Source organism: Oncorhynchus clarkii, chromosome 1, assembly GCF_045791955.1.
Source record: "Oncorhynchus clarkii lewisi isolate Uvic-CL-2024 chromosome 1, UVic_Ocla_1.0, whole genome shotgun sequence".
Classification (NCBI taxonomy): Eukaryota; Metazoa; Chordata; class Actinopteri; order Salmoniformes; family Salmonidae; genus Oncorhynchus; species Oncorhynchus clarkii.
In genome coordinates this window covers 17,158,074-17,446,431 of record NC_092147.1, presented here as the reverse complement: position 1 = coordinate 17,446,431, position 288,358 = coordinate 17,158,074, and the positions used below count along the sequence as shown (strand labels likewise).

General features: G+C 42.0%; 5 protein-coding genes across 20 annotated transcripts; 2 read left to right on the top strand and 3 right to left on the bottom strand.

Moving 5' to 3' along the window:
• Positions 1-19,563: 19,563 nt before the first annotated feature.
• Positions 19,564-34,115, bottom strand: LOC139373258 (putative ferric-chelate reductase 1). Its single transcript, XM_071113606.1, has 11 exons — positions 33,600-34,115; positions 29,116-29,311; positions 25,975-26,111; positions 25,662-25,750; positions 25,200-25,557; positions 23,394-23,477; positions 21,813-21,904; positions 21,658-21,716; positions 21,167-21,316; positions 20,787-20,830; positions 19,564-20,571 (listed from the first exon to the last, which is right to left on the bottom strand). Exons 2-11 carry the CDS (start codon positions 29,309-29,311, stop codon positions 20,473-20,475), a joined length of 1,308 nt encoding a protein of 435 aa, XP_070969707.1. The 5' UTR covers positions 33,600-34,115; the 3' UTR covers positions 19,564-20,472.
• An 8,521-nt stretch (positions 34,116-42,636) lies between these two features.
• On the bottom strand, positions 42,637-51,290 carry LOC139373210 (cystathionine gamma-lyase-like). The gene is made up of 12 exons (XM_071113470.1): positions 50,945-51,290; positions 50,214-50,295; positions 49,950-50,045; positions 48,069-48,178; positions 45,931-46,065; positions 45,665-45,722; positions 45,484-45,561; positions 45,041-45,193; positions 44,536-44,657; positions 44,236-44,288; positions 43,829-43,967; positions 42,637-43,541 (listed from the first exon to the last, which is right to left on the bottom strand). The coding sequence occupies exons 1-12, from the start codon at positions 51,119-51,121 to the stop codon at positions 43,527-43,529; spliced, it is 1,218 nt and encodes a 405-aa protein (XP_070969571.1). The 5' UTR covers positions 51,122-51,290; the 3' UTR covers positions 42,637-43,526.
• Positions 51,291-56,125: 4,835 nt separating this feature from the next.
• LOC139375793 (ankyrin repeat domain-containing protein 13C) lies at positions 56,126-112,233 on the top strand. Of its 2 annotated transcripts, none has more exons than XM_071117788.1 (13): positions 56,126-56,240; positions 60,021-60,062; positions 78,368-78,472; positions 96,297-96,382; positions 97,378-97,423; positions 99,945-100,011; positions 101,804-101,948; positions 102,136-102,267; positions 104,303-104,464; positions 109,120-109,199; positions 109,925-110,023; positions 110,427-110,527; positions 110,668-112,233. In XM_071117788.1, the coding sequence occupies exons 2-13, from the start codon at positions 60,047-60,049 to the stop codon at positions 110,796-110,798; spliced, it is 1,170 nt and encodes a 389-aa protein (XP_070973889.1). In that variant the 5' UTR covers positions 56,126-56,240; positions 60,021-60,046; the 3' UTR covers positions 110,799-112,233. The 2 variants fall into 2 exon arrangements, with proteins under 2 accessions (XP_070973889.1, XP_070973804.1); XM_071117703.1 differs by lacking the exon at positions 56,126-56,240 and adding an exon at positions 57,448-58,184.
• LOC139375908 (serine/arginine-rich splicing factor 11-like) lies at positions 104,273-120,225 on the bottom strand. 15 transcript variants are annotated; one of them, XR_011627915.1, is made up of 16 exons: positions 119,769-120,051; positions 118,743-119,121; positions 118,401-118,518; positions 117,710-117,824; positions 117,134-117,253; positions 116,783-116,892; positions 116,566-116,652; positions 116,374-116,423; positions 115,968-116,098; positions 115,679-115,760; positions 114,560-114,673; positions 114,366-114,455; positions 113,642-113,731; positions 113,367-113,532; positions 112,303-113,188; positions 104,273-104,288 (listed from the first exon to the last, which is right to left on the bottom strand). XR_011627915.1 is itself a non-coding variant. In XM_071118644.1 (15 exons), exons 6-15 carry the CDS (start codon positions 116,825-116,827, stop codon positions 112,964-112,966), a joined length of 1,080 nt encoding a protein of 359 aa, XP_070974745.1. In that variant the 5' UTR covers positions 116,828-116,892; positions 117,134-117,253; positions 117,710-117,824; positions 118,401-118,518; positions 118,743-118,876; positions 119,769-120,101; the 3' UTR covers positions 112,292-112,963. The 15 variants fall into 15 exon arrangements, 10 of the variants coding, with proteins under 10 accessions (XP_070974745.1, XP_070974659.1, XP_070974974.1 ...); XR_011627909.1 differs by lacking the exon at positions 118,401-118,518 and having other exon boundaries at positions 118,743-118,876; XM_071118644.1 differs by lacking the exon at positions 104,273-104,288 and having other exon boundaries at positions 112,292-113,188; positions 118,743-118,876; positions 119,769-120,101.
• Positions 120,226-120,523: 298 nt separating this feature from the next.
• LOC139373147 (xyloside xylosyltransferase 1-like) lies at positions 120,524-188,495 on the top strand. The gene is made up of 5 exons (XM_071113333.1): positions 120,524-120,886; positions 121,733-122,419; positions 128,939-129,086; positions 155,286-155,418; positions 184,981-188,495. The coding sequence occupies exons 2-5, from the start codon at positions 121,898-121,900 to the stop codon at positions 185,375-185,377; spliced, it is 1,200 nt and encodes a 399-aa protein (XP_070969434.1). The 5' UTR covers positions 120,524-120,886; positions 121,733-121,897; the 3' UTR covers positions 185,378-188,495.
• The last annotated feature ends 99,863 nt before the right edge of the window (positions 188,496-288,358 follow it).

Below are 288,358 nucleotides of genomic sequence, written 5' to 3'. Positions count from 1 at the left end.
TTAATAGCCTCCCATTCTGGTTTTATTCTTCCAGATTGTAAGATGGTGTGCCACAAGAAGTGCCTCTGCAAAATTGTCACAGACTGCTGCACATATTTTTTGCAAAAAAGGTGGGCATTGACCTTACATATTCGTAAACGACATTGACATAGTTCCATGATTTAGGTGTGCAAATCTTAAAAATCTGTATTGGTCCCTAGGTTACTATTGACTAACATATCTGACTGTTGGTGTCTGTCTGTGTGCAGAGTGATGAGGAGTCGGGAGGACTGCACTTTGGTTATTTTCTCCTTGTTATATTCTACAGGTAAATGCCAAAATAAAGGAAAAACTTGAGTAAATGAAGGATACAAAGTATATTGAAATCGGGTGTGATTCCTGAGTTAATTAAGCTATTAAAACATCCCATCATGCTTAAGGTCCAGCTGCCCATTATTTTGGCTACCAAGGCTAGAGATCTCTGACTTTGAAAGAGGGGTCTCAAAGTAAGTTTAAAGGGTGTGTGTCTGTCACCAGATCTCAACCCAATTAAACACTTATGGGAGCGGCACCTGAGACAGCGTTTTCCGGCACTTTTGACAAAATGACAAATTATGGAATTTCTCGTGGAAGAATGGTGTCGCATTACAGTTCCAGACACTTGTAGAATCTATGCCAAGGCGCATTAAAGCAGTTCTGGCGGCTTGTGGTGGCTCAACGCCGTATTAAGACACTTGATGATGGTGTTTCCTTTATTTGGTCAGTTACCTGTATTCCACTGAATGTTGAAATGTGTAATATTGTCGACTGTCAGCAATCCCTACATCGTGCCGTTGTTGTTGATCCTAATTGTGTTTTCCTCATCTCTCAGAACTTCCTGAAAAGCAAGAGCAGCTACATGCCATCTACAAAGTGTTGGAACAGCTCCCCACCGCATGCTTCAACACCTTGGAAAGACTTTTCTTCCATCTAGTCAAGTACATACTCTTCATGGCTGGGGCAATATTGCAGTGTGTATTGCTATATATAATATTCCACATGAGTAATATTTTTCTCTCTTCCAGAGTGTCTAAAGATGAGTCTCACAACCGCATGTCTCCCAACTCCCTGGCCATCGTGTTTGCCCCCTGCATCCTCCGCTGCCCAGACAGCGCCGACCCACTCATGAGCATGAAGGACGTGGCCAAGACCACCACGTAAGTATCTCTCTGATCACTGCATAGACAGAAACCACTGTTACTTTGTGTATAAAACATTGTTTTATTTTTATCAATTCAGTTTAAATCAATTTAAATTTTAAAAATCCCGCAATAAGAATAGTCCACTTTATTGATCTCAACCCTAGTCTTTGCTATTATCAAGTGAATATTTTCACAGAAACCAATGCAGTGCCTTTACCACAATAGAGATTCTAACTAGCAGGTAATGTCTCTGTGTCCCAGTTGTGTGGAGATGTTGATCAACAGGCAAATCAGACGCTACAATGAGAAGTTGGAGGAGATCGAACAGCTGGAGCACGCTGAGGCGCTGGCCGTCAACCAGCTCAAACTCAAGAGACAGAACACGGTGAGGACTATTCTACATGGTCTGGTCTGTCTGGACACTACCAATGGTTGGGGCCAATTCAGGAAACAAACTGACATTTCTATTCCAATTTTCCTCAATGCTTCTCTATGTCGCTTTCTGAATTGACTGAATTGGAATTGATCCCAACACTGACACTTACCAGGTCCATAGACTCAGTAGACAGACCGACCATAGTCACCAACTGTATTTACTGCATACTGTAGGGCAGGGCTGTACTACGACACTCCTAGTCCAGTAAGGCTGCAGGTTTTTGAGTGTCAGTGTATTGTCCAATATCCACCATGGCTTACTGCTCATTGTTTTGTGGTTCTCCTTTTTTTCTTCAGCTGCACTGGCATTTGCCCCTCAGGGTTTCTGCTCCTTACAAAGGAGTGGTGGTACGTATCCACGTTGCTCTGGTCCTCCTGGTAGCTAGATGCGGTTTGTCTTAACCAACCGTCTGTGCATGACTTGTAGTAGTCGATGACCCGCCACCCATCCCTCTCTCCTCTTCATACTAATTGGTGGAATACAGTGGTATACAGTGCTGCAGTGGTCTCCCAACTATGTTTCTGGAGAGCAACTGTGCAGGCTTTTGTTATAGCCCAGCAGTTACACACCTGGATCCAGGCGAAGACAATGATCAGTTGATTCTCTGCTGAAGGTGTTAGTGCTAGGTGTGTGTCAGTGCTAGGTGTGCTGTCAGTGTTAGGTGTGTTGTCAGTGCTAGGTGTGTATCAGTACCGCTAGGTGTGCTGTCAGTGCTAGGTGTGTATCAGTACCGCTAGAACAAAGGCCTGCATACCTACTACTAGTACCTTTACGCGTCTAGATGTTAGACCCCTGTTATACTGCATGTTGGTTTCAGCCCTCAGTATCTGTGATGTGAAGGTTCTTCAGAGTGACGGTGTGGGTTGATGTTGGTCTTTGCTACATGTGACTTGTTTGTGGTTTGACTAGTATTTAGTGACATTAATTCTTGATCATAGCCCGCTTGTGCTGTATGGATTGGATGGATGGTTTGTGGATTCTCCCTGTTAACCGGAACCAAGCCTAATAACTGAATAATTGACATGGGAATGAGTTGTCTTCTTGATGATGTCTTTTACTCCTGGTGTAAAATAACCATTGCTTTGATTGTTCTCTCCTAGGTGCATAAGAAGTGCTCAAACTAAATACAAACTTGATGAAACCTCTGAAGGGGAGGTTCCCTTTCAGTCCTTTTATACTGCTACGCTAACAAGTTAAATGCATGTTTGTTCCTGTAAGTGACTGATTTATACCACACAGGGCTTCTGTCCTTGAAACTGAGACATTTATCACTTCTCTTGTCCCAAGATAATGTTCTGAGCGTACTGCCAATTTGCTTATGAGTGATAGTGTAGTTTCCTCCTTTGTGCAATCATCCAGTCACTGGCATGAACCCAACCAAGACAGGTTATTACAAAAGCAGCATTGTGCTAATCTTACGATTATATACAAATTATATACAAACAAGAACATTATCATCACTGTTTCAGCATGACAATGCCCCCATGCACAAAGTGAGGTCCGTACAGAAATGGTTTGTCGAGATCGGTGTGGAAGAACTTGACTGTCCTGCACAGAGCCCTGACCTCAACCCCACCAATCACTTTTGGTATGAATTGGAACATCTACTGCGAGCCAGGCCTAATCACCCAACATCAGTGCCCAACCTCACTAATTCTCTTGTGGCTGAATGGAAGCAAGTCCCCGCAGCAATGTTCCAACATCTAGTGGTAGCCATGAAGTGCTTTGAAAGGCCGGTCATGGCTCACATTAACACCATCATCCCAGAAACCCTTGACCCACTCCAATTTGCATACCGCTTCAAAGGAACACCTATGTGAGAATTATGTTAACTTCTTATGGATCCCTTCGCGCGCCAATCCCTTTAGCGGGATCGATTTGACAACACCCAGTAAAATTGCAGTGCGCCAATTTCAAAAACAGAAATACTCATAATAAGAATTCATAGAACATACAAGTGTTATACATCGGTTTAAAATGAACTTCTTGTTAATCCAGCCGCAGTGGCAGATTTCAAAAAGGCTTTACGGCAAAAGCAGACCATGCAATCTCTGAGGACAGCGCTCAGCATACCAACACATGAAAATCAGATTTCAACCAGGCAGGTGCTACACAAAAGTCAGAAATAACGATATAATTCATGCCTTACCTTTGAAGATCTTCTTCTGTTGGCACTCCAAAATGTTCCATAAACATCACAAATGGTATTTTTGTTCGTTAAATTGCTTCTTTATATCCCCAAAATGTCCATTTATTTGTCGCGTTTGATTCAGAAAAACACCGGTTCTAACTTGCCCAACATGCCTACAAAGTATCTAATAAGTTACCTGTAAACCTGGTCCAAACATTTCAAACAACATTCCTAATCTAAATTTATGTGTCCTAAAACGTGAATAATCGATCAAATTTAAGACGGGAAATACTGTGCTCAATACCGGACGAAAATACCGGACTACGTTCCAGGTCACGCGCACCAAAACATTAGAGTGCACCTGGAGTGACACATGGAAATAACAGGGCTACTTCTTAATTTCTCAAATGAAAAACATCAACCAATTTCTAGACTGTTGACATCTAGTGGAAGCCATAGGAACTGCAAGCATATTTCTATTAAAAAGGGATTGCCACAGAAACCTAATGGAAAACAGATTGAGGTAAAAGAAAAATTCCCTGGATGGATTGTGCTCAGAGTTTTGCCTGCCAAATCAGTTCTGTTATACTCACTTACATTATTCAAACAGTTTTAGAAACTTCAGAGTGTTTTCTATCCAAATCTACAAACAATATGCATATCCTAGCTTCTGGGCCTGAGTAGCAGGTAGTTTATTTTGGGCACGCTTTTCATCCGGATGTGAAAATACTGCCCCCTAGCCCAAAGAGGTTTTAATTGACTACGCTCAGCGTTCAATACCATAGTGTCCACAAAGCTCATCACTAAGCTAAGGACCCTGGGACTAAACACCTACCTCTGCAACTGGATCCTGGACTTCCTGATGGACTGCCCCCAGATGGTAAGAGTAGGCAACAACACTTCTGCCATGCTGATCCTCAACACTTGAAATATATGTAATATCACGTGAGAGAGACTGTCATTTCTTCAAGCAATCATCTTTATTCAATATTGATTATTATTGCAATACTGAGGCTGGTCAACCCCACGCCCTTGAGTGTTGGACCGAGTAACCTAACCTTTACACAAATGCAAAGTACCAATAATATATATATATATATATATAGCTGACACTATATATATAGCTGACACTAAAAATGCTTAGTCATGATTGGTTCCACCCATCCATGCAGATTGGGGCATCATAAGCCACTCTGGGTTCATACTGTCGTTATCTGCATGTGGGTTGTTGTCTTAACCCCTCCCTGGCTTAGTTTCCCAGATGGAAGGATGATTTTGAGACAGTGAGGGATTGTTCTACTCCTAAGATATCCCTAGAACTGGTCCCCAATCTGATGCAGTCCCGCAATGTCATTCATTACAAACCCACTGATATTGCCAATTACTTTAAGGATTTTTTCATTGGCAAGATTAGCAGATTTAGGCATGACATGCCAGCAACAAACACTGACACTACACATCCAAGTATAACTGATCAAATTATGAAAGACAAGAATTGTAATTTTGAATTCTGTAAAGTGAGTGTGGAAGAGGTGAAGATTTTTCTATCAACAGTGACAAGCCACTGGGGTCTGACAACTTGGATAGAAAATTGCGAGGATAATAGCAGACAATATTTCCACTCCTATTTGCCATATCTTCAATCTAAGCCTACTAGAAAGTGTGTGCCCTCAGGCCTGGAGGGAAGCACAAGTAATTTCGCTACCCAAGAATAGTAAAGCCCCCTTTACTGGCTCATATAGCCGACCAATCAGCCTGTTACCAACCCTTAGTGAACTTTTGGAAATTGTGTTTGAGCAGATTACAATGCTATTTTACTGTAAACAAATTGACAACATACTTTCAGCCCGCATATGGGGAAGGACATTCAACAAGGACAGCACTCTCCAATTACTGATTATTGGCTGAGAGAAATTGATGATAAAAAGATTGTGGGAGCTGTTTTGTTAGACTTCAGTGCGGCTTTTGACATTATCGATCATAGCCTGCTGATGAAAAAACTTGTGTTATGGCTTTACACCCCCTGCGATATTGTGGATAAAGAGTTACCTGTCTAACAGGACATAGAGGGTGTTATTTAATGGAAGCCTCTCCAACAAAATCCAGGTAGAATCAGGAATTCCCCAGTGCAGCTGTCTAGGCCAGTTTATTTTTTCACTCTTTACTAATGTCATGCCACTGGCCTTGAGTAAAGCCAATGTGACTATGTATGCAAATGACTGAACACTATACACGTCAGCTACTACAGTGAGTGAAATCACTGCAACACTTAACAAAGAGCTGCATTTAGTTTCAGAATGGCTGGCAAGGAATAAGTTAGTCCTAAATATTTCAAAAACTAAAAGCATTGTATTTGGGACAAATCATTCACTAAACCCTAAACCTCAACTTAATCTTGTAATAATGTGGAAATTGAGCAAGTTGAGGTGACTAAACTGCTTGTTGTAACCCTGGATTGTAGACTGTCATGGTCAAAACGTGTTGATACAACAGTAGCTAAAATGGGGAGAAGTCTGTCCATAATAAAGCGTTACTCTGCCTTTTTAACAACACTATCAACAAGGCAGGTCCTACAGGCTCTAGTTTTGTCACACCTGGACTACTGTTCAGTTGTGTGGTCAGTTGCCACAAAGAGGGACCTCGGAAAATTACAATTGGCTCAGAACAAGGCAGCACGGCTGGCCCTTCTATGTGCATGGAGAGCTAACATTAATAATATGCATGTAAGACACACATACACAAGACAGGCATGCCACACACACATACACATGGATTTTGTATTATAGATATAGTGCGATTATTATTATAGATTATTATTATTATAGATTATAGTGCGTTCTGGAAGTATTCAGACCCCTTGACTTTTTCCACATTTTGTTAGGTTACAGCCTTATTCTAAAATGGATTTAAAAAATAAATCCCCTCACCAATCTACACACTACACCATAAAGAAAGCAAAAACAGGTTGACATTTTTGAAAATGTTAAAAAATAACAAATGAAACATTACATTTACATAAGTATTCAGACCCTTTACTCACTGCTTTGTTGAAGCACCTTTGGCAGCAAATACAGCCTTGAGTCTTCTTGGGTATCATGCAACAAGCTTGGCACACCTGTTTTGGGGAGTTTGGGGAGTTTCTCCCATTCTTCTCTGCAGATCCTCGCAACCTCTGTCAGGTTGGATGGGGAGCGTCACTGCACAGCTATTTTCAGGTATCTCCAGAGATGTTCAATCAGGTTCAAGTCCGGACTCTGGCTGGGCCACTCAAGGATGTTCAGAGACTTGTCCCAAAGTCACTCCTGCGTTGTCTTGCCTACCACTGAAAAACATCCCCACAGCATGATGTTGCCACCACTGTGCTTCACCGTAGGGATGGTGCCTGGTTTCCACTTGGCATTCAGAGTTAAATCTTGGTTTCATCAGACCAGAGAATCTTGTTTCTCATGGTCTGAGTCCTTTCAGTGCATTTTGGAAAACTCCAAACAGGCTGTCATGTGCCCTTTACTGAGGAGTGGCTTCCGTCTGGCCACTCTACCATAAAGGCCTGATTGGTGAAGTGCTGCAGAGATGGTTGTCCTTCTGGAAGGTTCTCCCATCTCCACAGAGGAACTCTGGAGCTGTCAGAGGGACCATTGGGTTCTTGGTCACCTCCCTGACCAAAGACCTTCCCCCCCAATTGCTCAGTTTGGCCGGGTAGCCAACTCTAGGAAGAGTCTTGGTGGTTCCAAACTTCTTCCATTTAAGAATGATGGAGGCCATTGTCTTCTTGCGGAACTTCAATGCTGTAAACATTTTTTGGTACCCTTCCCCAGATCTGTGCCTCGACACAATACTGTCTTGGAGCTGACAAACACTTTCAACTGTGGGATTTTATATAGACAGGTGTGTGCCTTTCCAGATCATGTCCAATCAATTGAATTTACCACAGGTGGACTCCAATCAAGTTGTAGAAACATCTGAAGGAGGATCAATGGAAACAGAATGCACCTGATCTCAATTTAAATAGTTACGTAAATAAGGTATTTTTGTGTGTAGATTGATGAGGGGAAAAAAGATTTCATACATTTCAGAAGGCTGTAACGTAACAAAATATGGAAAAGTCAAGGGGTCTGTATACTTTCCGAATGCTCTGTATGTGATAGAGTAGTGGCATCAGGGAACATACTTAATGTGTTGTGAAAAGTAATGTAATATTTAAAATTGTATATAACTGCCTTAATTTTGCTGGACCCCAGGAAGAGTAATGGGGATCCTTAATAAATAAAATTTCAACTTACTCTGTCAATTGTCTGTAGGCTTGACCCTAATGCAGGGGGGAATTCGAGAAAAAAAAACATCTAATTTAACATATAATTAAACAGAATTTCCAAATGTGGGTCTGTTGTAGACATACAGAGTTCCTCAGCGAAGTCAGTTCCTCTCTTCCTCTCAAAATATAAGTTCTTGCTTTTTTTGTGCAGGTATGGCGCACGTGCAGGACTTGAGGTAAGCGGAGAGAAAGTGGATGTACAACAGACCCATGTTTGGAAACTCTGTTTAATTTTTGTTCTATTAGATGTTTTTTTCTTCTTAATTTTCCCCTGAATAAGGACCAATCCTACGGACATTCGGCAGAGTAAGTTGAAATTTAATTTAACTAAGCTAATTGTAATAGTGGACACTTGACTTGAGCTACATTGACCGAACCTTAACTAATGCCTATAATATTTAGGAAGTTGATTTTCATGGAAAGACAACTTTCTTCTATTTAATTGAGACCACACATAGGCGCATTTGATCTTGCACGACAAACACAAGAGAGTTGAGGTTGGTCTACTGAATTTGAAGCAGAATTATCCTATGAGAGTTAGTGAATAGTGCGACAAAGAGCTGCTTTAATACAATAGTTAACACATACAAAACAGAAAGACAACCGTTCAAAATAATCTGGGGGGGAATATATTAATCTCTAAATTATCTGACTGCCCACTGGAATAGAGCTCTCTACATGGTGGCATGTTTTGGTATTGATATGAGCCTCTTTCTCTCTCATCCATCTCTTCCAGGGAGAGGTGTTGTCCTGTTGCGTAAGGCCAAGCCGAACTGCCCTCCCAAGCCTTCTGACCTGGCCCAGAGACCTGTCACCAGGGGGGGTGTTCCTCTCCCCCCAACCTCGTTTCCGCTGTTGCCTCTGCCTTTGGCTCCACCTCCCGGGTCCAGCCTCAACGCCACCGCCCCATCATCCCCAACACAGTGAAGCTGCCCCCGGGCATCCAATCGCACCCCCAACACTGAGGACCTCACCCCCCCGCCAGTGGCGGTTTTAACATGATGAAGAGGCGGGACGAGCCCGCCCGACGCAAAGACAGCATCCAGTCCCTGTCCCTGTACATCAGCCCAGATGTTCATCTCCTCCCTCTCCCTTTCCATCTCCCCTCCACAGAGCCTCCAGACCGCCAGCAAGGCCTTCAGACGGTTCTCAGACCCAGAAATCCCCTATGTAGACAAGACCTGACACAGACAGGAGGCACAATAGAACTTAATTCAGAACTGGATATCTATGGTGGTCCCCACGGCCTGGAGGATACAGTATGGAGTCTGTTAGTGTCGATGTTGCCATGGAAACCAACCATGGACGTGCGTTTTATACACTTGTGACTTATGACTGATAAAAACAGGATGTGTCACCAATCACTTTGTCGACAAATAATATACTGTGGTTTTTTAAGAGACAATTTAAATCAACTTTGTGTTGCGTTTTGCACGGACGCATGGACTCCATGGATGTTTTATTTTTGTTTTTGAAATACTTCCTTGATTTCATGAGGGAAAAACTGCAGGTTATTGCACCTTTCTTTTCCCAGGTCTCCTTATGAGAAGACCTGAACAGTGTTCTCAATGGATTGTGAATAGAGCCTTGATTTGTATATTGTCAGTGTACAAATTCATTGGTTATGATACTCTTGTACTTATTCACTGAAATTGTACCGACTCAAGACATACTCAAACAAGGAACTTAACACTTTTGATGCAGTTGAACTTGAACTGCCTTCTCGTTGGAAATGTACTCACGCCATGTTCTGCTCTCTCCCTCAATTTCCTCCCAGTATAGGAACTGCTTTCACTTGTCAAAGGGGAAATGAGAGCAGCTCTAGCCACTTTCCTCCTGGATGAAAACCACCAACACTTGTCAAGGGCTGCGTGCCATGTCTTACTGGACCTTTTAGATTCTACTTTATGTCATGTTTCCGCAGCTACATACATACGGCTTCAGTCAACTGTGCTGTACCTGCCACTCTAAGTCAATGGGAGGGTCAGGGTGCCTATAGACTACAGACGACCTCTTCAGAAGTTGGATTTGATATTTTCGCACCCCCTTCCATAGACCTACACAGTAATTATGACAACTTCCTGAGGACATCCTCCAGTCTATCAGAGCTCTTGCAGCATGAACTGACATGTCCACCAATCAAAGGATCAGAGAATTCATCTAGTACTGAAAGCATAAGCTACAGCTAGCTAGTACTGTAGTTTATAACACGTGGTGAGTAGTTGACTCAAAGAAAGAGAGAAAGACAATAGTTGAACAGTTGACAAATAAAATTCTTCCAAAATGAAGAAGCAAGAGAGAAGTAGAGAGAGAGAGAAATATTGTCATTTTTTTCTCTTCAGTTTCACTTAGTTAGCAAATGCAGCTAGCTAGTCTATCTTACTGAAACACTCTGCTCAAACAGAGGGATGCTATGTTAGTTAGCTGGCTATGACTTTCCAACACAACACTGGAACTTTTGCAAGTCATGGTAAGCTTTTGGTATTAATAATATATTGCCACTTGGACCCGCTGGTATAAAGGCTTACTGACTGTACACCGTAACGTTACTGCATGATTGTAATGGGTTTACTAACGCGTTAGTTCTATTAGCTATGCTGACCATGACGTTAGTTTAGCTAATATGGTGCCAACGATGTAGGCTGTGTAGGGGTTTAGCTTGGAAAGTTTTTTTTCCTGGTCACATACAGTGTTGTGCGTTAAAGTACAGAAGCAAAGGGAAGAAGTGGGAAGAGGAGAGTGCATTGATGCAAGAAAGAATACAACATGGCTGCTATGAAAGTGAACTGTGTTTACGCATGATCAGGGGTATATTCATTCCGCCGATTCTGTTGAAAAATGTTTCTTAAAGGGAAGCAAACTGAATAATAACGGGGATAAACACCTGCAGTTGTCCAATCGAAACTTTGCAACTGTTGGACCAATGATTACACCCTATATCAGCTAGATGCAGGTAAGTGTGTCACTGTCATCTCAAATTTGTCTCTCGACCTGTGTGCACCTATGTTGGAAACTTTCCTTCATAGGCTAGGTTGTAGCAACATCATGATGGGTATAGGGAAAATTTGTGTGGTTACTGATAGCGTCATCTTTCAGAGTTCTCTGGAAAGGGAACAGAACAACAACAGAGCAACTGCAACGGTAGGGGAAGTGGTAGTGCAGACAGAAGGAATAAGGAAGTATTAAACAGAAGATTTCGCACTGTTATTGTGTCTTTTGTGCATGCACACAGTTAGATAGGAAATTTGACCCTTTTATTGCAGGCTACTTCATACATTGTTATTGCAGATAGTAAAATATTTTACCTTTCAGAGCAACATCAATGCTCTACAAGAGGCTATATTGTAGACAAATAAATCTTTGACAGTGATCACGTTTCCATCCACAGTTTTCATGAGCGTATAGTCATACTGTATAAAAAAAAAATCACGACGCTGTGATGGAAACAGAACGTTTCGGTACAATTTTATAAACGCTGACAATTTCTTCATTCGATATGTTGGGATCTTTTTATGTAGGTAAAATGTATTATGCGAGAACTTGCGATAGAAACGCCTTTATGTGCAAATACTGATATAATAACCATCATATCCAAGCAAATTTGGAGTCACGTGATTACATTGTGCATTGTACTCCCACTACAACTCAGGAAACCATGCAGTTTATCAGGAACAGATTAAGTAAATGATGATGAACTTCACAGGGTGCAAGTGCAAGGTGCAAGTGCAAGATGATGAGCTTGATGCTCCTTTCCAATAAATATAGAGGTTTTTATTCTGGTGACATGATCATCGATGCTTGGCTGCCGTTTGACAAATAAAAATGATCTTGCTCCTTTGTTCATAATCTCATCATGTAGGCCCTTCAAACTCAACTCTGAATCTCGAAGCCAGTTCCACTGCATTTTTTAACATCTCTTGGGTAGGGGGCAATATTTTCACCTCCAGATGAAAAGCGTGCCCAAAGTAAACTGCCTGTTACACAGGCCCAGAAGCTAGGGTGTGCATTTAATTGGTAAAAATAATGACTGTGAGTATAACAGAACTGATATGGCAGGTGAAAACCTGAGAAAAATCCATCCAGGAAGTGGAATTATTTTCATGTGGCTGTTTTTCAACTCAATGCCTATAGAGAATCCAATGGGTTAGGATTCAGATTGCAGTTCCTATGGCTTCCACTAGATGTCAACAGTGTTTATACATGGTTTCAGGCTTTTATTTTGAAAAACGATGAGTAAAAAGCTATTTTGGTCAGAGGACAGAGGAAGTTTGCAGACCTGATTTTGTTTTTTTGTTGTTGTTATTTTTCCTTTCAATTGAAAACGGTATTGTCCGGTTTAAATATTATTGATTATAAAGACAATAAACAACCTGAGGATTAATTATAAACATCTTTTGACATGTTTCGACAAACTTTACCGGTACTTTTATTATGTATTCGTCTGCCTGTTGTGACCGCCTTGGATTACTGATCAAAACACGCCAACAAAACTGAGTTTTTGGGACATAAAGAGGGACTTTATTGACTCCTCTACTTGTCTGGTAAATGTTTGTATGCTTTTTTACATGGGGGCGCTGTCCTCAGATAATCGCATGGTATGCTTTCGCCGTAAATCCTTTTCGAAATCTGACACAGCGGCTGGATTAACAAGAAGTTAATCTTTAAGCCGACGTATAACACTTGTATATTTTATGAATGCTTAATATGTGTATTCCTGTATTTTGAATTTGGCGCTCTGCAATTTTACCGGATGTTGGTCAGGTGGGATGCTAGCGTCCCACATACCCTAGAGAGGTTTTAATTTTTTCCTTTAATCAGGCATTGAACCAACCATATCAGAGCGCAACGCATGTTTGTTGTTGTCAAACGCCGAAACTGAAACCTGTTGAACGCTGAAACCTGAACTAAAGACCTCGATTTTAAAGCTTTTATATACTTTTATTTTATTTTGAATCCTGCGGCTGTTGGTTTAAATTGCTGTGAGTGCTGCTATCTGTCCCGGGATCCTGACAGATTCCGTATAGAGGAGAGACGTGAAAGCCTAGCTGGCTCGGCGGTCTCAAATGGAGGCTGCTGGTGAATGTTCCAGTGTTGCAGGAGCTGCGTTTACTTTGCTTTGTTCCGCCACAATGTGGACCGCACTGATTTTCAATGTAGCAACTGCTTGCTTGCAGAGGACTACAGGAGCGAAGTAGCTACTCTTAGTAAGCAAGTAGCAAACCTACATAAGCTACTGGGGAACCCACACCCACCTATTTTTTATTGTTCTTCCACCCCAGTAGCCGGACGCCACTCTTCTCTGGTGGAAGTTTCGCCGCCGTGTCGGCTCTCCACAGCCGACTGGCCGGTGGCAAGCAGGGTTCCATCCCTGAAGGGGTCTCCCACTTCCCTGGAGAACGGCGCTGATCTCGACCCAACCAACCAGCCATGGAGGTCTGTCACTCGCCGTGGAAGTCGAAGACGGACTCCTCTGGCAACGGGGATCTCCATGGAGATGCGGAGCCCGGAACTGACACAGACCAGAAACAGCTTTGCCTCACTGCATCCAGAGGATCTGGCGCCTTCGTCCTTGGTGGCTTCCCAATCAAGATCGGAACCGGAGGTACCTGCGTCTTGGTCCTCGGCTCTGTCTCCCTTTCCGGTGGCTTCTACCTCGGGTTCAGATCCTCGGAGCTCCCAGGCTCACCAGACCATGAAGCTGCCTGAGAGAACGACCCATTCAACATCACCAGCTGTCATCATAGGCAGCTCTATGGTGAGAAACATATCTGTCCCCAAGGCAAAAACCCTGTGCTACCCAGGAGCACAAGTACAGGACATAACAAGGCTGTTTCCGACTGTTCTACCACAGATGCCGGGAGCTGACACTGTCGTAGTCTATGTGGGGTCAAACAACATCAGGAGGGCTAGATCGGAACATTTGAAAATGGATTTTAAAGAACTGATTTTAGCATTAAAAGACTTCAAAAAACGGCCAATAATATCAGGTCCAGTACCATCGTTGTGCCGCGGGTGTGAAAGATTGAGCAGCCTGCTAGCATTACACATCTGGCTAAAAGACTACTGTAGCTCTGCTGGAGTCACTTTTATTGATACCTTTGACACCTTCTGAAAACAGACGATACTCTACAGGAATGACGGAGTCCATCCAAATCATTTTGGTACACGCATTTCAAGGCTGCGTTGAAACAATGACTGGTAAATGATCCAAGACCAGTTAATCCCTACCATTGTGACAATGAGTCATCATAATGCTGCATCAAATGTACATGATCTTAGGGGCATTGGCAAACACAATGTAAGTCATTTAATTTATGTACCCATAATGGCACCGAATACATCTGTTTATCCTACATCTATTGTAAGCAGTAATCATGAGCCTATAAACCAGAGTTATATTATTAGCACTGAGGCAGTGTGCAATAGTAGGAAGACCACTTTATTCAGCTCACCCTGCACTATCAGCTCCAATGTAAATAACATGATTAAGTCTACCTCTGATAAGCTTCCCAGTAAAGCATTAAAATCAATCAAGCAACCTAGAAAAGTGCTAAAAATAGCCCATATTAACATATATACCTGAGAAACAAGGCCTAGGAAGTCAATAACTTTCTTGTAACAGATGACATTCATATTCTGACTATCTCTGAAACTCACTTAGATAATACCTTTGATGATACAGTGATAGCAATACATTGTTATAACATCTACCGAAAAAACAGAAATGCCAACGGAGGAAGTGTTGCGTCTATATTCAGAACCACATTCCTGTAAAGCTTAGAGACAATCTAATGTTAAATACTGTTGAAGTAATATGGCTACAGGTTCATCTGCCTCACCTAAAGCCCATTCTTGTGGGAAGTTGCTATAGACCACCAAGTGCTAACAGTCAGCATCTGGATAATATGTGTGAAATGATTTCTAATGTATGTGATCTCAACAGAGAAGTATCTTTTCTGGGGGATTTAAATATTGACTGGCTATCATCAAGCTGCCACCTCAGGAAATTACTTAAAACTGTAACCAGTGCCTGCAACCTGGATAAGGTTGTCAGTCAACCTATCAAGGTAGTTACAAACAGCACAGGAATGAAATCATCCGCATGAATTGATCACATCTTTAATAATGCTGCAGATAGTTGCTTGAAAGCAGTATCCAAATCCATAGGATGTAATGATCACACTATTATAGCCATATCTTGGAAAACCAAAGTTCTAAAGGCTGGGCCTAAAATGTATATAAGAGGTCATACAATAAGTTTTGTAGTGATTCATATGTTGATGATGTTAAGAATATTTGCTGGTCTGTGTTGTGTAACGAGGAGCAACCAGACGCTGCACTTGACGCACCAATTAAGAAAATGCCTGTAAAACTGTTAAATCCCCTTGAACTGATCAGGAATTGAAAAATTGTATGTTTGAGAGGGATTTTTATTTGTTTATTTTATTTCACCTTTATTTAACCAGGTAGGCCAGTTGAGAACAAGTTCTCATTTCCAACTGTGAACTAGCAATTTGAGGCAAATGGTATGGCAATGAGGCAAAAGTATGGCAATTAAGTCTGGCAGCCCAACTGATTGGCAAACGTACTGCAAATTAAGAAATCACGTGACTAAACTAAATAAAAATAAACTACATATGAAACAAAGAAAAATTATATAAAGAATGATAGTAAAAAAGCTTTGGGGCACCTTAAATGAAATTTTGGGAAAAAAAGCCAACTCGGCTCCTTCATTCATTAAATCAGAAGGCTCATTCATCACAAAGCCCACTGATATTGTAAACTACTTTAATGACTTTTTTATTGGAAAGATAAGCAAACTTAGGGATGACATGCCAGCAACAAAAGCTGACACTACACATCCAAGTATATCAGACCAAATTATGAAAGACAAAAATTTTACTTTTGAATTCCATAAAGTCAGTGTGGAAGAGGTGAAAAAAATTATTGTTGTCTATTAACAATGACAAGCCACCGGGGTCACTAAGGATAATAGAAGACAATATTGACAATCCTATTTGCCACATCTTCAATTTAAGCCTACTAGAGAGTGTGTGCCCTCAAGCCTGGAGGGAATCTGAAGTCATTCCTCTACCCAAGAATAGTAAAGCCCCCTTTACTGGCTCAAATATCCGACCAATCAGCCTGTTACCAACCCTTAGTAAACTTCTGGAAGAAATTGTGTTTGACCAGATACAATTCTATTTCACAGTAAACATATTGACAACAGAATTTCAGCATGCTTATAGGGAAGGACACTCAACAAGCACAGCACTTACACAAATGACTGATGATTGGCTGAGAGAAATTGATGTGGGGGATGGCTTGCTAGTCTTCAGTGCCACTTTTGACATTATTGATCATAGTCTGCTGCTGGAAAAACGTATGTGTTATGGCTTTATACCCCCTGCTATAATGTGGATAAAGAGTTACTTGTCTAACATAACACAGAGGGTGTTCTTTAATGGAAGCCACTCAAATATAATCCAGTTAGAATCAGGAATTCCCCAGAGTAGTGTGTTTAGGCCACCTTGCTTTTTACAATTTTTACTAACGACATGCCACTGACATTGAGTGAAGCCAGAGTGTCTATGTATGCGGATGACTCAACACTATACATGTCAGTTACTACAGCGACTGAAATGACTGCAACACTCAACAAAGAGCCGCAGTTAGTTTCAGACTGGGTGGCAAGGAATAAGTTATCCCTAAATATTTCTAAAAATAAAAGCATTGTATTTGGAACAAAACACTCACTAAACCCTAAACCTCAACTAAATATTGTAATAAATAATGTGGAAATTGAGCTAGTTGCGATGACTAAACTGCTTGGCATAACCCTAGACTGTAAACTGTCATGGTCAAAACATATTGATGCAGTAGTAGCTAAGATGGGGAGAAGTTGGTGTATAAAAAGTGATGCTATTGGTTAGAGCCTGTAAGTAAGCATTTCACTGTAACCTGTTGTATTCAGCGCACGTGACAAATAAACTTTGATTTGCTCTGCCTTCTTAACGACACTATCAACAAGGCAGGTCCTACAGGCCCTAGTTTGTCGCACCTTGACTACTGTTCAGTCGTGTGGCAGGTGCCACAAAAAAGGACTTAGAAAAATTGCAATTGGCTCAGAACAGGGCAGCACGGCTGATGTACACAGAGGATGTACACAGAGAGCTAATATTAATAATATGCATGTCAATCTCTCCTGGCTGAAAGTGGAGGAGAGATTGACTTCATCACTACTTTTATTTATGAGAGGTGTTGAATGCACCGAGCTGTCTGTCTAAACTACTGGCACACAGCTTGGACACCCATGCATACCCGACAAGACATGCCACAAGACATGCCACAACTCATTTTTGAACCACTCCACAAATTTCTTGTTAACAAACTATAGTTTTGGCAAGTCGGTTAGGGACATCTACTTTGTGCATGACACAAGTAATTTTTCCAACAATTGTTTACAGACAGATTATTTCACTTATTATTCCGTGTATCACAATTCCAGTGGGTCAGAAGTTTACATACACTAAGTTGACTGTGCCTTTAAACCGCTTGGAAAATTCCAGAAAATGATGTCATAGCTTTAGAAGCTTCTGATAGGTGTGGTGGTTAATTTCTTATCAAACGAGGAGAGACAAACCTTTCACACAAGTCAGAGTTATACTTAAACTACACCTTTAATAATAAGAGCTTTGCAATAGCAATGACTTTCAATGACTCACCATTTCTAATGAACTGTTGAGAGTGAATAAACAAAAGTACAAAGGTCTTTTACAGCCAAGATACACTCCTCTCAACCTACATGACGAACAACAGATACATAGAAATCTTAGCCTTGTGACCATTCTATGAAAGATATCTATAATACATAGCAGACAGCATCTGCTGTGTCAACCGTTTTCATTGTGTAGACCAGTGTCTGGTCCTCCTACTCCAAACTGGAACCATCTCACTCTAGTACGGTATGGCACAAACATGAACTCATGTTCTCTGGAATGCTCTTTAGGTTTTATCACCCAAAGACATCGTTAATCTCCTCTGTCAGTGTTATCTCATAGAGGCCCATCCTCAGTAGAACGCACACACAATAGTTAACAGAATACTCTATTCTGTTGCATAAAACAACCATTATAATGCAATACAAGCATTATAACATAATCTTTAAATTTCCATGACATAGGCTAATTAACATAATTTGAGTCAATTGGAGGTGTACCTGTGGATGTATTTCAAGGCCTACCTTCAAACTCAGTGCCTCTTACTTGACATCATGGGAAAATCAAAAGAAATCAGCCAAGACCTCAGAACATTTTTTTAGACATACGCAAGTCTGGTTCATCCTTGGGAGCAATTTCCAAATGCCTGAAGGTAACACGTTCATCTGTACACACAATAGTATGCAAGTATAAACACCATGGGACCACACAGCCGTCACTCGGGGAAGAGACACATACTTTGGTGCGAAAAGTGCAAATCAAACCCAGAACAACAGCAAAAGACCTTGGGAAGATGCTGGAGGTAACTGGTACAAAAGTATCTATATCCACAGTAAACGAGACCTATATCAACATAACCTGAAAGGCCGCTCAGCAAACAAGAAGCCACTGCTCCAATACCGCCATAAAAAAGCCAGACTACAGTTTGCAACTGCACATGGGGACAAAGATCATACTTTTTGGAGAAATGTCCTCTGGTCTGATGAAACAAAAATAGAACTGTTTGGCCATAATGACCATCGTTATGTTTGGAGCAAAAAGGGGGAGGCTTGCAAGCTGAAGAACACCCTCCCAACCGTGAAGTACGGTGGTGGAGCATCATGTTGTGGGGGTGCTTTGCTGCAGGAGGGACTGGTGCACTTCACAAAATAGATGGCATCATGAGGAGGAAAAGTATGTGGATATATTGAAGCAACATCTCAAGACATCAGTCAGGAAGTTAAAGCTGGGTCGCAAATGGGTCTTCCAAATGGGCAATGACCCCAAGCATACTTCAAAAAGTTGTGGCAAAATGGCTTAAGGACAACAAAGTCAAGGTATTGGAGTGGCCATCTGTTAAGGGAATTTTCGATCAATAATGACTAATTATGTATACATTTCAATCAGGACTGACTAATCAGAATACTATTATGTTACTGTATATATATTAATTTTCTTTATAATCCTAGTACTGAATATAATGCGTGTAAATATAATCAAGAAGTAGAACAATGACTGTCTGTTCCTTGGTAGAAATGAATGAATTTATAGCCAGGCTGGCTAGAATGCTTATCTACACAGGCAGACCTTGGCTTGCGTCGTAAATTATCTTAGTAGGGAGAGACGATGTGGGAAGGCTTGAGAACTATACAGCCATTGTACTGCTGGTTGATGAGACGGGGTGTTACGAAAACTAATGACGTCATTTTCAGTTTATAATCTATGGTAAACTGTATCATGTTCAGTACTCTCAAGAATAAACGCAGCTGGTTGATATTAGAGACTGGTCTCTGTCCATTTTATACAAATAAGAGTCTTACAAATTCTTAGGAATTGACAGTGTTTAATTTTAATTGGGTATTAAAACATAGAGGAATATAATTCCTGTAACACCATCACAAAGCCCTGACCTCAGTCCCATAGAACATTTGTAGGCAGAACTGAGAAAGCGTGTGCTGCAAGGAGGCCTACAAACCTGACTCAGTTACACCAGCTCTGTCAGGAGGAATGGGCCAAAATTCACCCAACTTATTGTGAGAAGCTTATGGAAGGCTTATGAAAATCCTCATCAATCAGAAGGGAGCTGCCACAAGCGTCCCTAATGTAGGTATTTGTAATTAATTATCAGGTAGAACAGAAAACCAGCAGGCTCCGGACCTCGTAGTACCCTTGATGTATAGGCTATATGTGTGCTCTAGCCAACAGTGCACTAAATCTGTGCGCTGTTGACTAGAGCACATTGCCAATACCAGAGTGCACACTTGCTATATAACATACAGTTTTGGGTGAGAAAATCATTAGTAGAGTTGAAAATGCAATTGAAACCCATTTAACTTGTATTTTTTATTCGGTACATGGGAATTTAACCGCAAAATGTATTTTTATGTGCACTACGTCATCACACACATCATTTTATGTGCAACAAGTCAATTTGATGAAAACAACTCTGGTGGGAAAATGAGCGTATTGTTCTATGTGGATTTTAGAATATTCGCATGAAAATCTGTCGCCATATGGATGGAAATGTAGCTATAGTAAAACATCTAAGTATTCATGATACAGTATAAACGTGTATTGTAACCCAAACCAAAAATAAAGAATGATAAACATGGGTTAAAGTGCATGTGTGACATACAGTATGTTACCAAGTGGATAACACATATCTACAGTATAAACCTACTGCCATAATACATGTTTTAATGTAATGACGCAAACCCCATTGCTTTACACCGTCCTCATGTCTCATAAGTATATATTCCAATGATAAGAGCCACTGTAAAACCCAAGTTGCCCAGAACGAGGATAACTTTGAGGATTTTTTCAAAAGAGAGTGTCTGAAAAGAAGATGAAAAAATTACTACAATTTTAAAAAGTGACATGAAAATGTGTTTTGACACATTGCATTTCAAAGCACCCCCTCCCCACATGTATTCGATCATCCAATCATTGGATCATTATATATATAAAAAAACATTCTTATGATAAGTATTTTGTGATATTAGATTGAAAGTGGAGGCAACACAGTGACCTTTATAATACGATTACTTACCGTTCTCTTTGGCACAATCCATTTGTCATCAATTCCTGCATTTCCTGCGAGGTGAAGAGAAGACAAAGCCATATTAAAATCGACTTACATTTTTAAGAAATGCCAATATCTTGAACGGTGAGATGAGACGTTGATGTTCACAGGATGACATTTATTGTCATGATTCTTGTCCTAGAGGCAGAACTGAGCAATCTTACCTTAGATAGGCCAGATGAAAAGTAAAAATTGGCTATATTGTTAAAAAGAAATTGGGGAAAAAAACGTTTTTGGTCCTAATTTAAGGTTTGGGTTAGGCATTAGAGTTATCACTATTCAGAGCTGCCTCCAGAACAAGATTCATGACAAAAAACAGTAACCTGCTTAATATTCACAAATCTTACTTTTCCTCTGGTAACTCTGGTTGCAACAGAGGTATATGAACATCAAGTAGAACAGAGCCACCCAGGCTGTATACCCTCCCATCACTTTCATGCGCCAGTGTATCGAGCAGCACTTCTCAATTTCCTCCAGACCCACAAATATGGCCGCCACTGTGTTAGAGAGAGGGATGAGAAATACCGAAGGAGAGAAAAGCGCATATAGCTTGAGTATTACATTGTACTACTAACTAGGTTGAGTAGGCTAAACCTGAAAATGTGATCTTATTCACTGTCAACACAGCAACACACAGGGTAGGTATACTGTAGTGAGCCTTCTACAGAACTAATCTAACACTCAGAGATTGTTGATTTTGTTCACAACGGCTCCACCGAACGAGAAGAGAATGATTTCTTGTAAAATATAGGTTAGATCTGACGAGTCAACTATGGAATCACATGAGCTATGACATATTGTTCTCCTTCAGTTAAAATCAAAAGGTGAAGTTCCTTACTGGTAAAAACCTCAGTTGTGAAGGCAATCACTCTGAGAACCAAATCACAGATGGACCTCCTGAAAAAATATACATAACATGACATCTTTACCAGTGTGAGGTTCAATTCAGGTACTTTCAACACACATTTTCAGGCTTTGATCTGAGGAACTCACATTTCATGGCTGGGCCCAAAGGGTAGAAAAACAACAATCGTTTGTCCCAAGCTCAGGACCATTGCCACACCAACAACAGCCACAAGAGTTATCTATAAGACAAAGTCACACTCACATTTCATCTCAACATGGAGTTTACCCCAACCCTGTACAAGCAGTACAGTGTTCTGGCAGGAAGAAAGTCTATACACTATTATAAACTGGGTAGTTTGGGTCCTGGATGCTGATTGGCTGAAATTGCATTCAAACCATTAATATTGAAGTGATAATGCTCTCGAAGCTGGTGTTTGGAGGATTTTATTGTAATTGGTGTTCGTCGAGGACCGTCAAACCGTGCCAATACATCCTCCAAATACCGGCTTCGAGGGCATTATCACTTAAATATAAACGGTTTGAATGCAGTTTCAGCCAATCAGCATCCAATATATATACCAATATATTTATATAATGAATGACATATTTTCATTTAAAACTTCATTTTGATTAATTTATTCATACAATTTCTTCCTTCCACAAGATATAGTCCCGACACAAATCTAGGGTTGCTAACCAAGCCGGCTGGTCGTTCATTCTATTGGTTCGGTTGCCAGAGGCATCTGTATCTATGGACACAACCCCGTCCTTCGTTCTAAATGTTCCATTTTCATACTGGCTGGCAACGTACTTATCCCTTGCTTGCTAGCTAGCCAACTAAGGCTAACTTACAGTCACATCAAACGTCAAAAATAATAACAACAGTAGCTGCATTTGCATTTGTTTAAGCTGTTTTCTAGTGACATTTATTTGGAAACATCCATAACAATGAGCTAATGAGGCACGATTTTGCCTGGCATAGAAAATGTGCTCTCTCGTCAGGACACTATTGTTCAAAGGAGCTAGCCAACAACACAGCTAACAAAATCACTTCAAACTGAAGCTATAAAGATTGCAAACTAGTTGCACTTCGTTTAGTTTGATCTTTTTCAATTGACAGTTCTTTGTATATTTTCATAAAAATTATGCCAGCTGATTCATGATTTCGACTGGCTGGGAAATACTGCCTGCCTCTCTCTAGTCCCGACCCCTACATGTTAATTACTATAGGACAGCTGGAGATCAAATTTGAATATTAAAACAATGTTGCAAATGTCGGAGAGACAGAACGCAAGGTTTATACAAATCTCCGCTGTTGAAAACTAGATGTTAGTCTAAAAGAAATGTGAGATAATGTCTAGATGCATTTTATAGGGGAAATCAAGCTTATATAGTGCCTGGCTGGGTTGATTAGACAGCGGATTGCACAGAGAGATGGAACAGAGTAAATAGGCATTTTAACGTCATAGATTTAGCCGGTGGTAACTTGTGGAATAGATACGGGCTGGAATGCGGTTTTAACCGATCAGCATTCAGGATTAGAACCACCCGTTGTATAAATTACATTATAAACTGGGTGGTTCAAGCCCTGAATGCTGATTGGCTGTCAGCCATATATAAATATACACATCGTGCCTAAAAATCTGCTCATAGCCGTGGTACTGTATATTTCTCAATATACCACACCCCTTTGGGGCTTATTGCTGAAATAAAGTCATTGATACTCACTTGTATTGGCTCCCATAGCAGCAACAAAATAAAGGCAATGATGGCTGCAACCATTGAGAGAGGACACAACAACTTCTTGAACAACTGCAACAAAATAACAACTGTTGTCAAATCATTGCCCAGCATTATACTAATAGAATAGACAGTATGGCACTGTAGACACTAAACATTTCCAGACAAAAGATCAGTTGGAGAGGTACTGCTTTAAACCAGAATCATCTACACCATGACTAAGTGCAGAAGGACCAAAGAGCAAAACATCCCGGTTCGTATCCACAAAGAGTCTCAGAACCGGTCCTATGAATCCTATCAGAACCTGTTTAAACAACAAAAAACTCCCAGCTCAGAGTAGGTTTTATGGTGATGTTAAGAGACTGCCCAGACAAACTCTGCACCAGGAGTAAAATCAACTTATAATGGTAATCATTACATTTTGAGGTACCACAAAGGAAATATAGAGCTCTGTTCATTCCGTATCGCCGAAGCTCAGCATTACAGCGTGATTGAAATTTAAAGGCAATGTTCCTGCATTAGCATGTGGTATAGTTTATGCATGACACGATCACTTAGTTGGTATGCATAACCTTCTTCTAAACCATTTCTGATATTCTGAATAATGTGATCGACATATTGCACTGAATCATTCAGTGTGATGGTATGTTACATTTTTTATAAAATTACCATTATATCAACACACTCATCCATCCTGTTGAACAACTCTGAATCTCTTTAGCACAGTAAGCATCAAGTCACTTGCCGATAGTGTTTCATAAAACAAAGGGCGAGCCCTAGCCATTTGGGGGCCCTAAGTAAAGTTTTGTTGGTGGGCAAAACATTTGAGTGGCCACAATCTTGACGTTTTTAAAGTACATTTTCTGCAATTTTACACATTTGACCATGGGGTGCAGAGACAATGTTGCAGTTTTAAAGCAAGTTTGCTGCAATTCTACACATTTAGCCATAGGCAGAGAGAAGATTTAGCAAATGTTTTTACTAATTTCATGCAATTCTACTGATTTTGTTGTTGCAGTTCTTTCTTCAGTTAACTTTCTGCAATTCTACGCATTTTGCCATGAGGCACAGAAAACATGTTTCAAAGCAGGTTTGCTACAATTCTACACATTTTGCTATTGGGGCAGAGAGAAAATGTAGCAGTTTTAAAACAGTTTGCTACATTTCTACACAGGTTTCTACACAGGTTCTACAGGTTTCCAATGACCCAGGTTTATATGACAAAAGCAATGTTGCAACAACAAAAACATTGCAACATGTGTAATGGAAACAGCCTTAACTTGCCTTGCTTTTCTGGTTGGCTGGATGCAAGTTTCACCATCAAATTATTTCACATCTACAGGAGTGCCAGTGTACCGTGGCAATACACTGGCACGAGATAATTATTCGAATATGGCAAATATTTGTCAATTCTTCATGAGACCGATAGGTGGGAATCACTGGACACGTTAATGGAAATATAGCTTGTGACTGACATAAGAGAAAAACTGTTGATTGGCAATCACATTTTGAAATTGCACCTTGTGTATTCTACTATTCTAACTCTCAATAGTAAGTTTAGCCCCCCCCCCCCAGAAAAAAATAGAAAGGTGAGATTCTTATGACTAAAGAAGAGGTTTATTTTTACTCAACATTGTAGAGGTAAAATGTCTATATTCTCCTCACTTACGACCAATTTCCTACTCTGGGACGCTTTGTGGACACGGCCCCAGCTGTACGAAGTCATGGAGATTTTCCTAAACAAGACACTGAAAGAACTAGAAGTAAAATATTGAAATCCATATTATGACTTACCTTATGCCAAAGTGTCTGGCCTTTTGGAAGACTCATGACCAAGAGTGAAGGCCGAATGAGAGCGCTAATAAGCATACACGTAGAGGGTGCAGATGTGTGCAGAGCAGGAGTAGGAGTAGTGATAGTAGGAGTAGTGATAGTAGGAGGCGTGATAGCAGGAGTAGTAGGAGGAGTGATGGTAGAAGTAGTGATAGTAGTAGGAGTGACAGTAGAAGTAGTGATAGTAGTAGGAGTGACAGTAGTAGTAGAAGTAGTGATAGTAGTAGGAGTGACAGTAGTAGTAGAAGTAGTAGGACAGGTGGTGATGTTAATGGCCTCTGGTATCCAGAACTTCATCATGTCTTTAATAAATGTGACTCTGAAAAATATCAATAAACATGCTTAAAGACTGAATGTCCCTTTTACTCTAGTGCGACAACAGCATATTACAGTAAATTCATTCATTAATGCATGAATAATGACCTGAAATAGAAAACTCCTTTGTATGGTGCTCTCCACTTGGCTTCGATGAATGTCTTGGCTTGGTTGTTTGGTTGGGTAACAGCAGCTGCCTACACACACATTTTACAGTCATGGACAGACTGACATCAAAGGTGTCATACAGCTCATTTCAAAGCACCTTAGCTTGATGACACCTTTTTACCAGTATCATTGTCTGATCATGAGACTGATGTTTGACCATGTGAGATGAGGAATAAGGAGGGTAAAGGAAACTGCAATAAGAGGGTAACTAAACAACAAGAGGGGGAAAACACTTCTATTAGAGCAGACTCACTGGATTCCCACCGCACTGAAGAAGGCGGCTATGAGCGGGAGTGAGCAGAGTGAAGGTGCCAGCAGGAGGTCCATCCTGTTCCCTAGCCTCCAACAGAAACCCTTTAAACGTCGTGGCAGGACCAGCTTTGAGTGACACTGTAACACATTATTAGAAACATAGACGGGTTCATACTTTTCAAACACAAAAATAGTGATCTATTGTAGGAGGAACCTAGTAGGAGATACCAACTATACTGAACAAAAATATAAAGGCAACATGCAAAGTGTTGGTCCCGTGTTTCATGAGCTGAAATAAATTTTCCTTATGCACAAAAAGCTTATTTCTCTCAAATGATGTTCCTAGCTCAGTGTTCCCTCATCTTCGAGCTTCAGCCCTCATACTTCCCCTCGGGACTCTCCAAGATAGCCTACCTCATCACGATGATGTCCGGGAGGGCTCTCACCGTCTCTACTGCAGTGTGGGAGCTACAGCCGGCCATATACGCTAGTCTGGAAGGATTCATGGGAGAAGTGAGAAAGATCTTTGATGCCCCGTTCTCCAGGCAAGAGGCCGCCCGGAGGCTAATCCAGCTTCGGCAGGACTCCCGCAGTGTAGCTGATTATGTGGTAGATTTCCACACGTTGGCGGAGAGTGCTTGGAATCAAGAGGCACTGTTCGATATGTTCCTGCATGGCGTGTCGGAAGAGGTCAAGGATGAGCTTTCAGCCCGGGAGTTACCTACGGAGCTCGATTCCCTCATCGCTTTGACCATCCATATCGATGGGCGATTACAGGAATGATGGAGGGAGAGGATTTTGGACACTACCCTGGCGTCCGAGCTGAACATCCCCACTCAGCCCCTCTCCATTCACATGCACATAAGATCACTGGATGGGCACTCAATAGGCCCGAGTGACCCACAACACCACTCCCATCAACCTACGGGTGTTTCAGGGAACCACAGCGAGACTATGCAGTTCCTGTTCATCAAATCCCCTCTGATTCCCGTGGTATTGGGATTTTACCAGCGACACAATCCCCTCATTAAGAGGTCTACTGGTGCCATTATGGGCTGGAGCCTGTTCTACCACGCCCATTGCCTGAAGTCAGCACAACCTGCCCCAGGACGTCTTCGTGGGGGCTCGGAAGGTGCCCCGTATCTCTGCCATTCCCTCGGAGTACCAGTACCAGACTTCCGGGAGGTGTTCAGAAAGGCCCAGGCCACGTCGCTTCCGCCACACCAACCCTACGACTACGGGATTGACCTTCTCTCTAGTGCCACGCCATCCCGGGGACATCTGTACTCTCTGTAGGAACCGGAGAACATGGCTACGGATACCTACATTGGGGACTCCCTAGCTGCTGGATTTATCTGTCACTCTTCCTCTCCTGCCGGAACAGGGTTTTTCTACGTGGCTGTTCCTCGGGTGATGTAGGTTAACCCAGACACTGTGTGTCCCCAGGCGCTCTTATTTGTGGACTTCTCTAACCATAAAAGCCTTGGTTTCATGCATGTTAACATCAGAAGCCTCCTCCTTAAGTTTGTTTTACTCACTGCTTTAGCACACTCCCCCAACCCTGATGTCCTTGCCGTGTCTGAGTCCTGGCTTAGGAAGGCCACCAAAAATTCGGAGACTTCCATCCCCAACTACAACATTTTCCGTCAAGATAGAACTGCCAAAGGGGGAGGAGTTGCAATCTACTGCAGAGATAGCCTGCAAAGTTCAGTCATACTTTCCAGGTCAATGCCCAAACAGTTAGAGCTTCTAATTTTAAAAATGAATCTCTCCAAAAATAAGTCTCTCACTGTTGCCGCCTGTTAGACCCCCCTCAGCTCCCAGCTGTGCCCTGGACACCATATGTGAATTGAATGCCCCCCATATATCTTCAGATATCGTTCTGCTAGGTGACCTAAACTGGGATATGCTTAACCACCAGGCCGTCCTACAATCTAAGCTAGATGCCCTCAATCTCACACAAATTATCAAGGAACCCACCAGGTACAACCCTAAATCCGTAAACATGGGCACCCTCATAGATATTATCCTGACCAACTTGCCCTCCAAATACACCTCTGCTGTTTTCAATCAGTATCTCAGCGATCACTGCCTCATTGCCTGCATCCGTTATGGGTCCGCAGTCAAACGACCACCCCTCATCACTGTCAAACGCTCCCTAAAACACTTCTGTGAACAGGCCTTTCTTATCGACCTGGCCCGGATATCCTGGAAGCTTACCAGCGTTTTTGTGTCAGCTCCTGCTTTTCCCCAGTCTCTCTTTTCTCATCCTCCTGGTTTTTGACCCTTGCCTGTCCTGGCCCTGTACTCACCCGCCTGACCACTTTGCCTGCCTCTGACCCTGCCTGTCGTCCTGTTACTTTGCTCCTGTTGCTGTAATAAAGATTGTTACTTCGACACGGTCTGCATCTGGGTCTTACCTTGATTCCTGATAGTTCCGGCCATTATCCAGCAACATAGCAAAGCCATTGAAGAGGAGTGGGACAACCTTCCACAGGCCACAATAAACAGCCTGATCAACTCTATGCGAAGGAAATGTGTCATGCTGCATGAGGCAAATGGTGGTCACGCCAGATACTGACTGGTTTTCTGATCCACGCCCCTAGCTTTTTTTAAAAAGATATCTGTGACCAACAGATACATATCTGTATTCTCCATAGATTAGGGCCTAATTTATTTATTTCAATTGACTGACTTTCTTATATGAACTGTAACTGTCAAATCTTTGAAATTGTTGCATGCTGCGTTTATATTTTTAGTCAGTGTATAATGGGTTCTGTACCATCCACTATTAGGCTTCACATATATAATACCTTACGTAGCCCATGGTTCATCAAGCTCCTCTGACAAGGCCCAATAAGGGCTGCGTTTACACAGGCAGCCCAATTCTGTTTTTTCCCCCCACTAATTGGTATTTTGACCAATCACATTAGATCTTTACACGTCAGATGTTTTTCAGAGCTGATCTGATTAGTCAAAAGACCAATAAGTTAAATAAATATCAGAACTTGGCTTCCTGTGTAAATGTAGAATATTGCCTTCTCTATTCTTAAATGCATTTATTAATTTACTCCAAGTTGCACACATTTATTCACATGCACATGCACACAAACACACACATTCAGGGTGTTTTGATCTTTACCTATAGTCTCATCTCCTGCAGCACTGGAACAGAAATGTTTAGGGACACTAAACGGACCACTCTCAGGTGTGGGAGAACCATGTTGGGGCAACATTGTGTCACAGGACATGGCAACACTACCACCACTAAAACCAGTCACAGTTTCAATGGTGGCAATGCCAATCAAAATGATGAGGACCATTTGGGCGGAGCACATCTGAAAAACAGGGTGTGTGTCAAAGCATTGTTTCTTAAAATATCTTAACTTCCACAGTGTGGTAATCTTTATGTAAAAGTAAAGTACCCACCATGAGTGTATTTGACCCCCAAACCTTGACTAAGGTAGGCTAGGCTACAACAATCAGCTCTACTGTAGAAATTTGAGGATAATTTGTATAAAATCAGTGTTTGATTACTTTATTGTAGTCTTCATTTATTGTAGTCTTAATTGTAGACGGGTTGCCTCCCACATTAACAATGTTCCAGCATACTGCCCTAGGTCTGGGATTCCTGAGACAAACTTTGAGGAGGCCAATCATATTTGACAAGGGTTTTTACTTTAGTTGTAAAATTATATGCACTAGTACTATTGAGGAAAATGTCAATTAAAGTCTGGTGTCAGAGATGCCCACTATCTATGGTTATAACATCTGTCTAGAAAAGACTCCATGCGTTAATAGCCTATACTGTACACAGATGACAGTTTACAGACGGCACCAGACCTTGATTTAGGCCAGAGTTTACCGGCACTTCTCATTTTTTGGGAATTACGACCTGGCTTGTCTATAAAAATAGCCTATTGCTGGCACAGATTCACACGCCGAGGCAGAAAAGGTCGATCAAAGCGGAATGAAGGCAGGATCTTCATTGAATAGCAATGGAGAGTGGGCATTCGTTTCCTGATTCCGCTTCGTTCAAATGTATTTGCTGCTAGTCTGTGAATCTGTGGGTGACAGTAGGCTGTTCGAGATTGCGCAGATTGTAAATGCGCCAGGCTGAATGGCAAGATGCGCTTTTCCAAATTGTCAAATTAGGGTTTGTAAGGTCATGAAAGTCACATAAAATAGTTTAATAATTGTTGTTAATATAATTCCTCACTGTGCCGTGAGGAAGGCACAGTGATGCTGAAACATCGGTAAATACCCATTAAATTGCTGGGAGATTATACATGGAGTGTGTAACTTCCTTTATTTGGATAGTTTATAGTTTATTCGCCGATAGTAAGCACATCCACACAAACAAAACTGTCTGGGTGTCCGCCAGCTCATAAAAAAAAAAACTCTAATATAATTCGGTATGAAAGCACACTATTGAATATGATCAATCAATAAAAATAAAAACATATCAGGCATTATCGGAATGACCCTTCAGTACATGTCTGTGGTGCAGCATGTGTGCCATTGTGAGTGGGCCGTTGCCCGCATAATTTCAGCAGCAGGTATGAAATAATGACTGAGACTAACAACTTGCTATGCATAGAGCTCTCCTGAAACATGAATAGTTGCAACACAATTTCACGCTCAATTCGTGGAAATATGTACAAAAAGTTTTTCAGCAGTTTTGGTGTGTTTTTGTGGAGCCTACATTACACAATTTGCTTCAATGCATTTAATACAAGGCTCCACTTTTTTGTTTACATTACACCATTTCTTTCTTAATGCATTTTACACAAGGCTATTTCGAATTTTATGAGGGTTGCCAGACTGGAGACAAAGACATATCATTATTTTAATTTTTTGGTATCATAAAGGTATTTGATTGGGGAATGGGGATACACACGCTCACCTTGTTTGTATTCATGTTATAGACAACTTTGACTTTTGTATGAATTATTTTGTATAAAATATTTGTGTTTATTTACATCCTATGGGGTTTAAGATAAAGGGAACAGTGGTATAGGAGAGTATGAAATGGAAAAAAAAGCCTTGATTCTAGGCCGTAGAAAATCCTACATCCATCTCATTAGATCAGAACAGGATGTATCAACAGTGATTCATATTACTGGTTTGCTACCTAAAAAAAAGGATAGTTGTGTTTTGCTGCATAACACACTTACATTATTTGTCTACCCATATGATGTGGATCATTGTTAGGTTATTGATATTTAAGCTTCAGTAACAAAATAACACCATGGTTGTAATAACACTTTACAGGTCCTTTGTAAATGTGTAGAATGTGTTTGCTTAACGTATGTAAATTCAACAGTTACAGAGGATTTTCTTCTGAATAACTGGTCAGGGCATAACACTTTCCATTCAGCTTCATGCATCTTTGCTGCAAGGCTTAATCACACCTTAACTGAATAATTCTGTCACGCCCATTGTTGCTTATCCATTGTTCACTCGACATATCAATGTAATTACACCCAACACAATGTTGAAAAACAGAATGCTTCCCATTGCTAGATCACAGAACTAGACGTGAGCTGGACGTGATCCCAACACTGCCACCAATGTAGAGGAAGAAAGTGAAAGCTGCAACAGGGACTCTAACCAGGGCTCATACATTGAAAAGTGAGCACTAATGGCTGTTGCCATGAAAGCTTAGTAGGGCTCTGGGCAGACGCAGTAGGCCTATAATGCTGGCTTATGCTTTGTTACAATAGCCTAAGAATATAAAATCACTGACACGGCTGTAATAATTATCATGAAATGACCTTGTCAGCCAACATAATTCTTTATATTACATGTACCTGTTTAACTGCATTGATATGGCTTAATTGATCTTAGTCCAGATTCATTATAGTTGCAAATACCATGCAGTTGCACCAGGGGAATTCTGTTTCCCCATATTTATTGATACATTTCCCATCATAAAGATGTGACCCCATTCCCCAATCAATACCTTAATTGATACCATTCAAAAAAAATGGACAAATACATACTTTTACTCCAGTCTGGCAACCTTCATAAGATCCGACATAGCACCAGTATCGCAGTATTAAGAGAAAACAAGCATAGAAAACAGCATTGGCATTAATAATATAACTATTTTGGTGAGAACCTGGTTGATTAACAATATTGGGTTGTTAACACATTTAAAAATATATATTGTTGGGGGGGGGGGGGGGGGGGCAGTGTAGAACACCATTGCCCAAAATACATTGCTCTAATAACTTTCTAATGATTATTTTGAAGTTTGCCCCCCCCCCAACAAATTATTTTCCTATGAATGAAATCACACAAAAATGTATATTATCCTACCAAAAACGCACAAAATCTGCTGATACACTTTATGTATGTATATATTTGCACAAATTGAGTGTGCAATTGTGTTGATATTTGAGCCTTATATATAATCATGTCTAGTTAGATACTTTGCTTTGAAGTAGCCTACCTTATACATTTGATTCCTGATTTATTGAATGAGGGAATCATTTTATAAAGACAAAGGTATTTAGTAAGGGTGGCAACCATCCTCCAGGAGAGCTACTGGGTGTGCAGACTTTTGTTCAAGCCCTTGTCTAACCACAGTGTGGCCTAAACATCAGCTGCTCAACAGGACCTTGATAAGCAGACTTGGGTGTTTCAGGGCTGGATGAAAATCGAAGCCTGCACACCCAGAAGCTCTCCAAATGGAGGGTTGACCACATGTTGACAACATATGACTAACAGTGCAGTTATATTTGGGGGGCTAAGTGCCTTGATCAAGGGCACAACGCAGGAGGTGGTAAGTCTACGTGGGATCAGACAGAGTAGCTTTCCAGTGTCAATAATGCTTACTATTTCATTTGGGCTATAATAATAGTAATAGAGAAATAATTAACAGTGAATAATCAGAAGTCACTATAGCATAATGTAATTTGTGAATTTCAGTGAATGGACTGACATGGAAAAAGACAGCTCCTGCACCTATTCCATCCCAAGTCAAGGACTGGGTGGCACTTGGAGACAGTCAGTGACAGTATGTTACACAGTCGTGCAAAGTACTTAAGTAAAAATTATTTAAAGTACTACTCAATTCGTTTTTGTACTTTACTATTTATATTTTTACAACTTCCCTACATTCCTTAAGAAAACAATGTACTTTTTACTTCATATTTTTTTCCCTGACACCCAAAATATGCTTTATATTTTGAATGCTTAGCAGGACAGAAAAATGGTCTAACTCACCATGATCATCCCTACTGCCTCTGATCTAGTAAATGTCAGTTTTAGGGCGTTCCCTGGCTATAATTAAAGTTAAAAAACAAGAAAATTGTGCAAATTCTGGTTGGCTTAATATAAGGAATTTGAAATGATTTATACTTTTACTTTTGATATTTAAGTATATTTAAAACCAAATACCTTTTGACTTTTACTCAAGTAGGATTTTACTGGGAGACTTTCACTTTTACTTGAGTCATATTCTATTAAGGTATCTTTACTTTTACTCAAGTATGACAATTGGGTACTTTTTCCACCACTGATGTTACGGAATGTAACCAAAGATATCTAAGGCCGATAACAGAATGTAGAATGGACTAACGGAATTATCACCGTAAAGAAAAGTGTTTTATTTCTTACCTTGATTCAGGAAGGAGCGAAGTGCGTCGCCAACGCGCGGACTGAAAATGGAATGCCACTACACTAGTTTGATACGTATCAGTGGGGATTAGAAGTCAGTATACACCAATACACTGTCTTTTCCGGTCACAACTTGTTTACGTGCGGTTTGTTGCTAACCTTACTTTGCCACCTGCCAATTTTACGGTTTTTACTTTTTAATGGCCGTTTATATTTTAATTTTTTTCCCCTCGCTCGACTTTTTTCATTCAATTTTTTGAACCCTGGACGCTTTATCTGGACTTGGTTCGTCAGGACCTCCACCAGCCGAAGCTAAGTAGTAACATTAACATGAGGCCTTCTAATTGCAGTCGCTGTACTCATAATATACAGAACGATCGCATTATGGCAAGGATAGCTGTGCTGCAAGCCCAGCTTCAGACGCAATAGTTAGGCAAGGGTAATTTAAGTGTAGGAAAAGATGTGCCACCAGTAAGTACAGATAGTCCGCAGCCGGACCATTTTCTCATGGCTTCTGGAAGGAAATGCTGTAGGACTCCCAACATTTACGTAAACTCGTACATCGCCTTGGTCCGTACAATTGCCCTTATTTTAGCGCCCCCAAAACGCAATACTTCCAGATCAACTGTCATGTCAATACCATTTTAAAGCACAATTTCTCCACTTTCCAACAGAATCAATTACATGACCTAAATGCTGCCCGTTTCTGCATAATTCAAGCAGGCAATGAGCCCGTACTAATGTGTGATAGTGAGAAGGAGAGATATTGTGTGGGAAAATTGCTTTTTTTCACTCGATCTGTCCAACTTATCACCTTATCGCCTCTAAAATGTAAATAAAACACTATAAAGAGTTTATATAATGTGTCATTACATACCTATTTGAAGGTTTGTGTCGAATTTTGAATCAGGTTTTTAGGGCGGCTTTGAGAATGATGATCGCATGCAATGATGACGAAACAAATGACTAGGTATTCCCCCCTTACCCCAGTCACTGTCCATTTCTTGTTTTTAAAGGATGATAGAAGTGCTACACCTGGTGGAGAGAGATTGTAAGACAGAAATAGTTGCTTTATGCTTGCTGTACGTTACGACATGACACGTCAAGATGTAACGGAGGGTCAGTTTTTTTCAACTTTTCTCCAATACTGTAGAGCCATTACCATGTCGATCAACGCTTGAATAGAATCCTAGTTCACACCCCCGAATTTGACGTCAACACAGTCGCTACAGTCCCATTAGTTTTCTTTGTAGCCTCGTTTGAATGTTGCGGTTGCGCACATTTGTACGGAATGGGGTGATTTTACGTTAGCTCTGACCAATTGAAAACCCTAGACATTGGTGACTTCATTACCCACAGTATTAGACTTAAAACAAATCAACCAGCGATACACTGTTTACCAGGGGGCAGGGCTACCGATGTTAAGGCTAATCTGAAGATGGTGGTGGTTAAAGCTAAAACTGGCGAGTGTAGAGAGTATAGGAATATTGTAATCCAGGTCGGCACCAACGATGTTAGGATGAAACAGTCAGAGGTCACTAAGCGCAACATAGCTTCAGCGTGTAAATCAGCTAGAAAGATGTGTCGGCATCGAGTAATTGTCTCTTGCCCCCTCCCAGTTAAGGGGAGTGATGAGCTCTACAGCAGTCTCACAACTCAATCGCTGGTTTTCTGCCCCTCCTGTTTTCTGCCCCTCCCAAAATATACAATTTGTACACAATTGGCCATCTTTCTGGGACTCATCCACAAACAGGACCAAGCCTGGCCTGTTGAGGAGTGACGGACTCCATCCTAGCTGGAGGGGTGCTCTCATCTTATCTACAAACATGATCAACTTATCTCAGATCACGATCAGTAGAAAGCAAATTACGGACTCCTCTTTAAATCTGAGTATTCCTACAAAGCTCAGTTGTCCTGAGTCTGCACAACTCTGCCAGGACCTAGGATCAAGGGAGACACTCAAGTTTTTTGGTACAATATCTCTTGACACTGATGAAAATAATCATGGCCTCTAAACGTTCAAGCTGCATACTGGACCCTATTCCAACTGAACTACTGAAAGAGCTGCTTCCTGTGCTTGGCCCTCCTATGCTGAACATAATAAACGTCTCACTATCCACCGGATGTGTAGCAAACGGACTAAAAGTGGCAGTAATAAAGCCGCTCTTGAAAAAGCCAAACCTTGACCCAGAAAATATAAAAAACTATCAGCCTATATCGAATCTCCCATTCCTCACAAAAAAAAAATGAAAAATCTGTTGCGCAGCAACTCACTGCCTTTCTGAAGACAAACAATGTATAAAAAACGCTTCAGTCTGGTTTTAGACCCCATCATAGCACTGAGACTGCACTTGTGAAGGTTGTAAATAACCTTTTAATGGCGTCAGACCGAGGCTCTGCATCTATCCTCGTGCTCCTAGACGTTAGTGCTGCTTTTGATACCATCAATCACCACATTCTTTTGGAGAGATTGGAAACCCAAATTGGTCTACACGGACAAGTTCTGGCCTGGTTTAGATCTTATCTGTCGGAAATTTCGGTGTTCCTCAAGGCTCTGTTTTAGGACCACTATTGTTTTCACTATATATTTTACTTCTTGGTTATGTCATTCGGAAACATAATGTTAACTTTCACTGCGGATGACACAGCTGTACATGTCGCTGAAACATGGTGAAGCCCCAAAATTGCCCTCCCTGGAAGCCTATGTTTCAGACATAAGGAAGTGGATAGTGGCAAATGTTATACTTTTAAACTCGGACAAAACAGAGATGCTAGTTCTAGGTCCCAAGAAACAAAGAGATCTTCTGTTTGGTTGTACAGTTATCTGAAATAAAAATGTGAAAGAACCTCAGTGTTACTCTGGACCCTGATCTTTCTTTTGACGAACATATCAAGACAGTTTCAAGGACAGCTTTTTTTCCATCTACGTAACATTGCAAAAATCAGAAACGTTCTGTCCAAAAGATTAATCCATGCTTTTGTCACTTCTAGGTTAGACTACTGCAATGCTCTACTTTCCGGCTACCCGGATAAAGCACTAAATCAACTTCAGTTAGTGCTAAACACGGCTGCTAGAAACTTGACTAGAACCCCCAAAAATGATGATATTACTCCAGTGCTAGCCTCTCTACTCTGGCTTCCTGTTAAGGCAAGGGCTGATTTCAAGATTTTACTGCTAACCTACAAAGCATTACATTGGCTTGCTCATACTTATCTTTCCGATTAGTTCCTGCCGTACATACCTACACGTATACTACGGTCACAAGACGCAGGCCTTCTTACTGTCCCTAGAATTTCTAAGCAAACAGCTGGAGGCAGGGCTTTCTTCTATAGAGCTCCATTTTTATGGAATGGTCTGCCTATCCATGTGAGAGTCGCAGACTCGGTCTCAACCTTTAAGTCTTTATTGAAGACTCTTCAGTAGGTCCTATGATTGAGTGTAGTCTGGCCCAGGAGTGTGAAGGTGAACGGAAAGGCACTGGAGCAACGAACCGCCCTTGCTGTCTCTGCCTGTCCGGTTCCCCTCTCTCCACTGGGATTCTCTGCCTCTAACCCTATTACAGGGGCTTACTGGTGCTCTTCCATTTCTCCTGTCTTATCCGGTGTCCTGTGTGAATTTAAGTATGCCTTCTCTAATTCTCTCTCTTTCTTTCTCTCTTTCTTACTTTCTCTCGGAGGACCTGAGCCCTAGGACCTTGCCTCAGGACTAACTGGCCTGATGACTCCTTGCTGTCCCCAGTCCACCTGGTTGTGCTGCTGCTCCAGTTTCACCGGTTCTGCCTGCAGCTATGGAACCCTGTTTACCGGACGTGCTACTTTCCCAGACCTGCTGTTTTCAACCCTAGAGACAGCAGGAGCGGTAGAGATACTCTGAATGATTGGCTATGAAAAGCCAACTGAAATTTACTCCTGAGGTGCTGACCTGTTGCACCCTCGACAACCACTGTGATTATTATTATTATTATTTGACCCGGCTGGTCATCTATGAACATTTGAACATCTTGGCCATGTTCTGTTATAATCTCCACCCGGCACAGCCAGAAGAGGACTGGCCTCCCCTCATAGCCTGGTTCCTCTCTATGTTTCGTCCTAGGTTCTGGCCTTTCTTGCAAGTTTTTCCTAGCCCCTGTGCTTATAGACCTGCATTGCTTGCTGTTTGGGGTTTTAGGCTGGGTTTCTGTTTGAGGTCGACCGATTAATCGGAATGGACGATTAATTAGGGCCGATTTCAAGTTTTCAAAACAATCGGTAATCGGCATTTTTGGACACCGATCATGGCCGATTACATTGCACTCCACGAGGAGACTGCGTGGCAAGCTGACTACCTGTTATGCGAGTGCAGCAAGGAGCCAAGGTAAGGTCCTAGCTAGCATTAAATGTATCTTATAAAAAACAATCAATCTTAACATAATCACTAGTTAACTACACATGGTTGATGATATTACTAGTTTATCTAGCTTGTCCTGCGTTGCATATAAACGATGCAGTGCCTGTTAATTTATCACTGAATCACAGTCTACTTCGCCAAACGGATGATTTAATAAGCGCAAAAAAAAGCACTGTCGTTGCACCAATGTGTACCTAACCATAAACATCAACGCCTTTCTTAAAATCAATAAACAAGTTTATATTTTTAAACCTGCATATTTAGTTAATATTGCCTGTTAACATGAATTTCTTTTAACTAGGGAAATTGTGTCACTTCTCTTGCGTTCTGTGCAACAGAGTCAGGGTATATGCAGCAGTTTGTGCTGCGTTGCGAACTGTGTGAAGACCATTTCTTCCTAACAAAGACAGCCAACTTCGCCAAACAGGGATGACTTAACAAAAGCGCATTTGCAAAAAAAGCACAATCGTTGCATGAATGTACCTAACCATAAACATCAATGCCTTTCTTAAAATCATTACACGGAGGTATATTTTTTAAAACCTGCATATTTAGTTAAAAGCAATTAATGTTAGCAGGCAATATTAAACTAGGGAAATTGTGTCACTTCTCTTGCGTTCATTGCACGCAGAATCAGGGTATATGCAACAGTTTGGGCCGCCTGACTCGTTGCGAACTAATTTGCCCAAATTTTACGTACTTATGACATAACATTGAAGGTTGTGAAATGTAACAGCAATATTTAGATTTAAGGTTGCCACCCGTTAGATAAAATACGGAACGTTTCTGTATTTCACTGAAAGAATAAACGTTTTGTTTTCGAAATGATAGTTTCCGGATTTGACCATATTAATGACCTAAGGCTCGTGTTTCTGTGTGTTATTATATTATAATTAAGTCAATGATTTGATAGAGCAGTCTGACTGAGCGGTGGTAGGCAGCAGCAGGCCAGTAATCATTCATTCAAACAGCACTTTACTGCATATGTCAGCAGCTCTTCGTAATGCTTCAAGCATTGCGCTGTTTTTGACTTCAAGCCTATCAACTCCCGAGATTAGGCTGGCAATACTAAAGTACCTATTAGAACATCCAATAGTCAAAGGTATATGAAATACAAATGGTATAGAGATAAATAGTCCTATAATAACTACAACCTAAAACTTCTTACCTGGGAATATTGAAGGCTCATGTTAAAAGGAACCACCAGCTTTCATATGTTCAGAGCAAGGAACTTAAACGTTAGCCTTTTTACATGGCACATATTGCACTTTTACTTTTACTGTTTTTGCATTATTTAAACCAAAATTGAACATGTTTCATTATTTATTTGAGACTAAATTGATTTTATTGATGTATTATATGAAGTTAAAATAAAAGTGTTCATTGTTCATTCAGTATTGTTGTAATTGCCATTATTACAAATGTATATATAAAAATCGTCCGATTAATCGGTATCGGCTTTTTTTGGTCCTCCAATAATCGGTATCAGTATTGGCGTTGAAAAATCATAATCGGTCGACCTCTAGTTTCTGTACAGCAGTTTGTGACAATAGCTGATGTAAGAAGGGCTTTATTAATGAATTTGATTGAATAAGGAAGAATGCAAAAGAGAGAGGCCTACCTGACTGCAAACAGACATAACATTTCATAATCCTAGTAGCTAGTAATACAAGATCAAATCACCAAATTTGGTAGATGAATTCCAATTCCTATTTCTTACATATTTGACTGATCTGACCTTGACATTCCACAGTTCCTGAAATTGTTCCACAAACAGGTGTAAGTAGCCAAGTGTGATCCCACTTCTGACACTAGTGTAATGAAATCAAATAAAATGTTACTCTTCACATGCTTCGTAAACAACAGGTGTAGACTAACAGTGAAATGCTTACTTGCAGGTTACTTTCTAAAGTATGTGGATCCCTGCTTGTCAAACATCTCATTATAAAATAATGGGCATTAATATGGAGTTGGTCCCCCCTTTGAGGCTATAACAGCCTCCACTCTTCTGGGATGGTTTTCCACTTGATGTTGGAACATTGCTGCTGGAACTTTCTTTCATTCAGCCACAAGAGCATTAGTGAGGTAGGGCACTGATGTTTGGCGATTAGGCCTGGTTCACAGGTCCTGGATGTCAGGGAGCTCTGCCCCAGTGATGTCTGTGTAGTACCCACTACCCTCTGTAGCACCTTGCGGTCAGATGCCAAGCAGTTGCCATACCAAGCGGTGATGCGGCCAGTCAAGATGCTCCCAGTTGTGCAGCTGTAGAACTTTGAGGATCTGAGGGCCCATGCCAAACCTTTTCAGCCTCCTGAGGGGGAAGCATTGTCATTCACGACTGTGTGGGTGTGTGTGTACCATGATAGATCCTTAGTGATGTGGACATTAAGGAACTTAAAGCTGTTGACCCGCTCCACTACAGCCCTGTCAATGTGAATTGGAGCCTGCTCGGCCCTCCATTTCCTGTAGTCCACGATCAGCTCCTTTGTCTTGTTGATTTTGAGGGAGTGGTTGTTGTCCTGGCACCACACTGCCAGGTCTCTGACCTCCTTATGGGCTGTCTCATCGCCATCGGTGATCAGGCCTACCACAGTTGTCATCAGGAAACTTAATGGTGTTGGAGTAGTGCGTGTTCATGCAGTCGTGGGTGAACCAGGAGTACAGGATGGGACTATGCACACACACTTGTGGGGCCCCCGTGTTGATGGTCAGCCTGGCGTATGTGTTGTTGCCTACCCTCACCACCTGGGGGCGGCCCATCAGGAAGTCCAGGTTCCAGTTGCAGAGGTAGGTGTTCAGTCCCAGGGTCCTTAGCTTAGTGATGAGCTTGGACTATGGTGTTGAACGCTGAGATGTAGTCAATAAACACCATTCTCACATAGGTGTTCCTCTTGTCCAGGTGACAAAGGTGCAATAGGGATTGTGTCAATCTGTGGCTTTGTTTGGGCGGTATGCCAATTGCAGTGGGTACAGGGTGTCTGAAGATGGTGTTGTGAGCCATGACCAGCCTTTCAAAGCATTTCATTGCTACAGATGTGAGTGCTACGGGGCGATAGTCATTTAGACAGGTTACCTTGGCGTTCTTGGACGCAGGAACTATGGACACAGGGACTGTAGGCATTACGGACTGGGTCAGGGAGAGGGCGGCAGGAAGCTTACTGGTTAAGATCGTTGGGCTAGTAACTGAAAGGTTGCTGGTTTGAATCCCCGAGCTGACTAAGTGAAAAGTGCCCTTGAGCAAGGTACTTAACCCAAAGAGTGTCTGCTAAATGAATAAAATGTATAATGTCAGTGAAGACACTTGATAGCTGGTCAGGGAGTGCGGCTTGAACTCTACTACAGTCCTAACTGCCACACATACATTTCCACGTTCACAAAGGTTCTAGCATCAGGCAGGGAGGGCCATGACTACACCAGTGAGAGGAACCAATTATGTTCCTGCCTAGCAACAGAGATGTATTGGCTGTGTAGATGTGTAAGGAGTTGACCCCACCTAGTTGGAGGTTATACATATGTGCTTATGTCTTTACAGTGGGCGGATAAACTTAGTTATGACACACATAAATCTAACTGCCTGTAGCTCAGGACCTGAAGCAAGGATATGCATATTCTTGATACCATTTGAAAGGAAACACTGAAGTTTGTAGAAATGTGAAATTAATGTAGGATAATAACATATTAGATATGGTTCATACAAACAAAAAAAACTGGTTTTCATTTTTTTCTCCCATCATCGTTGAAATGCAAGAGAAAGGCCATACTTTCAGATAGGAGTGTAGGTGTAATTTAGATGGCAGCAGTGTGTGCACAAATTTTCAGACTGATCCAGTGAAGAATTACATTACTGCACAATATTTCGTATCAAGTCTGCCAGGAGTTTTCCCAAATGTGCCGAATTGGTCAACTGATACATTTTCAAGTACATAACTATAGAGAACATACATAAAAATGTAAACGTTTACACACTCCCAAGAATGTCATACATGATGGATCATTAGCCTATAAACTAACTTTCACACATCTAGATGGCCGGGCTGGGAGCCAGAGACAGCAGTGGGGTCAAATTGTAGACCCCAGTTCCTACATTTGAACATAAAAATGTATTTTAATTTAAAAAAAAACTATGCTTCATTTTCATCTCTCGGACCCACAGGATGACAAATCAGAGCAAGATTACTGAATGTAAGAACATTATTTACCTTCAAAGGTGAATGTGTCAAACCAGTTGCCATGATGAAAGTTTTGTTGTTGTGCACTCACTCTCCTCAAACAATAGCATGGTATTTCACTGTAATAGCTACTGTTAATTGGACACCGCAGTTAGATTAACAAGAATTTAAGCTCTCTGCCCATAAGACATGTCTATGTCCCAGAAAGTTGGCTGTTGCATATCTCATTCTAGTCACAATAGCAATAACCGTCCTGGTTTAGGGACACCGATCCCGTAGAGGTTTTAAACAAAATTATACATTTGTTTTACTCCATTGCATTGTTTACAACAGCTTAATAAATAGTAACCTACATTCTACAGTACATCACACAGATAACATAGATCAGACATTGAAGCATACACTTAAGTAGCAAACAGATACAGTATGTATGATATGTGATTTATAACACGGTTGAGTGAATGAGAGTTCCAACATGATGTACTGCAAAGTGAATTTAATGCGTTTGGTCACACAGAAGACATTGATCAAACATAGTCTTTCCCAATTGAAGCACATACTTGCGTAGCAATCAGCGATACAGTAAGTATGATATGTGATTGATAACACTGTCAACTGAGTGAAGAGCTCCAACACAACGTGGGGTTGGTCGGTTCTCAGTTAGAAAACCCTGACATTGGGTGTTTTGATCTGAGAACAAGCCTGTGGGTTGAGTTTAGCAATACCACTGGAACTTTGTACATTGCTCAAGAGAATAATACTTGTTTGAGTCATTCCACTAAAAATGTTTGACACAAGGCAAGGACAAGCATGCAGTTCGCACTCCCTCATGGTCCAACTTCCTTTACTACGCATACATCTGATAGAGCCAGACACCGTTGTATTTAATCAAAACTGCTGTCCTGACATTTACAGAGCAAGACATTCTTCTCATAGTTCAATGTACCGTACATTAGTTTTCATGTTTAACTATATGAAGCAGAAAGACAACTGAATGCCGTTTTCCCTTACTCCTGAATACCAGTTTTAATTGAATAAGACCGCCATTCACAATGACAAACAAAAAAACAAAACACACACAGAGCAAAAGCAGCAAGAAATAAAATTTAGGAATACTTCCTCCTGATAAAATTAGCATTCAAAGAATTGATGATAAAAAAGGTTATCAATAATTAAATGAAGAAAGCGTATGTTTAAAGAGCAGGTTTTTCCCTGATTTGTGCATTCATAAATACACAGTTTGTGTGTGCTGTGTTGAGGCGCCATCTCGCTGCTCTCTCCTTGTACACGGCTAGAAACACCGGGTATTATTGCCTTTGCTCCGCCCCGCTGACGACAGACAACCGCTGGTCTTGGGACGTCGTGAAGACATTACTTATTCGGATGCTGCTCAAAGAAAACAAAAAGATGGAAACAACCATTTGTGTGGTAAGGATAGTCGAGGGCAATGGGATGTTCAGTGGATGTACTATGGATGTGTTTGGGACAAAATATTCCAGTGATTATCATCACTGAACAGGTCCCATTTGTCTGGATTTGACAGAGCTACCCTACTTCGCAATAGCCAGAAATCAGTGGTTCTTGGTGCTAGGCTATCTGAGGTTAGAGACTTGTTTTCAGGGAGTATGCTATGAGCAGGCAGAGTGTAGTGTATTGTGCAGTAGTGTACATACCGCGGCGTTCAGGGCTTGTTCCAGGTCCTCAATGATGTCCTGCTCGTCCTCCAGCCCCACAGACAGACGTATCAGTGTGTCACTGATCCCTAGGGCAGCTCTATCACTCTCTGGAACAGACGCATGGGTCATTATCGCCCTGAGAGGGAAAGAAAAGGGAAATCGCTAAATATGAAAAAATAATAATTATATTGGCACTGTTTATAAACAGTTGAGATAGATAGATAAAATATTTATTCTTGACCACTGCTGCCCCCGTGTGGCATTATTGTTCAAAAGTGAGGCAATCAAAGTACTTCATATTTCGATATTACAAGTACATTTTTGGGTCAGCTGACAACATTTTCAATCTCGATATCATAGCAATTACAATATTCCGATTGCTGATGATATGTAGGAATACTTACGGATGCTCTGCCAAACTTTCATAACCGCCAAGGCTTTCGGCAAGTGCGAACATCTGAAATAAAGAACAGCACAAAATATTATTACTGTGTCCATCTGTGATTGAATTCACAACACATACTGTAGTAAAATACAATGATGCCTCATACTATAGAGGCGAACCATGCAGTTTCTTTTCCCACTGTTCTTTCCACCATAGTTCCAACAACTACGGTGTATGCAGCGTAACCAGACAAGTCCAGTAGAGATCGTCTTCGCATTATATTGTGAATCAGAAGTGAGCGTCTCAATTCTGTAATCACCTTGAGGCTGCTGAGGAAGGTGGTGGCATTCTCCAGTTTTCCCTTTATGTAAAAGGTGATCATCCCTGGGCATCCTGTGCACTGTCTCTTCATCAGCTCGTGCTGGGGGTGGGAGGGTAAGCCTACAGAGTGAAGGGGGAATAAGAGGAAAACCAGTCGACTGTTAAATCCTTTAACCACCGGGTGCGGACGACTCAAGCGCAGAGAATAAGAGAGTAACTGGATAGGCCATGTGCTGTGTTTAACTATACATGTGGCTTCTACTGGCCCAGAGAATTACCAAAGTGAATGCATTGTCCAAATGTTTGTTACATCACCTATTTGCCCAGAAAGCAGGTCATGTTAAAGGAAAGGGGGGGAAACCTAGTCAGTTGTACAACAATGCATTCAACTGAAATGTGTCTTCCGCATTTAACCAAACTCCACTGAATCAGTTAAAACATGCGTGTTATGCAATATACAGAAGTACTACAGTTTGACATCCACAGAGAACCCCCCCCGTCACCTGGAAAGATGACTCTGTCCACCCTGGGGTCAGCTTCCAGGAACTTGGCCACCGCCAGGGCATTCTTGAAGTGCTGCCTCATGCGCAGGTGCAGGGTCTTCAGGCCACGGTTACACAGGTAGCAGTCAAAGGGGGACGGTACGGCTCCCAGGGCTTGTCAGGGTACAGTAAGGAAGAACAATGCGTTACACAACAATCAGCCCCTCAAACAAAGAATAAACAAGGGTAACACACAAAGCCTTCTTTATCAGTGGTTTATAATTGGTGGAAAGCCCTGGCATCACGAGCATGTGTGGGTATTTGATGGACAAAAGTAAGTCACAAAAATGTAGCAACTGCTTCACAGTGAAGTTCAAGTGCTTCAATCATAGGCAAAAAATGTGGCGGGTGTGTCAGCTTAGCATGCATAGATTTTATCCAGTTGCCATTGATCCATCTCTCACCATTCTGAAGGAACTTCAGTCGGTCATACAGGTCCTCATTATTCACAGACACCAGGCCCATTACAACATCACTGTGACCTGTCAATCAAATAAGATTTTTTTTAAACTCCCATGTAAACTGATTTTATTTGTGTGGAAATTCTCTTCAGTCAACATCAATGAACAGACAGAATGAACCTACCATTCATGTACTTAGTAGCTGAATACATGCAGATGTCTGCTCCGAGGTCCAAGGGGCGCTAAAGAGCAAGAGAAATCAATGACACTATGAACTGGTCTGTGAAGAGGAAATGACTGGATGTGTTAAACTCGAGAGCGTGAAATGAAGGAACACATCCATTTGAATTCAGTTCACTAAGGTTCTCATTTCCAACAGTCCCTGGGCTGAACCAACAATCTAGTTACATAACCAACCAACCAATACAGGGCAGGATAAGACTTACATACCTGGAAGTAGGCTGACATAAAAGTGTTATCCACAACCACCACGATATCCTTGTTGTGTTGGTGGACCACAGCTGCACAGGCCTGGATATCCACCACCTTCATGGTAGGGTTGGTGGGAGTCTCAAGCCATACTAACTACATGATAGAAAATAAAAGAGAAACCCTTCAGAATTTCATGAACAAATTAGTTTGAGTGGAAGGTAATACAGTATACAGTGGGGCAAAAAAGTATTTAGTCAGCCACCAATTGGGCAAGTTTTTTTCCCCACTTAAAAAGATGAGGCCTGTAATTTTCATCATAGGTACACTTCAACTAAGCATGACAAAATGAGGAACATTTTTTTATGAATTTTTATGAATTTATTTGCAAATTATGGTGGAAAATAAGTACTTGGTCACCTACAAACAAGATTTCTGGCTCTCACAGACCTGTAACTTCTTGTTTAAGAGGCTCCTCTGTCCTCCACTTGTTACCGGTATTAATGGCACCTGTTTGAACTTGTTATCAGTATAAAAGACACCTGTCCACAACCTCAAACAGTCACATTCCAAACTCTACTATGGCCAAGACCAAAGAGCTGTCAAAGGACACCAGAAACAAAATTGTAGACCTGCACCAGGCTGGGAAGACTGAATCTGCAATAGGTAGGCAGCTTGGTTTGAAGAAATCAACTGTGGGAGCAATTATTAGGAAATGGAAGACCTACAAGACCACTGATAATCTCCCTCGATCTGGGGCTCCACGCAAGATCTCACCCCGTGGGGTCAAAATGATCACAAGAACGGTGAGCAAAAATCCCAGAACCACACGGGGGGACCTAGTGAATGACCTGCAGAGAGCTGGGACCAAAGTAACAAAGCCTACCATCAGTAACACACTACGTCGCCAGGGACTCAAATCCTGCAGTGCCAGATGTGTTCCCCTGCTTAAGCCAGTACATGTCCAGGCCCGTCTGAAGTTTGCTAGAGAGCATTTGGATGATCCAGAAGAAGATTGGGACAATGTCATATGGTCAGATGAAACCAAAATATAACTTTTTGGTAAAAACTCAACTCGTCGTGTTTGGAGGACAAAGAATGCTGAGTTGCATCCAAAGAACACCATACCTACTGTGATGCATGGGGGTGGAAACATCATGCTTTGGGGCTGTTTTTCTGCAAAGGGACCAGGACGACTGATCCGTGTAAAGGAAAGAATGAAGGGGGCCATGTATCGTGAGATTTTGAGTGAAAATCTTCTTCCATCAGCAAGGGCATTGAAGATTAAACGTGGCTGGGTCTTCCAGCATGACAATGATCCCAAACACACTGCCCGGGCAATGAAGGAGTGGCTTCGTAAGAAGCATTTCAAGGTCCTGGAGTGGCCTAGCCAGTCTCCAGATCTCAACCCCATAGAAAATCTTTGGAGGGAGTTGAAAGTCCATGTTGCCCAGCAACAGCCCCAAAACATCACTGCTCTAGAGGAGATCTGCATGGAGGAATGAGCCAAAATACCAGCAACAGTGTGTGAAAACCTTGTGAAGACTTACAGAAAACGTTTGACCTCTGTCATTGCCAACAAAGGGTATATAACAAAGTATTGAGGTAAACTTTTGTTATTGACCAAATACTTATTTTCCACCATAATTTGCAAATAATTTCATTAAAAATCCTACAATGTGATTTTCTGGATTTTTTAGTTGAAGTGTACCTATGATGAAAATGACAGGCCTCTCTCATCTTTTTAAGTGGGAGAACTTGCACAATTGGTGGCTGACTAAATACCTTTTTGCTCCACTGTATATCAATCATATACAGTATCTAGCCTTGTAGTAGCAGGTGTCATTTGAGTTTCATAGTTTTGGCTCCTAATCAAAAAAGTACATCTATAAGATCTAGGTATTAAACTATGGCCATGTATGGACAGGAGAGAAAAGTCAGTGAAGTTTCTCCTTGATGATGCCATGACTCATGGAAAAGCTCAGGGTGGAGCACTTAACATGAAGAACAAAAGCGAAATGCTAGTGCTGATGCTGGATGACATCTATTCTCACACCAACAGCCTGGAAACCTGAAACCTGGGTTCTTTCAAACTTGAGATTAAGGTGAAAATAAATCAATAGAATAAGGTAACTAAGCAGACTTCGAATTCCACTTACCTTTGTGTTTGGCTTAAGAACGGCCTGGAGCAACTCGATTTTGGTACAATCAGCAAAGGAGACATCCAAGCCAAATTCTGTAGCAATCTTCCGGAAGTAACGATTGGTGCCTGTAGAGAAAAAGGAATCTTGTATTACCATTTCATGGTAATGGCTGTATGCATCAAACCATACTTACAAATACAGTTGAAGTCGGAAGTTTACATACACCTTAGCCAAATACATTTAAACAATCCCTGACATTTAATCCTAGTAAAACTTCCCTGTCTTAGATCAGTTAGGGTCACCACTTTATTTTAAGAATGTGAAATGTCAGAATAATAGCATAGAGAATGATTTATTTCAGCTTTTATTTCTTTCATCACATTCCCAGTGGGTCAGAAGTTTACATACACTCAATTAGTATTTGGTAGCCTTGCCTTTAAATTGTTTAACTTGGGTCAAACATTTTGGGTAGCCTTCCACAAGCTTCCTACAATAAATTGGGTGAATTTTGGCCCATTCCTTCTGACAGAGCTGGTGTAACTGAGTCAGGTTCGTAGGCCTCCTTGCTCACACACGCTTTTTCAGTTCTGCCAACAAATATTCTATAGGATTGAGGTCAGGGCTTTGTGATGGCCACTCCAAAACCTTGACTTTGTTGTCCTTAAGCCATTTTGCCACAACTTTGGAAATATGCTTGGGGTCATTGTCCATTTGGAAGACCCATTTGCGACCAAGCTTTAACTTCCTGCCTGATGTCTTGAGATGTTACTTCAATATATCCACATAATTGTCCTTCCTCGTGAAGCCATCTATTTTGTGAAGTGCACCAGTCCCTCCTGCAGCAAAGCACCCCCACAACATGATGCTGCCACCCCCATGCTTCACGGTTGGGATGGTATTCTTCAGCTTGCAAGCCTCACCCTTTCCACTCCAAACATAACGATGGTCATTATGGCCAAACAGTTCCATTTCATCAGACCAGAGGACAAAAAGTACGATCTTTGTCCCATGTGCAGTTGCAAACTGTAGTCTGGCTTTTTTATGGCGGTTTTGGAGCAGTGGCTTCTTCCTTGCTGAGCAGCCTTTCAGGTTATGTTGATATAGGACCCGTTTTACTGTGGATATAGATGCTTTTGTACCCGTTTCCTCCTGTATCTTCACAAGGTCCTTTGCAGTTGTTCTGGGATTGAGTTGCACTTTTCGCACCAAAGTACTTTCATCTCTAGGAGACAGAACTCCTTCCCGAGAGGTATGACGGCTGCGTGGTCCCATGGTGTTTATACTTGCATACTATTATTTGTACAGATGAACGTGGTACCTTCAGGCATTTGGAAATTGCTCCCAAGGATGAACCAGACTTGTGGAGGTCTACAAAAAAAAGTTTCTCTGAAGTCTTGGCTGATTTATTTTGATTTTCTCATGATGTCAAGCAAAGAGGCACTGAGTTTGAAGGTAGGCCTTGAAATACATGCATATGTACACCTTCAATTGACACAAATTCTGTCAATTAGCCTATCAGAAGCTTCTAACGACATTACATCATTTTCTGGAATTTTCCAAGCTGTTTAAAGGCACAGTCCACTGAGTGTATGTAAACTTCTGACCCACTGGAATTGTGATACAGTGAATTATAAGTGAAATAATCTGTCTGTAAACAATTGTTGGAAAAATTACTTGTGTCACGCACAAAGTAGATGTCCTAACCAACTTGCCAAAACTATAGTTTGTTAACAAGAAATATGTAGAGTGGTTGAAAAACAAGTTTTAATGACTCCAACCTAAGTGTATGTAAACTTCCGACTTCAACTGTATGTGTGTACTCTTTCACTGGCAACATTTGTCTACCTTTTGGTAATTCTCCAGACAGTTTTACAGACACTTTGGGCCATGTCTTACCTCCATATACATCACTCATGCAGACAACGCCATCTCCAGCTTTCAGCATGTGAGTGATGGTCATAGTCGCAGCCAGCCCGGAAGCAAGAGCAAAACCTACAGAAAATTCCTAGTTAAGAATACATTCTCTTCAAGTTGTAAACAGGAGTCTCGTTAAATGTATAGCGGTATTTTCTACCTGTAAGCTATAGGCCTACATTCTCTAACCTGTTATATTTTATTAGATACAAATTCATGAGGTAGGTGTCAGACATGAACACTTACAATACTTTGCTCCATCCAAAGCAGCAACAGCTTTTTCCAGACAGTTTCTAGTAGGGTTTCCACTCCGACTGTACTCAAAACCCTGATGAAGACAACATTCCACATTCAGAGAGCCCACATTTACCACATCTTTCATAAATAAACAGATGCTGATCATCTGGCTATTAATGATTCGTTAAATGTAATGCCAATCGTTAACACTTTCAGTATTCATCAAAAAAAGGTAATTTCCCATAACTGTAAGACATTGTGCAACCAACAGTCTGACTTGTGAATAAGTGCAAAATGTGCCAAGCTCGTTCTGAGCAGGAAAAGATGCTACAAAAGACAGTACATTGCTACTACAGTATGTCATACAAATTAATATTTAATTAACCCTGAAAATTCGTTTAACCTGACCGGTTCAGTATACCGTCCAGACCGGTATGACACCCCATGCTGAACGAACGCCTCTCGATACCAGACACCTAGGTTATTGCTGGCCTTGGCTACTGTTAAACTAGCCCTATATATGTCTTACGGCGTCCTATATAGGGTTACTGCTAGACATGAACTATCTAGATACAGTACATAGGGAATAAAATCTTGCTGGATATACAATGATTATAGCTACTATCATTTCAGGTCATAATAAACATTCAAAACATTTCAGATTTGTCCCGCAGGTAACTCCTACTACATTTCCCCTACGGTCTTTACGTTAGCCTAATGATTTCCATTAGGTAACTTACAGCATGATCTCCTGGTCCATACTGCTTGAACGTGGTGGACAGAGAAATAGGTGGTACCACCGCCATAGATTTCCATTGCTCAGGTTCCTGACCAACGTGGATCGCCTCTGTTGCGAAAGATTTAAACTGCACTCGGAACCCGGCAGGCAAGTCGTTCTGTTGGTGTTTTGAAGCCATGATACAAATCAAGTCCGGTTACCTGAGAGTAATTTACAGGATGTGTATGTTTCACCGTTGAATAATCTAAATGGAAACTGAACTGTGAATAAGCGGCGACGTGTAAATACCCTTATAATGTCTAGCCCAATCACAGCCTCTCTATAAGGGGAGGATACCACCGATTGGTGTTTCAAAAGGGGAGTCCCGTAACACGTCACCCGTATTTGCACGTGGCTTATTTGATTTTGTTGCTGGCAGGATTTTTTATTTATTTTTGTATTAACACATATCAACAAACAAGAGGAATAGTCACATGTTAACAAGCATACAAACTATTTACATTGCCAGGAATCCTAAACAAACAAATCATATTCATGAATAATACAAGTTTTGTCTTTTTGTTTTTGATTTTAGTTAAAGTGGTGCCATATTGTTTAAACTCATTTATAAAGTGAAAAAAGTTAGGTTTTGAATTAGACCATTTGCATTTGTGAATATGACATTTACCTAGTATTATTAGCAGTTGAATTAAATATACTACATCTGTATCTATGTCAGAATTTCTGAAATAAATCATTATATCAAAACCATTAAATAGTACAACCGGTCCTATTTTTTTGTAACAAAATTCTGTATGTCAATCCAAAATATTCTACTATAAATACAGGCAAAAAACAAATGCAAAATGGTCTCCTTCTCCATTCCACAAAAATAACAGTTATATTCAATATTCAGCTTGAATCTTTCCAAAACATGTTTCACAGGATAAATTATATGTAACATTTTAAATTAAACTTCCTTTACTTTGTTACTTATACAATATTTGTTCGCAATTTTCCATGCTTTCCCCCATTGTATATCACCATAGATATTTGACCAAAATAATCTTGCTGAGGGAATTGTAGTAACAAACAATATTCCTAATCTGTTTATTACTGCATTTATCTTTGATGTTAATATTGCCAATGAATATATTTTAATGTAAATCTGTTTACTTACATCAACCACAGAGGAATTTAAAAAGAGATACAACCCCCCTTGGAATCGCATCAAAAACAATTGCATATTCTTTCAGGGTTATTGGAATTTTAAACTTTTCAAGAAATTCCCCATATGAGAGTAGATATCCATCCTTATTCAGTAACTGACCAACCAAAATAATTTTATTTTCAAACCAGTTATGAAAAAAAAGAGACTCATTTTTAAATCGTATATCTTTGTTGTTCCATAAAAAGTATCTGTGAGGGGAAAATTGTAACCTTATCTTTAATTGGGATACCATAAACTTCCTGTAAAACACAATCCTTGAGTGGAAATAAGACTGAGTTATTGATATTATTTTTCAAACCCGAAACTAAGGAAAAGTTTTCAATACAGGAAAGTGCTTTAGAAACCTCATTCCTGTCTCTTAAAAATATGGTGGTATTGTAAGGATTTAGGATTAATGCATTTTAAACCCGCTACCATATTACTTAAGATTGAATTGTTTGAACAACAGCTGCTTTGTCTTTATCTGTGTGTGTGACAAGAACGGAGTAACATGGTGTGACTTGCATGTTGCAAAGCGGTGTACTGTTTGCTACATTTGCCTTGCCTGTCTCTGTGTGTGACAATATTGAGCACATGGTGTGACTTGCTGCATGTTACAAAGTTGTGGTAATCAGGTATAGGGAGGGGTCGTCATCACGTGGTTTAACTGAGATGGAAAAATACTGAACAACACAATAGCAGGAACTGAGCAACTGTTACAACTAGGGTGTGATACCAGAACAGTGAGAATCTATACAGACAGAGGGTGGACTCCAAGAAGCGCCAAGAGACTAGGACTAGTCTGAGCGCCTGCGATAGGCTGAGCAAGTCTAAACCACGCTCAGCCTCTACTGTGATAGACATAGTTCCAACCCGTCTGTTGGCCTATCACAGTATAAGAACAACTGTTTACGTACATCCTGTCAGTTCTCTGCTTGCCCTGCGTGGTGATACAGTGAACCCATATATACGAAAATTGCATTTACCATTTATTGCTCACTTAATAAAAAGCAGGCATAGAATAAAATCTGTGACTTAAGTGTTCTACTTGTCCTGATACCGGATTCGAAAGACGCAGCCTCTAACAGTATCATCAGCCAGTTGACATATAGTGCCTTGCGAAAGTATTCGGCCCCCTTGAACTTTGCGACCTTTTGCCACATTTCAGGCTTCAAACATAAAGATATAAAACTGTATTTTTTTTGTGAAGAATCAACAACAAGTGGGACACAATCATGAAGTGGAACGACATTTATTGGATATTTCAAACTTTTTTAACAAATCAAAAACTGAAAAATTGGGCGTGCAAAATTATTCAGCCCCTTTACTTTCAGTGCAGCAAACTCTCTCCAGAAGTTCAGTGAGGATCTCTGAATGATCCAATGTTGACCTAAATGACTAATGATGATAAATACAATCCACCTGTGTGTAATCAAGTCTCCGTATAAATGCACCTGCACTGTGATAGTCTCAGAGGTCCGTTAAAAGCGCAGAGAGCATCATGAAGAACAAGGAACACACCAGGCAGGTCCGAGATACTGTTGTGAAGAAGTTTAAAGCCAGATTTGGATACAAAAAGATTTCCCAAGCTTTAAACATCCCAAGGAGCACTGTGCAAGCCTTAGCTCCCGCAAAGTATGCACTTTTCCCTCCCTTCATTGCTCTCTCAATCATCGGCCACAGACGATTCCGAGCTTCTTTGTCAAATACTGTCAGATCCTCCTTGAACCCCAGGTTGTTATTCTTTAAATAGTCATTTTTCTTTGCACTTTTCCATGTCATATCCCTCGCTGTCCTGGAGATGAATCTCATGATCACTGGTCGTGGTGGCTGGTTGTTTTCCCCATCTCTATCAGCCTACCCAGGCGGTGCACTACATCCAGAGAACCTGCAACATTTAGCTCCTCCTCCGGGACTATTGCCCTGCAAAATGTCCTTCACTCTTGATTTGATGTTCTCCTCAGATTTTTCTGCTATTCCATCAATTCGAAGATTCCATCTCCGACTATACCGGTCATTCTCATTTACCTTTGACTCCATTTCAGTGAGTTTCTTCTCCTGCTTTGCAACCTGAATTTTCAATGTTGCGTTCTGCTGCTTCAGAGTTATTATTTCCTCAGCATTGAAATCAATCGATTTCTTCAGGTTAACAATAGTGATAGTGTTCTTTTTCATCAAATTCATGATGTCATCTGCGCTCTCTTTGATTTTAGCCGTGAGGATGCGGACGATGTTGTCCTGTAGCTGGCTCATTGATGGTTCACTTCTCAACTTCTTTGGAAATTGCTCCTTGGTTGAGGTATTCGGGTATGAGTCGCATTCACCCCATTTTTTACACTGCAAGCATACGAGTGAGTTTCAACAATGCCTATTTTCTCCTTGGAAGTTTCAACATCCATTATCTCAGCAACAGTTTGGTCATGTCCTGATTATATACTACTAGCTATGAAGACGTTAGCAGGCTAACTTAACTACACACGCTGAAACTTTTCGATAGCTAGCTTTTTCGTTAGAAATGGTCAACATATATTTCAATGGTTTGATTAATGACAAAATTATTCAAAATAGCTGCATTGTATGGTTATATATATATATAAACGCAACTGCAGTCTAAAACTATAAACTTTGTGAGAAAACCCTAAAATTGTTCCTCAACTAGAAATGTTACACCCTCTCATGTCGCCATCTTGAGCGCCCCCGCTGGCAGGATTTTCTCTCGCCACGCCAACATTACGTACAATTTATGTAGTTTGTTCATAGTCTAAAATTTACACCACCAGTTGTGTGTATTGAAGACAGTTGTGTGTATTTTTTCCACATACATATTTTCAGTTGAATGTAAAACACGAGAAACAGAAACAGGAGAGTTATTATAACACATTTGTATGTTTGTCTTAGTACATAAAAAGCTAAATATTGCAAAGAAAATAACAACAATGACACTCCCATTGATGCTATGAGGGAGAGTCGAGATGTTGCTGTGATAAAAATAAACGTTTCTCTATCACACTAACTATTTCCACTCCTGTGACACAGGGGGAGACAGTGTGCTATGTTGTTCAGTCCCTGTGTTAGTCAAGACAGTTTGACTATAAAAAGTAACATTTCGAAATGTGTAAATCCACAGTCCTTCTAGTATCTGTGCCATTGTAGCGTCTGTGACAGCATGAGCAGCGCTATTGAGGCAATCTCCATTTTGAAGTAGCCCTTAATGTTTGTCACAGTTATTTTGTTGTTGAATGGTAAAGAAGGCAATCTATCCAAGTAAGCATAGACAGGTTCTAATTGATATTGATTGAAAATCAAACAAAAAGGCAAAGAAATTGGTTAAAAGGATTAAAATAGCTAATGAATCCAAAGGTAAATCCACAACAGAAAACCAATATAAGCAATATTTAGATTTGAAATCTGTATCTCTAGGTGTCTTCCAAGCAGGTATCTATCACCTTTTCTAATTAGCCCATTCATAGACGCTAACTACCGTTAGCTCTCTTCATGAAGGTATCTTCTAACCAGGGCATAGCCAGAATAGATTCTAAACCTACACTTGCTTACAGCTACACTGGGATAGGATAGGCTTCCACATGTGTTTGAGCACGCTAGATGGCTAAATAGCACAGGGGGTCACCTCTGACTTCCATTTGTCTTCTTTAAACAAGTGCTGTAACATGGAGATATGGCCGTGTCGGAACCCTAACCCTATAAAGGCATGCAGTAATTTAACCTTTTAAATTGTTATTCTTGTTCTTGCTAATAAGAAAAATATGTTCCTTAGGTTTCCAAAACCGTACTGCAAGGCATGTTATTGTTCAGACCGAACTACTACACAAGAAGATTGAAATACTGCTAGTTATTTAGCAGTTATTCAGTCTTGTCAGTGTAACAGTTGGCATAATGGGACAATTCTGAGTACAACGCCTGATTGAGGTACATTTTCTGAGCCATATCTCCTGCAGGCGCTGTAGTTTCTTAATCTAAACAGGAAGTCTGTCTGACCTCGGTGCAGCTGTAAACAAGTGTGGAGTCGTAATCTATTCTGGCTAGCCGGGGGAGTTTTGTTAAGACTTTGTTTAATTCAGAGGGTGAATGGGCAAGACAAAATATTAAGGTGAGTTTTAATGGTATATGGTAGTAGGTGCCAGGCGCACAGCAATGCTGTTTGGTTTTTCATTCTCAACAGTTTCCCATATGTATAAAGAACGGTCCACCACCCAATGGACATTCAGCCAATTTGACACAACTGTGGGAAGCATTGAAGTCAACATGGGCCCACATCCCTGGGGAACACTTTTGACACCTTTCTTTCGACACCATAATGTTTTGTACACTCAGTGTATTTTATATCTGCATCAGAATGGAAAGTTGATTGACTGACCATGAAGGGTAAGCAAATCTATAAACTCTTGATCTGTGCTATGATGACACAATGAGATATGACAATCGACTCAATCCAAGTGTTGTAACTATTTACTTTATAAATAATGCTAGAATTTGACTTGTAGTACAACTTGAGAACTTATTGTAGCCTAAATGAGCATACTAGTAGCCAATCAGTTAACCCACTGTTCCCTGGGCACCGAATACTTGGATGTCGATTATGGCAGCCTCCACACCTCTCTGATTTAGAGTGGTTGGGCTAAATGCAGAAGACACATTTCAGTTGAATGCATTCAGTTGTAACACTGACTAGGTATCCCCCTTTCCTTTACCATTTAATTAGTAATTGTAACATAATTGATTGTAGGTGTGTACATTAGTAGCCAATCCATTTAATGAGAAGTAACATTGTAGTTATTGGGTTGTAATATCCCCTAATGTAACACCAGAGAATGTAACAACCAATCATGTATATTAACTTAACACCCCCTGGTAATGTAGCTGAGGAACAATCAACTCCGTTTTCTTAAATGGAGGCGGAGTTGACTTTTGATAACTATTCGCGTGATATGCTTGCAACAACATTGAGTCACCATCAGTCGATAATTGTAAAAATGAATCTTTTTACATAGTATGTCCAAGGCCACTACGTTTCCATTTGAGCAACACAAAATAGGAACAAGTCGGTGGTTGTATTCGATAAAAGTATTTATTAAAAGTATGAATTCAGCACCCCATGGAAGGACCGCGGTTGTACAAGACAAACATATGTACACATTTTTTTTTAGAATAGCATTTGTTAGAATATATATATATTTTTACAAGTATTGACTAATGGTGACTCAATGTTGTTGTTAGCAAATCACGTGACCAGTTATCGAAACTCAACTCCGCCCGAGATACGCCTCGATAGAGAACGGTGTGGAGCAGAGTTGAGCGTTCCTCAACTACATATACTGTAACCTTTGCAAACTCTCGCGATACTACTGGCGGAAGATGGCAGATGAATCTTCCGTACTAGTCAAATGATGCACTCTGTAGGAGCCGCTAATGTAGGGACAGTTTCGGTTATGAGAAAAGGGGACATAGTTTTAGTTATTGCGGAGTATTTGTTACCCTTTTTAAATTGCATTCTTCTTTCCTTTTATTCGTTGAATAATATAGGATTTTCATGTTGTGCAATTTACAGATTTTGGGTGATCTAGACTACCACTGGCATTTTTGCCAGCGAAATACATATATTTGCACAGAGGGTCATCGTCAACGGCACCCTCTCCTCCGCTGTCAATTGTTTAGAAAATGACAGGAGAAAAGATCCGCTCCCTCCGCAAGGATCATAAACCGAGCAAAGAAGAGGATTTACTGGAACCGGACGAAGAGGCTGCAACTGGGACATTTACTTCAACTAAGACAAATAAGGGCAAAGCAAGTAAAATCTTTAATCACAAGTTGGTTAAATCTCCATCGACACAGCAGCAACATCAGAATCAGCAATCGCAGATAAATGCAAACACTAACACATTGTCAACCGCCGACGTTATCGAGGATAACAACAAAAACCCTGTAATCAGAACCGGCGAAGGCTTTCCAGTCCATGAATGTGTATTCAAAGGGGATGTCCGAAGCTTATCCTCGCTCATTCGAACTCAGAATATTGCTCAGAAAGATCTCCATGGTAAGAATCGTATGGCTCCCTATCTATGTTCCAAACTAGCCTATTTGACCCTGGCAATACCGGTACCGTGGGCATTTATCGTTTCATCTTATTTTCAGCTGACTAAATTATAAATTTAAACACGCTTTGTAAACGAGCTTATGTGTCTTCCAAGCTTGGTTTTCACCATTTATTTTTGGGGTGGTTGACATTGCTCTACCATTTCCCTCAGGCCAACACCTTGGGATGACCATTTTCCAAATGCCCAACGCTGCAGGGCAAGGCCTACCCAGCTCAGCTCGTAGTTCTTATTGGAAGTTGTTCTTAAGGAATGGATAGGTGAGGACAACAACAAACAATACAATTATCGAAAAAAAAGCATCCATTAATGAGATTGGCCATACTTCAGGGAAGCTGTCAATCTCACGCTGGTTCAAAGACTAACAGAAATCTGACCCAGGCACACCTAATGCAAATCAAACAGCAATATCTGAATTTGACTGATATCACATGCTAGCTAGGCTAAATTAGTGTAGTGTTTTTATTTAGGCTATGGAAATGGGAATTCCTCTAGTGCTGATATTCAATTTGGCCTACTGTGGTAGTGTCAGTATGGTGAGTCTGTTGATTATGTTTTGGACCATATCCATTTGAGCATGACCAGGAACTTTATCAGTCTCCACTGTTTACTTACAGCACATTTTATGTGATGCAGGCTGCTATAGGGCTGGTTCTACATCCCCTTGTGCATGGCAAGGCTATCCCAGTTCAAGTGGACTGGTCCATGTTGACCTCCCATAGTGTATTGTTTCACATTGTTTATTAAAGGTGTATAAGATTATTATTGCAGAATCTCTAAACCAACCTGAAGTTATGTGGCGTCTGAAAATAAGCAGACTGAGACTGAGGTATCTGCCAGTCTTGAACACTCCCCTTTCTCATCTGAGAACCTCAGCTGGGCCTAGGCCCTCTATGAAGTTTGTCACATCAGGGCTACTGTGAGGCCTGTTATACTGTAGATGCCTGCCATGTGGCCACCCTGTCTACTGTAAGAAGCTATGGGGATGGGTTTTTAGCTTTCTCAGTAGGATTCTACTTGTGCATATTCAGACCTTTGCTCATGCTGTCAGTGTTTGTGGCTTTTCTTCATTAGTTTACTACAGAAGGGTACCTTTTGTCTGTCTACATGTTTATTTCTTTGGTGTAGGCTATGTGGGAACCTTTAAGTGTACAGTATTGTAATAATATTATAAGGTTAACTTTTTTAAAACAGGTGCAATTTGTGCCTGTCTACACTATATTCTCTGAGACTGACCACACACACACATACATACACTATCCTTCTTCTATATGATTAAGATTGCATTTAAACAGGCAGCCCAATTCTGATCTTTAATATAATTGGTCTTTTGACCAGTCACATCAGATCTTTTCAAATCTGATCTTTTTCAGATCTGATTGATCAAAATACTAATTAGTGGAAAAAATATCAGAATTTGTCTAGCTGTGTAAATGCAGCCTTAGTGGATTACTGCTTTACCAAATACAGCAGTTTTTCCAAGGTTCAATTACATATTGGTTAGGCTATGTAAATAATGGGCATGGGAATTGATAGGATATTTCGAGTGTCTGTTTGCAGGCCTATCTGTAACACACAGTCTAAGCTGGTGGAGAATGGCTCATAATAATGGCCGGAACAGAGCAAATGGAATGGCATCGAACACCTGGAAACCATGTTTGATCTATTTGATACTATTCCACTGATTCCGCTCCAGTCATTACCACAAGGCTGTTCTCCCCAATTAAGGTGCCACCAACCTCCTGTGGTCTAAACTGTATTTTCTTTGTCCTCTTCAGGAAACACACCCCTACACCTCGCTGTCATGATGGGTCACAAAGGTGAGTAGTGCACAGGTTCCATTAGGGTGTGTGTGTATGGTCAGTGTCTGTTGTCTGGCATGAAGGCCTAGGTTTCTGACGTGTGTGTTTGTCTGGTCCTGAATCCCTTTGTGGAGGGTAAAGTGCTATAGATGTTTGCCACCAATCGCAGATCTCCCGAGTCAAACCACAAAAGGCAGGATGCTCATGCATTTCTAAACAGGAGCTTATGGATTTATAACTGACCAAAATAGGTTTGCACTGGCAACCCCTTTTTAATGGACTTTCCTTCAGACTAAAACCTCTAAAGTGGACTCTGTGCTAGAACGGTCTCGACAATAGTGAAGATTGCATAATTTCTATTGAATCTAAGGCTGCACAAAAGAGGCTATGCATTGCTCCTTATCTATGATTGAGATGGATACATGTTGGACAGTTTGCCCACACATACCCTGACAGATGGAACTTGGCAGTGATTAGCAGTACGAATGACTAGAGATTTTTCTTTCCTAAATTTAATCTGCTATGACTGCTATGCATCCTTGCAGATCATTAATGTCAGTGATCATCTCTCTGGATCAAGGAAGATAAAGGGATTTTGTTCGAAGTTAGATTGTACAAAGCTAGCTAATCTCATCCCAGAATTATCCAGGCAGAGACCATATCCTAGCTCATCTGTTTTTGGTTGTTGCATATTACTGAATTTACATAGTTTTGTTTATGTATTTTCACAGTGGGATAATGTATAGCCTGTGTGGGTAGTTTGAGGACAAAGTAGAGCGATCACGACTGCTATTAAGGTTTTGTAGAACACTTCAGTACGTTGATCTTTTTGTGCTGTGTTAAGTTGTATTGGCTTTACTAGAAACATGCTTCTGCGTAAAATATTCATGCAATGCCCCTTTTGTGACTAGATGCCTACATTTCATTTCACTGGGAGACTACAGTACATGCTATTAAAAGATTTATGCATTTTTTAGGGGGCTTTCAGTGAACTATCCAGGCGTATGTTCCTTGTGTGCCGTTCACTGCTTGTTTGTCAGATGTAAACACAACTGAATTGAAACTACATGGAAATCTAATTTCCACTACATATAGGTACCGTTTATCACTATTTTGCTTGCTACCCAACTGAGAGTGTAGTGGTTGAATTGATTGTAGTAATGCGTTAGCCTATCCCTAGCTTATGACCCCGCCCTATCCTCTAGAGATGTATTGGCTAGACACGCGATAGCAGCAACATGAGCTCATATTGTGGGTCTGGTCCTCCCTATTGGGATTTCTGTTTGGAAGGAGACACTGTACTGCTTTGTGTGTGTGCTAGTCTTTATAACATACAGTAAAGCAGTGGTTCCCAACCTTTGCTCTGCCCGGAGTACGCCTGAAGTACCCCCTCATGTGCATTTTACCAGTAAGCCTATGGTCTCATGAGTCTTCTCAAGTATCCCCTGTGGATAGGCCCCTAGGGGTCCTTGTACCCCTGGTTGGGAATCACTGCAGTAAAGGATGGCCTGTTTGTGATAAGGAGCTGGATGTCGATACTTAATTGTGACTAGGGAGCAGTATTTTCATTTTTGGAGAAAAAAACATTCCCGTAATAAATGGGATATTTTGTCAGGACAAGATGCTAGAATATGCATATAATTGACAGCTTAAGATAGAAAACACTCTAAAGTTTCCAAAACTGTAAAAATATTGTCTGTGACTATAACAGAACTGATGTTGCAGGAGAAAGCCTGAGAAAAATCCAAACAGGAAGGGACTCTTATTTAGAAGGCTCTTCGTTCCTATGCGTCCCTATTGAGCAGTGAATGGGCTATCAACCAGATTACTTTTTCTATGGCTTCCCTAATGTGGCTAGTGTCACAATACATAGTTTCAGGCTTTTATTTAGAAAAATTAGCCTGAACGTCAACATTGCGTCAGTGGTCAGCTGAAGTCTCTCATAGTGTTTTGTGCGTAAAGGACAAATGCGGCCATTGTTTCTCTCTCTCCTACTAAGAAGCCACCAGTCCCGGTTGATATATTATCGAATAGATATTTGAAAAACACCTTGAGGATTGATTATAAACAACGTTTGCCATGTTTCTGTCGATATTATGGGGCTAATTTTGAATATTTTTCGCCGTTTTCGTGACTGCAATTTCCAGGCGATTTCTCAGCCAAACGTGAAGAACAAAGGGAGCTATTTCGCCTACAAAAATAATATTTTTGAAAAAAAGGAACATTTGCTATCTAACTGGGAGTCTCGTGAGTGAAAACATCCGAAGCTCATCAAAGGTAAACTATTTAATTTGATTGCTTTTCTGATTTCCGTGACCAAGTTACCTGCTGCTAGCTGGACAAAATGCTATGCTAGGCTATCGATAAACTTACACAAATGCTTGTCTAGCTTTGGATGTAAAGCATATTTTAAGATGAATCTGAGATGTCAGGGTGATTAACAAAAGGCTAAGCTGTGTCTCAATATATTTCAGTTGTGATTTTCATGAATAGGAATATTTTCTAGGAATATTTCTGTCTGTTGCGTTATGCTAATTAGTGTCAGATGATGACAACGGTCCCATTCACGGGATGGGGTGTCACTAGAGGTTAATACATGGAGTGTGACCTCTCTTCTTCCTGCACTGTAGAATCATGATGAATACTAGTGAGAGTCCGTGGGAAGGACTTTAGGATACATGTTTGATACTGAAGATTGTGTAGTATGTCTGAAGAGTCAGATCTGTCATACAAGCCCATGTCTGTACTGTTGCAGATGTTTGTTTAGACATCAGTATCTACAGTTCCTTTTTCTCCCCTCTCTACACCTCATAAAGCTACGGGCTGAATCCTGAATGCGGCATAATACTGGATGGGTTTGAGGATTCCCCTATTTGGCATACAGCAACAGAACATCACTGACCTGCGTATATATCTGTCAGTTGTTAGGGGTGGTGTTTGTTTGGCACCCTGTCCTGTTGTGTCTCCTGTCCAGTTGTGCTTTGCTTGCCCAGAGAGACACAATGACAGGCCACCTCAAAAGGATTTGTGAGATCCAGGATAACGAGTTGTGTGTTTGGTACCAAGGTACCAGGTTGAGCCTGTCCATAGCCAGTGAAATCTGACACGCAAGTGCATCATATCATAAGCACACTAAAAAGGAACGTTTTCACAAAACAGAGAAAGGCCCTATCAGGAAGCAGTAAAGCTCAGTCTGTATTTAGAAGACTGATGAGAAAGCCCAAATATTATTTAGGCTAATTTATTCAGAAGTGCAACCAATAAATGGTGCAACCTCACTCCTGTAAGAGATGATGGAGAGAAAGAAAGAAAGAAAGACAGGGGAGTGAATGAGCAAGCCATTTGGGGATGTGCCTGGCTCTAGTCTGAAATGGGCTGACATTTACAGCCCTGGGTGGTTCTGACAAGTGCCCCATCTGCAGCCAACGCACGTACTGAAGCGTGCGGCAATCAGATTAGTACAACTCTTCCGGCCCCGTCCTCTCCGTCCTCCTGTCACTGGTGTGTTTTGGGCAGAGCCCCACTGCCTCTGTACGCACGCACTCTGCTGAGCTGACCAGATTGTTGATGGAGACTTTCTTTTATCAATAGTTTCACAGCTGCTGTCTGTATATTTGATGGATTCGGACTGTAGAGGTAATCTGTTGCTAATTGGCTATCAATAATGTTTTGAGGCAGTATTTTGGTATGATATGTATTAGAAGTGAAATGTTCATGGTGTGTTGAAGTTCAATCAATGGACAGATAATGGACAGAAACTCCCTCACACTGCGCTTGGAAAGAAACTCCCTCACACTGCGCTTGGAAAGAAACACCCTCACACTGCACTTGGAAAGAAACTCCCTCACACTGCGTTTGGAAAGAAAATCCCTCACACTGCGTTTGGAAAGAAAATCCCTCACGGTGCGCTTGGAAAGAAACTCCCTCACGCTGCGCTTGGAAAGAAAATCCCTCACGCTGCGCTTGGAAAGAAAATCCCTCACACTGCGTTTGGAAAGAAACTCCCTCACACTGTGTTTGGAAAGAAACTCCCTCACGCTGCGCTTGGAAAGAAACTCCCTCACACTGCGTTTGGAAAGAAAATCCCTCACACTGCGTTTGGAAAGAAACTCCCTCACACTGCGTTTGGAAAGAAACTCCCTCACACTGCGTTTGGAAAGAAACTCCCTCACACTGCGTTTGGAAAGAAACTCCCTCACACACTGCGCTTGGAAAGAAACTCCCTCACACACTGCACTTGGAAAGAAACAAACTCCATCACTACTGGGGTTGCAAAGGGTCGGAAACTTTCCGGTAAATCCATGGGAAGTTAAACTCCGAAATTTGGGGAATTTTGCTTAAATTCATTAAAGAAGTTAGCTTATAGCAGTGAACCTTTTTTCATGGGATACACAGGGCAGTTCTAGGTCATGTGGCATATTTTGGTTAAACTGTCCCCAATTCAATGGAATTGCAACCCTCTGCATGCACAGTGCACTCTTTCATCACATGTACAGCTGATTCTCAAGATCTTGCACACTAATGGGATGCTATTGAGCCCACACTACTACACTGTCTGAGCCAAGGACTACATCCTTTCTGGTAATTTTTGATTACAATACTGGGTGGGGTGAATATATTTTTACGTCATACATGCTTTTTTGTTCACTAGTAAATAGTAGCCTACAGCAAAGTGTGTTTAAATCATTTCTAACTTGTTAACCATTTCTGCCAGTTAGTTTTTGCTACCATGTGGGTTTTTAGCTTGTTTGAGCCTGCTAACTGAGTGTTAATTCACATGTTGACATACATGTTTCATTTTAAAACATGTATCTTACAAATGAGTTGTTTAATCTAACTGCTTAACTATTTATCTGTACATGGAGTTGTATTTTTTTTTATACAAATTTTTTCCCTAATCTTTAAAGAAAATGCCACGGGCACTATCTGATGTGTGGTGACATTTCACTGCAGCTAATGTAGATGGAAAAGCTGTGTACGTTTGCAAATACTGTGCCAAATCATATGTGAAGAATGCAACAAAGATGCAGAATCATCTGGTCAAGTGCATAAAGTTCCCTCAGCGTTCACAACAAGCAACCTCGGACAAAAGTCCCTCAACTTCTATTCGAGGTGAATATTATGAAACGGACACCTTATCGATAACAACAGCTCATGGTCCTCCTGGAATCAACGTTTTTTTGACACAATGTAGGAACGTAGTCAGAGAAATGCTGATGAATGTCTTTCCCGATCTGTGTATGCAACTGGTTCATCTCTGATGCTCACAGGCAATGTGTATTGGAAGAGATGTCTGAATGTTCTTCGCCCAGCATACACCCCTCCAATCAGACATGCTTTATCTACTAATTTTCTAGATGCAGAGTTCAAGTGAAGGTCAAGCAAATCATAGAGAAAGCAGACTGTATTACTATCATCTCTGATGGGTGGTTGAATGTTCATGGGCAAGGAATAATTAACTACATCATCTCCACCCCTCAACCAGTATTCTACAAGAGCACAGACACAAGGGACAACAGACACACCGGTCTCTACATTGCAGATGAGCTGAAGGCAGTCATCAATGACCTTGGACCACAGAAGGTACTTGCACTGGTGACAAACAATGCTGCGAACATGAAGGCTGCTTGGTATAAAGTGGAGGAGTCCTACCCTCACAGCACACCCATTGGCTGTGCTGCTCATGCATTGAATCTGCTCCTCAAGGACATCATGGCACTGAAAACAATGGATACACTCTACAAGAGAGCCAAGGAAATGGTTAGGTATGTGAAGCTTCATCAAGTTATAGCAGCAATCTACCTCACCAAGCAAAGTGAGAAGAATAAGAGCACCACATTGAAGCTGCCCAGCAACACCCGTTGGGGTGGTATTGTCATAGTGTTTGACAGTCTCCTGGAGGGGAAGGAGTCTCTCCAAGAAATGGCCATATCACAGTCTGCCGACATGGACAGCCCCATCAAGAGGATCCTCCTGGATTATGTATTTTGAGAGAGAGTGGTAAGCAGCCTGAAACTCCTGAAACCTATAGCAGTAGCCATTGCACGTATTAAGGGAGACCATGCCATCCGGTCTGATGTGCAGACTGTGCTTGCATATGTAAGAGAATAAATCCATACTGCCCTGCCCACTTCACTGTTGCTCCAAGCAGAAGAAACTGCAGTTCTGAAATACATCAAAAAGCGTGAAGACTTCTGCCTGAAGCTCATATACGTTGTAGCGTACATGTTGGACCTCCCTATCCTGTCTAGTGCAGAGATCAACAAGGCCTATGGTGTCATCACTACCGTGTCTCGCCACCTTGGCCTGGATGAGGATAAGGTTCTTGGCAGTCTGGGGAAGTACACTTCCAAGCAAAGGCTTTGGAATGGAGATGCAATATGTTTGTCGTGCCAACATATCTCATCAGCCACCTGCTGGAGGGGACTTTGTGGATCTGAAGCTCTTTCCCTGTTGCCTCCATCATCCTCCAAATCCCGCCAACATCAGCCGCCTCAGGGCGCAACTGGTCCATGTTTGGGAACACACACACCAAAGCACGCAACAGGCTGACCAATAAAAGAGATGAAAAATTGGTGGCCATCCAGGCAAATTTAAGGCTTTTTGAGCCTGATAACAAGCCGTCTTCAACCAGGTTGGAAAGTGACGGTGAAGATGAGGCGTCAGAGTCTGATGTTCAAGAGGTGGACATTAGAGGTTGACCGATTTATGATTTTTCAACGCCGATACCGATTATTGGAGGACCAAAAAAAGCCGATACCGATTAATCGGCCGATTTCTTTTATTTGTATTTGTAATAGTGACAATTACAACCATACTGAATGAACACTTATTTTAACTTAATATAATACATCAATAAAAAATCAATTTAGCCTCAAATAAATAATGAAACATGTTCAATTTGGTTTAAATAATGCAATAACTAAGTGTTGGAGAAGTTAAAGTGCAATATGTGCCATGTAAAAAAGCTCATGTTTGAGTTCCTTGCTCAGAACATGAGAACATATGAAAGTTGGTGGTTCCTTTTAACATGAGACTTTAATATTCCAAGGTAGAGGTTTTAGGTTGTAGTTAATATAGTATTTATAGGACTATTTCTCTCTATACCATTTGTATTTCATATACCTTTGACTATTGGATGTTCATATAGGCACTATAGTATTGCCAGAGTAACAGTATAGCTGCCGTCCCTCTCCTCGCCCCTACCTGGGCTCGAACCAGGAACACATCGACAACAGCCACACTCAAAGCAGCGTTACCCATCTCTCCACAAAAGCTGCGGCCCTTTCAGAGCAAGGGGAAGGTTAGAACAACCACTCCAAGTCTCAGAGCGAGTGACGTTTGAAACGCTATTAGCGTGCACCCCGCTAACTAGCCAGCCATTTCTCATCAGTTACACCAGCCATTAGGCTGATAGGCTTGAAGTCATAAACAGTGCTGTGCTTGCGAAGAGCTGCTGGCAAAACGCACTAAAGTGCTGTTTGAATGAATGCTTACGAGCCTGCTGCTGCCTACCACCTCTCAGTCAGACTGCTCTATCAAATCATAGACTTAATTATAACACAACACACAGAAATACGAGCCTTTGGTCATTAATATGGTCGAATCCGGAAACTATCATTTTGAAAACAAAACGTTTGTTATTTCAGTGAAATACGGAACAGTTCGGTATTTTATCTAACGGGTGGCATCCCTAAGTCTAAATATTCCTGTTACATTACACAACCTTCAATGTTATGTCATAATTACGTAAAATTCTGGCAAATTAGGTAAAATTCTGGCAAATTAGTTCGCAATGAGCCAGGCTGCCCAAACGATTGCATATACCCTGATATACCCTGAGAAGTGACACAATTTCACCTGGTTAATATTGCCTGCTAACCTGGATTTCTTTTAGCTAAATATGCATGTTTAAAAATATATACTTCTGTGTATTGATTTTAAGAAAGGCATTGGTGTTTATGGTTAGGTACAGTCGTCCAACGATTGTGCTTTTTTCGCAAATGCGCTTTTGGTAAATCATCCCACAGCGTTGCATTGATTATATGCAACGCAGGACACGCTAGATAAACTAGTAATATAATCAATCATGTGTAGTTATAACTAGTAATTATGATTGATTGATTTGTTTTTTTATAAGATAAGTTTAATGCTAGCTAGCAACTTACCTTGGCTTCTACTGCATTAATGTAATCAGGTGGTTAGAGCGTTGGACTAGTTAACTGTAAGTTTGCAAGATTGGATCCCCCGAGCTGACAAGATGAAAATCTGTCGTTCTGCCCCTGAACAAGGCAGTTAACCCACCATTCTTAGGCCGTCATTGAAAATAAGAATGTGTTCTTAACTGACTTGCCTAGTTAAATAAAGGTATATCAAAATAAAAAACGTGCCCAAAAATACCGATTTCTGATTGTTATGAACTTGAAATCGGCCCTAATTAATCGGCCATTCCGATTAGTCGGTCGACCTCTAGTGGACATTGAGGAGGTCCGGGGAGAAGACATGGAAGCCTGAGAGAAAGACAACCAAAGCTTTAGTTTCTAGACTATCATTTTAAAAATGTATGTTGAAAACGTTTTTGGGAGATGTGATGGATCATTGGGGATCATTCAATATTCCCTTTTGTTGTTCAGTGAAATCATCCCATGTGAAGAGTCAACTCATTTAATTAAAGTTCAATTCGTAATTACATTTTTATGATTTTCTTTTCTATTGGAAAGATTTAATCATTTGCAATTATGTTTACTTATGATAAGGTAAACGGTTTGTTTCTGTCTCCATATGATATGGTAAATATATACAATGAAAGATTCATCCTTGGTTATTAAACCTGTAGATAAGGGGGGTGCTGTGGTTGTTTTAGACTATGAAAAATATAAAGAAGAAATTCAGAGACAACTCAGCAATGAACGTGTCTATAGATAACTGAGTGTTGATCCCACACAGGTGTTCCAAATGTAAATATGCTCTAATCTGGAGCCCTATTAAACCACCTTATATCAAAACCTGAATAGAAATATCTTTGCTGCAAATGTGCCATACGTCCATGCCTGTACATTTTACCGAAATTACACAAACCTAAAATACAAGGCAATTATCCAGGCAGCCAAGTGGTTGCAGGAATAGGCTCAATGCTAGAGCCGTTGTCGAACTTTGTAGACTATTTTATTAAAACTCATGTGCAATCATTGCCATCATATGTAAAAGACTAGACTTCATAAACAAGATCTCACCAATAACGGGTTTAACAGAAGACTGTATTTTGGTCACATTAGATATTGAGAATCTATATACCAGCATTCCCCATGTGGGAGGGCTGGCAGCCCTAGCTCACTATTTGGGAGACAGAGGTACTAACGAATATCCACCAACAACCTTTATTCTAATGCTGGCTGAATTTGTTTTGACTTATAACTATTTTAGGTTTGATGATGAATACTACCTACAAACGAATGGAACATTGATTGTCTTCACATTCGCTCCGAGCTATGCTAACCTTTATGTGGGTCTTTTTGAAGAACGTTTTGTTAATAATGAAAACGAAAATCCATTTTTGAATAAAGTCATGAAGTGGTATCGATATATTGACAAAAAAAATTGCATATGGGAAGGACTGGAAAAAGAGCTGTCAGATTTTACTTAATGACATTGTCCCTAATCTCAAATTCACTATTGAATGTGACACTCAACGTGTTCATTACCTCGATATGTGGATTGAGAAATTAAATGGAACCCTGTTTAACGGACAGAAATACTCTATTACAGGGAGACAGCTTCCACCCTGAGACATTAAAAAGAGGACATCCAAGATTCCAGTTTTTCAGACTGCGCTGTGTATGGCGATTACAGAAGATTACCTAGAAACAGCAGCGGAGATGAGCATTAGGTTTCTAAGAGGCTATTCGCCACAATGTGTGGAGGAAGCTCTTAATTTGGCATTGGGGAAAAACAAGATGAACTGCTACAAAAAGACCTGCAAAAGAACAATCCGTAATGTTCACAACCACATATACTTTCAACTCGCGAAAAGTGGGAGATGCGGTCAAGGAACTCTGGCATATTTGACCATCGGACCCAGCTTTGCCGGCTGAATTAAAAAATCCACCACCTATTGTGTATAGGAGAGGTCGCAATTTACGCGATAAATTGGTTCATGCCAACTGCCAGCCACAAAAGACAATCAGCCAGGCTCTTTTACGCCCTCTTCCAAATGGTAGCTATACATGCAGAGGATGCGCACAGTGCAACAATATGATGAAGTGGGAATATTTCTGCCACCCACATAAAAGAAAATGGTTACAAATAAATGACATTATTACGTGTTCCACCATGTTATTTACATTATTAAATGTCCATGTGGGCTGTGCTATGTCGGTAAAACCTATCACCCTCTCAAACAGAGAATTAGTGAACATAAAAGTTCAATCAGGAGAAACGACAGGGATTATCCAGTCGCAGTACATTTTAATGACCTAAAGCAGGACATTTCTACCTTTTTTAGATTTTGTGGCATAGAGAAAGTTAAGATATCAGACAGGGGAGGTGATATCAATAACACTGAGTAAAATATAATGTTTTGGGATTTTCACCCTCCAGACATTATTTCCTAAAAGACTTAATGATGAAATGCCTATGTATGTTATGTTGTGAATTTGAACATGAATTATGTCCCTATTTAAGATTACTCTGTTTTTTGTACGATGTACCCAATAATTAATGAAAACTTGCTGTCCTCATTGTGGTTTTACAGACGTGTTTAATACGTCTTATTTACACACTTTATTTGAATATTTATGAAATGCATATTGTTATATTTGGTAGCACTTATTTGTTTTTCCTTCACCTCCAACCCCTTTTCGATGCGTGGAACAAAAGCTCTGACGAAGGCTGTGAGGCCGATACGTAAGCTTATTAAAGATCGTATCACTGATCTTTAATAAGCTATCAAGAGCAGTGTGCGGTTTCATTTTTCCTTCAAATATATACAATGCAAAAAACAAAAACATTTAAATGGTATTATTATTTAAAATTCATATTTTTCACATTTCCATTAATTCCCATATTCCCACGGAAAGTTTCCACCTCTGATTATTCTCCAAAATGTGCAACCCTACTCACTACGCTTGCAAAGAAGCTAACGCTGCACTGTAGTTTGTGCTAACATTTCTGCCTTCGGCCTGTTTTTATTTAGAAGTTGTCTCATTTCTTCAGGCTGAGCAAAACCCTATATTCTCATACCCCAAATATCTGTCGAGTAGATTCATGTCAAACCAAATTATTTTCACGATTGAATAGTGTAGAGGTCGCGATAAGAGAACTTATCTGCAGATATCTTCTGGTCTTACCGATGAGGTTGTACAGCCGTGGTCCACTCAGTACACTTAGAAAAAGTGTTCCGAAACGGTTCTTTAGCTGTTCTCATAGGAGAACCCTTTTTGGTTCCAGGTAGAACCCTTTTTCAGTACAACGTAGAACTGTCTGTGGAAAGGGTTCTTCATAACTTCTTTAGAGACAGCCGAAGAACCATTTTGGGTTCTAGATTGCACTTTTTTTTTTCTAAGAGTGTAGGATTAGCCTACCCTACTATAGAACTCTTCCCTTATTTGCCAAACCCTGCTCCTAGGGCCTTGCCTGACAGACATGCCCTGCAGTTCTCTGCCTAATCTAGCCTGTCTGCTTGCTTGCTCAGGCTTATGTAAAGAATTTTCACTACACAATCAGGGAATAGGGCTGTCCGTCTTACGTCATCCAGTAGGATGCTAGTCATGCACTTAGCTGCCAAGACCACAGCGGCCGGGCAGGCAAACTCAGTTTCCTCTACACATTAAACTCCCTCATCAGCTGGCTTGGCCCTGGACAAAGAGGATAAGAATGGATCATGCTGATGCAACACTCACTGACACGTGTTAGCTTTTTGCTTTTCAGTTTGGAGATGGACGCAAGACTTTTTGTGACTCAACATCACCCCATCATCGGAGCACAACTTTATATTTTACTTTATATTTTATAAAATAGGAAACTTTATTATTCTTCATTAGATCTAAAATAGTAAAATAAGTATTTGTTCTGAACTGTCTTGCCTTAGTTAGGTTAAAAATGGTGAAAAAAAACAATATGTTCCCCTCGTTAAAACATGTTTTACTTCTCTTTTTTCACTTGTTTGAGGTAGAAATAGAGAACTTCTACTCGTATTCTCTCTAAGTATTTTTTCAAGTAAAGTTAATGTCATGTGCACAAGTACAGTGAAATGCCTTTCTTACAAGCTCCAAACACAACAATCCAGAATCAATATCAATGTTGCACAAAAAATGATATATGGTAGAACAAAAACAAACGAGAAATAGAAATAAGAACATGAGAAAATAAGAAGCTATATACAGGATCAGTTCCACTCCATATTTACAATGTGCAGGGATTCTGGAGTGATAGAGGTGTGTGTATGTGTGTCTTTTATATATATATATATATATATATATATATATATATATATATATATCTCAGCAAAAAAAGAGAACCCTTTTTCAGGACCCTGTCTTTCATAGATCATTCGTAAAAATCCAAATGACTTCACAGATCTTCATTGTAAAGGGTTTTAACACTGTTTCCCATGCTTGTTCAATGAACCATAAACAATTAATGAACATGCACCTGTGGAACGGTCGTTAAGACACTAACAGCTTACAGACGGTAGGCAATTTAGGTCACAGTTATTAGAACTTAGGACACTAAAGAGGCCTTTCTACTGACTCTGAAAAACACCAAAAGAAAAATGCTCAGGGTCCCTGCTCATCTGCGTGAACATGCCTTAGGCATGTTGCGATGTGGCCAGGGCAATAAATTGCAATGTCCGTACTGTGAGTCGCCTAAGACAGCTCTACAGGGAGACAGGACGGACAACTGATCGTCCTCGCAGTGGCAGACCACATGTAACAACACCTGCACAGGATCGGTACATCCGAACATCACACCTGCGGGACAGGTACAGGATGGCAACAACAACTGCCCGAGTTACACCAGGAACACACAATCCCCCCATCAGTGGTCAGACTGTCCGCAATAGGCTGAGAGAGGCTGGACTGAGGGCTTGTAGGCCTGTTGTATGGTAGGTCCTCACCAGCCATCACCTGCAACAATGTCGCCTTTGGGCACAAACCCACCGTCACTGGACCAGACAGGACTGGCAAAAAGTACTGATGAGTCACACTTTTGTCTCACCGGGGGTGATGGTCGGATTCACGTTTATCGTCGAAGGAATGAACGTTACATCGAGGCCTGTATTCTGGAGCGGGATCGATTTTTGAGGTGGAGGGTCATGGTCTGGGGCGGTGTGTCACAGCATCATCGGACTGAGCCTGTTGTCATTGCAGGCAATCTCAACACTGTGTGTTACAGGGAAGACATCCTCCTCCCTCATGTGGTACCCTTCCTGCAGGCTCATCCTGACATGACCCTCCGGCATGACAATGCCACCACTCACAGAACGGGCAGTATGGCTGATTTCCTGCAAGACAGGAATGTCAGTGTTCTGCCATGGCCAGCGAAGAGCCTGGATCTCAATCCAATTGAGAACATCTGGGACCTGTTGGATCGGAGGGTGAGGGCTAGGGCCATTCCCGCCAGAAATGTCCGGGAACTTGCAGGTGCCTTGGTGGAAGAGTGGGGTTACATCTTACAGCAAGAACTGGCAAATCTGGTGCAGTCCATGAGGAGGAGATGCACTGCAGTACTTAATGCAGCTGGTGGCCACACCAGATACTGACTGTTACTTTTGATTTTGACCCCCCCCCCTTTGTTCAGGGACACATTATTCTGTTTCTGTTTGTCACATGTCTGTGGAACTTGTTCAGTTTGTCTCAGTTGTTGAATCTTGTTATGTTCATACAAATATTTACACATGTTAAGTTTGCTGAAAATAAATGCAGTTGACAGTGAGAGGGCATTTCTTTTTTTGCTGAGTTTATATACACAGTGTATTCAGACCCCTTCACCTTTTCCACATTTTGTTACGTTACAGCCTTATTTTTAAACGTGAATTTTTATTTAACCTTTATTTAACTAAGCAAGTCAGTCAAGAACCAGTTCTTATTTACAATGATGGCCTACACCGGCCAAACCATGACGACGCTGGACCAAATGTGTGCCGCCCTATTGGGCTCCCAACACTGCCGGTTGTGATATAGCCTGGATTCGAACCAGTGTGTCTATAGTGACGCTTAAAGCACTGAGATTCCCACGGCACCACTCAGGAGCCCATTTTAAAATGGATTAAATAAAGCTGTCATCAAGGCAAAGGGTGGCTACTTTGAAGATTCACATATCAAATATATTTTTACTTGTTTAACACTGTTTTTGGTTACTACATGATTCCATATGTGTTATTTCATAGTGTTGATGTCTTCAGTATTTTTCTACAATGTAGAAAATAGTAAAAATGAATTAAAACCCTGTAATTTGTAGGTGTGTCCAAACTTTTGACTGGTACTGTAAGTATTGACCCTTTGCTATTTGACTCAAAATTAAGCTCAGTTGCATCCTGTATCCATTGATCATCCTTGAGATGTTTCTACAACTTGATTGGAGTCCACCGGTGGTAAATTCAATCGATTGGACCATGATTTGGAAAGCACACTCCTGTCTATATTAGGTCCCACAGTTGACAGTGATTGTCAGAGTAAAAACCAAGCCATGAGGTAGAAGGATTTGTCCGTAGAGTTCCGATACAGGATTGTGTCGAGGCACAAATCTGGGGAAGTGTACCCCAAAAAAAATGTCTGCAGCATTGAAGATCCCCCAAGAACACGGTGGCCTCCATCATTCTTAAATGGAAGACATTTGGAACCACCAAGACTCTTCCTAGAGCTGGCCGCCTGGCCAAACTGAGCAATCGGTGAAGAAGGGCCTTGGTCAGGGAGGTGACCAAGAACCTGATGGCCACTCTGACAGAGCTCCGGAGTTCCTCTGTGGAGATGGGAGAACCTTCCAGAAGGACAACCATATCTGCAGCACTCCACCAATCAGGTCTTTATGGTAAAGTGACCAGACAGAAGCCACTCCTCAGTAAAATGTACCTAAAGGACTCTCAGACCATGAATAATAAGATGATCTGTTTTGATGAAACCAAGATTGAACTCTTTGGCCTGTATGCCTTGTGACAGTTCTGGAGGAAACCAAGCACCATCTCTACAGTGAAGCATGATGGTGGCAGCGTCGTGCTGTGAGGATGTTTTTCAGCGGTAGGGACTTGGAGACTCGTCAGGATCAAGGGAATGATGAAATGAGCAAAGTACAGCGTGATCCTTGATGAAAACCTGCTCCATAGCGATTAGGACCCTTAGACTGGGGCAAAGGTTCACTCTCCAACAGGACAACAACCCTAAGCACACAGCCAACACAACGCAGGAGTAACCTCAGGACAAGTCTCTGAATGTCCTTGAGTGGCCCAGCCAGATCCCGGAATTGAACCCGATCGAATATCTCTGGAGAGACTGAAAAAAGCTGTTGCAGCGATGCTCCCCATCCAATCTGACAGAGCTTGAGAGGATCTGCAGAGAAGAATGGGAGACTCCCAAAATACAGGTGTGCCAAGCTTGTATGGTCACACCCAAGAAGACTTGAAGCTGTAATCGCTGCCAAAGGTGCTTCAACAAAGTCGTGACTAAAGGGTCTGAATACTTATGTCAATATTTCCGTTTTGTTTGGGATATTCATTTGCAAAAAGGCATCAGGATATGTAATAAACAGATTTACAGCAGTGTGATAGTGTGTGTGTGTGTGTGTGTGTGTGTGTTGGAGTGCATGTGTGTAGAATCCTGTGAATGTGCATAGAGTGCAAAAAATAAATAAAATACTAGGGTCAACTCAGTCCGTGTAGATATTTTGTTTGCTATTGGTTATGGCTTATGGCTTAGGGATAGAAGCTGTTCAGGAGCCTGATGGTGTCAGACTTGATAGACTGGTACCGCTAGCCATGCGGAAGCAGAGAAAACAATCTATGGCTTCGGTGGCTGTCTTTAATGATTTTCCTGGCCTTCCTTTCACACCGCCTGATATAGAGGTCCTGGATGGCAGGGAGCTCAGCTCCATTGATGTACTGGGCTGTCCTCACCACCCTCTGTAGCGCCATGCGATCCAGGACGGTGCTGTTGCCATACCAAGCGGTGATGCAGCCAGTCAAGATGCTCTTAATGGTGCAGCTGTAGAACTTCTTAAGGATTTGAGGGCCCATTCCAAACCTTTTCAACTCCCTGACGCTGGAAGCTGAGCTCCCAACTATCCTCTGTACCTAATACCTCCCATTTGTGGAACTACTTTGAATGTATCATTTCAATTTTCCTTAGGCAATAAGATGGCCTCTTCTAGACTACATTCAGGAGTCATCACTATAGCATTTGCCCGAAATGCCAGTTGGCCAGTCTGCCCTTGCATCAGGAGGAGAACTTTCCATTCTCTATGACTGAGGGAGATATATCTTGTGCATTCACTGTGACATTTGGCTGAGTAACAAGGCAGAACAACAAGTTTGGACTCGAATGAGAGAGTATACTACTTAGGTTCATTCAGTTGGGTAATAGGGTTTTCTGGTAGACCCATGTTCCCGGGATAAAGAAAGACACTTGTTCTACACTCAATGATTTAGAGTCATCCATTGTAACAGTTTGCCAAAAAGGAGTGATGATAGTCCCAGTTCCTGCCCATGAAATGGCTGGACTATATATTTTCCATTCAGTGGAATTTTTACATATTCCAATTATCTTTTGTATGTGAATCTCTATCTATCAATACAATTTATGAATGGCATTAGCCAAAGCTGAAACAGAATTGCATGGAGGCCACAATTTCAAGAGATGTCACTGTTATATTAACAGTCGAAACAGCAGGCCCCATTTTGGCTCTGTTGCTGACAAAGTGCCCATCCCAGGAAGTATAGAAGCTCTGTATTTCACTCACTGCGGTGCTGCTTGTTGTTGACATATAGGCAACACCTGGGTGTTTGGGCTGTTGTATTGTCCCATCAGAATACAAATTAATTGATGTCTGTTTATTTCCTGGCTTAGGATATGTTGTGGTCAAGCCAGAGCTAAAAACAATTGAATTTCCTACAGCCTTCATAGTTGTTTGGCATTGCAGAGCCAAATGTGTGTGTGTGTGGCTCATCAGAAGGGATCCTATAGTTGTATATAAGCTATAAGCTAATAAAGTTGTAAGTCCATATGAATGCATGAGGTCATGTGGTTTAACAGCACAGTTATTTTCATCCCATTCTTACTCACATTACTCTCATCTATGTTCAAGTTTAACATTAATTGTCCTCTACAGCTACAAAGCATTTGGCTCCTGTATTAGTCAAAATAACTTGCAGGCTACACTGAAAATAGATAGCCTAACAGTGGAATGTATGAGAGTATAATAAACCCTTTATAAAATCATAATGAAATAGTTGGATTGGGACGGCTAATATTTCAGAGACAATCCTATGAGGCCTTTTCGGAGGTGTGTATGTGACCAAAATGTTATATTTTTCAATAATTATTTGAAGTGAATTATATTTGAAGTGAAGCCATTCTACCATGTCAATTCATTTATTGCAGACTTCCATTTTTGGAACCGTTCCCTGGAGAAGAGAAGTTAAAATTCTAATTTAGAGCTTGTTCCAAAATGGGCATGGTGTCAGGTTGGAATTAATATTAGCTTCCGGTGCCTCTTTTGTCTTTTTGATAGGGAAGCTCAGTGGAGTTTGAATGAAATACTTGTCATGACAACGAAGGGCTGATGGGAAGCGTTTGGTGGGAAAAATAGTGTACTGTTGACTTTAGACTATGAAGAAATGCTTACTCAGAACCCGCTTGTTAAAGTTTTTGGAGGTTATTAATTTGGTTTCTTTGCAATGCTTGACCCATGTCTCCAGTACAGTGTCTCCCAACTCCGGTCCTCAAGTACCCACAACAGTACATATTTTTGTTGTAGCCCTATACAAAAAAAAAGATTCACCTCATTGAGGGCTTGTCGATTAGTTGACAAGTTGAATTAGGTGTGCTATTCTGGGGCTACAACAAAAGTGTGTGCTGTTGGGGGTACTTACATTTTTTATTTATTTAACTAGGCAAGTCAGTTAAGAACAAATTCTTATTTTACAATGATGGCTTACCCTGAGTTGGGTAAACACTGCTCTAGTCAGCCCACACTGGGCTATGTAGCAGCGCAAATCAGATTAACCATCATCAAATTGTCAATGAACTAAGAAGGCAATGCTCTCTCCCACTAGCCTTGTCTCTGTAATGACCTGTAAGTCAATTACTGTTGCCTTTTGTTTATTTTTCCCACAGAGTGTGCCCATCTGCTGCTGGCCCACAATGCACCAGTAAAGGTGAAGAACGCTCAGGGATGGAGTCCCCTGGCAGAAGCTATCAGCTACGGAGATCGACAGATGAGTAAGCAACCGCGCCCCGACTCAGACTGGCTTTACTGTGCCCAGTGGCCCCTAAATCCTGACCAGTGTTCCCCCTATCATAGATGGCAGATAGCCTAGCAGTTAGAGAGGCAAGCCAGCAACCGAAGGGTTGCCAGTTCAAACCCTGGTTCTGACTGGAAAAATCTGTTGAAGTGAGCTGGCAACCGGTGGGTTGCTGGTATCAAATCCTAGATGGCATTGCCTGCCGTTGTGCCCCAGTGTGAAGCATTTTGGTGTCAGAAGTCATGCTTGTTTGCTTGAATGCCCCACCTGCGTGGGAGAGAACAACAACTAGGGGGGAAACTTGCTATGAAATTGGCAGATGATCCTGTGCATTCCTCCACATGGCTCTGAGTTGGCACCAAGCTGCCCCTTTTGTCCATCAGGGGAGAAATTCCTCAAGGGCCTCAGGCTTATGTGTTCAGATGAAAGATAATTTATTAGGAAATGCATCTCTCATAGGCTGGGTATAGGCACGCCTCTCACAAGCATGGCCTGGTAGTGTTATGTCAAGCCCCTAAGCTTGTAGAGCTACAGTTGAAGTCGGAAGTTTACATTCACTTATGTTGGAGTCATTAAAACTCATTTTTCAACCACTCCACAAATTTCTTGTTAACAAACTATAGTTTGGCAAGTCGGTTAGGACTAGAGGTTGACCGGGGCAGAACGACAGATTTTCACCTTGTCAGCTCGGGGGATCCAATCTTGCAACCTTACAGTTAACTAGTCCAACGCAATAACGACCTGCCTCTCTCTCGTTGCACTCCACAAGGAGACTGCCTGTTACGCGAATGCAGTAAGCCAAGGTAAGTAGCTAGCTAGCATTAAACTTATCTTATAAAAAACAATCAATCAATCATAATCACTAGTTAACTACACATGGTTGATGATATTACTAGATATTATCTAGCGTGTCCTGCATTGCGTATAATCTGACTGAGCATACAAGTATCTAAGTATCTGACTGAGCAGTGGTAGGCAGAAGCAGGCGCGTAAACATTCATTCAAACAGCACTTTTGTGCGTTTTGCCAGCAGCTCTTCGTTGTGCGTCAAGCATTGCGCTGTTTATGACTTCAAGCCTATCAACTCCCGAGATGAGGCTGGTGTAACCGAAGTGAAATGGCTGGCTAGTTAGCGCTCGCTAATATTATTTCAAATGTCACTCGCTCTGAGCCTGTGGTTGTTTCCCTTGTTCTGCATGGGTAACGATGCTTCGAGGGTGGCTGTTGTCGTTGTGTTCCTGGTTCAAGCCCAGGTAGTAGCGAGGAGAGGGACGGAAGCTATACTGTTACACTGGCAATACTAAAGTGCCTATAAGAACATCCAATAGTCAAAGGTTAATGAAATACAAATGGTATAGAGGGAAATAGTCCTATAATTCCTATAATAACTACAACCTAAAACTTCTTAACTGGGAATATTGAAGACTCATGTTAAAAGGAACCACCAGCTTCCATATGTTCTCATCTTCTGCGCAAGGAACTTAAACGTTAGCTTTCTTACATGGCACACTTTTATTTTTCCTCCAACACTTAGTTATTGCATTATTTAAACCAAATTGAACATGTTTCATTATTTATTTGAGGTTAAATTGATTTGTATTGATGTATTATATTAAGTTAAAATAAGTGTTCATTCAGTATTGTTGTAATTGTCATTATTACAAATACATTTTTTTGTAAAAAAAAATATTTTAATCGGCCGATTAAACGGTATCGGCATTGAAAAATCATAATCGGTCGACCGACAACTACTTTGTGCATGACACAAGTAATTTTTCCAACAATTGTTTACAGACAGATTATTTCACTGTATCACAATTCCAGTGGGTCAGAAGTTTACATACACTAAATTGACCATGCCTTTAAAAAGCTTGGAAAATTCCCGAAAATTATGTCATGGCTTTAGAAGCTTCTGATAGACTAATTTACATAATTTTAGTCAATTGGAGGTGTACCTGTGGATGTATTTCAAGGCCTACCTTCAAACTCAGTGCCTCTTTGCTTGACATCACGGGAAAATCAAAAGAAGAAATAAGCCTGACTACGGTTTGCAACTGCACATGGGGACAAAGATCGTACTTTTTGGAGAAATATCCTTTGGTCTGATGAAACAAAAATAGAACTGTTTGGCCATAATGACCATCATTATGTTTGGAGGAAAAAGGGTGAGGCTTGCAAGCCGAAGAACACCATCCCAACCGTGAAGCACTTGGGTGGCAGCATTATGTTGTGGTGGTGCTTTGCTGCAGGAGGGACTGGTGCACTTCACAAAATAGATGGTATCATGAGGGGGGGAAATTATGTGGATATATTGACGCAATATCTCAAGACATCAGTCAGGAAGTTAAAGCTTGGTCGCAAATGGGTCTTCCAAATGGACAATGACCCCAAGCATACTTCCAAAGTTGTGGCAAAATGATTTAAGGGCAACAAAGTCAAGGTATTGGAGTGGCCATCACAAAGCCCTGACCTCAACCCTATAGAAGATTTGTGGGCAGAACTGAAAAAGTGCATGCGAGCAAGGATGCCTACAAACCTGACTCAGTTACACCAGCTCTGTCAGGAGGAATGGGCCAAAATTCACCCAACTTATTGTGGGAAGCTTGTGGAAGGCTACCTGAAACGTTTGACCCAAGTTAAACATTTTAAAGGCAATGCTACCAAATACTAATGTATTTGTATGTATGTAAACTTCTGACTTCAACTGTATATCTGTCACATCATTTTGACCCCATATTTGTATTTTTATTTCTAACCTCTGTCCTGTTGTAAAGCAGTAAAGTGCCCGTGTTGTCACCCTACTCTTGGTTGTGAATCAAAGTACAAAGAAGATCATTTTGACAGGCTGAGACTGCATTCTGTCACTCTGAACGTGACCATACCACAGGTCTGTTCTGGACTTAACTCGCCACAAAGGGAGCTTTTGAACTGCTAAAGTGAGTTAGAGGCCATAATGGAACATTGCACTTAAAAAAGGACTAGGATAAAAAAAAAATGTAAACTATGTTTTACTTTCTTCCCCTTGTCTCTTTCATTTGGCTGTTCATCATTGTCTCTAGCCTTGTGAACTTCTGCTGGTCAGAGTAACGTTAGCCGAGTCATGAGAAGCATACATTTCCTCTGACTGACATTTCTCATTCTTCAAGAACACACTGCATTTTAGATCATAAAAACTCTAACCTCCTCCCTCTATGGCCAGCTTTGATATCTTTTGGGTGTGTAAGAAGCCTGATGTATTGTATGATTCTCCCTCTTTCTTCCCATGGATCCTGACAGTACATCTATGGGAGGGGGAGTGTGCTTTGATGGGTTTCTTTGGGTTTGTGGTTGAGTTATAAAGGGGGACAGGCAATCCTGTGGTATGTACTGTACCTTGAGTGGGATGCATACAGTGGGGCAAAAAAGTATTTAGTCAGCCACCAATTGTGCAAGTTCTCCCACTTAAAAAGACGAGAGAGGCCTGTAATTTTCATCATAGGTACACTTCAACTATGACAGACAAAATGAGAAAAAAAATCCAGAAAATCACATTGTAGAATTTTTAATGAATTTTAAAAAACCAAGCTGCTTACCTATTGCAGATTCAGTCTTCCCAGCCTGGTGCAGGTCTACAATGTTGTTTCTGGTGTCCTTTGACAGCTCTTTGCTCTTGGCCATAGTGGAGTTTGGAGTGTGACTGTTTGAGATTGTGGACAGGTGTCTTTTATACTGATAAGTTCAAACAGGTGCCATTAATACAGGTAACGAGTGGAGGACAGAGGAGCCTCTTAAAGAAGAAGTTACAGGTCTGTGAGAGCCAGAAATCTTGCTTGTTTGTAGGTGACCAAATACTTATTTTCCACCATAATTTGCAAATAAATTCATTAAAAATCCTACAATGTGATTTTCTGGAATTTTGTTTCTCATTTTGTCTGTCATAGTTGAAGTGTACTTATGATGAAAAATTACAGGTCTCTCTCGTCTTTTTAAGTGGGAGAACTTGCACAATTGGTGGCTGACAATACTTTTTTGCCCCACTGTACACTGGAGAGCAGAGTACACCATGGCTGCCTTCTGTAATGTGTACCGTGCATGGCTATCTATGTAGCAGGCGTAAAAGAAACACCGGAAACTAGAACCTCTATATACTGGCCTTGGGAAAAAAACTGACGGGAGGTTCTCTTCTGCACTGTTCAACCAATCCAGAAAATGTGGTGTGTCGCCTTGTTAATGTCCAAAAGCGGAAGTCGCGTCACAGGCTCTCTTTCCGTTTCCCCTAAAAAGCAGAACATTCGATTGTTGTGAACTCAGATAGGAAACAACACCTTCACTTTGCTGATCCTCAACACTGTTGCCCCACAAGGATGCGTGCTCAGCCCCCTCCTGTACTTCATGTTCACCCATGACTGCGTGGCCACGCACTCCTCCAACTCAATCATCAAGTGTGCAGACGACACATTGGATTGAGGTCTGGGCTTTGACTAGACCATTCCAAGACATTTAAATGTTTCCCCTTAAACCACTCAAGAGTTGCTTTAGTAGTATGCTTAGGGTCATTGACAGGGTCTTGGCCAGGTCGCAGTTGTAAATGAGAACTTGTTCTCAACTGGCCTACCTGGTTAAATAAAGGTGAAAGAAAATATAAAATTGTCCTGCTGGAAGGTGAACCTCCGTCCCAGTCTCAAATCTCTGGAAGACTGAAATAGGTTTCCCTCAAGAATTTCCCTGTATTTAGCGCCATCCATCATTCCATCAATTCTGACCAGTTTCCCAGTCCCTGCCGATGGAAAAACATCCCCACAGCATGATGGTGTTCTTGGGGTGATGAGAGGTGTTGGGTTTGTGCCAGACATAGCGTTTTCCTTGATGGCCAAGAAGCTACATTTTACTCTCATCTGACCAGAGTACCTTCTTCCATATGTTTGGGGAGTCTCCCACATGACCTTTGGCGAACACCAAACGTGTTTGCTTATTTTTGTCTTTAAGCAATGGCTTTTTTTCTGGCCACTTCCGTAAAACCCAGCTCTGTGGAGTGTATGGCTTAAAGTGGTCCTATGGACAGATGCTTCAATCTCCGCTGTGTAGCTTTGCAGCTCCTTCAGGGTTATCTTTGGTCTCTTGGTTGCCTCTCTGATTAACGCCCTCCTTGCCTGGTTGTGAGTTTTGGTGGGCGGCCCTCTCTTGGCAGGTTTGTTTTGTACCATATTCTTTCCATTTTTTAGTAATGGATTTAATGGTGCTTCGTGGGATGTTCAAAGTTTCTGATATTTTTTTTTATAACCCAACCCTGATCTGTACTTCTCCACAACTTTGTCCCTGACCTGTTTGGAGAGCCCCTTGGTCTTCATGGTGCCGCTTAGTGGTGTTGCAGACTCTGGGGCCTTTCAGAACAGGCGTGTGTGTGTGTATGTATGTGTGTGTATATATATATATATATATATATATATATACTGAGATCATGTGACAGATCATGTGACACTTATGTGATTGCACACAGGTGGACTTTATTTAATTAATTATGTGACTTCTGAAGGTAATTGGTTGCACCAGATCTTATTTAGGGGCTTCATAGCACGCACCATTTTTCAGTTTTTTATTTTGTAGAATTTTTTGAAAAAGTTATTTTTTAAATTTCACTTTACCAATTTGGACTATTTTGTTTATGTCCATTACATGACATCCAAATTAAATCCATTTAAATTACAGGTTGTAATGCAACAAAATAGGAAAAACGGCAAGGGGGGTGAATACTTTTGCAAGGCACTGTATGTGACAAATTAAATTTGATCTCCAGGGTCTATGGATACCCACCATCCATTTGGTCTGTGTTACTTGGTAACTGTTTTAAAGGAGAGAGGCACTCATTATTTCAAATTATTTTTTATTATTTGATGTTCTACTACACTTCGACCTGTGTTGGTTGATGCGCACACCTACCTTCTGACTCACTAACTGTGTAGTTCCAAGGCATCATGGGTCTCTTATCACACTGCCACGCCACCCTCACTTAAATGAATCACTTTTATTCTTAGCTGTTGACTCAGTTCCTGCAAATCTTGTAAATGACTACAGTAGGTGTATAGGCCTGGCCCTGTCATATGACCTGGCTGTCAGTAAGGCAGGAGAGTAGTAATGAACAGTTTTCCATATTCAGTGTCATAAACATGTAAAAGCTAGCTAACATGGCTAGCCTAGAAAAGCAATGCAATGCACAGTGTTTTAGATACATTAGCAGGTCAGCACTTCTCTTGGTCTGGTAGGGAAGTGGCAGCTGTCTGTGTGAGGATGGAAACATCTGAATGAATGAGGCCACTGAAAGTTGCTGATATCACACTTTTCCAGGAAGTAGTGATCTGGTCTTTTTAGAGATTCTAAAATCCCATATTCAAAGTGCCTTTATAAAAAGACCAGACCAGTACTGAATCTGTTTGTTTTTAGCCAGATGGTAGACTTACTGTATATTGCCTGACCACCCAAACTCCTTTCTCCCGGCAAATGCTACACCACTCCCACATATGTTAATTTCTCCTCCGCAATGAGGCTGGATCTTAGTACCACGACGATTACCATTCTAACATTCTAACCCCCCCCCCCCAAAAAAGAAAATGTGTCATTGGCTTTGCTACTCTGATTGGTTAGAGATGATCCAATCTCTCATTTACTTTTTGTGCTAGCACATAACGTTCTGAGAATCATGTTTCTTAGGTGAGAATTTCAGTACTTCAGCAAAACGTTTTCTGCATGTTTCCTCATGGTTCTATTTAAAGTCATGTTCACATTAAGAAAACTTACCATAAAAACCCACAAGAAAATACTAAGGTTCAAAGAACATTCTAAGAATGTTATTTTAAAACATATACATTCCGTTCTCGGCATCAACAAAACTCTACCCTCTATCTTGTTAAGTGTGTTCAGGTGTGTTGGCTTCGCCCACTAATTGGCCACACCTGATCTTAATGAGTGCTAGTTTCCTTTGAAATGGGGTCTGTTTGAATAGACAAAAATTAAAAGCTTAGGTAGCTCCATCCTTGTGGCGCTGTAGACTAATTCCATAGATTGAGAGCAGAAGATCGTAGGTTTAAATCTCACAATAAAAAATAAATGTTTGTTTTCAAGTGTCCTACCTGTGCTTGGAGTTCAAAACAGTTAACCCAAACTAAGCCAGCAGTGTTATTAAGTCTTATTTCTTAAAAAAAAAAAATCCTCTTTTCTCCTCAATTTTGTGGTATCCAATTTTTGTAGTTACAATCTTGTCTCATCGCTGCAACTCCCGTATGGACTCGGGAGAGGCTAAGGTCGAGAGCCGTGCGTCCCCCGAAACACAACCCAACCAAGCCGCACTGCTTCTTGACACAATGCCCACTTAACCCTGATGCCAGCCGAACCAAGGAAACACCATGCACCTGGCGACCGTGTCAGCTTGCACTGCGCCAGGCCAACCACAGGAGTCACTAGTGCGTGATGGGACAAGGACATCCCTGCCAGCCAAACCATCCCCTAACCTGGACGACGCTGGGCCAATTGTGCGCCGCCCCATGGGTCTCCTGGTCATGGCCGGCTGCGACAGAGCCTGGACTCGAACCCAGAATCTCTAGTGGCACAGCTAACACTCTGATGCAATGCCTTAGACTAATGAGCCACTCGGGAGGCCTGGTGTTAAGTCTTATGTTCTCAGAACGTTATTTAATTACCTTAACCTGTAATTTCCATTCTCAGAACGTTAATAAAACCTCATAGGAAAACTTTCAGAGAACCATAGTAAAACATTCTCAAAACCTCCCTGCAATCTAAAAATGTACGTTTACAGACTAGGCTACATTTTCTCAGAACATTTCAAATTGTTTCCTTTTTACCGGTCAAAAAACATATGGATTCTTTCCCAGAACTGATGGGAATCCAAAAATGTAAGTTCCCACAACTTCCAAGGAACCAAAGTTACTAGCTGGGGATAGAGCAGCAAAATAATAACGTTTGAGTCAGGCAAAGACTTACTGTAATGTGGTCTGTGTGTAGCTGGTGTAGAGGAGTCAGGCGCAGGACAGCAGATATAAGTAAATAAACGTACTTTACTCAAAATATACAAATGCGATACAATAAAGAGAGCCCACATTAACGGACCATACTACATACAAACAATTACTCACAAACAGAAGTGGGGGAACAGAGGGTTAAATAATGAACAACTAATTGGGGAATTGAAACCAGGTGTGTAAGACAAAGACAAAACAAATCGAAAATGAAAAGTGGATCGGTGATGGCTAGAAGGCCGGTGACGTCGACCGCCGAACGCCGCCCGAACAAGGAGAGGGACCGACTTCAGCGGAAGTCGTGACACATACAGTGCCATCAGAAAGTATTCATACCCCTTGACTTATTCCACATTTTGTTGTGTTACAACCTGAATTCAAAATGGATTAAATAAATAAAAAATCTCACCCATCTACACACAATATCCCATAATGACAGTGACATTTTTGCAAACTTATTGAAAATTCAATACAGAAATATTTAATTTATATAAGTATTCACACCAATACATGTTAGTATCACCTTCAGCAGTGATTACAGCTGAGTCTTTCTGGGTAAGTCTCTCTCTAAGCGCTTTGCACACCTGGATTGTACAATATTTGCACATTTATTATTTTTCAAACTCTTCAAGCTCTCTTAAGTTGGTCATTGCTAAACAGCCATTTTCAAGTCTTGCCATAGATTTTCAAGCCATAGATTTTCAGAAACATTCAATGTCATAACATGAGGCAGCCACCACCATGCGTGGCACTCAGTGATGTGTTGTGTTGGAATTGCCTCAAACAACCCTATTCTGTACAGACTTCCTTCCTCCCTAAATTGGGGGGGACGGGACTATGTACAGAAAGTGCTGAAATTTCTAAACGCTTTACCCGATATGGATGAAAATAACCTCAAATTAAAGCTGACCGCCTGTACTTTAACTTCATAATCATTGTTTAATTTCAAACTTTGAAAAGAAAAATGCTTCATTGTCCCAAAAATGTACAGAGGGCACTGTAATTCATATATGCCTAAAAGTACCGTAGAGCTCTTTTTACTTGCATACAATATAGCTGGATCGCCCCATCCTTCCCCTAGGCGTTCGCCACCCTGCAGCACCCCAACACATCCCACTCAGCTTTAGGATCTTAGTGAAACATTCATTATTGTTTCCAGGTGTTAGGCCAAGGCCAGAGTGACAACCAACAGTACGGTAGACCCCCAGGGCCAGGACTGAGCAGCCCAGCAGCTAGGGATTGCCTAAAGAGGTAGCTCCCCTGACGTGGGCATGTTGTCAATACAGACTATTTTTGTCTTACAGTATTCCATAGAAGGCATCCATACCTTGTGAAAGTTGCAAAGTATACCCTTAATCTTGTACTACATCTAATCTAGTGATACATAACTTGACATTTCTGCCATCCATTGTGACATTGTGGGAGGATAACCAACCATCCAATTAATGGCAATGCATTTCTTATGTGCTATAAATGCTAGGCTACACAATTTTATCTGATAAGTATCAACATTTCCAAGTAAAAAAGGAGAAGGGAGAATCTGTAGACCTGCTGAGTTAAAAGAACATACTCTTTGCCAGAATTCAGCCAGCTTCACAAGAGCATAACATTATGCAAATATGTCCTCTTGTGTTTTACACCTCCAGCAGAGGAATGACATTTCTGAGTGTATAAAATTTGCAAAATGTTCTAAAAACCTGTTTTCGCTTTGTCATTGTGGGGTATTGTGTGTAGATTGAGGGGGAAAAAATATTTAATCCATTTTAGAATAAGGCTGTAATGTAACAAAATGAGTAAAAAGGGAAGGGGTCTGAATACTTTTCGAATGCACTGTATGTATCTATTCATCATCATCAATAGTGTCTCCTAGGTCTTCCTTACATTTTAGTTGTACATGTTTTGTATCATCAGGAAAAGCCTCTATCAACCCTTGATACAATGTGGAAATAAACTTTATAGGTTTGTCAGACTTCCTTAAAATAGTTTCAATGTTTGAAGTTTCTGGCTTGTCCAGTGTTTGCTGCACAGAGAGAATAAAGTGTTGCATCTGCAAAAGTTCACCTTTGCGACACCACAGACTGGTCTTCCCTGGTTGCCTGACCCTGCTGAGACCCCTGTCACCATCTGATCCTGCTATAAAGCATGACAAAGAATGACCTTGGTGTACATTTATACATTGATTCTATTCTTGGATAATATAATGGTTCAATAATTGAAGTCACCATTATTCCCAGATCCCAGACTGTAGCTTTAAGCTTTAGTCATGTAGCTACTGTAGGCCTTGAAAATAAAAGAGAGCCTGTCTTCATAAGGGTGACCATCACCCTGATGAAGACCGCTTGGCTGTCGAAACGTTGGTAATTACATTTTTGCATCTGAGCTCCTAGAGTGTGCGGCTCTCTTTTATTTTCAAGTTTTCTACTCCGCTAGCCAGCACCTTGTCTTAATAGGTGTGCGTTTCTTTTTCTTCTAGATCGCTACTGTAGGCCTACCATTAACTCAAGATGGAACTTTGTATCAATTCACTGATTGTTTTAATATACTGCAAAATTCACTAGTCTTCCCTGGCTGTCTGACCCTGCTGGGACTCCTGTCACAATCTGATGCTGCTAAGACATGATGAGCATAGTGTTGTGTACTGACTGTGCGCCATGACATTGAAGCCTGTAGAGCTGTTTAAGCCGTGTCGGAGTAGAGAATTAGCTAGGGAAACTGACACATCAATAACGTTACTTTGCTATATTGACTGTAATAAAATACATACATTGCGCTGTCAAAAAACATAAGTATTGGTCTTCATTAATTTGGCCACTGGTTTCATCATTTGACTTAGGTCTAATGTGATTGAGGGTTAAGTTAGTGAGCTAGCTAATGTTAGCCAACTTTTGGCTAGCTCTAATGGTAGCTACATCAACTGGCGAAAACTAGCCAAGTTAATTTACTTCTGTTGAAACAGGACAAAACAAAGGCTACAAAATATTTCCATACACACAACAGCTGTTATACTGCTACCTGACAGATACTGAGATAGCTAGAGGCTATCGCTGAACTGTTTGTGGTAGCTACTGTAGCAAAATCATTCACTTCAGACAGAACTTCAGTCGAGAGGGGATGAAACATTAGCTACTTCCTGTTAAGTCAAACAGCAGTTACCTTGCATCAGCCAAATAAAGAGTAGCCAATTTCTGCACTGCTTGCTTTTACAACTCAGAGAAAATGCCCAACACACAGACAGCACCTGCCTCTGTTCATCTCTCCTATAAACCAGCCTTTCAGAAGCTTTGCCTTCACACAGCCTATCCGTACGTTCTGTGGTGTCCGCGTGGTCCTAAAGCACACCCTTAATGTATCACAGTACAATGTTGAAACTGGGAGGGGGGGCAAAAATGCCATTTCAGAATGTGGTGGGGTCATGTCCCCAGTGAAAGTTGGGCCGCTAATTTGTAAACATTTCTAAAAACAGAATTCCACTTTGACATTATGGGCTATTGTGTGTAGGTCAGTGACACAAAATTTCAATTTAAACCAATCCAAATTCAGACTGTAACACAACAAAATATGTAAAAAGTCAAGGAGTGTGAATACTTTCTGAAAGCACTGTAAATCCAAAACAGAAGTGAATAAATTGTTAGCCGGTTGTTTCACAACCAAAAGTTGGTCAACGCTTTGTTCACCACAGATAGCAGGTAGCAGATTTTAGCAAATTAGTAAGTTTTACAGCAGGAACATAGTTATGTGTTTTCTCCCTATATACTTGTCCACAGTCCACATGCTTTTTTTTCACACAACTGTGTGTCAAATTTATGTGCTCACTAAAAGCCTATCACTGTTTCTATCACCGGTCTTCCTGTCTCATGATGTGAAGATAGGCCTTTTATCTTCTCCATCACCATCTTTTTCTTGGTCTTATTTGGAGTGATGTTTTCCTCAATTTCAGGAAGATTCCAAATGTTTTACACCCAAGTCATAGACTGTTTTCTCTGCAAGCATATCTCATATCTCCCTCACTAGCTTTAAGCACCAGCTGCCAGAGCAGCTCACAGATCACTGCATCTGTACATAGCCCACCTGTAAACAGCCCATCTATCTACCTCACCCCCATACTGTATTTATTTATTTATCTTGCTCCTTTGCACCCCAGTATCTCTACTTGCACATTCATCTTCTGCACATCTACCATTCCAGTGTTTAATTGCTATATTATAATTACTTTGCCACCATGGCCTATTTATTGCCTTAACTCCCTTATCTTACCTCATTTGGACTCACTGTATATATACTTTTTGTTTTCTTTTTTTCTACTGTATTATTGACTGTATGTTTTGTTTATTCCATGTGTAACTCTGTGTTGTTGTTTCTGTCGCATTGCTTTGCTTTATCTTGGCCAGGTGGCAGTTGTAAATGAGAACTTGTTCTCAACTAGCCTACCTGGTTAAATGAAGGTGAAATAAAAAAAATAAAAAGTGGTATTGGAGCGCCAAGTATAGGACAAAGGCTCCTTAACAGCATCTACCCCCAAACCACAAGACTGCTGAACAAGATCCCCCCCCCCCTACATTTGTTTTGTGCACGGCTGCACTCACTGTTTATTATTTATGCATAGGCACTTCACCCCTACCTACATGTACAAATTACCTGGACCCCCTGTATATAGCCTCATTATTGTTATTTTGTTTACTTTTTATAATTTTTTACTTTTGTTTATTTAGTAAATATTTTCTTAACTCTTCTTGAACTGCACTGTTGGTTAAGGGCTTGTAAGTAAGCATTTCATGGTAAGGTCTACACTTGTTGTATTCGGCGCATGTGACAAATAAAGTTTGATTTGAAGATGGTTATTTCCTCAGTCACAATATGCTAACTAAATTAAAACATTCTGCCTAATGGTGTTAATAGGTGTCTCTTTCTAGATCTGTGTGAGAGAGATGGATGGACAGTTGTCCACCGTCCATCAGGAGACACAAAAGCCTAGGAAATGGATACTAGCTAGCTATTCTACTGTTTCTGTTCTGTTGATCTCACTTCACATGATGGAATATTGAATTACATATCCTTTGTAGTGACTGCCCTCCCCATCTTTTACAATCATGTAAAAAACAATCATGCTTTTTATTTCTCTCTCATTATAATCACATGAAAGTCATTAGTTTATTACTCTCATTAGGATGGCTGACATCTAGCCCTAAGTGCTCACATAAATCACAATGCAGCAGCCTATGAAATAGTTCAAATGCAGGCTCTGGTCCCCTGGGTTTGGCGCTATGGTGGCTTATCATATGGGGCTTTTACTGTCCAGCGCCCTGCTGGGTGCTTTGATGAGAATGGCAGGGGAATTCTGCCATCAAAGCGCAATGGAGATGGAAGTGATTTGTCCCATAGCCTCTGATGTGGCAGGAGAACTGGAAAACTGGAGCGCCCTGCTCTGTCTATGACCGACTGCTAGCTTAGCCTGTTCTGTTGTGCCGCCAATAATGAATAGGTATTTTGCCTGCAGTGAAGCCTAGGTGCTGCCTAGTGCTTACACTGTGTCAATATTTACTGTCCTCTCCCTGCTACTCGAAAGCTGGCTGACAGGTGTAGTTCATTTTTCACTGGTGGAGGCGTGTTGGATAAACAATATTATTTCAGGTCTTGGTTATGTGGTGGATTCATTAGCATTAATAATACATTATCTATTATGATTTATTATTAACAATCCAGACCCATTTCAGACAGGAAATTGCTTCTATAGCCATGATTTGGTCTGTATGAGGGTGAATAGGCCTAATTATAGAGAGGTGGTCCAGTGTTGAGGTCCGTGTCAGCTCGGCCCATTTATGCTGGGTGGTCTGTGGGCAGATGGTGAGTTATTCCTCCCTCCTCTCCCCTCTCTGGTCTCTCCCACCGAGGGGCGGTGAGGATCAGGAGGCTCGCCCATCCGGAGCCTGTCGCCTCTCATTAGGCAACCAGGCCTGGGAAAAACAGAGAGATGTCTGGCCCCCAAAACACCAAAACATAGCCCAGCTCGTGTGTGTGTTTGGCCACAGAGCTTGGCCCCCGTGGCCTAGTTTCATTAACAACACCAATGTCTCCGCTTCCTTTGGTTTCCTCTTTGGGTCTGTGAACTCAAATCAAATTTTATTGGTCGCGTACACATATTTAGCAGATATTATTGGGGATATATCGAAATGCTTGTGTTTCTAGCTCCAACAGTACAGTAATATCTAACAATACACACATCTAAAAGTAAGAGAACGGAATTAAAAAAATATAGAAATATGTCAGTCCGGAGTCTAAAAAAATGTACAATATTGTCTACACATCCCATCATATATGTGTAGATACAATGCCTTCGGAAAGAATTCAGAACCCTTGACTTTTTCCACATTTGATTACGTTACAGCCTTATTCTAAATAGAAATCCTCGATAATCTGAACACAATACCCCATAAGCAAAAACAGTTTTTTAGAAAAACTTAAATATCACATTTACATAAGTTTTCAGTCACTTTGCCATGAGACTCGAAATTGGGCTCAAGTGCATTCTGTTTCCATTGATCATCCTTGAGATGTTTCTACAACTTGATTGGAGTCCACCTGTGGTAAATTCAATTGATTGGACATGTTATGGAAAGGCACACACACCTGTCTATATAAGGTCCAACAGTTGACAGTGCATGTCAGAGCAAAAACCAAGCCATGAGGGTGAAAAAATTGTCCGTAGAGCTCCGAGACAGGATTGTGTCGAGGCACAGATCGGGGGAAGGGTACCAAAACATTTCTGCAGCATTGAAGGTCCCCAAGAACACAGTGGCCTCCATCATTCCTAAATGGAAGAAGTTTGGAACAACCTAGGACTCTTCCTAGAGCTGGCTGCCCAGCCAAACTGAGCAATCGGGGGAGAAGGGTCTTGGTCAGGGAGGTGACCAAGAACCCGATGGTCACTCTGACAGTGCTCTAGAGTTCCTCTGTGGAGATGGGAGAACCTTCCAGAAGGACAAACATCTCTACAACACTCTACAAATCATGCCTTTATGGTAGAGTCGCCAGACAGAAGCCACTCCTCAGTAAAAGGCACTTGACAGCCCGTTTGGAGTCTTTGGCCAGAATGCCAAGCGTCATGTCTGGAGGAAACCTTGGATCATTCCTACTGTGAAGCATGGTGGTGGCAGCATCATGCTGTGGGGGTGTTTTTCACCTGAACATACTGTAGATGTGCGGCAACACTCCTCATCCAACCTGACAAAGCTTAAGAGGATCTGCAGAGAAGAATGGGAAAAACTACCCAAATACAAATCTGCCAAGCTTGTAGCTTGTAGCCAAAGGTGCTTCCACAAAGTACTGAGTAAAGGGTCTGAATACTTATGTAAACGTGAATTTCAATTTTTTTTTAAATATAAATTGACCCCCAAAAATAAATCTGTTTTTGCTTTGTCATTAAGGGGTATTGTGTGTATATTTATAATGAGGCTGTAACGTAACAAAATGTGAAAAAAGTCTAGGGGTATTTACACACACAATACCAGTCAAAAGTTTGTACACATCTACTCATTCAAGGGTTTTACTTTATTTGTACTATTTCCTACATTGTACAATAATAGTTAAGACATCAAAACTATGAAATAACACATAGAATCATGTAGTAACCAAAAAAGTGTTAAACAAATCAACATTTATTTGAGATTCTTCAAAGTAAGAAGGAAAGAAATTCTACAAATTAACTTTTAACAAGGCACACCTGTTAATTGAAACACATTCCAGGTGACTACCTCATGAAGCTTGTTGAAAGAATGCCAAGAGTGTGCAAAGCTGTCATCAAGGGTGGCTACTTTGAAGAATCTCAAATATATCATATTTTTTGGTTTTGTTTAACACTTTTTTGGTTACTACATGATTCCATATGTGTTATTTCATCATTTTGATGTCTTCAATATTATTCTACAATGTAGAAAATAGTAAAAATAAAGAAAAACCATGGAATGAGTAGGTGTGTCCAAACGTTTGACTGGTACTGTATATGATGGGATGTGTGGACATTATGTACAGTATATTGATAGAATTTATATATCTGAAGAATACGTGGATAGAATAGTATATGTACAGCAATAGTTGAATAGGATAGCCTTGACTAAAATACAGTATATACATATGAAGTGGGTAAAAACCTATGTAAACATTAAAGTGACCAGTGTTCCATGACTATGTACATAGGGCAGCAACCTCTAAGGTGCAGGTTTGAGAAACCGGGTGGTAGCCGGCAAGTGTAAGTGACTAATGTTCAGGGCAGGGTACTGGGTGAAGGCCGGCTTGTGGTGACTATTTAACAGTCTGATGGCCTTGAGATATGAGCTGTTTTTTAGTCTCTCAGTCCCAGCTTTGATGCACCTGTACTGACCTCGTGTTCTGGATGGTAGCGGGGTGAACAGGCCATGGCTCAGGTGCTGTAGATATCCTGGAGGCTAGGCAGATCGTTCCATTCTCTGGAGAGTCCTGTGGTTGCGCTTGGTGCAGTTGCCGTACCAGGCGGTGATACAGCCCGACAGGATGCTCTCCATGGTGCATCTGTAGAAGTTTGTGAGGGTCTTAGGGGCCAAGCCGAATTTCTTCAGCCTCCTGAAGTTGAAGAGGCACTGTTTTGTGCCTTCTTTACCCCACTCCGTATGGGTGGACCATTTCAGATTGTCAGTGATGTGTACGACGAGGAACTTGACGTTTTTCATCTTCTCTACTGCGGCCCCGTCGATGTGGATAGGGGGGTGCTCCTCTGTTGTTTTCTGAAGTCCACGATCAGCTCCTTCATTTTGTTGACATTGAGGGAGAGGTTATTTTCCTGGGATGCACAGAATAAAGCATACATGTGTAGGCCTACAGTTAGCTTATTATTGTGGGATGTGTTTGTTCGGAAAACAGCCTGTGTGATTGAATGGACAGATTAGGCCTACTTCAGCCCCTGCATTTGAAATGACCAAATTAAACACTATATGGTTTGTCTGCGACATGATTCCATTCCTTTTATTGGAGGTTTGTGGTTTTTATTTCATAAAAGCTGTTTTCTTCTAAAAGCATATTATATGTGGATTGCTCATATTGTCGTTTAATCCCCTGACGCCTCCTATAACTGCAATTAGCTGTTGTTCCCACCTCTCTTTGAACCACAGATAAATGTTAGTCGGGTGTGGCTGTTTCAGCTCGGTCTTATTTGTATGAAAACGAGAGGAATTAGGCTGAAAGCTTGTTAAGCTGGGTTGTCATGGTTAAAAGTCTCTGCTCTGTTTGTCCTCCCTCGGGTCATTAAAGAGCTAACAGAGGTATCTCATTAATGGTCCACTTTATTGTTCATCTCATTTCCCTCTTTGAACTTCCTGGAATATATGTGATCCCTACCGGCAGTGTAGTCGGTGGGGGTTGTAAAAGCCTGTTATGCCGTTTCACTCTGGGAAGTCAATATAGTGTATATCAGGGACTAGAATTAGCAGTCAGTAGGTGTGTTTCTCCCATTATTGAAATTCATTGACAGTGCCATGTGCTTTAATACTGTACAATGCTGTACTGTGTGATCAAGATTTGAATGATGTGATGCTTAGCTACCCAGACACCAAATGATTCAGTCATCGCAACTAAGCTTTTAAAAGCATACCGTATAGATTGGGGTCAAGTTCATGGTGAAATGTGATCCTCTATTTAGCAATGTGCAATGCAGTTGATTGGATACTTCCTCTTGAAGACCAATACCTAGAGATTCCAGTAATGATGATTGTTATTGCCGTATGTAGTTGTGGTCTCACTCCTCGCTCTCTCTGTACTTCTCTCTGTCAGTCACAGCGCTGCTAAGGAAGCTGAAACAGCAATCCAGAGAAAGTGTGGCGGACAAGAGGCCAAAGTTACTGAACGCCCTCAAAGAGGTACGGCACTGAGTCTCTCTCTCTCTCTTTCCCCGTTGTTATTTAATATCCCTGATCCCTTGTAGTGTATTTGAGGTGTAAAAAGGCTTCTGAAGTCTGCAATTTCCACTTAACAACTACCCCTACAAAAATGTCTACATAATCATTTATATTTCCTGTTGCTGCAGGATTATTTCCCATATGTAGCAAAATGTCTTAAACACACACAGACCCAGGCGCTATCAGTCACTCAGTCACACACTAACTACTGTCATCACAACAAAGCACCCCCAGAGAACGACCCTCTACATGCAGTGAATATGCCCTCGCCCTAGTCGCCTACGCTCAGGGATTATGCAGACAGACAGCAACATGGGCCAACCTGCATGGGTCAACCTGCATGAAAGGTGACATTCTCATAAACATTCTAACGACACAGGGGAGGCAGATTCTCCACTCCACACACCCACTTGCACACTCACACACACAGTTGATAGTCTGGGCTTTGGGGAGCCTTGCAGCACTGTGGCTGGCATGATGTTGTCGAGGGTACGCTGTGGGCATAAACATCTGGTGCCCTGGGCATAAGCCACTACCAGGTCAGTTGTGACTCCCCAAGAGGATGAACCTGAGTGATGAAGAGAAGGAGAGCGCGATGGAGGAAAGGGATGAGAGAGCAGTTCTCTCCCGTGTTAGATGAGAGGATATTATCATTCCTGTGATGTCAGAGAGAGATTCTCTCTTAACTCCAGGGGATTATATTTCTCAGAGATGTGATGCGTTATTATTAATATTACATCACGGGAGGTTTTATTTCTGGTCAGTACTGTGAGATTAGTTGGGCCAGCTGTGTAATTTCAGAGCATTTTAACTACATATTGGATTCTAAACTCATTGAAGAAAATGAGGCTCAACTAGGCTATCTTTGATATGGTAATGTCTGTCAGGTCTACTCTTCCTCTGTTACTCTGGTGTATTTTGATTGATAATGTAATTGATATTCTGTTTCTTTCCAGCTGGGAGACTTTTACTTGGAGCTTCACTGGGACTTTCAAAGCTGGGGTGAGTTTGCTTTGCATTCCACACAAGTATATGATCAAATTACCCACAACCAGGCCTACTCACTACAACTGATCAGTTTATTTTTAACGACAGAGTGCATCTACTTAGATTAAAGTTGAAAAACTAGCATGGTAGACATAGTTAAACAGAGTGTGTTTGTGTTAATATGGTGGTATCTCTAATAGCGATAATAATACTAATTATAATAATAATAATAATAATAGAGATTGTTTACAAGCCTGAGATAATCCTCTGGAAGGAGTGGCTCACCCCCCCCCCCCCCACACTGACAGAAAGACAGACACTCCCCCTGGTGGTGGCAATACATCATCCCACCACCAGCATTACTAAGGCCTATTAACTTGTACATTAATCAAATGTAATGTAATGTATTTTATAAAGCCCTTTTACAGCAGAGTGCTTATACAGAAATCCAGCCTAAAATCCCAAAGAGCAAGCAATGCAGATGTAGAAGCACAATGTCAAAAAACACAATGTCTAGAAACCTAGAGAGGAACCAGGCTCCAAGCGGTGGCCAGTCCTCTTCTGGCTGTGCTGGGTAGCGATTGTAACATTGTCATTAATGCCATATCGTTCTTCAGAATGTAAAACGTTCATAAATTACCAGCAGGGTCAAATAATAATCATAGGGGTTATAGAGGGTGCAAAAGGTCAGCACCTTAGGAGTAAATGCCAGTTGGCTTTTCATAGCCGAGCATTCAGAGGTCGAGCGCAAGAGAGAGAATCAATGAATCTTATTTTTAGATGCATTATTCACGTAATGCCTATCGTTTCTTGGAATACATTATAGAGAAAATAATGTTACAAATGTCACAAATGACTTTGGCTGAATGTCCAGTGTAAGTCAAGAGTGTGTTCACATGTCCATGTTAAATATTGACCTGCTTGTAAAGATTGTGTGACTGTTCACAACAGTAAAGAAAGGGATCCTGATTGTGTGAATTGGTAGAATTTGACAGGGGATGGAGCCGAGTGCCCCTGTGTGGCAAGGGCTCAAATGTAAAGAATGTATTGGGAGATGCCTTTTAAATTATCCCTGTTCAGGAGGGTGAAACATCATAGAACATTCAGATGGAATTCTATAGTGCAGACAGATATAACAGAGAATTGAGCCAGCTCTGTTAATTCCATTTCTATCTGAAACATTCTAAACGTTTCACCTCAGACATTGAGAGACCAGGACCCCAGCAGTCCTTTTCAATATTCTGGGGATAAAACAGACACGTTGTCCAGTCTGTACTAGTGCAGATCAAAGGGAATTGATTTCCTCAGAGAGAGGTGCACTGCTGGCACACATGGCATTCATAGGCTCTGTTCCAATATCCATGCTAGCATACTTATATATACATTAGAATTAAGCAATATAGCCCAAGGGGGTGTGGTATACCCGAGGTGCCTTATTGCTATTATAAACTGGTTACCAACGTAATTAGTAATTAGCCGTAAAAATAAATGTTTTGTCATGCCCATGGTATACGGTCTGATATAATCTAGAGGCGAAAGAAACGCACAACTATTTAGGTGAGGTGCTGGCTAGCGGAGTGGAACACTTTAAAAAATAAAGGAGAGCCGCACACTCTAGGAGCTCAGATGCAAAAATATTTCTGTCCAACGTTTCGACAGACAAGCTGTCTTCATCAGGGTATAATGACAAACACTGCGGGATGACTTGTTTAAATAGTGTCAAAAGACACACACAGGTGTCTGTAATCATGGCCAGGTGTGGCCTGATATCATTGGTTAATTCTCATATATTAAAATAGCATACAAAAAACATAAATGGATAGCGTATGATCATAGATACAATTTGGCTACATAAGCCTACAAACATTTACAACAGCAAAATCACAATAATCACAAGAATGGCTTCAGATCAAAGTCTACGTTGAGACCGAAGGGAGCAAGGGTCTTTAAGTTAAAGATCCAGGCAGCCTCTCAATAAATTGTCGAGGTCACCCCCTCTCCTAGGGAGGGTGACATGTTTGATGCCATGTCACCCTCCCTAGGAGAGGGGGTGACCTCGACAATTTGTTGAAATGTTGGACATAAAATATTTTTTAAATCTGAGCTCCTAGAGTGTGCGATCTCCTTTATTTAAAAAAAATACGGTCTGATATACCACGGCTTTCAGCCAATCAGCATTCAGGGCTCGTACCACCCAGTTTATAATGAAGCAATATAGTACAGCATGCTAACGTAATTATTGGAACATGGACAATAGTGTGGTGTCCAAAAAAGTGGTCTCAAATCCTATTTGCACATAACCTAAATCAGTCACATAATACCTTCCGCATCTCTTTTATAGTTCTGTGATTGAGACCTTGATAAGGTGCAGGACATTATTTAATGACAGTCTGGTGTAGGCTTGTAAAGAGTGTTAAATATTAAACTGCAGAACTGCATATTCCTGTGCAGGTATGGGCTCTGAAAGAGGGAATATAGGAACTTTGAAGTGGTTGGAGTTTCTAAACTTAGGACTATCTATTTCCCCATGTTGCAGTGCCTTTGCTTTCCAGAATCCTGCCCTCTGACGCCTGTAAGATCTACAAACAGGGGATCAACATCAGGTGAGTCAAGTCATCCCTTGTTTTTATGATGTCGTAACAAGCAACAATTTGCTTGAAGCCAAAAGACAAGATCATTGTAACAAATAAGCATGTCAAACAGATTTCAACACGTAATAAAGAGATGGGTGTGCCACCATTAATCACTGATTCATTAACCAGTACTGTACTGGTCTCAGCTGTTACAGCCTGTTCAAAGTTTGTCCACACACGCAATGCACAATGTTGCTTCTCCTCCGCAGCTCAAAATTGATACACTGTTCTTCACCAATCTTTAGCTTTGGTTGGGTGCCAGTCTGTTTCTCCTTCAGTTTCGTTACATGCAGAAAGAGTCAGGTATTGAGCTTTCCCCTATGGACAAACCCAAGGAGCCACCTCTGTCCATCCAACAACATTAGACTGGTGCTTCTCCTGAGTGATGTCCTCAGCTTTAGTATTATACTGAAAAAGTCAATGAGATATGGTAAAACCCACGATAATAAAGGTCAATATGCCTTGATAAAACCCTTTATTGAAGCACTTTCAAGCTTTTAGAGCCCTTTTCAGTTCAGTAAAGATTCCTGGCCTTGAACACACCCGCTCCCAGCTTTATGGGCTTCTGTAAAGCCAACCCCAGCACGGTGGCTAATGACAAGAACGGTTAACTAGAGTGTGAAATCGGTTCTTGCACTGCTGTGACTGAGCAGCACGGCATCTGTTTGCAGTTCTATTACCTCGTCATCCCTCTCCAAATAATTACACTTAGTTAAAGAGATAACCAACACCTACTCTAACCCTACAGACTACATTATAATTGTCCCAGCGCCAAGTCGTCACATTCAATTATTCCCCATCCAGTAGCGAACTGACATCACCAGTTGGACTATACAGAATACAGTAAGGTTATCTGGCTTAATTGTTAGCAGGCTGGTTAATGTATGCTGTGTTGCTAAGATTTACAAGCCTCAGTGTTCATTGACAAGAAGCCAGGTTCAGACTGTGTTGTTCTTCAAAGGGCCTGAATTTTACAACACGCAGCTCTGGCATACCGTGATACTCACGCACATACACACAGAGACAGACAAATGAAAGTGTTTTCAGGCGTTGCTAGGTTACTTGCCTCACAAATTGCCACCCCTCCTCCCCACTTCTCCCCTGCTCTGAATCTATGCAACGCTGGAGATTCAGGGATAATTATTCTCAGACACATGAAAGTGTATGCATGTTGTGGTGAGTGGGTGGTGAAGAAAGAAAGTTCTCTAACATGCTTTCAAAATGTCAGTTGGAGAGGGGGGCCAAGGCATAACTTAATTTACATTCCAATGGTTGAAAGTCTCCGCTCTGTCGTACCTCTCACTCTCCCTTTCGTGTCTATGTGCAGCACATATACAGTGGGGCAAAAAAGTATTTAGTCAGCCACCAATTGTGCAAGTTCTCCCACTTAAAAAGATGAGAGGCCTGTAATTTCATCATAGGTACTTATTTTAATACTTATTTTCCACCATAATTTGCAAATAAATTAATTAAAAATCCTACAATGTGATTTTCTCAATTTCTTTCCTCATTTTGTCTGTCATAGTTGAAGTGTACCTATGATGAAAATTACAGGCCTCTCTCATCTTTTTAAGTGGGAGAACTTGCACAATTGGTGGCTGACTAAATACTTTTTTGCCCCACTGTTGATGTGAGTAATCATTAAGCATACGTATGAACTGGGCAATATGTGCTGCTTTAATGTGCTGATACTGGTGCTATTGACATTATATTGACCCATGAAGTGGTTTGAAATTCAACCTTTCTCTCTCTATGGTCATAGACTGGACACCACTCTCATAGACTTCACAGATATGAAGTGCCAACGTGGTGACCTCAGCTTCATCTTCAATGGCGACGCCATCCCCTCGGAGTCCTTTGTGGTGCTGGACAATGAACAGAAGGTGTACCAACGCATACACCACGAGGTAAGACACACGACTTGATGCTGAAGTTGTTGTTTTTGCACTTCTCTAGCTAATGTCCCTGACAGTTTTTTATTCCACCTTTAAAAATGGGCACCTAGCTTCTGAGCCCTGTTTTTGTGAAGTGTGTGTGTGTGTGCAGAAGGCTTCTACCTGCTTACCAACGTGGCGGTGGCTCCTTGTGTTCCAGGAGTCAGAGATGGAGACAGAGGAAGAGGTGGACATCCTTATGAGCAGCGATGTTTACTCGGCCACTCTCTCCACCAAGTCCATCACCTTCTCCAGAGCCCAGACTGGCTGGCTGTTCCGAGAGGACAAAACGGTTGATTTATACATCTCTGTCTCTCTCTGTCAAATCCTAAAATGTATCTTTCTCAGAATTAGGGCAGTGGCGGTCATTATATTTTGTCAGTTGGTGATTGTCAAGCAAATAACTGCCGGTCTCACTGTAATTGACCGTTAATTAACATAAACATATTTAGCATCTCCTGACTTCTATGCATAACCTACAAGCCACTGATGTAGACCTTTGGAACATTTACATTTTAAAAAGTCTAATGAATCAATTTAATATAGCCTACACATCACAATAAATGCATTATTTATGTTGGACAGGTCTAAAGAAACATGAAGAAAATGTAGTCTATTTCAGAAGAACAGAATAGCATACTCTGAGTTGTCCTTATGTTAGGACCTGATCTGGCTATGCCATATGGCTGTGGGCTACACTAGTTAATTTTGTAGACGAAGATTTGCTTTGAATTCCGTGGCATTATTTTATAGTGTGAAGAATACAATTGAACATAGCTGAATAAAATAGAAGGGATATTTTCTTCAAACGATTTCTGAGGGAGTGCGCACATGCGGCTATTCTGTGTTGAGCTGTTAACAAAGAAACAGGTCCTCCTATATGCTTCATTTTGAGTTATTCATGCAACTTTAGTTGTGATACAAATGTTGGGCAACATTGTTTTATACATTCTAGGGCTGATGATTTGAAAAAAGTTGCATGAACGGCATGTGATTTGCTTTGTTTCTTCCGCAGGCTGCACACACTTCATCAGTCTCTCATTCACAATTTGACAAGCACTTAATAATGCCTCAAATTACCCGCCGGCGTCCCTCTTGTGTGGCCGTAACGCACCCTAAAAAAAATCCATGCCTTTTGTGGCCAGTGGCCGTTGTGCCCTTGGGCTGAATATAATAATTATAATTCCCTTATCCCGGCTGCTAATCGTGTGCTCGCGCACATGGTTCTCTCAGATGGCTCAATTCTTATTAGCTAATGCCTGTCATGTGATCGGGTCCTTCTCACAGGCATCGCCGCTCTGAAGTAAGATAAAAGTGAAGACCGACACATCAGCGGCGTAACCTCGAGCGTACTTTTTATCAAATTCCGAGGCGCATATTGAAGATGTTAAAAGAACTGTCCACATTTAGTTTTTGTCAGCCAACAAGCCGACTAGGCCTAATGAACATCAAAAGCACAAGCCTATGTCAATCTATTATCCCCCAAAGTACAAAAGTTGACCAATTCTATTGGCCAATTCAATTATTGTCCTTCTGTGCGAGAAATAAATATTCCAAACATAGTCGAACAGCTGTGGGATGCGATAGATCCCAAATGAATACAACCACTTGCATCAAAAAAACTTTTAAAGCAATGAGGTTGATGCAACAGATCAGAGCGTTTAGTTTAAAAAGTTGATAAACTATTATGCTATTTCTTCACATTATAAGCACAGCAATGCACACACTGCAGTAGGCTATAAGTGTGAATGTTCCAAAATGTAATAAATTAGCGGGGGGAAAACGTCCTCAAAAGTGATGCAAATGCAATTATGCATGTAATGCTTTTATTATTAAGGTGCATTTATATGCTGAGAATGATCTTCCCTAAACTTGAAATTCACACGCCGCTTATGTATGTCAGTTAGGCTCTACACCCTTTGTAAAGCGGATTAATGTGCTTAATTTTAGGAAGTTATTTGGCCACTTTAGTTGTGATGCAAACCTTATCAAAACACATAGACCTATTAGCTAGGCTACATCGTGACCGCCGGTGTGGCGGTAATACAGTCACCATAACAGCCCTAATCAGTGTGCCCTCTGCTACTCTACAGTACAGTCTTGTTATTCAATGCAGTACAGGACACCCATGTCCTTTTCACAATTCCTGTGCTATATCTCCCCTCAACAAAGTTTCAAAGGAAACAGAGTAACCAACACATAGAGGATGTGTTTGATAAACATCTGGGGAGAGCTATTATTATTGGGTTATTGCCGTTTGTCCTTTGAGGCGTATTGAAGGGAAATTGGTGACCAAGTTTTTTTTTTCATGTCCTTTGTCGCTCCAGGAGCGTGTGGGGAATTTCCTGGCAGATTTCTACTCCGTGAACGGGCTGGTGCTGGAGTCACGGAAGCGTCGGGAGCACCTGACCGAGGAAGACATCCTGAGGAACAAGGCCATCATGGAGAGCCTGAGCAAAGGAGGGAACCTCATTGAGCAGAACTACGAGGTGAGCTCCGCTGTGATGCCCTTTAGCTGCAAAACTATGAGGTGAGCTCCGCCTTGAGGCCCTCTAGTTGCAGAGTACGGGTACATTGTACTTGGGTTCAGTCTTTGTCTAGTTCAGCAGTGGGACCTCCCAAGTTGGGGCTTTTGGCTGAAGTTCTATGCTGGGGCCTCTAACTGGAATTCTGCTGGAGTCAACTGGTATCATGTCACCTGTTATGGTTGTGAGCTGGGCGCGGTGTGCAAAGTGAAGATACTGTTTGCTTGCACCTTCAGCATAACTGCGAGTCCAGTCCTGAAACTCTCCTCTCCCGCTGGACCCTTGGGGTAGGCCCTCTCAGACCCTACTATTTGCCACCCTTATATCCCTCCCCTACAGGATCTCCTCTCACTTCCAGTCACTTGTACCAAAACATGTCAATGAGACATGGACCACAAAAGGGTCATATCTTTTCACTTAGCATATGGCTCATTTGCTGTAAAACACGTCTGCGTGGTTTATTTGGAAATACTTCAGTTGGACTACTCATTCCTCTTGGGTTTCTTTATAGTTGTATTTGTTTTGCACATACTGTCTGTCAGAATGAAAATGTCCCTTCTAAACCTCATTTGTGGCATTCTGCCAGGGGAGAACGACTGCCCCCTCTCATTGAAGACACGGAAGTTCAAGGTCGACCGCAGTACTGGAGGTATTGTTAGCAAAAAGTTGGATCCCCCATTATAGTGAATGGAAATTGCTTCTAATACACCAGATGTACAGTGCATTCAGAAAGTGTTCAGACCCCTTCACTTTTTCCACATTTTGTTACGTTACAGCCTTATTCTAAAATGGATTAAATAAAAACAATTCCTCATCAATCTACACAGAATTCCCCATAATGAGAAAGTGAAAACAGCTTTTTAGAAACTTTTGCAAATGTATAAAAAACAAACAGAAATACCTTATTTACATAAGTATTCAGATCCTTTGCTTGAAATTGAGCTCAGTTGCATCCTGTTTCCATTGATCATCCTTGAGATGTTTATACAACTTAATTGACCTGAAAATAGCTGTGCAGCAACATTCCCCATCCAACCTGACAGAGCTTGAGAGTATCTGCAGAGAAGAATTAGAGAAACTCCCCAAATACAGGTGTGCCAAGCTTGTAGCATCATACCCAAGAAGACTCGAGGCTGTAATCGCTGCCAAAGGTGCTTCAACAAAGTACTGAGTAAAAGGTCAGAATACTTATATAAATATAATATTTCAGTTGCAAACAATTCTAAAAACCTGTTTTTCTTTGTCATTATGGGGTATTTTAGAATAAGGCTGTAACGTAACAAAATGTGCAACAGTTGAAGGGGTCTGAATACTTTCCGAATGCACCATATGTCCTTGAACCAATTATTTCAAAATCGCACATAGAAGAATTTACAAGGATAATTGAGTTGCTAATGGCAGCCTGCTTTACCCTGGTCGGCCTTCAACTTGGGTTACTCAATGAGAGTGGGCAGCATTGAACTAGCCTGCAACGTTACTTCCTAGAGTACCTCAAACTGCACACGTTATATCTCCATAAGACGCCATCTTAACAGACTTCTTTTGGTTTCAATGCGCTATTGAGTCTTCACATAGGAATGAATGGTGTCACATGATCGATGGCTTTGTCCATTCATATCATTGCATTTTATCCCCCCTTCTTCCACCCTTGAGCATGTATACCAGGCACCCCCTTCTAGTGATGGAAGCTCAGAGCGGCACCTTATACACACCGTTCCAGTGCTTTCCCTCTATTTGGCCCTATAGATAATTTGCTTTGGGAGCCCCTCCACAAAGGGAAGTCATGGCCTCACTGTCACGAATTATCTTTGGGTAAAAGAGAGGAGGACCAAAATGCAGCGTGATGATTATCCATATTTAATAGGAAACTTAAACAATGAACAAAAACAACAAACCGACAAAAATGAACGAAGACGAAACAGTCCCGTAACGTGAACACTCACACTGGAAACTGGAACAATCACCCACAAAATACCCAAAGTATATGGCTGCCTAAATATGGTTCCCAATCAGAGACAACGATAGACAGCTGCCTCTAATTGAGAACCAATCTAGGCAACCATAGACTTACAAAAACACCTAGATAGGGACACCCCCATAAACATACAAAACCCCTAGACAAGACGAAAACACATACATCACCCATGTCACACCCTGACCTAACTAAAATAACAAAGAAAACAAAGAATACTAAGGTCAGGGTGTGACACTCACAAAGCTCAATATATGCTTTTTGGCGGCTCTGTTGTTTTCGTTAGTTTTGTCCTGTCGTGAACTGAGTTTTGTGTTGTTGATGTTTCCTGTGGTATTGTTGTCCTTGTACTGTGGTGGTAAATGCTTTCAAGCATTTTTAATCTGTTGTCCAATTCTTGTCAGCTCAGTATTGAATGGGAAAAACTCCTTACACAGTCCTTCGTGCTTCCATCCATGTTTGTAGAAGTGATTCCCTGCTCAGTGGAAACCGTTTTGCAGAAGTAGGTTGAGGGAAAAATAACATGCAGAGTCCGTCCCAGCACTGACGTTCTCCTCTGTTTACTCCAACGGTAGTGTCACAGCGGGTCAGCGCGGTGCCTGGGGGACACAGATAGCAGGGGTTTTAAAGCAGGGCTCTGTACTATTGACTAGGTGGATGGGGTCTAAAACCCTTGGTGCGACGGGGGGCACGGCCGACTGACGGGAGGCTATGTGGACTCACAACAACGGGGGTGGCGGGAGTCAAAGGCATGTGAGAATATCAATCACTCATAGTGATAGATCAGAGAGAGAGTTCAGTATTAGTGTGGATGTGTGTGAGTTTGTGCATACGTGCATATTTGTGGACGTGTGTCAGTTGGTATTCTCGAGGTTGCCATGGCCACAGTATTAGTAGTATAGTATCAAATCAAATCAAATGTATTTATATAGCCCTTCTTACATCAGCTGATATCTCAAAGTGCTGTACAGAAACCCAGCCTAAAACCCCAAACAGCAAGCAATGCAGGTGTAGAAGCAGGGTGGCTAGGAAAAACTCCCTAGAAAGGCTAAAACCTAGGAAGAAACCTAGAGAGGAACCAGGCTATGAGGGGTGGCCTCTTCTGGCTGTGCCAGGTGGAGATGATAACAGAACATGGCCAAGATGTTCAAATGTTCATAAATGACCAGCATGGTCAAGTAATAATAATGATGAATAAATAAATGGAGTCAGGGAAAAATCAAAATTATAAACAGTAATTAAAAGTAAAAACCGTAAAGTTGTCAGGTAGCAAAGTGAGGTTAGCAGCAAAACGCACAGCAGCACGTAAACAAGTCTGCAAGTTGTGACCGGAAATGACCAAGGGGGCGGACTGTACTCCTGCTCTGACTATTCTGGAGCCAGGTGTGCTGACCTATGTGAGGTAGTATGCCTGTGTGTGTCCACAGAGATGATAACCTAAGGTCAAGGTGCTGTTGATAAGGCACGTGTCGAGAATTAACGACCCCTTTTCATTCATGCAGTATGTGTGCAGCTGTAAAATCATTGATTTGTTTTTACCACTGTTCATGTTTTTCATTCCCGCTCTCAGCATTAGTAATGCGCTTGGGCCCTCTAGTGACACGAATGTGCTTGAGAATTGTAGACCGAATTGTACAGTAAAAAAGTTGACTTCATAAAGGTAAAAGAGGAGACTTGAGTTCCAGAAGTAAAAGTTTTAATACAGAGCTTTTCGGGGGACAGATGGTCATGTGACAATGCAGAGGCTTAAAAGGATGGTATAACAGCCCTTGTGGTCAACAGCAAATGGAAAAAAAAGCACGATGGTTAAAAGGCCTGATGGCTAAAAGGGCAAATAATTATTTTGAGTTACGAGATTATATAGTCATTCTGAATTACTTGTACATGCATCATTACAGACATTGGTTAATATGAAACGGGTGCATCTTAGTGTTGGACAATGAGGAAGGAGTGTTGACTTTGTCATGTTGTCCAGTACAGAGTGAAATTCAGCAGCTTAAGCCAGTTCAAGTTTGGATTGTGACGAGTTTAGGCCTCTGAGAATCCCGTGTGATCTGGGGCGCAGAGAATGATGGAAAACACTTGTATACTTTAAGACCATGTTAAGTTATCTGTGAGTCACAGGAGGCTGCTGAGGGGAGGACGGCTCATAATAATGTCTGGATCGGAGCTAATGGAATGGTATCAAACACCTGTAAATCATGTGTTTGATATATTTGATACCATTCCACCTAATCTGCTTCAGTCATTACCACGAGACCCTCCTCCCCAATTAAGGTGCCATCAACCTTCTGTGGTGTGAGTAATTAAGCTGGTTACTTATAATATGATTGTAAGCAAAGATATGGTCCGCCCTCAACGATCGTCACTCCCGTCCTCAGCATCCTACATCCCATTTACTTCAGGTGGATACAGGTAAAATCTTACAAACAATTTAGGAAAAAATTAAGTGTTTTCGAGAAAAGCATAAATAATAATGATTTATTTTTGAACTTTTAGTGGACAGTTTGTTTTGGCTGACCGTGTTTTTGTTTGTGTTCTTTGTAGTCCGTATGTTATCTAGGACTTTTTGTTTGACTTTGTTCTGTGTAGCTTTGTGTTGCCAGCTGCCTGTTATTGCCAATCATTTGGGTTTCCATCTCTTTAGCCTGTGAGGCGACAGTCACTAACTGCACCTTCACCCAACACTATCTCCTGGGAGGAATATATCAACGCAGAGAACGGAAAGTATGTATGACAATTACTTTTTCACTTCTCACCACACCTCACAAGTTCTCTTTCACGCGCACTCTGACTCATTGTTAGTGTCATGGCTCTCTACATACAGGGTTAAATGAAGGACAGACAGATGGATCACTTATGCACAGTTGCGACAGGGAGGGTGGGTGGATAGTTCTATTTCAAGCCAATCCTCTTACTTCATCAGTTAAAGCTGTGGAGAGCTGTTCTACTTTCTGTTGGAGAAACCTGACCCTTGAGCTGTCAAGTTCAGCTGTCTTGTTACAATGGCTTGATGTGGTTTCATTAGTTTCCACTAGCTTCCACAGCCAAAGTCAAAATTGGAGAAAAGAATAATAATAATGTGTGGTCTTAATTTAAGGTTATTGTTAGGCATAAGGTTAGCAGTGTGGTTAAGGTTAGGTTTAGACTTCAAATAATATTTTAAGAAGATAAATTGTAGAAATGGGTGGAGTTTGACTTTGAGGGTATAGGTGCTAGTGTTGACCGTTTCAGTAGCAAACGGCTACTGCTTCCCCCTTCAAATTTATTTTTATTTTTAAATTGTGACATTTTTCTAGATGTCACTGAAGTGCAGAGCTTCTATACACTCCCTTCAGTCATTTCACTTTCAGGACCACAGTAAGACTTTCTTTCTTTCTTTTCTTTCAAAAGTATTTACCTTATTTTCACCTCATTTTCTGACAGACATTCTCTCTCTTTTTCTCCTTCAGAGCGCCTCATCTAGGAAGAGAGCTGGTATGCAAGGAGAGCAAGAAAAATTTCAAAGCGACCGTAGCCATGAGTCAAGACTTCCCGCTGGGCATTGAATCGTAAGTCTTCTCTTCGATCTCCCCCAGACGACCTTTAAGTCTAGCCAGAGAGCAGTATTTGACAAATGGGATAATTTACTAATTTTAATAACATTTCATAAAAAAGGGTTAGGGTTAGTGGTTAGGGTTAATGTTCACGAAGTATTGATATCTGAGATTAAGCTTGTATGAAGTGAACCTAGTTTTTGCTTATTCTGGGCTAAATAGGTTGATTGACACAAACTGCCTGATAGCCTCCTTTTTTTGTGGTGTGCAGAGACCTCGTTCTCTCATTATTATTATCCCAATCACTAATTGAATGTGCCAGTGAATGTAGCCTGCAGTACTCTCTGGCATGAAGTGATGCATGAAATCTATTCTTCATTGAGTGAGAATGAAATACCTTTTTGTTTTTTATTTTCAGGTTATTAAACGTTCTGGAGGTGATAGCTCCCTTCAAGCACTTTAATAAACTCAGAGAGTTTGTTCAAATGAAACTCCCTCCTGGTTTCCCTGTCAAGCTGGGTATGTACTATGGTATACTGCTTTGTCGGTGGTAAACGTATTGTACAGTAAAAGAGATCCAGTTGGATGTATACTGACTGACTGATTATTTCCTGATGATGATGTTATAACATGTTTCCCTTTGTCCTTTCCCCACACAGATATCCCTGTCTTTCCAACCATTACGGCCACGGTGACTTTTCAAGAGTTCCGCTACGACGAGTTTGAGCAGTCCATCTTCACCATTCCCAATGAGTACAAAGAGGACTCCAGCCGCTTCCCTGACCTTTAACCCCTTCGGCTGGACACTGGAAAGTGGTCACCTATGAAAAGGCATTGATATTTCATCAAATTGTCGTAGGAGAACAAAAATAAATTGAATGTGTGAGATTTTAAATGGAAGTGAAAATATGTTGTGCATGTAATGTTTATAAAGGGATTATGCTTAACTGACCTGTAGTAAAGCACTGAATTCACTGTATGGGACATATGTGGAGAATAATAAATACTGTTCCACTGTAAACAACAAGTAGCTACTATCCAGAGCTTTGTTTGGAGTAGCGTCATTGAACTTTGGGCACTGTTTAGATGCACTACAGCCAGTCTGTACTGGGCTGAGCAGCAGAGATGGCGGACCTACTGCACCAGTCGATACTCAACCCTTTGGTACATAATCTGAAACACATCCACCTGGAAGCAATGATAGGAATTTTAATTATACTAGAGCGGAGTTGTCTTATTCTACTTGACTGGCAGCAAGCGTTGCATTAAGTTATTACAAGCCTTGTTTTCATAATCTACCTAAACTATGTAACAGACTGTACACTTCAGTTAATGAAAATTAACCAGGTGTACATTTTTGAGATTACAAATTATCTGTAGATGATTAGGTACGAAATGAAGTACAATGTAAATTAACTTTTTACAGGTATGAAAAACCAGGCCTTTCCCTGCGCAAGGTGTAAATACCTCTTTTATGATTGTATTTTTTATTTATTTTTGTTAATATGGGAGTAGAGGTCTTCTATGACAGGAAGAGTTTCAGAAGTTTTATGCAAAGGTTAGTTGATGTTATTTGTCCCATGAGGTCATTGGTTTGTATCGTGGTGGCAATGGATATTTTTGTACATAGAATATTGGGCTGGTGAAGGTCTCTCCAATTCTTAGTTTTGTCTTAGTTGACATCTTCCCTACGTGTGAGCCAAGTGTACAAAGCACGGTGAGATCTTACATCCTTAGAGTTTTGCAGTGTCCAAGGACTGGACTATTTGGCAGAGTTGCAGTTAGGATTTCAGGAGTGTTCATTTGTTGCAAGAATGTTGCTCCTTAGTTGAGGAAAAAGTCAAATCCAACAAGCTCAACTATGCCTTTCTTCAGGAATGAAGTGGTGCTCATGTGGTTCTGCTGGGTGCAACAGGGTTCGCTGAGCTGGAGGGTGTTCAATTCAGCACCAGTAGACATGGCAGAATGCTTTGTACTCTATTTACATTGATCAGTGGCCTATTGACATAGCCAGTGTTTATCAAGCTTCCACATACCACTTGTTAGTGCTGCAAATGGAAGTGTGCTTTTCACTTGTGCTGAATGTTTTTACTTCTGACCCTGGCTTTAGCAGCCACGCCCTAATGTACACATGCATTTTCATGTCAGCTGTACAGCAAGACCTTGTAAAAGCCTGCCACACTATTTTCATATGAAAAAGTACTCAAATAAAAAGTCTCAATGAACTTGTGTACCATTTGTTTAGCGTGCAGGTTATTGAACATATCCCACCACACAACCATAGCCATGTTGACCAAGTTTATTAGATCCTTTGTAAAACATGTTGCAGACAGTACACGGTGTTCATCATAATCCACGAACACTCATTTTGATCTACAGTATATCGTCACAAGGGTGGGAGGGTATGACTGGACACAACAGTATTAAACACTTAACAGGAGTCAATTTATCAGGATTCTAACAAAGAATAGAAAGCTGCACTGCACCAAAAATAATGGTACCAGGTTAAATAAGATTAACAGTGAGTAAGCTGGGGACTAAACCCTGTCCTGTAAATTTAAATACACCATTTCAGTGAGTCATTTTAGGAGGAAACAGTTCTCTACGTTCAAGATGAGTAAAATCTTTGAGGACCAAAATAGAAAACACTTTCAAAATTGCTCACATTCAACAGGCCCTTCAACTTAAAAAAATAAAAAAAGTAGTACAGCAATGTGACATTTTTAAAACTCATCTTTTACACAAAAAGGTATTCATTTGGGCCAAATTCCTACACATGCTCACTGGTAATGTCCACTACAAAAATAAACTGGCATTCCAAACAGAACAAGATTTCCCTAACAGGTCTCTAAAATGCAACTCCAATAAGACTACAAAACAGCAGACACCTGCAAGTATTAATTTAAGGTTTTGAGTGATCCATGATGTCATCTGGCTGGGTCTCTCTGGGTGCACTCAGTCACTCATCTCCATGTCGTCCTCATCATGGTGGTCATCTCCATTCTGTTTGGACTTATTGCTGCTCTCCTCTGCAGGCTTCTTTTCAGACTCCTCCCGGGGCTTAGGGGATGACACCAAATCAGAGTTGCTCTTCCTCTCTTCTTCCTCTAACTCTTTTCCACTGTCATAGCCCTGCTCCTCCTCATCATAATCCCTGGTCACCTGCAAGAGCAAAGAGCTCTGAGCAACAAAAGAATGAATGGAAAATTAAACAGGTCAGTTAGGACATGACAACATTCAGGGTCTGTTTTCCCCAGACACAGTTTAAAGCTAGTCCTGGCTAAAAACCTATTTCGATAGACATTTAACTGATGTTAGAATGAGATGTGTTAATGAGGGAAAGTCAGTGGTTGCACACCTTGACATCTCCTTTCTCGCTGTCAGATTTACGGTCGTGGTCCTTCTCCTGGTCTTTGCTCTTCTTGCTGGTGGATCGTTCTCTTTCGTCTCGGCCTCTGACCTCTTTCCTCTCGCGATCCCTGTCCTTCTCTCGTTCTTTGTCCTTCTTTTTGTCCTTCTTGTGCCTGTGGGGGGACAAGAACCATTGTATTTAAACAGACAGGTACACCTACAGATCACTGCATTGTGGAGTCCAGTGTGGTTCTGGAGGACCATTTCATGTATCACACTCACCTTCTAGGGGAAGGGGACCTGGACAGTTTCCTCTTTGGGGACCTGGACTTCTTTGGTGACCGAGAGGCACTGCGGCTTCTTCTACGTCTCCTGTTGAAGACCAGATAGAGATGCGAAGGAAACCAATTAATTACAATATAAGAATTTAACATTTAAAAAAACGTTTATTTAAGCATGTTAAAAAACAGATTTGTGTTAGAATGGTGTGGGCGTATACAGGACATTAAAAATATTTATGTGAGTAGACCACTGATTGGCCAGGTCATCCTCCTCAGGAGGGTGATGTCCTCTGAGGAAATAGCAAGTTTTTTTTCAACCGTCTGTTTGAAATGCATGTCTGAGGTTTTTTTTTTTTTGTGTGCATTTTTCCCCTCTCCAATTCATGCTTTGGCCACAAACACAAGTCAACAACATTATTTTGGTTTGAGTTAACAGAATTTACTTTTAAAAGTGAGTTTGTCACTGGACAGTTACTTTAATCCTATATTCCACTGGTTGTCTTTGGATTCCTGAAAAGGTCTAGAATATCAAGTGGGATCAATGCATCAATGCATTTAGGTCCTCTTATATATTACGTGAGACCATACATTTTCATACTTTCCCCACTGCAGGAATCGAACCCACAACCCTGGCATTGCAAGCGCCATGCTCTACCAACTGAGCCACACGGGACCATTGATTAACCATCATACCAGCAGACTCCTCCTGTATTTAAACCACTCACCGACTGATGCTTCGAGACCTCCTGGTACTGCTGTAGCTCTTAGGCGGAGTCTTGGAGCGCTTCTTAGATTTCTCCTCTTTCTTCTTATCCCTACAGGAAAAACAAAGGCAAACAATGATTTGAAGGAATCCTGATACAGGCACATCATGCATTTTCCTAACCCCCGCTGTGAATAAAACACTAGATGGACACACCTGGATTTGCTGCGTCTGCCCCTCTCTCTGGAGTGGGACTTCCTTCTGCGGGGGCTCTTCGACCGCCTCCAGTTCCTCGAGTGCGACCTTCGTCGAGACCTGCTCTTCGATCGCCTGCAATCAGAACAGACCGTTAACCTCTTGAAACTAGGGGGCACTATTTTTAGGAAAAATAACATTCCCAAAGTAAACCACCTATTTCTCAGGACCAGATGCTAGAATATGCATATAATTGACAGCTTGGGATAGAAGTTTCCAAAATTGTCAAAATATTGTCTGTGAGTATAACAGAACTGATATTGCAGGCGAAATCCTGAGAAAAATCCAATCAGGAAGTGACTCTTATTTTGAAACCTCTGTCTTTCTATGCATCCCTATTGCCCATTGAAAGGGATATCAACCAGATTCCTTTTTCTGTGGCTTCCCTAAGGTGTCTACAGCCTTTAGACGTAGTTTCAGGCCTTTATTTTGAAGAACGAGCGTAAACGACTACATTGCATAAGTGGCCAGCTGAGGGCTCTGAGTGATTCTTGCGTAAGACAGAGGTAGTAATTTTTCCTCTTGCTCCGACTGAAAAGCCAATTGTCCCGGTTGATATATTATCGAATAGATATCTGAAAAACACCTTGAGGATTGATTATAAAAAACATTTGCCATGTTTGTCGATATTATGGACATAATTTGGAGAAAAAAATTCTGCGTTGTCGTGACCGCTATTTCCGGTGGATTTCTCAACATAACGTGACCAACAAAAGGAGGTATTTTGGGTATAAAAATAATCTTTATGGAACAAAAGGAACATTTGCTGTCTAACGGAGTCTCGTCAGTGAAAACATCCGAAGATCAAAGGTAAACGGTTAATTTGATTGCTTTTCTGATTCGTGACCAAGCTTCCTGCTGCTAGCTGGACATAATGCTATGCTAGGCTATCGATAAACTTACAAACACTTGTCTTGCTTTGGCTGTAAAGCAAGAAACAGAACTCAGAGCTGTCCCAACTAATCTATGCACTCAACTCAAGTTTGCCAATATCAACTCATGAATATACAGGTAAAGTGGGGCTAACATTCAGCACATTCCCAAAATTGCTGAATGTTAGCAGTTTCATCAGTGGCACACCTGTGACGAGAGCGAGACCTGGACCTCCTCCGCCTTGACCGAGAGCTGGAGCGGGAATGCTTGCGCTTGTCGTCTTTCTTATCTGCAATGACATTTACCAGTTAAACAAACAAAAATAATGAATGTTCAGGAAACTCCAATGTAACACAAATCTGAAAACAAACATTACCCTTACAACGACAATGCCTGCAGATGCAAGGAAGAGCACAATAGAGGATAGGAATGAGTCAGTCAAAATACAAGGGTAATACTGCAAATATAAAAGTGGTCTAAATTAGTGAGAACTCACTTCCAGGCTCAATAGCTGCAGAGATGAGAGACTGTGCCTCTCTGACCCTCTTCATGGCAGCCTCAATCTCCTTGTTGGAGTCATTCTTCATACCATGATTAACCATCATACCAGCAGCCATTGGATTCATCCTGCAATGGTCAAAATAATAACAATAAGTGCCATTTAGCAGACACTTTTATCCAAAGCTACTTAGTCATACATGCACACATTTTACATATGGCTGGCCCCGGAAATCGAACCCACAACCCTGATTGTGCAAGAGCCATTCTCTACCAACGGAGCCATACAGGACCACATAAAACCCAGTTAGTCACACAGAAATAATCCAGATGGCTTTCCCACATATTCAATAACTGTTTGAATAATATTCTTTAGACTGGTTAGAATTGGGAGTGATACTTACTTAGTAGGATCCATGGATTGCATAAGCTTCAGAAAGTCAGCAGAGAGGGCCTAAAATAGAGAACACAAATGCATAGCTATATAAATGTGATAATTCCACCAATAGGTTATCAGAAAAGGTGTTATGCTGTTGTTATAACCTAGATCTGTTTTAAAAGTACAAAGAGTAGTGTAGAAAGTAGCCATGTCCAACCTGAGGGTTCATGTTGCCAGACATGCCCATGGCAACCATGGGATCCATGTTTGGATTTCCAAGAGCTGAAAGGGGCACACCTCCCATCTGCCAGAACAAGGGATACATTAGACAAATAGTATTTTCAGCTACTTTTTTGCTGTGAAGAAAATGGGGTGGTTACAGTTAATAGGTCTCAATACAGCACCAAAAGATACAGTCCCTGCAAAACACTTACAGACGCCAAATGATTTGGAGTGGGGAGAAGGCCCCCTCCAGGCATGCATCCCGCCACAGCATTCGCTGGTGCCAGCAGTGACAGAGCTTTAGACTCATCAGGAATCACTCCTGGAGAAAAACACAGAATCAGTACAGGTCTCCACAAACATACACCACACTCAAACAGAGCCACAGACAGACCACCTCAGGCTAACTACTCTTACTACAATAGATATGTAGCAAGATATACATTCCATTTTGTGATGTCTGAAAATGTTGGTCGCTGACTTGTTTAGTATGATTTCAGAATACTACTAAGAGAACAAAGTCACAATACACACTGTGGTCAACACTGCCAAGATTGTATCACCTGTACTTGTTTTTTAAGTCATGAACCAAACGTAAGCAAGCACAGCCGGTTGTCCAGTGGGATGTGCTCTCAAGTTTCATTAGATGTTTTATGAACAAGCGATACGCGTCGGCTGCTTCGCTACAAAGCACACAAAAACATCAAGATACACAAAACAAAGTTCATGATTTTGGCGTCAACAGCAGGGAACAGTTCATTACTTTTGCCTCAAACACTTACCATTACATTAAATAAAATAAAATAAATGCTCAACCAAATTCTGTTTTCTGGGCTTTTGCTTCTTTCTTCCAAAGAGCCTACAACACTTGACTGGCTACTGTATTCACCAGGTACAGTGTTGTAAAGTTTAACTTAACTTGCAACTTACAGAAATGCTGACAAGGAAAAAAAAACAAGTACAGAGTAGGCTCTTATAAGTAACGGAAAATTCCAGCAAAAGGCCGAATACAATGCTGCCCAATGCTGAAGGAAAATATTATACAATAGTTAAATAAAAAGGAAAATCTTATGAGATGATCCATGGGTGTGCAATCTGAAATTAAGCTAATTTCAAATCAAACAACTGTTCATATTTACAGAGAAATGACAGAAAGGACACTTGAGAAACAGGATAAGCTGCAGAAGACAAAACTGTTGGGTGGCATTTTCAGCAGGGCCTGGTATATAGGGCTGGCTGAACCAGGAAAAAGAACTGTAAAACACAACAACAAAAAGAAAAACCACCGTTAAACGTTTGTCTTACTGAACCCTTTCAGAGTCAAGTGGAGAGGATCATTATAAAGCATTTCACTGCAACAACAACCAGAGTTATTTTACCTGCAGTATATGTGGGAATGGAGATACATATATATAAAAGGACTGAAACACAGCTATTCAAGTTGGATGGGTTAAGGTAAAAAAAAGAAAAAAAAACATAAGCATGTGAATCTTCATAATCAGGACCAAAATGGTGTTCAGAATCTTCCAGGACTATAGCTAGAATTAACTAAAATGATGTAGACCTAGTACTATACAAATCTACTCTGGCATGCATAGCTGCAATTAGTTAATTTACCTTTGCATGCTTCCTTTAGCTGATTAGATGCAAACCCACTACTGATTGTGACCTTCATCAAACTTTAAATCTCTTAAGTGCCCAGATTTGAGATTGTTGATATGCGGGGACAGGGCGAGCCCTCGGGCCCTGCTATTACTATGGTTCATTGAGTGGTTACCCTTATAATGAAAAATAATGCCTTGGACATAGAGAAAGAGAGTTAATCTTTACAGCAGAACAGTGGGAAGGGACTCGTGAGCCGAGTGGCCATTTATTTGTCTAATATCCTGATGGTTGTAGAGGACCCTTTTCAGTCAGCATGGAAGGGGTTCTGCAAATGCCTTGTCCACTATGAAAACCACAACACAAATGACAGAGAGAGAAGTTTAAAAAAATAAAAATATGCTAGTACAGCAAGATTACACATATTCCCCTTTTACCCCTAGTATATTTCCAAATTTTTGCAACAATCCAAATAGTGTATGGTTTTGGATGTAGCGTTGGGTTTGGTTAAGCTTTGTTAGTTCATATAGTATGTTGGAAAACATTAGAAATAGGACAAAGATCACCAACCTTCTGCAAATGGGACAACAATCAGGGCTCTGTCCACGAAGACGGTGTTGGTCAGATGCTGGGACACTCCAACCGACTCCGTCTCAAGGAACTTTACAAAACAGACACGTGAAGTCACAGGCAAGGGAGATTCACTGGAAGAAAATACACATTTGTTGTGCAAGAAATAAAGATTCTCGACATAAGGTAACAGAAACAAGGTTCTAACAATGGTTAGTACGGCGTATTCGTGAAAACAAATGCTCACTAATCATTTTTCTAACGAAGCATCTTGTATGCTACAATTGGGAAGAGTTGAAAGAACATATCTCTTGCAGTCTTTTCTTTGCCACGAGAGCTTCAGAGGGATGATCAAGAAGTCTCCTAACTCCTACCTTAACTGCAGTGCAGCCAGGTGTAATTCGACAGGTGAAAAACAGCAAAGCACAGAACACATCAATTAGGCTAGCTCCTACTACCCTGCCCGGTTATTTCATAGCATGGCGAGGGTAATTCAAAGATTCAAAACAGCTTCTGCTTCCAGTTTGTTTGGTCAACTCGGGAGATTATATTAAATTAAGAAAAATAAACAGATTAATATTATAACAATTAATTAAGTATTCTAATGATATGGATCAACTACCATTGACTGCACTGCAGGCCTGCTTTGTTTTTCGGTAGTTGGTATAATTTAGCTAGTTTACTTGCTAGCAAATGTTCCATATAGGTAGTGTGGGCAAGAGTTCGTATATATCGTCTCCATTAAAGTTGATGCAACAGCATTTACTACAAAATTAACTAGTTAACCATCATCCATCGTTAACTAGCTAACGTTAGCTAGCTAGCTAAATTGCGAGCGTAGACAAGTAACGTAAGGCGCGAGCTAGGCTCATATGTATCAGTGGCGCAAGTGTGCTATGCTAGTTAAGGTATATTATGGCCGTACAGGCCCCAAACAGCACTATGACCATTTAAAAAAAAAATGAAAATGTAGCTAGCTATGTCGCTAGTCAGTTAACTACATTGTTTCATATTCAGAATACTCACTCTGGTGGAAATAACTTAAGCTCTTCAATATTTCCCAGAAATCCGAAAAGAGTTCTCATTTGTTCGGAGGTGGTGCTCGGAGACACATTTGTCACTTGAATAACGTTCGTCATTTTCCACGACTAGTTTGTCAATTTGAAACTCACAAAAGTCAAGCTAAATGTAAAGAACCCAGCTAAATTAGCATCTAAAGAACTTAAATTAGAATTGTGCTGTCAAACAAACAACTAGCTAGCTGCTACACACAATTGAATTCCCACCGCCATTAGCTAGAATATATTGTAGCTAGGTCTTCTTGATTCAGTCATATGATATGGCCTACCCGCCCTCCGTATGATAGGCGTGGCAGTGCTGACGTACTGGTGGTATGGCAAATTATGTTTTTCAAATTAAATTGTTCCCCAATTTACCATGAACTGTTCTTGTACACTGTTTCACTTATAGTAGCTACTTAGATATCACTTTGTGCGTTTTGTCAGGTTTCGTAAAACAGTCGGCGGAAGAAGCAATGAACTGATGCTGCGTTCAAAACAACTGGAAGGCAGTGATATTTAGGTCGGAAAATCGGAGCTCTAGAAAGAGCACCCGAATTCCTGACTTGGAATTCCGAGTTGGATAACCGTTCAAAACTATTTTTCCTAGTTGGAGCTCGATGTTCCGACTTCCCAGTAAACTAGGACTCACTGACTTCGGAGATTCTCGAGACGCCAGTTGGTATGAACGCGGCATCAATCTAGGGGAGTGATTTAAACGTCATCACCGGAAGTGGCATTTAGATTAGTGTGACAAGCTAGCTACAAAACATCTTATCTATAGTCTGAATACCAATGTTATGCAAATGTTTATTTCTATTTCAAGTTGACAAGCAATATAGTCATCAGGGGAATAATTTGCGGTCCTCACGGTGTTCGTGACATGTATTTTGTCTGTACAAACCTGTTGCTTCCAAAATGTGCATCTTTAACAGAGCTAGTGTTAGCTAGCTTGATAATACTGTACCACAGAACAATGAGGTTAAGTTATGCACATCTTTGACTGTACTGTCGTTGGTACCAGTCTGCCTGCTCCAACTCAGCTGTCACAGCTTTCTCTGTATCGAGTTCTCCAACACCAACATGGTGAGTTAATGCATGTGTACTGTTTTCTTGTTCTTTACTGTTGCATGGCCACATGCATGACCACACTCCGTCACATTACAAACAAGTCATTGGAGGAAGGATTATGTTTTTAGCTCGGTCTGAACATTAATACACATCGCTTGCGGTACGATTTTGGAAGCATAATGACCTTATTTCATATCAGCAAGAAACAATTTAGAAAAAAAACGTTATTGCTACCTTTTGTATAGGGTTGGGGTTCCTACATGACTATATCTCCATGTTACAGCCCGTGTTTACAGATGGCAGACAAGAGGTAACATTTGTTCTAAGTAGCTATCTCGCATGCTCTGAAATGTGTTGTCACTGAAAAATACTTTCGGCTCCAATTGTGGTAAAGCCGGTTAAAACAATCTATAGTGTGTATTTAGCATGTGAAATTATTTTTGATGTGATATGAAAGTAAAAGGATTTTTGTCTTGAACCGTATCGTATTTGAGAAGTGATTCACATTTAAATTGAGTATTTGGCTGTTTTGTCTGCCAGAGGCAGGAGTAATGGTAACGTTAGGCTTCTTAAGAGTACATCTTGGGCTAGGTCATTGCATGCTGAATAACATGGTCGCCAAATGCAAGCATTGGAAGACACTGGCGATTTTCATGCAAACAATCTTTTCAAACTCAGCTTAGCTCTTCATACTGTCTGTTGCAAGAATTGCTGTGTTTATTTTAAGAACATGACTCAGCTACTTTATTCTGGATGCATTTATTTTGCATTAGCTATGCCACATTTCTTTCATGTGATAATGAACACTTTGTACATTTCAACTAAGGTAGACTGACCTTAGTAATTCATTCCTTTTTATAGGAAAAGGACTTCTCAACCTTGTCAGGGTGTGGACAAGACTAGTAAATGATTCTCAAACCAACACTGCGCAATAAGGATCCAGCATGTTAAACTCAGGGTTCATCCCAATATTCTTCAAGCTGAGACAATAACAGCACTTCTGCATTCATCTGTGGGAGTCACAGCATGGGTATCCTGAGGGTTCTAGTCAACACTATGGGTAGAGTCAGCACCTTCAGGTCCTATCAGTTTGTCCTCCTCCTCACGGCTGCACTGGCCGTTGTAGCCTTCTATTTCTTTGGCTCAGAGAGGCATGATTTCTCCAGCACCACCAAGCGCATCAAGCAGACCCAGGCCAGCCACAACACCAACCGGAACGACGCAGACCTTTCCCTGGACACCAGGCTGGTGCACCCTGAGGGAGGAGAGTTGGAGAGGGATGGAGAGGAGGGTGAAGTCAGGGCTAGGAGGGCAGACAGTGGGCATGAGGTCAGCCAGTACTACCATGCCCTCATGATGTTCACGAAGGTGGACAAGAGCCGAAGCCTGCAGGAGAAGTTCCGGGTGGCCATATTATCCATGGCGAAATACAGCCTCTTCCTGGACAAAGAGGTGCTTGTCCTTCATTTTGTGAGCGATGAGGCCAGCCGAGAGCTGGGCGAGAGGATGCTCCCGGAGCTGCTCCTCGTCGGAACTTTTCAGTATGAGGTAAGTCTGTTTGGAGCCATGCATCTTGCCAGGATTACCACTCAACAGTCAGTATGTGTGCTTGTGTTAAATGGAATGTTAGTCCTAAACTGTGGAGTCTAGCGTTTGAACCTTTAAAAATTAAGCTTAATCCCTCACCTGGCAAACACAGGCTTTGTTTGGCGGAGCGTACTGGCAGGTAATTGCACAAATGCACTGTGAATAGTTTAACGCAGGGGGGCAGTGTTGCCTTTCCAAAACATCTTAGTTTAGAAATCCCCCTCTGCTTTCTTTTTTCCCCTTCAGCCACTGGAAGGATTAAGCTGTACCTAATACAGAGAGAAAAGAGATCACTTTATTGGTAAATTGCACACAAGGTCCAACCGAAATTAGACTTCTGCTTTTAACCCAACCCCTCAGACCGAAAGTAGTGTATCTATCTCCGTCTATGTATACTATACAGTGCATTCTGAAAGTATTCAAGCACCTTGACTTTTTCCACTCTTACATTACAGCCTTATTCTAAAATGGATTAATGCCTCAGTCTACACACTAACTCTGACAAAGCAAAAAGTTTTAGAAATGTTTTCAAATGTATAAAAAAAAAGAAACATACTTTATTTACAACTTGATTGGAGTCCACCAGTGCTAAATTCAATTGATTATACATGATTTGGAAAGGCACTCACCCATCTATATAAAGGTCCCACAGTTGACAGTGCATGTCAGAGCAAAAACCAAGCCATGAGGTCAAAGGAATTGTCTGTAGAGCTCAGAGAGAGAATTGTGTCAAGGCACACCTGGGGAAGGGTACCAAAACATTTCTGCAGCGTTGAAGGTCCAAGAACACAGTGGCCGCCATCATTCTTAAAATAGAAGAAGTTTGGAACCATCAAGACTCTTCCTAGAGCTGGCCGCCCAGCCAAACTGTGCAATCGGGGGAGAAGGGCCTTGGTCAGGGAGGTGACGAACCCGATGGTCACTTTGACAGAGCTACAGAGTTCCTCGGGAGATGGGACAACCTTCCAGAAGCACAATCTCTGCAGCCCTCCACCAAATCAGGCCTTTATGGTAATGGCCAGATGGAAGCCACTCCTCAGTAAAATGCACGACAGCCCACTTAGAGATTGCCAAATGGCACCTAAAGACAGACCATGAAAAACAAGAGTCTCTGGTCTGATGAAACCAAGATTGAACTTTTTGGTCTGAATGCCAAGCATCACGCCTGAAGGAAACCTGGTATCATCCCTACGGTGAAGCATGGTAGTGGCAGCATCATTCTGTTTGGATGTTTTTCAGCGGCAGGGACTGGAAGACTACTCAGGATCGACAAAGATTAACAGAGCAAAGTACAGAGAGATCCTTGATGAAAAACTGCTCAGGACCTCAGACTGGGGTGTAGTTTCACCTTCCAACAGGACAACAACCCTAAGCACACAGCCAAGACGACACAGGAGTGGCTTCGGGAAACAAGTCTCAATGTCCTTGGTAGTTCCAAACTTCCATATAAGAATGGAGGCCACTGTGTTCTTGGGGACCTTCAGTTCTGCGGACATTTTTCGGTGCCTTGCCACAATCCTGTCTCAGAGTTGTACGGACAATTCCTTCAACCTCATGGCTTGCTTTTTACTCTGACATGCACTGTCAACTGTGGGACCTCATATAAACAATTGTGTGCCTTTCCAAATCATGTCCAATCAATTTAATTTACCACAGGTGGACTCCCAAGTTGTAGAAACGACTCAATGATCATCAATGGAAACAGGATGCACCTGAGCTCAATTTCGTGTCTCATACTTATGTAAATAAGCTATTCATGTTTTTGTTTTTTTTAGAGATTTGGTAACATTTCTAATCCTGTTTTTGCTTTGTCTTCATGGGGTATTGTGTGTAGATGAGGGGGAAAAAATTCATCAATTTTGGAATAAGGCTGTAAAGTAATAAAATGTGGAAAGTCAAGGGGTCTGAATACTTAGTCCATGCACATACAGTCCATGCATGGTCTTTAAGCGTGGTGAGAATGAAGGTGCAGTAATATAGGAATGGCTCTGTCATCTGTTTCTCTTTTCAATGAAAGTTGCATGCAATGAACAGGTACAAGTATGTATGTGTGCATACAGCAGAATAATTACAAGATGTACATTTTCCTTTTGAAATTGAATATAGAAAGTGGTGTGTGTGTGTGTGTGTGTATATACAGTACCAGTAAACTTGACACATCTACTCATTCCAGGGGTTTTCTTTGTTTACTATTTTCTGCATTGTAGAATAATAGTGAAGACATCAACTTTGAAATAACACATGGAATCTTGTAGTAACCAAAAAAGTGTAAACAAATTAAAATATATTTTATATTTGAGATTCTTCAAAGTAGCCAGCTTTGCACACTTTTGACATTCTCTCAATCAGCTTCATGAGGTAGTCACCTAGAATGCATTTCAATGAACAGGTGTGCCTTGTTAAAAGTTAATTTGTGGAATTTCTTTCCTTAATGAGTTTGAGTCAATCAGTTGTTTAATGACAAGGTGTGGGTGGTATACAGAAGATAACCCTATTTGGTAAAAGACCAAGTCCATATTATGGCAAGAACAGCTCAAATAAGCAAAGACAAGGCCTGCTGCAAAGAAACCACAAGTAAAGGACACAAATAATAAAAAGAAGAGACTTGCGTTGGCCAAGAAACACAAGCAATGGACATTAGACCGTTGGAAATTTGTCCTCGGTCTGGAGTCTTTTTGAGATTTTTGGTTCCAACTGCCATGTCTTTGTGAGACAGAGTAGGTGAACAGATGATCTCCGCATGTGTGGTACCCACGCTGAAGCATGGAGGAGGAGGTGTGTGGGTGTGCTTTTCTGGTGACACTGTCAGTGATTTATTTAGAATTCAAGGCACACTTAACCAGCATGGTTATCACAGCATTCTGCAGCGATACGTGCCATCCCATCTGGTTTGCGCTTAGTCCCACTCATTTGTTTTTCAACAGCACAATGACCCAAAACACAACTCCAGGCTGTGTAAGGGCTATTTGACCAAGGAGAGAGATGGAGTATTGCATCAGATGACCTGGCCTCCACAATCACCAGACTTTTTTTCTGGTTTACTACATGATACCATATGTGTTATTTCATAGTTGTTGATGTCTTCACTATTATTCTACAATGTAGAAAATAGTCAAAGAAAAACCCTTGAATGAGTAGGTGTTCAAATGTTTCACTGGTACTGTCTATATAGTGTCAGCTCATTCATGCAGACTAACCCAGTGGTTTCAAACACACAAAAATGAATATTCAGCTTCTACCACAGAAACAAATCACACTCTCTATGACACGCACAGTCCCTAATGGGATGGCTGTGAACTGTGATGGCCTGTGGGCATGTTGACATGGTTGTCTGCAAATCCTCACCTAATTTCTGTAATTATTCATCTCAGGAGGGCCAACATAGGACAGTGGTTATGTAAACCCTTTCGTGACTCCCTGACTGTTTAGTGACAGCTGTCTGAGACCCCTGTGAACGAAACCCCTGTGAACGAAACAAACAACTCTTACTATTCTAGTCCAATGTCCCATTTTCAGGACCCTGTCTTTCAAAGATAATTTCTAAAAATCTAAATAACTTCACAGATCTTCATTGTAAAGGGTTTAAAAACTGTTTCCTGTGCTTGTTCAATTAACCATAAACAATTAATGAACATGCACCTGTGGAACGGTTGTTAAGACACTAACAGCTTACAGATGGTAGGCAATTAAGGTCACAGTTATGAAAACTTAGGATACTAAAGAGGCCTTTCTACTGACTCTGAAAAACACCAAAAGAAAGATGCCCAGGTAACATCTCACAGCAAGAACTGGCAAATCTGGTGCAGTCCATGAAGAGGAGATGCACTGCAGTACTTATTAATGCAGCTGGTGTCCACACTTTTGATTGGACTCATTATTCAGTTTCTGTTAGTCACATGTCTGGGGAACTTGTTCAGTTTGTCTCAGTTGTTGAATCTTGTTATGTTCATACAAATATTTACACATGTTAAGTTTGCTGAAAATAAACGCAGTTGACAGTGAGAGGACGTTTCTTTTTTTTGCTGATTTTACATAGACATGCATGCATGTATGTATGAGTTACACACTGTAACAAGCGTGTGTGTGCTTGCATACGTGTATATGCTTGAGTGGCCTTGTTGACACTAGAGCAGTCCATGTGCTCTGAAGGAAAGTGTTTTTTGTTTTTCCCAGTCCTAGTCCCATGGGTTCTGGCCAGATTTGTGTCTTTATGATTTGTTAGTCAATGGGTACAAGCATGGGACAGGACATGGGACTTTCCACGATGACCGTGGTTGGTTTACTGCAGGCTCCCATGACGTAGAGGGGTGACTGTCCATGACCCTAGTCCCTCTGTTCAGTGGACTGGAGTCAGCAAGCCAGGAAAAGCTGAGAGGAAGCTTTGCTCAATGTGGGCTTCCCTTCTCAAACCAGTGCAGCGGGACAACCAAAATTCTGTTATTTTAGAATATGTGGACATCTATAAGTACCTAGGTGTCTGGCTAGACTGCAAACTCTCCTTCCAGACTCATATCAAACATCTCCAATCCAAAATCAAATCTAGAGTCGGCTTTCTATTTGCAACAAAGCCTCCTTCACTCACGCCGCAAAACTTACCCTAGTAAAACTGACTATCCTACCGATCCTCGACTTCGGCGATGTCATCTACAAAATAGCTTCCAATACTCTACTCAGCAAACTGGATGCAGTTTATCACAGTGACATCCGTTTTGTTACTAAAGCACCTTATACCACCCACCACTGCGACCTGTATGCTCTAGTCGTCTGGCCCTCGCTACATATTCGTCGCCAGACCCACTGGCTCCAGTTCATCTACAAGTTCATGCTAGGTAAAGCTCCGCCTTATCTCAGTTCATTGGTCACGATGGCAACACCCACCCGTAGCACGCGCTCCAGCAGGTGTATCTCACTGATCATCCCTAAAGCCAACACCCCATTTGGCCGCCTTTCCTTCCAGTTCTCTGCTGCCTGTGACTGCAACGAATTGCAAAAATCGTTGAAGTTGGAGACTTTTATCTCCCTCACCAACTTTAAACATCTGCTATCTGAGCAGCTAACCGATCGCTGCAGCTGTACATAGCCCACCCAATTTACCTACCTCATCCCCATACTGTTTTTATTTTATTTACTTTTCTGCTCTTTTGCACACCAGTATCTCTACCTGCACATGTTCATCTGATCATTTATCACTCCCGTGTTAAACAAGTCAGAAATTAGTTTTAAAACAGCACATTTTCTAAAGTTTTCGGTCAGAGTGCGCACCATTGTCCACGCCCACTACCTAAGCCCCATTTTGATCCAGAAAAAGCCCTGTTATGATACAGTAGGTGAGTTTTTTTTTTTCTTTTTTTTTTTTCTCATGCTTTCTTTTGCCATCCTTTTTCTTAATGTTGTGCTCGATGATGTCAAAATAGAATGTAAGTAGTACGTTGGTACAGTACAACTGAGGAATATAATTGTAATAAGAGTACAACTGAGGAATCTCCAACACTTTTCTTGTATTATTTAGTACATGTGGGTTGTTGGGAGGAGCTCTGCCCCGTCTTGTTTACTATCTCAATTATTCATCCATAGCTCTTAAAAAAATAACTTAATCTATTAAATATACAAGCAAAATCTATAAATAAACATCATTAATGTTTAATTTTCTGCTGTCATTCCCGCATTTTCTGTGCTCAGGCGCTCTCAACTGTATGTCATTTGGGAAAGGCAATATCACCATTTGTTGGGTTAAGAATTTTGAATTGATTGAATCCAATGTTAATGTGATGAAGGTCTTTAATTGCACTGTGGCTAGTGGGTAGTTTACATAACACTTATGTACCGGAAAATGGGCTTACGTAAGAGTTCCCTTTTTCCAAAGCTAGGTCTAGGTGCTGTTCCACAATACCATCTCCAGGGCTGTTTTTATTACCAGACGTACGGTAGGGGAGGCTTACCTTAATCGATTATGGAACATTAAATGATGTCTGCACATCCCAAGCACACAGATCTGATTAACTATGTCTCCCTTATTGCCTAATCCCGTTAAACACCCCCCCCCCCCCCCCCCCCCCACACACACACACACACTTTTAAGACATATGATCTGGAACAATTTTGATCATATTTGTTTCTGCAGAAATAAATATATGTAAAATCCTCTTCTTCTAATCTGGAGGGAGATCCACATGATCTGACTGGGGAATGCGGCTCGGTTCTGCTTCTCATCCAAATCCCTGCACTGCACCATGGGATTAGGGCCCCTGGGGTAGCTTGGAGTGTGACCTGCTGAGGAGAGTCAGGGAGATGGGGCTCCTGGAGAGGGGAGGGTGTTTGATCGTGAGGAACCCTTATGCACATCCCCTTTGCAATTAGAACAATAAGGTTATAAATGTCATGAGCATGTGTCTTGTACAATTGTCAGTATCAATTCTGAATTACTTGAATGTCTGAATGACATGTTTCTCATATGCCTGACTGTCCTTGTTTGTGGTGAAGGTGGTGTTCCATGACGTGGGGGTCCTGAGCCAGAAGCTCTTCCCCATCGTGGAGGCCATGCAGAAGCACTTCAGCGCCGGCTCCGGGGCCTACTATAGTGACGCCATCTTCTTCCTGTCAGTGGCCATGCACCACATCATGCCCGCAGGTAAGAGTTACTTTATTTACAAAACCAAATCTGAATGATGTTGCACGTTTTCATAGGTATTTACTGTATGTTCCACTGCACAGTTGATATCATTACCGTTTAAAACTATGAAGTTAAGTGTCACTCACTATATTAGTTGGGTGTGCTTTGCTCCCGAGGTCTGTATCAGATGTTTACTACTATTTTTACTTTGGATGACTCACAGAAAGTACCCCGAAGTCTATCCCAAGGTGACCAGCTCAATCTGAAGTTTTGTGCTTGGTGGATGACTAATCTAGCTAGCCTGGGTGCCAGTCTGTTTCTGTTCTCTTGCCAACTCCTTATGGAATTCTCATGCAAAATGGTTTGGATTGACAATGGAGTAGGCAACAGCACAAACCGATCTTGGGACCAGGCTAATCTGCCCTAATGGAGTCAGAATCCCAGAAGGCTGTGTAGAGTAGAGATAGCTAGCTGTCTGTCTCTCTCTTTGTCTGTGTGCACAATGGTTTATTTCCTCAGCCTCTCTCTAAAGGCCGATTTATACCCGACGTAGACGAATGATTCGGAGCGCAGTGTTGCAGTGTCGTAGCTCCTTGTAGTGCGCTCTGACATTCAACATACTGCCATGCCACATGAAAATTGTAACGCGCTGTATAATTCCTTGTGCAGCCGTGTAGGCAATAAACAAATATAATCTCAGCGTCTGTTCAAACAATAAACCCCCAAAAATTGGATCCTTATTATAGTCCCCACAAAAGTTGTTTTTTATTTAGAAGTAATAACTAGTGATTCTAGGCTATTGGTAAAAACAGCTGCGAGATATGTGCTTTTCCTCCCTGACTATTCTTTGCTGATATGGGAGTGAGTACTGAAGCAGCATATCAAAGGGGAATAACATGGTAGGTTACGCTGGGAAATATATTCATATTTAATTATGAATCAGATTATTTCAAATGGCGACGTGGGAAGAAAATCAAAATCACTTTATTTTCAAGATTGATGTTTTGGTTTAGCTTTGCATTAAATTAACAACCTATTTTGCATTGATAACTAAATATAATCTCAGTGACTGTTCAATCAATAAACCAAACATTGTAGCCTGATTAGAATCCCCCCAAAAAATATGTTTAGAAGTGATAACATTATTCTAGGCTATTTTGAAACGTAAAATCAGATGCTGTGTGCTTCTGGGGCGGCAGGTAGCCTAGTTGTTAAAGCGTTTGACTAGTAACCGAAAGGTTGCAAGATCGAATCCCTAAGCTGACAAGGTAAAAATCTGTCGTTCTGCCCATGAACAAGGCAGTTAACCCACGGTTCCTAGGCCGTCATTGACAATAAGAATTTGTTATCAAATCAAATTGGGATAATATTATAGGTTACACTGGCAAATATACTGTAAGAATATTATTTAATTATAAATTGTATTATTTCATATGGAGATCGAAAAGGCTAGCTAGCATGCAGTGTTTATCCAACTTGCTAGCAAGGGAAGACAATTAGAGGGACACTTATTTTGCTTTCACCACAAATGAGAAGACAACAAGAAAACCTTTGTCGCCCCCTTTTGAATGTTTCTATTTGGGAGTCTGGACCGGTGAGGTATCATGCTACCAAAAGGTGAATGTTGTTTTAAAAAATCTGACTCCACCCAGCGCATGCAAGTTCGTAGATCTCAGCACATGAATCTTGTAGTAGAGGGTGTAACCCTCAGTGAGTCATGACTTGATTAGTGAGTGGGCACAGATGGGCTCTCGGATGAGAGACTGAGGAGTGTTTTGCAAATACTCTCACTCTCTTTATCTCTCACATGCTCAAATACACTCATACATTCTCTCATTCAATTTCACACACATTCACTCACTCTCTCGTATTTATACCCCTTGACTTATTCCACATTTTGTTGTGTTACAGCCTGAATTCAAAATCTACACACAGTACCCCATAATGACAAAGTGAAAACATGTTTTCACCATATGTCATAAGATCAGTCAGTCAGTTGTCCATTTAGGTCGTAGGAAGCAAAGTTTCAGTGTAAACATGACCCAAAGTGCCTTTTATGAATCCACCAGAAACACAAGCCTTGGATTCCAAGAAATCCTGAATTCCTATAAGAAGAAACATCCGGGAAAAGATTGCAGCTTGACATTTGCAGACTTCACGGACTCGTGGAAGAGCTTTTTTTTATTTTTCTCAATACTTTTTTGTCATTCACACTAGACTGGTCAACAACACATCGCTCAAGGCTCAGTCAAAGAGGTCTGAAGAAAAAATGCAGGCATGAAACACACTCAAAGGAATCAAACGAGGTCTGAGAGAGGAATGATTAAGAATGAATGTGCTGTGTTCCTCTGTCTGATCTGTTGTCACTCTGAGCTTTCACATCTGCCCGGCCAATTTACTGCTTGCCCTTTCAAATAGCAATTGAAGGCTAACGTGAGGTTGAATAGATGTTTTTTCTGTCCATGTTTTCTGCAATTCTCGCTTCAGATTCACCAAGTAGCTTTTCCTTCGTCAGAGGAATTGTTATATCTTCAGAGGGACTGCTGGAGTTTTCACTTCACTTGAAGATAGGCAGTTTGTGTGATTGTGAATGTGATTTTGTGTGTGTGGACCTTATATTTTCTGCACAGTTGAGTGATCGCTAGAATTGCCACAAACGGAGATGTGAGGGAAAGTGGGTCAAGTGCAGTTATTTTATTTATCGTTTTGATGTTTTTCATTTATATGAAAGTATTCCAGCTGTTTTGGAAAAGATGTAGCTCTCTGTGGGGGCTATAGATGATTTGTGTTAGGCTTTCTCCCTTTTACCCCAGCCATACGAACTGTTCATTACTCCAACCATACAGAACACTATGGGTAGCATGAGGCAATGCAAATGGGGGAAAAATGGCAACCTTGACATTCCAGGTCACAACAATTTCATCATACAATACTGTCACTTGTCAAACATTCAACTCCAAAGTGACTCACAAGTATGTACAGTGAGGGACTGATCAACAGCCTAAATCAAATCAAATGCTATTCGTCACATGCTTCGTAAACAACAGGTTTAGATTAACAGTGAAATGCTTACTTACGGGCCCTTTGTCAACAATGCAGAAAGAAAGAAAATAGAAAAAGAATAAATGTAATAATAAATACACAATGAGTAACGATAACTTGGCTATATACACAGGGTACCAGTACTGAATCGGTGTGAAGGGGTTGTCACGACTTCCGCCAAAGTCGGCTCCTCTCCTTGTTTGGGCGGTGTTCGGCGGTCAACGTCACCGTCTTTCTAGCCATCGCCGCTCTATTTTTCATGTATCCATTTGTTTTGTCTTGTTCCCTGCACACCTGGTTTTCATTCCCCAATCAATCTACATGTATTTATTCCTCTGTTCCCCATCATGTCTTTGTGTAAGATTGTTTGTGTTACGTGTGTATTGTTGACACGCCAGACTGGCTTGTTCTTTCCATGTTATTTTTCACGAAGATGTTTATTGTTAAACTTTGCACTTAGCCTTCAAAATAAAACTGTCATTGACAGTGATACAAATAGTAGAATTATGCCATAATTGAATAGATCATGCTAAACGAGTTCGTAATGTTATATAAAATCAACAAAAGACAATTTGTTAATTTGACAAATCTGTTGAAATCACACTGGATGTGTTATACTTTAGAATTGCATTGGGGGCATACTTATATCACCATACAGCTTTACCTATGGATTGTGGATCAATGACATGGGGTATCCGTCTATTCAGTGGCACCCAGAGAACATTAGCATTGTAGCTCTTATTGCGGGACTGTGAATTGAGCCACATTTACTGTCAACCTATGTGTATTGAACACTATTCCCGAGGAAAAACAATACTGCGTGGATCTTTTGGAGTCTGATAACTCTGAGAAGGATGTTGGGAAACATACATTAGGTATTGAGTAGACTGATACCTCATTTCATTGATCCCCAAACCTTAGGTAAAGCTGTACTGTGCAATATGAATGTCAATACACACAATAGGCTGACTGCAGATGTGATTTCACACAGTCAGTCCCGCGATAAGAGCTACAATGCTATTATTTGCATAAACTCTTCAGTGGTGTTTTCCTTGGGTGTCACGGGGTAGACTGATACCCCATTTCATTGCTTCACATTCCAACCTTGTTTAACATTATCTAGTCTAAATATGGCATGATTCCACCAATTGTAACCTTCTGCATCACTTTCAAAGATTTACTTTCATTTTGAAGGCAAACCGCAAATTCCACTATTGTGCCTAATCCTTATTGTGGCTAGCTTCACAACACATAACCCAGTCAAGTCTAGCCTCACTAGCCAGATGAAGCTAGCTGGCTGCTTATAGCGTTCGTTTTGAGCAACAGGGTTAAGTAGCTGGCTAGCTATTTATTTTCATGAACTGAAGTTAAATTTCAATAGGCGAACAACAAGTGGCTACCTAGCTAATACTTACTCACAAGGATTCCTAAATCATTGCTAAGAATAGTGAACATGACTTCAGTTTCTACTGGTCATTGTTTTCAGGCTGGTTGTATTGGTGCTAGCTAGATACTAAGCTAAAGCTAGCTAGCTACCCCAGAAGTTGCGGTCGAACATATAATGATTTATTACCAACGCGGTATTGTAAACACATCGTTCGTGGCCGGTGTTTGCTTGTTTGCAGACTTTTTTGTTCAGCTTTGACAGTGCTACTGATAATAGTGGTGCCGCTTGCACTTGCAAATTCAGAACACACAATATTATATAATAGAATGGTGTTCTTTGACGTGTCAAATTTAAAAGCTTATTTAACGCGTCAAATAGTGTTATTTAACATGTATCTTTTTTGACACGCAAAGACCCAGACGGCGTTTCATAGTGTAACTCCGGTAGGATAACATCTGAAAAATAGTGCACTTGGTAACGTTAGTGTGTATCGGTGCTCGACCAGTCGCGAAAACCAACATGACAGAGAATGGTTGATCGTCATGGGCAATGAATTCCATTATCTTGGCGTTAATGGATTTCGCCTTGGAGTTGTCTCGCTGAATTGTTCTTACTCTTTCAAATGACTGCTCGACTTGTTGACTGCTCGATCTACACAGCAGACATTGTGGGCTAGGTTAGGAATGCTGTGTTGCAAGTGTAGCGCAACATTTTACGTGGCATCATTATGTCATGTTATATAGGAATGCACGTCAGCTTTGACATCGGTTTTTCACATTGACGTTAAACTAGACATCGGGCCGATACCGATGTTGGCCTTTTTAGGCTAATATCGGCCGATTTCAATGTTCACCGATATTTTGTGTATCCCTAGTATCTAGGAATGAAGTGACAAGGCAAAAGGATAGATGATAAACAGTATTACCAGCATATGTGATAAGTCAAAAAAGTTAGTGCAAAAAGGGTCAATGCAGTGTCGTGATGTGACTTTCATTAATGTGATGACTGTTTATCGAAACAAACTAACTATGTTTAATTGTCACCAATTTAAAAATAATAATAATGTGTTAATCATGTAACAATTAACTCATTCGGAATTTGGGTCACAACGTGAAAAGTTGTTTAACAAGTTACTATCTTCCGACTTAAACTCTAAAGATATATAGATGTCTCTTACATCATTAAGTCCTTTATTAAATCATTACCTCATCAGTCTCATTCTGAACATCGTAGACCTCTTGAATTCACAAGAACCCTAATCTTATTGATTAATCAGCAATACACAAATTGGCTTAATTATTTATTTAGTAACTAACTACATAGTAACACAGAATACACACACACACACACACACAGTATAAGTTATTGATTAGACATAATACAATGCAAACAGGTCCCTAGTGAACTAACAACATCATGACTGCTTTGTTATAAAAGGGTGGTCAATAGAAATAGAGGGAAAGACAAAGGAATAGTAATACTTGGCACATGAACCACCGCTCATTCGGATAAGATATGCAATGTATATATTTACACGTAGATATCTTTGTCGTCTCTCTGTTGAAACCAATCGATCCTTCTATGAGGACGGGGCTGGATGGGTGTAAGGCTATGGTTGTCCACCAGAGGTCACAATGTCCTTAGTTTAGAGCTTCTCTGGTAGTGAAGTGGTTGTTAGAACAAATACTTCAGATGCAGCAACACTTGTCTGAGATGGGATTCTCCTTCCCACCTTGTCTTTAGTCAAAGTTCTTGACTACTTTACATCCACAGCTGCAGACTGTGAAATGTTCTGGTCTAGTCTTTATCTTCTTCATTCATGTTGAGAGTTTCAGAGTTTCTAACTATTTCAACATGTAGACAACGGTTTCACGTCTTTTTGTCTTGTAGTTTGATTTTTGATTTGATGATTTGATTTGATTTTTGGTGGTCTCAATGAAGGGCTATTCGGGGTTCAGCTCCCGACCACTTTACACACAAGTAGTAACAAAATGGTGTACTGGTGTCACCATTTTCAGCCGTGTAGCCACCAATCCACGCTGTCTGGTCTGGTAGTTTCAACCATTCGTAATGTCCAGCTCACACCGCACATCTGCTTTGTCTAATGTACATTCCGTTAGTGAGTCCTTTTTTAAGCATTCTGGCCAAAGGGGTGTTCCGTCATGCTGACACGAACTCTGAGCTCACATAGGCATGATTACTGACTGTGCATAACTTATATAAAAAACAATTATCTCATTAGAAAGAAATGTGATTTTAGTTATCTTTAAAAAAATACTCTCATGGCCCCCCGAGTGGTGCAGTGGTCGAAGGCACTGCATCGCAGTGCTAGCTGTGCCACTAGAGATTCTGGGTTCGAGTTCAGGCTCTGTCGCAGCTGGCCGCGACCAGGAGGCCCATGGGGCAGTGCACAATTGGCCCAGCGTCGTCCGGGTTAGGGTGGGTTTGGCCGGCAGGGATATCCTTGCCTCATAGTGACTCCTGTGGCGGGCCTGGCGCAGTGCACGCTAACACGGTCGCCAGGTGTTCAGTGTTTCCTCCGACACATTGGTGCGGCTGGCTTCCGGGTTGGATGGGCATTGTGTCAAGAAGCAGTGCGGCTTGGTTGGGTTGTGTTTCGGTGGACACATGGCTCATGACCTTCGCCTCTCCCGAGTCCATACGGGAGTTGCAGCGATGAGACAAGACTGTAACTACTACCAATTGGCTACCACAAAGTTGGGGAGAATTTAAAAATAGTTTTTTTTTTTATACTCTCATACTTAATAATTTATGTTATACAACATTTAGATGTAAACTTGACAAATAGAATGCATACCCTTTTCAAGTTAGTTATTTCGTTATACCATCCGTAATGACATCACAAAATAATAAACAATATGACAGGATTATTCTTTAGATCTCCATAGACCATTCGTAACATTCCTATCTTGAAACTTCTTAAGGCTAGGGGGCACTAGTTTCACATCCAGATGAAAAGTGTGCCCAAAGTTAACTGCCTGCTACTCAGGCCCAGAAGCTAGGATATGCATATGCTAGGTTTGGATAGAAAACTGTTTCTAAAACTGTTACAATTATGTCTGAGTATAACAACTTATTTGGCAGGCGAAACCCAGAGGACAAACCATCCAGGATTGTTTTTTTTGTTGAGGTCACTCTCTTTTCAATGGGTTGTCTATGTGGATCTAGATTTCTAAGGCACTTGCTTGCAGTTCCTATCGCTTCCACTAGATGTCAACAGTCTTTAGAAATTGGTTGATGTTTTTACTTTGAGAAATTAAGAAGTAGCCATTTCCTATCTGGGTGGATAGCGAAGTGTACTGTTGTGGTTGGGGCGCACGACCTGAAAGCTCGCTCCACTTTGTTTTCGTCCGGTATTGAACACAGTTTATTCCGTCTTAAATTTGATCGATTTATTTACGTTTAAAAATACCTAAAGTTGGATTAGGAAAGTTGTTTGAAATGTTTGGATCAAGTTTACAGGTAACTTATTATATACTTTGTAGTCATGTTGCGCAAGTTGAAACCGGTGTATTTTCTGAATCAAACGCACCAAATAAATGGACATTTTGGGGATACGACAGAATTTACCAAACAAAAGGACCATTTGTGATGTTTAATGGACATATTGGAGTGCCAACAGAAGAAGATCTTCAAAGGTAAGGCATGAATTATATCGTTGTTGCTGACTTTTGTGTCGCGCCTGGCGGGTTGAATTATGATTTTCATGTGTTTGTTTGATGGGGTGCTGTCCTCAGATAATAGTATGGTTTGCTTTCGCCGTAAAGCCTTTTTGAAATCTGACACTGTGGCTGGATTAACAAGAAGTTCATCTTTCAACCAATGTATAACACTTGATTTCTGAATATTTATTATGAGTATCTCTGTTTTTGAATTTAGCGGCCTGCTATTTCACTGGGTGTTGTACGGGATTTGCGCGCGAAGGGATCACTAAGAAGTTAAGAATATTGTTTCAAAGTTCATTCTTTGGCCGTTAGAGTTTTTGGCGGCAAAGGTTGATTGGTACTGAAAGGCAGAGAGGGGAAGTTTCCCTCCCCTTAATTTATGACAGGGTGTGAAGTTGTTATAAACCGGCCCAGCTCCCCCCTTTCCTGTGGCTGTCAGCCATTTGCCAAGCTGGCATCTTTGATCCTCAGCAAGCAGAGAGTCATGACAACAGATAGTCCGAGTAGCTGTTTGGTTACCTTGAACTATTTATCAGTCTTATGGCTTGGGGGTAGAAGCTGTTCAGGGTCCTGTTAGTTCCAGACTTGGTGCATCGGTATCACTTGCCGTGCTATAGTATAGAAAACAGTGTATGACTTGGGTGGCTGGAGTCTTTGACAATTTTGGGGGATTTCCTCTGCCACCGCCTGGTATAGAGGTCCTGGATGGCAGGGAGCTCAGCTCTAGTGAGTTGCTGGGCTGTATGCACTACCCTCTGCAGCGCCTTGCGGTTGGATGCCTAGCAGTTGCCATAACAAGTGGTGAATCAGCCAGTCAAGATGCTATCAATGGTACAGTTGTATACATTTTTGAGGATCTGAGATCCTATGCCAAACCTTTTCAGCCTCCTGAGGGGGAAGAGGCATTGTCGTAACCTTTTCACGACTGTGTTGGTGTGTATGGACCATGATAGATCCTAAGTAAAGTGGACACCAAGGAACTTTTAAAGCTCTCGACCCGCTACACTGATGAGAATGGGGGCTTGCTCGGCCCTCCATTTCCTGTAGTCCACAATCAGCTCCTTTGTGTTGCTGCCAGGTCTCTGACTACCTCCCTATAGGCTGTCTGATCAGCATAATAATGGTGTTGGAGTCATGCGCGCCCACGCAGTCTTGGGTGAATGGGGAGTATAGGAGGGGACTGAGCACAGATCCCTGAGGGGCCCCAATGTTGAAGGTCAGCGTGGCGGATATGTTGTTGCCTACCATCACCACTTGGGAGCTGTGCTTCAAAAAGTCCAGGATCCAGTTGCGGAGGGAGGAGTTCAGTCCCAGGGTCCTTCGCTTAGTGATGAGCTTGGAGGGCACTATGGTTTTGAATGCTGAGCTGTAGTCAATGAACAGTATTCCTACATAGGTGTTCCTCTTATCCAGGTGGGAGAGGACAGTTTGGAGTTCAATAGAGATTGCATAATTTGTGGATCTGTTGGGGCGTTATGCGAATTTGAGTGGGTTAATGTGAGCCATGACCAAACCCAAACGGAATCTGCAGGGATGTTTTATATTTTCTGCAGCGATTTATGCTGAAAATCTGGAATTCTGCGGAAAGCTTTTTTTTTTTTGCCTCTAGTGTCGTAACATATACAATTGAAGTCGGAAGTTTACATACACTTAGGTTGGAGTCATTAAAACTCGCTTTTCAACCACTCCACAAATTTCTTGTAAAGAAACTATAGTTTTGGTCGGTTAGGACATCTACTTTGTGCATGACACAAGTAATTTTTCCAGCAATTCTTTACAGACAGATTATTTCACTTATAATTCACTGTATCACAATTCCAGTGGGTCAGAAGTTTACATACACTAGTCAACTTAGTGTATGTCAATTATTCTGACATTTAACATTCTTAAAATAAAGTGGTGATCCTAACTGACCTAAGACGGGGAATTTTTACTCTGTTGAAATGTCAGGAATTGTGAAAAACTGAGTTTAAATGTATTTGGCTAAGGTGTATGTAAACTTCTGACTTCAACTGTAATTGAATAACATTGGGAACATGGTTTAATGTAAATAAATGCTTATGAACCTATGGTTATCCTTCTACTAAATCACAGTCAAAAATAACCTCTACATTGACTCAACCTTTAATTATTTTATCGTAAACTTTACCTTATGGAAAAATATTATAGATAAATAAGTAGAGCGTCATCAGCAAAGGCATATAAATACAAATAATACATTGATGGATCCATCTACAAATACATAAATACCAAATTGATTAGGTTACCAATTCTGTCTTTTCGTTTTTGCCCCACTGTAAATAAAAGGTTTAAAAATTGTAAAAATAATATAAATGTAAAAAATAATCGGAAATCGGCGCCCAAAAATACCGATTTCCGATTGCAATGAAACCTTGAAATCAGCCCTAATTAATCGGCCATTCCGATTAATCGGTCGTCCTCTAACACACACACACACACACACACACACACACACACACACACACAGCCCATAAACCTGAAAGTATGTCTCACACACAAAGGCATTTTCAAACAATGATAGTTAACTAAAAAAGGTCACACAAAATGTTGGTTACTTGCTTCTTTTGTAATTCCTAACTTGTCACTTGTTTTGATAGCTCCACCACATCACTTTGGCTAACTTGTTAGCTAGCTAACAATAGCTAGCTAGCATAAATTACGTGATGGAGCTGGAGTGACATGGGAAGCTCGCAAGGCTAACGTTAGCTAGCTAGCTAACTTGCCACTCTATGTAGATGCAGACAAACATGAACAGATATTAGCTAACTAGAACAAACCTACCAGCTAGTTAATATATCTGTAGCTAGCTAAATCATCAGAATGTTTACCTAGTCCACTAGCCCTCCTATTTTTGTGTTGGAGTGACCTCAGGTGCTCCACCGCATTTTGACGCCGTATGTAGTCGATTGAATGCTGACAGACTTTGCAGAAAAGTACTCCTCCATCCTCATGCAGTTCAGCTGGAAACTCCCTGTCCCTGGCTGTTATTCTGGTTGCCAAGTGTTTACTCCTAAACTCTTCTGCTGTATGTCTGGTCATTTTCTTGTTAGATACTTCTCTTCTCAGACAGCTGTCATTCATTCACAGAGCTGTCTGCACCCTGCACCTCTCACTCACACAGGGGAGTGGGGAGAGTGGGTTTACACCCCTGGCTACACTTTTCGGTGTGAAAATCCATGAAAATGGAGGAAAATTATTTAACAACAAATCCATTTTATTTAGCTTTTTTTATCAGCTGTCAGCTTATTTTTAGCTTTAGAATCCCATGCATTCCATTTTAAATTCTGCAAATTTTCATCAGAATGCTACGTGTGCGCATTCCGTTATGGTCTATCCATGACCATCCTTTCAAAGCATTTCATGGCTATATTATTATTATTATTATTATTATTATTATTATTATTATTATTATTATTATAACCTTTATTTAACTAGGCAAGTCAGTTGAGAACAATTTCTTCTTTACAATGATGGCCAAACCCAGACGACGCTGGGCCAATTGTGCGCTGCCCAATGGGACTCCCAATAATGGCTGATTGTGATACAGCCTGGAATCAAACCAGGGACTGTAGTGACCCCCACAAAATAGCAGAATTGTTCAGGAGCCCGTAAAATGGCAGCTATCCATTGCAGCGCCATTCTATCCTTATATTAAAAATAAGCATCAAATGCAGAACTCGCTCTTCAGAATAGACGAGGGAGAGTACACAATGGAACTATTTCTCAGTAATTGAATTTAGCCCCTGAGAAAGTAATCCTTTAGAATCAAATCAAATCAAATCAAATTTATTTATATAGCCCTTCGTACATCAGCTGATATCTCAAAGTGCTGTACAGAAACCCAGCCTAAAACCCCAAACAGCAAGCAATGCAGGTGTAGAAGCACGGTGGCTAGGAAAAACTCCCTAGAAAGGCCAAAACCTAGGAAGAAACCTAGAGAGGAACCAGGCTATGTGGGGTGGCCAGTCCTCTTCTGGCTGGGCCGGGTGGAGATTATAACAAAACATGGTCAAGATGTTCAAATGTTCATAGATGACCAGCATGGTCGAATAATAATAAGGCAGAATAGTTGAAACTGGAGCAGCAGCACAGTCAGGTGGACTGGGGACAGCAAGGAGTCATCATGTCAGGTATTCCTGGGGCATGGTCCTAGGGCTCAGGTCCTCCGAGAGAGAGAGAGAAAGAAAGAGAGAATTAGAGAGAGCATATGTGGGATGGCCAGTCCTCTTCTGGCTGTGCCGGGTGGAGATTATAACAGAACATGGCCAAGATGTTTAAATGTTCATAAATGACCAGCATGGTCGAATAATAATAAGGCAGAACAGTTGAAACTGGAGCAGCAGCACAGCCAGGTGGACTGGGGACAGCAAGGAGTCATCATGTCAGGTAGTCCTGGGGCATGGTCCTAGGGCTCAGGTCCTCCGAGAGAGAGAAAGAGAGAAGGAGAGAATTAGAGAACGCACACTTAGATTCACACAGGACACCGAATAGGACAGGAGAAGTACTCCAGATATAACAAACTGACCCTAGCCCCCCGACACATAAACTACTGCAGCATAAATACTGGAGGCTGAGACAGGAGGGGTCAGGAGACAGTGTCTGATGTTTACCTCTGAAGTCCCAGGGGGTCTCTACAACATGTCCTGACCTGACTGTTCCCCTGGCCTCAACCACACCTGGCCCTTTTGTTAGAGAATTGGTTATGTTGTTTAGACAGCTCTCTATCACCTCCACACTCCATTCCCCCAGGGATCAGCAGAAACCTTGTCAAGTACTGAGCGTGGTTGATAAGCAGATCAGGTGCATAGAAACTATGAAATAACACGTATGGAATCATGTAGTAACCAATTTTTTTTTCAACAAATCAAAATATATTTTAGATTCTTCAAAGTAGCCACCCTTTACCTTGATGACAGCTTTGCACACTCATGAGGTAGTCACCTGGAATGCATTCCTATTCACGCGTGTGCCTTGTTAAAAGTACATTTGTAGAATTTCTTTCCTTCTTAATGCATTTGAGGCAATCAGTTGTGTTGTGACAAGGTGTGGGTGGTATACAGAAGATAGCCCTATTTGGTAAAAAGTTCATATTATTTTTGTAAAAACATTTTTTATTTCGCAAGGCAGTTAAGAACAAATTCTTATTTTACAATGACGGCTTACCCCGGCCAAAACCTACCCTAACCCAGACGACACTGGCCCAATTGTGCGCCGCCCTATGGAACTCATAATAATGTCTGTTTTTGATACAGCCCGGGATCAAACTAGGGTCTGTAGTGACACCTCGAGCAGTGCCTTAGACCGCTGCGCCACTCGGTAAGAACAGCTGAAATAAGCATAGAGATACGACAGTTAAGAACAAATGCGTCTTTACAATGACAGCCTAGGAACAGTGGGTTAACTGCCTTCGGGGCAGACCGACAGATTTTTACCTTGTCAGCTCGGGGATTCGATCAAGCAATCTTTTGGTTACTGGTCCAACACTCTAACCACTAGGTTACCTGCCACCCCATGTGATGGTGTAGGGCTACTACAGCATTCTGCAGCCATACGCCATCCCATCTGGTTTTGGGCTTAGTGGGACCCTCCATTTGTTTTTCAACAGGACAATGACCCGAAACACCTCCAGGCTGTATAATGGCTATTTGACCAAAGAGGAGAGTGGTGGAGTGCTGCATCAGATGACCTGGCCTCCACAATCACCTGACCTCAACCCGTTTGGGATGAGTTGGACCGCAGAGTGAAGGAAAAGCAGCCAACAAGTGCTCAGCATATGTGGGAACTCCTTCATGACTGTTGGAAAAGCATTCCATGTCAAGGCAAATGGTGGCTACTTTGAAGAATCTCAAATATAAAATATATTTTGATTTCTGGAACAGATTTTTGGTTACTATATGATTCCATATGTGTTATTTCATTGTTTTGATATCTTCACTATTAAAAATAAAGAAAAACCCTTGAATGAGTAGGTGTGTCTAAACGTTTGACTGGTACTGTATGTTTTGTCACCATCTGAACAAATTATAATGAGTTTGGGCTCGCTGCCCGAAAGGAGTCCGGTCCAGGGCCAGCTCTTTCTTAAGGTAAAGTTGTTGTTGCACTGGGAACATGTGCACCCAACACAGAAAGTCTCATTCTCCATGGGCTGCTCTGAAAGGACTTCATGTTTTTCTATAAGCGGGGATGAAAGAGTCGTCGCTTGAGAACTTCAAGGAATCACAACGCAGTCACCAGGCCTTTCCACGGACGCTGGGAGGGGGCCTGTCTGCTCGCATTATTTCCTCTGCTCTCCCCTGGGGAGCTTGTTCCAGCCATTGAACCCTTCCCAACAGATCCATCAATACAGGCTGAGAGACCTGGGAAATAGGTTGGGCAATACTGATCTGGACTGAGCTGTGTTGGACAGCTGTGTGAATGATACCATTGGTCATGAATAGAGTTAGACAGACATTTGTCAATATACACTGCTCCAAAAAATAAAGGGAACACTTAAACACTATGTAACTCCAAGTCAATCACACTTCTGTGAAATCAAACTGTCCACTTAGGAAGCAACACTGATTGACAATAAATTTCACATGATGTTGTGCGAATGGAATAGACAACAGGTGGAAATTATAGGCAATTAGCAAGACACCCCCAATAAAGGAGTGGTTCTGCAGGTGGTGACCACAGACCACTTCTCAGTTTCTATGCTTCCTGGCTGATGTTTTGGTCACTTTTGAATGCTGGTGGTGCTTTCACTCTAGTGGTAGCATGAGACAGACACAAGTGGCTCAGGTAGTGCAGCTCATCCAGGATGGCACATCAATGCGAGCTGTGGCAAGAAGGTTTGCTGTGTCTGTCAGCGTAGTGTCCAGAGCATGGAGGCGCTACCAGGAGACAGGCCAGTACATCAGGAGACATGGAGGAGGCCGTAGGAGGACAACAACCCACCGCTACCTCTGCCTTTGTGCAAGGAGGAGCAGGAGGAGCACTGCCAGAGCCCTGCAAAATGACCTCCAGCAGGCCACAAATGTGCATGTGTCTGCTCAAACGGTCAGAAACAGACTCCATGAGGGTGCTATGAGGGCCCGACGTCCACAGGTGGGGGTTGTGCTTACAGCCCAACACCGTGCAGGACGTTTGGCATTTGCCAGAGAACACCAAGATTGGCAAATTAGCCACTGGCGCCCTGTGCTCTTCACCGATGAAAGCAGGTTCACACTGAGCACGTGACAGACGTGACAGAGTCTGGAGACGCCGTGGAGAACGTTCTGCTGCCTGCAACATCCTCCAGCATGACCGGTTTGGCGGTGGGTCAGTCATGGTGTGGGGTGGCATTTCTTTGGGGGGGCCGCACAGCCCTCCATGTGCTCGCCAGAGGTAGCCTGACTGCCATTAGGTACTGAGATGAGATCCTCAGACCCCTTGTGAGACCATATGCTGGTGCGGTTGGCCCTGGGTTCCTCCTAATGCAAGACAATGCTAGACCTCATGTGGCTGGAGTGTGTCAGCAGTTCCTGCAAGAGGAAGGCATTGATGCTATGGACTGGCCCGCCCGTTCCTAGACCTGAATCCAATTGAGTACATCTGGGACATCATGTCTCGCTCCATCCACCAACGCCACGTTGCACCACAGACTGTCCAGGAGTTTGCGGATGCTTTAGTCCAGGTCTGGGAGGAGATCCCTCAGGAGACCATCCGCCACCTCATCAGGAGCATGCCCAGGCGTTGTAGGGAGGTCATACAGGCACGTGGAGGCCACACACACTACTGAGCCTCATTTTGACTTGTTTTAAGGACATTACATCAAAGTTGGATCAGCCTGTAGTGTAGTTTTCCACTTTTATTTTGAGTGTGACTCCAAATCCAGACCTCCATGGGTTGATACATTTGATTTCCATTGATAATTTTTGTGTGATTTTGTTGTCAGCACATTCAACTATGTAAAGAAAAAAGTATTTAATAAAAATATATCATTCATTCAGATCTAGGATGTATTATTTTAGTGTTCCCTTTATTTTTTTGAGCAGTGTAGTATAATATATGAATGTGTCTAGGCAACATCAAAACAACCTGATATGGAAGGTCTGTTGTGTCACGTGGCTACTACAACAAACAACACAGACAGTTATCACAACACGTCACGCAGCATTATCATCCCTCTGAGGGGTAAGCCCCCTTTTTTTCAGGGAATGTATGGCAGTTCGTATGAAGATATTCTTAAAATGGACTTTAGTCTGTACTATTCCACAGTGAGACTGTTATTCCATATAAACTGCAATAACAGCACAGTTCTGTGTTGTTTTCAGCGTGTTTCAATGTCTTTTTCTGTCCCAGTTAGTGAGTTCATCAGATGGCTGTCAATGCACTGGTGATTGGAAAGTCATTGTAATCCTATCTCAACAGTGATAAATAAATAATAGCTTTCATTTGTTACAGTGTACATTGGAAGAGAGTAGAGGTGGGAGACGGGTCCTTCGGCTCAGCTTTGCTGTGGAGAATGAGACCAAGATGCAGCTGTAGTGTCACTTTCGCTGACCTACATACAGCCTCCTCTGATTTCAGCTGAGTGGGTTGTTAGAAGGAGGGGAGGTGGTGTGAGCACTTTCACTCCCCTCAGTAATTGTCCTCCTCACTACTACTTGTATCTCGACAAGTGTTGGGGAAGCTATTCTTAAAATAATTTACCAAGCTACCAATTACTTCACACCCTTAAGAAAATATAGTTTACTTAACTAAAGGTACATTGAAAAAGTAGTTCAGTAAATGCAAACTACTTTGATATTAAATCTGAAATTGCAATAACAGATCACTTTGGGGTCACATGTCACTTAGCCTATTAAACACACAAGCAATGTTTTAAAGCTGTAATATATACATATTTGTTTACATTTTGTATATATATAATAATTATTATAATATATATATTTTTAACCTGTTCTCTTCAATTTTGTGATATCAAATTGGGAGTTTGGACCCTTCGCTGTAACTCCCATACGTACTTTGGAGAGGCGAAGGACGCTGGAGAAGTGTGCTTTTCAGGGATGAATCCCATTTTCAATTGTACCGGGCAGACAGTGTTGTGTGGGTGAGTGGTTTGCCGATGTCAACATTGTGAACAGAGTGCACCATGGTGGCGGTGGGGTTATCGTATGGGCAAGCATAAGTTACGGACAACAATTTAATTTTATCGATGGCAAATTGAACGCTCCGAGATACCGTGACGAGATCCTGAGGCCCCATGTCGTAATGCACGGCCCCATGTCGCAAGGATCTGTACACAATTCCTGGAAGCTGAACATGTCCCAGTTCTTCCTTGGCCTGTATACTCACCAGACATGTCAACCATTGAGCATGTTTGGGATGCTCTGGATCGACGTCTACGACAGCGTGTTGTAGTTCCTGCCAATATCCAGCAACTCTGCACAGCCATTGAAGAGGAGTGGGATAACATTCCACAATCAACAGCCTGATCAACTTAATGTGAAGGCGATGTGTTGTGCTGCATGAGGCAAATGGTGGTCGCACCAGATACTGACTGGCTTTCTGATCCACGTCCCTACCTTTTTTTTCAGGCATCTGTGACCACCAGATGCATATCTGTATTCCTAGTCATGCGAAATCCATAGATTAGGGCCTAATTAATTTATTTCAATTGACTGATTTCCTTATATGAACTGTAACTCAGTAACATTTTTGCATGTTACGTTTCTATTTGTTCAGTGTGTGTGTGTTTGCATTTGAAAAGTATTCGGACCCCTTTACTTTTTTATGTTACAGCCTTATTCTAAAATTGATAATGACAAACCAAAAACTGTTTTTTAGACATTTTTCTTTACGTGTATTCAGACCCTTTACTCAGTACTTTGTTGAAACACCGTTGCCAGCGATTGCAGCCTCGTGTCTTCTTGGGTATTGACACTACAAACTTGGCACACCTGTATTTGGGGATTTTCTCCCATTGTTCTCAAGCTCTGTCAGGTTGGATGGGGAGCGTCGCGGCGCAGATATTTTCAGGTCTCTCCAGGGATACTCGATCAGGTTCAAGTCCGGGCTCTGGCTGAGCCACTCAACAACATTCAGAGACTTGTCCCAAAGCCACTCCTGTGATGTCTTGACTATGTGCTTAGGGTCGAGGTCCTGTTGGAAGGTGCAGAAATGTTTTGGTACCCTCCCCAGATCTGTACCTCGACACTGTCCTGTCTTGGAGCTATACGGACAATTCCTTCGACCTCATGGCTTGGTTTTTGCTCTGAACAGCACTGTCAACCAAGTCTCATAGCAAAGGGTCTGAATACTTACAGTGGGACAAAAAAGTATTTAGTCAGCCACCAATTGTGCAAGTTCTCCCACTTAAAAAGATGAGAGGCCTGTAATTTTCATCATAGGTACACTTCAACTATGACAGACAAAATGAGAAAAAAAATCCATAGGATTTTGAATGAATTTATTTGCACATTATGGTGGAAAATAAGTATTTGGTCAATAACAAAAGTTTATCTCAATACTTTGTTATATACCCTTTGTTGGCAATGACAGAGGTCAAACGTTTTCTGTAAGTCTTCACAAGGTTTTCACACACTGTTGCTGGTATTTTGGCCCATTCCTCCATGCAGATCTCCTCTAGAACAGTGATGTTTTGGGACTGTTGCTGGGCAACACAGACTTTCAACTCCCTCCAAATATTTTCTATGGGGTTGAGATCTGGAGACTGGCTAGGCCACTCCAGGACCTTGAAATGCTTCTTACGAAGCCACTCCTTCATTGCCCGGGCGGTGTGTTTGGGATCATTGTCATGCTGAAAGACCCAGCCACATTTAATCTTCAATAACCTTGCTGATGGAAGGAGGTTTTCACTCAATCTCACAATACATGGCCCCATTCATTCTTTCCTTTACACGGATCAGTCGTCCTGGTCCCTTTGCAGAAAAACAGCCCCAAAGCATGATGTCTCCACCCCCATGCTTCACAGTAGGTATGGTGTTCTTTGGATGCAACTCAGCATTCTTTGTCCTCCAAACAAGACGAGTTGAGTTTTTACCAAAAAGTTATATTTTAGTTTCATCTGACCATATGACATTCTCCCAATCTTCTTCTGGATCATCCAAATGCTCTCTAGCAAACTTCAGACGGGCCTGGACATGTACAGGGGGACACGTCTGGCACTGCAGGATTTGAGTCCCTGGCGGCATAGTGTGTTACTGATGGTAGGCTTTGTTACTTTGGTCCCAGCTCTCTGCAGGTCATTCACTAGGTCCCCCCGTGTGGTTCTGGAATTTTTTGCTCATCGTTCTTGTGATCAATTTGACCCCACGGGGTGAGATCTTGCGTGGAGCCCCAGATCGAGGAAGATTATCAGTGGTCTTGTACGTCTTCCATTTCCTAATAATTGCTCCCACAGTTGATTTCTTCAAACCAAGCTGCTTACCTATTGTAGATTCAGTCTTCCCAGCCTGGTGCAGGTCTACAATTTTGTTTCTGGTGTCCTTTGACAGCTCTTTGGTCTTGGCCATAGTGGAGTTTGGAGTGTGACTGTTTGAGGTTGTGGTCTGTGAGAGACAGAAATCTTGCTTGTTTGTAGGTGACCAAATACTTATTTTCCACAATTTTCCACCAAATAATTTCATTAAAAATCCTACAATGTGATTTTCTGGAAATTTTTTTCTCATTTTGTCTGTCATAGTTGAAGTGTACCTATGATGAAAATCAGGCCTCTCTCATCTTTTTAAGTGGGAGAACTTGCACAATTGGTGGCTGACTAAATACTTTTTTGCCCCACTGTATGTAAATAAGGTATTACTGTTTCTTTTTATTAATACATTTACAAAAATGTATACACACACACACTCATTGCAGGGTTTTTCTGTATTTTTACTATTTTCTACATTGTATGAAATAACACGTGGAATCCTATAGTAACCAAAAAAAGTGTTAAACAAAGTAGCCACCCTTTGCCTTGATGACAGCTTTGCACACTTTTGGCATTCTCTCAACCAGCTTCATGAAGAATGCTTTTCCAACGGTCTTGAAGGAGTTCCCACATATGCTGAGCACTTGTTGGCTGCTTTTCCTTCACTCTGCGGTCCAATTCATCCCAATCCATCTCAATTGGGTTGAGGTCAGATGATTGTGGAGGTCATCTGATGCAGCACTCCATCACTCTCCTTAGTCAAATAGCCCTTACACAACCTGGAGGTATATTGGGTCATTGTCCTGTTGAAAAACAAATATTAGTCCCACTAAGCCAAACCAGATGGGATGGCGTATCACTGCAGAATGCTGTGGTAGCCATGCTGGTTAAGTGTGCCTTGAATTCTAAATAACTTACTGACATTGTACACCCACACCATCACATCTCCTCCTACTTGCTTCACGGTGGGAACCACACATGCAGAGATCCTCCGTTCATCGACTCTGTGTCTCAGAAAGACACGGCGGTTGGAACCAAAAATCTCCAATTTGGATTCATCAGACCAAAGAACAGATTTCCACCGGTCTAATGTCCATTGCTCATGTATCTTGGCCCAAGCAAGTCTCTTCTTATATTTGGTGACCTTTAGTAGTGGTTTCTTTGCAGCAATTCGACCGTGAAGGCCTGATTTCACGCAGTCTCCTCTGAACAGTTGATGTTGAGATGTGTCTGTTACTTGAACTCTGATGCATTTATTTGGGCTGCAATTTCTGAGGCTGGTAACTCTAATGAACTTATCCTCTGCAGTAGAGGTAACTCTGGGTCTTCCTTTCCTGTGGCAGTCCTCATCAGAGCCAGTTTCATCATAGCGCTTGGATGGATTTTGCGACTGCACTTGAAAAAGCGTTCAAAGTTCTTGACATTTTCCGGATTGACTGACCTTCATGTCTTAAAGTAATGATGGACTGTTGTTTCTCTTTGCTTATTTGAGCTGTTCTTGCCATAATATGGAATTTGGTATTTTACCAAATAGGGCTATCTTCTGTATACCAGCCCTACCTTGTCACAGCACAACTGATTGGCTCAAACTCATTAACAAAGAAATAAATAATACAAATGAATTAGACAAGGCACACCTTTTAATTTAAATGCATTCTAGGTGACTACCTCTTAAAGCTGGTTGAGAGAATGCCAAGAGTGTGCAACGCTGTCATCAAGGCAAAGGGTGTCTACTTTTTTGTTTACTACATGATTCCATATGTGTTATTACATAGTTATGTCTTCACTGTTATTCTACAATATAGAAAATAGTAAAAAACTAAGAAAAACCCTGCAATGAGTATCTGTGTCCAAACTTTTGACTGGTACTGTATATATACTGATTAGTGTTTCTAGTGGTTAGCTAAACACGCTACATGGCAAAAAAAAGTTATTATTAAGTAGTTATGAACTACTGAACTACCACCAACCTACTGAAAAATGTAGTTAAATCACTAGTTGAACTACATGTAGTTCACTTTAACACTCATTAACACTGACCCACTGATGAGTCCTTTTGTTTTCAGAGAGAAAAAAAACAGCCGTACAAACATCACTGATCAGCACTAGATTGTGTTTAGGAAGTGAGTGCGGGTCATTGAGTCAACAAAATTGTTGGAATATACAAAATGTTTTATTTCATTTTGTCTGTCTTCTTTAGCTGTCCCCTAGCACTTTAAATAGTCTATGATGTGGCTGGGTTAGGTTTGAATAGAACACAGTATATAAGTCTTGAAACGTAAACCAACAACATGTTAGTACGTAGTATTCCCTAAACAGATTGCCTTCAGTCTGTCCCCAGAGATTTCCCACTATACATGCCAACAAAATCTCTTTGAACAACATAAGAATAGACTAATGGTCATTTGGTTTGTGATGCTTTTGGTGTGGTGGGGTGGTAGAAGAAAGCTACAGTATGTGCATGGTGCTGTAATTCAGCTGTTAAACCATAGGTAGAACATAAGGGATGTCATCGACTTGACCCCCCTTCAGCGCCCAGGGGTTTTCTACCCATGGGCGTACCTAGGCGAATAGCCCATACTCAATGTTTTAACTGCTCATATAAGGCCGGGTAGTTGGACCTTAAGTTATGAGTCATAACCACGTTGACCCATGTTCAGTTATGCGAGAATATGTAAGGTCCTCTTTTTCTGCTGTTGTCATCTTGATGTTGAGACACTACAGACAAGACAGAAACAGTGTAATGCACTCGCTGCTTCGGGCTGTCACGTGTGCTCCCTCTCCGGCCTCTAGGTCACCAGACTGCTCATTATGGCGCTCACCTGTCACCATCGTTATGTACACCTGTGTGTCGTCAGACTCACCTGGACTCCATCACTTCCCTGATTACCTGCCCTATATATGTCACTCCCTTTGGTTCCTTCCCCAGGCGTCATTGTTTCAGTTTGTCTGTGCATTGTTTGTGTTTCTTGTTTTGTATTATGTTTCGTTCATTAAACGTATTCCCTGAACTTGCTTCCCGACTCCCAGCGCACACGTTACCACGGGCGGACTCGTAGCCACCTAACCGTCTTAAAGAAGCAATCACCACTTGTTTACATCAACATATATAGCCTCAAAACATGATTAAAACAATAATTGTAATATCATGGACGGTCAGTCCTTGCATTCATAGTCTATACATTTGAGAGTGGTTACATTTCTCCATCCCCATCCCTCAGCTTTTTACCGGAACAGGGGCAGGGAGGACACTGTTATGGTTTCTACTGCTGACTGCCTCTTTATCTCTGACAGACAATGCAGCCCGCAGCTACTACGCTGTATAGAAATAGATAGAACTGGGATGGATAAAGCCTCGTTCTCTTTTTATCCAATATATGAGTAATTGAAAATGGCACATCACATTGCTGGCCTGAAGCATAGTGAGAGGGGAATGAGGCAAATTGTTAGTAGCTTTGTTGGTCATAGTGGATTATGTTATAAAAGGGACTGGTTCAAAACCAATGTACATCTAGTCACATCAGACAAATAAAATAGAAGATCAAAATAAGGCATAGGCCTACATGATCTCGAGATCAGGTGACCACACCTGACATATTTTCTTTCAAATAAGAAAAGGCTTTAGTAGAAGACCAAGTCTCCTCCCTCCCAAACCCCAAGCCCCCCTTTAATGCCGCCTACTTTCCTCAGACATAATGTTCTCTGAAGGCATGATTAAACAAAGCAGTCAACATGGCCCGCCGAGGCCTGGTCCATGGAGACGCTCGGCTGGGCGCCGGAGGTGGGCCGTGGCGGTGAACCCTGCTGTGACCCCTATAGTTCTGGGAATTGGTCTCTTCCACCGGGGAAACGAGGCCGACTGAAATTAATCCGAGTTGGCCGAGCACAAACGCTCTGTTATCCTCCACTGTAACGTTACCCGAGGCACCAGCCAGAGAGCCCCCAGCTCTTCCAGAATGGTAAAATGTCACCCTGCATTCCTCCATCAGTATTAATAGAGAATTTGATTTGAAATCACGTTTGTTTTTAAGGTGATTCTGCATTGCCTGTCAGCATTAAATGGTGTCATAATAGCAGTCAATGATGGTTAAGCGAAGCGGCAATGGAAGAGTGTGAGTAAATGTGACTCTTTGCCCCTGTGGTCTTTTTATGCTTTATGTGGTTATATCATAGCTCAGCCCAATGTTGTATCAGCCAAAGACTCTTCCTGCTTTCCCCTGTCCCAAAGCAGGCCGTCTAAAGCCCCCTCAGAACAAACAAAGTCAGCGTTCGCCGGTCGGGGGATGACGCTCCACCACTCTACCTCATGAAGGCATTGTAAAGGGGACTGCCTTGTTTAAAGAGTCAATCCGAAGTTGAAAAAAGTAAGGGTTTTCCCCACCACTGTTTAGCGAAAAAACTGTGATGGGGCTGGAGAAATGTAACAGCTCTCAAATTCATAGAGCTATAGATACAAGGACTGAACATCCATGATATCAAAATGATAGTTTTAACCATGTTTTGAGGCTATACCGTGTGTGTTTACATTTTCTTTGTTTATAAACATTGGAGTAAAACAAGCTTATTTTGGGTTCTGATGGGGTACAACAATTGACAGTATGCTCATGAGGCATTTCTAAGTTATATTCATCAAGAATCAATGGGTACATATCATTGATTTAAGTCCACAAATGTATTTAGCAACTGCAGATTGCCCCTTTAAATAGCAGGGGAGAAAACGGCTGACCATCTCTGCTGAGTTTAGTTTCCGCTGCTTGTTTGGACAGAGACCGGCCCTAAAATATCTCTCTGGCCAAAGCCTCTGTGGAGACCCCGCTCTAGCCCAGCATTGTTCTGGTTTCAACAGGCTTAGTTTAGGCCACTTGTTTTCCCTTTTCCATATGCAGGCCCATTGTCTGTGCAGTCTGGCCTCTCCAGGCCAGGGGCCCCGAGCTCCATTGTGACCTCAACTCTGAGATTGGGACAGAGACACGTTTGATTAAAGTGCATGCCACTGTCTGATATCAAGAAGCTGGAAAACAGTTTCTTGTTAACTGAAATCGCATGGTTTGTCTTGCTTGACTTAGGCAGCGATTACTTGTACTTTTAACACTCTATAGACACTTAGGCTGCGTTTACACAGGCAGCCCAATCAGATCTTTTTTTTTTTAATAATTGGTCTTTTGACTAATCAGATCAGCTCTTTTGCCAATTATTGTGGAAATTATCAGAATTGGGCTGCCTGTGTAAATGCAGCTGTAGTCACCCCAGTTACCAGGAGAGACTCATCTGTTCATTGTTCCACCTTCCTGTGTTTTGCTGGTTGGCATGGCAGTGAAAGGTTAGGGTATACTTAAGGTGCAATGGACACAATACTGTGCTTATCTCAGTTGACCAACAGAGCAGTATCAATCGGTGTCAATCTGAAAACCATGCCTTGGGTCTTGGCATCTCGAACTACAGATGTTACTCACAGTTTCATATATTTTATAATACAGTTAACGAGTGGAATAGTAAAATAGTAATTTGAAAGTACAAGAAAATTATCTAGATACACTCTCAATGGATCTCCCAAAAATGATCTAGACCACGTACACAGGTGGCTCAAAAACCCAATCCGCAGTAGTCCAAGAAAGTGACAAAAAGAGACCGAAGAATGCGTGATCGAGAGGGACAGAGAGCAGTTGCTTCGTGAGGTATCTCAAACTAAAAAAATACAGGATCTGAGTGATTGATAGTTGGTATTCAGCTGTCATAAAATGCCTTATTTACTTTGAAAAACGACTAAAATAGTGATTTTATCAGACAGCATAGGCAGCAGCTCTATATAGATGATGACTTGGAATGAAATAATAAAGTCATCAAATTAATAAAATGTAATATACACCTGAAATATTTTATTAAAGTAATGTAAATAGGCCTCCCGGGTGGCGCCAGCTGTGCCATCAGAGTCCCTTGGTTCGCGCCTCGGCTGTCGTAACCGGCCGCGACCGGGAGGTCCGTGGGGCGACGCACAATTGGCCTAGCGTCGTCCGAGTTAGGGAGAGCTTAGTCGGTAGGGGTGTCCTTGTCTCATCGCGCACCAGCGACTCCTGTGGCGGGCCGGGCGCAGTGCGCGCTAACCAAGGTGGCCAGGTACACAGTGTTTCCTCCGACACATAGGTGCGGCTGGCTTCCGGGTTGGATGCGCGCTGTGTTAAGAAGCAGTGCGGCTTGGTTGGGTTGTGTATCGGAGGACGCATGACTTTCAACCTTCGTCTCTCCCTCGCCCGTACGGGAGTTGTAGCGATGAGACAAGATAGTAGCTACTACAACAATTGGATACCACGAAATTGGGGAGAAAAAGGGGTAAAATAAATAAAATAAAAAAAATTTAAAAAAAGTTATGTAAATAAATTATTGCTAATAAGTGATAGGCAGTAATGGGCAGTCACTACCATCATGGGACTTTTATTTTTTATTCTGTGTTACAGCATTCAACACACAATACATAGTGTATTTAATTAAATAAATTATAGTTTTTTAAATTCGGAAACCGTGATTATTTTTGCATAATTGAACCAGAACAGACTTGAAAAAGCACTGATCTCTCAGCATTAATAGCTGATATTCTTAGCCGATATGATGTATAGCCAAAATAATCTGCTACTCAACAGGTGCTATCAAGAAGTGTTCATTTCTGAGTTATGTTTTTAACTCTGTTTCAGATCTGCAGCGCATTGTACAGCTGGACCTGGATCTGAAGTACAGGAGCAACATCAGGGAGCTGTTTCTGGAGTTTGATCGATTCCCTCCCGGAGCTGTGATCGGCATCGCCCGAGAGATGCAGCCGGTATACAGGTATTCAACACACACACGTGCGTGCACACATTAAACATGAGGACTCGTGGGGTTGGAAAGGATCACAGTGTGTTATTTAACCATTTGTTTCACTGCCACAAAAAACTAAGACCATTTACCATCACTAAAATCTATTTCTTAAACCGTGACAAACAACATCACAGTACTATTTGAGACATGAGAGCAGACCTGAACCGCTGAAGCACATTGCTTTGAGTGGCAGAGAGGCAGAACTTGTCGATATGTTCTTGTGGTCAGTCAATGCTAGTCTGTTGAAAGTGGGGCACTCTAAAAGCTGAAATTGACAGGGCCTCTTTTGAGTTCTGAGTGCTCCCTTGCTGTGCGTTCCCACCAAAGTGACAGTGACAGGAGCTGGCAGAGAGGAAGTTCGCTCAGAGCCCTGCTGTCGAGCGTTGTCCATATGGAAAGGGGAAGTGATGAGGGACGTTGGGAGAGACAGATGTGTGGAGAGTCTTGCTGAGGAGGAGGTTGGAGATGGGCGAGTCGGGGAGGGGGACGGACGTGAGCGGCAAAAGGAAACGTGTGTGTGCACGATACACGTGTGTTTATGATATGACATTCTGAAGGTCAGTGTTTTTTAGGCTGCAACAACAGGAAGCACTGTGCTCCTGTGCTCATCAGTGCTGCCTCTGTTCACTGGAGGACAGTTCCCATTCCAGCAGGCTGTCGCTGTGTTCTCCTCTCCCCCCTCCACTATCCTCTACGTCTCTCCTCCACTTTCCTCTGCTCTTATCCAAGCTCATCACATCAGCCTGCCTGCAGGCTCAAAACTCATGCTCCATGAAACCCTGTAGACCCTGTAGAGGAGAGATGGCTTATATGAAGTCAGAGGTAATTAGTATAAAACACATCTTGTGATTTAAGATGCCAAATCACATCTTTGGCAAAACCACAAGAGCCTATGGTTCTCGGAAGAATCCAATTTGTGTGTGTGTGTGTATGTGTGTGTCCAGTGTCCACATCCACTGCTAAATTACTTTTCCGTATCATATTTATCTTCTCACCTTAATCCCACAGTAAGTAGCTCTGCCATAAAATTGTGTGTTTGCAGGGGAAACTATTTGAACAGTTGCACTAAGATAAACAGGCTCCTCTGTAATACTTAGGAGGCAAGCAGAGAGACAATGTTTTTGATCAAACAGAAAATGTATTTATAATTTATAGTTACACAAATGTTGTCATCATCAACACGCTCTGGGGTAGTTTCACAACGCTTTTCTAAATAGGTTCAACTACTCTGATGTAGCCAGAATACATCTGTCTCATAACAACTGATTCAGACTCGCCTCATATTGCTTAGTCTCCTTTGACTTGAGTAAATCTGTTAACTGTTCGTTCACACTGTGTAAACCAGCCGGCAACAACTTTAAACATGCCATAGACACCATCTCCCCTAGGTGGTACTAGAGACGGCTAATAGTCTAAGCTCATGGTTTTGTTTTCTACCCCTCTCCTTCCCTCGCTCTCCTTTCTTCCATCTCTTCTATCCCTCCATCTCTTCTATCCCTCCCTCCCTCCTTCCCCTCTTTCCAGACGCTGTAGCTGGAGAGGGAATACACAGTACTTAGCCAATTGTTTTACCCCCTACCAAAACAGATGTATCACGCTTCAGAAATGTGCATACCCGCACATCCCGTAAAAAGCCGTAAACATCCTTTAGTCAGTGTATGTTGAGTCAGTGAGTGTTCCCTATAGAATGCCCCATTTACCGTTATTATGTGAGTGAAGTAAGGCGTTAGAAAATCATTGGGGGCAGGAAGCCTAGCGATTTAAGAGTGTTGGGCCAGTAACTGACAGGTTCTGTCAATGTGCCCTTGAGCAAGGCACTTAACCCTAATTGCTCCTGTCAGTCGCTCTGGATAAGAGCGTCTGCTAAATTACAAAAATATATTTTTAAAGAAAGTAGTGTAGAAATGTTAGCTTGAAATGTCTGAGACAAACTGATATAAGCATTGATGGATGCTGCCTAAGGAGAAGCAGGCTCCCAGAACACAGTGCTGTGAATTTCATCCAATAAGATTATTTAATATGTGATTCCACTCTGAACATCCTCCCTTCTCCCCCTGTATCTTGGGCTGGAGGGAGGGAGGCAGTGTGTGTCAATGGCCCTGGAACCCACATACAAAAGTATAATACAGAGTAGGGAGAGGCTCACCAGTACCTAATGCAGTGTATAGTGTACACTGAGGGTGTTTCTCTATGCATATTGCCGTGCTCCACACTCTCATGCTCCAAGTGCATTCTCCGAGGACGTTCTCTTCAGTACGTTCTTGTGAGGACGAGAGTGTGAAGAACGCATAAAACATTACATTTGAGAAGCACTCCCACTCCCTCTACTGTATGACCTCCGCCGCATCTCCCCATTCACTGAACCTTCTTCCAGCCAGGACAATGGCAACAATGGAGACGAAACAAGATATACACAAAGCAAAAAATTTTACTTCATAACTATCAGCTAGCTATATGTGAATGTCGCTGACCAGATAGTATAACAGGCAAAAATGACCTAAAACCAATGTTATCCAAGGTAGATGTCAATTCTTCGTGGGTAGTTAGCCACAAATAATTGTTAGCTAGCTAGCTATCTCACTAGGGAACAGTAGTAGCTAGCCAGTTAGCTCTATTGATTTACTATGGGCTTGCGACCTACAGTGGGTATTGTAGGCAGGTAACCATGCCAAAATGAACACAGTATGTATATATTATCATATCAAGCTAAAATATTGTAGTCTGGCAACATGTGATATGTGAATAGGCAACATTTCATTCTGAAGTCTGAGTGTATTTTCTCTCGCTTCAGCTCAAATAATGGCCACCATTGATTTCATGAAAATGTGCGTAATTGTTTAACGTGGTTGACCCATATTTCTTTGCATACTTTCTGTTGACGCTTGCATCGATGCATGCTTCAAAGTATGTACAAACAAAGTATGCATTCGAACAGTGGCCTACATACTACGTTTCGCATACTTTGTTTTGGACTCATATTCCGAGCCTCCCGTACTTCAATTTGCATGCTCGGAGCACGGTAGTGTGCATTTTGAGGAACACCTTCCTAATATTGAGTTGCACCCCCCTTGCCCTCAGAACAGCCTCAATTCGTTGGGCATTTGAAGTTAACAGAGCCACGTGTATGCGTGGGCTGTGCTCCATAAGAGATGATGCAATATGGTTGTATAAAGAGATTTATCATAGGTGTTCCTGCTATTTACATAAAATGATTTAATATTTTACTTCACTGCAAATCTGATCAGTGGTCCGGTAGATAAAGGTGGTATGTTGTTGGACTTGCTCCAGAGCTGTGTGGGAGTGAGCCTGGGCTCTGGGCTCCTTCATTCCAAGCCTTTGTTCCTGGCCTGATTGTAACATCCCATTCACAGCCACCAACACAAATACCACTGGCCCGTTTAGACTGCAGCATTGTTTTCCACCCGGGTCCTGCATCAAAACAGGACATTGTGTGTGTGTGTGTGTGTGTGTGTGTGTGTGTGTGTGTGTGTGTGTGTGTGTGTGTGTGTGTGTGTGTGTGTGTGTGTGTGTGTGTGTGTGTGTGTGTGTGTGTGTGTGTGTGTGTGTGTGTGTGTGTGTGTGTGTGTGAGAGACTGGGCCATGCTCACAGTTAAGGGATGTGGAGCATCTGCTTACTGCTATAAACAAACAAGTCTGGAAGTCTTGTAGATTTTAGAGGGAGGGAGTGTACATCAATGACTGTGTGTGAGTGAGTGTGCATGAAACGAAGATGGAGTGAACTTGAGTGTCTTCAGCTCTAGCATTGTATACTTAGGCAATGTTTTGCTAACTAACCCCTCTCACTTTTGGCTAGAGATCACATCTCCCTCTCCTTCATTGAGTACAAATGCTATGGAGATGGATGCACAGGACCGGTGCATGGGCAGTGTGTTCTGTGCCTCTTCCAGGATTTTTCTTAGAACTTTCTATGCAGTTAATGAGAAGTATAAGTACACAGCATCACTCTGCTCTTATTCCTACCCAGGCCCAAGTGTCAGAGGGGGTAGTCTCAGTCTAGAGAGGAAAAGGACTTCATTGACAGTCTTTTGTTATCCCACTCTTCTCCACATCAGAAGCAAATTCATCTCTGCAAGACTTTGAAAAAAAGTTTAACAAGACACCTTTTGTGAAAGAAATAAAAAGCCTGGGAAATAATCCAATTTAGTTGGACTTGCATATCATCAATCTTGCGTGTGCTTTCAGGAAAAGTTTTTTCTCAATATTCACTCTCCAGAAGGTTGTGTAGTCAAGATGAATGTCCTATTTTCACTGCTCAATATTCACTCTCCAGAAGGTTGTGTAGACAAGATGAATGTCCTATTTTCGCTGCTCAATATTTTAATCTTAGCAGAAACTCATGACCCGCACATTTACATAAATGTAAATTGGCTGGCTAATAGTACTATTTTACACTACAGAGCACTTTTCCCTCCTGAGCAACTGAAGTCCTTATCAAACGCAAAGCATTTTGCGAATCTCTAGTGATGTCAACACAACTGGTATAGGCAGCGTACGGCAGTTCATACTGTATCTGGCCACTCAGTGTACTCAAGCAGTCGCTTGTTGAAGGATGGGGAGATGGGTATAATTTTATTTAACCTTTATTTAACCAGGAAAATCCCATTGAAACAGTATTTTTTGCAAGGGAGACCTGGCCAAGAAGGCAGCAGCAATCAATACAACATTTTTAAAACATTCAATACAGCATTACAACATTTTAAAAACATACAATACAATCAGCACAACAACACCACAATCCAGCCTACAGGAAACATTTGTAGTGTATTTTTTTTGTCACTTGTCTGTTGTCTCATGTATGTGTCCCCTTGTCTGTACCCCTCTGAAGTGAAGACACCAGCCTTGTCTATCCTGTGCTTGGCTCACTGGTCCTCTCTTCTGGTGACACCAAAGTCAACATAGAGTTTATCGTTCTAACACTGGCTCTATGCAGTGATTTTTCAATAGGGATGCTGTCTGCACTGGCCAGAGCAGAGGGTTTATATTTCAGATGACGCGATTACAGTCGCAACCTTAGCTTTCTGCCCAGGTCGCGGAGGGCTCCAGTTTCTCCAACAGATTCTCATCTCTGCCCCCACCGTAGCCACTCGCTGGGCCTCGAAGAACTGCTCCATGCCTGGATGTTACACACACAGACAAGTGTTCACGTCACTTACCAGTCCCACCGGCCTCTGGAGTTTAACGTAATCCCCCAGAGGACCCACGTCAAGACCCTGTACGTACTCGCACCATTGATGAAGGGATAACTTACCCTGCCAGTCTGTTTGTCCAATGTAGGGGGGCATCATAGCTCAACAGGCTGAAGTAGAATCAGTCCGTAAAACAAGTCAGTTAAAATTGTGGGAAATAAAGGTTAGTGCAATCCGGAATCCTTGGGACATCCCTACCCTAACCTAAATGCGGAAAGACACATTTCAGTTGAAGGAATTGTTGTACAACTGACTAGGTATCCCCCTTCCTCTTTCCTTTCCTTTCCCTTAACTTTAACCCCTACCTTTACACTTACCTTTACTCTTACCTTAACCGTTTTAAATGTCAACTTAACTGCAGCTCTTAAATACTCAGTAACTGTAGTAGGCAGCAAACATTAATGATGTGATTGTGGAATGTTTTTTCAGTATTACAGATAGGTATACAGTGGGAATATTAATGTTAGTGTCATTCATAGTTTAAGTTTCAAGTTGTTGTACACTTCACATGATAATGCAAACATATAAATATAGTCTGTAGTCTGTATAGTCTGTACGTGCAAAGGCTTTTGTGAATGAAAAGCAGTGTGTGTGTGGGTTTGTGTGTGTGTTTGTTAACTACTCTCCTCCTCGAGTGCTCTCCGTGCTGAGTGGAGAGGACTGAGAAAGCGCTCTGCTCCTCATCTTTTTTATTGCTAATGGAGGCAGCATTATGCAGGAGCGCACAGCCATCCTCGGCCACATTCACAACACGTCCTTTCAATTAAATGTTTATTATAGGTGAAGATGCTCTTCCTTTTTCTTCCACAGCTGCATCCTTAATGTTTTAAAACCCAGCTGCCCCTCTTGCATAACACCTACATGTACAGCCAGACATAGACAGAGAAATGTCAGACCACTGTGTACCAAAGAGTGACAATAACTACAAGACTGTACACCCACCTGTATTACTTTCTGGTTGCAGCAAGATCTGGTTTACTCTAGGCCACTTGGTCTGACAGTGGACATCTTCAGTAAAACGTCCTAGTAAAAGCCTGTTAGAAAGTAATACTGATTGAGCCCAATTGTGGGCCATTTATCTCATGTCTCATTTCCTAAAAATGTTCTTGACACAGAATATGACTCTACACAGCACCCACTTATCTTCCTTAGTCATCATATGAGTGAAATAATCATTAGTATCTGATTAGAGTCTTAAAAATCTGTTTTCCTCACTGCACAGTGAACGGGCTGTCTCAGTCTGAGAAATAAGACATACCTGCCTGTAATTATACTTGTGTGTCAGAGATGACACACAGGCCTATGTGATTTAAGGGCATAGGCTCATAATATGTAGGCTGTTTGGTTGAGGGGTTCTTTCTGTACCAAGGTGTCATTTCCTTATGAGTGGGTTGGTACATAATTGAATGTGAACGTGTCACATGAGGTATAGGCTGAAGTTTTTACCTACCAAGTAGTTGACTCTCTTATTACATGCCCCATTGGCCTTTTTCTGAATAAATCCAAATGTAGTGTTTTTTTCTTTCTGAAGGGGGTCTTGTTTTTTTTACTTCACGTCGTCAAAGGATAATTGGTTTTGGAATATAGTTTGAATGTTTTGGTAGAGGTGCGGGAGTTTTCACCTACCAAGTATGAACTCTTTAAATCCCCATTTCTTTATCTTTATTGAAACACTTTTTGCTATACCTGCACAATCTCCAAAACACCTCTGCAATGCAGGGAACAGCGGGAAAATTATTCCCCATCTCCGATTCAGTGTTTAATCTGCTGTGTAAAATCAGGTTGTTCCCGGCTCTGAACAATGTGGAAGGCAGATTTGGTTGAGGAGGGGTACAGCTCGTTCCTGATGTTCTTTTCAGGAGGCTTCACACCACAGCCTGGCAGCTTACTGTGAGCTCACAAAGAAACCGCAGATGAGAGCGCCGTGACTTGGCACTTCTGGTAGGCGGGTTGAGGAGCACTTTGAGGCCAGATTGAGAGGATCTGGTAGAATGAAATAGGCTAGGTCTGGTGCTGAAACAGAGTTCATAGAAGGACCACAGATGTCACTGAGCTGTTCTTAATCATGACCTACTCATGTACCAAGTAGAGTACTTGAGGGACAAGTTGGCCAGTCTCAAAGGCAAAGAAAGACAGACAATTAATCAATAAAGACCCAGACCCTTTTACCCTTATTTTACCAGGTGACTGAGAACACATTCTCATTTACATCAATGACTTGGGGAATAGTTACAGGGGAATGGAGGGGGGATGAATGAGCCAAATGGAAGCTGGGATGATTAGGTGGACATGATGGTAAGAGGGCCAGATTGAGAATTTAGCCAGGATACCGTTGTTAACATCCCTACTCTTACAATAAGTGCAATTGGGAGCTTTAATGGACACAGAGAGTCAGGACACCCGTTTAACATTCCATCCGAAAGACTGCACCCTACACAGGACAATGTCCACAACCACTGCCCTGGGGCATTGGGATATACAGTACCAGTCAAAAGTTTGGACACAACTACTCGTTCAAGTAAAAAAAAAATAAGGTGTACTATTTTCTTCATTGTAGAGTAATAGTGAAGACATCAAAACTATGAAATAACACATATGGAATCATGTAGTAACCTGTCACGGCCGTCGTCGGAATGAGACCAAGGTGCAGCATGGTGAGCGTACATTTTCTTTATTTGTTAAAATGTCACCAACAAAACAAGAAATAACAAAAACGACCGTAAAGCTTACAAAGGTTATAGTGCTCCTAACAAAGACAACTACCCACACTGAAAGGAGGGAAAAAGGGCTACCTAAGTATGATTCCCAACGATAGACTGCTGTCCCTGATTGAGAACCATACACGGCCAAAACATAGAAATAAAGAAACATAGAAAACAAAACATAGAATGCCCACCCCACATCACACCCTGACCTAACCAAATAGAGAAATAAAACGGCTCTCTAAGGTCAGGGCGTGACAGTAACCAACTATTTTATTTGATGACAGCTTTGCACACTCTTGGCATTCTCTCAACCAGCTTCATGAGGTAGTCACCTGAAATGCGTTTTAATTAACAGGTGTGCCTTATTAAAAGTTCATTTGTATTATTTCTTTCCTTCTTAATGTGTTTGAGGCAATCCGTTGTGGTGTGACAAGGTAGGGGTGGTATAAAGAAGATAGCCCTATTTGGTAAAATACCAAGTCCATATTATGGCAAGAACAGCTCAAATAAGCAAAGAGAAACGACAGTCCATCATTACTTTAAGACATGAAGGTCTGTCATTCAAGAACTTTGAAAGTGTGTGCAGTCGCAAAAACCATCAAGCGTTATGATGAAACCGGTTCTAATGAGGACCGCCACAGGAAAGGAAGACCCAGAGTTACTTCTGCTGCAGGGGATAAGTTAATTACAGCTACCAGCCTCAGAAATTGTAGCCCAAATAAATGATTCAGAGTTCAAGTAACAGACACATCTCAACATCAACTGTTCAGAGGAGACTGCGTGAATCAGGCCTTCATGTTCGTATTGATGCAAAGAAACAACTACTAAAGGACACCAATAAGATGAAGAGACTTGCTTGGGCCAAGATACACGAGCCATGGACATTAGACCAGTGGAAATCTGTCCTTTGGTCTGATGAGTCCAAATTTGGGAGAAGCAATCAACAACAAAAACATTTTCCGCCATGACAGTTTTTACACATACACATCTGAAGGTAAAATTATGGCTTACATTCTGATATATTGCTCTTATTTCTCTTCCTGAGGGTCCCAGTGATCAAATGAAGTGCCGTTTTCTTTGATAAAATCCATTTTTATAGCCTAAATCGAAACATTTTGTAACCCGTTTGTGCTGTGAATTCCATCTCTAACATTTTTTTACGGAGCATTCGACGTAATTATACACGGTAAACAATCGTTTATCTAGTCATGGTTGGTTTCAGTGCATTCCTCTGGATGTTTGCAACACAGCCAAACGTCATTGTTTTTTTTTGCGGGGAGTATTGACCGAAGTGAACTGATTTGAAGACGACGAGCAACGAGCACCTTGCGCACCAATAATTTTAGCGAAGTTTCGTTGATTGACTGTATTTCCGCCCAATGACCACTGATCTTCTTGAAATCTAGCTGGGTAGATAGCCAATGAGCTGAGGTAAACGCCAGTATGTAATGGTTTTGGGTTGGACCACCATTCCTTGTTTGTAAATGCACGTGTAACGAACTCCATTCTCGCCTTGACTATCAGAGGAGTTGCTTGTTACGCGCAGCAGTATTTTGGAAAGTTGTATTTTCAACAATTTCATTGAAGACATCATGACAAATAAATCAGGAAAAGCGAAGTCAAAGTCTAAAGTGAAAGTGAAAAATTGAAAGTAAGACAGATTTTATGATTCAAACAGGAGCTGAGAAGCTGTTTCTGCAAGGACAGGACGTACTTCTGGACGGGTAAGTGCTAATGCCGTTTTATGAAATATAAATATATATATATTTGTTTTTTTTGTTTGCTGTTTTCAACCAAGATCTCAGTGATCACTGCCTCATTGCCTGCATCCGTAATGGGTCAGCGGTCAAACGACCTCCACTCATCATGGGCAAACGCTACCTGAAACACTTCAGCGAGCAGGCCTTTCTAATCAACCTGGCCGGGGTATCCTGGAAGGATATTGATCTCATCCCGTCAGAGGATGCCTGTTTTTTTTTTAAATGCCTTCCTCACCATCTTAAATAAGCATGCCCCATTCAAGAAATTTAGAACCAGGAACAGACATAGCCCTTGGTTCTCTCCAGACCTGACTGCCCTTAACCAACACAAAAACATCCTATGGCGTTCTGCATTAGCATCGAACAGCTCCCGTGATATGCAACTTTTCAGGGAAGCTAGAAACCAATATACACAGGCAGTTAGAAAAGCCAAGGCTAGCTTTTTCAAGCAGAAATGTGCTTCCTGCAACACAAACTCAAAAAGTTCTGGGACACTGTAAAGTCCATGGAGAACAAGAACACCCAGCTGCCCACTGCACTGAAGATAGGAAACACTGTCACCACCGATAAATCCACTATTATTGAGAATTTCAAGAAGCATTTTTCTACGGCTGGCCATGCTTTCCACCTGGCTACCCCTACCCCGGTCAACAGCACTGCACCCCCCACAGCAACTCGCCCAAGTCTTCCCCATTTCTCCTTCTCCCAAATCCAGTCAGCTGATGTTCTGAAAGAGCTGCAAAACCTGGACCCCTACAAATCAGCCGGGCAAGACAATCTGGACCCTTTCTTTCTAAAATGATCTGCCGAAATTGTTGCCACCCCTATTACTAGCCTGTTCAACCTCTCTTTCTGTTCAACCTCTCTTTCTGAGATTCCCAAAGATTGGAAAGCAGCTGCGGTCATCCCCCTCTTCAAAGGGGTGGACACTCTTGACCCAAACTGCTACAGACCTATATCTATCCTACCCTGCCATTCTAAGGTCTTCGAAAGCCAAGTCAGCAAACAAATTACCGACCATTTCGAATCCCACCATACCTTCTCCGCTATGCAGTCTGGTTTCAGAGCTGGTCATGGGTGCACCTTAGCCACGCTCAAGGTCCTAAACGATATCATAACCGCCATCGATAAGAAACAATACTGTGCAGCCGTATTCATTGACCTGGCCAAGTCTTTCGACTCTGTCAATCACCACATCCTCATCGGCAGACTCAACAGCCTTGGTTTCTCAAATGATTGCCTCGCCTGGTTAAACCAACTACTTCTCTGATAGAGTTCAGTGTGTCAAATCGGAGGGTCTGTTGTCCGGGCCTCTGGCAGACTCTATGGGGGTGCCACAGGGTTCAATTCTTGGACCGACTCTCTTCTCTGTATACATCAATGATGTCGCTCTTGCTGATGGTGAGTCTCTGATCCACCTCTATGCAGATGACACCATTCTGTATACTTCTGGCCCTTCTTTGGACACTGTGTTAACCTCTCTGATCTCCCCATCCCGGATCCGGTATCAGGAATACAGACTCAAGCTCATTACCATAACGCAACGTTAACTATTCATGAAAATCGCAAATGAAATGAAATAAATATGCCATCTCTCAAGCTTAGCCTTTTGTAAACAACACTGTCATCTCAGATTTTCAAAATATGCTTCTCAACCATAGGAAAACAATAATTTGTGTAAAAGTAGCTAGCTAGCGTAGCATTTAGCGTTAGCATTAGCGTTAGCATCCAGCACGCAACATTTCAACAAAAACATAAAAGCCTTCAAATAAAATAATTTACCTTTGAAGAACTTCTGATGTTTTCAATGAGGATACTCTCAGTTAGATAGCAGATGCTCAGTTTTTCCAAAAAGATTCTTTGTGTATTAGAAATAGCTCCGTTTTATACATCACATTTGGCTACCAAAAAAACCCGAAAATTCAGTCCTCAAAACGCGAACTTTTTTCCAAATTAACTCCATAATATCGACTGAAAACATGGCAAACGTTGTTTAGAATCAATCCTCAAGGTGTTTTTCACATATCTCTTCATTGATATATCGTTCTTGGAAGCATGGTTTCTCCCCTCAATCAAATGGAAAAGTACAAGCAGCTGGCAATTGCGCACCGAATTCCACGCAGGACACCAGGCGGACACTTGGAAAATGTAGTCTCTTATGGTCAATCTTCCAATGATATGCCTACAAATACGTCACAATGCTGCTAACACCTTGGGGGAACGACAGAAAGTGTAGGCTCATTCCTTGCGCAATCACAGCCATATAAGGAGACAATGGAAAACAGAGCTTCAGAAATTCTGCTCATTTCCTGGTTGCTGCATCATCTTGGTTTCGCCTGTAGAATGAGTTCTGGGGCACTTACAGACAATATCTTTGCAGATTCTGAAACTTCAGAGTCTGTTTTCTTTCAAAAACGGTCAAGAATATGCATAGTCGAGCATATTTTCGTGACAAAATATCGCGCTTAAAACGGGAACGTTTTTTATCCAAAAATGAAATAGCGCCCCTAGAGATCAAAGAGGTTAACAACCCTCCAGGCGAGCTTCAATGCCATACAACTCTCCTTCCGTGGCCTCCAATTGTTCTTAAATACAAGTAAAACTAAATGCATGCTCTTCAACCGATCGCTGCCTGCACCTGCCGGCCTGTCCAACATCACTACATCACTACTACAATATTCTCTGACTTAGAATATGTGGACAACTACAAATACCTAGGTGTCTGGTTAGACTGTAAACTCTCCTTCCAGACCCACATCAAACATCTCCAATCCAACGTTAAATCTAGAATTGGCTTCCTATTTCGCAACAAAGCATCCTTCAATCATGCTGCCAAACATACCCTTGTAAAACTGACCATCCTACCAATCCTCGACTTCGGCGATGTCATTTACAAAATAGCCTCCATTACCCTACTCAACAAATTGGATGTAGTCTATCACAGTGCCATCCGTTTTGTCACCAAAGCCCCATATACTACCCACCACTGCGACCTGTACGCTCTCTCGTTGGCTAGCCCTCGCTTCATACTCGTCGCCAAACCCACTGGCTCCGGGTCATCTACAAGACCCTGCTAGGTAAAGTCCCCCCTTATCTCAGCTCGCTGGTCACCATAGCAGCACCCACCTGTAGCACGCGCTCCAGAAGGTATATCTCTCTGGTCACCCCCAAAACCAATTCTTCCTTTGGCCGCCTCTCCTTCCAGTTCTCTGCTGCCAATGACTGGAACGAACTACAAAAATCTCTGGAACTGGAAACACTTATCTCCCTCACTAGCTTTAAGCACCAGCTGTCAGAGCAGTTCACAGATTACTGCACCTGTACATAGCTCATCTATAATTTAGCCCAAACAACTACCTCTTTCCCTACTGTAATTATTAATTTATTTATTTTGCTCCTTTGCACCCCATTATTTATATCTCTACTTTGCACATTCTTCCACTGCAAATCAACCATTCCAGTGTTTTACTTGCTATATTGTATTTACTTCGCCACCATGGCCTATTTTTTGCCTTTACCTCCCTTATCTCACCTCACTTGCTCACATTGTATATAGACTTATTTTTCTACTGTATTATTGACTGTATGTTTGTTTTACTCGATGTGTAACTCTGTGTTGTTGTATGTGTCGAACTGCTTTGCTTTATCTTGGCCAGGTCGCAGTTGTAAATGAGAACTTGTTCTCAACTTGCCTACCTGGTTAAATAAAGGTGAAATAAAAAAAATGTAAAAAAATGGCACAAAATAAAGAAATTCCATAAATTAACTTTTTACAAGGCACACTTGAAATGCATTCCAGGTGACTACCTCATGAAGCTGGTTGAGAGAATGCCAAGAGTTTGCCAAGCTGTCATCAAGGCAAAGTGTGGCTATTTGAAGACTCAAATATAAAATATATTTTGATTTGTTTAACACTTCTTTGGTTACTGCATGATTCCATATGTGTTATTTCATAGTTTTGATGGCTTTGTTGTTATTCTACAATGTAGAAAATAGTAAAAACAAAGAAAAACCCTTGAATGAGTAGGTGTGTCCAAACATTTTCTGGTGCTGTGTATTTTTAGACCAGAGGATAGATTGCCTCCTACTGGCCCTCCTGGCACCAATTTTTGATACACACAAGAAACTGTTGAGCGTGAAAAACTCAGCAGCAATACAGTTCTTAACAGAAACCGGTGTGCCTGGTACTTACTACCATTGCCCATTCAACCTCTGAATGACACACATACACAATCAATGCCTCAATTGTTTCAAGGCTTAAAAATCCTTATTTTAACCTGTCTCCTCCCCTTCATCTACACTGATTTTAAGTGGATTTAACAGGTGATACCAATAAGGGATCAAACTTTTCTCCTGGATTGTTCCTAATGTTTGTGCACTGGAGTTAATTACCAAGATGATTTTTAATGTTCCTGAGTGGCCTAGTTACAGTTTTGACTTAAATCGTCTGGAAAATCTATGGCAAGTATTGAAAATGGCTATCTAGCATTGGTCAACAACCAATTTGACAGAGCTTGAAGAATTTTAACAAGAATAATGTGCAACTATTGTACAATCCAGGTGTGCAAAGCTCTTAGAGACTTACCCAGAAAGTAGTGACGGTCGGTGCCGTTTATGATGAGGGAGGATGATAAAGATAAATGATGGCCATATTTCTATTACAGCATATTGGATGACTGTCATTCATATTCCATTTACCCAGCTCAATGTAACATTGATAGGTTCAGGCTACTACATAATACTCTAATTTTCCCTATACCCATCATGAGGTTGGTACAACCTAATGTTTACAACATAGGTCGAGAGAAATTTGAGTAATCAAGGTGACTGACAATACCACCTTGCACGATCTTGCCTGCATAATTTTGCCTGCATCTAGCTGATATAGGGTGTAATCATTAGTCCAACAGTTGCAAACGAGAGTTTCTATTGGAAAAATTCTGGTATGTTTATCCCAGTTTCCTTCCGTTGGCTTCAGTTTAACCTGTTGAGTGTAGGGTACAGTATTTTGATGTTTGGATGAAAAACGTACCCAAATGAAACTGCCTATTTCTCAGGCCCAGAATCTAGAACATGCATATAATTGTCAGATTAGGATAGAAAACACTCTAAAGTTTCCAAAACGGTCAAAATATTGTCTGTGAGTATAACAGAACTGATATTGCAGTTGAAAACCTGAGGAAAATCCAACAAGGAAGTGCCTAAGAGAAACTAATCTCCCTGTTCCTTTGCATGCCTTCCCTCCATTTAAAGGGATATCAACCAGATTCCTTTCTCTATGGCTTCCACATGCTTTGAACAGTATTTAGACATAGTTTCACGCTTTTATTCTGAAAAATTAGCGAGAACGATTACATCGCGTCAGTGGATGGCAGTTGTGCATGCGCTACAGCTTGGAGCAGACATTTTCTCTCTCTCCTATTGAAAAAGTTACAGTCAGGTGGACATGTTTCTACGAACTTTACGGATACTATTTGGAATTTTCGTCTGCCCGTCATGACCTGATTTCTGAACAAAACGTGCCAACCAAATGGAGGTTTTTGGATATAAAAATAATCTTTATCGAACAAAAGGAACATTTATTGTGTAACTGGGAGTTTCGTGAGTGCAAACATCCGAAGATCATCAAAGGTAAGCGATTCATTTTATTGCTTTTCTGACTTTCGTGACCAATCTACTTTGCTGCTAGCTGTTTGTAATGTTTTGTCTGCTGAGAGAGATGTCCTAACATAAACGCTTGGATAGCTTTTGCTGTAAAGCTTTTTTGAAATCTGACACGCCAGGTGGATTAACAACAAGCTAAGCTGTGTTTTGCTATATTGCACTTGTGATTTCATGAAAATGTAATATTTTTAGTAATTTAATTTGAATTTGGCGCTCTGCAATTCAGCGGATGTTGACGAAAATGATCCCGCTAACGGGATGGGTGCGCAAAGAAGTTAAGAAAAGCTTTTCAACAATAGTAGCTACTACCAATTGGATACCACAAAATTGGACAGAAAAGGGGGTAAAATAAAAATGTTATTTAAAAAAATTAAATTAAATTAAAAAAGAAGCAGCGGAATGAATACACCCCTGATCACACACAAACACCGTTCACTTTCATAGCAGCCAGATCGTTATATAATTTACGCGCTCTTCCCCGCTCAACTTTTCCCTTCGCTTGTGCACAATACATCAGCTGTCTGTGACCAGGCGAAAAAACCTTTCCTAGCCGAACCTTCATATTATAAATGCTAATCGCTATACACAGCCGTTGTCACCATATTAGGTAACGTCAACAACATATCTTATAGAACTAACGTTAGTAAACTCGCTACACGTTAGTAAACTCGCTACAATCATGCAGTACAGTGTGCAGTTAGGAAGCAGTTTAGCAGCTACAATAAATTAATAAAACCAAAAGCTTACAATGACTTGGAAGAGTGTTGGATAGCCAGCTAGGTAACATAGCATCCCTCTCGGTTTGAGCCGAGTGTTGGAGTAGGCTAAACTAGCTAGTTGCATTCACTAGCTAAGTAAGTTTAAGTGGAAAAAATATTAAATGTAGCTAGCTCGCTCTCTCTTTTGCTTCTCCTACATTTTTGAAGAATTATATTTGTTCAAGACTATTCAACTATTGTCTTTCTCTGAGTCAACTACTCACCACATTTTATACACTGCCATGCTAGCTAGCTGTTGCTTGTGATTTCAGTACTAGATTAATTATCTGATACTTTGATTAGATGGACAACATGTCAGTTCATGCTGCAAGAGCTCTGATCGGTTGGAGGACGTCTTCCGGAAGTTGTCGTAATTACTGTGTATGTCTATAGAAGGGGATGAGAACCACGAGTCTCCTAGGTTTTGTATTAAAGTCAATGTACCCAGAGAAGGACGGACACTAGCTGTCTTCAGGCTACACCATAGTGCTATCCTTCAGAGTGCTGTTGAAGCTACTGTAGACCTTCATTGCGAAACAGTGTGTTTTAATCAATTATTTGGTGACCTGAATATATTTAGTATAGTTTTATCTAAAAATGATAACTTTATTTATGTTTCACTATTTTCATTTTTCTGAAAATCACTGAGGTTGGTCATTCCCTTCCTCGTCTGAGTCTTTCTGGCAGTGGAGGCTCCTAACAGCTGTAATCGCTGCCACAGGAGACTGTAACATGTATAGACCCAGGGATGTGAATACTTATATACAGTGGCAAGAACAAGTATGTGAACCCTTAGGAAATACCTGGATTTCTGCATAAATTGGTCATAAAATGTGATCTGATCTTCATCTAGGTCACAACAACAGACAAACACAGTCTGCTTAAACTAATAACACACAAACAATTATAGGTTTTCCTGTCTTTATTGAACACACCGTGTAAACATTCACAGTGTAGGGTGGGAAAAGTATGTGAACCTTTGGATTTAATAACTGGTTGACCCTCCTTTGGCAGCAATCAAATCAAACTTTATTTGTTACAAGCGCCAAATACAACAAGTGAAGACTTTACCGTGAAATGCTTACTTACAAGCCCTTAACCTACAGTGCAGTTCAAGATGAAAATATTTACCAAGTAGACTAAAATAAAAAGTAATAATAAAAAGTAACACAATAAGAATAACAATAACAAGGCTATATACAGGGGGCACCGGTACCTAGTCAGTGTGCGGGGGTACAAGCTAGTTGAGGTAATCTGTACATGTAGATGGGGGTGAAGAACTATGCATAGGTAACAAACAAACAGCGAGTAGCAGCAGTGTACAAAAGGGAGGGGTGGCGGGTGGTTATGAATTGTTCAGCAGTCTTATGGCTTGGGGGTAGAGGAGCCTTTTGGTCCTAGACTTGGCGCTCCGGTAGCACTTGCCGTGCGGTAGCAGAGAACTTAACTTTTACGGCTGCTGTCCCTGTACAGGGATCAACATCAGCTGAAATTTCAGAGTGACAACTAATAGTACTAGATACAACTCAAACTTTCATTAAAACACACATGCAGGGTACTCAGTTAAAGCTACACTCGTTGTGAATCTAGCCAACATGTCAGATTTTTAAAATGCTTTTTGGCGAAAGCATGAGAAGCTATTATCTGATAGCATGCAACCCCCGAAATACCCAAAGGGGACGTAAACAAAATAATTAGCGTAGCCGGCTCTACACAAAACGCAGAAATAAAATATAAAACATTCATTACCTTTGACGAGCTTCTTTGTTGGCACTCCTATATGTCCCATAAACATCACAATTGGGTCTTTTTTTCGATTAAATCCGTCCATGTATACCCAAAATGTCCATTTATGAAGCCGGTCTGATCCATGAAAAATCACTGTTCCAAAACGCAACGTCATTTTTTGACAAAACACTTTGACAAAACACTTCAAACTACTTTTGTAATCCAACTTTAGTCATTAGTAAACGTTAATAATCGATCAAATTGATCACGGGGCGATCTGTATTCAATAGCAGCACGTTTTGAAATCATGGTCCACATTCTCTCTTTCATAACTCTCTTTTCATAACTTAAAATCAATTGACAGTACTGGCGACATCGTGTGGAAGCTGTAGGCATTGTAAACTGGGCCCTATCTATTTTCCCTTGCCATAGACAATACAGAGACTGGCGGAGGGATATATATATATTTTTTTTTGTGAACAGTTTTCCTTGGGATTTTGCCTGCTAAACACGCTTTGTTATAGTCACAGACATGATTTAACCAGTTTTATAAACTTCAGAGTGTTTTCTATCCACACATACTAATCATATGCATATACTATATTCCTGGCATGAGTAGCAGGACGTTGAAATTTTGCGCGATTTTTAACAAATAGCTGCAAAAATTCGCAGCCTCTTTAACAGGTTTTAACTAGTCTCTAACTTGGGTGACTGGAGTCTGACAATTTTATGGGCTTTCCTCTGACACCGCCTATTATATAGGTCCTGGCTGGCAGGAAGACCCATGACATATCTTTTCAGTTTCTTGAGGGGGAAAAGGTGTTATGGTGCCCTCTTCACAACTGTCTTGGTATGTTTGGACTGTGATAGTTCGTTGGTGATGTGGACACAAAGGAACTTGAAACTCTTGACCCACTCCACTACAGCCCCGTTGATGTTAATGTTCGGCCCGCCTTTTCACGATCAGCTCCTTTGTCTTGCTCACATTGAGGGAGAGGTTGTTGTCCTGGCACCACACTGCCAGTTTTCTGACCTTCTCCCTGTAGACCGTCTCATCGTTGTCGGTGATCAGGCCTACCACTGTTGTGTCATCAGCAAACTTAATGGAGTTGGAGTCGTGTTTGGCTACGCAGTCGTGGATGAACAGGGAATACAGGAGGGTACTAAGTACACACCCCTGAGGGCCCCCAGTGTTAAGGATCAGCGTGGCAGACGTATTGTTGCCTACTCTTACCACCTGGGGGCGGCCTGTCAGGAAGTCCAGGATCCAGTTGCAGAGGGAGGTGTTTAGTCCCAGGATCCTTAGCTTGGTGATGTGGTTTGAGGGTACTATGGTGTTGAACGCTGAGCTGTAGTCAATGAACAGCATTCTCACATAGGTGTTCCTTTTGTCCAGGTGGGAAAGGGCAGTATGGAATACAATAGAGATTGCATCATCTTTGGATCTGTTTGGGCGGTATGCAAATTGGAGTTGGTCTAGGCTTTCTGGGATAATGGTGTTGATGTGAGCCATTACCACCCTTTCAAAGCACTTCATGGCTATGAATGTGAGTGCTACGGGTCTGTAGTCATTTAGGCAGGTTGCCTTTGTGTAGACACCTGCCAGTTGGTCAGCACATGCCCGGAGCACATGTCCTGGTAATCCGCCTGGCCTCCCAGCCTTGTGTACTCACGTCGGCTACAGAGAGCGTGATCACACTGTCGTCCAGAACAGCTGATGCGCTCATGCATGCCTCAGTGTTGCTTGCCTCGAAGCGAGCATAGAAGTTATTTAGCTCGTCTGGTAGGCTCGTGTCACTGGGCAGCTCGTGGCTGTGCTTCCCTTTGTAGTCTGTAATAGTTTGCAAGCCCTGCCACATCCGAGCCGGTGTAGTATGATTCAATCTTAGCCCTGTATTGTCGCTTTACCTGTTTGATGGTTCGTCGCAGGGCATAGCGGGATTTCTTGTAAGCTTCCGGTTAGAGTCCCGCACCTTGAAAGCGGCAGCTCTACCCTTTAGCTCAGTGCGAATGTTGCCTGTAATCCATGGCTTCTGGTTGGGGTATGTACGTACAGTCACTGTGGGGACGACGTCCTTGATGCACTTATTGATAAAGCCAGTGACTGATGTGGTGGACTCCTTAATGTCATCGGAAGAATCACGGAACATGTTCCAGTCTGTGATAGCAAAGCAGTCCTGTAGTTTAGCATCTGCTTCATCTGACCATTTTTTTATAGACCGAGTCACTGGTGCTTCCTGCTTTAATTTTTGCTTGTAAGAAGGAATCAGAAGTATAGAGTTGTGGTCGGATTTACCAAATGGAGGGCAAGGGAGAGCTTTGTACGCGTCTCTGTGTGTGGAGTACAGATGATCTAGATTTTTTTTCCCTCTGGTTGCACATTTAACATGTTGATAGAGATTTGGTAGAACTGATTTAAGTTTCCCTTCATTAAAGTCTCTGGCCACTAGGAGCGCGGCCTCTGTGCGAGTGGTTTCCTGTTTGCTTATTTCCTCGTCATTCAGCCACAATTCCGTGAAGCATAGGATATTACAGTTTTTGTAGGATATTCGTGATCTTACCTCGTCTAGTTTATTGTCCAATGATTGCACGTTGGCAAGTAATATTGACGGTAACGGCAGCTTTCCTAGTTGTCTTCTGCGGGTCCGGACGAGGCATCCGCCTCTTCGTCCTCTGCGTCGCTTCCTTTTGCGAATAATTGGGATGTCTGCCCTGTGGGGTGTTTGGAGAATATCGTTTGAGTCCTGCTTGTTGTTGTTGAAGAAATCTTCGTCTAATCCGAGGTGAGTGATCATTGTCCTGATATCCAGAAGCTCTTTTCTTCCGTAAGATACGGTTGCAGAAACATTATGTACAAAATCATTTACAAATATAATGAAAAAAACCCACATAATAGCACAATTGGTTAGGAGACCGTAAAACGGTGGCCATCTCCTCCGGCACCATTAACACCAATTAATGACCAATTTATGCAGAAATCCAGGTAATTCCAAAGGGTTCACATAATTTTTCTTGAGATATTTATGTATTTGATTTTCAATATATTTGCAAAAAGTCTAAAAACATGCTTTTACTTTGTCATTATGGGGTATTTTGTGTAGATTGTCAATTCAGGCTGTAACACAACAAAATGTGGAATAAGTCAAGGGGTATAAATACTTTCTTGATATTTCTGTTTTTGGGGGGGGGGGGGGGACTGAAATATTACAGCCTCGAGTCTTCTTGGGTATGACCATAAAAGTTTGGCACACCTGTATTTGGTGAGTTTCTCCCATTAATCTCTGAAGATCCCCTCCAGCTCTGTCAGGTTGGATGGGGAGCGTCGCTGCACAGCTATGTTCAGATCTCTCCAGAGATGTTCAAACAGGTTCAAATCTGGGCTCTCGCTGGGCCACTCAAGGACATTCAGAAACTTGTCCCGAAGCCACTCCTGCGTTGTCTTGGCTGCGTGCTTAGGTCGTTGTCCTGTTAGGAAGGTGAACCTTCGCCCCAGTCTGAGGTCCTGAGCGCTCTGGAGAAGGTTTTCATCAAGGATCTCTTTACTTTGCTCCGTTCATCTTTCCTTCTATGCTGACTAGTCTCCCAGTCCCTGCTGCTGAAAAACATCCCCACAGCCCGATGCTGCCACCACCATGCTTCAACGTAAGGATGGTGCCAAGTTTCTTCCAGATGTGACGCTTGGCATTCAGGCCAAAGAGTTCAATCTTGGTTTCATCAGACCAGAGAATCTTGTTTCTCATGGTCTGAGAGTCCTTCAGGTGCCAAACAAAATCATCTGCGGGCCAAATTCGACATCCAGTTGAGGATCCCTGCTGTATTCCATCTAGCCACAACCCCTTTGGCCTCATGCGATTGGGTTGCATATCCGTTGCTTATACCCCATGATCTACATACATCGAGTTCATGTTTATCTAATGTTGCAAAACTGAATCCTGGTTTCTCTGTTGCTTTTAGACTTCGGGCTGAAAACAGCAGAGAGATATTTGACATGCAGGAGAAGTGAGAGGTGAAATATTCTGGTACACTAGTAATTGTTAACACGTGTCCTGGCACATTAACCACGCCGTCCACTTTTAAACAGTTCCTTCTGGGCTCTGTTATCTAAAACTTTTCTGTGACACAGTTTCCTGCACATTTCGCTCGATTCATGTAATTGGATGTGCCTGAGCAGATTTGTTAAATTCCTAGAAAGGAACATGTTTACTCTACTTTTGGCTATGTCACTGTGGTGTTAACGACCTTAGACATGATGAGGACTTAGAAATTTGCAATCTTTCACACTGCAATTTCCCAGCCATATCCTCAGAGGATTCGATTTACTTTAGTGGACAGAAGTGTGTGTGTGTGCATGCTTGCTGCTGTGTGAGTGTGTTTATGCACGTACCCTGTGGACATTCAAGTATGCCACCAATATGGAATTGTATCCCACCCTAACTACATACCTCCCCCATTGTAGCTCACTCCTCAACCTGGCTCTGGCTCTAGCTCTCCCTGGCCCTAACTCAGCAGTAGGTATAGGCCAGGGTTCTCCTCCTTTGTCTGTATGATGGCTTGCTATTCAACAAAAGTCCTGGTGTCAAAACAGCCATATGGAGGAGTGAAAGGCTGTGTCAATGTTGCCCTAGCCGGTCGCAGAGGGACGGAATATGTGGCACGCCGCCTGACTTGACTTAAAGGAGATAGATGGCCTTTAAAGCCCCCTTTCCTACAGTCTGGGGGACGGGGAAGGAGGACAGTACAACAGAGCTATGTCAACAAGTACGTTTGGAGCTTATAGCTGCTATTTATAAAGGGGCAATAAAACAATCTACAGTGTCAAAGGAAAGCTGTCAGTCCCACTAGACTTTGCTGAGCTGCAGGGAGAGGAAACACTTGCAATAGGAGGCGAGGCCTCTATTCCTCCTGCTTGGCTAGAAGACATAGTGTTAAGTCCCCCTCAGGGTCTCCCAAGATCTGGATTGAAGCACAACAAGTGCCTTCTCATAAACAAGATGTTCTTCTCATAAACAAGGTCAGAAAATGTTCACCAAAACACCTTTCACTCTCCCTTGTTTTGTTGACACACAATGCCCAAAGATAAATGACTCTGAGAATCATTTAACAAAGGGACAAACTCCATTGGGAGATTGACATTTGATGGCAGTAGAAAGGTCTAATCTGAGATAGATTGTTTTGTTCATATGATGGGGCTGTTGGTCGGATGTTTTACGTTTCGTATTCCGCTATTAGCGCCTTGTTATTTCATAGTGAAGCCCACTTTGTGCAGCAGACATTGTTGACAAGGTCATTGTCTATTAACTGTCACCAGGCAACAGTGGTGGCTACCCCCTTCCTGCAACTTCATTACTGGCTTTCTCTTAAGTATCAAAGCTGTAACGCTACCTTTGATTTAAAAGGTTTATGTAAATGTATTACTGTGATTTCAATTTTGGTAGAGCTCACAAATGAACTTGTTACACTTTGAAGACACCCCAAGGAATGGAGATGCAGTACTGTAACTCAAACTGTCAGTTCACCATACCAGGTAGTAGAGACGAAACAATTGGTTAGACTTTTAGTTCTCTGCGTTTCTTTGAAGTTTTCTCTTTCTTTCAAGCTAAACTCCCGAGTGGAGGTTACAAGGATAAAAGCAAATCTGCGTCTGGGGCATCAAATAGCAGGAATTAACACCTGGAGGCCTTTGAGATGAGCTCTCTCCTGCGCCAAAGGCTCCAAACTCCCTTCCCTCTTTGAGATCGGTTCACCAAGTAGATAAGAGAGTTTTTGGGAGTTGGAGGCATGTGGATAAAAGCAGTGTTTAAAGGTTTTCTTTGACACTGCCTGAGCCTCTCTCCACAGCAGTCAAGGAAAGTCCGGCAAAGCTTCTCTGCTCAAATCAAATCAAATGTTATTTGTCACATGCTTCATAAACAACCGGTGTAGACTAACAGTGAAATGCTTGTGAATGTGTGTGTGGCGGCAGCATGCATGTGTGCGCATGTTGTGTGTGTGGGCGTATGTAATGTGTGTATGTGTGTGTTGGGGTGTCAGCGTAAGTAAGTGTGAGTGTGGGTAGAGTCCAGTGTGTGTGTGCATAGTCAGTGTACATTTTTATTTAACCATTTAACTAGGCAAGTCAGTTAAGAACAAATTCTTATTTACAATGGCTGCCTACCCCGGCCAAACCCTCAGCTGGACAAAGCTGTGCCAATTGTGAGCTGCCCTATGGGACTCCCAATCATGGCCGGTTGTGATACAGCTTGGAATCAAAGCAGGGTGTGTATTGACCCCTCAAGCTTAATTGTAGTCCACCTATGGCCAATTCAAATGTTAGGACATGATTTAAAAAGAAACACACCTGTCTATATAAGGTCCCACAGTTGAAAGTGCATGTATGAGCAGAAGCTATACCATATCAAGTCCAAGCTATACTATACCAAGTCCAAGGAACTGTCTGTAGATCTCTGAGATAGAATTGTGATGAGGCATACAGTACCAGTCAAATATTTGGACACACCTACTAATTCAAGGGTTTTCTTTATTTTGACTATTTTCTACATTGTAGAATAATAGTAACGATAAAATATGGAATCATGTAGAAACCAAAAAAGTGTTAAAAATATATAAATATATTTTATATTTGAGATTCTTCAAAGTAGCCACCCTTTGCCTTGATGACAGCTTTGCACACTCTTGGCATTCTCTCAACCAGCTTCATAAGGTAGTCACCTGGAATGCATTTCAATTAACAGGTGTGCCTTGTTAAAAGTTCATTTGTGGAATTTCTTTCCTTCTTAATGCGTTTGAGGGTGTGATCGATGCTGAATGGGTGTAGACAAAGAAGAGCTCTTCAGTACTCTAGGTATCAAAACATTCAAGGGCCATTTTCTCAAAAGTGAGGTTAAAAGTTGATCAACTTTCAAAGCGGAATTACTTTCCCATTGTTCCTCAACTGTAGTATATGATATACCATTTTCTAGAACTACTTTTATCCAATGTAAAATAAAAAATAAAAAAAACACAATTTAAAATGTTGCTACATAAGACAGAATCAAGCCGGTCTGTCACAAATGTGGAATAAGTAATGGGTGTATGAATGAATACTTTATGAAGGCACTGTACATACGGTCACTGTGGGGACAACATCATCGATGCACTTATTAATGAAGCCGGTGACTGATGTGGTAAACTCTTCGCTATTGTCAGATGAATCCCGGAACATATTACATTATGTGCTAGCTAAACAGTCCTGTAGCTTAGCATCTGCTTCATTGGACCAATTCTGTATTGAGCACGTCACTGATACTTCCTGTTTGAGTTTTTGCTTGTAAGCAGGAAGCAGGAGGATAGATTTATGATCTGATTAGCCAATGGGAGAGCGAGGGAGGGCCTTGTATGCTGATCTAAAGGTGACATTCTGGTAAAAATGATGTAAAATGGATTTCAGTTTCCCTGCATTAAAAGCACCGGCCACGAAAAACGCTACATCTGGTTTGAATTTTCTTGTTTGCTTATGGCCCTATACAGCTTGTTAGGTGCAGTTTTAGTGCCAGAATCGGTTTGTGGTAGGAGGCAATCGCTCCATTGTTTCCTGACATCAGATACTGACTTTAAACTGAAATGTCCTTGAGAACAAGCTCCTCTGAACTTCAGACCACAAAGCCTTCTTTGAGATGGAGGGAGGAAGATGGTGAGGGGAACGTGTGTTTTTCACATTGCCTGTGTTTTCACAGCGCATTTGCAAACCATCCTCTGAATAGTTGTAGAGCAATCTTGGCGGGCTCCTCATTGCTTCTGCCAATTGGCCAGAGTGTCTGTGTGTTCCTCTATTGGAGGGTGGACATCCATGCAAGCATACCAATGATAACATGCAACCTTCTCCCATCACAAAGCCAAGGCCCAAGTCCAATAACGTGACAGACAACAGAGGAGACATACAATTAAGTGCACAGTCTTTAAAGGGTGACTGCACTTCCTGATTTGGCGTCGTTTTGAAGATTGCTCATTAAGAAATGCTAGTGGCCGTCACTAAAGCCAAACAAGAGTTGTCTTGGGGGATGTGGTTTGATATGGGTGTGTTATGTTCGCGTATCGTACCCTGGCAGGTACTGTTGTTTGTCCCTCCTGAGTAAGCGTAGCAATAACATAGCCACTTCCTCAAAATGGTAACTTCCTTTAAAAATAGTCAGAATTAAGATAAATCAAGAAATCTGTAATTCATTCAGATGTTTTTGCCCGAGCAGGTCTTAGTCGTGCAATTTTGCATCTTGCTAAGGTATTTGTTGCAGTATTTCTCAAGTTAAAAAAGGTGCTAGTAAAACTAGTCAGTGCACTGCATACGGTCTATCGAGTCGGGAAAGTCTGGCTGCGTGCCCCGGACTGTTTTCTAAGAACAATAACATGTCTACAACTTCATCATCTGCAAGCTTTCAAAGTAGCTATCTAAGTTCCAACTCTGTCCCCTTTTCTTTTCCTTTTTTAATGAAGCTAGCAAGTAGTAGCTAGCAAGCACATTGAGCAGCCAGGCCACAATCAACTTATCAAGTCACTGCCGAGTGGCGACGTGTGTGCTTCATGCCATTTTGTTTTGTACAACTACCAGAGTGTGTGTTGGTCTGTCGGGCAGTGTTTCTTTAGGAATCATGTTGCAAAACAGGTCGCGGGAACACAAGATTCTTGCAAATGGGTTTTTGGAATATTGACAAGTTGCAGTTGTTATTCAAGTGTGCTCTGATCGTCTCAATTCTAATTTTGCCCCCCAAAAAGTGTCACATTTGAGGGATTGACAAACACTTCAGCAAGTGGCCACTACATAAAGGGCTTAGGGCCAACAGTTATTTTAGCATAACATTGGCAACGTGTTGTCTTATGTAAACAAGTTTGAGGCGCTTCGTAATGGGCAGGTCTGTTGCACTGTCTGGAGGTTCTGGCTGCTATGGTTGTAGCCTAGCTGTTAAGAGCGTTGGGCCAGTAACCGAAAGGTCTCTGGTTCAAATCTCCAAGCTGACTAGGTGAAAAATATGATGTTGTCCCCTTGAGCAAGGTATTTAACTATAATTGCTCCTGTAAGTCACTCTGGATAAGAGTGTCTGCTAAATGACTAAAATGTAAAAATATTGTGCAATCAGCACAGCAGCTTCTCTAAGTGGTCACTGGGTACATGTGCATGATCGTAATCCATACACAAACCTCCAGTAAGGCATGACGAACTCACTTACAAAACTCAGTTTTGGATGAGACAGGACTTTATGACCAAAATTATCCTATTTACACTTTGTAGTCAATTTTGACACTAGAATAATGACTCATATCAATGCCACATAGAAACAACTTCACTGGTTTTAAACGACCTAAAGGCAGCTGACCTTTAAAGCTTCACACCAAAATTATATACCTGTACCTGCCTAGTTATATCAATATATCAGTCCATGCAAACACATCAGAGCTGTGCTACTGTGTGTCTTAAGTGCAGTACTCTACGCATCACACTGTAGAGTACAGTATGTCAGCCTGGCCCGCCTCTCCAGCGTACATTTCCACCGCTCCCCTCAAGGTGCCTTCATGCCCATCAGCCACCATTTCCATGACATTTGGCCTCATTTCGAAATTCCTGCATTCACAACATTTACCCAGGTATTTCCTGACATAGCAGGCCCCTTGCCAATCTGTGGATTGCTGCTGCTTATGAGAGAGAAGCGTGCTTGGCAGGTATGCATTATTCAATATTTTATGCTGCAAAGAGGGATAAGCGTGTAGTGTGTAGAGGGTTACATGACTCTGTCCTGTCCACCCTAAGCTCCCCTAACTCAGTCCATACCTCATCTGCCCTCAAGGTGAGACAGAGGTAGCGTCACCATTAAGGGACGCTGTGGTGTCGAAGTTTTGGAGAGTCGGCGTCTAGCCCTGAGTGTAACCACAGCTGAGCAAACACACGGTCAGACTACTAGGCTGCTGGCCTCACATTCCTCTGTTAGAGCTGGAGAGCAGAGCAGAGCACACTGGAGGCAGGCTGCTCCTCTCCTAGAAAATACCCATTAGATCGGAGATCCCTGGGGTTAGCCAGAAGGTTAGGCTAAAGACTAAGGGCCATAGAGCTCCTGAACCAGGCCAGGACTATGCACATGAGCTGTCTGTTATGCAATCGACTAGTTCTGGCCAGACCAAGTTCTCATCAACAGTGATAATGACCTGATATCAGATATTATTCTGTTGCAAACTGGTACCACTGACAGGAACTGTAACAGTGTAGCAAGATAATATATAAGCAAACATATACACACACATGGTAATTTAAGATGCCATGTCCTATGTAGATCTATGGGCTTAGTGTGTTGGCAGAGCAGGGTGCTGAGTTGGCAGAGCCCGCTGGTGCTCCATCTGGCTCCTGGACCAGCTCTCTTCCTGTTTATTCAGCAGACCCTGGCCTGGCCTGAAGCAGATCTGATCTGCTCTGCTCGCCATCAAATGGGACCAGCCCCCACACACACACACACACACACACACACACACACACCACACACCACACACCACACACACGCTATCCTCTGTATACCCCTCCACCTTGTCACAACACAAATGATTGGCTCAAATGCATTAAGAAGGCACACCTGTTAATTGAAATGCATTCCAGGTGACTACCTAATGAAGCTGGTTGAAAGAATGTCAAGAGTGTGCAAAGCTGTCATCAAGGCAAAGTGTGGTTATTTGAAGAATCTCAAATATAAAATATATTTTGATTTGTTTAACACTTTTTTGGTCACTATACGATTCCATATGTGTTATTTAATAGTTTTGATGTCTTCAATATTATTCCACAGTGTAGTAAATAGTACAAATAAAGAAAAACTTTTGACCGGTAGTGGACCTAGCAACACTTCCCCTGTAGACATTCCTGTCTTTTCAATAGATGTTACCGTATATCCTTGTATTCTTACTGCCATATCATCAAATGTGTTGTCTAAGTAAGTCTCAGAAATGGCGAATGTATTAATATTTTCTAAGATTAGCTAATTACTCATCTCATGAAATTTGTTTCCGAGGCTACATATATTTATATGAGCTAACTTGAACCCTTTCCCGGGTAGCTTATCTAAAACTGAACTCATAATGGTAAGAGGTTTTATTTCTAATAATTATATTTCTGATAATAACAAAGAAGAGATGCCTTCCCTGGTTTAGCTCGGCTGCAGCAGGGTGCTCTATTCTTCGTGCCAATTCTGCATAGCTGTCTTACTGAACTGTTGGTTTCTTCTGATTGGGATGTTGTCCTGTTAGCATGGGGGTGGTGGGGTGAGGAGGTGCTGTCCACTCTGGAAGAGGCCCGATGGTGCAGGGCGGTGTTTCCCCCTCTTTGGATGTGTCATGTAGAAATGCATGATAGGATTCTTTGTCTAGGCTTTCAGCATATAGCAGTATGGTGGTGTATAGCATAAGAAAACAGTCTTTAAAAAATACTTTACTCACTCATAACGATATCTTTGAGAAGACTGAGGTCTATAAATTTGAATATTTTAGTTGACTTAAAGTGCAGGTGCGATTGTGTCATACTTTTTGGTGTCAATTTGACATCATTAGGCACTAATGATCTCTGTCTCTTTTATCCCAACTAATCCACAATTAGGTAATCACATCTTTACACTACTTCTCTATCTGCATTGTTGTGAACATCCTGCTTTACGGAACAACCTCTTGGTTCTTTCTCTGAACTTCCCCTTAACTCTTTCCCCTCCAGACACACCTTCTGGCAGTACCGTAAGGAGAACCCTCAGTCCCGTGTGGGGGAGCCTCCTCCCGACGGCTTGCCGGGCTTCAACAGTGGCGTGATGCTGCTGGACCTAGGGGCCATGCGGACCTCAGCCCTCTACAACCAACTCCTGGAGCCCAGAAACGTGGCCCAGCTGGCTGACCAGTACCACTTCAGGGGCCACCTGGGGGACCAGGACTTCTTCAGCATGATCGGCATGGAACACCCAGGGCTGTTCCACCAGTTGGCCTGTGGCTGGAACCGCCAGCTGTGTACCTGGTGGAGGGAGCATGGATACGGGGACGTGTTCCAGCTCTACTACCGCTGTGAGGGGCCGGTGTATATCTACCATGGAAACTGTAATACGCCCATACCCGATGACTGAGTTGGGACCTCGTAATGTGTTTCCCTAAATGGTGGGTCTGTTTTGTGTTGAACTCATTGGAGGTTGTGGCTCAAGACTGGGTTCTGGAGAGAAAAAATATATTAGCTACACAACTTTCTGGGTCACAACAAAACTCCAAAGGGTCTTAGTTTAGCCATGTGGCAACAAAAGTTTTGGAATCAAAACCATTTCTGTACTGTACCACTGCTACTGTAAACATTGCTCCCACTCCTGCCCCCTGCTGGACAGGTGTGCAATACAGTCAGTACAAGGCATCTCACTCACTCCACTAATGTCAAGTGATGCTAATGATAAACATGGAGCATAAAGAGACCTTGCTGGTGAAAATTGCCGAATGCCATACTTTGTTCTCTCAGTTCACTTTTTGGAACATTTAACATTCTTGAAGAATGTTGGACTGTGGTACAAAAAAGAATGGTTCGCGTGCATAAGAGAAAATGGCAAACCTTCACCAACAAAAATTACTCTTTACATTGAATATTCCTGACAAACTGTAATAATACCCTGGTGTAATGTATGAGAGAATATGAGCTGATTAGTGTGAGTATTTTATCTGTGCTAATGTGTGTTTGCTGTGTATCATGGTAGTCAGTCTGGATTTGTCTCTCTCTCTCTTTTCTCCCTCTAATCAGCGCAAGATTAGGTGAGGGTTAACAATCAGTGCTCATTCACTGCCCGCCCTGGAGTAGTGAACTACATGTAGTTCAACTAGTGATTTAACTACATTTTGCAGTAGCTTGGTGGTAGTTTAACTAAATTCAAATCTTGGTAGTGTTTTCAGTAGTTAATTACTTGTTTTGCTATGTAGAGATGTAGATAACTACTGGAATTGCACACTACTTATTTTGCAAAAATAAAATAGATGTGCTATATGCAATCATTTCATTTCTTTTGCAAAGCATCAGACCTGCCTAAATCTCACTTGAAACATAATTGTTGTGTTAAATAGGCAAAATTACACCTTCTGGTTGCATATCACCCTAAAGTGTAGTCTATGGCATTTCAGATTTGTTCACCTAGTAGTGTGGATTTAGTGAAGTACTTTTTCAAAGTAACTTTAGTTAAATGAACTATATTTTTCTTAAGGGTAGCTTTAGTGTAGTTTAACTTATTCCAGTGTGAAGTAATTGGTAGCTTGGTAAACTATATTTTCAGAGTAGCTTCCCGAACACTGTTGTTTACCAATGCTGGACTCTTTTCTGGCAGGGTGAGTGGGCAGGAAGTACGACACACTGACACCCGCTAGGACATCCCAGTGACTGCGTAATGGAGAGAAAAGAGGGGGAGGGGAGAGGGCGGTACAGGTGAGGGATGATGGGCTACACATACAGATGCTTGGCCCACACACAAACATACATTTTCGAGTGGGATTTAGCCACCATTGTGACTACATATTGACCCCGTTTTGTTTGTCTCTGTGTTACCTGGAGCTGACGTTAATATATATGCCATTTAGCAGATGCTTTTATCCAAAGCGACTTATTCATGTGTGCATACATTTTACGTATGGGTGGTCCCGGGAATCTAACTCACTCTCCTGGCATTGCAAGCTCCATACTCTACCCACTGAGCGACAGAGAGTAGCAGAAATCCCACTCGGGAACTTTGATATGCCAGTAGAGCAGTGTTCCCCGACTGGCGGCCCGTGATTTTATTTGGCGCCCCAAATTTTCTGAGCAAATCATTTTTTTATTGTTAGACATAAAAGGCTGTAAAAACCCCAGCAAAGGAGCTCCAAGTGATTACATTTTTAGACATCTGTTCCAAAGTATTCCCCACAAATAATAGAGAGATATGTGATTGTATACAAATGTAAGCAAGGTTTGAAATTATTATGTTTCAGTGAAATATTATATCTGTTTGGGCTTCTTGCAGTCAATTTACAGTTATTTACAAATTATTATAGTTACAGACGCAATTTAACCTCCCATGTTATTGTAATGTTGAGAGGTTAGCATGACACACTACATTATTTACCATTCATTTCTATTGGGAACAAAATAATCTGAAACACGACTAAAACAAACATCAAATGCATCCAACAAATTCGTAGTCACAAGCTTAATGTAGTCATTGCGTGCTATGAATATGGGACAAAATACTTCACTTTTTACTACTTTAAAACACATATAAGTGAATGTCCCAATATTTTTGGTCCCCTAAAATGGGGGGATTATGTATAAAAGTGCTGTAATTTCTAAACGGTTCACCCGATATGGATGAAATTCCTCTCAAATTAAAGCTGACAGTCTGCAGTTCAACCTGTTAGTCATTGTACCATTTCAAATCTAAAGTGCTGGAGTACAGAGCCAAAGAAACAAAACATTTCACTGTCCCAATACTTTTGAAGCTCACTGTACATAAGTCATCTGAAGGCAAGCTAATGAGGTCACTCTTTTTTGGATTTGGTCCATTGTATGTACCCTGCGAGTCTATAGAGCAGACTAAGTACAGTTGAACCTAGCAATCAGCCTGCAGGTAAGAGGAATCGACTGCTCTGACACATCAACCTGTGTACAGTGTGTTGTGCTGCCAGATCATATCAAGGTTAAGGATAAGCCACTCCAGAACATATAGAATAACATGCAATAGGAAAGATCATATGCTATTGTTGTATGATGACGGAGCCAAAGTCATGTCTTTTTTACATTTGTTGAGTGAGACTGAATCTCTTGTATTTTGTGTTGTTTTTTTGTGCTTCGTCTAGTTTTGGCTCTGGGTTATGTCATTTAAATGTTTTTGTGTTGCTGCTTTTGTACTGTACTTTTTTTGTTTTTGAAAGGTTAACCATTGTCTCATTTAGGTTATGTGGATGTGCATATGATTATTAGCTGTGTTCTGTTGTTTTGTGGTAGTGTCAGTGCCACTCGTTTGTGTCATATTGTGCAATGCAATTTCAAAGGGCAGGGGTTCAGAAGACCCAACTATACTTTCTCTCAAGTGTCTTTAAATTATCTGGCTGCATTTCAAACCACTGAATGGCCGCAAATGCTCCTGTATTGAATGTAGGAACCCCAAAATGTTATATTTTCTTCAAGGGCATATTCAGCAAAAACGGGTACTCAACACAATAAACGTATATGCACTACGTACTGTATTTAAAACAAATCGCAATAATGCTATCCAGCTAACAATTTACACAATGATCTAATGTTCGCTGCTAGCTGGCTAGCAAGCAATCTCATCCAAATGAGTTGATCAGCTCTTTAGATAAACAACTAAACTGACTAATTGTGAATTCAGGAATGTTTAAATTATGAAGGCCCGGAATATTTTTAAATCCTGGTGAACTTGCTAGCCAGCCAATGACAAATGTAGCAAATATGTTTTTCAATCTGTTTATAGGGACTCAAGATGGCAACTGAACTGATAGCTAGTTCACTTCACTTAATTTGCAAACACATTCCCAACTGGTTTGTAAGTTAGAATTTTTAAAATCATTAGCTGATTAAAACGTAAGAAATGCATCTAGTTCTGCTCAATCGAGGCTTAATAGGTAGCCAAGTCATTTGTGTATTGATTCTTACATTGTTTCATATGTACCACAAATGTAGATGAAATAAGTAACATTTATGATTAGAGTAGATAAGAAGAAAATCTGTTTCATGAGAAATTCTGGAAATATAACCTGTGAAAAACCTCCAGGTTGATGATGCAAGACTTATACATGTCATAGTCAGCAGTAAATCCTTTGATTGATTTACCAGTATATGCGTTTTGTCAACTAGCCAGTACATCGCACCACTCTCAGAAAAGACATTGGCTCATGGTGTCTCCTGGAAAGTCCTATATTCTAGTTCTATCTCAATAGTGTCACTTTTCATACCTCTCTGTTGCTTCATGTCAGGCGCTACACAGATTATCTGTGATGACAGGGTGACGTGTGTCTCTAAACAGCAGTTGTGGATGTGAGAGAGACATTACCTATTTCAGTCACTTTCCTCCCACACATGCATTTCCCTCATCCCAAAGTGCTAGTCTCTTGGTAGCACCGCTGTACAGACATTCCACACAGATCAACAACCAGTAACCTTGCCTTCCAACCTGTAGAGTAAGGTGAATTTCACAAGTCGTTTCCTACAGTAGGGGACGTGGGGTTAGTTGAGCCACCCCTTGATTCTAGGAAACCATAAACAATATTAATAATGTGACCAAATATTAAGGAAGAGGTCATCAATTCATGGAGTCTGTGAAGGAATAAGCTACATGGAAAAAGTGGTAAGCAAGTTAGGTCTGTAGAATAGTGAAAACTCACTTTATCTGAGGATCAAAGATAATTAGTGTAGGGGTCTATGACCCTACTATTGTCCCGGGTTTGTGGCTGTCTAGATACCTGCTGTTTGTTGTTTTCAATCTTTCATGTGACCTGCTCTGTCTCTATCACACATGAAGGATCTTTTAAATGAAAAAAATAGTTCTACAAGAAGTTGTTACAACAACAAGAAAATACCTTCAAGTGTTTTGTCCAAATACTGATGGATTCAGCTAATAAAAAAATAGTCCAGGACCTGAAGAACAGTTTGCAGTTCTCCCACGGTCAGCTCGATGTGTTGAAACAGGAGAGCGGCAAGTTCTGTGTGTGAATCCAAGATAACCTCGAGGGACAATCAAGGCGGAACAACATGGTTGTGGAAGGAATTGCAGAAACTCCACATGATACCTGGTCGGAGTCTGAGGACAAAGTGAGTGAAATGTTCTCTGAGAATTATTATTATTATTCTTTTTTTTTCTTCATCTTTATTTAACCAGGTAGGCTAGTTGAGAACAAGTTCTCATTTACAACTGCGACCAGGCCAAGATAAAGCATAGCAGTGTGAACAGACAGCAACACAGAGTTACACATGGAGTAAACAATAAACAAATCAATAACACAGTGGAATTTTTTTATATATTTTTTTTAAAGAGTATGTACATTGTGTGCAAAAGGAATGAGGAGGTAGGCAAATAATTACAATTTAGCAGATTAACACTGGAGTGATAACTGATCAGATAGTCATGTGCAGGTGTTTACAGGTGTGCAAAAGAGCAGAAAAGTAAATAAATAAAAACAGTATGGGGATGAGGTAGGTAAATTGGGTGGGCTATATACCGATGGACTATGTACAGCTGCAGCGATCGGTTAGCTGCACAGATAGCAGATGTTTAAAGTTGGTGAGGGAGATAAAAGTCTCCAACCTCAACGATTTTTGCAATTCGTTCCAGTCACAGGCAGCAGAGAACTGGAAGGAAAGGCGGCCAAATGGGGTGTTGGCTTTAGGGATGATCAGTGAGATACACTTGCTGGAGCGCGTGCTACGGGTGGGTGTTGCCATCGTGACTAGTGAACTGAGATAATGCGGAGCTTTACCTAGCATGGACTTGTAGATGACCTGGAGCCAGTGGGTCTCGCGACGAATATGTAGCGAGGGCCACCCGACTAGAGCATACAGGTCGCAGTGGTGGGTGGTATAAGGTGCTTTAGTAACAAAATGGATGGCACTGTGATAAACTGCATCCAATTTGCTGAGTAGAGTATTGGAAGCCATTTTGTAGATGACATCGCCGAAGTCGAGGATCGGTAGGATAGTCAGTTTTACTAGGGTAAGTTTGGCGACGTGAGTGAAGGAGGCTTTGTTGCGAAATAGAAAGCCGATCCTAGTTTTGATTTTGGATTAGAGATGTTTGATATGAGTCTGGAAGGAGAGTTTACAGTCTAGCCAGACACCTAGGTACTTATAGATGTCCACATATTCTAGGTCGGAACCATTCAGGGTGGTGATGCTAGTCGGGCGTTCGGGTGCAGGCAGCGAACGGTTGAAAAGCATGCATTTGGTTTTACTAGCGTTTAAGAGCAGTTGGAGGCTACGGAAGGAGTGTTGTATGGCATTGAAGCTCGCTTGGAGGTTAGATAGCACAGTGTCCAAGGAAGGGCCAGAAGTATACAGAATGGTGTCGTCTGCATAGAGGTGGTTCAGGGACTCGCCCGCAGCAAGAGCAACATCATTGATATATACAGAGAAAAGAGTCGGCCCAAGAATTTAACCCTGTGGTACCCCCATAGAGACAGCCAGAGGACCGGACAACATGCCCTCCGATTTGACACACTGAACTCTGTCTGCAAAGTAGTTGGAGAACCAGGCAAGGCAGTCATTAGACAAACCGAGGCTACTGAGTCTGCCGATAAGAATATGGTGATTGACAGAGTCAAAAGCCTTGGCCAGGTCGTTGAAGACGGCTGCACAGTACTGTCTTTTATCGATGGCGGTTATGATATCGTTTAGTACCTTGAGCGTGGCTGAGGTGCACCCGTGACCGGCTCGGAAACCAGATTGCACAGTGGAGAAGGTACGGTGGGATTCGAGATGGTCAGTGATCTGTTTGTTGTCTTGGCTTTTGAAGACCTTAGATAGGCAGGGCAGGATGGATATAGGTCTGTAACAGTTTGGGTCCAGGGTGTCTCCCCCTTCGAAGAGGGGGATGACCGCGGCAGCTTTCCAGTCCTTGGGGATCTCAGACGATATGAAAGAGAGGTTGAACAGACTGGTAATAGGGGTTGCGACAATGGCGGCGGATAGTTTCAGAAATAGAGGGTCCAGATTGTCAAGACCAGCTGATTTGTACGGGTCCAGGTTTTGCAGCTCTTTCAGAACATCTGCTATCTGGATTTGGGTAAAGGAGAAGCTGGGGAGGCTTGGGCGAGTAGCTGCGGGGGGGGTGGAGCTGTTGGCCGAGGTTGGAGTAGCCAGGAGGAAGGCATGGCCAGCCGTTGAGAAATGCTTGTTGACGTTTTCGATTATCATGGATTTATCGGTGGTGACCGTGTTACCTAGCCTCAGTGCAGTGGGCAGCTGGGAGGAGGTGCTCTTGTTCTCCATGGACTTTACAGTGTCCCAGTTCGAGCTACAGGATGCAAATATCTGCTTGAAAAAGCTGGCCTTTGCTTTCCTGACTGACTGCGTGTATGGTTCCTGACTTCCCTGAACAGTTGCATATCGCGGGGACTATTCGATGCTATTGCAGACCAGCACAGAATGTTTTTGTGCTGGTCGAGGGCAGTCAGGTCTGGAGTGAACCAGAGGCTATATCTGATCTTAGTTCATAATTTTTTGAACGGAGCATGCTTATCTAAGATGGTGAGGAAGTTACTTTTAAAGAATGACCAGGCATCCTCAACTGACGGGATGAGGTCAATATTCTTCCAGCATACCAGGCCAGGTCGATTAGAAAGGCCTGCAGAAGTGTTTTAGGGAGCGTTTGACAGTGATTAGGGGTGGTCGTTTGACTGCGGACCCGTAGCGGATAGAGGCAATGAGGCAGTGATCGCTGAGATCCTGATTGAAGACAGCGGAGGTGTATTTGGAGGGCCAGTTGGTCAGGATAACGTCTATGAGGGTGCCCTTGTTTACAGATTTAGGGTTGTACCTGGTGGGTTCCTTGATGACTTGCGTGAGATTGAGGGCATCTAGCTTAGATTGTAGGACTGCCGGGGTGTGAAGCATGTCCCAGTTTAGGTCACCTAACAGAACAAAATCTGAAGCTAGATGGGGGGCAATTAATTCACAAATGGTGTCCAGGGCACAGCTCGGAGCTGAGGGTTGTCAGTAGCAGGCGGCAACAGTGAGAGACTTATTTCTGGAGAGATTAATTTTTAAAATTAGAAGTTCGAACTGTTTGTGTATGGACCTGGAAAGTATGACATTACTTTGCAGGCTATCTCTGCAGTAGACTGCAACTCCTCCCCCTTTGGCAATTCTATCTTGACGGAAAATGTTATAGTTGGGATAGGAATTCTCAGAATTTTTGGTGGCCTTCCTAAGCCAGGATTCAGACATAGCAAGGACATCAGGGTTGGCAGAGTGTGCTAAAGCAGTGAGTAAAACAAACTTACGGAGGATGCTTCTGATGTTGACATGCATGAAACCAAGGCTTTTTCAATCACAGAAGTCAACAAATGAGGGTGCCTGGGGACATGCAGGGCCTGGGTTTACCTCCACATCACCCGCGGAACAGAGGAGGAGTAGAATGATGGTGCGGCTAAAGGCTATCAAAACTGGTTGTCTAGAGCGTTGGGGACAAAGAATAAAAGGAGCAGATTTCTGGGCGTGGTAGAATATATTCAGGGCATAATGCGCAGACAGAGGTATGGTGGGGTGCGGGTACAGCGGAGGTAAGCCCAGGCACTGGGTGATGATAAGAGAGTTTGTATCTCTGGACATGCTGGTTGTAATGGGTGAGGTCACCGCATGTGTGGGAGTTGGAGTATTCGGCCCCCTTGAACTTTGCGACCTTTTGCCACATTTCAGGCTTCAAACATAAAGATATAAAACTGTATTTTTTTGTGAAGAATCAACAACAAGTGGGACACAATCATGAAGGGGAACGACATTTATTGGATATTTCAAACTTTTTTAACAAATCAAAAACTGAAAAATTGGGCGTGCAAAATTATTCAGCCCCTTTACTTTCAGTGCAGCAAACTCTCTCCAGAAGTTCAGTGAGGATCTCTGAATGATCCAATGTTGACCTAAATGGCTAATGATGATAAATACAATCCACCTGTGTGTAATCAAGTCTCCGTATAAATGCACCTGCACTGTGATAGTCTCAGAGGTCCGTTAAAAGCGCAGAGAGCATCATGAAGAACAAGGAACACACCAGGCAGGTCCGAGATACTGTTGTGAAGAAGTTTAAAGCCGGATTTGGATACAAAAAGATTTCCCAAGCTTTAAACATCCCAAGGAGCACTGTGCAAGCGATAATATTGAAATGGAAGGAGTATCAGACCACTGCAAATCTACCAAGACCTGGCCGTCCCTCTAAACTTTCAGCTCATACAAGGAGAAGACTGATCAGAGATGCAGCCAGGAGGCCCATGATCACTCTGGATGAACTGCAGAGATCTACAGCTGAGGTGGGAGACTCTGTCCATAGGACAACAATCCAGTCGTATATTGCACAAATCTGGCCTTTATGGAAGAGTGGCAAGAAGAAAGCCATTTCTTAAAGATATCCATAAAAAGTGTTGTTTAAAGTTTGCCACAAGCCACCTGGGAGACACACCAAACATGTGGAAGAAGGTGCTCTGGTCAGATGAAACCAAAATTTAACTTTTTGGCAACAATGCAAAACGTTATGTTTGGCGTAAAAGCAACACCCTGAACACACCATCCCCACTGTCAAACATGGTGGTGGCAGCATCATGGTTTGGTCCTGCTTTTCTTCAGCAGGGACAGGGAAGATGGTTCAAATTGATGGGAAGATGGATGGAGCCAAATACAGGACCATTCTGGAAGAAAACCTGATGGAGTCTGCAAAAGACCTGAGACTGGGACGGAGATTTGTCTTCCAACAAGACAATGATCCAAAACATAAAGCAAAATCTACAATGGAATGGTTCAAAAATAAACATATCCAGGTGTTAGAATGGCCAAGTCAAAGTCCAGACCTGAATCCAATCGAGAATCTGTGGAAAGAACTGAAAACTGCTGTTCACAAATGCTCTCCATCCAACCTCACTGAGCTCGAGCTGTTTTGCAAGGAGGAATGGGAAAAAATGTCAGTCTCTCGGTGTGCAAAACTGATAGAGACATACCCCAAGCGACTTACAGCTGTAATCGCAGCAAAAGGTGGCGCTACAAAGTATTAACTTAAGGGGGCTGAATAATTTTGCACGCCCAATTTTTCAGTTTTTGATTTGTTAAAAAAGTTTGAAATATCCAATAATGTCGTTCCACTTCATGATTGTGTCCCACTTGTTGTTGATTCTTCACAAAAAATACAGTTTTATATCTTTATGTTTGAAGCCTGAAATGTGGCAAAAGGTCGCAAAGTTCAAGGGGGCCGAATACTTTCGCAAGGCACTGTACAGCGAGGCATAAAGTAATCACAGGTGTTGATTGGGAGAGCTAGCTAAAACAACAGGTGAGACAGCAACAGCTAATCAGCTAACAAAACAACAGCAGGTAAAATGGCGATGACTAGGCAGAGAGGGTCGGATTAACTACACACAGAGCCTGAGTTCGCGGCTGGGGCCGAAAGATAAGATGGACCACAGGAAGATTAAGGTGGAGCGCGCCCATAGGACTGGAAGCCCAACACCGTCCCAGGTGACAGACCCAGGCTGATAGTGGTCTGCTGAATGTATTTTTTTTCTCTTGCTTTGTTTGCTCTTTTCAATATTATGTCTATCTCTGATAAGCTACACAGGAAAGGGCTGAAAATAGACCATATTAATTGGTGTGGCCTTAGAAATAAGGTTAATGAAATCAATAACTTGCTGACATCAGATTACATTAATATATTAGCAATTTCTGAGACTCACTTAGATAATTCATTGGATGATACAGCAGTAGCAATACAAGGATATAACATCTATAGAAGAGACAGAAATGCTTATGGGGGAGGTGTTGCTGTACAGTCGTGGCCAAAAGTTTGGAGAATTACACAAATATGAATTTTCACAGTCTGCTGCCACAGTTTGTATGATGGCAATTTGCATATACTCCAGAATGTTATGAAGAGTGATCAGATGAATTGCAATTAATTGCAAAGTCCCTCTTTGCCATGCAAATGAACTGAATCCCCAAAATACATTTACATTGCATTTCAGCCCTGCCACAAAAGCACCAGCTGACATCATGTCAGTGATTCTTTCACAGGTGTGTGTTGACGAGGACAAGGCTGGAGATCACTCTGTCATGCTGACTGAGTTCGAGTAACAGACTGGCAGCTTCAAAAGGAGGGTGGTGCTTGGAATCATTGTTCTTCCTCTGCCAACCATGGTTATCTTCAAGGAAACACGTGCCGTCATCATTGCTTTGCACAAAAAGGGCTTCACAGGCAAGGATATTGCTGCCAGTAAGATTGCACCTAAATCAACCATTTATCGGATCATCAAATCAAATCAAATTGTATTTGTCACATACACATGGTTAGCAGATGTTAATGTGAGTGTAGCGAAATGCTTGTGCTTCTAGTTCCGACAATGCAGTAATACCCAACAAGTAATCTAGCTAACAATTCCAAAACTCCTACCTTATAGACACAAGTGTAAGGGTATAAAGAATATGTACATAAGATATATGAATGAGTGATGGTACAGAGCGGCATAGGCAAGATACAGTAGATGGTATTGAGTGCAGTATATGCATATGAGATGAGTATGTAAACAAAGTGGCATAGTTAAAGTGGCTAGTGATACATGTATTACATAAAGATGCAGTAGATGATATAGAGTACAGTATATACGTATACATATGAGATAAATAATGTAGGGTATGTAAACATTATATTAGGTAGCATTGTTTAAAGTGGCTAGTGATATATTTTACATCATTTCCCATCAATTCCCATTATTAAAGTGGCTGGAGTTGAGTCAGTGTGTTGGCAGCAGCCACTCATGTTAGTGGTGGCTGTTTAACAGTCTGATGGCCTTGAGATAGAAGCTGTTTTTCAGTCTCTCGGTCCCAGCTTTGATGCACCTGTACTGACCTCGCCTTCTGGATGATAGCGGGGTGAACAGGCAGTGGCTCGGGTGGTTGTTGTCCTTGATGATCTTTATGGCCTTCCTGTGACATCGGGTGGTGTAGGTGTCCTGGAGGGCAGGTAGTTTGCCCCCGGTGATGCGTTGCTACCCTCTGGAGAGCCTTACGGTTGTGGGCGGAGCAGTTTCCGTACCAGGCGGTGATACAGCCCGACGGGATGCTCTCCATTGTGCGTCTGTAGAAGTTTGTGAGTGCTTTTGGTGACAAGCCGAATTTCTTCAGCCTCCTGAGGTTGAAGAGGCGCTGCTGCGCCTTCTTCACGATGCTGTCTGTGTGGGTGGACCAATTCAGTTTGTCTGTGATGTGTACGCCGAGGAACTTAAAACTTACTACCCTCTCCACTACTGGTCCATCGATGTGGATAGGGGGGTGTTCCCTCTGCTGTTTCCTGAAGTCCACAATCATCTCCTTAGTTTTGTTGACTTTGAGTGTGAGGTTATTTTCCTGACACCACACTCCGAGGGCCCTCACCTCCTCCCTGTAGGCCGTCTTGTCGTTGTTGGTAACTCAGCCCCTGTAATAGGGTTAGAGGCAGAGAATCCCAGTGGAAAGAGGGGAACCGGCCAGGCAGAGACAGCAAGGGCGGTTCGTTGCTCCAGAGCCTTATTACTATTATTAATTTCAAACAAGGGCATTAGCATGATAAGAACTTACCAGTCCAAAACGATGTCCTCTCCCGTTCAAAAAATATTCCTCCAAAAATCTCTAAATGAATCGTCCTACAACAATCTCTGTCTCACTTTCCCTATCAATTTATTCTAAAATTGTGTGTACATCTGTATATCTAGACTTAGATTTAGCTTTCCCTGACTTAGTCGCCATAGTGATTGATATATAAACAGCTGAATCTGGGCGTTTACCAAACAATGCAGTGCGTAATATGTGTTTCTCCTTCCGGTATGAAACTTCAATAGGGAATGACTCTCTTTACGCTGGAGCTTACTACATGGGTTGGTCTTGCAACACATAAACAGGACCTATTGACGTTTACCTCAGCTCATTGGCTATCTACCCAGCTAGATTTCAAGAGGTAAACAAAGGTAAACAATTTATTTTAATGCAGTTTGTGATTATGTTACGCCTGTGCTGGTTAAAATTGTTGTTTTTTATGGGGCTCTATGCTCAGATAATCGCATCGTATTCTTTCGCAGTAAATTATTTTTTAAATCTGACAACGCAGTTGGATTACTAAGATTCTAGGCTTTCGATACATGTGAGACACTTGTATTTTCATGAATGTTTAATATGACTATTTATGTAGCGATCACCGTATGTTGTGGAATTTCAGCCCGCTAGCGGGTTCCGTGCGCAGAGGTTAAGAGGCTCCTCTGTCCTCCACTCATTACCTGTATTAATAGCACCTGTTTGAACTTTTTATCAGTAATAAAGACACCTGTCCACAACCTCAAACAGTCACACTCCAAACTCCACTATGGCCAAGACCAAAGAGCTGTCAAAGGACACCAGAAACAAAATTGTAGACCTGCACCAGGCTGGGAAGACTGAATCTGCAATAGGTAAGCAGCTTGGTTTGAAGAAATCAACTGTGGGAGCAATCATTAGGAAATGGAAGACATACAAGACCACTGATAATCTCCCTCAATCTGGGGCTCCACACAAGATCTCACCCTGTGGGGTCAAAATGATCACAAGAACGATGAGCAAAAATCCCAGAACCTGCATGACCTGCAGAGAGCTGGGACAAAAGTAACAAAGCCTACCATCAGTAACACACTACGCCGCCAGGGACTCAAATCCTGCAGTGCCAGACGTGTCCGCCTGCTTAAACCAGTACATGTCCAGGCCCATCTGAAGTTTGCGAGAGCATTTGGATGATCCAGAAGAAGATTGGGAGAATGTCATATGGTCAGAAGGAAACCAAAATAGAACTTTTTGGTAAAAACTCAACTCGTCGTGTTTGGAGGACAAAGAATGCTGAGTTGCATCCAAAGAACACCATACCTACTGTGAAGCATGGGGGTGGAAACATCATGCTTTGGGGCTGTTTTTCTGCAAAGGGACCAGGACGACTGATCCGTGTAAAGGAAAGAATGAATGGGGCCATGTATCGTGAGATTTTGAGTGAAAACCTCCTTCCATCAGCAAGGGCATTGAAGATAAAACGTGGCTGGGTCTTTCAGCATTACAATGATCCCAAACACACCGCCCGGGCAACGAAGGAGTGGCTTCGTAAGAAGCATTTCAAGGTCCTGGAGTGGCCTAGCCAGTCTCCAGATCTCAACCCCGTAGAAAATCTTTGGAGGGAGTTGAAAGTCCGTGTTGCCCAACAACAGCCCCAAAACATCACTGCTCTAGAGGAGATCTGCATGGAGGAATGGGCCAAAATACCAGCAACAGTGTGTGAAAACCTTGTGAAGACTTACAGAAAACATATGACCTCTGTCATTGCCAACAAAGGGTATATAACAAAGTATTGAGATAAACTTTTGTTATTTACCACATACTTATTTTCCACCATAATTTGCAAATAAATTCATTAAAAATCCTACAATGTGATTTTCTGGATTTTTTTTCTCATTTTGTCTGTCATAGTTGAAGTGTACCTATGATGAAAATTACAGGCCTCTCTCATCTTTTTAAGTGGGAGAACTTGCACAATTGGTGACTGACTAAATACTTTTTTGCCCCACTGTATACAGTATAATAACACCACATGTTATTGTTAGTGGCTGCAGACCATGTAGACTCTTCTCTTATAAATGCCTACAGACAACTGTCAGCTGGGCTTTCCATGGTACCGTTATGCCCTCACGCTAGTCTTCTCATAAGAATAGTTAATAGCCTTCTCTCTATAATGCTACTTAATATAATGTTTACATACCCTACATTATTTATCTCATATACGTATATACTGTACTCGATACCATCTACTGCATCTTGCCTATGCCGCTCTGTACCATCACTCATTCATATATCACTTGTGTGTATAAGGTAGTAGTTTTGGAATTATTAGCTAGATTACTTGTTGGTTATTACTGCATTGTCGGAACTAGAAGAACAAGCATTTCGCTACACTTGCATTAACATCTGCTAACCATGTGTATGTGACAAATACAATTTGATTTGATTTGATAAGACTATGGGTACCTTTTTATGCATAACTTGCCTTCATTTTATTGGTTTTGTAATTTAAAAAAAGATTTTTAACAAATTCATTTAAATTGACTTACTGAAATCAGTTGCCGTCCCTCAATTGTTTGCGGATGATGTGTCTACTCTCCCGGGCAGCTCACATTAAGGGTCTGGGTGGTTCTCATCCTCTTTTGGTCAGACGGGAATTTCCCAGTTTTCCTCGCAGACCCCCACTGGAAAGCTCTGCAGGAAATAATCCTTCTTGTGAAGCCAAACTTTCATGGAAATTCTACACTGGGACACTCAGTCAATCTTAAATTAATAATTCTTTATCAGCTTGCTGGAGAGGTTACAACCAATTCAATGCACCATGTACACATGTCGATCGGGAGCTCTACTGGGGCAGCCTTGTATACAGAAAAGTTCCCTAGTGGGTTAAGCCGATATGACGGCTTGGTGGACAAAGGGAAGTGGGTGTGGACTGAGAAGGGCGGGAAAGACAGAGTCACTACACAGTTGAAAACGCTTGCGTCCCACATGGCCAATAGCCAGGGAAAATGCAGAGCGCCAAATTCAAATACATTTCTATAAAAATCTAACTTTTATTAAATTACACATGCAAGTTAGCAAATTAAAGCTACACTCATTGTGAATCCAGCCAACATGTCAGATTTCAAAAGGCTTTTCGGTGAAAGCATAAGATGCTATTATCTGATGATAGCACAACAGTTAACAATGAGAGTAGCATATTTCAACTCTGCAGGCGCGACACAAAACGCAGAAATAAAATATAAATCATGCCTTACCTTTGACGAGCTTCTTTTGTTGGCACTCTTATATGTCCCATAAACATCACAAATGGTCCTTTGTTCGATTAATTCCGTCAATATATATCCAAAACATCCATTTATTTGGCGCGTTTGATCCAGAAAAACACCGCTACAAAATATCTCAAAAGTTACCTGTAAACTTTGCCAAAACATTTCAAACTAATTTTGTAATACAACTTTAGGTATTTCTAAATGTATATAATCGATCAAATTGAAGACGGGATGATCTGTGTTCAATACAGGAGCAAAACAAACTGATACTACTTTTCGGGTTACGCACCTCTATCAAAAGGTGCACATGAAGTGACGTTCGTTCTGAGCTATGGTACTTTTTCATTACACAAAGGAAAAACCTCAACCAATTGCTACAAACTGGTGACATCCAGTGGAAGCGGTAGGAACTGCAGGAAGATTGATTAGAATTCTGGATTCCCCATGAAAAGATATTGAAAAGACAGTGACTTAAAAAAAAAATCTGAATGGTTCTTCTGCTAAATAAGTTCTGTTATACTCACAGACATTATTCAAACAGTTTTAGAAACTTCAGAGTGTTTTCTATCCAATACTAATAATACTATGCATATATTAGGATCTGGGACAGAGTAGGAGGCAGTTCAGTTTGGGCACGCTATTTATCCAAAAGTGAAAATGCTGCCCCCTACCCCAAACAGGTTAAATGAAATGCTAATCCTTTGCACATGAACGCTCACTCATTCGGGAATAATTGCAATCAATATATATATTTATGCCTAGTGTATCATCGTGATCTCTGTTGGAATCCTCCGTCCTTCTGTTGGAGAGTCAGTTCACCATCGTCTCTCTCTCTGCCTCCCTGAAGATCAAAAGTATTTCGTGGTTAGAATGGATACTTCAGAATGCCATTCAGAATTTTTCTCATATAGATGTTTTGTCGGTTTTCGTATCCCAGGTTGACATCATTTCTAGCTGCAGACTAGTAATTAGTATCTAAGATTTGCTCTTATTCTGTCGGGATTGATAGTCTTAGTTTAACCACTTCTTGCCGTGTAGCCAATGCTCAACGTGGAATGGTTAGGAATTCAACAACCATTGTAACCTTAGCTTATACTGTGGTCTAAACTCAACCTGTGCCCCCTCGGTGTCCATCGAGGTACGCGTGGTCTGAAGAGGATTTCTTCAGGAGTGTTTTTTATTTGTAACAGTAGAAAAGGGCTGTTCCATGACGCCAGATCATGTCTGTGCTCACGGGGGCGGGCCAATAACTTAGTTAAACTTTAAAGGGAATACAATTCTTTCACATTAAAGGTTTAAAATCATATTACATCATTTCACAAATAGTTGAATCTTTACTCATTCATTTTATAAAAGATTTAGATGATTGATGAATGTACATATTCAGAGATATAGTCATGTGTGTTTCCTGTCCTCTCTGAGGTCTCCAAATTAAACACACTCGTCATACCTGTCCCTTAAGTGTCCACGGACCATTCCCATAAGTGGACATTTTATATCAAATCCCTATTTTGGGGATTTAAGAGTACGCCATGTGAAATCCTTTGTTCTCTTTCTGCATTCTCCTCCAAGAATTTACTACCTGAGATAAGAGAACCTGGGTGTAGGAGAGCGAGAGAGAGGGAGGGGGAAGCCACTAGCTATACCCAAAAAGCGCCACGTCATGACAGTGGCTTGAGTGCGTAATGTTGGGGAATCTGGCTCCCTCAAGCACCAGAGGGAGGACGAGCGTGAGCAGGCGTAACAGCCAAGGTACTGAGGAAAGGGACCCACTGGGCAAAGACGTCAATTCAACGTTTAGTTTCGATTTACATTTGGTTGAGGTTTCAACTCATTTGAATTCAATGTAATTTCAATGAAAAATGTCACCCTGTTATTAGATTTAGGTTAAAAGTTGGGTGAAAAAAATAATAAATTCCCTTATGTTGTTCACTTTTTACAAATCCAATCAGTTTTCCATGTTGATTCAACTTCATCACATTGATTATTTTAATAAAAATGTGGAAACAATGTTGATTCAACCATTTTTTGCCCAGTGGGGAAGAAGTCCATCCGAGGAGTAGCAAAGGATGAAAAAATGTACCTCTGTGAAAGAGGCTATGATAGAGTAGTAGAGGCATGCAAGATCTTATCTGATGACATGGAGTCTGAGCTTGCTAAACATACCAAGAATTTTGCGGACCAGTTTCATGGGCTTAGTAGTCTCGAATGCACATCGAAACAACATCCCTGTTCCAGACAACAGGTCAAGAAATGGAAGGGTAAGTGATATTGAACAGAGAGAGCTACAGTGACTTCAAGGTCATCACACCCCTTGACTTTTTCCAAATGTTGTTCTTACAGCTCTGAATTTAAAATGGATTCAATTTAGATTTTGTGTCACTGGCCCACACACAATACCCCATAATGTGGAAATGATTACAAGTTACTAAAAAATGAAAAGTTGAAATGTCTTGGAAGTAGTCTACCCCTTTGTTATGGCATGCCTAAATAACTTCAGTAGTAACACTTTTCTTAGTAAGTTACAACGTTACATGGACTCACTGTGTGCAATAATAGTGTTTAACATGACTACCTCATCTCTGTACCCCACACATACAATTATCAGTTAGGTCGAGCAGTGAATTTCAAACACAGGTTCAACCACAAAGACCAGGGAGGTTTTCCAATGCCTTTCAAAGAAGGGCACCTATTGATAAAAGTGTAAAAAAAAATTGCAGACATTGAAGATCCCTTTGGTGAAGTTATTAATTCCACTTTGGATGGTGTATCAATACACCCAGTAACGACAAAGATACAGGCTTCCTTCCTAACTCTTGCAGAAGAGAAAGGAAACCGCTCATGGATTTCACCATGAGGCCAATGGTGACTTTAAAACGATTTGGTTTATAATGGCTGTGATCTGAGAAAACTGAGGATGGATCAACAACATTGTAGCTACTCCACAATACTAATTTCATGGACAGAGTGAAAAGAATGAAGCATGTACAGAATACAAATATTCCAAAAAGTGCATCCTGTTTGCAACAATTCTTTAAAGTAATACTGCAAAAAATATGGCAAAGCAATTCCTGAATACTAAATGTTATGTTAGCGGCAAATTCAATACAACATATTACTGAATAACACTTTTCATGTTTTCAAGCAAGGTGGCGGCTGCATAATGTTATGGGTATACTTGTAATTGTTAAGGACTGGGGAGTTTTCAGGATTTCAAAATAAATTGAGCTAAGCTCAATAAATTGGAGCTAAGCTCAGGCAAAATCCTAGTGGAATACTTGGTTCAAGTATTTTTTTTTAATGTTTTTGTCACATGCCGAATACAACAGTTGAAATGCTTACTTACAAGCCATAAAACAACAATGATTTTTTTTAAATAGATAAGTAAAAAAATGTAGGTAACAAATAATTAAAGAGCAGCAGTAAAATAACAATAGCGAGGCTATATACAGGGGGTACCGGTACAGAGTCAATGTGCGAGGGCATCAGTTCGTCAAGGTAATATGTACATGTACAGTTGGTAGAGTTAAAGTGACTATGCATAGAAAATACACGGAGAGTAGCAGCAGTGTAAAGGGGGGGCATTGAAAATAGTCTGGATAACCATTTGATTAGCTGTTCAGGAGTATTATGGCTTGGGGATAGAAGCTGTTAAGAAGTCTTTTGGACCCAGGCTTGGCGCTCTGGTACCGCTTGCTGTGCGTTAGCAGAAAGAACAGTCTATGACTAGGGTGGCTGGACTCTTTGACAATTGTTAGGGCCTTCCTCTGACACTGCCTGGTATAGAGGTCCTGGATGGCAGGAAGCTTGTCCCCAGTGATGTACCGGGCCATACGCATTACCCTCTTTAGTGCCTTGAGGTCGGAGGCCGAGCAGTTGCCATACCAGGCAGTGATGCAACCAGGATGCTCTCGATGGTGCCGCTGTAGAACGTTTTGAGGATCTGAGGACCCATGCCAAATCTTTTCAGTCTCCTGAGGGGGAATAGGCTTTGGTGTGCCCTCTTCATGACTGTCTTGGTGTGTTTGGACCATGATAGTTTGTTGTTGATGTGGATACCAATGAACCTGAAGCTCTCAACCTGCTCCACTACAGCCCCGTCGATGAGAATGGGGGCGCGCTCAGTCCTCCTTTTCGTGTAGTCCACGATCATCTCCTTTGCCTTGATCATGTTGAGGGAGAGATTGTTGTCCTGGCACCACACGCCCAGGTCTCTGACCTCCTCCCTATAGGCTGTCTTATTGTTGTCGGTAATCAGGCCTACCACTGTTGTGTCTTCGGCCAACTTAATAATGGTGTTGGAGTCGTGCCTGGCCAAGCAGTCATGAGTGAACAGGGAGGACAGGAGGGGACTGAGCATGCACCCCTGAGGGGCACCAGTGTTGAGGATCAGTGTGGCAGATGTGTTGTTACCTACCCTTACCACCTGGGGGCGACCCGTCAGGAAGTCCAGGATCCAGTTGTAGAAGGAGGTGTTTAGTTCCAGGGCCCTTAGCTTAGTGATGTGCTTCGAGGGCACTATGGTGTTGAACGCTGAGATGAAGTCAATGAGTAGCATTCTCACATAGGTATTCCTTTTGTCCAGGTGGGAAAGGGCAGTGTGGAGTGCAAAAGAGATGGCATCATCTGTGGATTTGTTGGGACTGTATGCAAATTGGGGTGGTTCTAAGGTTTTTGGAATAATGGTGTTGATGTGAGCCATGACCAGCTTTTCAAAGCACTTCATGGCTACAGGCGTGAGTGCTCGGGTTGGTAGTCTTTTAGGCAGGTTACCTTAGTGTTCTTGGGCACAGGGTGGTATGCTTGAAACATGATGGTATTACAGACTCAGTCAGGGACAGGTTGAAAATATAATTGAAGACAATTGTCAGTTGGTCAGCGCATGCTTGGAGTACACATCCTGCTAATCCGTCTGGCCCTGCAGCCTTGACCTTTTTATTTTTATTTTTTTCACCTTTATTTCACCAGATTTGCAACAGCGACCTGGTCAAGATAAAGCAAAGCAGTTCGACACATACAACAACACAGAGTTACGCATGGAATTAACAAACATACAATCAATAATACTGTAGAAGAATCTATATACAACATATGCAAATGAGGTAGGATAAGAGAAGTAAGGCAATAAATAGGCCAAAGTGGTGAAATAATTACAATTCAGCAATTAAACGCTGGAGTGATAGAGGTGCAGAAGATGAGTGTGCAGGTAAAGATACTGGGGTGCAAAGGAGCAAAATAAATAACAGTATGGGGGATGAGGTAGATTGGATGGGCTATTTACAGATGGGTTGTGTACAGGTGCAATGATCAGTAAGCTGCTCGGACAGCCGATGCTTAAAGTTAGTGAGGGAGATATAAGTCTCCAGCTTCAGAGATTTTTGCAGTTCGATCTAGTCATTGGCAGCAGAGAACTGGAAGGAGAGGCGGCCAATGGAAGAATTGGCTTTGGGGGTGACCAGTGAGATATACAGTGCCTTGCGAAAGTATTCGGCCCCCTTGAACTTTGCGACCTTTTGCCACATTTCAGGCTTCAAACATAAAGATATAAAATTGTATTTTTTTGTGAAGAATCAACAACAAGTGGGACACAATCATTAAGTGGAACGACATTTATTGGATATTTCAAACTTTTTTAACAAATAAAAAACTGAAAAATTGGGCGTGCAAAATTATTCAGCCCCGTTACTTTCAGTGCAGCAAACTCTCTCCAGAAGTTGCTTCAATATATCCACATAATTGTCCTGCCTCATGATGCCATCTATTTTGTGAAGTGCACCAGTCCCTCTGCAGAAAAACACCACCACAACATGATGCTGCCACCCCCGTGCTTCACGGTTGGGATGGTGTTCTTCGACTTGCAAGCCTCCCCTATATCCTCCGAATGTTACGTTCCCCAGTTTATGTGTTGTAGTTTGTGTATTTGCATGTGTTTTATTTCAGGAAATGGCTTCCTGAAATCCCTCAAGCAGCTGATTGGTCGACTCCAGGGCTAATTGGAGAGCTGACCCCGCCCCCTCGTCAAGACACAGCTGTCTCCAGTTACACATTCATTCAGAAGCTATATAAAAGCCAGTGTTCTGTTCACGGAGAGTTTAGTTGTAGCAGGGTGTTGCGTTCCCTCTTCATAGAGGCGTGCGTAACACCGAACATAACGATGGTCATTATGTCCAAACTGTTCTTTTTTTGTTTCATCAGATCAGAGGACATTTCTCCAAAAAGTACGATATTTGTCCCCATGTGCAGTTGCAAACCATAGTCTGGTTTTTTTATGGCGGTTTTGGAGCAGTGGCTTCTTCCTTGATGAGCGGCCATTCAGGTTATGTCAATATAGGACTCGTTTACTGTGGATATAGCTACTGTTGTACCTGTTTCCTCCAGCATCTTCACAGGGTCTTTTGCTGTTGTTCTGGGATTGATTTGCACTTTTCGCACCAAAGTACGTTCATCTCTAGGAGACAGATTGTGTCTCCTTCCTGAGCGATATGATGGCTACGTGGTCCCAAGGTGTTTATACTTGCGTACTATTGTTTGTACAGATAAACGCGGTACCTTCGGTGTTTGGAAAAGGATGAACCAGACTTGTGGAGGTCTACAATTTTTTTTCTGAGGTCTTGGCTGATTTATTTTGATTTTCCCATGATGTCAAGCAAAGAGGCACTGAGTTTGAAGGTAGGCCTTGAAATTTATCCACAGGTACACCTCCAATTGACTAAAATGATGTCAATTAGCCGATCAGAAGCTTCTAAAGCCATGACATAATTTCCTGGAATTTTCCAAGCTGTTTAAAGGCACAGTCAACTTAGTGTATGTAACTTCTGACCCACTGGAATTGTGATACAGTGAATTATAAGTGAAATAATCTGTCTGTAAACAATTTTTGCACAAAGTAGATGTCCTAACCGACTTGCCAAAACTATAGTTTGTTAACAAGATATTTGTGGAGTGGTTGAAAAACGAGTTTTAATGACTCCAACCTAAGTGTATGTAAACGTCTGACTTCAACTGTATATAGTGGACACCCCTTCAAATTAGTAGATTCAGATATTTCAACCACAACCGTTGCTGACGGGTATAAAATTGAGCCACAGCTATGCAATCTCCATAGACAAACATTGGAAGTAGAATGGCCTTACCGAAGAGCTCAGTGACTTTCAATGTGGCACCGTCATAGGATGCCAACTTTACAACAAGTCAGTCTGTCAAATTTCTGCCCTGCTAGAGCTGCCCCGGTTAACTTGTTAAGTGCTGTTGTGCAGTGGAATGTCTGAGGAACAACGACTCAGCTGCGAAGTGGTAGGCCACATAAGCTCACAGAACGGGAAGACTGAGTCCTCGGTTGCAACACTGCATCACCAAGTTCCAAATTGCCTCTCGAAACAACGTCAGCACAAGAACTGTTCGTCGGGAGCTTCATGAAATGGGTTTCCATGACCGAGCAGCCACACACAAGCCGAAGATCACCATGCACATTGCCATGTGTCGGCTGGAGTAGTGTAAAGCTCGTCGCCATTGGACTTGGAGCAGTGGAAACGCCTTCTATTGAGTAGTGAATCACGCTTCACCATCTGGTAGTTCGACGGACAAATCTGGGTTGGGCAGATGCCAGGAGAATGCTACCTGCCCCAATGCATAGTGCCAACTATAAAGAAATGGTTTGTCGAGATCGGTGTGGAAGAACTTGACTGGCCTGCACAGAGCCTTGACATCAACCCCATCCAACACTTTTGGGATGAATTGGAACGCTGACTGCGAGCCAGACCTAATCGCCCAACATCAGTGCCTGATCTCACTAATGCTATTGTGGCTGAATGGAAACAAGTCCCCGCAGCAATGGTCCAACATCTAAAGCCTTCTTAGAAGAGTAAAGGCTGTTATAGCAGCAAAGGGAGGACAACTCCATATTAATGCCCATTATTTTGGAATGAGATGTTCGACGAGCAGGTGTCCAGAATCTTTTGGTCATGTAGTGTATATGTAGATATATTTGTTAGAAATAATACTATATTTCGCTTGACATACTGATGCTGAATGTAAAACATTTCTCAACTTACCCCACTCTACCCTAAGCCAGAAGCATCCATGCAGTAATTAATGCTGATATTTGGATTTAAAAAAAATGCATGTTATTTTCTGACATTGGGGCAATGTTTCAATTAATTTCTTCCTACTACTCATAATTGTTAACCATAGTAATATAAAGCTGAAGTTACCCCAGTATCTGCTCGTTAGAGATGTTGAGAATTGAGTATGATGGGTCTCCTCTCTAACGCCCAGAAAGAACCAATTCACACTCCTATTAGACAGCTCTGCAAGCATTATGTCAAAATACTTTCGTTACTCACCAAATATGGAGTTTCGCTGAGCTGCTGTCTTAATTTAAGGCTGGTATGTACTTCCAAAAAAGCTAAATAGAAATGTACAAGAAAAGCTTGCAGAGCTGTCGAATGGTGGTTTAAATGGGAGCTTCCTGGGTATTAGAGACATCTCTTAACACACATATACTGGGGCAAGCTGAAGTCAGCACTGTGCAAGGAAAGTCATTAGAGATAATTCACCCTTGTGTCTTTAGGGCACCTCTCATCATCTCTGGCCACTCTGAGGTCATGTATTTCTGCCAATTCTTCACAAGTAGTGACTTGTCATGTACATTATTCCTATATGACACACAAATCACCCAGGTAGACAGTGGAATTACCTTAAGGTTTGTTGAATAAATTGGCACATAGTCAGTTCCATAAATTGGCACAATCAGTGCCATTGAGTGGAATTTACTCCTGCAATTTGATGCCAATGTTTGATAGTCAGCCACCCTTGACTTCAATTGAAAAAGCTGTGGAAACGCACACCTCCGACTGAGTGGGAACTGGAATTCCAATTACACTTGATGTTTTCACTCTGCCTGCCAGCCCTTGCTTCTATTCCTCTGAAGAGAGAGTGAAAGAGAAATGGAGAGTGAAAGAGAATTGGAGAGCAAGGTCTTGACTTTCATCTTTGTCAGAATGCGAGTCAAATTAGAGGAGTTCAAACAAAAGTCCTTGTAGCTGTTTGTGGTGCTAATTCCAGAAAGAGTCAATGTAAAAGTATATCCACAGGGAAAAGCACTCACAGGATATCAAAGTTATATGCTTAGTATTTTCATTTATTTAGAGTCATCACATACCGTGCCTTCGGAAAGTATTCAGAATCCTTGACTTTTTCCACACTTTGGTAGGCTACAGCCTTATTCTAAAATGTATAAAATATGTTTTTCCCTCATCAGTCTACACACAATACCCCATAACGACAAAGCAAAAACAGGTCTAGAAAATAAACAAATGTCCCATTTACATAAGTATTCATTCCCTTTACTCAGTACATTGTTGAAGCCCCTTTGGCAGCGATTACAGACTTGAGTCTTCTTGGATATGACATTACATCCTTGACACACATGTAATTGGGGAATTTCTCTCATTCTTCTTTGCAGGTCCTCTCAAGCTCTGTCAGGTTGGATGGGGAGCGTTGCTGCACAGCCATTTTCAGGTCTCTCCAGAGATGTTAGATTGGGTTCAAGTCCGGGCTCTGGCTGGGCCACTCAAGGACATTCAGAGACTTGTCCCGAAGCCACTCCTGCGTTGTCTTGGCTGTGTGCTTACGGTCTTTGTGTTGGAAGGTGAACCTTCGCCCCAGTCTGAGGTCCTGAGCGCTTTGGAGCAGGTTTTCATCAAGGATCTCTCTGTACTTTGCTCCGTTCAACTTTCCCTCGGTCCTGACTAGTCTTCCAGTCCCCGCTGCTGAAAAACATCCACACAGCATGATGCTGCCACCTCCATGCTTCACCATAGGGATAGTGCCATGTTTCCTCCAGATGTGACCTTTGGTATTCAGGCCAAAGAGTTCAATCTTGGTTTCAGCAGACCAGAGAATCTTGTTTCTCATGGTCTGAGAGTCTTTAGGTGCCTTTGGCAAACTCCAAGCGGGCTGTCATGTACCTTTTACTGAGGAGTGGCCTCCATCTGGTCACTCTACCATAAAGGCCTGATTGGTGGAGTGCTGCAGAGATGATTGTACTCTTAAACAGGCAAAACTTTCACTTCCATTTTCAGAAAGTAAAATAAAATGTTGTTTTAACAGTCAAGAAACTTATGGCTTCGATCCCAGAACCAATGGGAAACCAAAAACGTAGGTTCCCACAACTTACAAAGAACCAAATGTGCTAGCTGGGAAGTGTTTTGGAATCAGACCCGGATAATTTGACTGGTAAACCTCGTGGGTATGCTCAGAATGGCTGTCAGTCCTGACTTATGGATTCGCTAAAGGCCTTTCACAAAGACACCATTTTTTTTCTCAACAACATGGACAGCACTATTTTTCAAAGTAGCTCAAGCCTATCTTGAGATTGCAACTGGTACGGTAAGCAGCCTAGGCTACGCATATTCAAGCTATCTTCATCATTGGGTGAGCCAGTGCCACTGGAAAGCTGATTTAGTAGCCTACTGTAGCCTATAATATTTATATATTTCCTCCTAATATTGTACAATCTGTGTGTCTCTCTTCTTTTTATTTATCAGGTTCTAACAACGAACTTAGCCTAAGATGCTTTTGACAGTGTCAGAATATCTACACATTTTCTTAATTTAGCACATAAACACCCAATGTTTCGACTGCCTTTTTCAAGGGTGAGCTGCAGCACAGTGGTGTCATGCACCCCCAAAATCTGAGGGGATACAATGAATGTGAGAATGGCTGGGGGATAGTCCTCCCAGAATTTTTTTCCCTTTTCAAACACCTGAAACAGTTTTTTCCTGCAATCTAGAGCTTAATTCTATGTTTTAAAAAATATATGTTTATTTTTCTGCAGATCTAAGCATACCTCTTGATCTGTCTGTATCCTGACTGGTGGTTATTTTTTTAAACAAACTAAATATGCTTCTCTGTATCTATGCAAAAATCTGGGTAAAAGATTGAAAGGAATGTGAGACATATTCAGTACATTTAGTAATTGCTTGCTTTTCTAAAGTCTACCAAACTTGCCAGCAGGCATGCCGGCTAAGATAGACAAGCTAGCTACTCTAACTTGATTGATAGCATGACATGGCTTCTTGGTAGCTAGTTATGAGGTTGGGAGCTTGGGAACCTCTCTGGGCTAGCTAGGGAGCTAGTAGTATAACAGAGAAACAACAACAAATTACTAACATTTAAAAAATTTAATAAAACAGGACAAATCTTAGGGGGTATGGCCCCAGTGCTCTCTATGGGCACATGACACCTCTGCTGCAGCACACCCTTGAAAAAGACCTAGTCGAAACTTTGGGTGTTTATGTGCTGGCTCTAAATAAATGAAAATACTAAGCATGTAACTAAAACGAAAGGAGGCCACAGCTGCTCTAGTAACCCTTCCACCTGTCTACATAGAGGCTTCATTTATGTCCTTATTTGTCAGTCAAGACCAGACAAGGAACATTGCATCCGGCGACCATGAAAGACCAATTCAGTCACACAAACAACCCCTTCACCCATTGCCTTTCTCCACGTCAGACTCATTACCTGTTTGGGACCAGACGTGGTCTCTCTCATTCATATACACACACACACACACACACACACACACACACACACAGGTCCCTGCGTCCTGTCTCTGTTACTCACCTGACATTTCTCTGAGAAGGGCAGTGGGATTGGTTTGTCTTGTAGAGACGGAGGTGAACATGGAACAGATAGGGCCTGCAATATTGCGCAACATACTGAGCCATATCCCTATGATTGTACCCCTATGATTGTAAATATCTACTATAGCTCACCAAATGCTTCCCAGTACTGATGCAAAATTGTTTGGCTGATATTTACCTCTATAAATGTGTAGTTCTGGGAGGGAAATAGTTTTTTCATTAGTGGTTTTCTATTCCGGGGTCCTTAAATGGTGAGACTAAACTCACCAATCAATAGTTCCCAACAGTGATGACACTGCTGGCTGCAACAAGTTTTCATTTTCATTTGCCAAGCAGCCTTCCGGTCCTCATCAGAGGCTTTATATAAGAGGAGCTACAGGGTGAGCAGCAGCAGTAATAGATTCACTGAGTCGTCACAGTTGGGTCGTTCCACCAATTCGATGCATTTTGAGATGTGTAACTTGTTGTGAAAACTTTGATTTCACCTAATTTTAACATTCTGTGATAAAGAGCACATGTTCAACTTCAGAAAGTTTTTTCATCTCGAGGTAAAAAAAAAATAAAAATGACTGTAAAAAACTCACAAAAAAGATACATGTCTGACCGTAACAGGGTTGATCTGATTTATTGAATTCTCCATGTGTTCTATATTAAATGGCACTTAATTGAATATAACTGTAACGTCTGCTTCCAACTCACACTCTCAAACACGTATATCCCCTGAATCCAAGATGGCGTAGCAGTGAAGACGTGTTTTGTTCGTGTCTCGTGTACTTTTGTATTTTTCGTATTTTTTTTTACATATATTTCAACTTTATTTTCAATCTCTTTTCGATTTTTAATTCGATTATACCTTCCGGTAACCTGCCTCACCCAATGTGATACGGTATCGCTATTATTTTTACATTTTTGAACACATTCAAGAACCTCCACAAGCTAACCAGCTAATTAGCTACAAGCTATTTAGTCATTGTTAGCCACTGCTAGCGGCTTTTACCTTCTGCACAGATACCAGCCCTGTTCTTAGCCTGAATAATACTCGCCAGTCTACCAGTATCGGACTGTCTCTCCACAACAACGCCGGATTCCTGCCGTAATCCCTGGACCACTACTTCTGATCTTCACAGCTAGCTTGCAGCTAGCTAACTCACAGCTTGCAGCTAGCTAGCTCACAACTAGCTTGCACTCACCGTGGCATCCAGTACCGAAGCTATCCCTGAGGCCCACCTCCTGACCTACTCAGCTGTTAACCCGAACCCCACTCATACACGGCTAGAGCCCAATACTCCACCGGATCCTTGCTGTAAACTCTGGACCTTGGTACCGGTTCACCGCTGCTACCGATTGGCTATAGTGGCTAACGCCACTGCCACGAAGCTAGCACCAGTTAGCCGTGAGCCAGGCGCATCTCCCGGCTAGCAAACTAAATTCTACAATACCTATTTTGCCATCTGGCTTGGATTCTCCGTCGACACGGCCCCCCGCCGCACCACCATGACTGGTCTGCCGATGAATACTCCATCCGCTGTGCCTTCAACCGGCCTCTGTCGGAGGGCTACTACTTTAAACGCTGTGTCGCCCGAGTGCTAGCGTAGTTGCGGCTCCCCTGTTCCATCTACTGCTGCCCTCTGGACATTATGATCACTTGGCTACATAGCTGATGCCTGCTGGACTGTCCATTAATCACGGTACTCCATTCTGTTTATTTATGTTTTATCTGTCGGCCCCAGCCGCGAACTCAGGCTCTGTATGTAGTTAATCCGACCCTCTCTGCATAGTCATCGCCATCTTACCTGCTGTTGTTGTGTTAGCTGATTAGCTGTTGTTGTCTCACCTGTTGTTTTAGCTAGCTCTCCTAATCAACACCTGCGATTACTTTATGCCTCGCTGTATGTCTCTCTCAAATGTCAATATGCCTTCTATACTGTTGTTCAGGTTAGTTATCATTGTTTTAGTTTACAATGGAGCCCGTAGTTCCACTCTTCATAACTCTGATACCTCCTTTGTCCCACCTCCCACACATGCGGTGACCTCACCCATTACAACCAGCATGTCCAGAGATACAAACTCTCTTATCATCACCCAGTGCCTGGGCTTACCTTCGCTGTACACGCACCCCACCATACCCCTGTCTGCAATTTATGCCCTGAATATATTCTACCATGCCCAGAAATCTGCTCTTTTTATTATTTGTCCCCAACGCTCTAGGCGACCAGTTTTGATAGCCTTTAGCCGCACCCTCATACTACTCCTCCTTTGTTCCGCGGGTGATGTGGAGGTAAACCCAGGCCCTGCATGTCCCCAGGCACCCTCATTTGTTGACTTCTGTGATCAAAAAAAGCCTTGGTTTCATGCATGTCAACATCAGAAGCCTCCTCCCTAAGTTTGTTTTACTCACTGCTTTAGCACACTCTGCCAACCCTGATGTCCTTGCCGTGTCTGAATCCTGGCTTAGGAAGGCCACCAACAATTCTGAGATTTCCATGCCCAACTATAACATTTTCCTTCAAGATAGAACTGCCAAAGGGGGAGGAGTTGCAGTCTACTGCAGAGAGCCTGCAAAGTAATGTCATACTTTCCAGGTCCATACCCAAAAAGTTCGAACTACTAATTTTAAAATTACTCTCTCCAGAAATAAGTCTCTCACTGTTGCCGCCTGCTACCGACCCCCCTCAGCTCCCAGCTCTGCCCTGGACACCATTTGTGAATTGATCGCCCCCATCTAGCTTCAGAGTTTGTTCTGTTAGGTGACCTAAACTGGGATATGCTTAATACCCCAGCAGTCCTACAATCTAAGCTAGATGCCCTCAATCTCACACAAATCATCAAGGAACCCACCAGGTACAACCCTAAATCTGTAAACAAGGGCACCCTCATAGACGTTATCCTGACCAACTGGCCCTCCAAATACACCTCCGCTGTCTTCAATCAGGATCACTGCCTCATTGCCTGTATACGCTACGGGTCCGCAGTCAAACGACCACCCCTCATCACTGTCAAACGCTCCCTAAAACACTTCTGCGAGCAGGCCTTTCTAATCAACCTGGCCCGGGTATCCTGGAAGGATATTGACCTCATCCCGTCAGTTGAGGATGCCTGGTCATTCTTTAAAAGTAACTTCCTCACCATCTTAGGTAAGCATGCTAGATTAAAAAAAATGCAGAACTCCAGACCTGACTGCCCTCGACCTGCACAAAAACATCCTGTGGCGGACTGCAATAGCATCGAATAGTCCCCGCGATATGCAACTGTTCAGGGAAGTCAGGAACCAATACACGCAGTCAGTCAGGAAAGCAAAGGCCAGCTTTTTCAAGCAGAAATTTGCATCCTGTAGCTCTTACTCCAAAAACCTCTGGGACACTGTAAAGTCCATGGAGAACAAGAGCACTGCATTGAGGCTAGGTAACACGGTCACCACTGATAAATCCATGATAATTGAAAACTTCAACAAGCATTTCTCAACGGCTGGCCATGTCTTCCTCCTGGCTACTCCAACCTCGGCCAACAGCTCCGACCCCACCGCAGCTACTCGCCCAAGCCTCCCCAGCTTCTCCTTTACCCAAATCCAGATAGCAGATGTTCTGAAAGAGTTGCAAAATCTGGACCCGTACAAATCAGCTGGTCTTGACAATCTGGACCCTCTATTTCTGAAACTATCCGCCGTCATTGTCGCAACCCCTATTACCAGCCTGTTCAACCTCTCTTTCATATCGTCTGAGATCCCCAAGGATTGGAATGCTGCCGCAGTCATCCCCCTCTTCAAAGGGGGAGACACCCTGGACCCAAACTGTTACAGACCTATATCCATCCTGCCCTGCCTATCTAAGGTCTTCGAAAGCCTAGTCAACAAACAGATCACTGACCACCTCGAATCCCACCGTACCTTCTCCGATGTGCAATCTGGTTTCCGAGCCGGTTACGGGTGCACCTCAGCCACGCTGTGCAGCCGTCTTCATCAACCTGGCCAAGGCTTTCGACTCTGTCAATCACCATATTCTTATCGGCAGACTCAGTAGCCTTCGTTTTTCTAATGACTGCCTTGCCTGGTTCACCAACTACTTTGCAGACATAGTTCAGTGTGTCAAATCGGAGGGCATGTTGTCCGGTCCTCTGGCAGTCTCTATGGGGGGTGCAACAGGGTTCAATTCTCGGACCGACTCTTTTCTCTGTATATATCAATGATGTTGCTCTTGCTGCGGGCGATTCCCTGATCCATCTCTACGCAGACGACACCATTCTGTATACTTCTGGCCGTTCATTGGACACTGTGCTATCTAACCTCCAAACAAGCTTCAATGCCATACAACACTCCTTCCGTGGAGTACCTAGGTGTCTGGCTAGACTGTAAACTCTCCTTCCAAACTCATATCAAACATCTCCAATCTAAAATCAAATCTAGAGTCGGCTTTCTATTCCGCAACAAAGCCTCCTTCACTCACGTCGCCAAACTTACCCTAGTAAAACTGACTATCCTACCGATCCTCGACTTCTTCGATGTCATCTACAAAATAGCTTCCAATACTCTACTCAGCAAACTGGATGTAGTTTATCACAGTGCCATCCATTTTGTTACTAAAGCACCTTATACCACCCACCACTGCGACCTGTATGCTCTAGTCGGCTGGTCCTTGCTACATGTTCGTCGCCAGACGCACTGGCTCCAGGTCAACTACAAGTCCATGCTAGGTAAAGCTCCGCCTTATCTCAGTTCACTGGTCACGATGGCAACACCCACCCGTAGCACGCGCTCCAGCAGGTGTATCTCACTGATCATCCCTAAAGCCAACACCTCATTTGGCCGCCTTTCCTTCCAGTTCTCTGCTGCCTGTGACTGGAACGAATTGCAAAAATCGCTGAAGTTGGAGACTTATCTCCATCACCAACTTTAAACATCTGCTATCTGAGCAGCTAACCGATCGATGCAGCTGTACATAGTCCATCGGTAAATAGCCCACCCAATTTACCTACCTCATCCCCATACTGTTTTTATTTAATTTACTTTTCTGCTCTTTTGCACACCAGTATCTCTACCTGCACATGACCATCTGATCATTTATCACTCACAGTGTTAATCTTCTCAATTGTATTTATTCACCTACCTCCTCATGCCTTTTGCACACAATGTATATAGACTCTTTTTTTTCTTTTTTTTCTACTGTGTTATTGACTTGTTTATTGTTTACTCCATGTGTAACTCTGTCTTGTTGTCTGTTCACACTGCTACGCTTTATCTTGGCCAGGTCGCAGTTGTAAATGAGAACTTGTTCTCAACTAGCCTACCTGGTTAAATAAAGGTATAATAAAAAAATAAAAAAAATAATAATAAAATAAAAAAAAACGCAGCTCACTCTCCAGATCCCAATCACCTGAATTCTGACCACCTGTTCACACACCTGTATGTCATTATCACACACTATTTAGTTCAGTTTTTTGCACCCCATCATTGTGAGGTACTGTTAGTTTTGTAATGTAATTTACACCTCCCAAGTATGATAGTTTTTGCCTACCTCACTAATGACGCCTTTTGCCTATTCCCTGCCTGTACTTTAGCCTACCAGATTTCCTGTTATCAACCTATTGTCTGATCTCCCGGACTAAGTTACTAGCCTTTTTCCTGCCTGTACTGTTGCCTTTTTGGACCACTGTATGACCTTCTGCCTGCCCCTGGACCCAGCTACCTGCCTCCTCCTGTGGTCCTTTACAATAAACAACTGCTGCACCCTGCACTTGAAACCAGCTCTCTGACTCCCATCGTGTTCATTACAATAACAGGATTTTACAATTCAATATTGGTCACAATTTCTTCTTAAAATATCAAAGGGACGCATTCAAAAGGCACTAATTTTGTGGGACGACACAGTTCTTTCTCTGTGAATGAGGAAAGGCTGAGTAAATCCAGTAATATGGCCCATTATAATTATTTTCTTCTTTGCTTCCCACATCTCCTTTCCTTCAGGACTAGAGACTGGGCGCAGTTTTTCAAAAGTTATCTATCCGGATTTCGGCTATCGGATAGGATTAAATGCATAGAAATACAATGAAAAAATGTTTTGAAACTTCAAAATTGTTTGCATAGTCAGCTTATTGTCACGACTTCTGCCGAAGTTGGTCCCTCTCCTTGTTCGGGCGACGTTCGGCGGTCGACGTCACCGGTTTGCTAGTCGCCACCGATCCACGTTTAATTTTCCATTTGTTTTGTCTTCATTGTACACACCTGGTTTCCATTCCATAATCATTGTTTCCTTTTTAACCCTCTGGTTTCCCCCTTGATTTTGTGTGTGTTTGTTATTGTCAAGTTGTCTCGTTTTGTGGACTGGATTATTTTGTCTCCTTCATGGAATATTGTTTTTGAGTAAAGTTACTATTTTTACTCATCTCTGTGTCCTGCGCCTGACTCCGCCTTACCAGCGTCACCTAGACTTTTGACACTTACACACAGCTCTAACACACACTTATCCCACCAGACATGCCACCAGGGGTCTTTTCATAGTCCCCAAATCCAGAAAAAATTCAAGAAAACGTACAGTATATATTATATATATTATAAGTTCCCTTATTGCATGGAACTTCCTTCCATCTCATATTGCTCAAATAAACAGCAAACCTGGTTTTAAAAAACAGATAAAGCAACACCTTGCGGCACAACGCCTCTCCCCTATATGACGTAGATAGTTTGTGTGCATGCATTGATATGTATGCTACGTGTGCCTTTTAAAAAATGTATGTGGTTTTGTCCTTGAGCTGTTCTCGTCTAATGTTGTTCTGTATTATGTCATTCTATATTATGTTTCATGTTCTGTGTGGACCCCAAGAAGAGTAGCTGCTGCTTTTGCAACAGCTAATGGGGATCCTAATAAAATACAAAATACCAAATAGAACGGACAAATTGTTGACTTGAATGGGGGCTCCTGTTCTATTCATTATATTTCTATGCATTCATTCCTATCCGATAGGCAAAATCACTGATAACTTTTAAAAAAACTAGGCCCAGGCTCTAGTCCTGAAGGAAAGGAGATGACGGAAGACAATAACATGTCATTAATGATTACTGGTCTATGAAAGGACTGGATAGTTTTCATCATATTACTAACACCTACCAGGGTCATTTCAAGGCAAGGGTTCAAGGAAACTAATATACACTATTGAGAGACCCTAGCCAGGGATTTGCATTTTCTTACTGATTAGTATGAGCTGTCACTCATACCCCTATAAGTCTAAACGTTCATGGCATCCTTCTCTGTTCCCTCCCACCTCATATCAAGTCTGGCATGACGGATGGTGATTATGACGGAGGTCAGAATTAGTCCTCTCTGCAGGTAGTGATTATAATCCCTCTGTTTCACACACTGACCACACAGATTGGTGCTTCTACAGAGTATGGTGACGTTGAAGTAGTTTTGGAAAAAATAAATTGCCACCTGCTGAAACGCCCTACTGCCCACTGAATTGGTTTCAGGGGATCAGGTGTGTGGTATTACAGCGCTACCTCACGTGTAATATATCACCAGGTAGCACGTAGTAGCTGTGATTGCGACTTGTGTCTTTGATTGCGTGTCTGTTTATTTGTGTAGGGATGTGCGTGTGTGTACACACATAGTTGCTGAGCAGTGAATGAATGGACTCTCTCTGACAGCTTCCATCAACATGCTTATAAGAATTTATCTCACTGACTCGACACAGCCCTGACTGACGCTGTTGGCCACTCGCCACCTGGGCCAGGGAAGGAGGTCACAGCCAAGATCACAGGGATGGGTAAATGCTGAGTAGATTATTCCTCGGTTTTATCAGCGCTCTCTGTCAAAGTGGACAGTTAGGCTATATCAGTTATTAGGGGGTCATTCATCAGTTTCAATCATACCAGGTATGAGTTTTTCTGAGAGGATTACTCTGGGGACCTCTGATTGATTTGATAGTTCACAGAAGTGCCCTCATCCATATGGGAGTGGTAGTCAATGATTCATACAATAAATCACACGCTCTTTTATGATAAACTTGGCTTTCAAATGTATATGACCTTGGGCATCTGGTTGTGTAGGGTACACCTTTAATGCTTTCAGGGATAATCTGAAATATAAATAATTATAATGATAATCAACTAACTACCTAGTTCCTAGATACCAAGCAAACTCACACACCAACAAGTGGCATCGGTAAGTTGGGTTGTGATTAGAGGGAGTACAGCTACAACCCGAAGTGACTTTTCGGAGCAGATTAGGAGAGCATTTTAGCTAACCCTTTTCCTAACCTTAACCTAAGTCTCCTAACCTGCCACGTTAATTATCCTAGCTTGCTGCAGAAATTCTTCTAACCTGCTACAAAAAAGTAATTTCTGGTCATAGCTGTACTCACTCTAGTCAGAACCTGCAAGTGGTCAATGCTAAATGCATCAACATGGCCCTAATGACTCATCACAACAGCATGTGAGTCTCCGCTCCTGCTGTGCAGCCAACACTTACCTAATTGATGCAGCTGGGAGGTAGGTGTTTTTGGTGCTCTGTCTCTGAGCCTCTTTTAGCAGGCTAAGTCTTTAACACAGTGGATAAGACCCATAGGGAACCAGATGACTCCCTACTACCCCACCCACTCCACCATAGCACACTTACATTATCAGACACTGTCCTGGAACAGACAAAAATAATGTAGGTTACATACCATTCCAGTGTCCTAGACAAGCTCACATGAAGTGTATTACAATAGGTTAAGGTTAACTGGGTTAAGGTATGCGCAAAGTATTTAATGTAGACCAATGTTTTTCATTCCACAGTATGTGACACATAATACCTGTACCCATTGTCAGCCATTAACGTTATTAGTCACCACACACAGTCTTGAAGGAGGTAAGGTCACTGCTGTTGACTTGACTGATGACAAATGGCCTGATTTGACTTCAGGCTCGCCAGTGAATTCCTCTATCGATTCGTAACAACGTTAATTATTGTGGGACAAGTGCCACTGAGACCAATCGCTCTGTCATCTGTTATAAAAGAAACAATGAACGTGTAAGTATTTTTGAATCCCCTTGCCGATACGCAAACATTTTTCAGTGGCGGTTGTTCCCAAAGTTCAAAATCCAAGTCGATTATGTATTTTTATTTAACATCAAATGTTATTTAGAACCAGTTCACCACAAGGACAAATATTTCAGCCTTTTGTTTGATCATAACTTTGATAATATTTCTAGGCAATACCTCTGTCAAGAAACATTCTGCTATCCAAATGGTTATCTGAAAATATTTTAATCATTTGTTTCTAAACCATTGAATAATAGGGTATGTTACAAAAGTAAAGGACTAGGAACCCTTTGAAGTTTGTCTATTTTGAGACCTCATCTCGGGATGAACTATGATATGGATCAGCATTACAGCGGGTCAGTCTCATGATCTGGTTGCTCAGACCGCCTTTGTAGTTGTGTCCTTTGAGTAGACAACTTAAACTGGCCTGGTGAATCTCTTTAGACAGCCTTTTCCTGAATCACACTGTCTGTTCATTATGACCAATGGGTCTTCCCAGTGGCTGGTGACCAGGACTTCTCAATGCACTCTCTATTTCCATCCGTTCCTCTCAACCCGGGCAGTGTTGCGTTACTCATATGATTGAAAATAAAAAATATGGCTTACGCACAAGAAAAACAGGACAATATGTCTAAAGATGTCTTACAGTATGTATTGTACTGTTACCTGAGTTAACTTTCTTCAGTAAGGGAAGACTCATAACTTCTCCCATTGACATCAATGCATGATTTACATCACCTACTCCTGTATAACTGAGTTTTGTGCATGTCTCTGGAAGATTTGGCCCTAAGCTCCCATAATGATGACAACAATTGAACAGTGTGTTCCTGTGTGTTCTGGGTTCTCAGTGATGGTATTGGTATTATGTGGCACATTAGTTTGGTTTCCTGCACACTGGCTCTCTACCGTCTGAGCCACACTGCAACGCTCTGAAACCATTTCCCCCTCCATTTGTCTCACTGAATTGTACTCTCAGTGGGCCGTGTGTGTGTGTGTGTGTGTGTGTGTGTGTGTGTGTGTGTGTGTGTGTGTGTGTGTGTGTGTGTGTGTGTGTGTGTGTGTGTGTGTGTGTGTGTGTGTGTGTGTGTGTGTGTGTGTGTGTGAGAGAGAGAGAGGAACGCTCTCCCGGACAATGAGCCTGCGGCAGGTGACAACGTTCTCCCGTGCTGGCTTCCTTCCCGACCTCATCCTCAATTCAGTAGATTGGTTGGCATTCCTTCCTACCAGAGGCCTACTGATAGCTCCTCCTGGTAGCTCCTGCTGATAGCAGATAATAACATCAGCACAAGCATCAGGGGATGAACAGACATGTGGTGTCTGTCTGTGAACTCCGTCTGTCCATTTGTTCATACGGCGAACACTCTACACTGTCAACGCACTGTTTGTGGTGATGCAGGATATCAGATGGACTGACCGACTGACCTATGGTTTGTAAAGTTTAAGCTGTTAGTAAACTGGTGTAACACTGAGTAAACTGGTATAACAGTTGTAACGTGTAAGAACAATGTGATGATGATTATTAGCATGTAAATACAACGTTTTTTGGCACAGTATAGAAAGGGACCGAAATGTCAACGGAAACACCACCCTGCTGTGAATATCCCACCAAGGGTAATTCCTTGAGATTGGGCAGCATTGTTGCAGAAGTATTCATAAAGATGTCAAGAAAATATGGAAAAATGGGCTTGCTTTTGTTCCTCTCAACAGAAGAAGCAGAAAGGTCTGAGAAATATGGATTTCACCTCTGAGCACAGCAGTGAATAGAAGGCTTTCTTTACCTTCTTTAAGGGAATAGCTACGCTAAGCTCAAGTGAGCGTGGTTGTGTCAAGAGTAAAAGCACTATCACAGGTTGGAAATAGGGATGGCTTCACTTTCAGCTAACAGAATAAAGACAACAAATGGATTTCAAGACAGAAATTATCAATATGGAAAATTTACATTGATATACAGTACCAGTCAAAAGTTTGGACACCAACTCATTCGAGGGTTTTTCTTTATTTTTACTATTTTCTACATTGTAGAATAACAGTGAAGACATCAAAACTATGAAATAACACATATGGAATCATGTAGTAACCAAAAAAGTGTTAAACAAATCAAAATATATTTTGTATTTGAGATGCTTCAATGTAGCCACCCATTGCCTTGATGACAGCTTTGCACACTCTTGGCAATCTCTCAAACAGCTTAAGTGTGTAGGTGTGTAGGTGTGTCCATATTTTTGACTGGTACTGTATGAAAACATGAAAATACTGTATAGCCTTTAATCTGACAATCAACGTGGGGTAAGGATTTACAGTATTTATGCTGCACACTGAGGTGCTTGTTGCTAGCACCAAAAATGTTTATGTAACAAAATATGCACACACACACACACACACACACACACACACACACACACACACACACACACACACACACACACACACACACACACACACACACACACACACACACACACACACACACACACACACACACACACACACACACACACACAAATAGGCGCAGACTGGGGGGGGTGGATGTGTGCAGATGGATGAAAGCGGTCCATTGTCAGGCATGAAGTTGGGCAGCACAGAGGCTCCTTCCTGGCCTGGCTGGCTGGGGACAGACTCGGGGAACGCACAGGAAGTGTCTGGCCTACATTCCCCACAGTGGGGCACTGTGCCAGACTCAGCGTGCGCGCACATACACACACAAGCAGGAACACACACACACACACACACAGAACTATGACAGGCAAAATTAGATTTTATTTATGCTTTTCTTGTTTTTGTGAAAATGTTGCCCGCTCAATGCTACGCTAAATGCTACGCTAGCTATCAACACTGTTACACAAATGCTTGCTTTGCTATGGTTGAAAAGCATATTTTGAACATCTGAGATGACAGTGTTGTTAACAAAAGGCTAAGCTTGAGAGCTAGCATATTTATTTCATTTCATTTGCGATTTTCATGAATAGTTAACGTTGCGTTGTGGTAATGAGCTTGAGGCTGTATTCACGATCCCGGATCCGGGATGGCTAGTATCAAGAGGCTCCTCTGTCCTCCACTCATTACCTGCATTAATGGCACCTGTTTGAAGTTGTTATCAGTATAAAAGACACCTGTCCACAACCTCAAACAGTCACACTCCCAACTCCACTATGGCCAAGACCAAAGAGCTGTCAAAGGACAGCAGAAACAAAATTGTAGACCTGCACCAGGCTGGGAAGACTGAATCTGCAATAGGTAAGCAGCTTGGCTTGAAGAAATCAACTGTGGGAGCAATTATTAGGAAATGGAAGACATACAAGACCACTGATAATCTCCCTCGATCTGGGGCTCCACGCAAGATCTCACCCCGTGGGGTCAAAATGATCACAAGAACGGTGAGCAAAAATCCCAGAACCACACGGGGGGACCTAGTGAATGACCTGCAGAGAGCTGGGACCAAAGTAACAAAGCCTACCATCAGTAACACGCCAGGGACTCAAATCCTGCAGTGCCAGACGTGTCCCCCTGCTTAAGCCAGTACATGTCCAGGCCCGTCTGAAGTTTGCTAGAGAGAATTTGGATGATCCAGAAGAAGATTGGGAGAATGTCATATGGTCAGATGAAACCAAAATATAACTTTTTGGTAAAAACTCAACTCGTCGTGTTTGGAGGACAAAGAATGCTGAGTTGCATCCAAAGAACACCATACCTACTGTGAAGCATGGGGGTGGAAACATCATGCTTTTGGGCTGTTTTTCTGCAAAGGGACCAGGACGACTGATCCGTGTAAAGGAAAGAATGAATGGGGCCATGTATCGTGAGATTTTGAGTGAAAACCTCCTTCCATCAGCAAGGGCATTGAAGATTATAAGTGGCTGGGTCTTTCAGCATGACAATGCTTCGTAAGAAGCATTTCAAGGTCCTGGAGTGGCCTAGCCAGTCTCCAGATCTCAACCCAATAGAAAATCTTTGGAGGGAGTTGAAAGTCCGTGTTGCCCAGCAACAGCCCCAAAACATCACTGCTCTAGAGGAGATCTGCATGGAGGAATGGGCCAAAATACCAGCAACAGTGTGTGAAAACCTTGTGAAGACTTACAGAAAACGTTTGACCTCTGTCATTGCCAACAAAGGGTATATAACAAAGTATTGAGATAAACTTTTGTTATTGACCAAATACTTATTTTCCATCATAATTTGCAAATACATTTATTAAAAATCCTACAATGTGATTTTCTGGATTTTTTTCCCTCATTTTGTCTGTCATAGTTGAAGTGTACCTATGATGAAACTTACAGGCCTCTCTCATCTTTTTAAGTGGGAGAACTTCCACAATTGGTGGCTGACTAAATACTTATTTGCCCCACTGTATATCTAACTCTTTAACCTAACCATAACACCTAAGCTTGACCCCAACCTTAATTGTAACCCTAACCTTCATTTTAACCCTAACCCCTAAGCCTAAAATAACATTTTTCCTTGTGAGGACTTCTGGTACCCACAAGGAGAGTAAAACAAAACAAAAACACACACACAGTCATGTCTCTTCATGTTTCTTCAGCAGCTTCAGCCACCAGTCTGAAAATAAATTTTTCTGATAGGTCAAGCAATTGCAAAGCTGACTCACTCTAGGGTTTGTGTGTGTGTGTGTGTGTGTGTGTGTGTGTGTGTGTGTGTGTGTGTGTGTGTGTGTGTGTGTGTGTGTGTGTGTGTGTGTGTGTGTGTGTGTGTGTGTGTGTGTGTGTACGTGTACGTGTGCGTGTACGTGTGTGTATGTTTATGTCTGTGCTGGCGTCGAAGGGGGAGAAAGAATCACAATTTTGGAGAAAAATTAGAAGTGGAAGCATTGCTAGGGTACACAATAGTAGGTATTTGTAGATAATAGATGTTCTTTGGTAAAAGGGTTGATTGGTCTTCAAAAAAACAAGGAGGACCAAGCCACTGTTCATATAATTAAAATGCCTTTATTGTTATGGCATGTTCAACGGAAAAAAATATTTTACAACTGACACATTTTGGTAGCATGGCCTTCATAAGGGAAATTGCTCTGACAAAGGCCATGCTGCCGAAACACATCAGAGTTTTTAAATCTGCGCTCCATTGAACATGCCATGATGACATTAGGGGCATTTTAATTATGTGAAGAGTGTCTTTGTCCTCCTTGTTGTTTTTATGACATTGCAATTGTGACGTGGCCGAAACTGGGCGATGGATAGGACAAGCAAATTATTTTGCACATGCCTACAAGATGTCTACATGCTACATGAAAGATTTTTGAACATTTGAAATTGAGCTTGCGCACATGTCCAGTGTGAAACAGTAATGGCTCATCTGTGTAGTATCGTTTCTGTTCCTCGCAAAATTGGCAGTTTTATTAATGTCAATGGAGGATCCATAGAGAAAAAACAATCAATGAGTCTTCATCATGGCTGCTTGTCAAAAGCATGGTTATCTCCCTGTAGTTTTATAAGTGGATAATGTGGTGGGTACAGTGCTTGTTATGGAGGTGCTCAGTGCTGCAGATTACAGTCATCAGAGCTGGCTGAAATGATGTGGTTGATTTCCTTGAAAGATTCACATGTGCATTATATGCGCTCATGTTCAGGCGTACACTCCATCCTTTTTTATTTGGACAGTGAAGCTATGATATTTGTGCTTTTTTAATTTATTTTGGGCACAGCATAATCCGAAACACAACCAAAACAATCCTCAAATACATTCAACAAGTTTGTTGAGTCGCAACCTTGATGGGGGAGTTGGAGAGACATAGCATTCTTCTTAACTCACCAAGAGCAGGATCTAGTGCTCTGTGTTGTTTGGCTGGGGAACATGAAGACTAGGAGGCTGTGTTCCAGCTAGGTTGTTATAAAACATGTAGGTGTGTGTATGAATGAAACTTGGCCGAAGAGGGAAGTATTGTGAGGATTCTATCTGTCCATCATGATGTACTGTACTGTGGTGAATAAACAGTGTGATGTTCTTTTTGAAAATCCACTGATCCAGACAATAGTGAAGCAAAAAAATAACATTTCAATCTGAAAAAGAAATGTAACAGAGTTGGATCAGAAATGGATCAGTCAAATCCATGAGATGATTTATAATGCTTCTCCAGGGGTGGATAAACGGGGTGATGGAGTTGGACATCAGGTATAGCCTCGAGGTTAGCGTATAACCGAAGGGTTGCTGGTTTAAATCCCGGAGCCGATAAGGCCAAAACCTCCAGCTGTACCCTGGTGAAGGGCACATAACCCTAATTGTTCCAAGGGCGCTGGACAATGGTGACCCTGGCCGTGATCCCACTCCCTGCAGGTGTCTCAAGGGGAGTTGGGTTATGCAAAAATCACATTTCCATTACACATCTGTAACAGGACAAATATAAGCAACCCCCAAATTATGATTAAACCCAGCAAAAAAAGAAACGTCCCTTTTTCAGGACCCTGTCTTTCAAAGATAATTCGTAAAAATCCTTGTTCAATGAACCATAAACAATTAATGAACATGCACCTGTGGAACGGTCGTTAAGACACTAACAGCTTAAAGACGGTAGGCAATTAAGGTCACAGTTACGAAAAACACCAAAAGAAAGATGCCCAGGGTCCCTGCTCATCTGCGTGAACATGCCTTCGGCATGCTGCAAAGAGGCATGAGGACTGTAGATGTGGCCAGGGCAATAAATTGCAATGTCTGTACTGTGAGACGCCTAAGACATCGCTACAGGTAGACAGGACGGACAGCTGATCGTGCTCGCAGTGGCACACCACGTGTAACAACACCTGCACAGGATCGGTACATCCGAATATCACACATGCAGAACAGGTACAGGATGGCAACAACAACTGCCCGAGTTACACCAGGAACGCACAATCCCTCCATCAGTGCTCAGACTGTCCGCAATAGGCTGGGAGAGGCTGGACTGAGGGCTAGTAGGCCTGTTGTAAGGCAGGTCCTCACCAGACATCACCGGCAAAAACGTTGCCTATGGGCACAAACCCTGGCAAAAAAGTGCTCTTCACTGAAGAGTCACGGTTTTGTCTCACCAGGGGTGATGGTCAGATTCACGTTTATTGTCAAAGGAATGATTGTTACACCGAGGCCTGTACTTCGGAGCGGGATCGATTTGGAGGTGGAGGGTCCGTCATGGTCTTGGGCGGTGTGTCACAACACCATCGGACTGAGCTTGTTGTCATTGCAGGCAATCTCAACGCTGTGCATTACAGGGAAGACATCCTCCTCCCTCATGGTACCCTTCCTGCAGGCTCATCCTAACATGACCCTCCAGCCTGACAATGCCACCAGCCGTACTGCTCATTCTGTGCGTGATTTCCTGCAAGACAGGAATGTCAGTGTTCTGCCATGGCCAGCGAAGTGCCCGGATCTCAATCCCATTGAGCACATCTGGGACCTGTTGGATCGGAGGGTGAGGGCTAGGGACATTCTCCCCACAAATGTCTGGGAACTTGCAGGTGCCTTGGTGGAAGAGTGGGGTAACATCTCACAGCATGAACTGGCAAATCTGGTGCAGTCCATGAGGAGGAGATGCACTGCAGTATTTAATGCAGCTGGTGGCCACAACAGATACTGACTGTTACTTTGACCCCCCCCCCCCCCTCAGTTGCTGAATCTTATGTTCATACAAATATTTACACATGTTAAGTTTGCTGAAAATGAACGCAGTTGACAGTGAGAGGACATTTCTTTTTTTGCTGAGTTTATTATTATTATTATTATGGTTTGAAGCGAAGAGTGTGTGGCATTTTCCATTTTCTCGTTAGGAATTGTTAGTGAGTGTTTGCATGTACTTTTGGAAGTGTGTGTTACTGTCCTCTTCTTCGACTGGCAGTCACCCAGGATCATCCTAATATGTGTGCATGCTCACGTGCGTGTGTGAGAGTGCGTCTGTGTATGTGTGGAGGCTACACTACACTTGACACTGTGTTGTAGAGTCACATTTTCTCAAGATATCCGAGTCACTTTGCATTTCCAGAGCGACAGTAGTCACGTTTCCATGCAAAAATTGCCCCCCCTGTGCTCGCCATGACTGCTATAGCATGGCTATTATGGTAGCTAATGTGCACGTGTGCATTGTAAAGACCTATTGCCCTCATGGTAATAGAGACCTGCGTAAAACGGACGACAAAAGAGTGCGAATGGAGTCAGCAAGCAGAAAGTGCTTCACAGAAACAGTTTGTGTTTCAAATGTCATTACAGCTGTCATTAGCATGAATATCAAGTCAATTCATAGACTATTATATTACACAATGCAATACTACATTTTTCACTTTAAAATGCATGCCAAAAACAAACCATACAACTCTTAGCACAATGACTACTTTGAACAATTTGCACAAAAACACATTTACTAGAGAGAGAGAGCCTCGCTTGGACCACCAGATGAAAGAGCGAGAGAGAGAACCTCACTTGGACCACCAGATGAAAGAGCGAGAGAGAGAACCTCGCTTGGACAACCAGAAGACATAAAGAGGGAACATAACAGTATGGCAGTGGAAAAGAGGACAGTAGCAGGTGACCCAACTGTGTTTGTGACTACTATGATTTCCCATTGTAGCATGTTCAATGGCAGCAATTCGGTTACTGATTTGGAAACAGAATTACGAGTTTTAATCACTTAATAATTAATAAACAGAAGTTGATATATATATTCAAAACTAAATATAAGTGTTGATATTGGTTGGAATGGGTCTTTAACATTTTTTGTGTGTTAAATGTATTTCTAATACCTTTTAAGACTTTTTCTGGTAGATGTTTTCTCAGACCCATTTTCCATCTATTTGACCAGAAATCAAAGCCATTACATATGCTTAATGTTTAAAATTGAAAATGGTTGAAAAAATATATCTATGACTTCATTTGTATTTGAAGCTTTTGCCAAGAGTGATGTGAATGAACGCTTTTGACCTTTTGCAAAAATGTTGTATTTGAACGTGATCGTTTTGGTTGCGTTGACAATACAATGCAATACAATATTGTGATGCTTTTTAAGATTGATTTTCACCATTTTGTTCTGCCTTTTATATAGCCTAGTATTTTAGTATGTAATAAGATGTAATTTACTGTCAGAGTCTAGGTGATGTGGGTAGTAATAATAGTAACTTCACTCAAAAATAATCTTCCAACAAGGAGAACAAAAATCCAGAATCACATAAACGAGACAACTGACAACAATAAACACGCACAAAACCACGATGGCTCCAGAGGGATAAATAGGGAAATAATTCAAACGTAATGGGAACCAGGTGTGTACAGACAAAACAAATGGACAAAGAAATATAGATTGGTGGAGGCTAGAAAGCCGTTGACGTGAAGTTGACCGCCGAACGCCGAATGCCGCCCGAACAAGGAGAGGCACCAACTTCAGCGGAAGCCGTGACATGTACATCACGGAACACAGTGTAGAAGTCAGCTCTGTTTTTCATACTGTGAATTATGTTCTCTTCTCACGTATCATCAGACAAACATCTCAGTAATTATTCTGATTATACGTAGGCGGTTCCGTGCTTTTCTCCTTGACAGACTTGTTTCGAATGATACAGTACATACGGTACCGTATACTCACAAATAAAGGTGCTATCTAGAATCTTAAAGGGTTTTTCGGCTGAACCCTTTTTGATTCCAAGTAGAACCCATTTTGTTTCAGGGTAGAGCCCTTTCCACAGAGGGTTCTACATGGAACCCTAAAGGGTTATACCTGGATCTATTCCTGGAACCTAAAAAGTTTCTACATGGAACCAAAAAGGGTTCTCCTATGGGGACAGCCAAAGAACCCTTTTGGAACCCTTTTTTACCCAGAGTGTACAACTCCTCAGGGAATAATGGAGAATGTGGAGAATTACTGGAGAATGTGACCAAATGATGTAATTCAGCTACATAGCCAAGTAGGCTATATTTTTGTTGATGGTTGCAACTTGGAAAATATGAGGTTCGTACAAGATTTATGTGAAGTTGTATGAACTGTTGTAAGATACGTGTCAATGAAGAGGACAAATGAGTTGTATGAACTGTTGTAAGATACATGTCGATGAAGAGGACAAATGGATTCTAGATTAATTTAAAAGGTTTGGCCCCTGTTGACAGTGGACAGAGGGCCACTCACTGCCCATATGTGCTGTGATATTCCTCCTTGGCAGTGCCACTTCCACTTCACCACTCCAGCCCAGTGGCCGCTGCCAGGCCAGCCTTGGCACAAGCTTGCTATCCAGCCTCTGCCACCCGCCCACTCACCCATGGCAGCCTTTGGTTACGGAGCCATTTGAGACACGGCACCACTGCTGGCTCATGCAGTGTAGCTGCCATAGGACAATGAGAGAGCCCCCCCCCCCACTCAGATGTGCGGCCAGGCCGGCTGATACCAGGCAGATCTTCCTTCCTTGAACTGAAACGGCTGCCATGCATCCGTCTAATCTCCTTATGGCCACGGTTCATTATTTATTCAGTCTGCGTGACTATACTGCTTTTAGACACATTACATCTGCATCTCAATCCCGTCTCTAATATATTATATATATGCCATTTAGCAGACACTTCTATCCAAACCGACTTACAGTCATGAGTGTTTACATTTAATACCCATTTTCTACATCTCTGGTTGGGATTTGATGTTCTATTTGATGTTTTCTCACAGTGTTAGCGTCACTTAAATGGACGTATTACCATTTTTTTGTTTTTTTTTACCTAGGCAAGTCAGTTAAGAACAAATTCTTATTTTCAATGACAGTGGGTTCACTAGGCCGGGGGGGGGGGGGGGGGCAGAATGTTCAGGGGCAGAACGACAGATTTGTACCTTGTCAGCTCTGGGATTTGAACTTGCAACATTCCGGTTACTAGTCCAACACTCTAACCACTAGGCTACCCTGCCGCCCCTTTGGGTTTTGGTGCAGGCAATTTGACAGTTGCATAGATCAATTGATAAAGGGCAATTGACGTATGTTGTGATCTCGGGAGAGACTGAGGAGAGAGATCAGACAACTAACACATACAAACACACTGAGATCAGAGAGAGGGTTGCCGGGGAGTACTAAACCAGCTGAGATTCAACCCCTCCAGCTGGGACCAGTCAGCTCTCCCTGAGGAGGTAGAGGGAACAAATGTACTGACTATATACAGTATGTAGTATATTTGAAAGGCTGGTCATGGCTCACATGAACAACATTATCCCAGAAACCCACTCCTAGACCCACTCCAATTTGCATACCGCCCCAGCAGATCCACAGATCTTTTGCACTCCACACTGCCCTTTTCACCTGGACAAAAGGAAAACCTACAGTGCCTTGCGAAAGTATTCGGCCCCCTTGAACTTTGCGACATTTTGCCACATTTCAGGCTTCAAACATAAAGATATAAAACTGTATTTTTTTTGTGAAGAATCAACAACAAGTGGGACACAATCATGAAGTGGAACGACATTTATTGGATATTTCAAACTTTTTTAACAAATCAAAAACTGAAAAATTGGGCGTGCAAAATTATTCAGCCCCCTTAAGTTAATACTTTGTAGCGCCACCTTTTGCTGCGATTACAGCTGTAAGTCGCTTGGGGTATGTCTATCAGTTTTGCACATCGAGAGACTGAAATTTGTTAAAAAAGTTTGAAATATCCAATAAATGTCGTTCCACTTCATGATTGTGTCCCACTTGTTGTTGATTCTTCACAAAAAAATACAGTTTTATATCTTTATGTTTGAAGCCTGAAATGTGGCAAAATGTCGCAAAGTTCAAGGGGGCCGAATACTTTCGCAAGGCACTGTATATGAGAATGCTATTCATTGACTACAGCTCAGCGTTCAACACCACAGTGCCCACAAAGCTCATTACTAAACTAAGAACCCTGGGACTAAACACCTCCCTCTGAAACTGGAACCTGGACTTCCTGACTGGCTGCCCCCAGGTGGTAAGGGTAGGTAACAACACATCTGCCATGCTGATCCTCAACACTGGGGCCCCTCAGGGGTGCGTGCTCAGTACACTCCTGTACTCCCTGTTCACCCATCACTGCATGGCCTAGCACGACTCCAACACCATCATTTAGTTTGCTGAAGACACAACAGTGGTAGGCCTGATCACCGACAACGGTGAGACCGCTTATAGGGAGGAGGTCAGAGACCTGGCAGTGTGGTGCTAGGATAACAATCTCTCCCTCAACATGATCAAGACAAAGGAGATCAAATCAAATCAAATTGTATTTGTCACATACACATGGTTAGCAGATGTTAATGCGAGTGTAGCGAAATGCTTGTGCTTCTAGTTCCGACAATGCAGTAATAACCAACGAGTAATCTAGCTAACAATTCCAAAACTACTACCTTATACACACAAGTGTAAAGGGATAAAGAATATGTACATAAAGATATATGAATGAGTGATGGTACAGAGCGGCATAGGCAAGATGCAGTAGATGGTATCGAGTACAGTATATACATATGAGATGAGTATGTAAACAAAGTGGCATAGTTTAAAGTGGCTAGTGATACATGTATTACATAAAGATGCAGTAGATGATATAGAGTACAGTATATACGTATACATATGAGATAAATAATGTAGGGTATGTAAACATTGTATTAAGTAGCATTGTTTAAAGTGGCTAGTGATATATTTTACATCAATTCCCATTATTAAAGTGGCTGGAGTTGAGTCAGTGTGTTGGCAGGAGCCACTCAATGTTAGTGGTGGCTGTTTAACAGTCTGATGGCCTTGAGATAGAAGCTGTTTTTCAGTCTCTCGGTCCCAGCTTTGATGCACCTGTACTGACCTCGCCTTCTGGATGATAGCAGGGTGAACAGGCACTGGCTTGGGTGGTTGTTGTCCTTGATGATCTTTATGGCCTTCCTGTGACATCGGGTGGTGTAGGTGTCCTGGAGGGCAGGTAGTTTGCACCCAGTGATGCGTTGTGCAGACCTCACTACCCTCTGGAGAGCCTTACGGTTGTGGGCGGAGCAGTTGCCGTACCAGGCGGTGAAACAGCCCGACAGGATGCTCTCGATTGTGCATCTGTAGAAGTTTGTGAGTGCTTTTGGTGACAAGCCGAATTTCTTCAGCCTCCTGAGGTTGAAGAGGCGCTGCTGCACCTTCTTCATGATGCTGTCTGTGTGGGTGGACCAATTCAGTTTGTCTGTGATGTGTACGGCGAGAAACTTAAAACTTACTACCCTCTCCACTACTGTTCCATCGATGTGGATAGGGGGGTGTTCCCTCTGCTGTTTCCTGAAGTCCACAATCCTCTCCTTAGTTTTGTTGACGTTGAGTGTGAGGTTATTTTCCTGTCACCACACTCCGAGGGCCCTCACCTCCTCCCTGTAGGCCGTCTCGTCGTTGTTGGTAATCAAGCCTACCACTGTTGTGTCGTCCGCAAACTTGATGATTGAGTTGGAGGCGTGCGTGGCCACGCAGTCGTGGGTGAACAGGGAGTACAGGAGAGGGCTCAGAACGCACCCTTGTGTGGCCCCAGTGTTGAGGATCAGCGGGGTGGAGATGGTGTTACCTACCCTCACCACCTGGGAGTGGCCCGTCAGGAAGTCCAGTACCCAGTTGCACAGGGCGGGGTCGAGACCCAGGGTCTCGAGCTTGATGACGAGTTTGGAGGGTACTATGGTGTTAAATGCTGAGCTAAGAATTCCTCTTGTCCAGATGGGTTAGGGCAGTGTGCAGTGTGGTTGAGATTGCATCGTCTGTGGACCTATTTGGGCGGTAAGCAAATTGGAGTGGGTCTAGGGTGTCAGGTAGGGTGGAGGTGATATGGTCCTTGACTAGTCTCTCAAAGCACTTCATGATGACGAAGGTGAGTGCTACGGGGCGGTAGTCGTTTAGCTCAGTTACCTTAGCTTTCTTGGGAACAGGAACAATGGTGGCCCTCTTGAAGCATGTGGGAACAGCAGACTGGGATAGGGATCGATTGAATATGTCCGTAAACACACCAGCCAGCTGGTCTGCGCATGCTCTGAGGGCGCGGCTGGGGATGTCGTTTGGGCCTGCAGCCATGCGAGGGTTAACACGTTTAAATGTTTTACTCACCTCGGCTGCAGTGAAGGAGAGTCCGCATGTTTTGGTTGCGGGCCGTGTCAGTGGCACTGTATTGTCCTCAAAGCGGGCAAAAAAGTGATTTAGTCTGCCTGGGAGCAAGGCATCCTGGTCCGTGACTGGGCTGGTTTTCTTTTTGTAATCCGTGATTGACTGTAGACCCTGCCACATACCTCTTGTGTCTGAGCCGTTGAATTGCGATTCTACTTTGTCTCTATACTGACGCTTAGCTTGTTTGATTGCCTTGCGGAGGGAATAGCTACACTGTTTGTATTCGGTCATGTTTCCGGTCACCTTGCCCTGATTAAAAGCAGTGGTTCGTGCTTTCAGTTTCACGCGAATGCTGCCATCAATCCACGGTTTCTGGTTTGGGAATGTTTTAATCATTGCTATGGGAACGACATCTTCAACGCACGTTCTAATGAACTCGCTCACCGAATCAGCGTATTCGTCAATGTTGTTGTCTGACGCAATACAAAACATATCCCAGTCCACGTGATGGAAGCAGTCATGGAGTGTGAAATCAGATTGGTCAGACCAGCGTTGAACAGACCTTAGCGTGGGAGCTTCTTGTTTTAGCTTCTGTCTGTAGGCAGGGAGCAACAAAATGGAGTCGTGGTCAACTTTTCTGAAGGGAGGGCGGGGGAGGGCCTTATATGCATCGCGGAAGTTAGAATAGCAATGATCCAAGGTTTTACCAGCCCTGGTTGCGCAATCGATATGCCTATACAATTTAGGGAGTCTTGTTTTCAGATTAGCCTTGTTAAAATCCCCAGCTACAATGAATGCAGCCTCAGGATATATGGATTCCAGGTTGCAAAGAGTCAAATAAAGTTCGTTCAGAGCCATCGATGTGTCTGCTTGGGGTGGAATATATACAGCTGTGATTATAATCGAAGAGAATTCCCTTGGTAGATAATGCGGTCGACATTTGATTGTGAGGAATTCTAAATCAGGTGAGCAGAAGGACTTGAGTTCCTGTATGTTGTTGTGACCACACCACGTCTCGTTAACCATAAAGCATACGCCCCCGCCCCTCTTCTTACCAGAAAGATGTTTGTTTCTGTCGGCGCGATGCGTGGAGAAACCAGCTGGCTGCACCGACTCCATTAGCGTCTCTCGAGTGAGCCATGTTTCCGTGAATGGAAGAACGTTGCAGTCCCTGATGTCCCTCTGGATTGCTACCCTTGCTCGGATTTCATCAACCTTGTTGTCAAGAGACTGGACATTGGCGAGTAGTATGCTAGGGAGTGGTGCGCAATGTGCCCGTCTCCGGAGCCTGACCAGAAGACCGCTTCGTTTGCCTCTTTTACGACGTCGTTGTTTTGGGTCGCAGGCTGGGATCCATTCCGTTGTCCTGGGTGAAAGGCAGAACACAGGATCCGCTCCGGGAAAGTCATACTCTTGGTCGTACTGATGGTGAGTTGACGCTGCTCTTATATTCAGTAGTTCTTCTCGACTGTATGTAATGAAACCTAAGATGACCTGGGGTACCAATGTAAGCAATAACACGTAAAAAAAACTAAAAACTGCATAGTTTCCTAGGAACGCGAAGCGAGGCGGCCATCTCTGTCAGAGCCGGAAGTCCTTACCCAGCCAAGATGATTGTGGACTACAGGAAAAGGAGGGCCGAGCACGCCCCCATTCTCATCGACGGGGCTGTAGTGGAGCAGGTTGAGAGCTTCAAGTTCCTTGGTGTCCACATCACCAAGGAACTATCATGCTCCAAACACACCAAGACAGTCGTGAAGAGGGCACGACAACGCCTATTACATCACTGGGGCCAAACTTCCTGCCATCCAGGACCTGTATAGCAGGCAGAGGAAGGCCCTAAAAATTGCCAATGACTCCAGCCTCCCTAGTCGTAGACTGTTCTCTCTGCTACCGCATGGCAAGCAGTACCGGAGCGCCAAGTCTAGGTCCAAAAAGCTTCTTAACAGTTTCTACCCCCAAGCCATAATACTCCTGAACAGCTAATCAAATGGCTATCCATACTATTTGCATTGACCCCCCCCCCCCCCCCCCCCACTCACTCCCATTTTTATGCTGCTGCTACTCTGTTAATTATCTATCCAGTCACTTTACCAACATGTATATACAGTTGAAGTCAGAAGTTTACATACACTTAGGTTGTAGTCATTAAAACTAGTTTTTCAAGCACTCCACAAATTTCTTGTAAACAAACTATAGTTTTGGCCTGTTGTTTACAGACAGATTGTTTACAGACAGATTATTTCACTTATAATTCACTGTATCACAATTCCAGTGGGTCAGAAGTTACATACACTAAGTTGACTGTGCCTTTAAACAGCTTGGAAAATTCCAGGAAATTATGTCATGGCTTTAGAAGCTTCTGGTCAGCTAATTGACATCATTTGAGTCAATTGGAGGTGTACCTGTGGATAAATGTCAAGGCATACCTTCAGACTCAGTGCTTTTTTGCTTGACATCATGGGAATAACAAAATAAATCAGCCAAGACCTCAGAAAAAAAAAGCGTCATACCGCTCCGGCTTTGTCTCCTAGAGATGAACGTACTTTGGTGGGAAAAGAGCAAATCAATTCCAGAACAACAGCAAAGGACCATGTGAAGATGCTGGAGGAAACAGGTACAAAAGTGTGTATATCCAGAGTAAAACGAGTCCTATATTGACATAACCTGAAAGGCCACTCAGCAAGGAAGAAGCCACTTGTCCAAAACCGCCATAAAAAAAGCCAGACTACGGTTTGCAACTAAACATGGGGACAAAGATCGTACTTTTTGGAGAAATGTCCTCTGGTCTTATGAAACAAAAATAGAACTGTTTGGCCATAATGACCATCATTATGTTTGGAGGAAAAAGGAGAGGCTTGCAAGCCGAAGAACACCCTCCCAACCGTGAAGCACGGGGGTGGCAGCATCATGTTGTGGGGGTGCTTTGCTGCAAGAGGGACTGGTGCACTTCACAAAATAGATGGTATCATGAGGGGGGGAAAGTATGTGGATATATTGACGCAATATCTCAAGACATCAGTCAGGAAGTTAAAGCTTGGTCACAAATGGGTCTTCCAAATGAACAATGACCTTAAGCACACTTACAAAGTTGTGGAAAATGGCTTAAGGACAACAATGTCAAGGTATTGGAGTGGCCATCACAAATCTCTGACCTCATCCTATAGAAAATGTGTGGGCAGAACTGAAAAAGTTTGTGCGATCAAGGAGGCCTTCAAACCTGACTCAGTTACACCAGCTCTGTCAGGAGGAATGGGCCAAAATTCACCCAACTTATTGTGGGAAGCTTGTGGAAGGCTACCCTAAACGTTTGGCCCAAGTTAAATAATTTAAAGGCAATGCTACCAAATACTAATTGAGTGTATGTAAACTTCTGACCCACTTGGAATGTGATGAAATAAATAATATCTGAAATAAATCATTCTCTCTACTATTGTTCTGACATGTCACATTCTTAAAATAAAGTGGTGATCCTATCTGACTTAAGACAGGGAATTTTTACTAGGATTAAATGTCAGGAATTGTGAAAAACTGAGTTGAAATGTATTTGGCTAACGTGTATGTAAACTTCCTTCTTCAACTGTATTAACTCAATTACCTCAACTAACCTGTGCCCTGCACATTGACTCTCTACCGGTACCCTCTGTATATAGCCTTGTTACTGTTATTTTATTGTTGCTATTTTTTTATTTATTTAGTGTTTTTTAGTTCAGTTTATTTTAGCAAATACTTTCTTAACACTTATTTTCTTACTTGCATTGTTGGTTAAGGGCTTGTAAGTAAGCATTTCACTGTAAGGTCTACACTATTCGCACATGTAACATAACATTTGATTTCATTTGATATAGTGTCGTTAGCAGTGAGTTCTCTTCACTGCCTGTAGGGCGCAGCCACGTTCTCTATGGAAAGCGGTTTTGCAGTCAATGGAATGGGCCAAACCACTCTCATACATCAAAGGAGGTTGGTTGCACATTCAATGGGGAGGATGGGCTCATGGTAATGGCTGGAGCGGAATCAGTGGAATGGTGTCAAATACATCTAACACATGGTTTGATGCCATTCCATTCATTCCTTTCTAGCCATTATTATGAGATGTCCTCCCCACTGTCATACATGCTCACTATGAATACACACTCGAGTCTAGTCTAATCTGTCATTTTGATTAATTTGTTTATGCGTGTGTTTATTTATATTTCCAGCAGATTGCTGGTGAGTCTGATCAGCTTGAAAAGCATAGCCTTCCCTCTGCGTCTGTCTCTCTCCCTCGTTGTACGTTTTCCCCTCAGATAAACCCACTGGGGATTAGTCTGGACCAGGTGCTGCCAACCCCAGAAAGAGGGATGGAGAGTTAAAAAGAGAAGAGTGAGAAGAGAGGGAGAGAAAGGAGGGCATGCTGGGGAATAGGGGCATTGAGAGAGATTGGGAAGAGAGGATGCAGGGGAGGGAAAGAGGGGAGATTCAGGGAGACATCAAGGGTACAGAGAAGAGGAGGGAATGAGGAAGTGGGAGGGAGAGAACAGGAAGGTCAGAATGAGATGTAGTGAAAGAGGAATTGGGGAGGGAGGGGAGAGAATAGGGTGGATGGAGGGCGTTCAGACGCTTTGACCCAGCTGTGCTGCAGTGAAGGGAGTATTAGACTGAGAGACTTAGTTTAACTGAACTGATCTTTCTCACAGTATATGGCTTTAGTCTTGGGAATTCATGGGAAGGAGTTTTAATCCTTAGATTTGGTCTCAGCTTTTCTCATGTGGGAAACAAAGAAAGGTACATTTCGCCGTTTAATACCACAAGTATGGTTAGTGCTATCTGTCATCCTTGGGACGTCCCTAACCTAACCCTAACCCCTGCCCTATCCCTAACCTTAACCCCTGCTCTATCCCTGACCTTAAACTTAACAATAACCCTTACCTATCCCCAACCTGAAGCATTATAAATGTCACCTTCAATGGGGAAGGGATGTTCCAAGGATCCCGGATGGTATAGAGAACCTCACAAGTATAGAGGACAGCATTATCAAATCTGCTGCAACTGCATTGCCAGATAAGCAGACAACCATTCATATAAACTTCTAGAGCAGAGAGCAGTCACTAACATTCACATACCCTTCACTTACATCACACCAATACTATCACTTTCCCCCACATGACCTTATAGCATTTCTATGTTTTACTAGGCTATAGTGACAATGGTGGTACTGTAATGTAACTACAGAATGCTGCTGTCCAGCATTGAATCACTCCAGCATACGGTACACTATCAAGAACACCTATAGGGCTATAAATAATTAACAGGTCAATCAATCTGTCAAACCATGCTTCACTTCCCTTTATTTCTCTGTTGCTGCTTTCCCCTCCTCCCTCCCTGTTGTTCTCTTTCTCCCTCTGCCCCTCTCTCTCCTCTGATCTTTGAAGTCGTGCTCCCTGTTCTTCACAGTTCACACACTGACATACATTTCTGAATTGATGACCTACATTCAGGAAACTCATGTGTTATGTTCTCTGGGCCTCCATCTTCACAGGCAATCACTTTCTTCCTCTCCTCTCTCTCGTTCTTCAGAACCCCTTTCTCTACCTTTCGTGCTCTCTCTCTCCCTCTCTAGTCTCTGTGTGTGTCTTTCATTGGCTGTCTCTCCTAGTCCTTTTCACCAACCCACCACAATAACAGACTATTTCCTCTCCATTGTTCTGTAGCAGATCAGAACCATTCAGTGATGAATGGGAGACATAATCAATACAGAATGGCTCCAGTAGCACGTGCCTCACTGTCAGCGCTCTTTTGTCACCCTGTACCTGAGAGGGTTTAAGGAAAGAAAAGCGAGAGAGAGAAGACATTACTCTCATTGAGAGGCTTTTTAAAACCTTCTTCTCTGCTTGCTTTGTGGGGCTCATGAAGCACGTCCACGGTCGTTTGAGCACATTTTGGTACTGTTGTTTCCGCACCGCTGTAAATAAATCAATCCTTTTTTCCCCACCCAGACAGCAACAGGGTGCCGCAGCAGTGACTGACAGACAAGCACGTTCCCGTGGGATGACAGTCCCCAGCACCAACGCCACTCCATACTTATCTGGTACTTCATGTGGGTACTGACTGCTTCTGTGTGGAATCTCATGTAAAGTGGTTGCATTGGAAAACTCCCTTTGTAAGAGCCCTCTCCTAATTACCTTGGATAGAGTCAGCATAATTACATGGTACCTATGGATGTACAGTGGCAAGAAAAAGTATGTGAACCCTTTGGGATTACCTGGATTTCTGCATAAATTGGTCAGAAAATTTGATCTGATCTTCATCTAAGTCCTTTGTAATTTTGTAATTAAAAAAGGGTTGACACTTTTTCTTGCCACTGTATTACACAGACAGGAAGACAGACAGACAAAGAGGCAGATAGAAAGAGGGAGGGGCAGATGGGGGACAGACGGAGAGGAGGACAGATGGGCAGATGACCAGGCGGATAGATGGAAAGATGTGCAGATTGTCAGATGGACAGATACCTGGTTACTGTTTTATTTGAATACGTACTGTACCATTGGGGACTGACCCTAGACTCACCCCTCTTCTCTCTCTGAGTGGCTAATGTTTCTCCAGGCCCCTACACAGGGGACATGTATGTGTCTTCCCCATGGAACCCAACACCTCCTGCTTCAGTAGACACAGAGACCTAACAACTCTTTTGGAGGTCTGGCTGGAACCCAAAAAATAAAATCGCTGCTAGGATTGCTTCTGTTTTTCGCAAAAATAAATACAAATAATATGAACTTCAGAGAATTGTTCTGCCGCTCCCATACTTATCACTTGAGGTTTTCTGGGCAGTGTACAGTTGAATTTCACACAGCTTCGCCACCTCTCTCTGTACTGAAGGAGTGCCTAACTTCTGAGACATTTTGCATTCTCATGATCTGTGTAGGAAGCTAAAATTACAGCATTACACATTCAGCATCCTGCACACAGTTGCTGTACTGTGCATGCATGCTCTTGATAAACTCTTCAATGAAAAAAAGGTGACAGGTGTACTGATTGAAGAAGGTTAATCTAGTTACAGTGCCTTGCGAAAGTATTCGGCCCCCTTGAACTTTGCGACCTTTTGCCACATTTCAGGCTTCAAACATAAAGATATAAAACTGTATTTTTTTGTGAAGAATCAACAACAAGTGGGGCACAATCATGAAGTGGAACGACATTTATTGGATATTTCAAACTTTTTTAACAAATCAAAAACTGAAAAATTGGGCGTGCAAAATTATTCAGCCCCCTTAAGTTAATACTTTGTAGCGCCACCTTTTGCTGCGATTACAGCTGTAAGTCGCTTGGGGTATGTCTCTATCAGTTTTGCACATCGAGAGACTGAAATTTTTTCCCATTCCTCCTTGCAAAACAGCTCGAGCTCAGTGAGGTTGGATGGAGAGCATTTGTGAACAGCAGTTTTCAGTTCTTTCCACAGATTATCGATTGGATTCGGGTCTGGACTTTGACTTGGCCATTCTAACACCTGGATATGTTTATTTTTGAACCATTCCATTGTAGATTTTGCTTTATGTTTTGGATCATTGTCTTGTTGGAAGACAAATCTCCATCCCAGTCTCAGGTCTTTTGCAGACTCCATCAGGTTTCCTTCCAGAATGGTCCTGTATTTGGCTCCATCCATCTTCCCATCAATTTTAACCATCTTCCCTGTCCCTGCTGAAGAAAAGCAGGCCCAAACCATGATGCTGCCACCACCATGTTTGACAGTGGAGATGGTGTGTTCAGGGTGATGAGCTGTGTTGCTTTTACGCCAAACATAAAGTTTTGCATTGTTGCCAAAAAGTTCAATTTTGGTTTCATCTGACCAGAGCACCTTCTTCCACATGTTTGGTGTGTCTCCCAGGTGGCTTGTGGCAAACTTTAAACTACACTTTTTATGGATATCTTTAAGAAATGGCTTTCTTCTTGCCACTCTTCCATAAAGGCCAGATTTGTGCAATATACGACTGATTGTTGTCCTATGGACAGAGTCTCCCACCTCAGCTGTAGATCTCTGCAGTTCATCCAGAGTGATCATGGGCCTCTTGGCTGCATCTCTGATCAGTCTTCTCCTTGTATGAGCTGAAAGTTTAGAGGGACGGCCAGGTCTTGGTAGATTTGCAGCGGTCTGATACTCCTTCCATTTCAATATTATCGCTTGCACAGTGCTCCTTGGGATGTTTAAAGTTTGGGAAATCTTTTTGTATCCAAATCCGGCTTTAAACTTCTTCACAACAGTATCTCGGACCTGCCTGGTGTGTTCCTTGTTCTTCATGATGCTCTCTGCGATTTTAACGGACCTCTGAGACTATCACAGTGCAGGTGCATTTATACGGAGACTTGATTACACACAGGTGGATTGTATTTATCATCATTAGTCATTTAGGTCAACATTGGATCATTCAGAGATCCTCACTGAACTTCTGGAGAGAGTTTGCAGCACTGAAAGTAAAGGGGCTGAATAATTTTGCACGCCCAATTTTTCAGTTTTTGATTTGTTAAAAAAGTTTGAAATATCCAATAAATGTCGTTCCACTTCATGATTGTGTCCCACTTGTTGTTGATTCTTCACAAAAAAAAAATACAGTTTTATATCTTTATGTTTGAAGCCTGAAATGTGGCAAAAGGTCGCAAAGTTCAAGGGGGCCGAATACTTTCGCAAGGCACTGTACTTAGATGTTTATATCATAATCTGTATTTACAGACTCATAAACCTGCTGTATCTGGGATAGTGTTGGAGATATTTTTGATGAAATTTGTTTATCCTGTGTGTGAGAACACAAACTGTTAGTTGATGGTTAAACTAATACATGCAGTTGCAAGGCTGATACCTCAGCGTTGTGGCGCAAGGAATCCTGTAACTGAATAATTTAACACTGGAATTCTTAAGCCTCCGAAACCCAATACACAGTGGACAATGGCAATTTTGTCAGGGGCAGGGGCAGGCAGAGTGGTCAGACAGGCTGAGCTGAGAACAGAAATGCTGGTTGAATTAACAAACAAGACGAACTGGCAATGGACAAACAGAGAACACAGGTATAAATACACAGAGGATAATAGGGAAGATGGGTGACACCTGGATGGGTTGGAGACAATCAGAAGGACAGGTGAAACAGATCAGGGTGTGACAGGGGTGCCACCTGGTGTCCTACCTGGGCTCATACCTGGTTGACCGGGGCGTTGAAAATCCACAATGAGGCCTGGGTTCCAGGATGTCCCTGGCAGGGACCCAGCACCTCTCCCCCGGGCCATTACCCTCCCAGTCAACCAGGTACTGGAACCCACTGCCCCGAGGTCGAACCTTCAGGAGATGCCTCACCGTGTAAGCCGGTTGGCCGTCGATGAGACGGGGGAGAGGGGGTGGACCTGGAAACAGAAGATAAAGGGCTGTGAGACATAGGTTTGACTCTGGACACATGAAAGGTGGGATGTATACGAAGGGTACGGGGCAACAGAAGATGAACAGCAGAGGATTTAATAATCTTGGAGATGGGAAATGGGCCGATAAACCGGATGGAGAGTTTGCGGGATTCCACCTGGGGGGGCAGAACCCCCCGTCGATACCTGGAGGTTGTCTTGAGGGCCGACCGGGCTCTCCTCCAGGTACGACAACATCAGCGGACAGACATCTGGGCAGAAGGTACGCCGACCTCTTCCTCCTGCTCAGGGAAGAGCAGGGGCTGATATCCCAGGGAACACTCAAACGGAGATAGGCCCTTGGCAGAGCAGGGAAGGGTGTTGCGGGCGTACTCAACCCACACCAGCTGCTAGCTTCAGGAGTTGGGGTTGGCGGAGACCAGGCAGCGCAGAGTAGTCTCGCTCCGACTGGCCATTAGACTGGGGGTGGAACCCAGAGGACAGGCTGTGGTTCCCTCGCTGTGGTTCCCTGACACATGTAGGTTAATGGGAGCGTGTTGTGGGTGACTCGGCCTATAGAGCGCCCATCCAGCGCTCTAACGTCCATGGGAATGGAGAGAGGCTGAGTGGGGATGTTCAGACACCAGGGTAGCGTCCAAAAAGCTCTCGTCGGCCCCAGAGTCAATGAGAACCCGGAGAGATTTGGACTGGTCTCCCCACAGCAGAATGGCATGAAAAGGGGTGCGAGTAGGGGAATCAGGAACGTTCTCTATGTGGCCTAGCAGAGTACTCACTCCTACCCCTGTTTTTTTTAAAGGCCACCGTTCCGCTGGCGACAGCCCAGCTCTGCCTAGTGGCATAGGCTCAGGAATCGGTGACTCGGCCGTCTTCAGCAGCCCTCTGGGCAGGTCGGAAAGCCTCGGGTACTCGTGGCAACGAGACCGCCGGGAGCTTCTGGGTTGACTTAGAGGCAAGGTGGGATCCCTGGGCATGTGATAGAAATCCAATTTCCTCTCCCTCCATCGTTCCCGTAATTGCCCATCGATACGTATGGTCAAAGCGATGAGGGAATTGAGCTCCGTAGGTAACTCCCGAGCTGCAAGCTTGTTCGTGACCTCCTCCGAGATGCCGTGCAGGAACATATCGAGCAGTGCCTCTTGATTCCAAACACTCTCCGCTGCCAACGTGTAGAAATCCACCACATAATAAGCTTCACGTCCTGCCGAAGCTGGATTAGCTTCCGGGAGGCCTCTCGCCAAACCTTTCTCACTTCTCCCACGAACCTCTCCAGACTAGCACATGTGGCTGGCTGTTGTTCCCACATGGCAGTAACCCAAGTGAGAGCCCTCCCGGACATCAGCGTGATGAGTTAGGCTATTTTTGAGTGATCCGAGGGGAAGGAGAAGGGCTGAAGCCAGAAGACAAGGATACACTGTGCTAAGGAATGCCCGACAGGTGCTCGGCTCGCCATTGAAGCGTTCCAGAGGTGGTAAGCAGGGCTTCCGAGAAGGTGGAGTGACCAATGAGACGGCGCTGCTAGCAGCTGTGGGGTTACCACCATGGTAGGTGGCCTCCCAGACAACCCGTGGAATTGCTCCAGCAATCTGTCCAACTCCCGGTCAAGGTGTTCAGCTAACGTTTGGACCCCTTTCACAAGGCCACAAAGAAATTCCTCGTGCCTACCGATGGTGATTCCCTGGGTGGAGATGGCGTTGAGCAGCTGGCCCGGGTCTGCTGGGTCAGCCATGGCCAGTTCGTACTATCAGGAAGACCCAGATGCAGACACGCCAAATTGACAATGGTTTAATAATCCAACAGCGGTAAGTAATAGACAGGTCAAGGCAGGTAGGGGTCATTAAACCAGAGGTGGGGCAACGGTACCGGATGGCAGGCAGGCTAAGCGTCAGGGTAGGCAGAGGTCAACAATCCAGAGGTGGCGCAAAGGTACAGGTTGGCAGGCAAGCTCAGGGTCAGGCAGAGTTGTCAGGCAGGCGAGCTCAGAGTCAGGACAGGAAAGGGTCAAAACCAGGAGGGCGAGAAAAAGGAGAGACTGTGAAAAGCAGGAGCTGAGAACAAAAACGCTGGTTGACTTGTCAAACAAGACAAACTGGCAACAGACAAACAGAGAACACAGGTATAAATACACAGGGGATAATGAGGAAGATGGGCGACACCTGGAGGGGGGTGGAGACAATCACAAGGACAGGTGAAACAGATCAGGGTGTGACACTACCATTATTTATTTTGTTCATTCACTGCCCTAAAGCCCTTGGAGTTGGCCTGCCTGACTATTCTGAAACAGTTCCAAGACATTGTGTGCATCAGTGGAGGCTCCTCAGAGGAGGAAGGGGAGGACCATTGTTACGAATACCTTTTGGCCCGACAGTCTAGGGGGGATGGTAATGAGACGCGTAACATAACTCATGCAAATTATAATTGTGACAAAGTAAAAGTGTGAACGTAATAACCAGGACAACTGAAATCTACCGTCAAACTCAAGGTTTATTTGATAAACACACGGTAATGGGGGGAGCAGGGAAAGGGGCTGAGCTGGACCCAAGGAAAGAAACAAATATGCAAAAACACCCCTAAGCTAGACTAGCCTACTTTAACAACAGCTAACTAACCAAAAATACAGTGGGTGGTCCGCCCAGTTCTAACTAGTGTTTTTAACAAAGTTTACCTACGGGTAGTGTATGCCCATGGGCGACTTGTCTTGGTTTCCCCTTTTCCCACCAGCAATTAAATACAAACACCATAACCAAAAACAATACTCACAGGTGATGACAAAGTGCTATGGAGGTGCTCAAACAAAAGAGAGGTTAATTAATACACAGAGAGCGAGCGAAGAACAGAGATCTACCAACATGGCATTTACAAAGAGATTGAGAGCTCCTGAAATCTACAAAGAACAGAGATCTACAAACATGGCATTTACAAAGAGATTGAGCTACTGAAATCTATGAAGAACAGAGATCTACCAACATGGCATTTACAAAGAGATTGAGCTCTTGAGCAAACAAATGATGGGGTTTTTAAACCATGGGGAAGGAACTGTGATAGGGTAGGAAACAGGAGGAGGTGTGTCTTCTGATTGTTGATTGAATTGTTGACTGATTGGGGAGTGATGATTTTCACCTGTGAGGGGAGAATGAGAGAAAAGAAACACACACACACAGGATACACACACAGGATAACTGTATCCGTAACAACCATCCTCAGAGGAGGAAGGGGAGGACCATCCTCCTGAATACATTTTCATAAAAACACTGAAACATTAAAAAAGTTATCCTTTTTGATAAAATTATACAAAATATTCACGTCACCAAATAATTGATTAAAACACAGTTTTGCAATGAAGGTCTACTGTAGCCTCAACAGCACTCCGTAGGGTAGCACCTTGGTGTAACCAGAGGACTGAGAGCTTCCGTTCTCCTCTGGGTACATTAACTTCAATACAAAACCTAGGAGGCTCATGGTTCTCATCCCCTTCCATAGACTTAGACAGTAATTATGACAACTTCTGGAGGATATCCTCCAACTTGTCAGAGCTCTTGCAGCATGAACTGGAATGTTGCCCACCCAATCAAAGTATCAGAGAATTAATCAGGTTCTAACACACTAGTTCTATGAGCTATGTTGACTATGAGGTTACTTTAGCTAATATGGTGAGCTAGCTGCGATTATGATATGAAGGTTTGGCTTAGAAAGGTTTTTTCACCTGGTCACAGAAAGCTGATGTGTTTTGCATTGAAGTCCACAAGTGAAGAGAAAAAGTGATAAGAGGAGAGCGCGTAGATGCGAGAAGGAATATAATGAGCTGTTTATATGTGGCTATGAAAGTTAATTGTTTGTGTGTGATCAAGGGTGTATTCATTCCACCGATTCTGTTGAAAAACGTTTTTTAAATGGAAGCAAACTAAACGAAATGTAGGATAAACATACCTGAATTTGTACAACAGAATCTCTCTTTTGAAACTGTTGGACTAATCATTACTCCCTAGGTCAGCTAGATGCAGGCAAGACTGTGCAAAGCGCTATTGTCACTGTCTGTCCATGTGTCACTTTCTGTCCTCTCAAATCTTTCTCTCAACCTGTGTGAACCTACGTTGAATTCATAGGCTAGGTTGTAGCAACCTCATTATGGGTATAGGGAAAATTAGAGTATTATGTAGCCTAAACCTATCGCTGTTAAACTTGGTGAATGGAATATGAATGACAGTCATCCAATATGCTGTAATAGAAATAAGGCCATCCCCAAAAAAACAAAAATTGCCCTCACTCATTTTAACCGGCACCGACCGCCACTGGTGTGCATGCGTTTCAATGGAAAGTTCTATAGACCGCATCAAAATACATTTAGATAACTTGGCATACCACATTCAGTAGGAGAGGGATACAATTTTAAAGTCTATGTGTGCCACAACCCATTTTGGATGAACTCTCTTAGCTAACACTTTGATTGAAGTTGTATAACAAAGTGCTCTGCAGTGCCAACAAAATTCTCTGCCAACATGGCCCCCACCATGCACCTCAGCATGTTACCATGTCGTCGCCGATTTTGTTTTTTCACCTGCATTTCTGTAACACTCAGGAAGGGAAAATAAGTGCTAGTGTCCAGAAGTACAGTAATTGACTTTGGAACCTGCATCCTGTCAGAAGAAAGGGAAGGGAGCAGGAACAGGGGGAGACGAAAGGGCCCGGGCAGAACGGCCAGGGAAGTTAGGCTGATCTTAATTGAAGAGTGGAGCCCTGGAATATGGGATTAGACAGGGTCTTTGCCTAAGATTACACTTCAATCACCTAATGCTGATAAAAGTGCAGAGGGAGAGGGGGAGACCGAGAGACGGAGAGAGGGAGAGAGAGCGGGATTCTCTCTTTGTCTCTCCCAGAATGCAGCCATTGATCACTTCATCCAATGCATATTTGAACAATACTCAAGTATTCCATTGCCCTCCAGTTCACTGTTAAAGTGGTGTGTTTGTACAATGCATTTTAAATATTTAGAACACCTCATCATTTTCTATGGTTGAAGACCGTTCAGCTGGTGTATTGGCTTGTCTTTACGATTGCACATTGATAGCCCCGTAGCCAGATGTCTGAGCTTGCAAAGGCACTTCCCTGCCCAGATCAGGTCAGGTCAGGATGGGTGACAAAAGCTCTCCAGTGTCAATAGTCTAGGATCAGCGACCTCCAGCCATGACCCACTGCAGCCTGCATTGACCTCATTGGAAATCCTCAGCCGCACGGATGGATTATAGACAGTGACAGAGACAGTAGGATGTGAAGCCCAGAGATGAATACTGTGTTAGATTGACACAGGGTGGCCTCGGCACAGTAACATAAAGACACTTTTTCACCGGACTCATTCTGATTAAAAACTGTATTACACTGTTTAAAGCTTGTTTCCCTGCAAATGACTGGCACCGCTGTGGAGTGTATTTTGTGAATGGACTTGCATATCTAGCTTTTTGTGACTTTCACTTCACTTTCAGAAATAATATCTTCCTCACAGAAGAACACTTGAATGAGGGTTGGACAAGGCTGTCTCTCAGTAAGATTGATAAGGCGTTGGCTGTAAAAACTGTTAGAGAGAAGAAAGACTGCTGAAACATATTTTTAGAGCCTCAACCCCCAACACATTTCCCTCAATAGTTGTTGTTTTTTTTACCACAGAAATAACATTAGTTTATCAGAAAGGACCTCTATTGGCCTTGGGGTATAGATGCTACAGGAGCACAGTCTGGAAGGCTACATTAACTGTTAAGGCTACATTAACTGTTGAGGCTACATTAACTGTTGAGGCTACATTAATTGTGGGCCCTCTGACAGAGCTAGTTGTAATGAGCTGCTAATTTACGGGAGGCTCTTTGGCAATGGCTTCAGTTTGCTCAGTATAAAAACCTTGAAATGCAGATAAATTGTCCACAGGCCACATTCACTGGGTCATTAACTTTGTATTAATCAACAAACCTTTTAATAATAATGAAAACACTTTTATTCACACTGTGATCATGCGTATGAGGAAGAGGAAGGTAACAGTACAGCACTTTGACTTTGTAAGAGGCATCTTTCACACTGTCAAGTCTGGGAACAGCTGTCTCCTCCCATAATGTCATAGTGTGAATAACATTTATATACAGCTCTTTAGTGTGGAATCGGCAATAAAATGACCACATAGTCCATACACTGTGACTATGCTGTAAAGATTTACAAAGGCTACTTGTATGTGCATACATGAGTGTGTGTACATGCATGTACATGCATCTCAGGATGGTAAGTTGGTGGTTGAAGATATCCCTCTAGTGGTGTGGGGGCTGTGCTTTGGCAAAGTGGGTGGGGTTATATCCTTCCTGTTTGGCCCTGTCCGGGGGTGTCCTCGGATGGGGCCACAGTGTCTCCTGACCCCTCCTGTCTCAGCCTCCAGTATTTATGCTGCAGTAGTTTATGTGTCGGGGGGCTAGGGTCAGTTTGTTATATCTGGAGTACTTCTCCTGTCCAATTCGGTGTCCTGTGTGAATTTAAGTGTGCGTTCTCTAATTCTCTCTTTCTCTCTCTCGGAGGACCTGAGCCCTAGGACCATGCCCCAGGACTACCTGACATGATGACTCCTTGCTGTCACCAGTCCACCTGGCCGTGCTGCTGCTCCAGTTTCTTTCAACTGTTCTGCCTTATTATTATTCGACCATGCTGGTCATTTATGAACATTTGAACATCTTGGCCATGTTCTGTTATAATCTCCACCCGGCACAGCCAGAAGAGGACTGGCCATCCCACATATGCTCTCTCTAATTCTCTCTTTCTTTCTCTCTCTCGGAGGACCTGAGCCCTAGGACCATGCCCCAGGAATACCTGACATGATGACTCCTTGCTGTCCCCAGTCCACCTGACTGTGCTGCTGCTCCAGTTTCAACTGTTCTGCCTTATTATTATTCGACCATGCTGGTCATTTATGAACATTTGAACATCTTGACCATGTTCTGTTATAATCTCCACCCGGCACAGCCAGAAGAGGACTGGCCACCCCACATAGCCTGGTTCCTCTCTAGGTTTCTTCCTAGGTTTTGGCCTTTCTAGGGAGTTTTTCCTAGCCACCGTGCTTCTACACCTGCATTGCTTGCTGTTTGGGGTTTTAGGCTGGGTTTCTGTACAGCACTTTGAGATATCAGCTGATGTACGAAGGGCTATATAAATAAATTTGATTTGATTTGATTTGATGTGTTTGTGTGTGTGTGTGTGTACGGACCGCTTGCTTGTGTGCCCATGACCAGTGTGAGCTGCCAATGGTCTCCTATCCTCCAAGTCCCTCCTCAGCTCATTACTGCCATTAGTTGACATTAGATCCTGCTGCCACAGCATGTCTCAGTCACCACCACCTCCCTATGCTGCTGCTGCTTCACCTACACAGACTCTCTCTCTCTCTCTCCCTCACTTCTACTGAATCATTCACAGCACAGCCCCCTTTCAAAAATGTGTAGTACATTTTGTATCCTGTGATTATACCTTTTCACTGTTTGCCTAGCCTTCATACCTACAGCACCCATTCTTTGTGGAGATTAAGAGCAGACCTTTTTGTAGGGATGGTGGTGACTGAGACATGCTGTGGCAGCAAGATCAAATGTCACCTAATGGCAGAAATGAGCTGAGGAGGGACTTGGTTTCCATATGTTTGATGTGTTTGATAACGTTCCATTTATTCCATTTCATCCATTACAATCCTCCTATAGCTCTCCCCACCAGCCTCCTCTGGTTCAGAGGCAATTCAGTTTTAAACGCTTTTACTGAGGTTACAGAAAATGAATTCTGTATTACAGTTTTTTCCAACTGCGTACACACGTTTTCAAAACTGTCTCCTTTTTTTTCAAAACTCTACACACAATTCCCAAAACTGCTCACACAAAATGCAAAATGCCTCACATCTCCTTCAAAATGTAACACTGCATTCAATATGCCATAAACACATGTCGGAATGAAGCATTTGCATCAAATGGCAAACACTGCTTTCATAATAGTACATTTTTGGATATACCATGTAAACACTGTTGTTCTAAATCTAAAGCTCTTTGGTCTTTCATAGGCTTATATCTACATTTCAATACAATGTTCTACAGTGAAAGTAATCTGCTGAGAGGGGTAACAAGTACACTGTAAACACCAATGCAATGTAGAAACAGAAAATATTTATTAGGCTAAACATTACTGTTGTATACAGTAGCATACAACAAAACCATAAACATATGTAAACCAAAAGTATTTTCTTTAGAATACAGTAAAGAACACAATTGTGTGTGTGGGGTCCCGGGGGGCAGTCCATGAATTGGTAGGGGGGGGGGGGGGGCAGTCACCAGTGCTATGCTACGCTTCATCTCTTCTCCGGCCTGGGTCTGGCCACAATACTTTGTCCACATCACAAGATACTTCCCTTGATGTATGGCAAGAGAAAACGTATCTCCTAGCATGGCGTATACAACCTTGGACAGAGGCAACCTTTATGTCCCCACATGCGTCCTCCATTGCCTGGAGAAGCGGCATGTGGGCATAGGGTTGGCAATCATACACTTTCCAGCGCCAGAATGAGAAGAATTCCTCTATGGGATTTAGAAAAGGTGAATATGGGGGTAGGTACAAAACTACAAATTGTGGATGGGTGGCAAACCAGTTTTGGACCAGAACAGCCCGGTGAAAACTAACATTGTCCCATAAAACCACAAATCTAGCAGGCTCCTGATCTGGATCAGGGACAAGCATTGTGTAAATTGCATCCAGAAAAGTGAGCATATGGCCGGTGTTGTACGGACCCAGTATGGCATTGTGATGGAGGATGTGCCTCTCTCATGGTCAAACCGTGGTTGATCACATGATCAACAAGTGTTGCCCTAATCTCATCAGAGATGGCTCTCCTTCCTTTTCTTCTTTGTCCTCGTCCTCTTCTTCCTCTTCCTCTCCCTCCTACTCCTCTTGCTCTCTGTCCATTGTTGGCATCCATTGTTCAAAACAGGTAATCTGACCTTTGACCTATTTATAGGCCTATACTACAGTAAATCAGTGATTGGTTAGTGATCAGTTAAGCTATTAGTGTTTGCACATGTGAGGAGTGTGTGCGTGTGCCCTGGTGAATAAGTGTAGCATTTTGATTGGTTGTGTTTGGAAAAGGAAAGCAAGTCACTTCCTGTTAGATTTTTGTGTTTTAAGTAGAGAATTGTGTGTAGTGTTTTGAAAAAAGTGTTTTATGCAATTGACAACTGAGTCAAAGGCTGAGAAATAGCTTATGGTTTTGGATATTTGGTGTGTAGTTTTGCACTTTGAGTGAGAGGTTTCAAAAATCGTGTGACATGAAAAGATTTTGTGTGTAAGCAGTTGGAAAAAACTGTAACTCTTGGCCAACAATGTCCGCGCCCCCGCGGAAATCTAATTAACAAAATACAAAGATCTTCATCAAAATCTGTCTCTTTAAGCTAGACATATCGACACATTTTTACCTTGTCAGCTCTGGGATTTAATCTAGCAACCTTTCGGTTACTGGCCCAATGATCTAACAACTAGGCTACCTGCCACCCCAAAATCAATTCATTCTTTATATTTCCGATGCATTTGGTGAGACGCTACACCTTTCACCCACGACTCCATGTTACATGACTGTGTGTCTGATCGTGTGCAATAGATGAATGACGGGCTATGAGAGAGTCTTTGAAGTAGCCTACACTATGGAATGGCTCCAGCATGGCTCTAGCCTGCCATCACAGCACTCCTGTTAATTGGCTGTGCAGCCATCGGCTGCTCTCTCTCTGCTCTTTGGAATGGCAGATAATTGGGAGGGTTAGAGGACTGGCCCGCCTTTACTCCGCTAACCCAGTAATTAACTTGTGCTCGGCCAGAGCTTCACACAGCCAAACTCAATTTTGTGTGTGTGTGTGTGTGTGTGTGTGTGTGTGTGTGTGTGTGTGTGTCTACATGTGCGTGTGCGTGTGTGAGAGAGTCACTGCTGCACTCCTGTAGTTGCCAGGGCAATGATGAAGTGGCAGTTAGTGTATGATTCTGTATAATATGCAGTACCAGTCAAAGGTTTGGACACACCTACTCATTTGAGGGTTTTTCTTTATTTTGTACTATTTTCTACATTGTAGAATAATAGTGAAGACATCAAACTATAAAATAATACATATGGAATCATGTATTAACCAAAAACGTGTTTATTTTAGATTCTTCAAAGGAGCCACCGATTGCCTTGATGACAGCTTTGCACTCTCTTGGCATTCTCTCAACCAGCTTCACCTGGAACGCTTTACCAACAGTCTTGAAGGAGTTCGCACATATACTGAGAACATGTTGGCTGCTATTATGTAAAAAAAAAAAATATATATATATATATTTATTTTTATTTAACCTTTATTTAACTAGGCAAGTCAATTGGGTTGAGGTCAGATGATTGTGGAGGCCAGGTCTCTGATGCAGCACTCCATCACTCTCCTTCTTGGTCAAATAGCCCTTACACAGCCTGGAGGTGTATTGGGTCATTGTCCTGTTGACAACAAATGAGGGTCCCACGAAGCGCAAAAAAGATGGGATAGCGTATCACTGCAGAATGCTGTGGTAGCTATGCTGGTGCCTTGAATTCAAAATAAATCACTTACAGTGTCACTTGAAAAGCACCCCCATACCATCACATCTCCTACCTCCATGCTTCACGGCGGGAACCACACATGCGGGGATAATCCGTTCACCTACTCTGCATCTCACAAAGACACAGTGGTTGGAACCAAAAATCTGAAATTTGGACTCGTCAGACCAAGAACAGATTTCCACCAGTCTAATGTCCATTGCTCATATTTCTTGGCCCTAGCAAGTCTCTAATTCTTATTGGTGTCCTGTAGTAGTGGTTTCTTTGCACAAATTCAACCATTAAGAAGGCCTGATTCTCCTCTGAACAGTTAATGTTGAGATGTGTCGGTAACTTGAACTGTGAAGCATTTATTTGGGCTGCAATTTCTGAGGCTGGTAACTAATGAACTTATCCTCTGCAGCAGAGGTAACTCTGGGTCTTCCTGTCCTATGGCGGTCCTCATGAGAGCCAGTTTCATGGCGTTTGATGGTTTTTGCGACTGCAGTTGAAAGTTCTTGAAATGTTCTGTATTGCCTGACCTTCATGTCTTAAAGTAATGATGGACTGTCGCTTCTATTTGCTGATTTGAGCTATTCTTGCAATAATATGGACTTGGTATTTTACCAAATAGGGCTAACTTTACAACTGATTGGCTCAAATGCATTAAGAAGGAAAGAAATTCCACAAATGAACTTTTAACAAGGCACCCCTGTTAATTGAAATGCATTCCAGGTAGTCACCTCATGAATCTGGTTGAGAGAATTCCAAGATTGTGCAAAGCTGTCATCAAGGCAAAGGGTGGCTACTTTGAAGAATCTCAAATATATTTTGAGTTGTTTAACACTTTTTTTGCATACTATATGATGCCATATGTGTTATTTCATAGTGTTGATGTCTTCACTATTATTCTGCAATGTAGAAAATAGTACAAATAAAGAAAAACCATTGAATGAGTAGGTGTGTCCAAACTTTTGACTGGTACTGTACATATACAGTGCCTTTGAGAAGTATTTAGACTCCTTGACTTTTTACTTATTTTGTTAGGTTAAAGCCTTATTCTTAAATGGATTAAATACACACAATAACCCATAATGACAAAGCAAATTGTTTGCTAATTTATTTAAAAAAACACAAAACTGAAATATTACATTTACATAAGTATTCAAACCCTTTACTCAGTACTTTGTTGAAGCACCTTTGGCAGTGATTACAGCCTCGAGTCTTCTTGGGTATGACGCTACAAGCTTGGCAAACCTGTATTCTTCTCTGCAGATTCTCTCAAGCTCTGTCAGGTTGGATGGGGAGCGTTGCTGCACAGCTATTTTCAGGTCTCTCCAGAGATGCTTGACTGGGTTCAAGTCTGGGCTCTGGCTGGGCCACAAAAAAATATTCAGAGACTTGTCCCGAAGCCACTCCTGAGTTGTCTTGTCTGTGTGCTTAGGGTCGTTGTCCTGTTGGAAGGTGAACCTTCGCCCCAGTCTGAGGTCCTGAGTGCTCGGGAGCAGGTTTTCATCAATGATTTCTCTGTACTTTGCTCTGTTAATCTTTCCCTTCGATCCGATCCTGAATAGTCTCCCAAAAACATCCCCACAGCATGATTCTGCCACCACCATGCTTCACCGTAGGGATGGTGCCAGGTTTCCTCCAGACTTGACGCTTGGCATTCAGGCCAAAGTGTTCAATCTTGGTTTCATCAGACCAAAGAATCTTATTTCTCATGGTCTGAGAGTCTTTAGGTGCCTTTTGGCAAACTCAAAGCGGGCTGTCATGTGCCTTTTTCTGATGAGTGGCTTCTGTCTGGCCACTCTACCATAAAGGCCTGGTTGGTGGAGTGCTGCAAAGATGATTGTCCTTCTGGAAGGTTCTCCTATCCCCACAGAGGACCTCTAGAGCTCTGTCAGAGTGACCATTGGGTTCTTGGTCACCTACTTGACCAAGGCCGTTCTCACCCGATTGCTCAGTTTAACCGGGCGGCCAGCTCTAGGAAGAGCCTTGGTGGCCACTGTGTTTTTGGGGATCTTCAATGCTGCAGAAATGTTTTGGTACCCTTCCCCAGATCTGTGCATTGACCCAATCCTGTCTTGGAGCTCTACAGACATTTCCTTCGAGCTCATGGCTTGTTTTTTTTCTCTGACATGCACTGTCAACTGTGGGACCTTATATAGACAGATATGTGCCTTTCCAAATCATGTCCAATCAATTAAATGTACCACAGGTGGACTCCAATGAAGTTATAGAAACATCTCGAGGATGATTAATGGAATCAAGATGCACCTGAGCTCAGTTTCACAACGGTTCTGAATACTTATGTATATACATTTCTTTTTGTGTGTGCAATTTTTTTTATTTTGATTTTGCTTTGTCATTCTGGAGTATTGTGTGTAGATTGCTGAGGATTTATATTTATTTAATCCATTTTAGATTAAGGCTGTAGCGTAACAAAATGTGGAAAAAGTAAAGGGGTCTGAATACTTTCCGAAGGCACTGTCTTTAGCTCTCGATAATGAACTAACAGTGCTGAGATAACATGTCTCTCAGTCTTCTGCTCACTGTTTCAGAAAACATATGGCATAATATTACCCACTGACACACTGAATTCCCACTGATGCCAAAACGAATTCAATGTATAATTAATTTAATTAGCCTGCCTCACAACAATTTGGTTCAGAGCAGAGGAGGCTGGTGGGAGGAGCATTAGGACGACAGACTCATTGTAATGGCTGGAATGGAATTAATGGAATGGAGTCGAACATGTGGTTTCCATATATTTGATGTGTTCCATTTATTCAATTTCAGCCTTTACAATCCTCCTATAGCTCCTCCCACCATCCTCATCTGGTTCAGAGGCAATTCAGTTTAAAAGGCTTTTACTGATGTTACAGAAAAGGCATTCTGTATTAATGTGGTGAAGGGGGCTCAATAAACAATGTGTATATGAAACGTATGTTTCTGAAACAATCTTCATTGAGAACAAAGGCCATTCCATTCACATGGAAGCAATGAATACCTGTCCTTGTATTTTCCCCTGTTGGGTCTGCTCTACACACTCCACTCAAAACATCTCAGAATAATGGGACAATTTACAGTTTTTTACAATCCCTTTGGCATTAATTTCAGAACCTTGTGGTCATTTTTCAAAGCTCTAGACACAAAACTCAAAACGGTCATCACTTGTAACACAGGCTGTCCAATGTTCAAAACATTGTATTGTGCATTCATATCTTTAAAGAAACCTTGCACTTGCAGAATCATTGGTTCAAATAACTAATTTATCATGAAATATCAAAGGCACATTAATTTAGATCACCCACACACAAGATACCGATAGTTTCACTGTGTAGTTGTTCGTTCATTCATTAAATATTGTAGTACAAAATATGTGATACATGTTTCATTATGGTACTACACGTAAGTACATCACTGTAAAAGGACTAGTAAAGAGAATACAGTGGAATCATTGAACAAAATATGACATTTATTGATGAAATACAATAAAATCACTCATAGGTTTCTTTGAATCAAAGCAAAAATAATTAGCTACAAAAAAAGAAAAAAACTACAGTAAAACATCAACTGCAGTGTTCCTCACCTGGCTTACTGTAAAAAGCTAAACAAAGGATTGATTACTGTACTTCTATAGTTCCATCAACCCTGTCTTGTGGATTTGGCCAAAGGTTATCCTCAAATAACAGCTGTTTTAAACAGTGGTGTGCAGAATGGCATCTCTTTACGTACGATACTGTGAATAATTCAGGCTGTTGTGGAGGCAAAAGGGGGTCCTTCCCAGTACTAGATAGGTGAACCTAATAAAGTGGCCGGTGAGTGTACAGTAATGTCAAATCTGAAAACATGGTCTGGAAAAGTGGTACATGGGACCAGAGAAACAGTGTCTGATAAAGAATGATGATGAAATATTACATCCATAGATAATGTAGTCTAATTGGCTGGTTCCACGGTAATTGGTGTCAATGGATCTCATTATCCTGAAACTTTCACAATCTAAACATGGAATATTGTTTGTCAGTTTCCATAAAACTATGCATTAAGAGTAATGCAACAGTTACTTATCATTTTGAGCAGTTGTATCAATTGATAGTTAGATCATTGTAATGAAATGAATAGACAATCATTTCAGATGTAATGTGTGAATTGCATTTTGAAATGATAATACTTTGATGTCAAGTTGTGTCATTTTGAACAGGTGATTTTAGTTCAATGAACAAATGATCTTAGTTTTATGTGTATTGTATCCAAGCATTTGGAAAAAGTGTTAGAGCTTTGAAACATTTGCATTTTGATCATTGGTTGTGAGTTTTGTGTCTAGAGTTTTGAAAAATGACATCAAGCTTCCGAAATTAGTGCCAAAGTGATTGTAAAAAACTGTAATGAAGATCCATCAAACCTTTCAATGACTGAAAGTTTAAAAAAAAGTATAATCTGTCAACATGGGGGAAATTTCAATTTCATGGTCACAGAATAAGATGCATGCTGTTTGTTGACATCATTTCTCCCATCTGACAATGTTTGCTTGATACAGAATGAATACTACTTTTGTTTACCCCCTCTGTGTGAGTGAGCGTGTCTGCATGTGGGTTAGTGTTTCTGTATGTGTGTGTGATTGTGTCTGTATGTGTGTGTGAGTGCGTCTGTATGTGCTCGAGCGTGTCTGCATGTGGGTGAGTGTGTCTGTATCTGAGTGAGTGTGTCTGTATTTGGGTGAGCGTGTCTGTATCTGAGTGAGTGTGTCTGTATTTGGGTGAGCGTGTCTGTATCTGAGTGAGTGTGTCCGTATGTGAGTGAGCGTGTCTGTATTTGGGTGAGTGTGTCTGTATTTGGGTGAGCGTGTCTGTATTTGTGTAAGCGTGTCTGTATTTGGGTGAGTGTGTCTGTATTTGGGTGAGCGTGTCTGTATGTGAGTGAGTGTGTCTGTATGTGAGTGAGCGTGTCTGTATTTGGGTGAGTGTGTCTGTATGTGAGTGAGTGTGTCTGTATTTGGGTGAGTGTATCTGTATTTGGGTGAGCGTGTCTGTATTTGGGTGAGCGTGTCTGTGTGTGAGTGAGTGTGTCTGTATGTGAGTGAGTGTGTCTGTATTTGGGTGAGTGTGTCTGTATGTGGGTGAGTGTGTCTGTATTTGGGTGAGTGTGTCTGTATATGGGTGAGTGTGTCTGCATTTGGGTGAGCGTGTCTGTGTGTGAGTGAGTGTATCTGTATGTGAGTGAGTGTGTCTGTATTTGGGTGAGTGTGTCTGTATGTGGGTGAGTGTGTCTGTATGTGGGTGAGTGTGTCTGTATTTGGGTGAGTGTGTCTGTATGTGGGTGAGTGTGTCTGTATGTGGTTGAGTGTGTCTGTATTTGGGTGAGTGTGTCTCTCTATCTTGCTCTCTTTCCTCTAATGCCCCATCTCGCATTGAATTGCTTGTTTGACCTCTTTCCTTGCCTGCCTCCTGCCTGAACTGCTGTTGTTGTTCCACGAAAGGTTTTCATAATCGTATCAGCAGATAACCTTTAGGGAATTAGGACTGTCTCTCTGGGTTGGAGGACTAGATGTGGTGGGGTGAGGTAGACTGGACTCTCAACCCACATGGGATTTGATGGATCTGATGCTCTACATATGACATTATGAGAGACAGAAAGGCTTCGTTCATCTCAGGACAAGCAACCTTGAGAGCAAAGAAAAGCAAATACAAAGAGCAAGGAGATAATGTGATAATGCATTAATGTGATAATGTGGTGGATGAATTCTGTCTGTTTTGACAAGGTCGCCATGAGCCCCTCTATGCAGAACCAAAATTTGACTCAATATTGCCATGGACACGATACCGAGTTATTCAAGAATATGACCTCGCCAGTTAAACCAAAAGCCGTCAGTGTATAGTCACATGAACTAAAGCACTTTAAATGCTAATCGGCAGATTGAACTCAGTGCCCCTCTGCCCTTCTGGATAGAGCTGTATCCTTTGTACACATTGTCAAGGCCTTTATCATAATACACAGTTTAGGGGTAGGACAGACATGGCAGAGATATATTGTTACCAAATTGGTCCATTGAGAACCAATCCTTATTTCCAATTAACCAACTCCCTCCTATAATGGCCGTTATCCCTGTAACCTCTGCTCCTCTGAAGCCACTTCTGCAGGCTGGCTGCACCAACAGCCCCTAAATACTGTGTGTCCTTGAGTCAGGTCATGATGCCCTCTGATTTGGTCTGGGCATAACAGTGTGGCCACTTCACACATGATAGCCTCCAGCTCTTGGAATACTTTAGGGAGCACAGATGGAGAGCAAACAACCCCTTCCCACTGCTCCTCTCTCATTGACTTAGAGTGTGATTGTACTGTACTGACTGTTTTTTACACTGCAATGTGAAAATACCACGAACAACTGAATTCTAACAGCTTTATATCAAATCAAATCAAAGTTTATTTGTCACGTGCGCAGAATACAACAGGTGTAAACCTTACAGTGAAATGCTTACTTACAGGTTCTAACCAATGATGCCAAAAAACAGGTATATGTGTGTGTGTGTGTGTGTGTGTGTGTGTGTGTGTGTGTGTGTGTGTGTGTGTGTGTGTGTGTGTGTGTGTGTGTGTGTGTGTGTGTGTGTGTGTGTGTGTAAGTAAAGAAATAAAACAACAGTAGAAAGACATTTGAAAAAAGAGTAGCAAGGCTACAGTGCCTTGCGAAAGTATTCGGCCCCCTTGAACTTTGCGACCTTTTGCCACATTTCAGGCTTCAAACATAAAGATATAAAACTGTATTTTTTTGTGAAGAATCAACAACAACTGGGACACAATCATGAAGTGGAACGACATTTATTGGATATTTCAAACTTTTTTAACAAATCAAAAACTGAAAAATTGGGCATGCAGAATTATTCAGCCCCTTTACTTTCAGTGCAGCAAACTATCTCCAGAAGTTCAGTGAGGATCTCTGAATGATCCAATGTTAACCTAAATGACTAATGATGATAAATACAATCCACCTGTGTGTAATCAAGTCTCCGTAAAAATGCACCTGCACTGTGATAGTCTCAGAGGTCCGTTAAAAGCGCAGAGAGCATCATGAAGAACAAGGAACACACCAGGCAGGTCCGAGATACTGTTGTGAAGAAGTTTAAAGCCGGATTTGGATACAAAAAGATTTCCCAAGCTTTAAACATCCCAAGGAGCACTGTGCAAGCGATAATATTGAAATGGAAGGAGTATCAGACCACTGCAAATCTACCAAGACCTGGCCGTCCCTCTAAACTTTCAGCTCATACAAGGAGAAGACTGATCAGAGATGCAGCCAAGAGGCCCATGATCACTCTGGATGAACTGCAGAGATCTACAGCTGAGGTGGGAGACTCTGTCCATAGGACAACAATCAGTCGTATATTGCACAAATCTGGCCTTTATGGAAGAGTGGCAAGAAGAAAGCCATGTCTTAAAGATATCCATAAAAAGTGTTGTTTAAAGTTTGCCACAAGCCACCTGGGAGACACACCAAACATGTGGAAGAAGGTGCTCTGGTCAGATGAAACCAACATTGAACTTTTTGGCAACAATGCAAAACGTTATGTTTGGTGTAAAAGCAACACAGCTGAACACACCATCCCCACTGTCAAACATGGTGGTGGCAGCATCATGGTTTGGGCCTGCTTTTCTTCAGCAGGGACAGGGAAGATGGTTAAAATTGATGGGAAGATGGATGGAGCCAAATACAGGACCATTCTGGAAGAAAACCTGATGGAGTCTGCAAAAGACCTGAGACTGGGACGGAGATTTGTCTTCCAACAAGACAATGATCCAAAACGTGAAGCAAAATCTACAATGGAATGGTTCAAAAATAAACATATCCAGGTGTTAGAATGGCCAAGTCAAAGTCCAGACCTGAATCCAATCGAGAATCTGTGGAAAGAACTGAAAACTGCTGTTCACAAATGCTCTCCATCCAACCTCACTGAGCTCGAGCTGTTTTGCAAGGAGAAATGGGAAAAAATTTCAGTCTCTCGATGTGCAAAACTGATAGAGACATACCCCAAGCGACTTACAGCTGTAATCGCAGCAAAAGGTGGCGCTACAAAGTATTAACTTAAGGGGGCTGAATCATTTTGCACGCCCAATTTTTCAGTTTTTGATCTGTTAAAAAAGTTTGAAATATCCAATAAATGTCGTTCCACTTCATGATTGTGTCCCACTTGTTGTTGATTCTTCACAAAAAAATACAGTTTTATATCTTTATGTTTGAAGCCTGAAATGTGGCAAAAGGTCACAAAGTTCAAGGGGGCCGAATACTTTCGCAAGGCACTGTATATACAGACACCTGTTAGTCAGGCTTATTGAGGTAGTATGTACATGTAGGTATCGTTAATGTGACTGTGCATACAGTGGGGCAAAAAAGTATTTAGTCAGCCACCAATTGTGCATAGTTCTCCCACTTTAAAAGACGAGAGAGGCCTGTAATTTTCATCATAGGTACACTTCAACTATGACAGACAAAATGAGAAAAAAAAATCCAGAAAATCACATTGTAGGATTTTTAATGAATTTATTTGCAAATTATGATGGAAAATAAGTATTTGGTCACCTACAAACAAGCAAGATTTCTGGCTCTCACAGACCTGTAACTTCTACTTTAAGAGGCTCCTGTGTCCTCCACTCGTTACCTGTATTAATGGCACCTGTTTGAACTTGTTATCAGTATAGAAGACACCTGACCACAACCTCAAACAGTCACACTCCAAACTCCACTATGGCCAAGACCAAAGAGCTGTCAAAGGACACCAGAAATAAAATTGTAGACCTGTACCAGGCTGGGAAGCCTGAATCTGAAATAGGTAAGCAGCTTGGTTTGAAGAAATCAACTGTGGGAGCAATTATTAGGAAATGGAAGACATACAAGACCACTGATAATCTCCCTCGATCTGGGGCCCCACGCAAGATCTCACCCCATGGGGTCAAAATGATCACAAGAACGGTGAGCAAAAATCCCAGAACCACACGGGGGGACCTAGTGAATGACCTGCAGAGAGCTGGGACCAAAGTAACAAAGCCTACCATCAGTAACACACTACGCCGTCAGGGACTCAAATCCTGCAGTGCCAGACGTGTCCCCCTGCTTAAGCCAGTACATGTCCAGGCCCGTCTGAAGTTTGCTAGAGAGCATTTGGATGATCCAGAAGAAGATTGGGAGAATGTCAAATGGTCAGATGAAACCAAGGATCAGCGTGGCAGATGTGTTGCTACCTACCCTCACCACCTGGGGGTGGCCTGTCGGGAAGTCCAGGATCCAGTTGCAAGGGAGGTGTTTTGTCCCAGGATTCTTAGCTTTGTGATGAGCTTTGAGGGTACTATGGTGTTGAACGCTGAGCTGAAGTCAATGAACAGCATTCTCACATAGGTGTTCCTTTTGTTCAGATGGGAAAGGGCAGTGTGGAGTGCAATAGAGATTGCATCATCTGTGGATCTGTTTGGGCGGTATGCAAATTGGAGTGGGTCTAGGGTTTCTCGGATAATGGTGTTGATGAGAGCCATTACCAGCCTTTCAAAGCACTTCATGGCTACTGATGTGAGTGCTACGGGTCTGTAGTCATTTAGGCAGGTTGCTTTTGTGTTCTTGGGCACAGGGACTATGGTGGTCTGCTTGAAGCAGTTGGTTTTACACTCAATCAGGGACATGTTAAAAATGTCAGTGAAGACACCTGCCAGTTGGTCAGCACATGCCCGGAGCACACGTCCTGGTAATCCGTCTGGCCCCGCAGCCTTGTTAATGTTGACCTGTTTAAAGGTCTTACTCACGTCGGCTACGGAGAACGTGATCACACAGTCGTCCGGAACAGCTGATGCTCTCATGCATGCCTCAGTGTTGCTTGCCTCGAAGCGAGCGTAGAAGTAATTTAGCTCATCTGGTAGGCTCGTGTCACTGGGCAGCTCGCGGCTGTGCTTCCCTTTGTAGTCTGTAATAGTTTGCAAGCCCTGCCACATCCGACAAGCGTCAGAGCCGGTGTAGTATGATTCAATCTTAGCCCTGTATTTACGCTTTGCCTGTTTGATGGTTCGTCACAGGGCATAGCAGGATTTCTTGTAAGCTTCCGGGTTAGAGTCCCGCACCTTGAAAGCGGCAGCTCTACCCTTTAGCTCAGTGCGAATGTTGCCTGTAATCCATGGTTTCTGGTTGGGGTATGTACGTACAGTCACTGTGGGGATGACGTCCTCAATGCACTTATAGATAAAGCAAGTGATTGATGTGGTGTACTCCTCAATGCCATCGGAAGAATCCCGGAACATGTTCCAGTCTGTGATAGCAAAGCAGTCCTGTAGTTTAGCATCTGCTTCATCTGACCATTTTTTTATAGACCGAGTCACTGGTGCTTCCTGCTTTAATTTTTGCTTGTAAGAAGGAATCAGTATAGAGTTGTGGTCGGATTTACCAAATGGAGGGTGAGGGAGAGCTTTGTACGCACGCGTCTCTGTGTGTATCGAGTACAGGTGATATATCATTTTTTCCCTTCTGGTTGCACATTTAGCATGTTGATAGAGATTTGGTAGAACTGATTTAAGTTTCCCTGCATTAAAGTCTCCGGCCACTAGGAGCACCAGCACTCTGGGTGAGTGGTTTCCTGTTTGCTTATTTCCTTATACAGCTGACTGAGTGCGGTCTTAGTGCCAGCATCTGTCTGTGGTGGTAAATAAACAGCCAACAAATGTTGGACCAGTAGAACACACCGTGTGTAGCGAGGACATTTGTGCATTTTTACACTGCCTATTATTAGGGCTAAAAGGACACATGACATCCAGGTAGGTAAATGTTGTTCATCACAGGAATAGACACCTCTTGTTGGAATGTTCTGATTACTTCTGTATTTGACTAATGGTTGCATAATGTCTCAGGCAGTCGTCAGGAACAAAGGCCATATACACACTGTCAGTTCATTGATGAGAGAGAGAGAGAGACATTATAGTAGGTACTCATTTCTGCAGATTACAACATGTGGCCTCGACATCAGTCTGAGGTGGACCAGGAAATTAGTTCTCTCCATCTCCCTCTGCCATGTGCCATAATGTCACCCGAGTTATTGCTTCTCACTCATTCACCTTGTCTCCAATGCTCCATTGAGCAAGGGCAAAAGTTTGGGCCCTTAAGATGGAAATGCTGTTTGCGAGTGGAGAGGACGATAGGCGGAGAAGCAGTAAATGCCACTTTGATTGGTTTTCTGAAATGATTGAGCAGGGAGAATACCAGGCTGGTACTTCATGATGGAGTGCAAACAGACCAAAAACACATCTGTTTTGGAGCGTTTCTGGGCTATTCACATTGCTTATAAGTCTAGGGGATTCAGGTTTGAAATTGTAAACAAACATCCCCAGAATTCAAGGTGAAGAAATATCCAAGAACAGAGCCTGTCTCCATGGCCTCCTGTCACTCTGTACTGAACAGTATGTATCCTTCTCTATTCAAGCCTAACCTAGGGCTGGTAATATCGATCCCGGTGGCTCTTTTCAGAAACGCCAGCTCCAGTCATCACAGGCACATTTCTGGTCAGGTGACTTGTTCCTACTCACGCCTTACGTGGCCACGAGAGGACAATAGACAGGTAACTAAATTTGTTTTCTTCCCTTCACTTTTACTTCTATTATTTCAGTTTCAAGCGTTGGTTTATTGAGTGCAGGAAAATAAAGATGAGTGAGTGTGTCAAGTAATCAAACCATAACAAAGGAGAAGACGCTGACAGAGTGGGAGTGACGTCGTCCCTTCTCAGCAGTAGACATATTCAAAAGAGTGCGCGGTGTTAGCCTTTTTGAAGCGGGGTACAAAAGGATAGTTATAGTTTGCCTGCGTGTTCAGCATGGAAAGGAGACCTAAATTTGAAAATACATGTGTGATATGGTTTGTGTACAATGTGCCACAATTTATTTTTTGTTGTTGAATTTTACCCCTTTTTCTCCCCAATTTCGTGGTATCCAATTATTGCAGTAGCTACTATCTGGTCTCATCGCTACAACTCCCGTACGGGCGAGACGAAGGTTGAAAGTCATGCGTCCTCTGATACACAACCCAACCAAGCCGCACTGCTTCTTAACACAGCGCACATCCAACCCGGAAGCCAGCCGCACCAATGCGCCGGAGGAAACACCGTGCACCTGGCCACCTTGGTTAGCGTACACTGCGCCCAGGCCGCCACAGGAGTCGCTGGTGCGCGATGAGACAAGGACACCCCTACCGACCAAGCCCTCCCTAACCCGGGCGACGCTAGGCCAATTGTGCGTCGCCCCACGGACCTCCCGGTCGCGGCCGGTTACGGCCGGTTACGACCGGTTACGACAGAGCCTGGGCGTGACTCTGATGGCACAGCTGGCGCTGCAATACAGCGCCCTTAACCACTGCGCCACCCGGGAGGCCCAATGTGCCACAATTTCTGACCCTGAATGGGCTTTTAATCAAAGTTCTAGCAAATTAGTTGGTGTAGAATGTTAAGAATTCAAATCATTATTAATAGTCACCTGTGTTAGTGGCTTCATCATGAATTTCCCTCTGCAGCTCGGAAAAGTCTCAGTACGACCAGTATGCAATAAGTCACCTTCCAAGAGATGACTTCAACAGACAGTTCAACTTTCCAGGACTCTAACTGAGATCAACCAAGTACAGTCAGTCAGATGTTATCCTAATATAATAATATAATACATGCCATTTAGGGGACGCTTTTCTCCGAAGCTACTTATAGTCATGCATGAATACATTTTATGTGTGGGTGGTCCCAGGAATCAAACCCTCTATCCTGACATTGTAAGTGCCATGCTCTACCAACTAACTACAGAGGAGTGGCTACATGAACTTTTAGTTTCTTAAATTGCACAATGCACTTTTAATTGATGCCTTAAGTGTTTAGACATATATTTTTATACTGTCTGTCTGTGTGTGTTCGTCCTATTTGAAGCACCCTGTCAGTCCTGAACGAATTGCCCCTCTGAGATGAATAAAGTTGTATTGTTGTATTGTATATCACTGCATATTTAGCAGCTTTGTACATGTGTTTAAAAATGACATATTTTCCAGGTAAAAGTTTAACTTGAAACTTTGCCTCGAGAAAGTGTTTAATGAAAGTAAAAAACACCTTTACCCTAAAATTCTTATCTTTGTGATAAAAAAATAATAAATAAGAACCATTCTGGAAGCACACTGAGAACTCTTATCTGAACAGTCTCTCTTTAATGATGTGAGTGATGGGGTTGAATTAGAGAGTAGGCAAGTCAAAAGACACACTTCATAACACCTGGGTTTTAAAGTGACTCTAGCAGGAGTGTATTTGGTTTTTGAACATTGTGGGCAAAAACATTTTTTGCCTTTATTTAACTAGGCAAGTCAGTTAAGAACAAATTCTTATTTTCAATGACGGCCTAGGAACAGTGGGTTAACTGCCTGTTCAGGGGCAGAACGACAGATTTGTACCTTGTCAGCTCAGGGACCTGAAGTTGCAACCTTCTGGTTACTATTCCAACGCTCTAACCACTAGGCTACCCTGCCGCTCCCAATTTTGGTGGAATATTTGTTCAAATTCAAAACAGATTTCCTGCATTTTAAAGGTCCAATGCAGCTGTTTTTTTTCAAAATATGAAATAATTTCTGGGTAAAAATTAAGTACCTTACTGTGATAGTTTTCCATTAAAGTGGTAAAACAAAAATACATATCATTTTTTGTTACAATTTTTTTTTTTCTAAAGCAAGAATGCTGCTAGGACAGTGTGGGAGTTTTCTGAGTGGGGAGGAGAAGGGCACCAACGTGGTGCATTAACCACAGTGTGGATCAATTCACCAGAGCAGAAGGCCTAATGGGAGGGAAATGTATCCTAACCTGAAAAATAGCTATTATTGGCAGAGAGGTTGAAACTGGTCTATTAACTTATGCCTCAACTCCACCTGAGTGGGCTCGCTAGTGGCGCAGTGGTCCAAGGAACTGCATCTCCGTGCTATAGAAGTCACTACAGACCCTGATTATCAATTATCAATTTCTGTTTATGGCCTCTGGAAAGTTTGTAGAAAACATAGTAAAAGAGAATAAATACAAAATTGAGTGGTGTTTTAAGGACAATATAGAAAAATACAATGTGCCTTCAGAAAAAATATAGTGCCTTCAGAAAGTATTCACACCCCTTGACTTTTTCCACATTTTGTTCTGTTACAGCCTGAATTTAAAATGGATTAAATTAAGATTTGTTGTCACTGGCCTAAACACAATAACCCATAATGTCAAAGTGGAATTATGATTTTAGAAATGTTTACACATTAAAAAAAATAAATAGCTGAAATGTCTTAAATCAAATCAATAAGTATTCAACCCCTTTGTTTTTGCAAGCCTAAGTAATTTCAGGAGTGAAAAAGGTGCTTACTAAAAAGTCTGATAAATTGCATAAACTCCCTGTATGCAATAATAGTGATTAACATGTTTAAATGGCTACCTCATCTCTGTACCCCACACATATAATCATCTGTGTCTTTATGTCCTTGAGCTGTTCTTGTCTACTAATGTTCTGTATTATGTTTCATGTTTTGTGTGGTCCACAGGAAGAATAGCTGCTGCTTTCGCAACAGCTAACAGGGATCGTAATAAAATACCAAATATCAGTAAGGTCCCTCAGTAGAGCAGTGGATTTCAAACACAGATTCAAACACAAAGACCAGGCAAGAAGTCCAGGAAGGTTTTCCAAGGCCTTGCAAAGAAGGCCTATTGGTAGAAGGGTAAAATCAAAAAAAGCAGACATTGAATATCCCTTTGAGCATGGTGAAGTTACAGTATTAATTACACTTTGGATCGTGTATCAATACACCCAGTTACTACAAAGATACAGTCATCCTTGTTATCTCAGTTGCTGGAGAGGAAGGAAACCGCTCAGGGATTTCACCATGAGGCCAACGGTGACTTTAAAACAGTCACATAGTTTGATGGCTGTGAAAGGAGAAAACTGAGGATTCATCAACGACATTGTAGTTACTCAACGATACTAACCTAAATGACAGAGTGAACAGAATAAAAACATTACAAAACATGCATCCTGTTTGCAGTAAGGCACTAAAGTAAAACTGCAAAAAAATTGTCCTCGATACAAAGCATTATGTTTGGGGCAAATCAACACAACACATCACTGACTACCACTCTTCAAATGTTCAAGCATGGTGGTGGCTGCATCATGTCATGGGTATGCTTGTCATCAGCAAGGACCAGGGAGTTTTCTTTAGGATAAAAATAAACGGAATAAAACTAAGCACAGGAAAAATCCTAGAGGATTAAAAATACACATTTCACGAAATTTCGATATGAAATATTTTAGACATCACAGCAAAGGGAATCTTATTTGAGTTAGAAACGGATGTTCATATGAAAGTGTAGATATACAAAACCTTGCAGGGAGCCTATCCAACTGACAATCTCTTAGAAAAAAATGAGAAAAAATGAAGACTTAAAAGTGATGATGTTGGCACAAGATAGAAGGAAAGTTGGAGCATGACTAATTAAATTACAGGTAACAAAAATGTACCACTAGGCTACCTGCCTGAGGTGGCTAGAGTGTTAGTGGTAAGACTGGTGGGCAAGTAACCTGAAAGGTTGCTGGATCAATTTTTTTGTTTTGTCACGACTCCGACCGAAGGTGGCTCCCCTTCCCGTTCGGGTGGCGCTCGGCGGTCGTCGTCGCCGGCCTACTAGCTGCCACTGATTCTTTCCTCCCCCTCCTTATGTGTTTATTGAGTACACCTGTTTTGAGTTGGGTATAATTAGTGAGGCTTTATTAGTCAGCCGGCCACCTGGTTCTTTGTGCAGGATTAATTATTGTGACCTTCTGTTTTGTGTAACTTGTGTGCACGTCTGTTGGTTACGTGTTTCCCATTTTGTGGGTTTTGCTGGACAGTTTAAGTCCCCGTGTTTGGGGCGTTTGTTTTGTTATATGCCCCATGTTTTCGTGGGGTTGGCTTATGTTCGCCATTTGTGCATTAAATTAGCACTACCCTGAACTCTCTGCTTCCTGCGCCAGACTTCTCACCCACTACACCCAGAACATTACAAGATTATTTTTTTCGTTTATTTTTTTCGTTTATTTAACCAGGTAGGCCAGTTGAGAACAAGTTCTCATTTACTACTGCGGCCTGGCCAAGATAAAGCAAAGCAGTGCGACAAAAACAACAACACAGAGTTACACATAAACAAACGTACAGTCAATAACACAATATAAATATCTATGTACAGTGTGTGCAAATGTAGAAGAGTAGAGAGGTAAGGCAATAAATAGGCCATAGAGAAAAAATAATTACATTTTAGCAATTAAACACTGGAGTGATAGATGTGCAGATGATGATGTGCAAGTAGAGATAGCCTAGTAGCCTAGTGGTTAGAGTGTTGGACTAGTAACCGAAAGGTTGCAAGTTCAAATCCCCGAGCTGACAAGGTAAAAATCTGTCATTCTGCCCCTGAAGAAGGCTGTTCCTAGGCCATCAGTGAAAATAATAATTTGTTCTTAACTGACTTGCCTAGTTAAATAAAACAGAGCTGGTGTAACTGAGTCAGATTTGTAGAGCTCCTTGCTCACACACGCTTTCTCAGTTCTGCCCACAATTTTTAATAGGATTGAGGTTAGGGCAAGGTGATGGCCACTCCAATACCTTGACTTTTTGTCCTTAAGCCATTTTGCCACAACTTTGGAAGTATGCTTGGGGTCAATGTCAAATTGCTGGGGTCAATTTGGAAGACCCATTTGCGACCATGCCTTAACTTCCTGACTGATGTCTTGAGATGTTGCTTCAATCAAATCAAATCAAAATCAAATGTATTTATATAGCCCTTCGTACATCAGCTGATATCTCAAAGTTTCTGATTTTTGCAATGTTACGAAGATGGAAAAAAGCTGTCCTTAAAACAGTCTTGATATGTTCGTCAAAAGAGAGATCAGGGTCCAGAGTAATGCCGAGGTCCTTCACAGTTTATTTGAGACAGCTGTACAACCATCAAGATTAATTGTCAGATTCAACAGAATATCTCTTTGTTTCTTGGGACCTAGAACAAGTGTCTCTGTTTTGTCTGAGTTTGAAAGTAGAAAGTTTGCAGCCATCCACTTCCTTATGTCTGAAACACAGGCTTCTAGCGAAGGCAATTTTGGGGCTTCACCATGTTTCATTGAAATGTACAGCTGTGTGTCATCCGCATAGCAGTGAAAGTTAACATTATGTTTTCGAATGACATCCCCAAGAGGTAAAATATATAGTGAAAACAATAGTGGTCCTAAAACGAAACCTTGAGGAACACCAACATTTACAGTTGATTTGTCAGAGGACAAACCATTCACAGAGACAAACTGATATCTTACCGACAGATAAGATCTAAACCAGGCCAGAACTTGTCCGTGTAGACCAATTTGGGTTTCCAATATCTCCAAAAGAATGTGGTGATCGAAGGTATCAAAAGCAGCACTAAGGTCTAGGAGCACGAGGACAGATGCAGAGCCTCGGTCTGATGCCATTATAAGGTCATTTACCACCTTCACAAGTGCAGTCTCAGTGCTATGATGGGGTCTAAAACCAGACTGAAGCATTTCGTATACATTGTTTGTATTCAGGAAGGCAGTGAGTTGCTGCGCAACAGCTTTTTCTAAAATTTCTGAGAGGAATGGAAGATTCGATATAGGCCGATAGTTTTTTATATTTTCTGGGTCAAGGTTTGGCTTTTTCAAGAGAGGCTTTATTACTGCCACTTTTAGTGAGTTTGGTACACATCCGGTGGATAGAGAGACGTTTATTATGTTCGACATAGGAGTGCCAAGCACAGGAAGCAGCTCTTTCAGTAGTTTAGTTGGAATAGGGTCCAGTATGCAGCTTGAAGGTTTAGATGCCATGTTTATTTTCATCATTGTGTCAAGAGATATAGTACTAAAACACTTCAGTGTCTCTCTTGATCCTAGGTCCTGGCAGAGTTGTGTAGACTCAAGACAACTGAGCTTTGAAGGAATACTCAGATTTAAAGAGGAGTCCGTAATTTGCTTTCTAATGATCATGATCTTTTCCTCAAAGAAGTTCATGAATGTATTACTGCTGAAGTGAAAGCCATCCTCTCTTGAGGAATGTTGCTTTTTAGTTAGCTTTGCGACAGTATCAAAAATAAATTTAGGATTGTTCTTATTTTCCTCAATTAAGTTGGAAAAATAGGATGATCGAGCAGCAGTGAGGGCTCTTCGATACTACACGGTACTGTCTTTCCAAGCTAGTCAGAAGACTTCCAGTTTGGTGTGGCGCCATTTCCGTTCCAATTTTCTGGAAGCTTGCTTCAGAGCTCGGTTATTATCTGTATACCAGGGAGCTAGTTTCTTCTGAGAAATGTTTTTACTTTTTAGGGGTGCAACTGCATCTAGGGTATTGCGCAAGGTTAAATTGAGTTCCTCATTTAGGTGGTTAACTGATTTTTGTCCTCTGACGTTCTTGGGTAGGCAGAGGGAGTCTGGAAGGGCATCAAGGAATCTTTGTGTGGTCTGTGAATTTATAGCATGACTTTTTGTGCTCCTTGGTTGGGGTCTGAGCAGATTATTTGTTGCAATTGCAAACGTAATAAAATGGTGGTCCGATCCAACACATCCAACACATTTAGGCTTAGCGGGTGCAAGAAAAAAATAAATGTCACACACATTGCAAAGCCCTTTGAACCCCTGGACTCTGCTCCTTCAACTCACAACATATTGTCATATGTTGGCTTTGCCGAGAGACAACATACGCCTACAGTACGTATACAGGACCATATGTGTAGACAACCATATGACTCTAACCAGCTGCTTTACAACCTGTCACAACCATGACTAGAAACGTGTCAAAATGCAGAAGAACAGGAAGAGATAGGGACACGTTTCGATTGGCCGTCCTTGTCATTCGGGAGCCCTGGCTGAGGGTTGTGGGTAATGTTCTGTCCTGCATGCTGGTATTAAATTAAATTATACTCTCAGACTGAGGAGAGCAGCCACTCATCCCACCAATTAGTGTTGTTCTGAGATCTTCTCCCCTACTTGTGAGTACGGCAGCGGTGGTACACTTACGTAACATGTTTTCCTCTGTCTGTCATACTTTTATTGCCCTCCTTTGCCAACATGGCAGATTTATTATTGCCTCAAACAGAGCCAGAGGAGAGAGGGGGAGAGTTAGGGAGTGAGAGGTTCCATAAGCCTGGGATGCAACATGATTGGATTATGAAATCATGGAAATTCATGCTTTATTTAAGAGGACATAAAACCAACCCAAAAGCAACACGATAAGAAGCTCTCAGGCTGGTTACAGGCTCAGAATAGCTAATGCTGCTCGGCCTAATAGGATCAGTGTTCAGAGTAAATGATGCAACCTGATTAGCAGCAGCCCTCCCTGGATTGAATAAGTACTGTAGTGTAACACGTTAGGCAAATATGTATCGCCATCTAGTTATCACCCTTATGATTTAATTTAAAATATAATTATAATATTATCAACTACTGAGTGACTATTCCTTTTCTGACGACTGTCACTGGCTGATGCCCCAGAGTCAGAGGTTGTGAGAGATGCAGTCCTAACATGCACAACATTGGCGATAAGTGGCTTAGTTGCCGCCGGTGACTGTTATAGTGACTCTCACCTGTAGCCAGGTCATCCAGTTCCCAAGTGTCACAGCCAAGACTGGGACACTGTGAACTTTCACACTTCAGTAATCTGGACACTGTGGACAGTGAAAGTTGTTTGTGTGTCTTATGGTGGGAAAGGACTCAAGAAGACAAACTGAGTTCCATTCTGAGATGCCCACCCCCTTTGCCACTTCTCTTCACAACCAACTCTCCGGATTTGAACCTCTCCCCAGCTGACTATTGTACATACCTGAAACATGTGGGAGTTCTTTATATCACCCAGATGAGGGTCACTGCATATCTGAATGTGTGGAATGGTCTTTAAACATACAACATTAAACTATAATCTCAAGCTGCCTGTTTACATTTGTTAAGTGAATGGCAAACCAGTTTCAACTGTTTTTTGGACCTGAGTGAACTGAATCAGGATAGTTAGGACAGCAGACCCCATTAACATTGAAGTCACTCTGCAAGCCTCGGCACGCACGTACAGTGTCCCTAGGCACCCATTTAGTGCTGCAGATGGGATGTGGAGTATCGGCAGAACCAAAACATGTGAGACCAGGGCGCTTCTAGTGGAAGGATTAAAAGCATTAGCCTCTTGACCTACTTAAAGATTAGACCAGCCAATAGATTTAGGCCACATCTGAAATGCCCATGTTTTTTAATGCCAATTTCAGCAGGAGGGATGGATGTTTGAATTGCTGAGGGAAAGTTATTCAGTGAAAGTTTTCAAATCATTGCTTTATGTCAGTAACTTAGTCCACAAATTCTGTGTACAGATGTAAGATCATAATTTGAACAAGTTTGCTACAGCAGAAAATGTTTCCTGAAGCAACAGGAAATTTGAATTATGTGGATTATAATTAATGGACATTTTTGTGGGGGTTGATACATTTTTTGTAAGGAAAATTAAGCCTAAAATACACTACCATTTTTACATTTCCTGCAATGCAGGAAAGTGCTGCAACAGAGTGAATTACAATCCAACATCTGTAGTCCAACCAATTCCTCTTTGCACAGTTCCTTCTATGCTCTCAGAAAAATGATGGGTGTTAGTTACAGTAATACGCTTAAAGGTTATCGCTGTATGAAATGTCAATGGCATGAACTACAATACAAAGCGCATTATATGGGGTAGCAACATAGAACTCCACTTTAAACCATGTTACACCTCTTTTGGTGTATTTGCACACTGCTTACTTGGCTCAGGTCTTTCCCATCATGCTTTTGGTAGTGCTCCATTTGCTATCCTTTATTGCGGCCGATAGCATCAGTGTTAATTCAAGAGGCATTAGTCTAAAACCCTGCATCAATAAGCAGACAGAGAGAGCCTGATTGAAGCGGAGCCGGGCCAATCCATAGTCCCTGGAATACTCAGAAAACCCCAGTGGAGATCTGTCCTCTCACTGTGAATAATGAGAAAGAATTATGATTGGTTTTGTGATTTCAGAACACGTACAGTATAGACCAGGGCTCTCCAATCCGATTCCCGGAGAGCTACCTCCCTGTAGGTTTTTGCTCCAAACCCAGTTGTAACTAACCTGATTCAGCTTATAAACCAGCTAATTATTGCAATCAAGTGAGCAAGATTAGGGTTGGAGTGAAAATTGACTGGACGGTAGCTCTCCAGTAGCAGGGCTGTGGTTTAGAATGCTTTGGTTCTGTGAGTGTGGAGCTGCACTTCCCTACTCAACCCCCCCACTCAGCACTTTGCCATGGTTATGAGTACGACAAAGGAGTGCACATTTTTTTTTCTTCAAATTAACCATGCAGTTCTATACAGTACATTATGTAGCCCACAGTATCAAACTGATTGTTTCCTATCAGGTTACCACTGTGTAACGGGTGTCGTCGGAAGGATGAGACCAAGGCGCAGCGTTCTTTGAGTTCCACATAATTTAATAATGAAGTTAAACTTTTAGAGAAAAAAAAACAATAAACAATTCAACGACCGACCAGCTTCTTTGTGCCACTTACCTGCACACAACCGAAAGAACAAGATCCCACACTGAAGTGGGGGGGAGCTACCTAAGTATGATTCCCAATCAGAGACAACGATAAACAGCTGTCCCTGATTGAGAACCATACCTGGCCAAACACAAAGAAATAGAAAACATATAAACATGAACATAGAATGCCCACACTAGTCACACCCTGGCCTAACCAAAATAGAGAATCAAAACCTCTCTATGGCCAGGGCGTGACACACTGATGTTAGTGCTGTGACTGGAGAAAATGTTCAACACACTTTTAGCCCTCCATAACTGGCTATGCGACTATTGCAGCTCTGTGGGAGTAACATTTATTGACAATTTTGATACCTTCTGGAAACAAAGCTTGTATTATAAGGAGGAAGCAATCCACCCAAATCATTTGGGTTCCTGGATCCATTATAAGGCTGTTTTGAGATAATGACTTATCAATGACTCAAGTCTAGCTCATCTAATCCCTACCATTGTGTTGCTGAGTTGTCATAATGCTTCAGCAAATGTACATTATCCTAGGGGTGTTGGGAGACACAATGTAAATAACCTAATTTATGTATCCCTCTTACTGCCTGGAATGCCTCTGCGGATCCTACAGCTATTATTTGCAATAACCATATGCATATGAACCAGAGTAATACTTTTAGCACTGAGGTGGCGTGCCCTTGTAGGAAGTCCACTGTGTGCAGCTCACCCTGCACTAATAAAAATAACCTGAGTATGTCTTCCCCTTCTAAGCTTCCCAATTAAGCAAGAAAAATTATCAAGCAACACAGAAAAGTGTTAGAAATAGCCACATTGACATATGTATCTTAAGAAACAAGGTTCATGAAATTCATAATTTGCTAGTAACAGATGACATTCATATTCTGACAATCTCTGAAACTCACTTAGATAATACATTTGATGATACAGTGGTAGCAATACAAGGTTCTAACATCTACAGAAAAGACAGAAATACCAAGGGGGGTGGTGTTGCAGTCTATATTCAGAACTACATTCCTGTAAAGCTTAGAGAGTATCTCATGTTAAATACTGTTGAAGTAATATGGCTACAGGTTCACCTGCCTCACCTAAAGCCCATTCTGGTGGGAAGCTGCTACAGACCACCAAGTGCTAAAAGTCTCTGGATAACCTGTGTGAAGTGCTTGAAAATGTATGTGATATCAATAGAGAGGTATAGTTTCTGTGTGATTTAAATATTGACTGGCTTTCATCAGGCTGCCCACAAAAGAGAAAGCTTCAAACAGTAACCAGTGCCTGCAACCTGGTTCAGGTTATCAATCAACCTACCAGGGTAGTTACAAACAGCACAGGAATGAAATCATCAACATGTATTGATCATATCTTTACTAATGCTGCAGAAATTTGTTTGAAAGCAGTATCCTAATCCATCGGATGTAGTGATCACAATATAGTAGCTATATCTAGGAAAACCAAAGTTCCAAAGGCTAGACCTAATATTGTGTATAAGTGGTCATACAATACGTTTTGTAGTGATTCCTATGTTGTTGATGTGAAAAATATTTGTTGGTCCGTGGTGTGTAATGATGAGCAACCAGACGCAGCAATTGACACATTTATGAAATTGCTTATCCCAGTTACTAATAAGCATGCCCATTAATTAAGGAAATTATTGTAAAAACAGTTACCTTCCTGTGAATTGATGAGGAATTGAAAAATTGTTTGGTTGAGAGGCATGAGGCAAAAGAGATGGCAAATAGGTGATTAGCTGAGAGAAATTGATGTTAAAAGGATTGTGGGGCTTTTGACATTATCGATCATAGTCTGTTGCTGGAAAAACATATGTGTTATGGCTTTACCCCTCATGCTATATTGTGGATAAAGAGTTACCTGTCTAACAGAACACAGAGGGTGTTCTTTAACTTCTTTGGGACTGTGGGGCAGTATTTAGTAGCTTGGATGAATAAGGTGCCCATAGTAAACTGCCTGCTACTCAGGCCCAGTTGCTAATATATGCATATTATAAGTAGATGTGGATAGAAAACACTCTGAAGTTTCTAAAACTGTTTGAATGATGTCTGTGAGTATAACAGAACTCATATGGCAGGAAAAAAACTGAGAAAAAATCCAACCAGGAAGTGGGAAATCTGAGGTTTGTAGTTTTTCTAATCCTTGCCTATCGAATATACAGTGTCTTTGGGGTCATATTGCACTTCCCAAGGTTTCCACTAAATGTCAACAGTCTTTAGAACCTTGTTTGATGCTTCTACTGTGAAGGAGGGGTGAATGGGAGCTGAATGAGTCAGAGGTCTGCCAGAGTGGCATGAGCTGATCATGCGTGCTCACGTGAGAGTTAGCTTGCGTTCCATTGCATTTCTACAGACAAAGGAATTCTCCAGGTGGAACATTATTGAAGATTTATGATAAAAATATCCTAACAATTTTTTTTCTTTATTTTAACATCCTAAAGATTGATTCTATACTTCGTTTGACATGTTTCTACGAACTGTAATATTACTTTTCGTCTGAACTTTCGCCTGGACTTGCCCGCGCGTCATGGGTTTGGATTGTGTACTAAACACACAAACAAAAGGAGGTATTTGGACATAAATGATGGACTTTATTGAACAAATCAAACATTTATTGTGGAACTGGGATTCCTGGGAGTGCATTCTGGTGAAGATCATCAAAGGTGGGTGAATATTTTTTTATGCTATTTCTGACTTCTGTTGACTCCACAACATGGTGGATATCTGTATGGCTTGTTTTGTTGTCTGAGCACTGTACTCAGATTATTGCATGGTGTGTGATTTTTCCGTAAAGGTTTTTTGAAATCTGACACAGCGGTTGCTTTAAGGAGAAGTGGATGTAAAATTCCATGCATAATAATCGTTTATCAATGTTTATTATGAGTATTTCTGTAAATGGATGTGGCTCTCTGCAAAATCACCGGATGTTCTGGAACTACTGAACATAACGCACCAAAGTAAACTCAGATTTTTGGATATGAATATGAACTTTATTGAACAGAACATACATGTATTGTGTAACATGAAGTCCTATGAGTGTCATCTGATGAAGATCATCAAATGTTAGTGATTAATTGTATCTCTATTTCCGCTTTTTGTGACTCCTCTCTTTGGCTGGAAAAATGGCTGTGTTTTTCTGTGACTAGGTGCTGCCTAACATAATCATTTGGTGTGCTTTCGTCGTAAAGCCTTTTTGAAATCGGACACTGTGGCCTGATTTACAACAAGTTTATCTTTAAAATGGTGTAAAATTGCAATTGGTTCAGAACAGGGCAGCACGGCTAGCCCTTGAATTTACACAGAGAGCTAACATTAATAACATGCATGTCAATCTCTCCTGGCTGAAAGTGGAGGAGAGATTGACTTCATCACTACTTGTATTTGTGAGAGGTATTGACATGTTGAATGCACCGAGCTGTCTGTTTGAACAACTGGCACAGAGCTTGGACACCCATGCATACCCCACAAGACATGCCACCAGAGGTCTCTTCACAGTCCCCAAGTGCAGAACAGACTATGGGAGGAGCATAGTACTACATAGAGCCATGAATACATGGAACTCTATTCCACATCAAGTAACTCATACCAGCAGTAAATTAGATTTAAAAAACAGATAAAATACATCTTATGAAACAGCGGGGACTGTGAAGCAACACAAACATAGACACATGCATACAAACTAACTAACTAATAACATATGGACTATACACACATTTATACATGGATTCTGTGTTGTAGATGTGTATGTGGAAGTAGAGTAGAGGCCTGAGGGCACACACTTAACTTAATATATTGTGAAATCTGTTATGAATGTATTGTGATGTTTTTTTAAATGTATGACTGCTTTAATTTAGCTGGACCCTAGGATCCATAATAAATACAAATACAAAATGTTGAATAACAGGTGGATATTAATGTGTTCCAGGACAGCATGGGCCCAAGTGGTGTACTCAGCACACCAGAATTTTGTTTCCAAAAATCTATCTCCATTTGTAGTGGTCTGAGGTCTGACAAGGTAATGTTGAGAACATGGGCATAGAGAGTGCTGTTTGGTAGCTGACAACTCTCTGTGGATTGTCTCTGTGGGGCTCGTCGATGGGTTAGAGAATTGGTGCAGTGTGAGCGTGTTCTGAGTGCAGTAGCCTAGTTTGGTGGTGAACTGCTACAGACCTATATCTATCCCACCCTGCCTTTCTAAGATCTTTGAAAGCCAAGTTAACAAACAGATCACCGACCATTTAGAATCCCACCGTACCTTCTCCGCTATGCAATCTGGCTTCCGATCTGGTCATGGGTGCACCTCAGCCACGCTCAAGGTCCTAAACGATATCATAACTGCCATCGATAAGAGACAATACTGTGCAGCCGTATTCATCAACCTGGCCAAGGCTTTCGACTCTGTCAACCACCACATTCTTATTGGCAGACTCAACAGCCTTGGTTTCTCAAATGACTGCCTCGCCTGGTTTACCAACTACTTCTCTGATAGAGTTCAGTGTGTCAAATTGGAGGGCCTGTTGTCCGGACCTCTGGCAGTCTCTATGGGGGTGCCACAGGGTTCAATTCTCGGGCCGACTCTCTTCTTTGTATACATCAATGATGTCGCTCTTGCTGCTGGTGATTCTCTGATCCACCTCCACGCAGACGACACCATTCTGTACAGTTCTGGCCCTTCTTTGGACACTGTGCTAACTAACCTCCAGACGAGCTTCAATGCCATACAAAACACCTTCCATGGCCTCCAACTGCTCTTAAATGCAAGTAAAACTAAATGCATGCTCTTCAACCGATCGCTGCCCGCAACTGCCCGCCCGTCCAGCATCACTACTCTGGACGCTACTGACCTAGAATATGTGGACAACTACAAATACCTAGGTGTCTGGTTAGACTGTAAACTCTCCTTCCAGACTCACATTAAGCATCTCCAATCCAAAATTAAATCTAGAATCGGCTTCCTATTTCGCAACAAAGCATACTTCACTCATGCTGCCAAACATACCCTCGTAAAACTGACCATCCTACTGATCCTCGACTTTGGCGATGTCATTTACAAAATAGCCCCCAACACTCCACTCAACAAATTGGATGCAGTCTATCACAGTGCCATCCATTTTGTCACCAAATCCCTATATACTACCCACCACTGCGACCTGTACGCTCTCGTTGGCTGGCCCTCGCTTCATACTCATCGCCAAACCCACTGGCTCCAGATCATCTACAAGTCTTTGCTAGGTAAAGCCCCGCCTTATCTCAGTTCACTGGTCACCATAGCAGCACCCACCCGCATAACGCGCTCCAGCAGGTATATTTCACTGGTCACCCCAAAGCCAATTCCTCCTTTGGCCGCCTCTCCTTCCAGTTCTCTGCTGCCGATGACTGAAACTAACTGCAAAAATTGCTGAAGCTGGAGCCTCTTATCTCCCTCACTAACTTCAAGCACCAGCTGTCAGAGCAGCTCACAGATCATTGCACTTGTACATAGCCCATCTGTAAATTGCCCATCCAACATCCAATCCCCATACTGTATTTATTTATTTATTTTGCTCCTTTGCACCCCAGTATCTCTACTTGCACATTCATTTTCTGCGCATCTATCACTCCCGTGTTTAATTGCTATATCGTAATTACCTCGCCACTATGGCCTATTTATTGCCTTACCTCCCGTATCTTACCTCATTTGCACACACTGTATATATACTTTTTTTTCCTACGGTATGTTTGTTTATTCCATGTGTAGCTCTGTGTTGTTGCATGTGTCAAACTGCTTTGCTTTATCTTGGCTAGGTCGCAGTTGTAAATGAGAACTTGTTCTCAACTAGCCTACCTGGTTAAATAAAGGTGAAAAATAAATAAATAAAAATAAACTGTGCTTTGTGCAGTGGGGCTGTGTGAGCTTATGTCGGAGACACTGAGTGAGTGAGGGCTGAAGGACCCACTGGCCTAGTCTTTGTGGAGATGTTTTTTCCTGAGTTCATCCGGTCTTTTGCTCCAGCCTCTAACACTCATTTTTTTAAAGGTGTGTGTGTGTGCACACGTGTGATTGTGCACGTGTATGAATTAATCTTGTTTGATTAATAGTGAGTTGTCTCCTTCTTTGCTGTTATGAGAGACCTGTCATGTATTGTACAGTCTCCGTGTGGCTTCAATAGAACAGTGTAATCTGGTTACGAACAACAAAGGTTTTGTGAGATTTTGTGATGATGTTAGCGCTAATACCAGCCTAATACCATCCATGTATTATATCAACATCAATGTAGTATGACTCAGACCCAGTGGTACTGTCAATCAGCCTCACACAACCAGAGGATGGCCCATAGAGCCTCAGGAGGACCTAGCTTCTAAAGGACCCCATTGTATTCAGGTCAATAGTACCTCTCAACATCATCACGTTACAGGGGCATATCATGAACTTTGATCTGGGAAATTACATTTACAACCCTGTAAGGACTTTAGTAAGCCTCACACACAGCATGGCATTGTGTGTGTTATCCGAGCCCTTCGTTTGGCTGAGACATGGTGCGTTAGGATTACAGTGAGCCATGCTGGAGCTGCACTGTGCTGTGTGTGTGCGTGTGTTTCTCTCAGTATGACTTGGTTTTCTTTGTCAGCTGTCTCTCTGCAGCCTCTCATTGCTAGAGTTCATAACCAGGACCAAGCACATACCAGACTATACTGTATCTGCTTACGACAGCCTTTTTGTCTGCTGTACCTCATATCCATCCCAGCTTGTGGGCTTGTGTTGGTTTTTGGACTGTTCAAAACGTTTTGTAACATTTCATGTAGCACAATAATACTAGGTGAATGTATTTCAATTTCATTCATGCAATTATTCTGGCACATGCTCACTCTAATATATACAGTATATCACAAAAGTGAGTACACCCCTCACATTTTTGTAAATATTTGAGTATACCTTTTCATGTGACAACACTGAAGAAATGACACTGCTACAATGTAAAGTAGTGAGTGTACAGCTTGTATAACAGTGTAAATTTGCTGTCCCCTCAAAATAACTCAACACACAGCCATTAATGTCTAAACCGCTGGCAACAAAAGTGAGTACACCCCTAAGTGAAAATGTCCAAATTGGGCACAATTAGCCATTTTCCCTCCCCAGTGTCATGTGACTCGTTAGTGTTACAAGGTCTCAGGTGTGAATATATTCTTGTTTAGATTTTTAAAATTATTTTTGTATTTGTATTGTATTTGCGATACATTCCACTGCCCTTTTGGTGCTAGTAACATAAGTATTTCACTTCACCTGCTATAACACCTGCAAATATTTCTAAGCGACCCAAAAACTTTTGATTTGATTTTATTAGATTAACACTATGCATGTTCCGTCCAAGCTTATAAGAGCAGCTTGACATATTACAGCATGTCACATTTGTGAGTGACTAATGGGAGGCTATGTAATTAAGATAATATTACATCACATCAAGTGTCTTTTCCCTTGAATTCTATTTCATAAGAGATTACTCTGACAGCCAAAATTATTTTGAACCGGTGAATAACCTTGAAACGGTCATAATAATCCATAATGTTTCAGTTTAAAGTGTGTAAGTAAGACTGATTGCCGCAGGATGGATGGCAAATTTGACCAGTTAATAGGGGAACTGTAAAACACAAACAACAAAAAGAAAGCAGGAAATGGCTCTTCACAGTGTCATGTCTGCTTCTGCGTTTCTGCACGCATCCGGTGTCCTGCTGGTCTGTGATATGTGCCAACTGAGGAAGTAAAAAGTTAACAAAAAACTGTGAACTTCCTTCTGACTAACAAACATTGAGGCTGACAGATACAGTACCGTACAATGCATCATGGTACAATACATCATGACACTGTGCCTCATTAGAATCAGCTGATATTCTGAGGAACTGGGCCTCTTTTGACACCCAATGGCTATCTAGTTTCAGTTGACAGGTACAGGCTAACATTTTCAGTATTCATAATCAAAAATCTAACATTTGTTTTGCTTCTATTTTTGACTATGATAAGATGATAAGAAGATGTGTAGTTTTAATAGAGAAAGCAACGTTATATGTAAGGTGTGAAACGAGGAGACATCAGACAACTGACCAAGTTTTTTGTATCATCTTAGCATCCTCGCTGGCCAAGGAGAGATCAGGGACTTCATCCAGACCAAACGTCTCTTTATAAAGTCTCTCTGTGGAGGTGAGAAAATTCTTTGGCTTTCTTTAGGCATGCACATATCTCCCGTTCTTACATCCACTCAGAGGTTGCAAGCAACTGAGGCAGAGCTTAAATCACTACGTGTGGAAAATATGAATCCATCAGAACTCAGAGAAGTTAGCTTGCTGACCCATTGCCCATCATAATACTTTTATGACCGCCCTACAGCTGCCCCAGTGGGATGAAGCCTTGATCAAATACTTAGAAGTTTGATCAGAGATTTATGGTAACTTCAATCTGTGAATCACCTGTGTGTAATGTATGATAAATGCATGTATACATCCATATTAAGCTCTTCTAGTGACCATTAGCTGTTATAAATACTTATACAGTACATTGTAGGTCTTAAATGTACAGTTCCTGTAAATCCTTTAAACTGGGTCAAGGAAAAACTTTTCAAGTAGTATAGGTAGTATTTATTGGGATCCCCAATTATTCTTCCTGGGGTCCAAAAAGGAAATTAAACACACTAAATAGAAGACATAAAATATATAATATAATAATTTACATAACACTACATAATATCCTGCCTCTGCCTCACGCTTCAGAAACAGGAGATAGTTCCTGCCCTATGCGCCAATTCCACTCGCACAAGTCAAGGCTCGTGCAAGGCCACCCACCTAGATGATACAATACATAACACAGTGTAAATTACAATAGAGAATATATCAAAATAGCTGTGTCTCTTCACAGTCCCCGGTGTGCCGTAAGGTGTTCTTTATCAGTTGTAGTGTTGACCCATTCAATACAATTTGCTTTGACATTACTATGGCTTCCTGAATGGGAAGACTGAGGCATTGCATGCAGATCCATTTTATTATCAATTATCCTTCTTTCCATTCCAAGCCCATTCAAGATATGCAGGGCTCTGAAAAGCATGTGAACGTATGTGTGCTTTGTCATAACGGTTTAAGATACACAGCATAGGCTATTGAGGAAGTTGATATTGTTATTGATAGAATTTTCGGGGATGTTGATTCAATGTACAATTGTTGAGCAAACTCACAACAAAACGTTTTTGTGTGAACATTTTGTTGAACAAACTCTGGTTGCCTTACAATTGTACGTTGAATCAACATCCTTTATTTTTTTTGCAATGACAGCAGCCATCCCTCAGGAGTGCTTCCTGTAACAATATCTTCTCAATGAACACCAGACATTTAAATAGTGTCATAAAATGGCTTGCGTGTATGTAGTTCATGATCTTTGTGGTGTAATTATGCATGAAAAGCACTATATACAAATAAAGCCTATCAATATTGTCAAAATGTAAAATATACTACTAACTGAGATTACTGAGATTGAATATGATTTCTCTTGTTCCCAGTCCTCATCTCCAGTCCTCCTATCATTGGTATTCTGTGGGAGAGCTGCTCGACCGCTGGGAGGATATGGTGGGCTGTGTACGATACGCTGTGCATTCACTGCTGATGAGTTGATGATGGTCACAGAGTTAAACAGAGTATGAAAACACCATCTCCCCTGGACGGACGTGACGGCCATCTTAACTTGTCCAGCACAGCACAGGTAGTAGAGTCAATGGGGAAATTTCTGGAGACCTACTGTCGCCCTTCTCTCAGTCCCACACTGACAGTATGATCCCATGTTTCCTAGTGGTCTTTAGTTGTAGGGCCAGAGGCGTAAACCGACATAGTACATAAAGTATTAACCAAACAGCATTTGTCATTATAACTTGTTGTTTTATGCCTATGAAGTCTCTGTGTGTGAGTGAGGAAAGAATACTAACAGGATAAGGTTGATTTATAAGATACATGGTTGTGTTCCCTAAAAGCAGCATTTCCATCATCATCACTCCTCATCTTCACTGGGGCTCTGAATAGACCAGCCACAGATGTGTTGAGCTTGTGATTAAAGGCACAATGGGCTGTTTGTTGCTGCCTCTCTCTCTCCACCTGGGCCTCTGTAGATGGAATCATCCCTGGCAGCACTCATGACCAGCTTGAATCAGCCCTTCTGTTTGGGTCTGTTAATGATGTTGTCATTTCTATAGTACCTTCTGTCTTTATCCACTCTGATCTACCTGGCTTGGCTTGGCTTTAGCTAATGATCCATTTGAACAGCTGGACGTGTTAGTAAGGATGTTAGTGCCTTGCCTTGCTTAAGGGTACGCAGACCAACGAGCCAATGTGGCCCCTCATGATCAAATCAAATAAAATTGTATTTATCACATGCACCGAATACAACAGGTGTAGACCTTACAGTGAAATGCTTACTTACAAGCCCTTAACCAACAATGCAGTTTAAAGAAAATAACAAAAAAAAGTAGGAGATAAGAATAACAAATAATTAAAGAGCAGCAGTAAATAACAATAGCGGGGCTATATATGAGTTCTGTTTTTTTGGGGCCCTCACCACCATCAAAGTTGCCCATCCTTGCACTACACTAAAGATTAGTCCCTACTGAGCTCTCTGTGTGTGTATACAGTTGAAGTCGGAAGTTTACATACACTTAGGTTGTAGTCATTAAAACTGATTTTTCAACCACTCCACAAATTTCTTGTTAAAACCTCTCTGGGATATGTGGGACGCTAGCGTCCCAATTGGCCAAAAGCCAGAGAAAATGCAAATAAATTCCTATAAATATCAAACTTTCATGAAATCACACATGTAAGATAACAAATTAAAGCTACACGTGTTGTGAATCCAGCCAACATGTCAGATTTCAAAAAGTAGTTTTTCGGCGAAAGCAAACGTTGCTATTATCTGAGCATAGCACCGTAGTAAACAAAAGAGAGCACATTTCAACCCTGCAGGCGCGACACAAAACGCAGAAATAAAAATATAAATCATGCCTTACCTTTGATGAGCTTCTTCTGTTGGCACTCCAATATGTCCCATAAACATCACAAATGGTCCTTTTGTTTGATTAAATCAGTCCATATATATCCAAAATGTCAATTTATTTGAAGAAATAAAAATAAAAACACCGGTTCCAAAATATCTCAAAACTTACCTGTAAACTTTGCCAAAACATTTCAAACTACTTTTGTAATACAAATTTAGGAATTTTTTAAAGTAAATAATCGATAAAATTGAAGACGGGATGATCTGTGTTCAATACAGGAAGAAAACAAACTCAAGCATGCTTTCAGGTCTTGCGCCTCTATCAAACAGTACACATGAAGTGACAA

What these genes read in the sequence shown, in the direction of transcription:
- LOC139375793 (XM_071117703.1), top strand. Translation starts at nt 57,809, where the DNA reads ATGACAGGAGAAAAGATCCGCTCCCTCCGCAAGGATCATAAACCGAGC. An exon ending in CTGGGACTTTCAAAGCTGGG is followed by an intron (nt 97,424 to 99,944) that starts GTGAGTTTGCTT and finishes CCCATGTTGCAG; the next exon opens with TGCCTTTGCTTTCCAGAATC. An exon ending in AAACAGGGGATCAACATCAG is followed by an intron (nt 100,012 to 101,803) that starts GTGAGTCAAGTC and finishes CTATGGTCATAG; the next exon opens with ACTGGACACCACTCTCATAG.
- LOC139373258 (XM_071113606.1), bottom strand. Translation starts at nt 29,311, where the DNA reads ATGTGCTCCGCCCAAATGGTCCTCATCATTTTGATTGGCATTGCCACC. An exon ending in AAAGGAGTTTTCTATTTCAG is followed by an intron (nt 25,558 to 25,661) that starts GTCATTATTCAT and finishes GATATTTTTCAG; the next exon opens with AGTCACATTTATTAAAGACA. An exon ending in TTTGGGCCCAGCCATGAAAT is followed by an intron (nt 21,717 to 21,812) that starts GTGAGTTCCTCA and finishes ATATTTTTTCAG; the next exon opens with GAGGTCCATCTGTGATTTGG.
- LOC139373210 (XM_071113470.1), bottom strand. Translation starts at nt 51,121, where the DNA reads ATGGCTTCAAAACACCAACAGAACGACTTGCCTGCCGGGTTCCGAGTG. An exon ending in TTTGGATGGAGCAAAGTATT is followed by an intron (nt 50,046 to 50,213) that starts GTAAGTGTTCAT and finishes AATTTTCTGTAG; the next exon opens with GTTTTGCTCTTGCTTCCGGG. An exon ending in GAAAGTTTGGCAGAGCATCC is followed by an intron (nt 43,968 to 44,235) that starts GTAAGTATTCCT and finishes TTTCCCTCTCAG; the next exon opens with GGCGATAATGACCCATGCGT.
- LOC139375908 (XM_071117906.1), bottom strand. Translation starts at nt 119,881, where the DNA reads ATGACGAACGTTATTCAAGTGACAAATGTGTCTCCGAGCACCACCTCC. An exon ending in AGGTCCCCTTCCCCTAGAAG is followed by an intron (nt 113,533 to 113,641) that starts GTGAGTGTGATA and finishes GTCCCCCCACAG; the next exon opens with GCACAAGAAGGACAAAAAGA. An exon ending in GCGAGAAAGGAGATGTCAAG is followed by an intron (nt 113,189 to 113,366) that starts GTGTGCAACCAC and finishes TTTGTTGCTCAG; the next exon opens with AGCTCTTTGCTCTTGCAGGT.
- LOC139373147 (XM_071113333.1), top strand. Translation starts at nt 121,898, where the DNA reads ATGGGTATCCTGAGGGTTCTAGTCAACACTATGGGTAGAGTCAGCACC. An exon ending in TCGGAACTTTTCAGTATGAG is followed by an intron (nt 122,420 to 128,938) that starts GTAAGTCTGTTT and finishes TTTGTGGTGAAG; the next exon opens with GTGGTGTTCCATGACGTGGG. An exon ending in GCACCACATCATGCCCGCAG is followed by an intron (nt 129,087 to 155,285) that starts GTAAGAGTTACT and finishes ACTCTGTTTCAG; the next exon opens with ATCTGCAGCGCATTGTACAG.